The sequence below is a fragment of the Trichomycterus rosablanca genome, chromosome 21 (genome assembly GCF_030014385.1).
Source record: "Trichomycterus rosablanca isolate fTriRos1 chromosome 21, fTriRos1.hap1, whole genome shotgun sequence".
In the NCBI taxonomy this organism is placed as follows: domain Eukaryota; kingdom Metazoa; phylum Chordata; class Actinopteri; order Siluriformes; family Trichomycteridae; genus Trichomycterus; species Trichomycterus rosablanca.
This window is the reverse complement of record NC_086008.1, coordinates 17,505,285-17,760,200: the sequence shown is the minus strand read 5'-3', so window position 1 is coordinate 17,760,200 and position 254,916 is coordinate 17,505,285. Positions and strand designations below refer to the sequence as shown.

The 254,916-nt window shown below is 41.8% G+C and overlaps 2 protein-coding genes across 2 annotated transcripts; both read left to right on the top strand.

Annotated features, from left to right (window-relative positions):
* The first annotated feature begins 50,613 nt into the window (after positions 1–50,613).
* On the top strand, positions 50,614–241,772 carry dapk1 (death-associated protein kinase 1). The gene is made up of 27 exons (XM_063017857.1): positions 50,614–50,698; positions 56,252–56,379; positions 112,949–113,170; positions 128,029–128,167; positions 137,049–137,178; positions 142,207–142,255; positions 142,354–142,380; positions 151,255–151,407; positions 157,799–157,844; positions 157,926–158,015; positions 160,293–160,385; positions 169,929–170,048; positions 176,660–176,758; positions 179,474–179,572; positions 183,211–183,309; positions 189,841–190,038; positions 192,214–192,411; positions 193,813–193,911; positions 212,245–212,322; positions 213,822–214,038; positions 220,435–220,620; positions 222,468–222,665; positions 222,989–223,127; positions 225,884–226,004; positions 228,658–228,846; positions 235,501–236,904; positions 241,366–241,772. Exons 2-26 carry the CDS (start codon positions 56,285–56,287, stop codon positions 236,761–236,763), a joined length of 4,347 nt encoding a protein of 1,448 aa, XP_062873927.1. The 5' UTR covers positions 50,614–50,698; positions 56,252–56,284; the 3' UTR covers positions 236,764–236,904; positions 241,366–241,772.
* Positions 241,773–249,044: 7,272 nt separating this feature from the next.
* On the top strand, positions 249,045–252,555 carry ctsla (cathepsin La). The gene is made up of 8 exons (XM_063018210.1): positions 249,045–249,116; positions 250,076–250,211; positions 250,303–250,425; positions 250,533–250,685; positions 250,871–251,095; positions 251,202–251,370; positions 251,482–251,599; positions 252,117–252,555. The coding sequence occupies exons 2-8, from the start codon at positions 250,086–250,088 to the stop codon at positions 252,214–252,216; spliced, it is 1,014 nt and encodes a 337-aa protein (XP_062874280.1). The 5' UTR covers positions 249,045–249,116; positions 250,076–250,085; the 3' UTR covers positions 252,217–252,555.
* Positions 252,556–254,916: the final 2,361 nt, after the last annotated feature.

Sequence of the window (254,916 nt, the reverse complement as noted above, 5' to 3'; positions counted from 1 at the left end):
TAACAATAATATTAATAATAATAACAACAAAACTAATAATAACAATAACAAACAACAATAATAATGATAATAACAATAGTAATAATAATAATAACAATAACAATATTAATATTAATAACAATAACAAAACAAAACAAAACAAAACAAAACAAAACAAAACAAAACAACAATAATAATAATAATAATAACAATAATAATTACAATAATAACAATAATATCTATAATAATAATAATAATACACCACTTGTTAATAAAGCCTGCACACGACTGACACTGCACCAAGCACCAGAGAAACTAACGTAATCTGCCACCCTGCAATTTGAAATTCCACCACAATTTTTAAATTTGCACTTATTTAAAAAAAAAATTATTTATTGCACATGCACATTTGCATCTTTGAAAGATTTGCATCTAGAGAAATTACTGTATGTACTGAAGTGCCAGAAAAACTGGTACAGACGAGCCTATGCTAAATACAAAGTAATGCCACTTTTGCACATTTGTTTAGCTGGCATTCCATGGGACCTCTGCTATGTCTACAATCATCAGTTGAACGCTATGTGTGCATCCTTTTTGACAAATTACACCATTCATGTCCTGTAGTCGTTCTGATGGGTTTGGCCTCTTTCGACAGGACGCCAGATTATGGACAGAAGAACAATCATCTGAGTTTGGGGTTTTGCCATTCCCAGTCACCAGTCACCAGATCTCAACTTCATCTGGGATGCCATGCAACACACTGCGGAACTTTGAAATCCTACTCGAGGCTCTCAGGTGGCGCAGCAGACATCTGACATCTCAAACTCGTGAGCTCTGATACCGGCAGGCTGGGCGCCTACACGGACAATGATTGGCTCATACGTAGGGTGGAATGCCGCAAGGGATTCCTCATAACTGATGCAATTCTCTCCTGGCTCATTGATTGCGCCTGCACAGAGACGGGGGACATTGGAGATCAGTGCGTGACTTTCCATACACAAGACTGAGCCCTATATGAACTCGCCTGGTGCAGGTGAAAAGATGCATTCGGCTATTGCACATGTGTCGGAGGGGGCGTGTGTCAGTCACAGCTCTCCTCGGTCAGGGTCGGAAGTCAGCACCAGTACAAAAGAAGCGAAATGCAGTCGGGTAATTGGATATTAGTAGATTAGTAAATTAGTAAATTTACAAATAGTAAATTTGGAGGACAATTGGGGGGAAATGCAAAAAAAGAGTAATTCTACACCTTGGAAGACAATCTAGCGCACTGTGTAGGGAACATAAATCAATTGTCTGATATACAATTTAGTGCACTATGTAGGGAACATAAATCCGTTATCTGATATACAATTTAGTGCACTATGTAGGGAACATAATTAATTATGTAATACACTATGTAGTGCACTATGTAAGGAACACAAATCATCATCTAGTTATACTTTCTAGTGCACTATGTAGTGAACATGAATGCGTTATCTAATACACTATGTAGTGCACTATGTAGGGAACATAAATCCGTGATCTGATATACAATTTAGTGCACTGTGTAGGGAACATAAACCAATTGTCTAATTCACTATCTAGTGCACTATGTAGGGAACATAAATTCATATCTAAAATACTATCTAGGCACTATGTAGGGAACATAAATCCGTTATCTGATATACAATTTTAGTGCACTATGTAGGGAACCTAAATCCGTTAACTAATACGCTACCTAAAGCATTATGTAAGAAACATAAGTCTATTATCTAGTACACTATGTAGTGCACTAAGTAAGGAACATAAATTCATATCTAAAATACTATCTAGTGCATTATGTAAGAAACATAAATCATCATCTAGTTATACTTTCTAGTGCACTATGTAGTGAACATGAATGCGTTATCTAATACACTATCTAGTGCACTATGTAGAGAACATAAATCCGTGATCTGATATACAATCTAGTGCACTGTGTAGGGAACATAAACCAATTGTCTAATTCACTATGTAGTGCACTACGTAGGGAACATAAATTCATATCTAAAATACTATCTAGTGCACTATGTAGGGAACATAAATCCGTTATCTGATATACAATTTTAGTGCACTATGTAGGGAACCTAAATCCGTTAACTAATATGCTAAGATACATAAGTCTATTATCTAGTACACTATCTAGTGCACTAAGTAAGGCACATAAATTCTTTTCTAATATACAATCTAGTGCACTATGTAGGGAACATAAATCTATTATCTTTCACACTATTTAGTGCACTATGCAGTACACATTAATGTGTTTGTGATGCAAACAGTTAGCTTAGTAGCTCAGTTAGCAGCTCCTTAAAGTTCTGTTATCACCCATAATCCTTTGGTGTGTGCGAGAGGTTTTTTAGTTTTTTTGGGGGAGGGGGCTTGGGGGGTCGGGGTCAGGGTCGAGGTCCGGGTCCGGGGGTACCTCCCTGAAATGAGTATTCGCAACTTGGGATGTCTGAGACACAATCGTGTCCCTCAACAGGGTGGGAGATTTCTGATGTCTGTGTCCTTGTAAAGTAAGTTATGATGTTGAAACTCAACCCTCCCTTTTTTTTTATTTCCCGCTCTACAAGCAAAACGTTAACCTTCTAAACTCAATTCACAACCCAGATGTTTTTGAATTATGATTTGGGCCTCCACACTTTCCCATCTGCGCTTAATTCCTGTTCTCGATGCCTCTCGAGCATCGTGCACCCCTCTGACCCGACATCCGAGACCCTTTCATCACGTGCCAAAACACACGATAAAAGAAATCAAATCTCGAATCTGCGTCTTGTTTCGAGTTGTTGTGTCTCTGAATCTCGATAAGAACGTTCTTCTCGAATGAGAATAAGAACGAATGAAATGAGTTTTGGACTTTTTAGCCCCCATATTTGAAATACTTTTCATTGGGGACTGTAGATGGGCTTAGCAGAGGGGAAAACGTGGTCACGTGACTCGCTGCAGCCCGCTCGCCTGTTTTCTCCTGTGGAGTCTGGAACCGGTTTCGGGTGAACCGCAGCACTTGGAACAGCTTTTCGATTTGTTCCCCTATTCACCGTTTGTCCCTAGTTAAACACACACGTATGCACATACCAGCGGTGCTGCGTGCACACCCTGCCATTTTCGGAGGATAAATCTCGGTTTGCCTTTGTTCCGAGTGCCTCTAATTGCTGGGCGCCTGGATAAACTGTCAGCGCTGGCCGATTTCTTACACAGTCATCTTGGCCTTCTTCTAATAGGCCATTAGTCTCGCCTGCGACTCTAGCACATTTTTGGACCGACTACACAGGGACGTCCAGATAGCATGCAGCTGACGCCATTCGCAGTCCCAGAGAACGCGAAAACGCCACTGTGACCAAGTGTGGGAGAAAAAGGAGTTGGGGGGGACGGGGTCAAACAGTCTTCACGGTTCTTATGTTTTACTCGTTGCGGAGTGAGAGCTTGTTTGCGGTTCATTGATGTGCGGCTAATCGTTCTTTTAGCTGTTATTCAAATATGACTGGCCCCTGTCAGACTCAGACTTTCACCCCGGGGCAAGTGAGAAATAAAAACATTCACCTGGAACATAATTTGATCAGCCAATTAAATCAAATATTAATTAAAATCAATTATATAATTAAAAAAATAATAAGAATGTCATTTTAAAAGAGGCTCAAAGTGTATTAAATTATTATGCAAACACATTTATTAATGCAGCTGGCAAAATTATTTGTCCCAGCAAGGTGGAGTGGTCTGGGTCTATTCTGTGTGGAGTTTGCATGTTCTCCCTGTGTTACACTAATTACACTGTAAAAATTATTTTATATTAAAAGCAAACTGATGCAATGTGAACCATATAATAATAATAATTATTATTATTATTATTATTATTATTATTGTTTTGTTGTTGTTAAAATAATAATCATAATAATTATAGTTTACCATTATTATTATTTTTTATTATTATTATTATTGTTTTGTTGTTGTTGTTAAAATAATAATCATAATAATTATAGTTTACCATTATTATTATTATTATTGTTTTGTTGTTGTTGTTAAAATAATAATCATAATAATTATAGTTTACCATTATTATTATTTTTTATTATTATTATTACTGTTTTGTTGTTGTTGTTAAAATAATAATCATAATAATTATAGTTTACCATTATTATCATTATTATTTTTATTATTACTATTATTATTTTTTTGTTATTATTCTTATTATTATTATTGTTATTGTTGTTGTTGTTGTATCATAATAATAATTATTATTTTCTTATTTTTTATAGTTTACCCTTGTTATTACTATGATGATTATTATTATTTATAGTAATAATTGTTGTTGTTTAATATCAGACGTTTAATATCAGACATTTAATATCAGACGTTTCCTACCAAAGTCCAAGGACATGCAATCAGGTTAATTGGAGCTGTCAAATTTGCCCTAGGTGTGAATGTGTGTGTGTTTGTCCTGTGATGGACTGTCAACCTGTCCGGGTGTTTCCTATCTTTCGTCCGGTGAATCGTATAAACTACGACCAATAGACAATAAATGAATGAATTATTTGTCAAGTAAAAGGATGATAAAGCTTTCTATAGTGCATTAAATAAGCAAGGCTACACCACTATTGCTACTTTTATGTACCGGTCGTCATAGTACTGAAAACAAAAAAGCAATGCTGAAATGTATAAATCACGATGCTGCACGGTCCCACTCTGAACGTGCTGAAATGAAATTTGCATAAATTCAGCAAATAAACAGTAATTGTGCATTAAATGAGCATGTTTGTTTTCTTAGATATATTATCGTCCTATAGAAAATGAGCGAATATGAAATTTGATTAGGTGAGTCCAAACTTTTGCATATTTACACACACACACACACACACACACACACACACACACATTGTTCAAAGAAGGCTTATAATATATCCTTTACCATACTGATGAGCAGCAATTATAGCTTCTCTCGGGCTGATGTCTAATGTCCTTCCTTCCTGGCATGATCTAGAAACATCTAAGTGCTCAAGAACACCAAACTGCCAAAAGTTCTGCTTTTATAAAGTTATTTATTGTTCTTAATGATTGTTCATTTAATTGGAAACACCTGGCTGCTAAGTGCTGTGGGAAAGTTAAAAAGGAAGAGTGTACTGGTTATTTATTACATTGTTTATTTTAAATTAGATATTGAAATTAGTTGAGGATTTGTTGGTTAAGGACCACATAACTGAAATTTAGGCTATAAACTTTTTGGACATTCCATTTCAAAACCATAGGCAGTATTATGGAGTTGTCCATCACCTTTAGCACTCTTAATCTTCTGGGAAGGCTTTCTATAAGATTTTGAAATGTGTTTGTAAAAATGTAGTTGAAAGAGCATTTGTAAAGCTGTTTGATGGCCTGGCTTGCAATCGACATTTAAAGTCATTCTGTAAGAGTGTAAAGTGGTCGAGGTCAAAGGGTTGAGGTTTTAACCACAAAACTGACTTTACAACCCCTAAAAATGTTTCGGCTGTGGCCACACGACATCATGGGATACCGTGCTGGCCCGGCTGATGACACACGCACATAAAATTCTGACCACCTTCCTAATATTGTGTTGGTCCCCCTTTTGCTGCCAAAACAGCCCTGACCTATCAAGGCATGGACTCCACTAGACCCCTGAAGGTGTGCTGTGGTATCTGGCACCAAGATGTTAGCAGCAGATCCTTTAACTCCTGTAAGTTGTGACGTGGGGCCTCCATGGATCAGACTTGTTTGTCCAGCACATCCCACAGATGCTTGATTGGATTGAGATCTGGGGAATTCAGAGGCCAAGTCAACACCTCAAACTCGTTGTTGTGCTCCTCAAACCGTTCCTGAAGCATTTTTGCTTTGTGGCAGGGCGCATTATCCTGCTGAAAGAGGCCACAGCCATCAAGGAATACCGTATCCATAAGAGGGTGTACATGGTCTGCAACAATGCTTAGGTAGGTGTTACGTGTCAAAGTAACGTCCACATGGATGGCAGGACCCAAGGTTTCCCAGCATAACATCGCCCAAAGCATCACACTGCCTCCGCCGGCTTGCCTTCTTCCCATAGTGCATCCTGGTGCCATGTTCCCCCAGGTAAGCGACGCACACGTATTCAGCGGTTAATGTTGTGCACTAATAAACCAAAGGTTGCAGGTTTAAGCCCCACCACCACCACCACCACCAAGTTGCCAATGTTGCAAGGTCCCTAAATCCTCGATTGCTTGCAGTGTGACTGGCTACAGTTGTACATTGCTTTAAACAAGGACGTGTTCTAAATGCTGTAAATAATTCAGCATGCTCGTATTTTTTTTACCCCTCAATCAGCCTTGGTTTCTCAAAATCTGATATTCTACTAGGGGCCTCTTTAATTCACGTCATTACAGTGGCTTATCTCCAGCATGCATTTACAAACACACACCGACTCTCTGCCCCAACATTAACAGAGATCCATTCATGAGCCAGAGCCGCTACACTCATGCCTTTGGTTTCTGAACCTTCAGCTTCTTAGGCCAACAAAACAGCGTTTATACCCTGCTGTTTACTCTCAGGACGCCACGCAAAAGCTACAATTTGAACTCGGACAAGCTTGCTATTGTGCAAAACAGCCCGGCTTTTGTGCAGGAACAATTTAAGCTATATCTCTAAATCAGACGCTCCCTTTCCAAAATCATTATTTTTCCATAAGAATTGAGGTCCGATATAGAGTTTCACTTTTCTGAGCTCGTCTGTCAGAACAGCTTCTCTCAATCCAGCATATTTAAGCTCCATCCGTGATGAAAGTCTGACAGATTTTAAAAGATTATATTCTATCATCTCTAATCTTGACATGAAAGAATACTTCTGAATGCACTCTTTGTTAAATATAAACCCAGTTTATAAAAATATTCAGCTTTCAGTAACAAATAGTTTTAAAAAGTTGCACTGATTACATTGCATTATAAGTCCTTGTAAAAATAATTTTATATTATTTCTCCCAAATTAATGTTATGGGTCAAAGCAACCAGCATGACTATTATTATTATTATTATTATTATTCTAATTCTTATTCTTATTCTTCTTCTTATTATTGTTGTTGTTTTGTTGTTGTTGTAGTCATAATAATAATTAGTTTTATTATTTTTTATTGTATACAATTATTATTATCATCAGTATTAATATAATATTAAATATAAATATAATTATTGTTATTATTATTATTATTATTATTTGTTGTTATTGTTGTAATAATCATAATAATGATTTTATTATTATTGTGTACAATTATTATTATTATTATCATCATCATTATCATTATTGTTGTGTTGCTATAATAATTATAATTATTGTTATTATTATTATTTGTTGTTATTGTTGTAATAATCATAATAATAATGATTTTATAATTTTTTATTATTTACAATTATTATTATTATTATCATCATCATCATTATCATTATTGTTGTTGTTGCGATTATAATAATAATTATTATTATTTTTATTAATTTATTATTATTATTTATTTTATTGTTATTATTTATAGTAATAGTTGTTTAATATAATTATTTATCGTTATTATTATTGTATAGAATAATTAATTATTATTCATAATAATTCATAATAAAAATGTAATTGTTATTAATATAATTATTAGTAATATTATTACTATTAATAATAATATTAATTAATAGCCATAATAAAATTTTAATTGTTATTGTTATTAGAAGTTATTATATAGTAGAAGTATTAATTTTAATAATAATACTGATTAATATTCATTAAAAAATAAAAACAATTGTATTATTAGTACTATAAGTATTAATAATAGTAATAAGAAAAAGAAGAAAATGTTATCAATATTTTAGTTTTATTTTATTGTTATTAGTAGTAATATTATTGTTGTATAATAATATTGTTTTATTATCATTGTTTGTAATAATAATAATAATTATTATTATTATTATTATTATTATTATTATTATTATTATTATTATTACTACTACTACTACTACTACTGCTACTACTACTGTTGTTGTTGTTGTTGTTGTTTGCCATGTTTGCACAGATTGATGGCACCACTAATACCTGGACTTGATCCTTGCTTCTGGTCATGCCTAAATTGAGTTTTTACTTTACGTTCTATAAACTTGCAGAAGGTAGATTTGCTGCACTGTCCCTAGGTGTGAATGAATAAGTTGCCCAAAAACACTATATACAAGGAAGAATTACTCCCTGGACATGGCACCCATTCATTAGAGGGTACCACACACTTACCCATTCTTTTATTTACTCACGTCATGGTGCAAGTTGGAATGACCAATCTATATTCTGCATGTTTATGGAAGGTATGATCAATTTGGAAAACCCACACACAAAAATTTAGACATGACCATAAGCATAGTCAAAGTCTGAACCCCCCACTAACCTGCCCACAGTGATCCACTGTTTGTTAGTATGTATGTGGACACCCTTTATAAGTCTTTAGTTCAGGTGTTTTAGCCTCAACCATTGCGAAAAAGTGTAAAATATTAACTATATAAAATAATATGCTTTAAAAATGAAATAGAAAATGAAAATGCTTTTAATATTGTGATGAAAGATTGAAGACAGCCCTTCTGGCTCTGGCATGACTGTGGTGAGCAAAGCAAGGTCGGTTTGGTCTGGAGGCTGCTCAGAACCCTGACCCTAACCCAATTAAACACCCTTGGAAAGATTTGGTATGTTGATTGCGAGCCTGGCCTTCTCTTCCAACATCAGCACCTGACCTCGCAAAGGGCTCAAATTTCCTGGAACAAAGACTGGAACATGTTGTTTCCAGACCTAAATAAATGGCCATGGTTTAAGAACGCAGTGTCCAACCAACAGGTCAGGTGTTCACATACTTTTGACCATATAGTGTATTTATAATTTTTAATGTATATAATAGCATCAACCATGAGTGAGATTAGTGGAACTATTTCCACTCATTGCTATAGTGTTGCTAAGTTTCCTTAGCAGCTATTATTCTCACATTCCAAGACAAATTTGACTTCTTTGCCGCTAAGTATGATTGCCTGTTTAGCTTGGCCGCCACATGGAATCTGGATTTTTTTTCCCTTTCTGATGAATAAGCAGCGTAAACACATTAGCTCTGGCGATCTCTTTCTCTCTCGCTTAGCTGCCAGCTCGGAGACTTCAGCATAAATGTGGTTCTGTGGGATTCTCACATGAAAACACGCCTTTGACCGCAGCCTCTTTTGCGAAACCCCAAATTTGTCAGTCGCACAAGTGACTGAGTGTGTGTGGGGCCACAAGGTGCAGTGAAGGTACTGTTAACCACACACCACATGGCTCGGGTGATCTAGATGTGGCCAGTGGCTTACGGCTCCCACACTAATCTGGATGTCTGTGGTCGAGCAGGTAATACCACCTTAAATCTGTTTATTATTTACAGACCTCGGTTCCAAAAAAAGTTGGTACAGTATGTGAAGTATGTGTAAACAACAGAATAACCGTGTGAGGTCTGAGGAAACTTATGTGAAAGCAAGTCTTTTGAGCTCTTATACATTTGTAATCAGTGCTGGGATTCTGAACTCTTCAACTTCGATCTTAGCTCTGCTACCGGTCAGCTGAGCGCCCCCATAGAAGGCACCACTGGCAGTGCCTACAGCAGATGCAATTAGCCACTAGTCTGCTGGGTGGGAATATACCCCCCTCGGATGTGATCTGGGTCCCCAGCAGTGGAAGACTAATTGTCTACGAATATAAAATAAAAGAAAAAATGAAAGATGGGTGCTTGAATGGTGTAGCGAGATAATGCGCTAGCTTATCACCACTGAGATCACACTCTTGAGTTCTGATCCATCTTAGATGGTGCCATCGACCTTGCCAGGCACCCAGGTTCAATTGGCTGTGTCTGAGGGGATGGAAAGTCAAATGGGTTTCGTTGCCTGTGTGTCCACACTAGAGATGGGTTATTCGCTTTATAGTTTTAGCCCTCCTCCGCTAGTGCAAAGGGTGGTACAAGTGGGAAGAGAATAGCAAAAGGGTACCAATTTAATTAGGTGAAATATGGTGAAGAAAATGCTATAAGGTTATTTTACCTATATCTGTATCTCTAAATCAGATGCCCCCTTTCCAAAATCATTATTTATTATTACTACTAACTACAACAGCAATAAATTATAAAAAATAATTATATAAAATAATAATTATATTATAGTATTATAATAATATAATATTAATAATTATATTATAGTAGTGTAATAATATAAAAATAATAAATATATTATAGTATTATAATATAATAATATTTTATTATAGCATTATAATATAATAATAATTATTATTACATATAAATTATTATTTTTTATTATTATTTATTGTTGTAGTTAATAATAATATAGATAAAAATAATTGTTATTATTTATCATTACTGTTATTATTATTATAAATAAATTATATTACTTAATAATAATACTTGTATTACTAAATAATAATTATAATACTACTACTAACAATAATAATAACAACTGAGTATTTGTGCTGATAAAATATAATCAGACTTCTATTACCTCCTGCACCATATGATCATTTCCACAAGATTTTGGAGTATGTCTGAGGAAGTTTGTGCCTACTGATGTAGGCCAGACGGCCTGGCTCAAAATCCACATTTTAGTGCATTAATAGTATTGAGGTCAGGGCTCAGTGAACTTCAAACCATGTCTTTATGGACCACGCTTTGTGAACAGGGGCACAGTCATGCTGGAAGCATCATTTGCATCATTTATTTGATATTAATAAATTGCTATACATGTTAGCAGCGAGTGTGGCTGAAACACCTGAACTGTTTAACTAATACGTACATTTGGTTGTATAGCTCAAATAAGTGGGGCCTCATTTCCATACCAGAGCTAAATTCAGGTTACACAGTCCTTGCTACGTGACTGTGCAAGCGGGTGAACAGACAGCTGGTGTGGGTGTTGCAGGGTTTAAATACTTGCCTGCATTGTCTGAATGATAAACAGCTACATTAATAGAGGGTCCTCACTGCTGCTGTCCCAAATATACTTATAGTTGAATTAGACATACATAAATATTTGTTTAATATTAAAACACCAATATTACTATTAATAATAAAAAAAATAATAATAATAATAAATAATAATTAAAATGGGCAGCACAGTGGCTCGGTGGGTAGCACTGTCACCTCATAGCACGAAGGAAGGTCCTGGGTTTGATTCCCAGGTGGAGCAATCTGGGTTCTAGGGTTAGGGTTAGGGTTAGGGTTAGGGTTAGGGTTTGGAGTTATACACTATTATTATTATAAAAAGGTATAAAATAATATATTATAAAACAATAACTATTATATATAAGGTGTCTCAGTGGGTAGCTCACCTCACAGCAAGGAGGTCCTGGGTTCAAATCCCAGGTGGAGCGAGAAAGTCCTTTCTATATGGAGTTTGCATGTTCACCCTGTGGCTGTGTGGGATTCCTCAGGGTGCTCCGGTTTCCTCCCACAGTCCAAAAACATGCAGTCAGGTTCATTAAAAATACAAAATTGTGTGTGTGCACTGTGATGGAGTGGCGACCCGTCCAGGGTGTTCCCTAATGAATTGCATCCACTGCGACCCTGACCAGAAAAACAGGTGGTAAAACAGACAGTGAGTGAATGAATAATTATAATAGTTTGGAAGGCTACGCTACATGGCCAAAGGATGTGGACACCAGACCAGAACATGCACATTAATACATAGTAGCCAGTGTGGCTATAACAGCTTCCACTATTCTAGTCCGCTTAGTTTTCCACAGTTGTAGTCTAGCAGTTAAGATTCTGGGCTAGTAATTGAAAGGTTGCTGGTTCCAGCCACACCACTGTTGGGCCCTTGAGCAAGGCCCTTAACCCTCAATTGCTTAGACAGTATATCATCACAGTAGGCCTACTCTCAGTCACTTTGGATTAAAGCATCTGCTAAATGCCATAATTGCACATTTTGGACTGTGTCTGTGTCATTTAGTCCAGGCGCTGACTGGATGAAAAGGCTTGACTCAAAATTTATGTTGTAATTTACACCAATAGTGTTTAAAAAAGTTTAACTCAGGGTTCTGTACAAGCGCTGGATTTCCTTTATGCAAAATTCATCACTTTGTACACAGAAGAACTGGTGCTGGAAGACAAAACCACCTTTCCGAACTGTTGATACAAAGATTGGAAGCCTGTAATTAGGAGACTGTAATTAGGATGGGTGTCCATATACTTTTGGCCATATAGTTTCTTTAAGTAGGCAGTTTGAGCTATAGCTATCGTGTGTTAAGTGTCCATGCTGACACTGCCTGTTGATGGATGTGCACAACTACTGTGCAAAGTGAAGGCAGGATACGCATGCCAACCTTCTTATGTATGCTCAGAACTTGACGGATGGATGTGCCCAGATTTGGAGCTGTTAACCCTCCTTAAACGGCACAAGCGTCAGTTGATAGACTAACTCCACAGATTACAGAATTAGCTAAGATTAGCATTAAGAAAACTGAGTAAGGGGCCGCTCAGGTGGCGCAGCAGTAAAAACACACACTGGAACCAGAGCTGGGATCTCGAATACATCGTATCGAATCTCAGCTCTGCTTGCCGGCTAAGGCTGAGTGGCCACATGAACAATTGAACGATTGGCCGGTTGTTCAGACATGGGCGAGACTAAGCCGGATGGGGTCTCTCTCTCCCATGACTGGTGCAATTACGACCTCTGCTGGCTGATTGATGCCGCCTGCACAGAGATGAGAAAAGAGTGCTCTCAGGGTGTGTCTCTCCGTACACAACGCTGAGCTGCACTGCACTCGTCCAAGTGTAGGTGATAAGATGCGTACGGCATGCTGCCCACGTGTCGGAGGGGGCGTGGGTTAGCTCCGTTCTCCTCAATCAGAGCAGGGATCGGCATTGGTGGAGAGGATCGCGTGACGCGATCGGGCAATTGGACCCGCTGAAAAGGGAGAGAGGGGAAAAAATGCATAAAGAAAATATAAAAAAAGAAAGAAAAGAAAACTGAATAAGAAAAAATAAATAAATAAATAAATAAATAAGACGTAGGAGATGAACAGCCACTTCCGACTGCTGTATACAGGGTGGAGAGGTCACATGAGAGGGGGAAAACAAAGTCTCTATCAAGAGAAATACCTGACAGCAACACATGCTAGCCCTGCTTTGACATCTGTGTTAGCAGTTGCGCAGGGTCTGCCTCTACAGGCTTCTCGTTCATTTGCTCATCCCTCTCGGCACCTTTAACATTATGTTAGTGGGTGGGAGATATTAGGCAGCAAGTGATGTGTTAGAAGCAGGGAAAATGGGCGAGCGCGAGGATTTGAGCGAGTTTGACAAGGGCCATATTGTGATGACTAGACGACTGGGTCAGGGCATCTCCAAAACTGCAGCTCTTGTGGGGTGTTCCCGGTCTGCAGTGGTCAGTATCTATCAAAAGTGGTCCAAGGAAAGAACAGTGGTAAACCGGCGACCGGCGGTCATGGGCGGCCAAGGCTCATTGATGCACGTGGGGAGCGAAGGCTGGCCCGTGTGGTCCGATCCAACAGACGAGCTACTGTAGCTCAAATTGCTGAAGAGGTTAATGCTGGTTCTGATAGAAAGGTGTCAGGATACACAGTGCATCACAGTTGCGGGGCTGTTTCGGCAGCAAAAGGAGGACCAACACAATATTAGGAAGGTGGTCATAATGTTATGTCAGATCGGTGTATATATATATATAATGTTAATGGGGAATAACGACCTCTGCTGGCTGGTTGGTGGCGCCTGCATGGAGATGGAAAAGGAGTGCGGTAGAGGGTGTGGCTCTCCGTACACAGCGCTGTACTGCACTGCACTCGTCAAGTGTGGGTAATAAGATGTTCGACTGCTGTGCACGTGTCGGAGGGGGCGTGGAGCAGCCTCGTCCTCCCCAATCAGGAGCAGGGACCAGCATTAGTGAGAGGATGATTGACGGGCAGAAATTGGATTGGCTAAAGTGGGAGAAAAAAAATTAAATAAAATATATTATGGTTTAATTGTAAAGAAATTTAACTACACTGAGCCACGATGGTACAAACCACATTCAGGAGATCTCTAATGAGAAAATGAACAACAGCCAGCAGACACATGGCCAGAGATCAGTTGTGTTCGTCTGGCCAACACAAGTCACGCCAGGTTACCAGGCAACGAGCACGCGACTTTGTTTGATTAGGCTCCGACACGGAAAGCTATTGCCAGTGAGGGGGAGAGAGAGAGCGAGAGACATCGAGAATGAAAGAGATAGACTAAGACCGAGAAAAGAAAAGAAAGAAAGCGATGCATGCCATTTCTGAGCCTCATTAATGTGTCAAGCGCAGTGAAAATATCGTCAGCGTGCGACTATGAGGAAGGAAAAAATGAGGCATGAGAAAGGAAAGTTAAGAGTCTCTGGAAGCACTTTTCTGCCCTCTCAGATCAGCCAAGTCGACCTCTAATCCTGATTTGCCGTCATTAAAGCTCGTGCACTCAGGACAGAGTCTCAGAAAACGTATCTACAATCTGTGTTTGGGACACAGAAAGAAAAAAAAGAAACAAGCCCTGATAAAAACCTGTTTTGTTGTATATTTTGGGAAATAGCACACAGGTCTGAGCTGATACAAGCCCAAGGGAAAACAGCTGTCCAATCCAAAGTGTGTCAAAGAGCACAGGTCTGATTATTTTAGGGCCTCTTGAAATAATTGGCCTCTAGCTAATGGATTAGATAGAGCATGTGTGAACACCTTCACTAGCATGGCTGTTCCGACCACTCTATCAGACCTAGTACACCAGCTATGATACAAATAATGCCACTGACTTTTCATCACTTTTCACAGCATTGAGACAATAAAAGCCCTCAAAGATACATGAGTCAGTCTAAACCAACATACATCATAAGCCTCAGGCATCGTTTCCACAAGCTTCTGCAATGTCACGACATTTACTCCTGTCCAGAGTTGCATTCATTTTCCCCCAAGATCTTGTATTGATGATGGGAGATTCGGACCACTGCACAAAGTCCTCTCCAGCACATCTTAAAGATTCTCAATGGGGTTCAGGTCTGGACTCTGTGGTGGCCGATCCATGACGTCTCGTGCTCCCTGAACCACTCTTTCACAATTTGAGCCCGATGAATCCTGGCATCGTAATCTTGGAATTTGCCCGTGCCCACATCAGGGAAGAAAAAAATCCATTGATGGAATAACCTGGTGGTTCAGTATATTCAGGTAGTCAGCTGACCTCATTCTTTGGGAACATAACGTTGCTGAACCTTGACCTGACCGACTGCAGCGACCTCAGATCATAGCACTGCCCCCACAGGCTTGTACGGTAGGCACTAGGCATGATGGGTAAATCACTTCAGCCGCCTCTCTTCTTACCCTGATGCGCCCATCAATCTGGAACAGGGTAAATCTGGACTCATCAGACCACATGACCTTCTTCCATTGCTCCAGAGTCCAATCTTTATGCTCCCTAGAAAATTGAACCACTGTCACCGACAAGTGGTTTTCTTAAGGCTACACAGCTGTTTGGTCCCAATCTCTTGAGTTCCCTTCGCATTGTGCATGTGGAAATGCTCTTACTGTCACTATTAAACATATCCCTGAGTTCTACTGGAGTTTTTCTACCATTTGATTTCACCAAACGTTTAATGCCAAGTTCACACTACACGACTTTCTGATTTGCCGGGTCGCTGTACAGTTCACACTACACGACTGAATCTCTTGCACTCGGGAGTCTTTCAGTCGGTGTGTATTTCACACTACACGACTGATCGGTGATAGGGGGGTTTCACACTACACCATCTATCACCAACTGGAATCGCAGGCGAGCTTCTCTGCTCTCACAAATATCGTTTTGTCACGAAAACACACGCGAGATGTTACGAAAGGTTTAATGATACGAGCGAGCGATCAAAGATTGTGCACGTAAAAAGAAAGAGAAAAAATAAATGAACCTTAGTGGATTTGGCTTGGGTTGTTGTGTAGTGAGTTGGAGGTTAATAAATATTTTTGCAATGCAACGTTGGTGTTTTGTAGAGAACGATAAGGTCAGAAATACTGTAAAACTTGTGTGTAACACCTGTGTATTATGATATAAACTACAGTATATTAAGCCCCTGTACAGCCTTTTACACTCCTCCCCTGCATTTCTTCTCACGCTGTATCTTGCGTTCTCATTGGCTGTTCGACATAGCACTCATTGCCAGTCGGGAAACACCCATTCAGAAATCTGACATGCTAGATATCTCGATCCGGTCGCCGAGCGCTCGGTGAGCCGGTCGGATCGAGTTGTTGGATAGTTCACACTTAGCGATTAAGAGCCGAGTTTTGATCGCCGAGCGAACCCCGAGTTGCTCCCGAGCCGGCAAATCTAGCACCGACCAGTCGCCGAGCGAAAATCAGGGCAAAAATCGTGTAGTGTGAACTAAGCGTAAGTGATCGCCGATCACGATCATTCAAGATTTTTTTCCGGCCACATTCCTTCCTCGAAGATGATGTTTCCCCACTGTCCTTCCACTTTTTAATAATGAGTTGGACAGTTCTTAACCCGATTTTAGTAGTTTCAGCTTCTCCCTAGATGTTTTCTCTGCTTGATGCATGCCAATTATTTGATCCTTCTAAAAAACAGATTAACATCTTTTCCACGACCACAGGATGTGTCTTTCGACATGGTTGTTTAACAAACGAGAATCTGTTGATGCATGCTCAATAATCCAGGTACACAAATCCACAAAGTTGAATCAGTTCATCTGGACACAAGTTTGTTGTAGAGATACGTTTCGTCACTCAATCCGAATGACTTCTTCAGACTGAAGAAGTCATTCGGATTGAGTGACGAAACGTATCTCTACAACAAACTTGTGTCCAGATGAACTGATTCAACTTTGTGAACAAACGAGAAGCTACTCACTGCATCAGTTAGGGTTAAATAACTTGTTGCCAGCTGAAACATAATTATCCAATGGGAGGCTCTTACCTATTTGCTTAGTTAAATCCAGGTGGTGACCTTTTTTTTGGCCAGGCAGTGTACAATGTCATATTATCACCTAACTTTTTTTTTTACTGCATCATCTAACACTTTAAATACACAGATGTACGTCGATTTTCTTTTTTGACTTGAATTTATTGGTGCGGTTGAATTCAGCGCTCTTACACTAAAGGTTTCACTTCTTAAAGGATTCAGTAGCTCAGAAAGCCGGGAACTGTTTATAAGAAAGGAAATGTTTCATTATGAAGTTTGTTTTACATAGCACGCATTGTTTGTTTTACGTTCTGCTCTGATCTTCTGTGCCTCGTTTTGCTCTGGTCTGTGAAGTCCTCCAAGTTCTGAACGTCCTAAGTGTTAGAAATCTGAGATGGTGTGCCCTCTAGTACCCTCTAGAGCTTTCATGAAGAACTGCAGCGAGTGTAAATCCAACAGTGCCGGATAACGTTCTCGAGTGGTGCCATGGAAGAACCATTTTTGGTCCTTCAGGTACTCTGGTTCGGACTTTAGACCTTAAGTAAGTAATAAGTAAGTTACGGCGTTTGTGCCCAGTGTTTTCCAAGTAAAGTCAAACCACCACAGCATGATCCCAGCTATTTATCATTTACTCTGTTAAACATGGAAGAATTTGGTTTAAAATATACAAAAAAGTTCTCTATTTGCTCCTTGGTCTGTGTGAGTGAATTTGGAAGGAAAGCCTTTATTTGTCATATATACACTGATCAGCCATAACATTAAAACCACCTCCTTGTTTCTACACTCACTGTCCATTTTATCAGATCCACTTACCATATAGAAGCACTTTGTAGTTCTACAATTACTGACTGTAGTCCATCTGTTTCTCTACATACCTTTTTAGCCTGCTTTCACCCTGTTCTTCAATGGTCAGGACCCCCACAGAGCAGGTATTATTTAGGTGGTGGATCATTCTCAGCACTGCACTGACAATGACATGGCTGTGGTGTGTTAGTGTGTGTTGTGCTGGTATGAGTGGATCAGACACAGCAGCACTGCTGGAGTTTTTAAATACTGTGTCCACTCACTGTCCACTCTATTAGACACTCCTACCTAGTTGGTCCACCTTGTAGATGTAATGTCAGAGACTATCGCTCATCTATTGCTGCTGTTTCAGTCGGTCATCTTTGAGATCTTCATCAGTGGTCACAGGGTGCTGCCAAGGGGGCGCTGTTGGCTGGATATTTTTGGTTGGTGGACTATTCTCATTCCAGCAGTGACAGTCAGGTGTTTAAAATACCGGTACAACACACACTAACACACCACCACCATGACAGTGTCACTGCAGTGCTGAGAATCATCCACCACCCAAATAATACCTACTCTGTAGTGGTCCTGTGGGGGGTCCTGACCATTGAAGAACAGGGTGAAAGCAGGCTAAGAAAGCATGGAGAGAAACAGATGGACTACAGTCAGTAATTGTTGAACTACAAAGTGCTTCTATATGGTAAGTGGAGCTGATAAAATGGACAGTGAGTGCATGACATGAACACTATTCATCGGTTGAAAGTTTGAATCCAAGCTCTGCCATACAGCCACTGTTGGGCCCTTGAGCAAGACTCCTAATCCTCTCTGCTCCAGAGGTGCCATACAATGGTTGACCCTGTGCACTGACCCCAGCTTCCAAACAAGCTGGAATACATAAAAAAATGCATATGTACAGTATGTATATATAATAAATAAAGCCGTTCTTCTTCGTGCTCTGCGAGTCTAATCAGCAGTTACTAAAACAGTTAAAGTTAAAGAAATTCCACAGTAATTAAATCAATGGTTCATGAGCCTGGACTGTAAATGAACAGCAAATGTATTTTGCAGAATAATAATTGCGCTGCAGAAGGCAGAAGGTTTCTGAAGACTTTATCCCGCAGCTGCAAGTAAATGAGAAACTTAATGACGAGCCCTTTGATACATGCAGCACTGGTGTGTGTGACAGATGTGGTAAATGCTTACATGTGCATATCTGAGCATACAGCTGTTTGTGTGTGCTTTTGCGTGATTAACCACCCCATCTTTCCCGGTCCTGCTTCATTTTTTATTTTTTTTTCAGGCAATTACTGCAAAGTTTTTCCAGAGAGTTTGCTCAGTGATTTGGAAGGCCGGTAGTGTAGCGCAGGCCCACAGGAGACCTCATTTAGTGACTTAATGGGGGTGTACTTAGAGGCCATTACTACGGTCACAGTGCAGGTTGATGAGGAGTGCCGAGGCCTCAGGGAGGGGGCCACTTGCGTGTTGGATGGGGTTAGGAAGGTCTTTGAATAATATTAAAGCACACAGAGGTACGGTATGTACCCACACTGTTAGGTCTAATTAAAGTACCCTAAATAGACGATTAATTGTGGATGGAAAGATAAAATCTAGTGTGTAATAAAACTATTTTTGTGAATAAAACCATTGCTTCATTGATTATGGGTCTGTCTGAAAACCTAGTGAGCTGCCCTACTGCCTACCTGGACAGCTGCCTAAATAGAGAGGTTCAAATTTATAAGGCAGATTATTTAGACGCACTAATTAGACGTCGGTTACGACGATTGCGTCACTGCAGTTTTCGCTTACTAAGCTAACACAGTTAGCCTTAGGCCATTCAAACCAATGGACTGAGGCAGCACAACCCACTAGCATGTTAGCTAACGTCTCCCTTCGTGTTCCAAAAACGGTTAAATTGTCACTTACAAGCCCAAATTTGCAATCACAGTGGTACCTTGTCACTTGACATCCTTCAAACTCAATCGCCCTTCTTTGAGAAATTTGTACCCTTAAACTTGTTCAGCACTCAGCTTGAGCAGTGTGATAAAACGTCATCAAAGTGCGACTATGAGACGAATCTGCATTTGTGTTGAATAACTGTGTTTAGATGGATGTTACTCCTGTTTCACTTTTTTTTCTATTTTTCCAACCAATTTTCTCCCCTAATCTAGTCGTGTCCAATAACCCTGATTGCATCCTCCTCTGATTCAACCCTCCACCACTGACTGAGGACGCTTCTCAACCGACACGTGCTCAGTACAGACTGCATTTTTCACCTGCACGAGTCGAGTTCATATATACCAATCAGCACTGTGCACGGAGGGCCACACCCTGATCAGCATTATTCCTCAGCCCTGTACAGGCGCCATCAATCAGCCAGCAGGGGTCGTAATTGCACCAGTTATGAGGACCCATGATCCGGTTTGCCCCTAACCCTATGGACAACAGCCGATCGTTGTTCATGCAGCTGCCCAGCCCAGCCGGGTGGCAGAGCTGAGTTTTGATGCGATGTATTCGAAAACCCAGCTCTGATGTGCTAGCTAGTGGGTAGCACTGTCACCTCACAGCAAAAAGGTCCTGGGTTCGATCCCCAGGCGGGACGGTCCGGATCCTTTCTGTGCGGAGTTTGCATGTTCTCCCCGTGTCTGCGTGGGTTTCCACCGGGAGCTCCGGTTTCCTCGCACAGTCCAAAAACATGCAGTCAGGTTAATTAGAGACACTGAATTGCCCTATAGGTGAATGTGTGTGTGTGTGTGTGTGTGTGTGTGTGTCTTCCCTGCAATGGACTGGCATCCCGTCCAGGGTGTTGCTGTGTGCCTTGCGGCCATTGAAAAGCTGGGATAGGCTGAATGAATGAATTATTGAAACCACAAAGTTCAGAGGCTGCGTAATGAATCAATATGTGTAAATGTATTTTATTGTTGTGATTTTTATTATTTAGAAATCTGAAGTTGCTTAGCAGATTTAAGGAGTAAAAAATATATTTTTAAATAAAGATAGTTGTGTTAGACTTAAAATCAGAAAAACGCAGTGTTTCTTATTTACTTTGACTTTTATTTGAATCCAAGATATTTCATGTTTTGTCTGGTCACCTTAATTGAATTTATTAATTTACATCCATTCCTGCATTTCAGACCTGCAACACATTCCAAAAAAGTTGGGACAGTAAAGCATTTGCCACTTTGTAATGTTACCATACCTTTTCACCACACTTAAAAGACGTTTTGGCACTGAGGAGACCGAGTGATTTAGTATTTTAGCTTTTATTTTGTCTCGTTCTTCCTGCAGACACGTCTTAAGATGTGCAAACAGTACGGGGTCGTCGTTGTCACATTTTTCCTTTTAAAATTCTTCACACATTCTCTATTGGGGACAGGTCAAGACTGCAGGCAGGCCAGTCCAGTACCCGTACCCTGTTCTTCCGCAGCCGTGCCTTTGTAATGTGTGCTGCATGTGGTTTTGCATCGTCTTGTTGAAAAATGCATGGACGTCCCTGGAAAAGACGACGTCTTGAAGGCGGCACATGTTGCTCTAAGATCTCAATGTACATTTCTGCATTAATGCTGCCATCACAGAAGTGTAAATGACACTGCCCCATACCATGACAGACCCTGGCTTTTGGACTTGTTGCTGATAACAGTCTGGATGGTCCTTATTGTCTTTGGTGCGAAGCACACTGCATCAATTTCTTCCAAAAAAGGTCTGAAATACTTGTTTGTCGGACCACAATACACATTTTCACTGTGTGATGGTCCATCCTAGATGCCTCAGAGCCCAGAGAACTTGACACTTCTTCAGGGCATGGTTAACATAAGACTTTTCTGCACAGCAAAGTTTTAAGTGGTATTTGTGCATGTAACTCTGTATTGTAGTGCTTGACAAAGGTTTGCCAAAGTAATCCCTCACCCATGTGGTTATATCAGCTATTGTTGAGTGGCGGTTCTTGATGCAGTGCCGTCTGAGGGATTGGAGATCATGGATGTTCAGCTTAGGCTCCTTGAATGGTTTAATGATATTATGCACTGTAGAGGGAGAAATATGCAAATCCTTTCCGATCTTTCTTTGAGGTACATTGTTCTTGAACATTTCCATAATTTTCTCATAAACTTGTTGACAAACTGGAGATCCTCTGATCATCTTTGCTCATCAAAGATTCAGCCTTTTGTGGATGCTGCTTTGGTTTTTCTTAACTCATTACTAGCCCATAATTGTCCCAATTTCTGTTCTTATTATTAGAATGTGTTCTAGGCCTGAAATGCAGAATGCTGATGTATAATGAAGTTGACCAGACAAAGCATGAAATATCCAGGTTACAGACTATCTGCAATGAAATAAAATTTAAAGTTAATCCATACTTTTCTGAATCAGGGTTGTACGCAAAGCCACTGATATATATTGTTCCTGACATGCCATTAGATGCAGACTTATAAAAAGCCTTAGCTTGTTAAAAATTACTGTGCACAGAATAAACCAGGTCATAAAGAAAGTGTGAGAAACCCAAAAGTCTCTGCAAATTCACATGGTTCTTTACAGCTTCTTATAGAGCCAGCTATAAAAGCTTTATGTATGTGAGATACAGGAATAACCAGAGCAAGACTTCAGGACTTGTTGTATAAGTAACACAAGCAAACTACTTCTTTGCTAACCCTCTGTAAAAGAAACTACTGTATTAAACCAGCTTTACAACATAAACAGACTTCAAACTACTAATCACTACTACTGATTTTATTCAATTACATTAAACCTCAAGTATTTCATCAGTTTTCTAAATAGAAAAAGAGCCGCTTTTGACTTTTGTCTTAAAATACAGACTGACATCTTAATAGCAGAGTGTGTTACATGTTCCAGTACTAGCATTAGCATTACTGTTAGCTGTTAGTTGTCTCTATAAATAGATGAAAGCTTGTTCACACCCCTTTCACCTTCTTTAGATTTTATTATGTTACAGACTCATTCTATAATAGATTGAGTTCTTTTTTTTGCCTCAAACATCTACACACAATCACCAACAACAGCTCTAGGAAGATTTATGGTGGTTCCAAACCTCTTCCATTTACGAATGATGGTGGCCACTGTGCTCTTTGGGATTGGAAAGCTGCAGCAATGTTTCTGTACCCTTCTCCAGATCTATGCCTTGATAAAATCCTGTTTCTAAGCTCTGCAGATAATTCCTTTGACCCCTATGGCTTGGAGTTTGCTCTGATATGCACTATCAACTGTGCGACTTAATGTAGACAGGTGTTGGCAATCCACAATCATGTCCAATCAATTGAATTTAGCACAGGTGGACTCCATTTAAATTGTAGAAACAGCTCAAGCAGTATCAGTAAAAACAAAATGCACCTCAGCTCACTTTCGGGTGTCATATCAAAGGGTGATCCTGTTGTTGCTATGGCTTGTTTACAGGTACTTTGCACTCAGCATCTGGTGGAGAATGCCATCACAATTTCACCTTTGGCAAACTCCCCTTATTTTTACACTACGGTTGTGCAATTAAAAAATTGAGTCTATATATTCAGGAAGGTAAAAACAGTGCTAGATTTGTGCATACTGTATTGTACAGCAGGGAATGCAATGGAATGGAAATGACATTGCATTAGACAAACTTGTGAAAACCAGAACTAGACCAAAACTAACTTAACTTTAAATAGACTAGTAAAGGTTATGTCTAACAAACGTAGCTTTCAAGTTGAATCCTAAATTACTTTTAATTGGTTAGAATTCTATTGTACACTAAGGTAAAGAGGCACTATCTATCCAGCACTAAACTCGGTTCGAAACTCGGTGCCATCTGCCGGGCATAATTGGCAGTGCCTGCAGCAGATACTAATTGGCCACCGTATCTGGAGGGTGGGGACCGGACTATGTGTGGGTGGGTAGCTCTTCATACGCTGTGTAAGGACCCTGATTGGCGGAAGAGACGTCTGTGCAGAATGCAGGGGTGAGAAGAGGAGGGCTGTGCACGTGTCGGAAGAGGCGTGTACGGCGACGTGCTCTCCTCGGATGCAATCTGGTGTCTCTCAGCAGCGGAAGACAAAAATTGAGTGCGCTAAATCGGAAGGAAAATGGGGAGAAAATGCATTAAAAAAAAGAGTCACTATCTATTGGGAATTGGGCGTAATGCAACTAGAGCATTAAGATAAAGCAAAGTAACTAAAATGACATAAAGACTATGGGTCAGACCCTTATGGCCCTTTTCCACTGCACAATACGTAATGGTAGGGTACATTCTTAAATCCATGATCCCACATTTAGTGGTTGTTTCTATTTCCAAGTGACCCATACTGTACTGCAGAATGAGAAACAGTGAAGACATTGTTTGGTCAGATCAATGAGAGAATACAAGTGGCATATTTAAAACACAATTGCAATAGGTTTTATAAAAGAAGTACCATAAGAAAAAAAACAGGGCGTAATAAAATAAATAAATAAATAAATAGTGTGGACTAGGTCCTACACTTCCATTAGAGATAATTGGGTTAGAAATTGCTAAAGTATTTTTTGTTTGGTCTCGTGTTGCTCATGTTTTTCGACTCCGTAGAGGAAAGATCAAATTACGATGAATGGGCACTGTTTCCTGGTAACTGGGAGACTAAGGGAAAAAAACAGTAAAGGGGGTTACTTCAGGTTCTAACACTAGGTCAGGGGTCAGACTGGACCTAATAAGTGGAAAAGAGGATGTGTACGTAGGTGTAAATTAAAATCACACAGCATGACAAGTTCATGCAAAAGGTTAAAACAATTGGGCTCTTTATTCAATACAGGTTGAATGTTAAATAGTAAATAAAGCTGGGAAAATTACTGAGTAGCTTGTAACCTGTGGTTAAATAAACTCTAGGCTAGGCAGGAAGGGATGTCTCCTGGGAACCTGATGTTAAAAGTACCTTGTGGAAGTGGATTTGTGAGGACGTATCAGAGAGAATGCATTACACTGATGTAGGCTCGTCGATTGATGGAACTACACTCTTGGGGCACTTTATTAGAAACACCTAATTGGGACCTATGATCATGTTCATTAATTATTTTTTAAGTTTTACCTACAATACAAATAAACTTGTACCCCATGTGTTCCTCTATACCCTGTTCATCAAACAAAAGGGTCCTTAAAATATCCTGTGATCAGAAAGTGTCCACTGATAAAAGACTAGACTACATGAACACACGTTGTGTCTCTAACTGTTCCACCTACATCGATCAACCATAACTTCAAAATCACCTCCTTGTTTCTACACTCACTGTCCATTTTATCAGCTCCATTTACCATATAGGAGCACTTTATAGTTCTACAATTACTGACTGTAGTCCATCTGTTTCTCTGCATGCTTTGTTAGCCCCCTATCATGCTCTTCTTCAGTGGTCAGGACCACCACAGGACCGCTACAGAGTAGGTATTATTTGGGTGGTGGATCATTCTCAGCAGTGACACTGACATGGTGGTATGAGTGGATAAGACACAGCAATGCTGCTGGAGTTTTTAAACACCTCACTGTCACTGCTGGACTGAGAATAGTCCACCAACCAAAAACATCCAGTCAACAGCGCCCCGTGGGCGGCGTCCTGTGACCACTGATGAAGGTCTAGAAGATGACCGACTCAAACAGCAGCAATAGATGAGCGATCGTCTCTGACTTTACATCTACAAGGTGAACCAACTAGGTAGGAGTGTCTAATAGAGTGGACAGTGAGTGGACACGGTATTTAAAAACTCCAGCAGCGCTGCTGTGTCTGATCCACTCATACCAGCACAACACACACTAACACACCACCATCATGTCAGTGTCACTGCAGTGCTGAGAATGATCCACCACCTAAATAATACCTGCTCTGTGGTGGTCCTGTGGGGGTCCTGACTATTCAAGAACAGGGTTAAAGCAGGATAAAAAGGTATGTAGAGAAACAGATGGACTACAGTCAGTAATTGTAGGACTACAAAGTGCTCCTTATATGGTAAGTGGAGCTGATAAAATGTACAGTGAGTGTAGAAACAAGGAGGTGGTTTTAATGTTATGGCTGATCTGTGTATTTGACTGCTTTGAGGGATAAACTCAATAATTATTAGATTAGTCTGACTTTTGACTTTTATCTAACATATCTTTTAAGAAAGTTTTAAGTAATTAGTCCCACCATCTTAGCCCACATGGATCTGGGTCTCACATTGCTTTTTTAAGGTTTTAAGAAGGGGGGGGGGGGGGGGGGGGGAATCCCACACCCTGTGAAAATTACACACTGGTCTGTAGAGGAAAGCAGAACTTGTTACTTAAATATGCAAACAAACAAAACCAAAGCATAGCTAAGGTCACCAAATTACTATGTGTGCAACCATCAAATTATAAGGTTACATCAGAGTTTATGCAGCAATAGAGGCAATAATTATGTATTGTGGCTTTTTAAAAGCGTTGAATATCAAATTTAGGTCTGGGCTTCTCTGTTTTATTTGCTCCTTCATACTGAGAGGAAATCAGTGTGCGTTCGCTGGCATTGCTTCAATAATGAAATAATTATGATCATATAGGATATGTTTACAAGATTTTACAGGAATGTTCTTGACCTTTGCCTTACTTCATGTGGTGTTATTTAATTAGGGTTTTTAATAGTTAAAATGGGTTTTTATGTGAACATAAACAGTTTTGCTTTGGAAAATATGATGATACTTGAAGTTCTGCCAAACAGATTTATGACTCCTTATGCTTTCCACATACTGGATATAGATTTTTAGGATTTACAAGCACTTTCCTCTACTAATGCTGCCCCAAGTGGCACAAAACACTGGGACAGTCTACACTCACTGTACAGTACATTTACTACCCAATACATCATTACATTTTGCTTCTGGTATTTTAATGGAGTAGTTTTTTTGAATGGAACTAAAGTTGTAAACTACAAAAATACCCAATTATAACTTACACACATAGTCCAAATAATGATACCATATTTGGAACAGTTCAATAGTGTGAGGAAAAAAGCCAACCACTTTTATCTTCGTACAGAATAATACAGTATGTTCACTGTAAGGCAAAAAGTATTTAGACACCCGACCATGAGCTTGTTGGACATCCCATTTCAAAACAAATAGTATTAAAACAGAGCGACTTATATGTGATCTTCATAACTAGGCACTTGTGTTGGTCAAGAAAGTCTCAACTGATGTTCCTATGTATTAAAAAGTTGTCACCTAGAGGTCTCCATTAATTTTTACTTTGATTCAAGTCAACTGTTTTGTTTTTTTAGAAAAAGTCTTGAACTAACTGTGTGAACTCAGTGGTGTAAATAGGAGCTCATGGGCCCCAGTGCAAACAAATTTTTTGGGCCCTCAACAAATGTCATATATTCCATATATGTCATATATTTCATATATATCAGTGTTTGCTATATATTTCATGTTTGGCTTGCCATAATACATGCAAAATACGTGCAGCCAATGGGGGGGCAGTGAGGTGGGTGGTTGAGTTCATGTCTTGGAGGGCCCCTCCCTGCTATAGGCCCTAGTGCACCTGCCCCCCAGTAATTACGCCACTGTGTGAACTTTATTTTTGGTGTTTGTAATCTCAATAAAGACTCAGATTACAATTCTTAGCAGAAACGTGAATATTTGCTTGTATTTTGGATGTCCTGGATCTAGTGCTTTAAGAATTCTATTGTTATGCATTACAACTTGAAGAAGCTTCTTTGCCTTTATCATAATTGCTTAACATTGCATGAAATGGACCCAACCAATGGCAGCATTTAAAAATTTAACAAAAAACAATGCTTATCTTTTCCTGCAAATACTTCATTTTTATAATTTGGATGACCACTTTGGATGACCAAACACCTTAGGCCAGTGTTTCTCAACCTTTTTTCAGTCATTGCACCCTTTAAAAGTATGCAAAATCTCAAGTCACCCCAGTCTAAAATGTCTTAAAAAAACTTACATTCTGCATCCCTCGGACTGCTAACACACACACACACACACCATAAGATGTCATTTAGGGAGGGAGGGGTAAACATGACTTACTTTTAATCAGAAACCTGAGCCAGGGATGATGCACACAATCGCCCTATTCTGGCAGGGATGGATGAGAGGCAGACACGGAGCTCCTGGTCCAGAGCCCTCAGTCGCTCCCTGTACTTGTTAGAGATGTAAGTTAGGCTCGAAAAGCTCAGTTCGCACCATGAACGAATCAGATTTAACATAATTAAACAAGTTTATAGTTTATTTCTCAATTATTTGTCATTATACTAAGAGCACTGCTTCTTTTCTGCATGTTCTCTCTGTAGCTCGGTTACGGCTCTCTCAACTCAAACTCAAAAGAAGCTTTATTGGCATGACAAATAAAGACATTCGTATTGCCAAAGCAAGTTATAGAGAAATAATAAAAATAACAGTAAGAAAGAACAAATATATACAAAACAGTTACATGTGCAAAAAATATATAAAATAGAGTAAAATATTAATAAAAACAGGGCAAAATAATAACAATAAAAATTATAATAATGAGGTAGTAATAACGATCAGTTTGTGTGTGTGTGTGTGTGTGTGTGTGTGTGTCGCTCGCTCTCCGCTCTCCGTTTTTGGATTTGAATTTCGACAATAAACAGCTCTTATCATTATGACTGATTGATTCCCTCTACTGATGTGAAGCTGAATGTGTGGATTACAGCCGATAAGAACTGCGCAGAAATATAAAAAAATATATAGCGGCTCCCAGAGGCACAACTCGGTTCCTTTTGTTCATTTTAAAGAGCCGTTCAATAGAATCGGATCGTTCACGAACGACCCATCATTACCAGAATATTTTTGACGGCACCCCTGACGAAGCCAGACGGCACCCCAGGGTGCTGCGGCACCCCGGTTGAGAAAGGCTGCCTTAGGCAATCAATGTTTAGAACAATGAATAGGATAAGTTCAAGGAAACACTAATCGTCCCCGGACAGGTGTGGCACACAAGCTGTGCTCTGATTAGCAAAGGAGAAAGAAAGCCACCAGTTACATAAAACTGACCCAACCAATGGCAACATTTAAAAATAATAATGACTACTTTGTAATTTCACTCATTTTAAAGTAAAAAAGGACAGAATTGTTGAACAGAATGGAAAACTCTACAAAGCCCTAGCAAACAACAAAGACAATTGATTTTACAAGCTATTATAATAGGATCATTCACAAGCTGTACATACAAGGAACCACAAATCGTCCCCAGACAGGTTTGCCACGCAAGATGTGCTCTGACTAGCAAAGAGGGAAGAAAGCCACCAGTTGCATGAACCCCAACCAATGACAACATTTAAAAAATAAAACAAAAAGCAATGCTAACTTTATGATGGAGCATTAATATCCCTAGCCTAAATAAATGCATTGTGCAAATACGTTTTTCCTCTGTCCATGTCGGGTGTTTACCTGAGCGGGAGCAGGTAAACATTTACAGAACCCCATGCCTGCGTCGGGCCACAAACATTGTTAAGGACTCATTTCACCCTTGTTGCAACCTGTTCTCATTGTTGCCCTCTGGTAGGCGCTATAGGAGTATCAAGGCCCATACTTCAAGACTCCTGAAAAGCTTTTACCCCTCTGCCATAAAAACACTAAACTATCAAACTTTACATCCTAGAAAATAATGTGCAATTTATAGGGACTGTGCAATAACCTTCTTTTTTTCTGTAAAGTTCTTAAAACCACACGTTTATTTTTGTATCTACATGTGTATATGTTTATTTGTAAATACATGTGTATATATATATATATATATATATATATATGTATGTGTGTACATACATGTACCGTCAAGGAGATGCTCAAAAATGTTGTTGTACACTGTGCAATGACAATAAAGGCATTCTATTCTATTCTATTCTCCTATTTCAGTTTTAATTTTAATAGTTCAGATGATGACTTTAACTACTTTAATTTGAGTTTTGGTAAGCAATAGTGCTACTTTATTCTAAATAATCTTTTACTGCTCTACACATCTCTACTCTAAGATTTAACCCTTATATTGTGTTAGAAAGCTGCCCACATCTTTAGTGTTAGCGGGTCAAATTTGACCCGATTTAAAACAGCCTCAAAAAATATTTAAAAACAATAGTTATCATCCAATTTTGTTTCTCACCTGATAGCTAACTTAGTTTGTATGTAAATCCATGTAAACACTGTTTTTAATTTTATTTTTTTGGCTCCATAAACTTTTCATCTCACAATATACCACTCATTTTCAATAAAAAAAAACCTGTTTAAATACATTGTAGTGAATTTCCTATAGTGAAGAAACAATGTAAGGATATTATCTGAGTCTAACAGCCTAATATCAGAGCACACTGAGCAAATATTGTTTGTATTTTTTTTTTTATCTAAACATTATTATCTATAGTGACATCAGTGCTGCTACGGGTCAATTTTGACCCGTATAGATTTTTTCACTTTTTCATAAAACCAACTTTATTTTACTCAGAATAGCAGGTGTAAATTGAAAATTAAACTATAAATTGAACATAAAAACAATATTTTGTGTGTGTGCATGTGTGTGTGTGTGTGTGTGCATGTGCATGTGTGTGTTGTTTACATGCATATATCACAGTATGTGATTGTTTTAGTGTGCTCCTTGCAGATGTGTTTCTTACATGTGTGGCAAGTGGTGCTAGTTTTTCTGTCGTTGTTGAAGAGGCAACACTGGCACCTCTATCTCTTGTTCCCCCTAGCATCGCCTGTCTGGTTCCATGTACAGGATGCTGGTGTGGGTGTAGCCTGAAGCTCTCTCACCAAATTGACAGAGGCTTGGGTTCGGGGCAGCCGCTGGCGTCTTTCAATGTGGGGATATACCAGAGTCCTCCCCAACTATTCCAGAAAAAGACTCCTTTTGAAGGTTTTTCTGATGTTCCATCCAGGATTTATTTCCGTCCACACCACAAATGCATTGTATGCAGAAACATACAATATATTATAAAAGACTGCCATTGGCCACCTTTTTGTCTTTCGCTTGCATGTGTATGTGCCGGTGACCTAGTCCAGATTGTCAACTCCTCCTTTGTTTTTGTTATAATCTAGGATCATATCTGGCTTTTTGTCCTCCCTACTGCTCACAGCAGCATCCTTGTGGAGAGTGGACATCACAATGACATTTCTGGGTTTTTTTTGGACAGTTTGACACAATTGTGGTTCTCTCTAAGAATGCAAACTTCGAGGAGAGAGGTGCTCTGTCCTATGTTCCAAGAAGTGCAAGAGGAAGCTCAGGTTTGTTTTTCCTGACCGTTCCCACCATGGTCAGCTTCTTCTTCAGCAGTTCTTGGTCATAGGACGTGAAGAAATTATTACATGTTATATTGTGCCCCTGAAGACCATTTGTCATGTCTAGGACCACTTGCTTGTGTGTGTGTGTGTGTGTGTGTGTGTGTGTATGTGTGGTGGGGCAAATTGAGCCAGATTTGATCCACAGAGCAACCCACACCTTTTATGTAATAGACGCAACAGCCAGTATTCTATGCCGGGTCATATTTGACCCATAACACCACAAATGTCACTTTTTTTATTAGAGACATTCAGAATGGACTAAAATTATGAAAATGTATTTTGTTGTGTTAAAATAGCTGTTTCTGAGGATATCATGAAATCTTGTTCCAATACTAAAAAGCAAAGGGTACTTTTTACATACCTGAACTTAAAAACGGGTCAAATTTGACCCAAACACAATATAAGGGTTAAGGTGGGCAGGTATGGTGAGCCTTATTAAAACTGAGCTGAAGTAATAGCCCTGACTGGGTTTATATGAGGCTTTAGCTCAGGCCTGCACATGCTGGTCTGCTGTTTTGTATGAAATAGGAAGCATGGGAAGATTATAGACTTTAGGGAAGCGGTGTCTGATCCTATTAGGCGAGACACTGGGTCAGTACACTGGAACCACTGAAGGAGGAAGAATGGAGTTAATTGGATAGAGGGATGGATCTCAAGCAGTGTGCAAACTGGATTGGACTCACTGGGTCAAGACTTACTGAGCTCAGATCTGTAAGCTTCAGTCTGGGATTTTATTTTAATAACGAATATGTTTTCTTTGTAACATTAGAACACCCCTTCTTTTGTTTAACAAGTACTGCCAGTGGCACACACACTCCCTCTTATATGTATGGACATGAGGTTGACATATTAAAGGTGAATATTGCCATGACAGGAACCAGGAGGAGGAGGAGGGTTCTTCAGCTCAGCTTCATCCCTGCTGGGCAGAGCCACTCATCTGTGCCAGTCTGTTGGAAAAAAAGCATCCTGAAAAAAACATAGCCCTCTTTCATGCCCAATGCCATTTCCGTTTAAAAACACATCTAATTTCCTTTACTTACTCTCACTTCACTGCATACAGAACTGAGATTAGGGCACCTGTTGAGAGCCCAAATGAGGACGAGAGCTTTAAAACGACTTGATGTTGAAATGGAACTGACACATGAACTGAGACAGCAGATATGAAATGATATTTTTGTGTAATTACTTAAAATGTGTTTTTTATGGGGTCGCTAAGGTGGCGCAGCGGTAAAAACACACGCTAGCACACCGGAGCTGGGATCTCCACGGGAATACATCGTATCGAATATCAGTTCTGCCATCCGGCTGGGCTGAGAGGCCACATGAACAACTGGAGTGCAATGGCTGAGCCTCGTCCTAGATGAACCGCCTTCTTGATCATGGTCTCGCCCCTGCCAGGTAAGTATTGCTGGCTGATTGATGGCGCCTGCACAGGGGCGCTGAAGGAGTGCGTTGATCAGGGTGTGTCTCTCCGTACACAATGCTGATCCGCATTAGCACTCGCACTGCCTAGTGCATTTGAAAAGATGCATACAGCTGCTGCACACGTGTCGGAGGGGGTGTGGGTTAGCTTCGTTCTGCTCAAATCAGAGTCGGGATCGGATTAGTGGAGAGGAGCGTGATGCAATCGGGCAATTGGACGCGCTAAAAAGTCGGGAGAGAAAGGGGAAAATACATAAACAAAAATACAAAAAACAAATTTTTTTTATAAGTAATACTTTATTTTATTTATTACGGATAAAGCTGTATAAGAATTAAAACAATTATTTATTTAATAATTCATCTTTAGTATCCTCTGGTCAGAGGATTATTATGTTATATAGTGACCTTAAATACCACATGGTACATGGACAATTCATTCATTCATTCATTCATTGTCTGTTTTGCCACTGCTTCATCCTGCTTAGGGTTGCGGTGGGTCAGATTCACTGGGCCCAGGACAGGTCGCCAGTCCATCACAGGGCAAACACACACACACTTACCTAGGCGGACTTTAGTATCTCCAATTAACCTAACTTCATGTCTTTGAACTGTGGTCCAGATCACCCAGAGGAAACCCACACAGACACAGGAAGTACCCGGATAACTCCACCTGGGAATCGAACCCAGTACTACCCACCGAGCCACTGTGCCGTACTGATTAGCCATAACATTAAAACCACCTCCTTATTTCTACACTCACTGTCCATGTCCATGTAAGCTCCACTTACCATATGGAAGCACTTTGTAGTTCTACAATTACTGACTGTAGTCCATCTGTTTCTCTACATGCTTTGTTAGCCCCCTTTCATGCTGTTCTTCAATGGTCAGGACCCCCTCAGGACCACCACAGAGCAGGTATTATTTGGGTGGTGGATCATTCTCAGCACTGCAGTGACACTGACATGGTGGTGGTGTGTTAGTGTGTGTTGTGCTGGTATCAGACTGTCACTGCTGGACTGAGAATAGTCCACCAACCAAAATATATCCAGCCAACAGCGCCCCGTGGGCAGGGTCCTGTGACCACTGATGAAAGTCTAGAAGATGACCGACTCAAACAGCAGCAATAGATGAGAGATCGTCTCTGACTTTACATCTACAAGGTGGACCAATTTTATAGGATGGTCTTATAGAGTGGACAGTGAGTGGACACGATATTTAAAAACTCCAGCAGCAGTTGTTGTGTCTGATCCACTCATATTAGCACAACACACTCCATGTCACAGTGTCACTGCAGTGCTGAGAATGATCCACCACCTAAATAATACCTGCTCTGTGGTGGTCCTTTGGTGGTCCTTACCATTGAAGAACAGGGTGAAAGCAGGCTAAAACAGTATGTACAGAAACAGATGGACTACAGTCAGTAATTGTAGAACTGTAGTGCTTCTATATGGAAACAAGGAGGTGGTTTTAATGTTATGGCTGATCAGTGTACTTAAAAGGCCCCTAATGGACACTAGATCTGGGATTTAAAACAACAGCAAGATATCATTTAACTCCAGAAAAATAATCTCAGGATTCCACCTTTCCAGTGAAGTGAAATGTGGGCGCTATAGGTTTTGCACTCACCTATCTGAACATAAATATGGGAGCCCATTTAAGTCTGTATATGTATCCGTAGCATGAGCAACTGTAAAAACACGAGTGATTTATGGGAACACCTGTGGTGGGTTAATGAGGCGTAAGATGTTGAAGCTCTTCAGTCTCTCAGCCCTCTCTCACCCCTCTCTCAGCCCTCTCTTAGCCCTCTCTCAGCCGGCACTTGATCCTGTTGTTTTAACACCACATTTCTTACAGAGTTGCAGAGGCCTGGATCCACGGGCCAAGGCTGTCTATCCATCTGCAATGAAGACCAAACTGATACAAACTTGCTGTTCGTTTTGACAACATCACCCAAAAGCACCTGTTGGTCTGCGTCTAGGGTTTCTGTTGTTTTTGGAAGAACACGGAAATTAATACGATCCCAGTGGGTAACTTAGTTAGAGTCTGAACCCAATCTTTCATTCTTTCAGTCTGTTACAGTCAGCACTTCTTCATCTTCTTTATTCCTGAAATAGTTGTTGGAGTTTTGAGATTAAAATTAATAATTCAAGACAATTGCACAAAGCATTTCAATAGTGGTCTATTCTAATAGCCTTTAAATTCCTACTAGTTTGTAACTAGTAGTACTAAAAGTTTGGATCACTTACTCACTCTACAAGCCGCTTATCCTAATCAGGATCTTGGGGGGGGGTGTTGGAGCCTATCCCAGCTCTCAATGGGATCAAGGCACACAGAAACACCCTGGACAGGGCAGACACACAAATACATTGACACCTTAACCACACCCCGACACGGGGAGAACGTGCAAACTCCGCACAGAAAGGACCCAGACCGCTCCACCTGGGAATCGAACCCAGGACCTTCTTGCTGTGAGGTGACAGTGCTTCCCATGCCACCCTGGTTAGGATCATGTTTGATTATATATTATTGTACCCAAGTATAATGACAATAAAGATTCTTCTTCTTTAAAAAAAAAATGTAGTCCAAAAACATGCAGCCAGGCTAATTGGAGACAGTGATTTGTCCTATGGGTACCTAGTCGCTAGGATCCATGAACCAGTGCATTGTAGTGCCGGTCCCAAGCCCGGATAAATAGGGAGGGGCGTGTCAGGAAGGGCATCCGGCGTAAAAACTGTGCCAGATCAATAATGCGGATCACGATCCGCTGGCGACCCCTAACTGGAGCAGCCGAGGAAATAGAAAGGTGTACAAGTGTCATTTATTTGATCATTCAAGCTCACCAGTGACAGTTTAACCATTTTCGGTACAAAGAGGCATGCTAGCGGGTTGTGCCGCCTCAGCCCATTGGTTTGAATGACCTGAAGCTAACTGTGGTAGCTTAGCGAGCGAAAACTGCAGTGACGTAATCGCTGTCTAAGTAGTGCGTCTAAATAATCTGCCATATAAGTTCGATTTCTTATTAGAATCCTCTTTACTTAGGGAGCTGCCCAGGTAGGCAGTAGGAAGCAAGGCTCACTTGGTTTTCAGACAGACCCATTATGTCTTTCTGGGGAATGGGGTGTCGTTCGTTCATTGATGTCCCCGGCTTTTCTGTCTTTCCTTTTTCTCCAAGAACTGGGAACAAAAGTGCTGTGATTAGCTTGCCATATTGTATCAACCAGTTTCAGATTCGTTTCACTTTCAATCCTTTTTCTGTTTATTTTCTGAAATTTTTTTGCCTTTTATTTGTTACTTTGTTCATTTCCATTGTTTTGGCCACCTCATTGTCCTTTTACCATTTTTGTTTGTGACTTTTTAGCCACATGATTGTTCTATCCTGGTTAAGCATCCTATAAACTGGGTACATTTTTAACTTTTGAAGGTGTGGGGCTACACCTGGTGCCTCTTTGGTGAAGCTTGATTTGCCCCGTTACACCTTCACCTTGTCCATCAATAATAAAAAAACAACTGTCTGGCTAATGATGGCTAAGATTAGAACAGTCCATTAAAAAGAGAATGATTAATTAACTAAAAAGCTTATTTAAAAATGATAGGCAGCACTGTTGTTCAGATTGTAAGGTGGGTTCTCACAGCAACATGAATCCTAGGGATCTGAGTTCAATCCAGCCCCGGTTCTGGACTGCTTTGCTTGGGGGGGCAGTAAAACCTAATGAGGGGGCATGTTGATAGTCATGTTTTTGAAGCCAGAAATATATTCAAGGCTTGATTTGTGCATGAATGATGACAGCCAAGCTATTGATACTGGCTTAAAGTGATGTATGAGGTAAAGAAATAAAAATGCATGTTTTCGAACTTAAACTTAAAACCCAATGATTAAAAAATACATGTTGATTATGTAAATGGAGAAAAAAGATTATCTAATTGTATTTCATTTTAATACGCCCCCTTAATTAAATTGCCATTACTAATAGAACAACTCTATTTCTTGAAAGGCTTTAATACAAATTTAAGTCAAAGCTGACAAATGTACCTACACACAGACTGAGAATATTCAAACGTGGAAATAGGAATGAGTGAGAATATTTATATTATTGGGAAATTAAAATATAAAGAAAACAAAAGAATACTAATTCTGTAAAAAAAAAGTGTTTACCAGTATACCTGCCTCTCGCTCACACTAACAGAACATATACTGCCGAACTGAACTGTTTGGGGCAGTCTGCCGATTTTTATATGACTCAAAGAGCCAATCAGGAATAAGCAAGGAAATATCTTCACACTGTAAAACAAAATGCATTTTTGTGATTGGTTCAGAGATAACTTTAAAAATAGCCGTTGCTTGCATTGTGCTTGGGGGGGCAAAGACACAATTTGGGGGGGCAATGCCCCCCTCAGCCCCCCCCTAGCGCCGGCCCTGGTTCAATCCTTGCCTTCTGTTACTGTCTGAGGCATTTCATCTGCTCACCTGTGTGAAAGTACTCTGGTTTCCTCTAACTGACATTCAAAACGTGGATTGGCTACTTAAAAACCACCAAATGAAGTACAGGAAGGTGAACTGTGTTTTAGCACACACATACAGTAAATCTCTGTTGTAAAAGAGAGAAAATACTTTATGGTATATTACTGTAGCTACAGTGGACCTCCTCTTTTTTGGGGGGTGTGGGGGGTATGTTTTCTGATCTAGTTTTATCTCCATCAACCACTTTTTCCTGGTCAGGGCGCTAATCCATCACAGGGCGCCTACAAGGCTACAACACAGTCAGTACCTGTGAATTAAATCAAAATCAGTTGCAACTGTTGTTTTAAACACTAGATGACGTCAGATCTCTCTTCATTCTACTACTATACTATTATACTTTTAGTAATACTATGTATTTACTCACTTGGCACTTTATTAGGTACACCTATTTGGTACATACGTCTATTGTTTATTTTATTAGCTACACTTACCATACAAATGACCTTTGTGGGTATGCTGTAACTGACTGCAGATCTGTTGCTCTGCACCCTTTGTCACCTCCAGCACCCCCATTAACCCCAGTGTACTTTGTTTAGATCAAAACAGAGATTAACATACATTTTGCATAAAAAAAAAAACCAGCTCTAGTGTCTAGGTACACCTACGAGTCCTGACAGGGTATGTGTTCCTAATAAAGGATAAAACAACACTGCTGCACCTACTACACTAATACCAGAACAACAAACAACCATGACATTGTCATGTTATGTTCATTGCAGTGCTAAGAAAGATCCACCACCCAAACGTTATCTGGTCAGTGGTGGGTCCTATGTGTCCCCCCTTTCGATTCATAAATGGAGTATGGGGTCAGAAAGTGTACAGCACAACAGATAGACTACAGTCAAATATTTCATTCCCACAAAGTTTATTTGTATGGTAGGTGTAGCTTATAAAATGATCAATGAACGTACATACCAGATAGGTGTACCTAATAAAGAGCGAGGGGTGTTTGAGGGGTGTTCATTAATTTGGTCAGATAGTGCTGAGCCTTCTATAGCTCAGTAGGGATAGTATAAACACAGCATCATCTTCAAACTCTGGTCTGGAACATACACACACACACACACACACACACACACACACACACATACAGTGTATCACAAAAGTGAGTACACCCCTCACATTTCTGCAAATATTTCATTATATCTTTTCATGGGACAACACTATAGACATGAAACTTGGATATAACTTAGAGTAGTCAGTGTACAGCTTGTATAGCAGTGTAGATTTACTGTCTTCTGAAAATAACTCAACACACAGCCATTAATGTCTAAATAGCTGGCAACATAAGTGAGTACACCCCACAGTGAACATGTCCAAATTGTGCCCAAATGTGTCGTTGTCCCTCCCTGGTGTCATGTGTCAAGGTCCCAGGTGTGAATGGGGAGCAGGGCTGTTAAATTTGGTGTTTTGGGTACAATTCTCTCATACTGGCCACTGGATATTCAACATAACACCTCATGGCAAAGAACCCTCTGAGGATGTGAGAAATAGAATTGTTGCTCTCCACAAAGATGGCCTAGGCTATAAGAAGATTGCTAACACCCTGAAACTGAGCTACAGCATGGTAGCCAAGGTCATACAGCGGTTTTCCAGGACAGGTTCCACTCGGAACAGGCTTCGCTAGGGTCGACCAAAGAAGTTGAGTCCACGTGTTCGGCGTCATATCCAGAGGTTGGCTTTAAAAAATAGACACATGAGTGCTGCCAGCATTGCTGCAGAGGTTGAAGACGTGGGAGGTCAGCCTGTCAGTGCTCAGACCATACACCGCACACTGCATCAACTCGGTCTGCATGGTCGTCATCCCAGAAGGAAGCTGACGCACAAGAAAGCCCGCAAACAGTTTGCTGAAAACAAGCAGTCCAAGAACATGGATTACTGGAATGCCCTGTGGTCTGACGAGACCAAGATAAACTTGTTTGGCTCAGATGGTGTCCAGCATGTGTGGCGGCGCCCTGGTGAGAAGTACCAAGACAACTGTATCTTGCCTACAGTCAAGCATGGTGGTGGTAGCATCATGGTCTTGGGCTGCATGAGTGTTGCTGGCACTGGGGAGCTGCAGTTCATTGAGGGAAACATGAATTTCAACATGTACTGTGACATTCTGAAACAGAGCATGATCCCCTCCCTTCGAAAACTGGGCCTCGTGGCAGTTTTCCAACAGGATAACGACCCCAAACACAACCTCCAAGATGACAACTGCCTTGCTGAGGAAGCTGAAGGTAAAGGTGATGGACTAAACCCAATTGAGCACCTGTGGCGCATCCTCAAGTGGAAGGTGGAGGAGTTCAAGGTGTCTAACATCCACCAGCTCCGTGATGTCATCATGGAGGAGTGGAAGAGGATTCCAGTAGCAACCTGTGCAGCTCTGGTGAATTCCATGCCCAGGAGGGTTAAGGCAGTGCTGGATAATAATGGTGGTCACACAAAATATTGACACTTTGGGCACAATTTGGACATGTTCACTGTGGGGTGTACTCACTTATGTTGCCAGCCATTTAGACATTAATGGCTGTGTGTTGAGTTATTTTCAGAAGACAGTAAATCTACACTGCTATACAAGTTGTACACTGACTACTCTAAGTTATATCCAAGTTTCATGTCTATAGTGTTGTCCCATGAAAAGATATAATGAAATATTTGCAGAAATGTGAGGGGTGTACTCACTTTTGTGATACACTGTATATATATTTCTTTTTATTTCTCTCTTTTTGATACGTGTGACACAGACATTGAGTTGATTTAGCACTTTAATTTAAATAAACTTGATATATTTGGAGTTTATTTAACACGTAATGTTTATTTAACATTATATCCATCCCAGGTTGTAGTTTTATTCATTTACTTTTAAATTACCAGTATGTTTGTCAAACCTACCATTCATCTTAAGTGTTGGGTTATGTCTGGTCAGGATCGCAGTGGGTCTCATTGACTAGGCGATAGATAGGAACCACAGGACAGGTCACACACATTCACACACACTTACACTTTTTTTTTACATTTCTTAAAGCTTAAGTTGGTCTGACTGCATGTCTTTTGACTTATGGTATGAAACCGGAGCTCCCAGAGGAAACCCACACGGACACAGGGAGAACGTGCAAACTCCACACAGAAAGGACCCTGGCTGCCTGGTCTGGGAATCAAATTCAGGCCCTTCTTGCTGTAAGACAACCCACAGTGCCGCTCCAGGGATATTCTAATTCGACTCTTTATTAGTAGATTTTTTTTAGATATTTATTTATTTATTTTATTTCCGTCTAATTTATGTGGTTTTTTCATTTGTTATTGTACAGAATTATGTAAGGATTATAATCTTTTAATAGGTGCAGTTAAAATAGTCAATCACTAATCACTAATCATAGTTCATTTGTAGAAACATAAACGTTGTGGAATATAGATGTCTGTGGAATCTGTCAAGGTCTATTCAAACCCTTCACTACTTCTACCAAATAATTTTGTGGTTATACAATTACTAACTGTAACCAATCTGTTACTTTGTACACATTATATTTCCTCACCACTCTATCTAACAATTTCTGGTCACAGTGGATTTATATGTTTGGTTGGAGAACTTGTCCTCTTCTTGTATTGTAAATGATTTTGGAAAATCCCAACACTGCTGTACCTGATACACTCCTATCAGTACACTTATACACACTGCCATGTCATTACCACTTTAGTGACACTGCAGTGCCAAGAACAATAAAACTCCAAAATAATTTATGGTGAGCGGGGGTCCTGTGAGGTACAGCTCAACAAGTGGCCCACAGTCAGTAATTGTATATCATGATAAATCATGGCCAGGCAATAAACGTACATGGATGAAGTGTATATCAAGTAGAACTAAAAATGGGAGGCGGTAGCTTGGTGGTTAAGGTGCTGGACTAGTAATCAGAAGGTTGCCAGTTCAAGCCCCACCTTCACCAAGTTGCCACTGTTGGTCCCATGAGCAAGGCCTTTAACCCTCAATAGCTTGCGTTATATTCGATCACAATTGTAAGTCCAATGGCACATGCATTGTTTTTTTTGTTCTTTTTTCATTTGTTATTGTACAGAATTATGAACGTTTACTAATTGCTAAATTTAATATTAAATCAACAAATTATTATAAAGATAAATTTCACTTTCAATACTTTTGTTTCCTACCACACTGTTCTACACTACAGTATTTCACAGTATTTTCTTAGTCAAATTCGCTTGTAATTCACACATTGGCCAGCAGATGGAGAAAGAGTATTAAAAAAAAAGCTGGTCGACTGGGTGCAGCACAGTAGCATGGGCTCTGGAGACCTGGGTTTGATCCTTGGCATACAGTAACTGCCTGTCCAGTGTGTCCTTACAATCCTGATAAGGACAAAGCACAAATGATTGAGTTTTAAAAAATGCAATTTTCAATATAGTGTTGTAAATGACCGGTGTTGTTTTCTGAACAATCCACTGGAGTTTCTCCCCACTGAAAATGGTAAACCAACAGAGGCTGATAGCAAAATGTGTGGCTAACAGACCTCAATCCAATATTTAGAATGGGCGTCCTCAAACTTTTGGCCATATAGTGTTCAAACAAAATGGACTCAAAGTAAATAAATATGGTTATTTAAACTCTTGTTCTCGCTAGCTCCTACCTAGGTCCATTTTAGAGCAGGTAATCCAGTTTTGCATGTTTTGGAAAGGGGAAAAGGAACTACCACACCACGAAAATATCAACACCGGTACTCTGAGAACATGCAAAACTCCTTACAGACAGTAAGTGGAGGCGAGGTTTGAACCCCGGCCATAAAGAAAAACACTGGCAGTAATGAGGACATTAATAGCCTGGTGGGTAGCACATTGGACTATCAATTGAAAGGTTAAGGGTTTAAATCTTAGCTCTGCCACACAGCCACCGTTCGGCCCTTACGTAAGGCCCTAAACCGTCTCAGCTCCAGTGGGCGCCATACAATGCCTGACACTGCATTCTGACCCCAGCTTCCAAACGAGCTGGGATATGCAGAAAAAGAATTTCATTGTACTGTACACATGTATATGAATATATGACAAATAATGACATCACATTCTATCGTAATACAGTCTGGACAGGGCGCCAACTTATCACAAAGCAACACACACCTACACGTCCATGCATTTATTCCTAGGAGCAATTTTAGTGCAGCCAATTCAACTTCTGCTTAAAAGAAAACATAGTGCAAAGAAAATAGATCACACGTGGTTATTTAACTCTGACCAGGAAAAAATTAATTAATTAATCAACTGTTCTAATAACCACACACCAAAAAGGCTCGATGTCGAGCAGGAAATCCACAGTTTGCATGAATTGGAAAAGGAAAGGAAACTAGAACACATGAAATAAACCCACACAGACACAGAGAGAACATGTAAAACTCCACACAGCGAGCAGAAGTGAGAATGGAACCCAGTTACTCAGAACTCTACAAACTGTACCACTTCGTGTTCGCTGCCTTATATTTATTATGTCCTGTGGCGGGTAAAACAAGGAGTTGGCAAAAGTTATATACAGTCCATGTCAAACGTTTACATCCACGTCTAAAAAACATGTATTCAAGGTAAATAAGTTTTGGGACTATAGCTATTTCTGCAGCGGTGCTTTATCTTTGAATTTCCTTTGAACAAAAAAAAAGCAAAACTAAGTTTTTACTTTTGTTCTTTCAATTCTAAGCTCAGTGTTCGAATCTCAGCAGTGCCATCGGACAGTCGGGTATTCCTACCTTGCGCCCAGTGTTCCAGTGGAACCAGACTGACGCTGACCAGGATAAAGCAGCTGATTGTGGGTTTTCTAAAAAAAATTATAATAAGCTGGGTCACAAAAACATACAGTAATTTAGGCTTATTAATTTAGTAGTGTGTGCCCGGGTGGCGTAGATATCTATTACACCAGTGGTGCCCAACCTTTTTTTCACAGGAGCCCCTTTCACGAGTATCTAACAAAAGCTGAGCCCTCCAGCCTGCACACACAGAGACAAAAAGTAAAAAAAAATCTATGCAAATCTTTATTGTCAAAAATTAACATTAATTATAGCTTATTTTCCGTTTTTCTAGGGTTGCTTTATAGCTTTTTTCTTTTCACTTTAGTGTCTTTTCTCTTTTAACCCTTTGATGCACAACCTATGTCAAAAGTGACCCGACTGAGTTTTTATTTTCTATATCTTTGCAATAAATTAATTTCGTCATTCAAGCTTCCATGAATTCCTCAATTGACTTGTTTTTGATCATCACAAATCCTTATTTCAGTTTGATATTTTTTACTTTTTTAATAAAAATAATTTTTGTATCACTACCCTTCTAATGCACAACATGGGTCAAAAATGACCCTTATGTATTTACTATGGAATTTGACAGGAACTACTGACATTTGTTTGTAGTCAAAAACATATTTACTGATCTTTTGAAAGACAACCAAAGATTAGGCCCTTGAATCTTGAATATGTCCAATACTATTTGCTTGCTAGCTGTTTACATATTCTAGTATAGATAGCTTTTATTAGCTAAGACAGTAAATACATGAATAACTGACTAATGTGCATATGAAAATATTCTTGAATGGATGAATATGGGTCATTTTCCACCCATGTTGTGCATTAGAAGGGGTTTGCTTAGCTTGTGCATCAAAGGGTTAAAGACTAAATATTTAGCTGTTTCTTGGTAACATCTTATTTTTTTCTTGGCTTCATACTGTCATTAGCTAGCTTCTTATGACAAATAACACATTCTGTACAAGTTCTGTTCTGTCCTTCAATGAAACCGGACATTTACACAGACATGAATGGGTATGTTTAAGAAGTGAAGCCCTACGATGGATTGCACCACTGGGCCACTGTTTCCTGAAGAAGTAGGTCACACTGTGTCCCTGATCATGGTAAAGCAGGTAATGAAAATCAAATACAAATGTAATTTAGTGATGTAGAAGGTTCTTAAATGTCATTTGACTTCCTTGTTGGAAGAATAGGATTGTCACTGTGCCTGTGAACAATGGAACAATAAAAAACCACAATGTGTCGTCTTCTGCTGATAGAATGTGTGTATAGATGATCAAATATAATCCCAAAATTATCAAAAACAGGTCTTACATGAATAAGAATGGAACATATGTGACACCGTCCACAGTCAGGTAAGCTTTACACTGCCATAGGACTGACGTGCAAGGGAAAAAAAAGAATCTGCTCAAAAATCAGTCCCTTAAAGGTTGACTAATGTTTGTTGCTGATCAAATGGACAAAGGAACAGAAGGTGAAGAGTTTTTGGAACTGAGACCACAGTTTTACCATCTTTTTAATGGGTGCAGTCAAGATACCCCTACTTATAACGTACAGCTTTTGCACCCTATCACAATAAATCATGGCCAGTCAATGAACGTACGTGGATGAAGTGAGCTGTTAAGTGTATATCAAGTACAGCCAAGTAGAGCAGCTGTAGCTTGGTGGTTAAGGTGCTGGACTAGTAATCAGAAGGTTGCCAGTTCAAGCCCCACCTTCACCAAGTTGCCACTGTTGGTCCCATGAGCAAGGCCTTTAACCCTCAATTGCTTGTGGTGGCGGATGATTCTCAGCACTGCAGTGACACTGACATGGTGATGGTGTGTTAGTGTGTGTTGTGCTGGTATGAGTGGATCAGACACAGCAGCGCTGCTGGAGTTTTTAAATACCGTGTCCACTCACTGTCCACTCTATTAGACGCTCCTACCTAGTTGGTCCACCTTGTAGATGTAAAGTCAGAGACTGCTGCTGTTTGAGTCGGTCATCTTCTAGAGCTTCATCTGTGGTCACAGGATGCTGCCTACGGGGCGCTGTTGGCTGGATATATTTTTTGTATATATATATATATACAGTACAGGCCAAAAGTTTGGACACACCTTCTCATTCCTGTGGTTTTTCTTAATTTTTTTTAAATTTTCTACATTGTAGATTAATACTAAAGACATCCAAACTATGAAGGAACACATATGGAATTATGTAGTAAACAAAAAAGTGTTAAACAAACCAGAATATGTTTTATATTTTAGATTCTTCAAAGTAGCTATCTTTTGCTTTAATGACAGATTTGCACACTCTTTGAAATTTTCTCAACCAGCTTTATTAGGTTTCCACCTGGAATGGTTTTCAATGAATGTTTGTGCCTTGTCTAGAGTGAATTTTTGGAATTTGTTGCTTTTTTAATGTGTTTGAGACCATCAGTTGGGTTGTGCAGAGGTAGAGTTTGTAACGGTTTGTGGGCTAGACGGACAGGATGGGCGGACACAAACGCAGAGATGTGAAAGAAACGATATTTTAATGATAACAAAGACAAGACAGGACACAAAACCAAACACACAACCTATGCTAAGCTAACTAAAGCTAAACTAAACACACAGGAAACCTAAACCCTAAGCTAAACAAGAACTAGACAGGACTAAACAGACTGAACAGGACTAAACAGACTAACAGGGCAAAACAGACTAACAGGACTAAACAGACTGACGGGGCTAAACAGACTAACAGGACTAAACAGACTGACGGGGCTAAACAGACTAACGGGGCTAAACAGACTAACAGGGTAAAACAGACTAACGTGGCTAAACAGACTAAACAGGCTAACGGACAGGCTAAACAGGACTAAACAGACTAAACAGACTAACAGGGCTAACGGACAGGCTAACGGACAGGCTAAACAAAGACTAAACAGGACTAAACAGGCTAAACAAGACTAAACAGGCTAAACAGACTAAACAGGCTAACGGACAGGCTAAACAGGACTAAACAGACTAAACAGACTAACAGGGCTAAACTGACTGGACAGGACTAAACCGAACGAAGGAGCAAGGAGCAAGGAGCAAGGAGCAAGGAGCAAGGCGCAAGGCGCAAGGAGTCACCAGAGCAAACAGAGTTACAATGAAAATAGTCTCCAACCAGCCTTTCCCTGAGCCTCTCCTAAATAGTAGCAGCTGGGGCTAATTAGCCCCAGCTAACCAATCAGGAGAGGGAGGCTGGCTGGAGACTGGGGAGAGAAGGGCGTGGCACACTGGAGCACAGGATCACCCTGAGGTTCAAAGCGTGACAGTAGGCCCCTCCCCGAAGGCACGACTCCTGGCGTGCCCAAATACAAAAACAAAAAAGGAGGTCCTGGACCTTGAGGGGCAAATTCGAAGTCATTCAATATGCCTTGCGGTAGGCATGATAGGAGACCAGAAGCGCTGTCGGGGAGCGCCGACGAGAGTTCAAAAGCACCGTCGGGGGGCGCCAACGTGGGAACAGAAGCACCATCGGGGGGCGCCAACACGGAAACAGAAGCGCCATCTGGGGGCGTCATCTCGGAAACAGGAGCGCCATCTGGGAGTGCCGACGAGGAAACAGGAACGCCGTCGGTGGGTGCCGATGAGGAAACAGAAGCACCTTCGAAGGACACCAACTCTGGAACAGGAGCGCCATCAGGGGGCACCAACTCAGGAACAGAAGTGCCGTCGGAGGACACCAACTCGGGAACAGAAGTGCCGTCGGAGGACACCAACTCGGGAACAGAAGTGCCGTCGGAGGACACCAACTCGGGAACAGAAGTGCCGTCGGAGGACACCAACTCGGGAACAGAAGTGCCGTCGGAGGACACCAACTCGGGAACAGAAGTGCCGTCGGAGGACACCAACTCGGGAACAGAAGTGCCGTCGGAGGACACCAACTCGGGAACAGAAGTGCCGTCGGAGGACACCAACTCGGGAACAGAAGTGCCGTCGGAGGACACCAACTCGGGAACAGAAGTGCCGTCGGAGGACACCAACTCGGGAACAGAAGTGCCGTCGGAGGACACCAACTCGGGAACAGAAGTGCCGTCGGAGGACACCAACTCGGGAACAGAAGTGCCGTCGGAGGACACCAACTCGGGAACAGAAGTGCCGTCGGAGGACACCAACTCGGGAACAGAAGCACCATCTGAGGGCGTCATCTCAGGAACAAAAGCGCCATCGGAGGACGCCATCTCAGAAACGCCATCGGAGGGCGTCATCTCAGGAACAAAAGCGCCATCGGAGGACGCCATCTCAGGAACGCCATCGGAGGGCGTCATCTCAGGAACAGGAGCGCCAACGGAGGGCGCCATCGAGGAAACAGGAACTCCGTCAGGGGGCGCCATCGAGGAAACAGGAGCGCCGTCAGGGGGCGCTGACGAGGAAACAGGAGCGCCGTCAGGGGGCGCTGACGAGGGTTCAGAAGTGCCCTCTGGGGGCACCCAGGAGAATTCAGAAGCGCCATCGGGGGGCGCTGACGAGGAACCAGGAGCACCATCTAAGGGTGCCGACGAGAGTTCAGAAGCGCCGTCGGGGGGCGCTGACGAGGAGCCAGGAGCACCATCTGGAGCCAGCTGCGTTGAGCCTGGCGAAGAGGCTTCGGAAGCCAGCTGCGTTGAGCCTGGCGAAGAGGCTTCGGGAGCCAGCTGCGTTGGGCCTGGCGAAGAGGCTTCGGGAGCCAGCTGCGGTGAGCCTGGCGAAGAGGCTTCGGGAGCCAGCTGCGGTGAGCCTGGTGAAGAGGCTCCGGCTGTCAGCTGCGTAGAGCCTGGCGAAGAGGTTTCGGGAGTCAGCTGCGGTGAGCCTGGCGAAGAGGCTTCGGGAGTCAGCTGCGGTGAGCCTGGCGAAGAGGCTTTGGGAGTCAGCTGCGTTGACCCTTGAGAAGAGGCGTCCGGAGTCAGCTGCGTGGACCCTTGAGAAGAGGCGTCCGGAGTCAGCTGCGAGGACCCTGGCGAAGAGGCGTCCGGAGTCAGCTGCGAGTACCCTGGCGAAGAGGCGTCCGGAGTCAGCTGCGTGGACCCTTGAGAAGAGGCGTCCGGAGTCAGCTGCGAGGACCCTTGAGAAGAGGCGTCCGGAGTCAGCTGCGAGGACCCTTGAGAAGAGGCGTCCGGAGTCAGCTGCGAGGACCCTGGCGAAGAGGCGTCCAGAGTCAGCTGCGAGGACCCTTGAGAGGCGTCCGAAGTCACTTGAGAAAACACTGGAGAAACGTCATTCAGCTGCGAGGACCCAGGAGAGGCGTCCGAAGTCAGCTGCGAAAACACTGGAGAAACGTCATACAGCTGCGAGGACCCTGGAGAGGCGTCCGAAGTCAGCTGCGAAAACACTGGAGAAACATCACTCAGCTGCGAAAACACTGGAGCAACGTCATTCAGCTGCGTGGACCCTGGAGAGGCGTCCGAAGTCAGCTGCGAAAACACTGGAGAAAAGTCACTCAGCTGCGAAAACACTGGAGAGGCGTCCGAAATCACTTGGGGAAACACTGGAGAAACATCACTCAGCTGCGAAAACACTGGAGCAACGTCATTCAGCTGCGTGGACCCTGGAGAGGCGTCCAAAGTCAGCTGCGAAAACACTGGAGAAAAGTCACTCAGCTGCGAAAACACTGGAGAGGCGTCCGAAATCAGCTGCTTGGACCCTGGATATGCGTCAAAAGTTAGCTGTTTGGACCCTGGAAAGACCGGACTCAGCTGTGAAAACACTGGAGAGGCATCCGAAATCAGCTGCTTGGACCCTGGAGAGGCGTCAAAAGTCAGCTGTTTGGACCCTGGAGAAACTGGACTCAGCTGCGAAAACACTGGAGAAAAGTCACTCAGCTGCGAAAACACTGGAGAGGCGTCCGAAATCAGCTGCTTGGACCCTGGATATGCGTCAAAAGTCAGCTGTTTGGACCCTGGAGAAACTGGACTCAGCTGCGAAAACACTGGAGAGGCGTCCGAAATCAGCTGCTTGGACCCTGGATATGCGTCAGAAGTCAGCTGTTTGGACCCTGGAGAAACTGGACTCAGCTGCGAAAACACTGGAGTCCGGACCACATTAGCAGTGGGCGCTTTGCTGCAGGAAAATTTTGCTCTCATGAGGCCCTTAAACACCTTAACCGAGTTCAGCTCAACTCCCCTGTCAGACCAAAGCTGCTTAGCCCACTCACGAGCAGCACCCCTCAGCCGAGACATCATAAATCGCACCCTGTCGATTTCAGCTGGCTGGGGGTCCAGAAGGTTCTGCAGGTAGAGCTGGCTCTGTAGAAGGAAGCCTTCGACGCCTGAGTCGCTTCCATCATATGGAGCTGGCCTACTAAGCGGGAAGGTTTGAGGAAACCTCATGGAGCCGAAGTCCGGAAAAACATGGACAAAAAACATCTCGCTGTGTCCTCTTTGGGGAGACTATTCTGTAACGGTTTGTGGGCTAGACGGACAGGATGGGCGGACACAAACGCAGAGATGTGAAAGAAACGATATTTTAATGATAACAAAGACAAGACAGGACACAAAACCAAACACACAACCTATGCTAAGCTAACTAAAGCTAAACTAAACACACAGGAAACCTAAACCCTAAGCTAAACAAGAACTAGACAGGACTAAACAGACTGAACAGGACTAAACAGACTAACAGGGCAAAACAGACTAACAGGACTAAACAGACTGACGGGGCTAAACAGACTAACAGGACTAAACAGACTGACGGGGCTAAACAGACTAACGGGGCTAAACAGACTAACAGGGTAAAACAGACTAACGTGGCTAAACAGACTAAACAGGCTAACGGACAGGCTAAACAGGACTAAACAGACTAAACAGACTAACAGGGCTAACGGACAGGCTAACGGACAGGCTAAACAAAGACTAAACAGGACTAAACAGGCTAAACAAGACTAAACAGGCTAACGGACAGGCTAAACAGGACTAAACAGACTAAACAGACTAACAGGGCTAAACTGACTGGACAGGACTAAACCCAAGGAGCAAGGAGCAAGGAGCAAGGAGCAAGGAGCAAGGAGCAAGGAGCAAGGAGCAAGGAGCAAGGAGTCACCAGAGCAAACAGAGTTACAATGAAAATAGTCTCCAACCAGCCTTTCCCTGAGCCTCTCCTAAATAGTAGCAGCTGGGGCTAATTAGCCCCAGCTAACCAATCAGGAGAGGGAGGCTGGCTGGAGACTGGGGAGAGAAGGGCGTGGCACACTGGAGCACAGGATCACCCTGAGGTTCAAAGCGTGACAGAGTTGGTAAAATATAAAACATATTCTGGTTTGTTTAACACTTTTTGGTTCACTACATAATTCTTCATAGTTTGGATGTCTTCAGTATTAATCTACAATGTAGAAAATAAAAATAATCAAGAAAAAACATTGAAGAGAAGGTGTGTCCAAACTTTTGGCTGGTGTGTCCAAACTTTTGGCCTGTACTGTATATATATTTATATATATGTATATTTATATATATATTTATAAATGCTGTATAAATGCTGTATGCCGATAGATACATGTATTCTGATATTTCATTGTCTTTTAGTTATTTTAATATTTTACTTAACGAAAATATTGTAATATATTAATAACGACCTGGCAAGTGCAGCCAATGGACCCCAGTGCACCTGCCCCCCAATGCACCATCGCCCCCGCCGTAGTTATGCCCGCTTCATAATGCAAATTAACCAGTAAACGTGAGGCACTTAAATGCTACGTGAATGGAAAATGTTAAATCGCAAAAACAAACCTTAAACTGCATATTACACGAGAAAAGGTTCGTTTCACGGTCGGTGACGCGATTTTCACGGCCGTGAATTAGGTAAGGTCTTAGTTGTAGACTGCTAGAGCAATCCGTATTTTGACGGGTTTGGTTCCCTTTGGTGTTCCATAATCTCCTCACCGGGTTTCACTTGCAGCGCTGCACACCTACATTGTTAGAATCCTCCCATTTCCCACAACATTACCGTGTTCGCGTCTCTCTCGGACGGTATGCTGGTTTTAACGCCTTACTTACAGAGGAATTTACCTTCATTACCCTGCTCTTGGACCACGGCGGAGTTTTAGAGGTAATTTTATTGGGATTTTACCGAGCTGTGGTAATGTGAAGTGTTCCGGGTGAGAGCGAATTTTACTCTCGTTCTCTGTACTCACTGAACAGAGGGATACGACTGCGTTTGTTTGATAAACACGAAAAATAATACAAACATTTACTCAACTTGTGAAGAATGAACCTAATTAGAGAGATTATAAAGCCCGAAACGAGGTCGTTATTCTGTTAGCACGGTGTTTTCAGTGTAACAATATAAATGTTAAATAGCAGCAGCTGTCTCTCATCCACATACATCTATCGAACATTAATGCCGCGTTCACTAGTCAACTATGTGTTATATGGTTTGGTTGTAAGTATATATATATATATATATATATATATATATATATATATATATATATATATATATATATATGTGGTAAGTGTCTGTTTATATATATATATATATATATATATTTATATATATATATATATATATACACACACACACACACACACATGTATACATATATACATACACACATAGATAGATAGCTGTCTCTCATCCACATACATCTATCACTAGGTGTTCACTAGGCAACTATGTGTTATGGTTTGGTAGTAATTATATATAAGTGGTAGTAAGTGTGTGTGTGTGTGTGTGTGTGTGTGTGTGTGTGTGTGTGTGTGTGTACACAGACATATATATGTCTGTGTCTATATAGCTGTCTCATCCACATACATCTATTGAACATTAATGCCGTTTTCACTAGGCAACTTCGTGTTATATAGTTTGGTGATATGTGTCCATATATATATAGTTGGTTTGGTGGTAAGTATGTATACATATATACTTATATATACTTATATATATATACTTATATATATATATATATATATATATATATATATATATATATATATATACAGTGTATCACAAAAGTGAGTACACCCCTCACATTTCTGCAAATATTTCATTATATCTTTTCATGGGACAACACTATAGACATGAAACTTGGATATAACTTAGAGTAGTCAGTGTACAGCTTGTATAGCAGTGTAGATTTACTGTCTTCTGAAAATAACTCAACACACAGCCATTAATGTCTAAATAGCTGGCAACATAAGTGAGTACACCCCACAGTGAACATGTCCAAATTGTGCCCAAATGTGTCGTTGTCCCTCCCTGGTGTCATGTGTCAAGGTCCCAGGTGTAAATGGGGAGCAGGGCTGTTAAATTTGGTGTTTTGGGTACAATTCTCTCATACTGGCCACTGGATATTCAACATGGCACCTCATGGCAAAGAACTCTCTGAGGATGTGAGAAATATAATTGTTGCACTCCACAAAGATGGCCTGGGCTATAAGAAGATTGCTAACACCCTGAAACTGAGCTACAGCATGGTGGCCAAGGTCATACAGCGGTTTTCCAGGACAGGTTCCACTCGGAACAGGCTTCGCCAGGGTCGACCAAAGAAGTCGAGTCCACGTGTTCGGCGTCATATCCAGAGGTTGGCTTTAAAAAATAGACACATGAGTGCTGCCAGCATTGCTGCAGAGGTTGAAGATGTGGGAGGTCAGCCTGTCAGTGCTCAGACCATACGCCGCACACTGCATCAACTCGGTCTGCATGGTCGTCATCCCAGAAGGAAGCTGACGCACAAGAAAGCCAGCAAACAGTTTGCTGAAGACAAGCAGTCCAAGAACATGGATTACTGGAATGCCCTGTGGTCTGACGAGACCAAGATAAACTTTTTTGGCTCAGATGGTGTCCAGCATGTGTGGCGGCGCCCTGGTGAGAAGTACCAAGACAACTGTATCTTGCCTACAGTCAAGCATGGTGGTGGTAGCATCATGGTCTTGGGCTGCATGAGTGTTGCTGGCACTGGGGAGCTGCAGTTCATTGAGGGAAACATGAATTCCAACATGTACTGTGACATTCTGAAACAGAGCATGATCCCCTCCCTTCGAAAACTGGGCCTCATGGCAGTTTTCCAACAGGATAACGACCCCAAACACAACCTCCAAGATGACAACTGCCTTGCTGAGGAAGCTGAAGGTAAAGGTGATGGACTAAACCCAATTGAGCACCTGTGGCGCATCCTCAAGTGGAAGGTGGAGGAGTTCAAGGTGTCTAACATCCACCAGCTCCGTGATGTCATCATGGAGGAGTGGAAGAGGATTCCAGTAGCGACCTGTGCAGCTCTGGTGAATTCCATGCCCAGGAGGGTTAAGGCAGTGCTGGATAATAATGGTGGTCACACAAAATATTGACACTTTGGGCACAATTTGGACATGTTCACTGTGGGGTGTACTCACTTATGTTGCCAGCCATTTAGACATTAATGGCTGTGTGTTGAGTTATTTTCAGAAGACAGTAAATCTACACTGCTATACAAGCTGTACACTGACTACTCTAAGTTATATCCAAGTTTCATTTCTATAGTGTTGTCCCATGAAAAGATATAATAAAATATTTGCAGAAATGTGAGGGGTGTACTCACTTTTGTGATACACTGTATATATATTAGTTGGTTTGGTGGTAAGTATGTATACATATATACTTATATATATATATATATATATATAAGTATATGTATACATACTTACCACCAAACCAACTATATATATACTTATATATATATATATATATATATATATATATATACTGGACACTGGACACTTACCACCAAACCATATAACACATAGTTGCCTAGTGAACATGGCATTAATGTTCGATAGATGTATGTGGATGAGAGACAGGTGTGTGTATGTATATGTATATATATATATATATATATATATATATATATATATGTACAGTGGGGGAAATAAGTATTTGATCCCATGCTGATTTTGTAAGTTTACCCCCTTACAAAGACTTGAACAGTCTATAATTTTTATGGAAGGTGGGGATGGTGTTTTTGGGGTCATATCCAGCATTTCTCTGCTCCCAGCTCCCTTGAGATCATTGACAAGCTCCTCCCGTGTAATTCTGGACTGACCTCACCTTTCTCAGAATCATTCTTACCCCACCAGGTGAGATCTTGCATGGAGCTCCAGAGTGAGGGCGATTGACTGTGATCTTGTATTTCTTCCATTTTCGAATGATCGCACCAACAGTGGTCTCTTTCTCACCAAGCTTCTTGCTGATGGTCTTGTAGCCCATTCCAGCCTTGTGCAGGTCTACAATCTTGTCCCTGACGTCCTTTGATAGCTCTTTGGTCTTGCCCATGGTGGTCGAGAGATTTGAACGGAAGAAACTGATTCTGTGACAGGAGTCTTTTATACAGGGACAGGACTAATTTGTGGGGGTCAGAATTCTTGCTGGTTGGTAGGGGATCAAATACTTATTTCCCTTAAGTAAATACAAATTAATTTATAACTTTTAGTTAATGTTTCTTTTCTGGATTTTCTGATATTCTGTCTCTCTCTGTTTAAATAAACCTTCCATAAAAATTATAGACTGTTCAAGTCTTTGTAAGGGGGTAAACTTACAAAATCAGCAGGGGATCAAATACTTATTTCCCCCACTGTGTGTGTATATATATATATATATATTAGTTGGTTTGGTTATTTATATATATATATACAGAGGTTGGACAAAATAACTGAAACACCTGGTTTTAGACCACAATAATTTATTAGTATGGTGTAGGGCCTCCTTTTGCGGCCAATACAGCGTCAATTCGTCTTGGAAATGACATATACAAGTCCTGCACAGTGGTCAGAGGGATTTTAAGCCATTCTTCTTGCAGGATAGTGGCCAGGTCACTACGTGATGCTGGTGGAGGAAAACGTTTCCTGACTCGCTTCTCCAAAACACCCCAAAGTGGCTCAATAATATTTAGATCTGGTGACTGTGCAGGCCATGGGAGATGTTCAACTTCACTTTCATGTTCATCAAACCAATCTTTCACCAGTCTTGCTGTGTGTATTGGTGCATTGTCATCCTGATACACGGCACCGCCATTGGATGCACATGGTCCTCCAGAATGGTTCGGTAGTGCTTGGCAGTGACGCGCCCATCTAGCACAAGTATTGGGCCAAGGGAATGCCATGATATGGCAGCCCAAACCATCACTGATCCACCCCCATGCTTCACTCTGGGCATGCAACAGTCTGGGTGGTACGCTTCTTTGGGGCTTCTCCACACCGTAACTCTCCCGGATGTGGGGAAAACAGTAAAGGTGGACTCATCAGAGAACAATACATGTTTCACATTGTCCACAGCCCAAGATTTGCGCTCCTTGCACCATTGAAACCGACGTTTGGCATTGGCACGAGTGACCAAAGGTTTGGCTATAGCAGCCCGGCCGTGTATATTGACCCTGTGGAGCTCCCGACGGACAGTTCTGGTGGAAACAGGAGAGTTGAGGTGCACATTTAATTCTGCCGTGATTTGGGCAGCCGTGGTTTTATGTTTTTTGGATACAATCCGGGTTAGCACCCGGACATCCCTTTCAGACAGCTTCCTCTTGCGTCCACAGTTAATCCTGTTGGATGTGGTTTGTCCTTCTTGGTGGTATGCTGACATTACCCTGGATACCGTGGCTCTCGATACATCACAAAGACTTGCTGTCTTGGTCACAGATGCGCCAGCAAGACGTGCACCAACAATTTGTCCTCTTTTGAACTCTGGTATGTCACCCATAATGTTGTGTGCATTGCAATATTTTGAGCAAAACTGTGCTCTTACCCTGCTAATTGAACCTTCACACTCTGCTCTTACTGGTGCAATGTGCAATTATTGAAGATTGGCCACCAGACTGGTCCAATTTAGCCATGAAACCTCCCACACTAAAATGACAGGTGTTTCAGTTATTTTGTCCAACCCTTGTATATATTACCACCAAACCATATTGTAAAAAACTCCGTTATTCAATGGTTTACCTTTCATTGAACTGATTGTTTTCTGTTAATTTGCTTAATTGTTAACACCTGGTCCCACCCATGCCCTTGATTCTGTCCTAATGTAACCCCATGTAGAAGTTCTTTGTTTTTGTTTAGCAGCATGATGTGTGGATGTGTGATTGCATGTAAACCATCCACATTATGAGATTCGTGACTACGATGTTTGAACTGTCTATGTAATCAAACTTTGTGGACATTTTAAGGCTGCAATCCTTAGTAAAAGAAGGAAAATTGCAAATTCTTCTCTGTCCTGTGTTTTTATCAAACACCCCACAGTGTTTACTTTACTCCACCTCACATTAAATATCCTCCTGAGCTGTTACACATATAACACATAGTTGACTAGTGAACACGGCATTAATGTTCGATAGATGTATGTGGATGAGAGACAGCTGCTGCTATTTAACATTTATATTCTGTTACACTCAAAACACCGTGCCAACAGAATAACGACCTCGTTTCGGGCTTTTTAATCTCTCTAATTAAGTATATATATATATATTTCATTCTATGCTACTGAACTCGCTTTGTTGTCGAATGCCATCTCCAAATTCATATTCATGACACAATATACATACAAGGCTTAATATACAACGCCGGTTTTATTACAAAAATGGACATTTCTTCCATAAATCTTTGCAAATGCTTAACCTGACATGCTCCTCTCATTTCCTAGGCCGAATATGAGCAGGTTTCGGCGTAAGCTATCATGAGGGTGCAGGTGATGGAAGCGCCCAACACCATGACCGCCTTCAATCAGGAGAACGTGGAGGACTATTACGAGATTGGAGATGAACTCGGAAGGTAGGATGATCAGGATTTAAACCTCATGTTTTCAGGTCTGATTGGGTTGGCTGAATGTCTGAAGGACCTATACTTGCTGACCTTCTCATTAGGAACACCATGCTTCTTTGCTTCCAGAACAGCCATAGCTCTTTGACATGGGTTGGCAAAAATGTTAGAAACATTCTTTTGGTTTTGCTATTTGTTTACATGGGACCACCACCCAAGTTGTGCGGATTTGTCAGCTTCATGTTCATGCTGCAAACAAAAATCCTGTTCTACCACATCCCAGAGGTGTTCTGTTGACTAAACAGGCAATTTAAATACCCTAAAATTGTTGTTACCGCCAGTCTGAATGTTTGCCACAAGGCTGAGTTCTTGAATTCATGCAGTTCATGCCAAATGCTGACCAGTGTTATGAACCTGTGCCCACTGTATCCTCATATTTCTGTTCTTGATTGGAAACAGTGGATTCTTGTGTGTCTTCTGCTGTTTTATCCCATAATCCTTAGGGTTTGAGGTGTTGTGCATTCTAAGGTGCTTTCAGCTCATCGTGGTTGTAAAGTGTGGTCATATGAGGTAGAGTTGTGTTAACTTAATTGGGAATTCCCCAGAATTTCTAAAATAACGGGTATATTCGCATATATAACTGCTTCTCACTAAAAGTTTTTTTTTTAGCAGTTTTACATGCTTAGTTTCAAATTAGGTTACTTGAATTCTTATGTTTATATTTTTATATATACTGTGTGTATATACTGTATATATATATATACTGGTGCTGGTCATAAAATTAGAATATCATGAAAAAGTTGATTTATTTCAGTAATTCCATTCAAAAAGTGAAACTTGTATATTATATTCATTCATTACACACAGACTGATATATTTCAAATGTTTATTTCTTTTAATGTTTATGATTATAACTGACAACTAATGAAAACCCCAAATTCAGTATCTCAGAAAATTAGAATATTACTTAAGACCAATACAAAAAAAGGATTTTTAGAAATGTTGGCCAACTGAAAAGTATGAACATGTACAGCACTCAATACTTAGTTGGGGCTCCTTTTGCCTGGATTACTGCAGCAATGCGGCGTGGCATGGAGTCGATCAGTCTGTGGCACTGCTCAGGTGTTATGAGAGCCCTGGTTGCTCTGATAGTGGCCTTCAGCTCTTCTGAATTGTTGGGTCTGGCGTATCGCATCTTCCTCTTCACAATACCCCATAGATTTTCTATGGGGTTAAGGTCAGGCGAGTTTGCTGGCCAATTAAGAACAGGGATACCATGGTCCTTAAACCAGGTACTGGTAGCTTTGGCACTGTGTGCAGGTGCCAAGTCCTGTTGGAAAATGAAATCTGCATCTCCATAAAGTTGGTCAGCAGCAGGAAGCATGAAGTGCTCTAAAACTTCCTGGTAGACGGCTGTGTTGACCTTGGACCTCAGAAAACACAGTGGACCAACACCAGCAGATGACATGGCACTCCAAACCATCACTGACAAAAGCAACGTGCCTCTCCTCTCTTCCTCCAGACTCTGGGACCTTGATTTCCAAAGGTAATGCAAAATTTACTTTCATCAGAGAACATAACTTTGGACCACTCAGCAGTCCTTTTTGTCTTTAGCCCAGGCGAGACGCTTCTGACGCTGTCTCTTGTTCAAGAGTGACTTGACACAAGGAATGCGACAGCTGAAACCCATATCTTGCATACGTCTGTGCATGGTGGTTCTTGAAGCACTGACTCCAGCTGCAGTCCACTCTTTATGAATCTCCCCCACATTTTTGAATGGGTTTTGTTTCACAATCCTCTCCAGGGTGCGGTTATCCCTATTGCTTGTACACTTTTTTCTACCACATCTTTTCCTTCCCTTCGCCTCTCTATTAATGGTGCTTGGACACAGAGCTCTGTGAACAGCCAGCCTTTTTAGCAATGACCTTTTGTGTCTTGCCCTCCTTGTGCAAGGTGTCAATGGTCGTCTTTTGGACAACTGTCAAGTCAGCATTCTTCCCCATGATTGTGTAGCCTACAGAACTAGACTGAGAGACCATTTAAAGGCCTTTGCAGGTGTTTTGAGTTAATTAGCTGATTAGAGTGTGGCACCAGGTGTCTTCAATATTGTACCTTGTCACAATATTCAAATTTTCTGAGATACTGAATTTGGGGTTTTCATTAGTTGTCAGTTATAATCATCAACATTAAAAGAAATAAACATTTGAAATATATCAGTCTGTGTGTAATGAATGAATATAATATACAAGTTTCACTTTTTGAATGGAATTACTGAAATAAATCAACTTTTTCATGATATTCTAATTTTATGACCAGCACCAGTATGTATATATACTGTATATATATAGGGCAGTTGTAGCCTAGTGGTTAAGGTACTGGACTAGTAATCAAAAGGTCATTGGTTCAAGCCCCAGCTCTTAACCCTTAATTGCTTAGAAAACATGCTGTCATGGTACTGTAAGTCGCTTTGGATAAAAGCATCTGCTGAATGCCAAAAATGTAAATGTCTGTTATTTCTCTTCACTTTTTTATGTCCTTGTCATCAACAACAAACTTAAATCCAGTTTTAAGATGCTGATTTAGGAGCAGGGACGTTTTTCCTGCTAAACAGCATCAAAGCCCATGATAATGTAAACCTCGCTTGAATGTGGACCGTGCCACTCATGTTCCAGCAGCTCCACATGATGATCACACTCGGCTACTCCCATTAGGGTGTGCCACAGCGCATCACTCGACCACATATTTGGTTTGCCCCAGTTTTAACGCCGGATCCTGGCCTGGCACCAGCACTAAGGGTGCATCAACTTTTGTCCCCTCCAGTGCTTAGGTCCTATAAGGTCAAACTATGCAGTTACGAGCAGCATGGCTCTTGCCATTAAGCCACACAAGCACACTTCAGCAGCTCACTATTTATTATACCCATCCTGAAGTCAAGTCAAGTCAACTTTACTTATATAGCGCTTTTTACAACAGACATTGTCTCAAAGCAACTTTACAGAATCCAGGACCAACAGATACAAAAACCCCTGTTGAGCAAGTCGAGGGCGACTGTGGCAAGGAAAAACTCCCTGAAAATTACAGGAAGAAACCTTGAGAGGAACCAGACTCAGCAGGGACCCATCCTTCTTGGGTGGTCTGGAGGATACTTTAAATAAATAGGATTTACACAAATCATACAAACACAGAATTAAATGAACTAAAAGTTATAACTGGCAATAAATAAATAAATAATAATAGAGTTATTATTTGGTCTAGTCTTTAATAAAGTCTGTAGTGTTTTCTTGTCATTCTTGGTGCAATTACTCCAGACCCGTCACATCTGGCAGGAGCAGCATTTCCTCTTAGCGTAATATGACATGGGTTGTTCCATGTTACTTTGTAGTGTCACAACATAGAACAATCCCTTTTTCTGTGTGTATTTTTAAGCCAGCATATTTAAAAAAGTAAAGTTTCTTTTTTTTTATTGATTTATATTCCAGTTAGTGTCACAGAACTGTTGGCTTTCTGTGAGATAAATCTGTCAAATTGTGTTTACTGAATCAATGATGTTAAAAAGAATGCCTAAAGCCACGTTCTTCCAGGCCTACATTGTAATAAAAAAAGTGTTTCTTTAGTCCTTAGTAGATGGCAGAGCTACACACCTTTATTTGCATTGTCTATTCAGGTAAAGTGACCTTATTTCTCATTAGGCCACCTAATCCTTGTTTTTGTTGTGAACAGAGCCGTTCCCTTGAAAAGAGCCATCATGTTCCTTTACATTTGAATGGATATCTCTGAGGCTTTCTATGATATTTGTTATGTATAGATAGATTCTCTAGACCAGAGATATACTGTAAATGTTGTGATGTCCTTCGGACGTTTGAGGAGCACTGTCATGTTGGTCAAATCACTAGCCCAGATGCCAGGGACGACCAGATGTTGTACCTGGGCTACAAGTTTTTATCCATCAATGGCAAGAATGTATCATATCAGCAACCTTCTAGTAGTGATAAGCAAACATCTGATTTTCTGAGGACCAGAGATACACTGTAAATGTTGTGATGTCCTTCGGATATTTGAGGAGCATAGTCATGTTGGTCAAAGTTCTTATTTACCATTGCCAAGCGGCGGTATGGTGGCTCAGTGGGTAGAACTGTCGCCTCACAGCAAGAAGGTCCTGGGTTCGATCCCCAGGTGGGGCGGTCCGGGTCCTTCCATGTATAAAACCGAGCACCTAGGCATGCAGACTGCTTCTACAAACATTAGTGAAAGAATGGGTCGCTTTCAGGAGCTCAGTGAATTCCAGCATGGTACCGTGATAGGATGCCACCTGTGCAACAAGTCCAGTCGTGAAATTTCCTCGCTACTAAATATTCAATTCTCCGTCTGGCAATCAGATGGACGAGTCGTTTGGCGTTTGCCAGGAGAACGGTACTTTGTCTGACTGCATTGTGCCAAGTGTAAAGTTTGGTGGAGGGGGGATTATGGTGTGGAGTCGTTTTTCAGGAGTTGGGCTCTTAGTTCCAGTGAAAGGAACTCTTAATCCTTCAGCATACCAAGAGATTTTGGACAATTTCATGCTCCCAACTTTGTGGGAACAGTTTGGGGATGGCCCCTTCCTGTTCCAACATGACTGCGCACCAGTGCACAAAGCAAGGTCCATAAAGACATGGATGAGCCAGTTTGGTGTGGAAGAACTTGACTGGCCTGCACAGAGTCCTGACCTCAACCCGATAGAACACCTTTGGGATGAATTAGAGCGGAGACCGCGAGCCAGGCCTTCTCGTCTAACATCAGTGTCTGACCTCACAAATGCCTTCCCAGAAGAGTTAAAGCTGTTATAGCTGCAAAGGGTGGGCCGACATCATATTTAACACTATGGATTCAGAATGGGACGTCACTCAAGTTCTTATGTGTGTGAAGTCAGACGAGCGAATACTTTCAGCAATATACAGTAGTGTACATAACCTGCTTGTCCCAGGTGCATCGGTGAGTTATTTGTCCACCTCTAATAATGGTTGTCTGTTGATTTTTGGACATCGACAAACCTGGTTTGCACAAAGCTGTTGGTCATTTCACAACCAATGAGAGACTCATGATGTCAAGTCAAAATCGAGTCAATGAGCAAGCTGGGGGCAACAGTGACAAGGAAAAACTCCCTTAAAATTACAGGAAGAAACCTTGAAAGGGACTTATCCCCCCGTGGGTGGTCTGAAGGATTATTTGAATAAATTAGAATTAAACAAACCATGCATACACCAAATGAATTTACTCTAAAAGGTATAACTAGTGAAAAGGAAAATGTTTTATTTATTATTCAGTCCAGTTTGTGGTCATTTCAAGTGCAGACATAGCAGGTTCCAATCATATCCTGGTCCAATGGTTTAACAGTAGATCGGTTGTTATGGCTCCCAAGGTTATCGGTGTTGGCAAAACAGACGAGGTTTAAAGATGATACACAAAGCAGCCCGGATTTCTGAAGGTGTCCCGTCCCGAAGTCGTTAGGCTGATTTTAGGGTGAATCGATGGGCGGAGTTGACCTACTTGATCAACTCATCATGTCCGGACCGTACTGAAATTCGGTCAATAAAGTGGACGCTTCGTCAACTGGGCGATTTTCACAATTAATTCGAATGAACGTTTTCACCCATGTTAGAAATGTGACGATCGCGATTGTTTACGTACTTTATATTTTAATTAAAATACCAACATGTCACGAGGCAGAAACTGACCAGACGCTCGCGGAATATATATCGGGGAAAGTATAATATCAAAAGGGCAAAAACAGTGTACAAAATCAGGTAGAGTCCAAAACCAGAGGATAAACTAAACAGTAAACGGAAGACAAGTATTACACACGGAAACGGTTCGATTCAGAAATAAGGAGCGCAAACACGATCGGGAAAACGAGACACAAACAGAAGAGTTTAATTAAGATTCACCGAATCAAACGCAGCCGAACTGAATCAAAACTCCGGAGCCGATGAGCGCGATCGGGATTGGCTGACCGGGGACATGTGATAGTCACGTGACAGTCCGTGGGAGCATGGGAATTGTAGTCCATATTGTTAGAAGCAGAACTTGCCCCCTCCATCCACCCCCCAATCACAAGAGGACAAAATCAAAGCTGAGCTGAGTGATTAGAAAGAACTTTTTGTAGTTTTGCACTTTTCCTAATGTAAGGAGGTTCTGCTGCACGTTATTTAAAATAAGAGTTGTTTGTGAGCTATTCTTATAAAGGATATAGATAATTCAGATTTCTATTTTGTTTTAATTATTGTGATATTGTTATTGTTATAAAGTTATTACTATTTTTCACTTCTGCAGTCTTTTAAATTACAATGCAAAAAAAGAAATTTGAGTCTTTTTTCAATTGCATTATACAAGAACAAAGAAATCGAAACCGTAATCGAGAATCGGTTATAATTTTAAAATAATCGAGATTTTTTTTTTTTTTTTTGCAAAATCGCCCAGCCCTACGTCAACTATCGTCAACATCTGGTTGGAGAATAGTCTAGATGCTATGAGGGCCAAAATCCTGAAAAAGGACACACTGGTGAGAGTGTGTAAGCCATTGGCTGCAAAACATGGAAGACCCAGCATGCCTCCCGAGCCACTGTGTGTCCATCACAGACCAGTGTTCCACTCACACAACACACACTAACTAACACACCACCACCATGTCAGTGTCACTGCAGTGCTGAGAATGACCCACCACCTAAATAATACCTGCTCTGTGGTGGTCCTGTGGGGGTCCTGACCATTGAAGAACAGCATGAAAGGGGGATGATAAGGCATGCAGAGAAACAGACGGACTACAGTCAGTAATTGTAGAACTACAAAGTGCTTCTTTCTATATGGTAAGTGGAGCTGATAAAATGGACAGTGATTGTAGAAACAATGAGGTGGTCATAATGTTATGTCTGATCACTGTATCTCTTAGGTCATCATTTGTGTTGGACTGTGCTTCCAGTTTTATACCACCTCTTTAGGCCATGGCATTATGTGGATTGGCTGTAAGATAGGAACGAGTGTGTGTGTGTGTGTGTGTGTGTGTGTGTGTGTGTGTGTGTGTGTGATTGGCACCCTGTACAGCCTTGTGTCCACATTATTCTTGGATAGGCTCCAGGCTCCAGCCTCATCATGACCCTGGCCAAGATAATGCCCTGCCTAAAGACGAATGATTCATACATGAGAATTGTTTGCTGATGATAAACATTTAAAGGAGATTCTTTGGTTCTTGTAGGCTTACATCTGTGTACCATATATGACCTAAAGTATGTGAACACCTGACCATAAGCTTATTAACCATTCAATTCCAAAACCATGGGCACTAGTATGCATTAATATGATGTTGCTGCCTCAAAATGCACATCACTTGCTTATATTGGCTTTTTCTGTTAATTGTCTCAACATTGTCAATCATTTATAAATATATACAGTAGACCCTTGACTTACAAATTTAATTGGTTTCGAAGGGCTGTTCTTAAGTCAAAATGTTCGTATGTTAAACCTATTTTTCCCATAAGAAATCATGTAAACAGAATTAATCCGTGCCAGACCTCCCAACCCCCCCTTACCTAACCCTTCTAATGTCTTAAATGCTCTTTTTTGTTATAAATACAAGTATATTTTCCCTTAATCTTAAATTATAGAATATACATTACTGTAATAAACAATAATAAACAATACACAGTAGTATTGTACTGTACATAAAAAACACACATCACATTTCAGTACAGTACGTGTGCTGTACCATACACCATAATACATTTCCTTCTTTTTATATAAAATGTATTTACCAGAAACAATAACTCATTTTTCTCTGTTATTTCCTTCTTTATTTCAGTAGTGTTGTATTTTGTAGGCGTAATTTCACGAAAGAAAGAATACTTTACTGAGCCGAATTCCTTCTTCTCTCTCACTCACTGTCCCCTCTGTCTGTTACACAGTGACACGGGGACATTTTAATATTGAATTTTACAAAATATTAAGAAAACACAGAAAAAAACGCAGTCCGCTGTCTGAATGTTTGTTCACCATATATTTATATATACAGTGTATATACAGGGGTTGGACAATGAAACTGAAACACCTGGTTTTAGACCACAATAATTTATTAGTATGGTGTAGGGCCTCCTTTTGCGGCCAATACAGCGTCAATTCGTCTTGGAAATGACATATACAAGTCCTGCACAGTGGTCAGAGGGATTTTAAGCCATTCTTCTTGCAGGATAGTGGCCAGGTCACTACGTGATGCTGGTGGAGGAAAACGTTTCCTGACTCGCTTCTCCTAAACACCCCAAAGTGGCTCAATAATATTTAGATCTGGTGACTGTGCAGGCCATGGGAGATGTTCAACTTCACTTTCATGTTCATCAAACCAATCTTTCACCAGTCTTGCTGTGTGTATTGGTGCATTGTCATCCTGATACACGGCACCGCCTTCAGGATACAATGTTTGAACCATTGGATGCACGTGGTCCTCCAGAATGGTTCGGTAGTCCTTGGCAGTGACGCGCCCATCTAGCACAAGTATTGGGCCAAGGGAATGCCTTGATATGGCAGCCCAAACCATCACTGATCCACCCCCATGCTTCACTCTGGGCATGCAACAGTCTGGGTGGTACGCTTCTTTGGGGCTTCTCCACACCGTAACTCTCCCGGATGTGGGGAAAACAGTAAAGGTGGACTCATCAGAGAACAATACATGTTTCACATTGTCCACAGTCCAAGATTTGCACTCCTTGCACCATTGAAACCGACGTTTGGCATCGGCACGAGTGACCAAAGGTTTGGCTATAGCAGCCCGGCCGTGTATATTGACCCTGTGGAGCTCCCGACGGACAGTTCTGGTGGAAACAGGAGAGTTGCACATTTAATTCTGCCGTGATTTGAGCAGCCGTGGTTTTATGTTTTTTGGATACAATCCGGGTTAGCACCCGAACATCCCTTTCAGACAGCTTCCTCTTGCGTCCACAGTTAATCCTGTTGGATGTGGTTTGTCCTTCTTGGTGGTATGCTGACATTACCCTGGATATCGTGGCTCTTGATACATCACAAAGACTTGCTGTCTTGGTCACAGATGCGCCAGCAAGACGTGCACCAACAATTTGTCCTCTTTTGAACTCTGGTATGTCACCCATAATGTTGTGTGCATTGCAATATTTTGAGCAAAACTGTGCTCTTACCCTGCTAATTGAACCTTCACACTCTGCTCTTACTGGTGCAATGTGCAATTAATGAAGATTGGCCACCAGACTGGTCCAATTTAGCCATTAAACCTACCACACTAAAATGACAGGTGTTTCAGTTATTTTGTCCAACCCCTGTATATATATATATATATATATATATGTGTGTATATATAATTCACTGTAAATCACTTTATAATGCTAAATTTGCACCCTCCAATTCCCTCCAATCACTGTCAGAAAAATGTCCTTTTTATTGTTATGTAATTAGCCAATGAAAAGCTGCGAGCTATCATCATTAGGTAAGGCGATCTAGCTTGTCACTGACCACCCGTTCATTGTGTTGTGTTTAATCATGTGGGCTGCGTTTCCACCGAAACAAGGTTGATGTTCTCCAGCTGAATGTCATGGGAACATGGAATCTTATTTACTGCCAGGCATGTGGGTGGTGTTGCTCAAGGCACACAAAGCTGAACATCACATGGGCTGCAGCAAATTGGCCTCTTTATACATTTAAGAGAACTGTAACATCGTGTAGAGAGGGGGAAATAGAGCCCTTGTGTGTGCCCTACATGAGTGGTACTTATCAACAAAGTGGAGCTTAGCCAAAGAGGTCTGGCTGCAGATTTGTATACCAACAAGAAACAAGCTACACCTGATAGGGCAGATGTAGCCTACTGGTTAAGGTACTGGTTGTAGCCTAGTAATCAAAAGGTTGTGGGTCGAGCTTTATCACTGCCAGGTTGCCACTGTTGGACCCTTGAGCAAGGCCCTCAACCCTCAATTGCTTAGATAATATACGGACACAGTACTGTAAGTCGTTTTGGATAAAAGCGTCTCCTAAATGTCAAATGTAAACGTAAATGATCATTTAAAGACCAAGACCAACTGATTAAACAGGTCAGATCAGGCGCAGCCACACCAGGCATATGTGTGGAACATTAAGCACATGAACCCTGCATTTTTAGTTCTGTTTCTCCAAACAAAAGTCAGAATTATCCAGACTAGGGATGTCCCGATCACGTTTTTTTTGTTCCCGATCATTAATTTTGATCCCGATCCGATACCGAGTCTCAAACCGATACTTGTATTTTCTAGATATTGTCTAGATAAGAACGAGATAATACTGTTCACACAGTGCACACTTCAAGTACATTACAGTTATTCAAATGAATCCAGTGTATATGTTTAACAACTGAATAGCTCTGCAGTGCTGTAGGAAAAATTGCCTGCATCCAAGCTATTGCTTAATGTTCTTTTATTTTCACAAAACAAAAGTAAACAAACTTAGTGCAGCATTGTAGTAGTAACACTAGAACACTCAAAATGAAGTGAAGGTTCTTTTTGAGGAAAATCAGCATCTCTGCCGTGTCAGCGGACAGCCGGTTCCTCTTCTCATCATATAATAATAAACTCGCTGTATTCAACTGAGTGTTTATTTTTTAGGTGCCGTATCAGATTGGTAGTAATTGTCGATCGTTTGGTTAAATGATATCTGGTTTGTTTCTTATGAGCCACCGTACTTGTATGCGTGTTGTAACTGTAACAAACTTTTCTGTGGTTGTATTGTGACGATGGTTTGATGGACGTTTCTACGCGAAGTGAGTGTGTTTTGACCCTTTGGGGCTTCCATAGTGCATGGAATAGTGTGCTTGGCTAACGCGATGACTCTAGCTGTCCGCTATTCTGTACCGTAACAGAAGTTGTTAATAAAGTGTTAAACGCTCCCGACAATCTGTGAATATACCGTGTTTTTATTTCTTTATTAAGCAAGTGCATCACTACGACGCTCGGTTACATAACTAAGCCAATCAGAGTGCTTGATACCGAGATGTCGTTCAGTCCTGTAACACGTAAACTCGTAAAAGCTGTATGTTACGGTCCTGAAGTTTTCATACTAGGATTAAAAGTTATTGTTTTGTAAACCGGAGTGATCCTTGACTCACACACCACATAAATAGTAAAATCGCATTGCAGACGTTACACTTCGCTGTTGGACTTGTTTCACTTTCCAATTTAAAGTATTTCAACACAGCGGACATGCTGACGTAAAACAAAGGATCGGGTTTAGGATCGGCCTCAGTAAAGCCGATACCGATCAGTTAAAAAATGTCTTGATCGGCCCCGATTCCGATCTTTGAGATCGGATCGGGACATCCCTAATATACAGTAGACCCTTGAGTTACGAACGGTTTACCATACAAACATTTCGGGTTACGAGCGATCTTTTTCAACTTAACGTACGAACAAATTTCGGATTACGAACCGAAATTCGCGAACGCCACGGACAAGTTGACTCCGACCGTCTCTCTCTCTCTCTCTCTCTCTCTCTCTCTCTCTCTCTCTCTCTCTCTCTCTCTATTATATATAAATGTATTTGTATTTATAACAAAAAAGAGCATTTAAGACTTTAGAGAGATTAGGTAAGGGGGGGTTGGGAGGTCTGGCACGGATTAATTCTATTTACATGATTTCTTATGGGAAAAATAGGTTTAACATACGAACATTTTGACTTAAGAACAGCCCTTCGGAAACAATTCAATTCGTAAGTCAAGGGTCTACTGTATCTAGTCTACTGACATCCCTAAGCCACACTACTTTCTCTGAGGTTCTTTATGAATGCGAAAACTGGACGATAAAAAAGCAGGACAGGAAGAACATCAGTGCTTTGGATGGCAAACGTACCCTCAACCGAATCAAACCTAACATCTCACTCATAGCCCAGATAACCAAATTTGAACTCTGTTCTTTCGGACACATTATGAGAAGAATCAATTAATTGGAAGACAATTATGCCATGAAGTGTCGAATGTAGAAGAGGAAAAGGACAGCCAGCAACAAGATGTATGGATGCAATTAGAGGAACAACAAACAAGCCATTAGGAAGAGTAAACGCCAAATAGAAGACGGGACGGGACGTTCTGGAGAAACCGATCCATATGGTTGCCGGGAGGCAGAATCAAATTGTCGGAACTTAATAATAAAAATAATAAGTGGTAGATATTGCGTACGTCTCTGTGCTTAAGTATATCAAGCCGTAGCTGATTGCGTATTTAATTCAGTATTAAGATGCTTGAAGAGGGTGGATATTGTTCTGCTCTTCTGTCATGTTTATTGTATTGAACAGGTTCTGTAATAGAGAAGCCAAGGAACTGGATTTGATTACACCCAGGAGGAAATGAGAAACACTCTCTCTCGGTCTTTCTCACTTTTTTTTCTCTCTCACTTTCTCGCTTACTCACTTCACTGTTGGCTAGATTGGGTGTAAAGTCTGTTATTTTGGACTATGCAGTGTTCATTAATTTACCAAATATTGATTAAAAGCTGAATTCATTTCCAAGCATGGTTTGTCCGTGTACAAACTGCCCAATTTGCATCGTGCTTCCTCTCTGCCTATGCCGATCCCCGCCCTGACCGAGGAGATCAGAGCTAACCCACGCCCCCTCCGACACGTGGGCAGCAAGCTGCATGCATCTATCTCATCGCCCACACATTGAAGAGTGTTGCGCCACCTAGCGTTGTGCACGGAGAGACACACCCTAAGAGCACTCCTTCCTCATCTCCGTGCAGGCGCCTCTAATCAGCCAGCGGAGGTCGTAATTGCACCGGTCTGACAGAGAGAGACCCATACCCCCCAACTGAGCAACCGGCCAATCGTTGCTCATACAGCCACTCGGCCTCGGACCGGTAAGGCAGAGCTGGATTCGATACAACGTGCTCAGAATCCAGCGTGTGTTTTCACCGCTGCGCCACCTGAGCGGCTCTCTTCTAAATATACTGTTAAAAATTCGAATAATTGTGGCCGCTCGGGTGGCGCAGCGGTAAAAACACACGCTGCAACCAGAGCTGGGATCTCGAACACATCGTATCGATGCGTTCGAGCGGCCACATGAACAGCGACTGGCCTGTTGTTCAGACACGGGTGGGGTTAAGCCGGATAGGGTCTCTCTCTCATGACTAATGCAATTACGGTGGCTGATTGACGGCGCCTGCACAGAGATGAGAATAGAGTGCTGTCAGGGTGTGTCTCTCCGTACACAGTGCTGAGCCGCACTGCACTCGTCAAGTGTAGGTGATTTGTTTTTTTTTAACACGACTTAAAAAACAAAATTGTCAGTTTTGCAAAGAGCAGCATTAGACATCGGTGCCACAGCAAGCTGCATAATCAGGGAGTGTGGTGTGCTAGACTGGCCTGCCTGCACTCCAGACATTATGAACAAGTTGCTGTTAAGCAGTTATAATGACGCACAAATATGGCAACTAAGGCTCGACGAGTCGCCGACACTAATGATGACCGATGTCGTAGGTCTGTAATGCAAAGACGAAGAACCCGAAATAATATTCACCTCAAAATGACATGCAGGTCATGCAAAGTTTTCTCCACACACTTGCTCATCATGTGCCAGTCTGGACACCAGTAGGTAACCAGTGCTTCTGCACTCGTGTAATGTCCACTCGCATAAAACACCATCCTTTAAAAAACAGTTTCAGCAGTGTCGGTCTGTGAGAAGGATTTTTTTTGCTTGAGTATTTAAGTAGGTACTGGTATTTACTCTCCCAGTAAACGTTTAACTAACCGCTAAGCTAAACATTTATTTGCTAACTAGGAGTTCTGTGCAAAGCATATTTAGGGTTAATAATAGAATGGGAATCTCTTTGCTTTTAGTGTTTCCATACAGGTCTGAAATGTACCACAGGGAGTCAAGCCGGAAAGTCCGCACACCCCTTTCACCTTCTCTACGTTTTATTTATTTACGTACGTTACAGATTCATTCTATAATAGATCGAGTTCTTTTTCTTGCCTCAAACATCTACACACAATCGCCACAGTGTTTAGAAAATACCTAAATACCTAATATCTGCTTGATGCACCTTTGTAAGCAATTACAGCTTCAAAACATCTTGAGAAAGAAGCTACGAGCCTGGCACACTTGTTTCTGGACATTGTTGCCCATTCCTCTTGACATATCCTTGCAAGCTCCGTCAGGTTGGATGGGGAGCGTCAGTACACAGCCAGTTTCAGTTCCTTCCACAGATGTTCGATTGGATTCAGGTCTGGGCTCTGGCTGGGCCACTCAAGGACATTCACAGACTTCCTCTGAAGCCACTCATGTTCTCTTGGCTGTGTGCTTCAGGTCGTTGTCATGTTGGAAGGTAAACCTTCACCCCAGTCTGAGGTCCAGAGCGCTCTGGAGCAGGTTTTTCTCAATGATCTTGGTGTACTTAGCTGCATTCATCTCTCCTCTATCAGGACTAGATGCCCCGGTCCAGCTGCTGCAAAACATCCCCACATCATGATGCTGCCACCGCCATGCTTCACTGTAGGGATGGCATTAGCCAGGTGATGAGCGGTGCCTGGTTTCCTCCAGACGTATTCAGGCCAGTTAAATTTTGGTTTCATCAGACCAGAGAGTCTTCTAGGTGCCTTTTGGCAAACTCCAAGCGGGCTGTCATGTGCTTCCGTCTGGCCACTCTAGCATAAAGGCGTGATTTGTGCAGTGCTGCCTGGATGGTTGATCTTCTGATAGGTCCTCTCATCTACACAAGGATACGATGGAGCTCTGTCAGAGTGACCCTCGAGTTCCTGCTAGGTCTAGGAATATTTTTGGTGGTTCCAAACTTACGAATGATGGTGGCCACTGTGCTCTTTGGGACCTGTAAAGCTGCAGCAATGTTTCTGTACCCTTCTCCAGATCTATGCCCTGACACAATCCTGTTTCTGAGGTCTGCAGATAATTCCTTTGACCCCATGGCTTGGCGTTTGCTCCGATACGCACCGTCAACTGTGGGACCTTATATAGGCAGGTGTTGGCAATCCTTAATCATGTCCAATCAATTTAATTTAGCACAGGTGGACTCCATTTAAACTGTAGAAACAGCTCAAGCAGTATCAGTGAAAACAAAATGCACCTCAGCTCACTTTCGGGTGTCATATCAAAGGGTGTGCACACACCGTATGTACATACACCGATCAGCCATAACATTAAAACCACCTCCTTGTTTCTACACTCACTGTCCATTTTATCAGCTCCACTTACCATATAGAAGCACTTTGTAGTTCTACAATTACTGACTGTAGTCCATCTGTTACTCTGCATGCTTTGTTAGCCCCCTTACATGCTGTTCTTCTATGGTCAGGACCCCCACAGGACCACCACAGAGCAGGTATTATTTGGGTGGTGGATCATTCTCAGCACTGCACTGACACTGACACGGTGGTGGTGTGTTAGTGTGTTAGTGTGTGTTATGCTGGTATGAGTGGATCAGACACAGCAACGCTGCTGGAGTTTGAAGATGACCGACTCAAACAGCAGCAATAGATAAGCGATCGTCTCTGACTTTACATCTACAAGGTGAACCAACTAGGTAGGAGGGTCCAATAGAGTGGACAGTAGAGCTCCAGCAGCGCTGCTGTGTCTGATCCTAACACACCACCACCATGTCATTTCACTGCAGCGCTGAGAATGATCCACCACCTAAATAATACCTGCTCTGTGGCGGTCCTGTGGGGGTCCTGACCATTGAAGAAGAACAGGGTGTCATTTATTAAAATAAGTTCAGCTATGGCTCTTATAAAATTCTCAGTTTGTAAAATTATACATTTATAGAATCCTTAGCTCTTACTTTTTTTCTTCACATTGGTTTGTACAGTTTTAGTCCTGGTGAGCTGGAATCCAGTACAGTCTGGTGACTTTGCTCAATAGCAGCTGATTGGAATCCCATTAACAGCAGGGTGTTCAAGCAAAACCCATTTGTCACAGAAATGACATTCAGAAATGTGATTTTTTTTTTGTGTGGGAAAGATTAATAAATAAAATCCAGTCTTTGGATAAGGCTGCTTTCACATGGTAAGCGTTTAGCGCTTGGTGTATCATGAGACTGGATGTTCACACCTTTCACCATGATACATGGCATGAGGGCTTTCTGCTGGATGTGCCACTCAGTGCCAAGCTTGGATACAGTCAAAAATACTGCCTCATTACTTTAAGATGAGAAAGCTGTGCACTGATTGTCACTTAAAGACATAAGAAGATAATAAAAGGACATGGGTTAATGAAACCTTATTATTCAATTATAGGACACGTTAAATCTTATTAAAGAGCTGTGGAGCCATCTCCCTATTTCACAGCTCACTAGTCACTGCTGTATTTCTGTGAAATAGTTCTCTTCACTGCATACACTGATGTTATCAGCTCCACTTACCATATAGGAGCACTTTGTAGTTCTACAATTACTGACTGTAGTCCATCTATTTCTCTGCATGCTTTGTTAGCCCCCTTTCATGCTGTTCTTCAATGGTCAGGACCCCCACAGGACCACTGCAGAACAGGTATTATTTAGGTGGTGGATCATTCTCAGCACTGCAGTAACACCGACATGGTGGTGGTGTGTTGGTGTGTGTTGTGCCGGTATGAGTGGATAAGACACAGCAGCGCTGCTGGAGTTTTTAAACACCTCACTGTCACTGCCGGACTGAGAATAGTCCACCAAGCAAAAGCATCCAGCCAACATGACCACCGATGAAGGTCTAGAAGACGGCCGACTCAAACAGCAGCAATAGATGAGCGATCGCCTCTGACTTTACATCTACAAGGTGGACCAATCGGGTAGGAGCGTCACCATTTTTGTATACCGTCATACCGCCCAACCCTATTTCCAGGTGACACTGGACCCTCACAATCCTGATCTAGATAAGTGGTTCCTAAAGATCGACAAATGATGGAACAGATTCAGTTCAGAGGAAGCCTTCAGTGCTGGCTGGTTGTGTCTCTCAAGCGTTTCACATTTCAAAGAGTCCTCAGGAAGAATGCTTCAATTCGGGTGAGGGTTCAGCCTCCCTGTCCAGATTCATACTCAATTTTCTTCTCATCTACTGCAGATAGTTCTGTGTTCCTGGGAGCCATGGAGAATTTGAATGCAAACGTGGCCACTAGGCGACCGAACACTTATAACACTAATAACGTCTTTAATCACGTACAGGTGGCTTGTTTCTGTTCCGCTGTGTTTAGGTGTAAACTGACAGCCTAATCGAAAGCTCAGGCTCAGTCTATTGTACCCAGTTCCAGTCTGTTGTGATTAAATGAGCACTTGGTCACAAAGGGATTGCTATAAGCTGTAGATTGTGTAGGTGGGTGTGTGTACACAATACATGCCAGTTGCCTGCTGTGACCCACACAGCATGTTAAAGTATGTAAAGTAAAGTATTTTTTTTGAAACCTGACACTAAACAGAAACAAATAATAGTGTGTATTTATATACACTGATCAGCCATAACATTAAAACCACCTCCTTGTTTCTACACTCACTGTCCATTTTATCAGCTCCACTTACCATATAGAAGCACTTTGTAGTTCTACAATTACTGACTGTAGTCCATCTGTTTCTCTGCATGCTTTGTCACCCCCCTTTCACGCTGTTCTTCAATGGTCAGGACCCCCCACCGGACCACTACAGAGCAGGTATTATTTAGGTGGTGAATCATGGTGTGTTAGTGTGTGTTGTGCTGGTATGAGTAAAAACTCCCATCAGCGTTGCTGTGTCTTATTCACTCATACCAGCACACCTCACTGTCACCGCTGGACTGAGAATAGTCCACCAACCAAGAATATCCAGCCAACAGAGCCCTGTGGACAGCATCCTGTGACCACTGATGAAGGTCTAGAAGACGACCGACTCGAACAGCAGCGATAGACGAGCGATCGTCCCTGACTTCACATCTACAAGGTGGACCGACTAGGTAGGAGTGTCTAATAGAGTGGACAGTGAGTGGACACGGTATCTAGAAACTCCAGCAGCGCTGCTGTGTCTGATCCACACACTAACACACCACCACCATGTCTTTATGTCATGTCATGTCATTATCACTGCAGTACTGAGAATGATCCACCACCCAAATAATATGTTTTGTGGTGATCCTGTGGGGGTCCTAAACATTGAAGAACAGGGTGAAAGCAGGTAAAAAAAGTAGGTAGAGATACAGATGGACTACAGTCAGTAATTGTAGAACTACAAAGTGCTTCTATATGGTAAGTGGAGCTGATAAAATGAACAGTGAGTGTAGAAACAAGGAGGTGGTTTTAATGTTACGGCTGATCAGTGAATGTGTTTGTCTTTGAAACCTTCATGTAGTCCTCCTCCTCATGTGTACTGTCATTTATCATACACTCAGCCGGACTCAGTTCATGACAGAATTGCTCCGTCAACCCTGAGCAGTAAAAGGAGCGACCCTCGTCATAGAGCATCGTAGCATGTGACAGCCAGTGATGAATCTGTTGGCCGTCACAGTCACAATTGATGGGCTTGGTCTTGAAGTGTTGCAGTAGCCTGAATACAAGCTGGTAAAAAAAAAAAACGGGTTGATTTTTTTTATATTCAGTAAGAGATTTGTGTCTGAGGCGAGAGGCTGGTAGTGGGGATAACGCGGTTGCTTAGATACAGACGGGATGATAAAGTACCAGGATCCCCCCCCCTTCCTCTTATACTCTCAGTACCATTTACTTAAACAATATAACACAATGATTAGGTGTTTTTTGTGGCTTTAAGGTTTACAGGTTAATGTGTGTTAAGGACACAGTAAAACAGAATTGGTAAAACAATACGATAAAAGCAAAGTGGGTAGCACTGTCGCCTCACAGCAAGCGGGTCCCGGGTTCTTTCTGTGCGGAGTTTGCACGTTCTCCCCGTGTCTGCGTGGGTTTCCTCCGGGTGCACCGGTTTCCTCCCACAGTCCAAAAACATGCAGTCAGGTTAATTGAAGACACTGAATCGTCCTATAGGTACCTAGCCGCTAGGATGCATAAACCAGTGCGTTGAATGATTCAGAAGTCAGCAAACCATTTTGTGTGGATTTGGACGAGTTTTGGTTAGTGTGTGTTGTGCTGGGATGAGTGGATCAGACACAGCAGCGCTGCTGGAGGTTTTTAAATACCGTGTCCACTCACTGTCCACTCTATTAGACACTCCTACCTAGTCGGTCCACCTCGTAGATGTAAAGTCAGAGACGATCGCTCATCTATTGCTGCTGTTTGAGTCGGTCATCTTGTAGACCTTCATCAGTGGTCACAGGACGCTGCCCGCGGGGCGCTGTTGGCTGGATGTTTTTGGTTGGTGGACTATTCTCAGTCCAGCAGTGACAGCGAGGTGTTTAAAAACTCCAGCAGCGCTGCTGTGTCTTATCCACTCATACCAGCACAACAGTGCTGAGAATGACCCACCACCTAAATAATACCTAGCTGATCGTATAGCCAAGCTGTGAAAACCAGCTTTGTCTCCCTCATCCCGCCTGATGTTTTGACAGTAAACAGACCCCCTCGAAACCAGGTGAATGTCAGTTTCAGTTTCTATAGGTGCCTTTCTTTAAAGTACTCCTCCCTCCTCATTACCAAGGTAACTCTGTTCATCCCACCCTTCTCTATTCAGTTCAGCGCAGGGTTTTGGCTTCCCTCTAGATCAGACCTGGGCATTGTACGGCCCGCGGGGCCACATCCTTCCCTAGAGACATCCCCAACCGGCCCGCATGAGGTTCGTGGCAATTAAAAATGAGATGTAAATAACTGTACATCACACATGCAATACAACAGGATTGATTTTGACGGGAGCACAACTGAGTGTGACTGACGGTGGAGTTTTTAACAAGACATGGACTTCTGAAGTATTTATTTACTGATGTCAGGTGTAAAGCTGTTTAAGGATCACAATTTAGGCTCTAAATCGCTGTTATGGTACTAAACAGAGAAATACAAGAACATGAACGATGCTGATCGTCACACCTGAAGCTTCACTAACTAAACTACAAAAGCAACACAGACTTTTTATAAAGTTTAACACATCCAGAACTGAAGCAGTCAGGTCCAGCTTTGTGATTTTAAAAAGAATATCCAACAATAACAAAGGACTGAAAAACAGCAAATGAGGTCATTAGACTCAAAACAAAATAGTGTAAAGTTTAAAAACCTGCACATTTTTGTTCTTTTTTTTTTTTTTTTTTGGCGCGTTTGTTTAAAATAGTAAAATAATGTTGATGTTTTTACTCTGCCTACTTCTAATTTTCTGATTGTAACATCTAAACATTAACTAAGCTTATTAGAACTGAACAATTGACTGCTTTTCATAAAGAGTGGGCAGTTGTAGCCTAGTGGTTAAGGTACAGGACTATTAATTAGAAGGTCGCTGGTTCAAGCCCCACCACTGCCAAGCCGCTGCTGTTGGGCCCTTGAGCAAGGCCCTTAACCCTCAATTGCTCAGACTGTATACTGTAACTGTAATGTAAATCGCTTTGGATAAAGGCGTCTGATAAATGCTGAAAATGTAAATGTAAATAAAAAGAAAATTAACATTGAGCAGAATTAAGTTCACCTTATTGGTCCTGCCCTCCACAACAGTCCCAGTTTCTTATGTGGCCCCTTGGAAAATTGTATTGCCCACCCCTGCTCTAGATTATAGTCACTCTTTCTGGCTGTTTCGGTGCTGAATAATGAGACCGGGTGCGAGACACAGACTCGGCCTCCGAACTCTTCTGAAAGCGTAAAGCCTTCACAGATGCTAATTTTCTAATTAGTTCTGCCAGTTTGATTAAGTTAGAATGAAGGGCTGGTGGTTTGTGAGGTTCTGTGACACTTACCCTCAGTGCCTTTCAACGTAATGTCCTCATTGTGGACCCTGAGGAAAGCAACAAATTACAACCCCCCCAGCTTGTTAAAGCCCCTCTTTTTCTAATCGGTAAAATGTTAACATAGCACCATGTGTTTGCCGTGGCCTTCATGCAGTCCCTCAAGAGTGCAGCCGAGAGTCGATGGCAAACGTGTGCGTAGCAGAGATGTTCACGAGTCACAAAATACGCGTCCGAGTCAGGTCACGAGTCTTTAGGCTAGAGTCCGAGTCAAGTCACGAGTCAATATAATCTACGCAAAACATATATTGGAAATGTAGCATAGAAATAAACAAATAATATGTACGTTCAGATAAAAAACAACAGATTAGCAACTGTATTTTGCCGTTTTACTGCAAATAAATGTAATTTCAATAACAAGAAGGTACCAGTTAAAAGCTTAAACTGATACGTTTTGTTTTCATTTCAAAACAAAAGCGCACAGCGGCCACAGCAGCAATATACCCACCTCGACTGCAGATTGACTAAACTAAATTGGGAGAAAATGCATATACCAAAAAAAAAAAAGGTCACACACTCTAATATTTGGTTGGACCGCCTTTAGCTTTGATTACAGCACACATTCACTGTGGCATCGTTTCCAAAAGCTTCTGCAATGTCACGACATTCATTCCTGTCCAGAGTTGCATTAATTTTCCCCCAAGATCTTGTATTGATGATGGGAGATTCGGACCACTGCGCAAAGTCTTCTCCAGCGCATCCCAAAGATTCTCAATGGGGTTCAGGTCTGGACTCTGTGGTGGCCGATCCATGACGTCTCATGCACCCTGAAGCACTCTTTCACAATTTGAGCACGATGAATCCTGGCATCGTCATCTTGGAATATGCCCGTGCCCACATCAGGGAAGAAAAAATCCATTGATGGAATAACCTGGTGGTTCAGTATATTCAGGTAGTCAGCTGACCTCATTCTTTGGGCACATAACGTTGCTGAATCTAGACCTGACCGACTGCAGCGACCCCAGATCATAGCACTGCCCCCACAGGCTTGTACGGTAGGCACTAGGCATGATGGGTGCATCACTTCAGTCGCCTCTCTTCTTACCCTGATGCGCCCATCACTCTGGAACAGGGTAAATCTGGACTCATCAGACCACATGACCTTCTTCCATTGCTCCAGAGTCCAATCTTTATGCTCCCTAGCAAATTGAAGCCGTTTCTGCCGGTTAGCCTCACTGACAAGTGGTTTTCTTAAGGCTACACAGCTGTTTAGTCCCAATCCCTTGAGTTCCCTTCACATTGTGTATGTGGAAATGCTCTTACTTTCACTATTAAACATGTACCTGAGTTCTACTGTTGTTTTTCTACCATTTGATTTCACCAAACGTTTAAGTGATCGTGAACGTTTAAGATGATGTTTCCCCACTGTCCTTCCACTTTTTAATAATGCGCTGGACAGTTCTTAACCCGATTTTAGTCGTTTCAGCTTCTCCTTAGATGTTTTCTCTGCTTGATGCATGCCAATGATTTGACCCTTCTGAAACAGATTACCATCTTTTCCACGACCACAGGATTTTTTTGGCCAGGCAGTGTATATATATATATTAAAAAAAGCAAAATGTTTGTCATGTCCATTTGTAATTTTAAATTTAAAGAAAGCGTTTATTGTGATTTTAGATCCAGAATGACTCAGCAATGATGAAATTCAAGAACAGCTCATATTTCTATGTGTGTTCATGCAGTTGGATGCCTGGTATTCATCAAACCTCTGATTTAAAACAATCTGCTGCAGCTGAAAAAAACACTGGCTGTCAGTAAAACATTAACCCATTATGGTTCTCTTGCCTACTTTTGTTAACTGGGTACACAGACCGTATCCTCCTCTGATTGTGTTCAGTCAAAATGCCAGCAGAATAAAAAAAGAACAGTGTTTATGATGAGGTAAATGTGTAAGATGTTGGTGTTGCTGTGTCAGTGTTTTAATACATCAAGCCACATCGTGATTTTTCCTTTGTTGCTGCAGGTTCTCATGATAGACGACGCCCTTTTTCTGCATGTCCGTGCCACTTTTTAATAACAGAATATCAGCACACTTAGAGGAGGACTCAGATTTTTGAGGGACTACATGATGCATAATTCAAATGCCAAAAACTTGCAGATTAGTCAGTATCGGTTCCTAAAAAAATGCCAGTGTGTCAGCAAAACAAAGGCACAAAATAACCGGACCACTATGCAAGCAATTCTAAGCATGCAAACTTTCAAAAAAAAGAGAAACATGCACCCAAACAACAGCTGCCCTGTATATAGCTGCACCCTGTATGTATAAGACGAGCCAAAAATGTGGGATTTCGAATGTTGACCGTGTCCCATCATTGGCATCTGATGCTCTTTTGATTGAATAGACACAGACACACTAACATATTGTGGAAAATCCACTCAGGACACTTGAGGCTGTTAAACCTGCCCGGGAGGTGGGATGGCTACATAATTTTGTTTATATAGTATTTTTTTTTTTTTTTTAGTTTTACAAGCCTACGAAGCGTCCTCAGAAAAATGCTGGCGTGTGTTTGTGTTCTGCACCGCAGCAGTTTCCTTGGTTACTTCAGAGCCGTTGCATAACGCACATGGCTTGGGTACGCAGATTAGCCAGCTCAGGATCTGCTCTCCGTGAACCGTCCACCCACTCTAATTTTTCGCTAATGAATCAAACTGACTCATGCGTACAATCCAATAATTCAAATTCTGCACCTCTGAGTGCACCTACATGGGACCCCAGGATGGAGAAGATTTGTGATTGGGAATTAACTAGATTTATTTGGTCATATAATTTTTATCTGATTTGCAACCCCAAGTCAGAAAAAGTTGGGACAGTATGAGATATGCAAATAAAATATTTTGGGATTTGCATATTTCTCCCTCTACAGTGCATAATATCAGTAAACCATTCAAGAAATCAGGAGGAATTTCAGTGCATAAAGGCCAAAGGAATCTTCGATCCCTCAGACGGCACTCAACAATAGCTGATATAACCACATGGGTGATGGATTACTTTGGCAAACCTTCGTCAAGCACTACAATACAGAGTTACATGCACAAACTTTACTGTGCAAAAAAGAAGCCTTATGTTAACCATGTCCAGAAGCGGCATCGACTTCTCTGGGCTCTGAGGCATCTAGGATGGACCATCACACAGTGGAAACGTGTATTGTGCTCAGATGACTCAGCATTCCAGATCTTTTTTTTTGGAGAAAATGGACATCGTGCGCCTCGGACCAATGGCAAAAAGGACCATCCAGACTGTTATCAGCAAGAAGTCCAAAAGCCAGGGTCTGTCATGGTATGGGGCGGTGTCAGTGCCCTTGGTAAAGGTCATTTACACTTCTGTGATGGCAGCATTAATGCAGAAAAGTACACTGAGATCTTAGAGCAACATGTGCCGCCTTCAAGACGTCGTCTTTTCCAGGGGCGTCCAGCATTTTTCAACAAGGCGATGCAAAACCACATGCTGCACACATTACAAAGGCATGGCTGCCAAAAGAAGAGGGTACGGGCACTGGACTGGACGACCCCGTACTGTTACACATCTTAAGACGTGTTTGCAGGAAGAACATTAAATTACTTGGTATCCTCGGTGCCAAAATGTATTTTAAGTGTGGTGAAAAGGAATGGCAACATTACAAAGTGGTAAATGCTTCACCGTCCCAACTTTTTTTGGAATGTGTTGCAGGCCTGAAATGAAGGAATTGATGTTTATTAATAAATAGAATGAAGTTGAGCAGATAAAACATGATATACCTCAAATTCATCCTGTCTGCAATTAAATAAAAGTCAAAGTAAATGTAAGAAACTCTGTGTTTTTATTATTATTAACATTTTCCATGCTGTCCCAACGTTTTCGGATTTGGGGTTGTAATTTTTTTTTTTTATAGCTTTAAGGGTTTTTTTTGTGACAATTTGAATGCTGCAACACCTTTTAGCACACCAGATTATTTATAGACGTGACTGTTCCTTTTTTAAGCACTCTGTTTCTTTCCGACTTGCCTTTGGTGTCTAAATTTATTCTTTAAAACAATAACTCACTGTCTATTTATTTTTGCATCCAACATTATTACCAGCAGCTCATGCTGCTAGAACAATATGACATCTGTCAGAGGACTGATGTTTATACAGATAGTTCTGTGTTGATAAGCTGCTTAAAATGTCATGTGGCATGAGGTGAATCACAGTGTCCAGAAATACACTATATTGCCAAAAGTATTCACTCACCCATCCAAATCATTGAATTCAGGTGTTCCAATCACTTCCATGGCCACAGGTGTATAAAACCGAGCACCTAGGCATGCAGACTGCTTCTACAAATATTAGTGAAAGAATGGGTCTCTCTCAGGAGCTCAGTGAATTCCAGCGTGGTACTGTGATAGGATGCCACCTGTGCAACAAGTCCAGTCGTGAAATTTCCTCGCTACTAAATATTCCACAGTCGACTGTCAGTGGTACAATAACCAAGTGGGAGCGATTGGGAATGACAGCAACTCAACAGCAGCCACAAAGTGGTAAAGCCACATAAAAAGGCAGAGCGGGGTCAGCGGATGCTGAGGTACATAGTCCGCAGAGGTCACCAACTTTCTGCAGAGTCGATCGCTACAGACCTCCAAACTTCATGTGGGCTTCAGATTAGCTCAGGAACAGTGCGTAGAGAGCTTCATGGAATGGGTTTCCATGGCCGAGCAGCTGCATCCAAAGTGGAAAGCTTTCCACGACGAGTTAAAGCTGTTATAGCTGCAAAGGGTGGGCCGACATCATATTAAACCCTATGGATTAAGAATGGGATGTCCCTTAAGTTCATACGCATGTGAAGGCAGACGAGCGAATACTTTTGGCAATATAGTGTAACTGTTGTCCTGCATTTATCAGACATGATGGTGTCCGAGTCAAGTCACGAGTCTTTAGGCTAGAGTCCGAGTTAAATCACGAGTCAATATAATCTACACAAAACATATATTGGAAATGTAGCGTAGAAATAAACAAATAATATGTGAGTCCAGATAAAAAACAACAACAGATTAGCGACTGTATTTTGCCGTTTTACTTCGTGCCGTTACTTTCCTAATCATTGTGCAAATAAATGTATTTTCCGTAACAAGATGGTACCAGTTAAAAGCTTAAACTGATACTTTTTTTTTTCATTGCAAAACAAAAGCGCGTGATAAATCTCGGCACAGCGGCCACAATCCAAAACACAGCAAAAAAGAAAAACATAACCACTGCTTACCTGAGCTTATGTTCTTCCAGATGCTTTTAAATTTATAACCGTGTGTTGTCCAATTTGGAATATAATATTATCTGTTACTGTGAAGTGCACTATGTAGGGTATTCCACCATTTTTAGCGAGAATCCAATCCAAAGGAGGGAGTAGGGAGCGACGCTTCATTACTACGCCAGAAGCTGGCTAGAACTTACCCATTGCGTGCGTTGCGGGTTAAGATGGCCGGAGCGTTATTAGAGAGCAGAAAACAACATGATCAGAATGATGTCGGATCATATACTGTATATACAGTATATATGTATATGTATATATATACAGTATGTATATATATATATTGTCATACGTAACTAATGTTAACACGTGCTGACTTTTGTTGTCTACAAGTCATTCTTTGCGACTCACGAGTCGACTCAGTCATTTGAAATGAGTCCGAGTCGAGTCTGAAGTCGCTGTGTGTGCGACTAGCATGCGACTCCCCATCTCTGGAGGGTGTCTACATACTTTTGGTACCAGTTTTTCTTTGGCTAATAAATGTAGCTGCAGCTTTTGAACTATTTAGATATCATAGTGAGTTTATATGTTCATCCATTCAGTCAGTAATATAGTTTTAGTATAAATGCTTTAGGGAGTTCCGGTGTCACAGCGGTCTATTCCGCTAGCCCCCCGTCGCCGATATCCGGGTTCGAATCTCAGCAGTGCTATCAGGAACCCGGGTGTCTACTTAAACATTCTTGACTGTCTTGGTGCCCTGTCCAGGATGTTTTCTGTTAAAACTGGACCAGTCGCTACTCTGACCATGATACCGAGTCGATGAAATCAAATGCACTAAGAGCAGGATTAATGGTTTAAACTACTGTCCCAACACTTAGGTGTATTTACCCGTAATTGAAGCTTTTTCTCCACAAAGCTCTTTATGCCTGCTATTGTAAATGTGCCAGCTAAGCAGAAAATCTCATAATCTCTGAGGCTTTATTGAACTCCAACTACGCAGCATAATCAGTAAGTAAGTTAATGGGATGAAATATTAATGATGTATTTTCGGTCCGCTGTTCTCCGTGCTGCACTCTTGCTAGTCTCTGTAAAAACCAGATTCATAAGAAGTCTGAGGGTCTGTCTGAAAACCTAGTGAGCTGCCTTGCTGCCTACTGCATGCCTGGGCGGCTGCCTAAGTAGGGAGGATTCTAATGTAACACCAGACTCTTAAGGCAGATTATTTAGACGCACTGCTTAGACAGCGTTTACGTCACTGCAGTTTTTGCTTACTAAGCTAACACAGTTAGCCTCAGGCCATTCAAACCAATGGGCTGAAGGGACACAACCCACTAGCATGCCGAGGCAATATGTCTGATGACAGAGGTGCAGAATTCAGCCTAACATCCATGTTTTGATGAAACTATTGCTATATATAGCACTAAAGTGTCAAACTCTACGAAATCAGATTTTAGCCCACAGGTGTATAAAACCGAGCACCTAGGCATGCAGACTGCTTCTACAAATATTAGTGAAAGAATGGGTCTCTCTGTGAGCTCAGTGAATTCCAGTGTGGTTATAGGATGCCACCTGTGCAACAAGTCCAGTCGTGAAATTTCCTCACTACTAAATATTCCACAGTCGACCGTCAGTGGTATTATAACAAAGTGGACGCGATTGGGAACGACAGCAACTCAGCCACAAAGTGGTAGGCCACGTAAAATAACAGAGCGGGTGGGGTCAGCAGACGCTGAGGCGCATAGTGCGCAGAGGTCGCCGACTTTCTGCAGAGTCGATCGCTACAGACCTCCAAACTTCATGTGGGCTTCAGATTAGCTCAAGAACAGCGTAGAGAGCTTCATGGAATGGGTCTCCATGGCCGAGCAGCTGCATCCAAGCCTTACATCACAGAGCACAATGCAAAGCGTCGGATGCAGTGATGTAAAGCACGCCGCCACTGGACTCTAGAGCAGTGGAGACTTGTTCTCTAGCACAGCGTCCTGACCTCAACCCGATAGAACACCTTTGGGATGAATTAGAGCGGAGACTGTGAGCCAGGCCTTCTCGTCCAATGTCAGTGTCTGACCTCACAAATGCGCTTCTGGAAGAATGGTCAAAAATTCCCATGCACACACTCCTAAACCTTGTGGAAAGCCTTCCCAGAAGAGTTGAAGCTGTTATAGCTGCTGTCATTATATTAAACACTGTGGATTAAGAATGGGACGTCACTCAAGTTCATATGTGTGTGAAGGCAGACGAGCGAATACTTTCGGCAATATAGTGCATCTACTGTAAGCTGCTAAATCATATGAATCTTTAAAAAAAAAAAAAGCAACTGCCTCATGCTTAACAGCAATGCTGGCAAAAACAACCATGCTCTTCTTTTGACCAGCCAGTGGTGAACCTTGATATAAGGTTGTAACACTTGGAGAAGACAGGAGTTGTGGTTGCAGCTGCAATGCATTGGAACCCCATTCAGCCTTCCCATTCTCAGACATGGCCTATTGTGTCTGTAAAGAAGTCTGACCAGGCCAGTGGGAAAGTTGAGACTGGAACCCAGTGATGCTAGTCATACATTATCACATCAACATTAGCATCGATGGAACAATTAATTATTTCCCAATTATTGGTTCACTGGTTACTCATCATCATTACTCTTAGGTTAATGTAAAGTTAATGAGAATAATTATTGTCTATCCTCCCAGGTACCTCCTCTGTTAATTGAGCCTGAAGCTGATCACCAGGGAGATGTTAGCTGTCAAGCTAGCTGGTTGTGCCACCTCAGCCCATTGGTTTGAATGGCCTGATGCTAACTGTATTAGCTTAGTAGGCGAAGTAACATCATTGCTGTCTAAGTAGTGCATCGAAATAATCTGCCTTAGGAGTCTGATGTCTTATTAGAATCCTCTCTACTGCCGCCTAGGCGGCGCAGCGGTAAACACATCGTACCGAATCTCAGCTCTGCCTTCCGACCGGGCTGGGCGGCAGCATGAACAACGACTGGCTGTCGTTCAGGATCAGGGGTAAAAAGTCGGATCGTAGGTCCTCGTAACTGGTGCGACTGCGGCCCCTGCTGGCTGACTGATGGCGCCTGCACAGCACAGGGCTGAGGAATAACGCTGACCGGGGTGCGGCCCTCCGTACACAGTGCACGTCGGTGTATGAACTCGACCTGTGCGGGTGAAAAGTGCAGTCTGTACTGACTGTACGTGCCGGAGGGGGGCGTACGTCAGTTGAGAGGCGTCCTCAGTCAGCGATAAAGAGGACGCATTCAGGGTATTTGGACACGACTAGATTAGGGGATAAAATTGGGAAAAATTATATATATAAAAAAAGAAAAACAATCCTCTCTACTTAGGCAGCTGCCCAGGTAGGTAATAGGCAGCAAGGCAGCTCACTAGGTTTTCTGACAGACCCATTGTCTCTCTCTCTCTCTCTCTCTCTCTCTCTCTCTCTCTCTCTCTCTCTCTCTCTCTCTCTCTCTCTAATGGATTAGTAACTCAAATAATAGTTTGCCATGAGGAATCATTTATCTGTGTCATGCTGCTGCTAAGCAACTTCTTTTCTTTAATTAATGCTGCCAGTCTGAAGAAAAAAACTGCTTTTAATATAAATTGTGGAAGTGAGGCCTGAACAGCAGAATAGAGGCTTTATTAATACCAGGAGTTTTTAAGGGAGCCGATAACACCGCAGTTATCACCTGGTGGTAGGTGTTAGGGCTGGGCGATATGGATCAAAAATAATATCTCGATATTTTTAGCTGAACGGCGATATACGATATATAGCTCGATATTTTTTCATCCCATAAGGTAATAACAAAAAGACACTTCTGAGACAAAGTTACATGTTCCAAATTTTATACAGGCACTTTTATTAACATTCATGCTGGGGAAGCTTCACACAAGAACTATTTTTCCTAAAAAAAAATGAGCTGTTTTAGGAGAAAGAAAGTTGTTTTCTAACGTATCACCTGTCGTGTAATGTGAATTACAAATATATTGTCTGGCCCTTTAAGAATGTTAAGTGCACTATAGGGCGCAGGGAGCGAGTGTGTAGGGAAGGTATCAGAATTGACCGTTTCCGGCTGTGCTCACGTTCTTCTGTTGTTTTGCACTGAGCTTGTGTGACATTAAAAGTTAAACCCCCCACTCAGATGTTTGGACTTTATACATTATTTTACATCACCGTCGCCACAACATTAACATTTGCATTAATATTTTCTTTTACCGTATATAACTTAATTCTGTAATACAGGCAGAACTAATCGTTCATGTTACTGTGTAACCATTACAACATTTAATGCATTTTAATCAGCGTTCTGCTTCATGCACTTTATTATTATTTAACAGCTTTATTTGTTGTTTAATTGCTGTTCGTTCCTTGTTTACTGCAGAGTTAGTTCGTGCAATTTTGTTAATTTTTGGATGTTTATTGGCCGAGAACAAGAAGTACTATAATAGAAGATAAATAAATAAATGACGTGTCGGACGTCGGGCGATCATCCAGTGTAAACTAACACGACCACGTACAACATCCAGTACAGAAATCACTCCCCATAATGTTTGTTTTTTTGCAGATAGAGCAAATATATGCACAACACATATACAAACACAACCGTCAGAACAACAGGAGACGCGTCGTTACGTTATCATTACTATGGGCTTGTTAAGTCTGACGTCACACGTGACGTTCGGACCATTTCCGGGTCCAAACGCAAACAACTATGATATGATAAGATAAGATAAGGCTGAACCTCTGAACCTTTTTATATATATTGTAAAAGCAATATTGCACTAATTGTAATTTTCTATGTTTATTGTCATAAATAGTTCCTGTTTGGTTAAATAATACTTATTTGAAGTGGAGACTTGGTATTTTAACTATTGATAATTTTTCCTGGTAATCAATGTATGCTGTTATTCATTAGTCCTATTTGGTTAGCCCTTAAGAGGGCAGAATTGTATTGGCTCTATATACGGAAAATATATATAAAATATACAGAAAGAAAGAGGACGCGGAGCAATAGATTTTTTACCGTAGTTTTGTTTGTTATACGCCAATTGCGAACATATTGAGTTTTTATTTTGTTTTTATAAGAAACTTGGATTAATGGATAAGCCAATTTAAGAAGAAAGTTAAAATAAATAATGTTTGTGGGAAAACTTATGGAACTCTGTGTCGCTGTCATTGGAAATTGGGTTTACAAACACGAGTCATAAACTTCTAGTCCTTCTCAATAGCGATCTGGACGAGAAAAGGTCTTTATATATATATATATATATATATATATATATATATATATATATATATATATATATATATATATATACAGTGTATCACAAAAGTGAGTACACCCCTCACATTTCTGCAGATATTTAAGTATATCTTTTCATGGGACAACACTGACAAAATGACACTTTGACACAATGAAAAGTAGTCTGTGTGCAGCTTATATAACAGTGTAAATTTATTCTTCCCTCAAAATAACTCAATATACAGCCATTAATGTCTAAACCACCGGCAACAAAAGTGAGTACACCCCTTAGTGAAAGTTCCTGAAGTGTCAATATTTTGTGTGGCCACCATTATTTCCCAGAACTGCCTTAACTCTCCTGGGCATGGAGTTTACCAGAGCTTCACAGGTTGCCACTGGAATGCTTTTCCACTCCTCCATGACGACATCACGGAGTTGGCGGATATTCGAGACTTTGCGCTCCTCCACCTTCCGCTTGAGGATGCCCCAAAGAAGTTCTATTGGGTTTAGGTCTGGAGACATGCTTGGCCAGTCCATCACCTTTACCCTCAGCCTCTTCAATAAAGCAGTGGTCGTCTTAGAGGTGTGTTTGGGGTCATTATCATGCTGGAACACTGCCCTGCGACCCAGTTTCCGGAGGGAGGGGATCATGCTCTGCTTCAGTATTTCACAGTACATATTGGAGTTCGTGTCCCTCAATGAAATGTAACTCCCCAACACCTGCTGCACTCATGCAGCCCCAGACCATGGCATTCCCACCACCATGCTTGACTGTAGGCATGACACACTTATCTTTGTACTCCTCACCTGATTGCCGCCACACATGCTTGAGACCATCTGAACCAAACAAATTAATCTTGGTCTCATCAGACCATAGGACATGGTTCCAGTAATCCATGTCCTTTGTTGACATGTCTTCAGCAAACTGTTTGCAGGCTTTCTTGTGTGGAGACTTCAGAAGAGGCTTCATTCTGGGGTGACAGCCATGCAGACCAATTTGATGTAGTGTGCGGCGTATGGTCTGAGCACTGACAGGCTGACCCCCCACCTTTTCAATCTCTGCAGCAATGCTGACAGCACTCCTGCGCCTATCTTTCAAAGACAGCAGTTGGATGTGACGCTGAGCACGTGCACTCAGCTTCTTTGGACGACCAACGCGAGGTCTGTTCTGAGTGGACCCTGCTCTTTTAAAACGCTGGATGATCTTGGCCACTGTGCTGCAGCTCAGTTTCAGGTTGTTGGCAATCTTCTTGTAGCCTTGGCCATCTTCATGTAGCGCAACAATTCGTCTTTTAAGATCCTCAGAGAGTTCTTTGCCATGAGGTGCCATGTTGGAACTTTCAGTGACCAGTATGAGAGAGTGTGAGAGCTGTACTACTAAATTAAACACACCTGCTCCCTATGCACACCTGAGACCTAGTAACACTAACAAATCACATGACATTTTGGAGGGAAAATGACAAGCAGTGCTCAATTTGGACATTTAGGGGTGTAGTCTCTTAGGGGTGTACTCACTTTTGTTGCCGGTGGTTTAGACATTAATGGCTGTATATTGAGTTATTTTGAGGGAAGAATAAATTTACACTGTTATATAAGCTACACACAGACTACTTTTCATTGTGTCAAAGTGTCATTTTGTCAGTGTTGTCCCATGAAAAGATATACTTAAATATCTGCAGAAATGTGAGGGGTGTACTCACTTTTGTGATACACTGTATATATAGACAAGATGTGCAGTACACTAGTTCATGTCATTATTTAATTTCATGTCAACTCATCAAGAGTCATATTTTTAATTCATTACATGAAAACTGACATTTCTGACTCTTTGGTTTTACTTTTAATCAGTATAGCTTATAGCTTATAAAAATCAAAAATCCAGGATATCACATGTAAATTATATGAACATATTACATGTAAATTAAAAACAGCTTGAAACACGTGTAATGAATATACAATTTGACAGTTTACATTAAATTATGAACAAAAATATTACTTCATGATATCTAATTGCAAGAAAAGCGGTAGAAAGACAGTTGGGTAGTTTTTTTCCGACTCGGACACAGCACTGTGGTATATTGAAAATACGAGGGGTCTCAGCCAACTTGGACCCGGATGTGACGTTTCATAAGGTCGACACGTCACGACTTAACAAGCGGATTACAACATTTGTGCATGATTTACACTGTTTATATATGAAGTAAATACGTGCATGTCAGCTCGTGCACGCGCTTGTATGTTTATTTCCGTTTTCCTGTTTTTCAATATTGGGTTTTGAAATGGATGACCCGTTTTCCTGTTTTTCAATATTGAGTTTTGAAATGGATGACCCGTTTTCCTGTTTTTCAAACGCAACATACTCTATATCGATATAAACGATATTGTCTTATCTTATATCTCGTATGAAAATATATCGATATTTCTTTCAATCTCGATATATCGCCCAGCCCTAGTAGGTGTGTTATGTTTTTGGATGGAGGGGGGCGGGGGGTGTTCTTTTAACCAGACTGGCATCTCACTGTGTACCCTGACACACCAATTGCAGGCCAGCACAAAAGCAGCTTTGTCATGAAACCAGCAGGGGTCGAAACTCAGACAGCATGATTACACAGGAGGGTTGTTTGACGGCTGCATTCCCAGATCTGAAATGTATAACAGTTAAAGTGTTAATAATAACAATAATTATTATTCATTTTTGAGGTGCAGTGGAAAATATTTTATTATTATTGATTATTAATTATTATTTATTTAATTATTTATTTATATTTATCATTTCACTTTATTAAATACATTCTGGTGTGTACATTCATAGGCCCGACCTACCATACAGATGAACTTTGGGTTATACAATTACAGACAGTAGCCTATCTCTCGCTCTGATACCTGAAGGACAGAGGGTTCTGGTGTACAATCGAACGGCACCATCATTTCACCAGATGATGTTTGGGTGGAAGACCATCGTCATCTCTGCAGAGACACTAACGTGATAATGACATGGTCGAGTGTGTTGTTTTGGTATGCGTGTAGTAGTTGCAGCAGTGTTGTTGGGATTTTTTTTAATACTGCCTAATCTTACTGGCCTCTTTATTATAAACTCATTCCCTTCCAGCACTGGTTGTTACTAGAGCTGAAGGGACTAGAACTGTTTTCATTTTACATGCCCAAAGGACTATTTCTGATCACATGATGCTGTTGGCTTTATAGTTTTGGTTGGAGCGCTATTCTTCTCCCAGCATTGACGTTGTGTAGCACCTGATACACTTACCATGTTATTACCATATTGGTGACATTCCAGAGCTGAGAATGGTCCACGGTACTAATAACATCTGGTCAGTAAGGGGTCCAATAAAGCCTTTTTTGGTTAATAACTGGAATGACAAAATGTTCAAAGCATCAGAGTTTATCTGTACGGAAGGTGTAGCTTATCAAATAATCAATGAAGGGTGTTAATAGTTGGGGTAAATGATATGCAAATCTACTCCATTGGAGACTTACAAAGTACTTTAGACTAAAAAGGTGGATTATAAGGATTCAGCCTTAGTGATGTGACCAAAGTATTACTGATTCCGTGTAATCTTGTGTTCCATTTAATTTTTATCCTGGTATATCCTGATCATGGTCGTGGCCTTGGTATGTACTGAACACAAGGCAGGGCGCCAATCCATGTCACTGTTTTTTTTCACCCAGTATAGTTGTGGCCAATTGGATCTTATCTCTTATCACTGCCACCACCCCCACCCTCAGTTAAGGAGGATCGAGGCTGTCATGTGCCCCGTCTGACACCTGACACGCACACTGCCGCAAATCGCTTCATTTCACCTGCCAGGGACGGAGTCTCACGAGCACAGTATTACATGCACAGAGCCCCGCACTGCCATCTATGATCAGCCGCCCCTGTGAAGGCACCTTGACACAGCAACAAGGAACCTTGTTTTAGCCGTTGTACCTCCCCTGTAGACACACAGCCAATCGTGTCTAATAGCCGAGCTGAGATCAGAGCTCGAAATTTTAGCACTGCTGGACTGGCATGTTACCAGATTTTATTTTACACCTGGTAGCCATGGGTCCACATAGTCAAGTCAAGTCAACTTTATTTATATAGCGCTTTTTACAATATACATTGTCTCAAAGCAACTTTACAAAATCCAGGACCAACAGATACAAAAACCCCTGTTGAGCAAGCCGAGGGCGACTGTGGCAAGGAAAAACTCCCTGAAAATTACAGGAAGAAACCTTGAGAGGAACCAGACTCAGCAGGGCCCATCCTTCTTGGGTGGCCTGGAGGATACTTTAAATAAATACACGATTTACACAAATCATACAAACACAGAATTAAATGATCTAAAAGTCATAACTGGTAATAAATAGATAAATAAACAATTAAATAATAATAGAGTTGTTATCCGCTCTAGTCTTCAATAAAGTCTGTAGTGATTTCTTGTCGTTGCAATTACTCCAGACCCGTCACATCTGACAGGAGCAGCATCGTTGTCCCGGCAGTCTCGACTTTAATCCTTAACCTCGGCGGGTAAACAGGTTTCCATCAGAATGCCCTCGGGGTAAAACAACAGAGAATTTGGCCATATGATTCTGAGTAATCATGCAGGCTGGACAAAGCACTAATTTGCTTGTAGACTAGCTGTTATAGACCACTGAAGTCGTGTCGTCAGTTTGTAGTCCACGCCATGTTGTTATGCCCATATTTGGTAACCCGGGTCTAAGAGGATTTTTGAATGGGAAAAATGAACGGAGATTTCGCAAACTGTCTCTTCCGCATCCTGTAGTCATAAAAAATGTTCCAGAGCCGTTACCTTTTGTTTTATGGAGATTCTTCTGTCTATTATCACTGGATCCTCTGAATTATGAAGTCGTTAAAGGGTCAAAATATGAATATTAAACTGTACGCAAAAAGTACCCGGTTTAAGTCCTGTTAAGTGCTGTTTGCGTATGAGATTTGGGACGCAGCCCTCGGCGTGAACGCGTTGTGCAAGAGTGAAAGTCGTCCGTGCGAAACACCGTGAGCTGTATATAGTTGTATGGGTTAAACGATGCCTCGATGCGAAAAATTTTTATCGATTATTTTTAGTAATCGATTTACTTGAGTTTTTCGAGGAATCATTTCAGCCCTACACCCATATAATGGCTTTTTTAAGGCCATGTTCTGGCATTTTAGAGCCTGGTTGATATTTGAAGTGCCTGATGAACAATGAAAGCTCGAGTGAGTTTAGAGTCGTGTATGTTATATTCTCTGAAGCCGAGAGAACACTTGAAGCCTTTAGAGAACAGCACTACAAAGCACCGTCTCAATTCTTAGCCCTTTGCCATCACATCTGCTGCCTGGCCGACAAAGCCTGTCAATCCCGTCACTCAGACAAGCCTAACAATGCAACCGCACGAACCCGCCGCTCCACGTGTTGTAAAGCTTTACTACACACCTTTGTCCCATGCATATCCGTTTGATACGTTATCTTGGGCCGAATTGAATGGAGCGCCTTTATGATCTCTCGCGCTTTATTCTCACGGTGGCTTTTCTGAGCTGGCGTGACGTTAGCCGGGCCTCGGGTGAAAACGTTCCCAGGGAACGTCGAACGTCTGCAAATGAGCTGGAGACAAACATAGCCTGTAGCAGGCACCTGCGAACAAACACCCTCAGAGTGCCACCGTGCATAATGAGCCATGCAGCGTTCAAGTGAGAGTCATTTGCATGTATAATTATAGTACCTGTTTTTTTTTTTACTGGGGGAGGGGGGTGTTTAAGTCCTTTTTTTTTATTTAGCGTAGTCAATTAGTCTTCCGCTGCTGGGGGATCCCTGTTTGCAGTGGAGGTGGGTATATTGCTGCTCACGCCTCCGCCGACCCGCGTGCAGCCCTTAGCGGAACCCTTATTCACCCATGCACGCTGCACAGGCGCCTCTCTATCTGCTAACCAGTGTCTTTACACAGCGTTTGAAGACCCCACCCACATAGTCCGGTCGGTCATCCCACCCAAGCAGAAACGTGTCTGCTGCAGGCAATGTCAGTCATGCCCGCTAAACACCTCACTGTTGCTGCTGGACTGAGAATATTCCACCAAATAAAAATATCCAGCCAACAGCGCCCTGTGGGCAGCGTCCTGTGACCGCTGATGAAGGTCTAGAAGATGACCAACTCAAACAGCAGCAATAGATGAGCGATCATCAACCAACTTGGTAGGAGTGTCTAGTAGAGTGGACAGTGAGCGGACAGGGTATTTAAAAACTCCAGCAGCGCTGCTGTGTCTGATCCGCTCATACCAGCGCAACACACACTAACACACCACCACCATGTCAGTGTCACTGCAGTGCTGAGAATCATCCATCACCTAAATAACACCTGCACTTTGGTGATCCTGTGGTGGTCCTGACCATTAAAGAACAGGGTGAAAGCAGGTGAAAAAGGTATGTAGAGAAACAGATGGACTACAGTCAGTAATTGTAGAACTTCAAAGTGCTTCCATGTGGTGAGTGGAGCGGATAAAATGGACAGTGAATGTAGAAACAAGGAGGTGGTACCTAAACCTAACCCTAAACCTAACTCTAACCCTAACCCTAAACCCTAACCCTAACCCTAAACCCTAACCCTATAATGTATGTCAGTTAAGTCAGATATCGAGCCAGTGTTTTAGGCCAGTGCCTGCCCAATGCTGATACTATTTAAAGGCTTGGTATATCTGTAAGTAACTCAGTGTTGCTTTACAGAATGAATCTCCTCAATGTATCTTCAAGTAGTCTAAGTGTGATACATGCTGTCTACGTCTATGGTTCTTCCTTCTATATTGTCTCTGTTCTTATCAGGGCTAATAGTATAAAATAAAGCAGCATTAAAAGCTTTAAATGTGTCTATTTGTCCTCCTGTGTAATCTACCGGTGGTTTCTACATACTGGGAGTGGTGATCAGAGCTCCCTGTGGTTTTGATATATTGACATTGTGTGCAGGATTAAACGTGTATTTCATGGTATTCATTACTCATTCTTCAAGGATTACAGCAGGATTAAGGCCAAAGATTAGGATAGTAAATGTTAAATATCTTCTGCTGTCTAGCTGGGTTCGACCCTATTATTTTGCGAAAAAGCAACTCTCACTCTTTTAGTTCCTGTTCATGAATCTGCGAGGGCTGAACTAGGGTCATGTGACTAATCAAGGTGTCCGGGTCAGGCTGAACACTGAGACATATAGACCACTGAAGTCGTGCGTCATTCTGTAGTCCTCGTTATGCCCAAATTCGGAGACCCGGGTCTAAGTCACATTTCCTATGGGGAAAAATGAATAGGGTTTTCAAAAAATCAGCTCTAACGCATCCTGTGCTAAATTAACATGTTCAGAACCCTATACGTTTTGTTCTATGTACATTTTTCTCCTGTACATCACTGGATCCTCTGAATTACGAGGTTGTTAAAGGGTCGTAATACTAATAATGCTACACGAAAGCTATTGCTACTGCACATTAATTAGACGTCACTGAACTACACCAATCAAATAAAGGGGACAAGCGGCTCGCTTTTATGACAACACAGTAAATCAGGTGAACATATTTTGTCAAAAAAAAAAAGCAAACTTCTACACAGACAGTATTTTACATCATTCTACACTCTTCAAAGAAGCGTGTTCATCCATTTTTGGTGCAATTAATGTGCTATGACTTATGTAAGTACCTTGGAGGGTGCTTATACATTAAATTATATTATTATTATTACAGTATATTAAATAATATGATTAGTATGTTAAATTAATTACAATTAATCACAAAACAGGAAGGCGGCCACTCAGGTGGCGCAGCGGTAAAAACCCACGCTGTTCACCAGAGCTGAGATCTCGAATACATCGTATCGAATCTCGCCCCCGCCTTTCCGGCTGAGGCTGAGCGGCCACATGAACAACGATTGGCCTGCTGTTCAGACAGGGGCGGGATTAAGCCGGGCGGGGACTCTCTCTCAGACTGATGCGATCACGACCTCTGCTGGCTGGTCGGTGGTGCCTGAACGGAGATGGGAAAGGAGTGCGGTAGAGGGTGTGGCTCTCCGTACACAGCGCTGTACTGCACTGCACCGCATTGCACTCGTCAAGTGTAGGTAGGTGATAAGATGTTCGATTGCTGTGCACGTGTCGGAGGGGGCGTGGAGCAGCCTCGTCCTCGCCAATCAGGAGCAGGGACCAGCATTAGTGAGAGGATGATTGACGGGCAGAAATTAGATGCGCTAAAGTGGGAGAAAAAGGAATAAAATACAAAAACAAACAATCAAAAATAAAACAGGACGGCGTAAGGAGCCGGTAGATGCTACAAAAATGTTTCCAAAATATTAAGGACTACTGTATAGGTCAAATTATATTATGTTAATAATGCATGGAGACGGCTGAAGAGCTGCAGCGGTTTGGCCCCCATGTCCAGGGTTTTCCTGCCTTACACTCAGTGTTTCCCAGTGAAACTTGACCTGCCACAACCCTGACCAGGATAATACGATTGATGAAAATGATATGGGGGTGGGGGGTCTCATAACCAGCGTTTTTTCTCAATTCATGAGATTACAGTAAACACTCTAATTTCTAGTCTATTCATTTCTTTGTAATATTTGATACTGCATGTTTGCCAGGAGCGCTGACTGCTGTTTCATTTTCCTTCAGGGACAAAAATTGCTCATTTTCACAGGCGGTAGGGAGCAGACATGCTGCAACGCTCCGTGCTCTGCATTTCAGATAAATCCATAGCAGTGCTTTGAATAATAATGTTTTTTTTAACGGAAATGAGGGGAAAATTGGTGAAGGAGACACACATGGGAATACTGCAAACTCGATGGGGAATACAATTCCTCTCCTTTACATCAAACAGTGACATTTGACCAGGCTTCTGTTTGTTTTTTTGTTTGTATTTTTAAATTTTTACCCCTTTTTCTCCCCTTTTTAGCGCATCCAATTGTTCAATTAGCATCGTGCTTCCTCTCTGTCTATGCCGAACCCTGCCCTGACGGAGGTGATTGAAGCTAACCCATATCCCCTCCGAAACACGAGCAGCAGCCAGATGCATCTTTGCCACCCACACATTGACAAGTTTTGGCGCCACCCAGCGTTGCACGCGGAGAGACACACCCTAAGGGCACCCTCTCCCATCTCTGTGTAAGCGCCTCCAATCAGCCGGCAGAGAACGCAATCGCATTCTGACAGAGAGAGACCCACATCCGGTTCTTTGTCCCTCCCCCCACATGAGCAACCGGCCAATCGTTGCTCATATAGCCACTAAGCTTCGAACCGGTAAAGCAAGGCTGGATTCGATACCACGCTCTCAGAATCCAGCCCTGGTTGCAGCGCGTTTCTTTTTACCGCTGCGCCACCTGAGCGGCAGGCTTCTGTTTGTTATTGTTTATCTCAACTCCCCACACTGGTACTGGTGCTGGCGTTTGAAAAAACTACCATACCACCGGACTGGAATGATGCTGGAGGTCTGAAAGAATGATATTCGAATCCTGTCTGAAAAGCAAGCCGGAAAAGAGCTTGTTCACACGTTGTGTTGATTTATATTCAGAGCGTTCAGTTCATCATCATTCAGTGGAAATGGGACGCCAGACAGCTGATACTGTCAGTGTTGGTGACTACAGTTCTCAGTTTTGGTATCATAATTGAGTTCTAAAGGAAACTAGTCTCCACTCTGCGTTACGTTCACCTACAGCCTGGGATGCGACCCTTGGGTGAGTCGTGAGCCAAAAAAATGGCAGAGTAAAATAATAGTAATTAAATAATAAATCACAGTGGGGCTAGATCTATCTATCTATCTATCTATCTATCTATCTATCTATCTATCTATCTATCTATCTATCTATCTATCATCGTCTGTCTGTCTGTCTGTCTGTATCATCTGTCTATCTATCTGTCTATCTATCCATCCATCTACCTGGCCCGTGGGCATCTGGTTGAGAGGCACTGTTCTTGTGGATGTTGATTAATTGATATAAACATTAATGGCACTAATTTAAGGTAGTTATATTAATCAAATAAGTACTAAACTTTATGTAGAAAATTTATGAGCCAAAACACATTTATGTTAATGAATTGAATGCAAACAAATAGATAGGTGGGTAACCTATCTATGGATGGATGGATAGATAGATAGGTAGATGGATGGATTGATGGATCGATAGATAGGTAGATGGATGGATTGATGGATAGGTAGATGGATGGATATATAGGTAGATAGACAGACAGATAGATGGATAGATGGATGGATGGATGGATGGATGTATAGATAGGTAGATGGATGGATGGATGTATAGATAGGTAGATGGATGGATGAATGTATAGATAGGTAGATGGATGGATGGATGGATGGGTGTATAGATAGGTAGATGGATGGATGGATGGATGGATGGATGTATAGGTAGATGGATGGATGGATGGATGGATGTATAGATAGATGGATGGATGGATGGATGGATGAATGGATAGGTAGGTAGATGGATGGATAGATAGGTGGATGGATAGACAGACAGACAGACAGACGGATGGATGGATGGATAGGTGGATGGATTGATGGATGGATTGATGGATAGGTAGATGGATGGATATATATAGATAGATAGACAGATGGATGGATGTATACAGTAGATAGGTGGATGGATGGATGGATGGATGTATACAGTAGATAGGTGGATGGATGGATAGGTAGATGGATGGATGGATGGATGGATGGATGGATGGATGGATGGATAGATAGGTGGATGGATGGATGGATGGATAGATAGGTAGGTAGATGGATGGATAGATGGATAGATAGATAGGTAGATGAATGGATAGATGGATGGATGGATGGATAGGTAGGTAGATGGCTGGATGGATGGATGGATAGATAGATACAGTAGATAGGTAGATGGATGGATGGATAGATAGATACCGTAGGTAGGTAGATGGATGGATGGATGGATAGGTAGGTAGGTGGATGGATAAGTAGAATGATGGATCACTATTATTCCTAAAGGGAAAGTCAGTTATTACAGGTCATAAGTAACGTGCTGCCGTTGTTGAAAGTAGATGGTTATAAGAATGTGACTCGACTGTGTATTAACCTTCATAAATGTTACATTTATCATTTATCTTTTTTAATCTGCCAGAAACCAACTACTCAGTGGTTAATTTTAATTACTTTAATTGATTTTAATCTTGGTTGCAAATCTGTCGAATTTTTAGCTCCTGAATCACAATAATTTTAATATGTGCAAATTAAAACACCATTTTTCCCCTAATAAACCATTCTTCATTTACTTGTACTGATTCCTACTATGCTGTGTTTTAGTGCACTGGGTTCAACACACTTCCTCAGTAGTTACAGCTAAGTACACTGAAAAGGAAAAGAGACAGACTGTTGACATGCTTCCACCCAGCCCTCCCCCACACACCAGCTCTGGTTTCCCTTTCAAAGTTTCAGAAGGTAGAAGCTCCGTTCCCTAAACGTAACAAAGCAGAACATAGTTCACTGGTAAGAATCAACCTCCTGCTTCAGACCTGCTAAATAAGAAACAAAAATCTTTTCCAGCTCATGAAATGATTTATCATATGTTTCACATGTTAGCATTTAATCAGGACTTTAACTCCACCGACTCCGCCGGGGATCCCACGGGTATCATTAGCAGGAGGGGTTTTGTTCTTGTGTAACTCAGACGAATGTGAATCAGCTGGTGGTGTTCTGTGTTGTAAAGCCTGTAAACAAACTGAGAGATTTATCAAGTCATGATTTGGTTAGGGTTGTTTAGATTACAGGACTTTCGAAATCGCAAAACTGCAGTACTCTTCACATTGCACACATGTGTATTAGGGCTGCACGATATATCGGTTCAGCACCGTCATCGCGATGTGTGCATGCGCAATAGTCACATCGCAGGACGTGCGATGTCACTTAATGCAAATGAAATCAAATACGTCATGCTACAACTTTTTTTGCTGCTTGACACAAAACGGAAATTCACAGCGTTCTCATTTTCCATGACGTATCTACCAGTGTGTTCGAAAACCTAGTGAGCTGCCTCGCTGTCTTACTACCTACATATGCAGCTGCCTCAGTAGAGAGGATTGTAATGTCATTGACTTATGAGGCAGGTTATTCGAACGCGCTACTTAGCGATTCCATCGGGTTTCAGCGTTTAGCATTTAGCATCTTGCCATTAAAACCAATGGAATGAGGTGGGACGGCGCTAACATGTCAATATAACATCTCGATTCGTGTACAGAAAACGGTTACATTTGCTGACAAGCCCAAACTTGCAAATAAAAACACTCGTTAAAAATCAATAATTATTTATTTACGTTTGAAAATAACTTTGTCCGCACCGTCAGCCATGTTTATTTTTCTGTGAGAGAAAATATGCCGCTATGAATTCTGGGATTGCCTTCGTCACTAAGGACGCTTCCGATTCTCACTCGTTCTTGAGTCAAAATAACATTGAAATATTAAGATGCCTCAGTAATTTTTATTTTATTTTTTTTAAATACATTTTTACTCCTTTTTCTCCCCTTTTAGCGCATCCAATTGTTCAATTAGCATCGTGCTTCCTCTCTGTCTATGCCGAGCCCTGCCCTGACGGAGGTGATTGAAGCTAACCCGTATCCCCTCCGAAACACGAGCAGCAGCCAGATGCATCTTTGCCACCCACACATTGACGAGTTTGGCGCCACCTAGCGTTGCATGCGGAGAGACACACCCTAAGGGCACCCTCTCCCATCTCTGTGTAAGCGCCTCCAATCAGCCGGCAGAGAACGCAATCGCATTCTGACAGACAGAGACCCACATCCGGTTCTTTGTCCCACCCCCCACATGAGCAACCGGCCAATCGTTGCTCATATAGCCACTCAGCTTCGAACCGGTAAAGCAAGGCTGGATTCGATACCACGTTCTCAGAATCCAGCCCTGGTTGCAGCGCATTTCTTTTTACCGCTGCGCCACCTGAGCGGCTAGATGCCTCAGTAATGAGCTTAGTAACTAAGGCATCTCGGATTTGGAACAGGTGTATAGCTGCTCTTTTGTTTGTATAGTTTTTTTTTAATAATGTTTACTACTTGAAGAGGTTTTGATTGTGAAATAAAATATTAAATGACCCATTTTGTCAATCCTGTTAATTCCCTCATGTGATATTGAAGCTTTCTTAGTTTAATGCTCAGTTTCAACCGAGTACAAAGATGTAGCTTGTCATAATCTTTTGTATCTCTTGTAGGCACCACCCTTTTTCACAGATGAGCCCCTTATTTAGGGTAAGATACATGCATTATTAATATTATTAATAATGTGGTGAAAATTTCTGCATTTTTTTAATATCGCAATATATATCGCAGGAAAAAAAAAAATTCCAATATCGTTCAGCCCTAATGTGTATTGCTTGCAAACAGTCTATATGTGCAGCAGTTCTCAACCTTTTTTCCTCTTAAACCTCCCAATGTTCCAAAAAAAATTCTGGGACCCCCTTGAAACTGTTTATGATATTATTCTTACATTTCAGTGAGGATGGCGAACCTTATTGTCTGATGATTCCTTAACTTGGTCTGCTTCAGCTGGATCTGCATCTACAACTGAATCAGAATCATTCATAGTCACCTTTTACTGACCTTTGCACTTTTGAGGTGGATGAATCAAATATGTGTTCATTTTCAAAGACCCAACGTCGGCTATAGGAAGTTCAAACTAGATCTATGCACCGATCAGCCATAACATAACAATAAAACCACCTCCTTGTTTCTACACACACTGTCCATTTTATCAGCTCCACTTACCATATAGAAGCACTTTGTAGTTCTACAATTACTGACTGTAGTCCATCTATGTCTCTGCATGCTTTGTTAGCCCCCTTTTATGCTGTCCCTTAATGGTCAGGACTCTCCCAGGACCACTACAGAGCAGGTATTATTTAGGTGGTGGGTCATTCTCAGCACTGCAGTGACACTGACATGGTGGTGGTGTGTTAGTGTGTGTTGTGCTGGTATGAGTGGATCAGACACAGCAGCGCTGCTGGAGTTTTTAACCCTCCTGTTATGTTTATGGGTCAAATTGACCTCTCGTAATGTTTCAAAATCTAAAAAGATATAGTTAAAAGTTTTTTTTGGTATAAAATTTGATTTAACTTATTTTCTTTCTTAGTTTCTGACACTTTTGGATAATTAAACATGCCCTGGGTCAAATTGACGAGAAACGAACATAACAGGAGGGTTAAACACCTCACTGTCACTGCTGGACTGGGAATATTCCACCAACCAAAACTATCCAGCCAACAGTGCCCCATAGGCAGCGTCCTGTGACTACTGATGAAGGTCTAGAAGATTACCGACTCAAACAGCAGCAATAGATGAGCGATCGTCTCTGACTTTACATCTACAAGGTGGACAACTAGGTAGGAGTGTCTAATAGAGTGGACAGTGAGTGGACACGGTGTTTAAAACTCCAGCAGCGCTGCTGTGTCTGATCCACTCATACCAGCACAACACACACTAACACCACAACACCACGTCAGTGTCACTGCAGTGCTGAGAATCATCCATCACTTAAATAATACCTGCTCTGTGGTGGTGCTGTGGCGGTCCTGACGTTTATATTAACGAAATAAGTGCTCTGATGTCCTCTGGCATCACTGAGTCTTGTCTGACCAACAATCTCTTGGTTTGTAGCTCATACCTCCTCTGACCACTCTCTGCCATCTGCTGTGACTGCATGTCAGATTTGGGATTCAAACCCACAACCTTCCACAGCTGCCTCTGAGCACCCCTTCTCCTTTTTGCAGATAGCTCAGTCCAGTCATCATGCCATTATGCTTTGTACCTTATCAAAGTCGCTCAGGTCTTAATGCCTGATCATACCTGCTTTCTCACATCTTAAAGTTCTCAAGGACTAAAATTGGGCTGAGCAGTCGTACAGTTTGTACTAAGCATTAGTCACCGAAGGCACTCAAGCCTTCAGAGAGGACGCACTGAGCCGGGCCACCTCCGCAGAGAATCGCTCTCATTTGAAACACTGCCAGCTAGTCTTCCCAGCTGCTTGCAGATCTTCTCCTTAGTTCTACTCATCACCTGTACACCCTTATTATGGTAGGTTTAACAGCTTTGTTTTCCTTTGATGAGCCATCGTGCAGAATTAGACCCCCCATACTCAAAATTTACCTGTGTGTTCACTGGCGTGTGTCACATTTTGCCGTATTTTCTGATGTTAAATTTTAGATTTACATTTTCTGCATTTAGCAGGCGCTCTTATCCAGAGCGACTTACAGAAGTGCTTCCATAATTTTTACCCCTTTTTCTCCCCTTTTAGCGCATCCAATCGTGCTTCCTCTCTGTCTATGCCGAACCCTGCCCTGACGGAGGTGATTGAAGCTAACCCGTATCCCCTCCGAAACACGAGCAGCAGCCAGATGCATCTTTGCCACCCACACATTGACGAGTTTGGCGCCACCCAGCGTTGCATGCGGAGAGACACACCCTAAGGGCACCCCCTCCCATCTCTGTGTAAGCGCCTCCAATCAGCCGGCAGAGAACGCAATCGCATTCTGACAGAGAGAGACCCACATCCGGTTCTTTGTCCCACCCCCCACATGAGCAACCGGCCAATCGTTGCTCATATAGCCACTCAGCTTCGAACCGGTAAAGCAAGGCTGGATTCGATACGACGCTTCTCAGAATCCAGCCCTGGTTGCAGCGCGTTTCTTTTTACCGCTGCGCCACCTGAGCGGCTAACATTTCATTTCTCAAGTTTTAGTAAACAACAGTCGGTCGAAGAACACAAATCTGCTGAAACCTGTTAGAACCAAAGTGTGGTTTTTTTTTTTTTTTTTTTTTTTTTTTTTTTTTTTTTTTTTTTTTGGAAATGGAAGAAAAATGTTAGTAAATAAGTACAATTCAGCTTAAGTGCTTAGTAAAAAGGTGGGTTTTTAATCGTTTTTTAAAGACTGCAAGAGACTCAGATGTTCGGACAGACCACTTGGGTGCTAGAACAGAGAAGAGCCTTGATGCTCGTCTTCCTTTAGTCCTGAGTGGAGGCTCAAGTCGTTTAGGATTACTTGTTTATATTAATCTGGACATTTCCATGTATAGTACATGACTTAATAGTGTTCAGCCAAGTTTGTACTTTTTCTTTTCAGTGGCGTATTAATATGGAATGATGTGAGGTGGTCACAGGTGTGTGTGTATATTGGGGATTTTACAGCGGCTTCGAACGTGGCTCAGCCAATCAGATTTTAGGACCGGAACTATCCGTTTTATAACAGACAATGAATGAATGAATGAGTGAATGAATGCACTTGAACTAGGAGTGTCCAAACTCTTGCGTAAGATTGTAATGAATGAGTTAACGTTAGCAACTTAGCTAGGTTTACATAGGATTTGGGAATAAACACATACTGTGAGCACGGTGTAGTGTTTACATGCTAAAAAACCTGTGCCTCCTGGACTGATTTTGTTCCATCACAAGGCTGCATTAAATCTGTGAGCCTATTAAAGGATTACATCACTTTTTGATTGCAGTTTAAACGCTCTAGCTTTCCTGTGTGTAACGTGCTGAGCTTTGTTCTCAGCTCACGGTTTTGCTGGTCATGGCGTGCAGACAGAAATGTGTTAATTACAGCAGTATATAGGTTTGTGGTCCAGACAAAGGCTTTTCCAGATCATCTGATCTTCCAAAGCTGACATGGTAATCAGTTTCATTTCATCCGCTTTATCTTGGTCAGGGTTGCGGTCGGTCCAGTCACTGGGCGCGATTCAGTAACACACCCCGAACAGGATGTTGATCCATCGCGGAGCCATGGTTTTCAGCCACACCCATTGCTAGCACGTAACAAAAATAAATTTGTGGCAACAGTTTGGGAAGTCTTTCCCTGTTTTAAATAAGAACTATTCGTTTTAGTTCAGGTGGCTGAAATATGGATGGTATAATTAACAACACAGCAATTAAAAACCTAGTTTATATGATATGACATCGATCAGCCATAACATTAAAACCACCTCCTTGTTTCTACACTCACTGTCCATTTTATCAGCTCCACTTACCATATAGGAGCACTTTGTAGTTCTACAATTACTGACTGTAGTCCATCTGTTTCTGTGCATGCTTTGTTAGCCGCTATTGTTCAATGGTCAGGTCCCCCACAGGACCACCACGGAGCAGGTATTATTTGGGTGGTGTATCATTCTCAGCACTGCACTAATGTGTGTGTTGTGCTGGTATGAGTGGATAAGACACAGCAATGCTGCTGGAGTTTTTAAACACATCACTGTCACTGCTGGAATGAGAATAGTCCACCAACCAAAAATATCCAGACAACAGCACCCCGTGGGCACTAATGAGGGTCTAGAAGATGACCAATTAAAACAGCAGCAATAGATGAGCGATCGTCTCTGACTTTACATCTACAAGGTGGACCAACTAGGTAGGAGTGTCTAATAGAGTGGACAGTGAGTGGACACAGTATTTAAAAACTCCAGCGACGCTGCTGTGTCTGATCCGCTCATACCAGCACAACTCACACTAACACACCACCACCATGTCAGTGTCACTGCAGTGCTAAGAATGATCCACCGCCAAAATAATACCTACTCTGTGGTGGTCCTGTGGGGGTCCTGACCATTGAAGAACAGAGTGAAAGCAGGCTAAAAAGGTATGCAGAGAAACAGATGGACTACAGTCAGTAATGTGGTAAGTGGAGCTAATAAAATGGACAGTGAGTGTAGAAACAAGGAGGTGGTTTTAATGTTATGGCTGATCAGTATATAAGGGTGAGATTCTGTCTGTGTTCTGGACCATCAGAGAGAAGGCCACGTCTGACAACAGGATTCCTATTGAGCGGATTTGTAGCCTCTCAGTCTTAGCTTTTGTTGGTTGTACAAAACTCCCATAGTGCTCAGCCTGAAGAGCACTTTCAGAGACAAGCCTTCAAACATCCATCACGTTTAACAAGGCACTTCATCACCATGACGCTCCAAATCTTCGAAGCACAAGATCTCCGCCAAATTGACGTCGTAAACCGTTTACGCCATGTCCTTATTCAAATCAGACCTGCTCTACCCTTAACCGGGCTCTGCCTCGCCAACGGCTGATTCACAGCGGCCGCGTCTTTGTCAGGACGTTGCCGGGCTGTTGGAGATGCTGTTAGGGATTCACGGTGTCCTGCAGGAGTTGGCAATAACAAGCGGTATGGAGTGGACCGAGGAAGCCATACCTCCTTTTTCCTTCCACCCTATTACAGCCATGGAAACTGGCACAGCTAGGGAAGGTCACTGTCAAAGCATTTAGCCATGCGCTCCTGCCAAAAGCCACACTGGGAAGGTCATGAGGGATTGTCGGGTTCTTCTCGGTGCATTTATTAAGCTATAACCCTGACAGCCAAACAGGCCTTTGGGGGGGGCACCTATTCTATGTATTGAGTTCAGGTTTTTTAACCCAGGGCATTGAAAGACATTGACATTGAAAATCTTCCAAAATATTACAAGGAAGAACCCGAATCAACTGAGACCAACCCTTACTGGATGGCCTAGAGAATATTTGGACGAATTAGAATTGAACTGATGGCGCCCAGGTGGCGCAGTGGGAAAAGCCGGCAGCGCACCAGCGCCGAGATTCTGAACTCCGTCTGGCGGGCATGGTTAACAGTGCCTGCAGCAGACACTGATTGGCTACCGTGTCTACGGCTACTAGGGGGTGGGATGATCGGACTATGTGGGTGGGGTCTTCAAACGCTGTGTAAGGCTGTGTGCATGGGCGAAAAGAAGGGGTCCGCTAGGACCGCGCAGTTGTCGGAGGACAGGTGGCAAGTCCGTCACGAGACTGAATTGATACTAGATAGATAAAAAATACGGCTACATGATAAAAAAGAACAACAATACATTGAGTCTGTGGTCGAATAATGTCTGATAGTGTGTGAATTATTCAGTCATATAACTTCTGTAGCTGTAAAGAACCTCCTGCAGTGATTTTCAGTATCATCCACTCTGGCAGAAGCCAAAATGAAATGCAAATGTTCTGTCTGTATCTGCTGTCGTCCCTTTTGGGGCCACGCTGACGGACAGTGAAGCCCTGATGAATAGAGGTCATTAACATGAGAAAAATGCAGGCACCATCTTCCTGTCTCACATTGTTCTACAGTCTTTCTCCTCCAGTGGCAGTTGTCGCTTTCACAGAGAGACGTCTCGGGTCTTTTATACAGCTGTTTAACACAGATGTACAGGACAAGGAGACGCAAAGGTGAAGCCAGTAAAGCCAAACAGACACACAAACACACAACTTTTTTTTCTCTCCCCTTTTCCTCCCCCTTTAGCGCGTCCAATTGTCCGATTTGCATCGTGCTTCCTCTCTGCCTATGCCGAACCCCGCCCTGACCGAGGAGATCGAAGCTAACCCACATCCCCTCCGACATATGAGCAGCAAGCCGTATGCATCTGGCCCACCTACACATTGACGAGTGTCGCGCCACCTAGCGTTGCATGCGGAGAGACGCACTCCTTCCTCATCTCCGTGTAGGCGCCTCTAATCAGCCAGCAGAGGTCGTAACCATTCGCACCATTCTGACAGGGAGAGACCCACGTCCGGCTTTTTGTCCCACCCCCCGACTGAACGACAGGCCAATCGTTGTTCATATTGCCACTTATGCCAAGTTCACACTACACGACTTTCTGATTTGTCGGGTCGCTGTACAGTTCACGCTACACGACTGAATCTTTCGCACTCGGGAGTCTTTAAGTCGGCGTGTATTTCACACTACACGACTGATCGGTGATAGGGGGGTTTCACACTACACCATCTATCACCAACTGGAATCGCAGGCGAGCTTCTCTGATCTCCCAAACAATTTTTTTTTATTTTATTTTTTTTTCCAAAAACACACGTGAGAAGTGACGAGGGGTTTAATGATACCACGTCCAAAAATGCACGTCAACAAGTAGCGAGCGATCAAAGTTTGTGCGCTTATGTGCAGCGTAAAATCAAAGAGAAAAAAATAAATGAATCTGAGTGGATTTGGCAACACGAACAGTATGGGAATTTCTATTGTGAGTTGGAGGTTAATTAATATTTTTGCAATGCAGTGTTGGTGTTATGTTTTGTAGAGGACGATCAAGTCATAAATACTGTAAAACGTGTGTGTGCGCCGATGTATTCTGATATAAACTATATTATCCCCCTGTCCCACCTATTTACACTCCTCCCCTGCGTTTCCCCTCGCACCGTATCTTGCGTTCTCATTGGCTGTTCGACACCGCACTCATTGCCAGTCGGGCAACTGAGATCAGATATCTGACGTGCTAGAAATCTCGATCTGGACGCCGAGTTGGCCCCGAGCCGGCAAATCTAGCGCCGACCAGTCGCCGAGCGAAAATCGTGTAGTGTGACCCAGGCATTAGTCTCAAGCCGGTAAGGCAGAGCTGGATTCGATACCATGTACTCGAGATCCAGCTCCGGTTGCAGCGGACACGAACACATTACCGGAAGAGCCACGAATCTACAGACGGAGATTTGAGAGGAGAAAACATATCAATCACTATCAGCCGGTATATCCGAAATCCATCAAAAGAGCATCACTAGGAAAAAAAAGATATAAACAGCGATGTGTTGGACCGATATGCAGGCTGATCTTTAAACACGGTACCAAATAAAAGCGAGACTTTTTACTGGGTTGGAGACTAACAGCAGGCCCGGTTTATACGCGCCGTCCTCTCGACAGAGTTCCTGTGAATTTCTGGCAGAGCCGCTACATCTTGGACGTGGTTCAGAGCTTGTGTTGTGACTCACTGGAGCTGTGAATTTTGGTAGAATAGGAACGTCGAGTACTATGGTGTGAGAACGTGGTGTAGAGGTGTGAAATGAACACAGCTCGGATATTTCAAGCACTTTTGAGACTGGAGTTACTGTATCTTCGCTCCAACTGCCTCTAGTTTAACCCAATCGTAGAGTGATATTACAAACCCGTCTTAATTTGCTTATTGATCCATGTTTGGGATTCCCAATCAAAATTGGCTAAGAATCAGAATCACTTTATTTCGCCACACATACGAGGAATTTGTTTTGGTGATACACATAATAATACACATAATTATACAAGATGACATGTATGACATGTTGCATGTTAACAGTCCGTGTGCTGTCTGGTCTGTTAAATAAGTATTATACAACAGTTAGTTCCGACCTTACAATCTGATTGGTTGAGAAGCGTTCTAACCGTGCCGATATTCGTGATAACAGCACGGCCTTTTCACACCACAACTGTATTACTCCGCTGACGCGTTGCCGGTAACGACGAGCTTCATGCACACAAACGCGCACGCAGGCGACTTTTTTCCCGATCGCGTTTTAACTCCGTTATCTGATATACAATCTAGCGCACTGTGTAGGGAACATAAATCATTTGTCTAATATATTGTCTAGTGCACTATGTAGTGAACATGAATGCGTTCTCTAGTGCACTGTGTAGGGAACATAAATCAATTGTCTAATATATTGTCTAGTGCACTACGTAGTGAACATGAATGCGTTATCTGATATACAATCTAGTGCACTGTGTAGGGAACATAAACCAATTGTCTAATTCACTTTCTAGTGCACTATGTAGTGAACATGAATGCGTTATCTGATATACAATCTAGCGCACTGTGTAGAACATAAGTCAATTGTCTAATATATTGTGTAGTGCACTATGTAGGGAACGTAAATCCGTGATCTGATACACAATCTAGTGCACTATGTAGTGAACATGAATGCGTTATCTGATATACAATCTAGCGCACTGTGTAGAACATAAGTCAATTGTCTAATAAATTGTGTAGTGCACTATGTAGGGAACGTAAATCCGTGATCTGATACACAATCTAGTGCACTGTGTAGGGAAAATAAACCAATTGTCTAATTCACTATCTAGTGTACTATGTAGGGAACATAAATTCATATCTAAAATACTATCTAGTGCACTATGTAGGGAACATAAATCCGTGATCTGATGCACAATCTAGTGCACTGTGTAGGGAACATAAACCAATTGTCTAATTCACTATCTAGTGCACTATGTAGGGAACATAAATTCATATCTAAAATACTATCTAGTGCACTATGTAGGGAACATAAATTCATATCTAAAATACTATCTAGTGCACTATGTATATCAGATAATGCATTCATGTTCACTACATAGTGCACTAGATAGTATTTTAGATATGAATTTATGTTCCCTACATAGTGCACTAGATAGTATTTTAGATATGAATTTATGTTCCCTACACAGTGCACTAGATTGTGTATCAGATCACGGATTTATGTTCCCTACATAGTGCACTAGATAGTGAATTAGACAATTGATTTATGTTCCCTACACAGTGCACTAGATTGTATATCAGATAATGCATTCATGTTCACTACAATCTAGTGCACTGTGTAGGGAACATAAATCAATTGTCTAATTCACTATCTAGTGCACTATGTAGGGAACATAAATCCGTGATCTGATATACAATCTAGTGCACTGTGTAGGGAACATAAACCAATTGTCTAATTCACTATCTAGTGCACTACGTAGGGAACATAAATTCATATCTAAAATACTATCTAGTGCACTATGTAGGGAACATAAATCCGTTATCTGATATACAATTTAGTGCACTATGTAGGGAACCTAAATCCGTTAACTAATACGCTGCCTAAAGCATTATGTAAGAAACATAAGTCTATTATCTAGTACACTATCTAGTGCACTAAGTAAGGAACATAAATTATTTTCTAATATACAATCTAGTGCACTATGTAGGGAACATAAATCTATTATCTTTCACACTATCTGGTGCACTATGTAGTACACATTAATGTGTTTGTGACGCAAACATTTAGCTTAATAGCCCAGTTAGCAGCTCCTAAAAGTTCTGTTATCACCCATAATCCTTTGGTGTGTGCAAGAGGTTTTTTATTTCTTTTTTTTCCCTTCGGAGGTTCTTGCCTTCTTCTTCTTGTTCTTCTTACCTCCCTGAAATGAGCGTTTGCAACTTGGGATGTCTGCTTTGTAGTGTTAAACTATATGCCTTTTTTAGCCTACTGTGTTAAGGCAGGGTAGGGAATTTTCACCGTTGCATAGCAGCAACTCATTCGTTGTGGAACTACTTTTTGGCGGAAGGTATTGTCAATATTAAAGCATATTCAATCTGAAATTCAGGGCTTCTCTGATTTATTTTCTTTCTTTATTTTGTAAAAACTGTTGTATAAAAGCAATAGAACACTTGAGGTCGTGTGTTATCGCGAATAACATCATGGCTGTGATGATCTACGGCGACCGAATCACAGCCGTGATGTTATTCGCGATAACACATTTCCTCTCGTGTTCTATTGCTTAATTAACCAAGGGAGCAACTGTCATTAAGAATTGTTACAGAATATATATACACACACCTTTTTATGCTTGAATTCCATGAACAGGCGGCACGGTGGCTGAGTGGGTAGCACTGTCACCTCACGGCAAGAAGGTCCTGGGTTCGATCCCCAGGCGGGGCGGTCCGGGTCCTTTCTGTGTGGAGTCTGCATGTTCTCCCCGTGTCCGCGTGGGTCTCCGGTTTCCGGACTGATGAACCTTGTGTAATGAGTAACCGAAGTGTAAAACATGACGTTAAAATCCTAATAAACAAACAAACAAACAACCAGAATTTCATGAACGAGTCTTGGATCTCAGTGCTTAATGCTATGTGTTGGATTGGTGTAAATCACAGCACTGTTGGACTGTGGAATGCTTTACCTGCTGGCAGTCAGACAGGTTAATTCTAAGAGTATGCACACAGGTTTATAAAGTACCCAAGGATGAAATGTGATGCTCAGATGTTTATAAACTCTGTGTCCTCAAGGGCAGTGATTAGTTAGCCTACACCAGGTGCCAAATCTGACATTCCCTTTTTAACACACTCTCATTTAGTAAGAGGAGAAGCTGCTCCATTATGTGACACTCGCCAAGTACCAAACGATCCTGCCTTGAATGCCACCAATGTGTTGACATGGCATTAAACCAATAAACAAACAACTCTGTCCTCAAGGTTTTACTTGGTCTCAGCCAAAGAAGTACGGAGTGTTTTACAGGATTAAAATTATTATTATAATTCAAGCTGTATAATTAAACATCACTAAAAAAATTTTTGAAATATCGCGGTATAGACCAGCCAACCGCAGGGCATGCCAAGCAACCGCAACACCGCGGTGTTCACGTTTTTTCTTTCTTTGTTCTCTTTTTTTTTTTTTTTATTGTTGCAGGGTCCATCTTGTTCTATACGCTTACATTCGGGCGTAATAAATGTTAAATAAGTTTATAATGAAAATGAGCTAAGAGCGACATTTTCCCGCAACCTGTTCGCATGCGTTGCTGCTGAGTGTCAGGCTTTGTGTTTTAAAATGTAAACAATCGCAACATGAATTATAGGCAAGTTTATTAATGATTAAATTGAGTTCACACTCAATAAATACTTGTAATTTAGACTATATTCAAACAGCCTTGGTGAACTAAAACACTTAATGACGTTATTATGGCATTGCAGCCTGCAAATATTCTCTTGCTGGCTTGCTGGAATGATTTAAATGTATTTTTTCGTTGAATAAAAATGTATTGAAACGAATAATAACTTGAAATGTAGTATATATTGTTATGTTAATTATACCTACTAAATAGATAGTTAATAGTGGCGCGATAACCGGGCTAGATTTCCTCTGCGCTCTAAAGTCGCATGCAGGTACAGTACACGTGTGTATTTGTGTAACGAGCACACACCATCAGAGAGACTGTTAGTGCCGAGGGGAACATCGCTACCCCACTCAGATCCTCTCTCAAACCACATCAGATGAACATGTTGGTTCTTCTAGCGCGCATGTTAGCGCAGGTTTAAGGTCTTACAGACTTTATTATTTATTCTATTTTTTTTTTTTACCATATTTTGATTAGATGTGCATTTACAATATTTAGCCTAAACACTTTTTTTTCGTTTCACAGTGTATATCTAGCCTAGGCTAGAAGCTTAATTTAAACCTTTTTTAATAGAGAAAAGACGCGCATCTTAGCTCTGTTCTGTATTTAACAATAGACACGCATTTGATTTGTCCTAAAGCCGTCTCATCTTTGTCATTATAAAGCAATAATATACCGAATCGTAGCCTAACAATAAAGCTTGTTTATATAGCTCTAAAATCCAGATAAATTAAGTAATTTTCAAAAAAAAAAAAATGGCGATATTACCGCATACCGCGATATTGAGACAGGCTGAATATCGCAAGGGGAAATTCTTTCACCGCGACAGCCCTACGGGTGCGTAAACATAACATGACTGTTGTGCTTGTTCCTTTTCAGTGGTCAGTTTGCCGTGGTCAAGAAATGTCGCAAGAAAAGCACAGGCCACGAGTACGCCGCCAAGTTCATCAAGAAGCGGCGAAGCAAGTCCAGTCGACGTGGGGTTACCAGGGAGGACATCGAGAGAGAGGTCGGCATCCTAAAGCAGATCCAGCATCCCAATGTCATCACTCTGCACAACGTGTTTGAAAACAAGAACGAGGTTATTCTCATCCTCGAACTGTGAGTAGTTCTTTGGACTTTTGGATTGTTTTGGATTTCGTTACATTTTTCCCAGTTTCCAGTTCTCTATAATGAATCCGATGCTGCTTGCACAATCCAGTCTGGAACTGGACATGTGCGAGGATTTCAGGATCCATGTTGCTGTGTGGTTGTGTTGCATCGTTTAAAATATTGCTGGTTTACTACAAAACTTCAGTTACATTCAATACTCGCCACTTTGGACGAGCCCCAAAACTGCAACTCTGCATGACTGAACCTCTTGTAGCGTTTGCGGTGTTTTTTGACAGGATAATTATGTTGTTAATACACTGGAATGTTGAGTTTCCACATTTTGATGCGTTTGACAGCGAAACATAAGAACACCTGATATGAGCGAGTCTTAGTCCAAGTGATAAATCATTTAAATGTGTTTGAACCTGTTCACATTATCGAGGCGTGTCGGAAAATCCACTTTGTAAAAGCACTTAACTGAGCTGAAGTTACACTGTTACACCGACTGTACGCAGGCAGTAATGCCACACAACAAAGCGGCTAGCAGACGTTCTCTTTTAACCAGAGCAGCCTCTTGTGACGCCATGAAAAGGTCACGTTCAATTTCCTTTACGCGTTAACAGGGAGATGGCCGAAACTGGCCAGGCATGTGCATGGGAGGTGCACTTATCAGTGAGCTCTCGATGTCAGTCTCGAGCCAGATACAAATTAGAGGGTTGCGTCAGGAAGGGCATCCGGCAGGAAAAGTGCCGTGGCCACCCCAGAAATATGACATTAGCCAAAGAAAGAAGAAAATGGTTAAATGGTTAATAGTGCTAGCCCACTGCCATTGGGATGCAAGGTTCGAATCCCCAGCCAGTTGCTCCCCTACATACAGACATAATTGACTATGTCTGAGGGGAGTTGGGTGTGTGTGGGTGGGTGTGTGTGTGTGACATGGTCATCCACTGTCCCTCACCTGGTGGCAGGTGTGTGTGTGTGTGTGAGTGAGAGACATGGTCACACACTGTTTCTTACCTGGTGGCAGGTGTGTGTGTGTTTGTGACATGGTCATCTACTGTCCCTTACTTGGTGGCAGGTGTGTGTGTGACATGATCAGCCACTGTCCCTCACCTGGTGGCTGGTGTGTGTGTGTGTGTGTGTGTGTGTGTGTGTGTGTGCGAGAGAGAGACATGGTCACACACTGTTTCTTACCTGGTGGCAGGTGTGTGTGTGTGTGTGTGTGTGTGACATGATCACACACTGTCCCTCACCTGGTGGCAGGTGTGTGTGTGTGTGTGTGTGTGTGTGTGTGAGAGAGAGAGAGAGAGAGACATGGTCACACACAGTTTCTTACCTGGTGGCAGGTGTGTGTGTGTGTGTGTGTGTGTGTGTGTGTGTGTGTGTGTGTGTGTGAGAGAGACATGGTCACACACTGTTTCTTACCTGGTGGCAGGTGTGTGTGTGTGTGAGAGAGAGACATTGTCACTCACTGTTTCTTACCTGGTGGCAGGTGTGTGTGTGTGTGTGTGTGTGTGTGTGTGTGTGTGTGTGTGTGTGTGTGTGTGTGTGTGTGTGTGAGAGTGAGAGTGAGTGAGAGAGAGACATTGTCACTCACTGTTTCTTACCTGGTGGCAGGTGTGTGTGTGTGTGTGTGTGTGTGTGTGTGTGTGTGTGAGAGAGAGACATTGTCACACACTGTTTCTTACCTGGTGGCAGGTGTGTGTGTGTGTGTGTGTGTGTGTGTGTGTGTGTGTGTGTGTGTGTGAGAGAGAGACATTGTCACACACCGTTTCTTACCTGGTGGCAGGTGTGTGTGTGACATGGTCAGCCACTGTCCCTCACCTGGTGGCAGGTGTGTGTGTGTGACATGGTCAGCCACTGTCTCTCACCTGGTGGCAGGTGTGTGTGTGTGTGTGTGTGTGTGTGAGAGAGAGAGACATGGTCACACACTGTTTCTTACCTGGTGGCAGGTGTGTGTGTGTGTGTGTGTGTGTGTGTGTGACATGGTCAGCCACTGTCCCTCACCTGGTGGCAAATGTGTGTGTGTGTGTGTGACATGATCACACACTGTCCCTCACCTGGTGGCAGGTGTGTGTGTGTGTGTGTGTGTGAGAGAGAGAGACATGGTCACACACTGTTTCTTACCTGGTGGCAGGTGTGTGTGTGTGTGTGTGTGTGTGTGTGTGTGTGTGACATGGTCAGCCACTGTCCCTCACCTGGTGGCAGGTGTGTGTGTGTGTGACATGATCACACACTGTCCCTCACCTGGTGGCAGGTGTGTGTGTGTGAGAGAGAGAGAGACATGGTCACACACAGTTTCTTACCTGGTGGCAGGTGTGTGTGTGTGTGTGAGAGTGAGAGTGAGAGAGAGAGAGACATGGTCACACACAGTTTCTTACCTGGTGGCAGGTGTGTGTGTGTGTGTGTGTGTGTGTGTGTGTGTGTGTGTGTGTGTGTGTGTGTGAGTGTGAGAGTGAGTGTGAGAGTGAGAGTGAGAGAGAGAGAGACATGGTCACACATAGTTTCTTACCTGGTGGCAGGTGTGTGTGTGTGTGTGTGTGTGTGTGTGTGTGTGTGTGTGTGTGTGTGTGTGTGAGTGAGTGTGAGAGTGAGTGTGAGAGTGAGTGTGAGAGTGAGAGAGACATGGTCACACACAGTTTCTTACCTGGTGGCAGGTGTGTGTGTGTGTGTGTGTGTGTGTGTGTGTGTGTGTGTGTGAGTGTGAGAGTGAGTGTGAGAGTGAGAGTGAGAGAGAGAGAGACATGGTCACACATAGTTTCTTACCTGGTGGCAGGTGTGTGTGTGTGTGTGTGTGTGTGTGTGTGTGTGTGTGTGTGTGTGAGTGTGAGAGTGAGTGTGAGTGTGAGAGTGAGAGAGAGAGAGAGAGAGACCTGGTCACACATAGTTTCTTACCTGGTGGCAGGTGTGTGTGTGTGTGTGTGTGTGTGTGTGTGTGTGTGTGTGTGTGTGTGTGTGTGTGTGAGAGTGAGTGTGAGAGTGAGAGAGACATGGTCACACACAGTTTCTTACCTGGTGGCAGGTGTGTGTGTGTGTGTGTGTGTGTGTGTGTGTGTGTGTGTGTGTGTGTGAGAGTGAGAGTGAGAGTGAGAGTGAGAGTGAGAGTGAGAGTGAGAGTGAGAGTGTGAGTGAGAGAGACATGGTCACACACAGTTTCTTACCTGGTGGCAGGTGTGGGTGTGTGTGTGTGTGTGTGTGTGTGTGTGTGAGAGAGTGAGAGAGTGAGAGAGAGAGAGAGACATGGTCACACACTGTTTCTTACCTGGTGGCCTGTGTGTGTGTGTGTGTGACATGGTCAGCCACTGTCCCTCACCTGGTGGCAGGTGTGTGTGTGTGAGAGAGAGAGAGAGAGAGAGAGAGAGACATGGTCACACACAGTTTCTTACCTGGTGGCCTGTGTGTGTGTGTGTGTGTGTGACATGGTCAGCCACTGTCCCTCACCTGGTGGCAGGGGTGTGTGTGACATGGTCAGCCACTGTCCCTCACCTGGTGGCAGGTGTGTGTGTTCTGTGTGTGTTCTGTGTGTGTTCTGTGTGTGTTCTGTGTGTGTTCTGTGTGTGTGTGTGTGTGTGTGTGTGTGTGTGTGTGTGTGTGTGTGTGTGTGTGTGAGTGGCAGGTGTGTGCGTGTGTTCTGTTTGTGTGTGTGTGTGTGTGTGTGTGTGTGTGTGGTCACCCACTGTCCCTTACCTGGTGGCAGGTGTGTGTGTGTGACATGGTCACCCTCTGTCCCTTACCTGGTGGCCGGTGTGTGTGTGTGTGACATGGTCACCTGAATTAAAACAAATGGAAATATAAACCAATGAACTGTTTACTCAGGTTGTTTTTGTCTTATATTTTATTTTCGACTAAATGAGTAAATGTGATAAATTCGGAGAAATCAGGAGGGTGTTGGATCTATTCCTCAGCGCTTTCACTTTGACCTATTGTAACCTCAGCTCTGCTCTTTTCTTTTCTTACTGCTGTCAAGCTACCTCTGAGCCTCATTTTACAGATTATCCATTAGCATTGTTACCTGGAGCAGCTTTAAAGAAATGCACCTCAGGGCATAATTATAATATTCCAGCGCTCAGGATTTAAAGGCGTGGTTCTTCCTCAGAGCTCCTCTAATGCTTCACTTAAACACTTCAGCTTTAAACACCGATTGATTTCTTCTGAAACAAGAAGTTAGATAATAAACAATGTTACTTTTTAATGGTGTTTTTCACTACAAGGAGGAACCGAAACCTTGTGGTATTTTGTTTTTGCAGCTGGGTGACCGGTGGACGCCCCAGTTCGTTCCCTCTATTAACAGCCTGAATTAGTGTGTCACCATACTGCAGCTGCTCCACTGCTTCCTCCTTCTAAATAAACATGCCAACATCCTGTCAGCAATCAAGCACCAGTCATGATTATAGCTCTGCACAGATACTTTACTGGCCTGGATGATTAAACTGAGTTTAATTCAACCATTGTCGTCCCTTTAACGTTTGTCGTCTAGCATTATAGTATAATATCCAACTTCCAATTAGGGTTGGGCGGTATGACGGTATTACGGTATACCGCGGTATTTAAAAATGGTGACGGTATTTTAAAAATGTGAAGCGCCAAATTTCCGCTTAAGGTCTACCTTGAAAACGGAGACTTTAAGACCTGCGCGCATCCACAATAAGGGAGGGGTTGGGAGTGGTAGGCGGTTGGAGCTCACTGATTGGTTGTGGGGGTGCTCACTTTGAGGCGATAACACTCTACATAGGGTGTGTTCAAACACCTAGTGAGCTGCCTTGCTGTCTTACTGCCTACATAGGCAGCTGCCTCAGTAGAGAGGATTCTAATAAGCCAATGGCTTATTATAAGGCCGGTTATTCGAACGCGCTACTTAGACAGCGATTCCATCGGGTTTTGCTTGCTAAGCTAACAGTTAGCATCTTGCCATTCAAAACCATGGGATGGGGTGGCACAACGCGCTAGCATGTCAATATAACATCTCCGTGTACCGAATACGGTTACATAGCCCGAACTTGCAAAAAAAACCACACTTGTGCAAGTTTATACAATATAATATTATCTGTGTGTGTGTGTGTGTGTGTGCGGCGCTCACTCTTTGCGATACTCGGATTTCGGATTTGAATTCCGACAATAAAATTCCCCGTACTGATGTGAAGCAGAATGAGTGTATTACAGCCAATAAGAACGCCGCAAAAATGAAAACATATAAACGTAATGGCTCCCAGAGATGCTTCTCGGTTCATTTGAAAGAGCCGTCCAATAGAATCGGATCGCTCGCGAACGACCCATTACTAACAGAGAGACGTCCGCACAGCGTCCCCCCCCCGAGTTAATACCGTATACCGCGGTATTTTATGAAGATGGTATGACGGTATGAAAATCGGCAATATCGCCCAACCCTACTTCCAATGGCTAGGCTGTTCTTCCCCCCCTTCCCCAGACACAGCCCATCACGCCTGTGTAGATTCCTGAACGGCCACCAGCACCGCATATCCCAGTTCTAGTGGGTTGACATGTTTTAATGCTGTGCCGCCGAAGTGCCCTTTTTATCTATTAATGTAATGTATATTTGTTATATAGGGCAGTGGTAGGACAGAATTTAAAGCACTGGACTAGTAATCTGAAGGTCACAGGTTCAAGTTCTATAATTGTTATTTTCTCACTTTCATTTAATTTTGGATCATGATCCCTATAGGGACATACAGTGGGGGAAATAAGTATCTGATCCCCTGCTGATTTTGTAAGTTTACCCCCTTACAAAGACTTGAACAGTCTATAATTTTTATGGAAGGTTTATTTTAACAGAGAGAGACAGAATATCAACAAAAAATCCAGAAAAAAAACATTAAATAAAAGTTATAAATTCATTTGTATTTAATTAAGGGAAATAAGTATTTGATCCCCTACCAACCAGCAAGAATTCTGACCCCCACAGACCGGTTATGTGCCCATGAGGCACACAAATTAGTCCTGTCCCTGTATAAAAGACTCCTGTCACAGAATCAATTTCTTCCATTCAAATCTCTCGACCACCATGGGCAAGACCAAAGAGCTATCAGAGGACGTCAGGGACAAGATTGTAGACCTGCACAAGGCTGGAATGGGCTACAAGACCATCAGCAAGAAGCTTGGAGAGAAAGAGACCACTGTTGGTGCGATCATTCGAAAATGGAAGAAATACAAGATCACAGTCAATCACCCTCGCTCTGGAGCTCCATGCAAGATCTCGCCTGGTGGGGTAAGAATGATTCTGAGAAAGGTGAGGTCAGGTGTCTGCGCGGGTTTCCTCCGGGAGCTCCGGTTTCCTCCCAAAGTCCAAAAACATGCAAGTGAGGTGAATTGAAGATGCACAGTGATCCGTGACTGTGTTCGACATGGGCGGCACGGTGGCTCGGTGGGGAGCACTGTCGCCTCACAGCAAGAAGGTCATGGGTTCGATCCCCAGGCGGGGCGGTCCGGTCCGGGTCCTTTCTGTGCAAAGTTTGCATGTTCTCCCCGTGTCCGCGTGGGTTTCTCTGAGAGCTCCGGTTTCCTCCCACAGTCCAAATGCATGCAGTCGGGTTAATCGGAGACACTGAATTGCCCTATAGGTGAATGGGTGTGCGTCTGCCCTGCGATGAACCGGCGCTGAATTAAGAAGCCAAGCCTATATCATCAAAAACACCCTTCACCAGACTTTACAGCTGACATTTGAACAGATAGCTTTGTCCTGTCATCCACCAAACCCACATTCTCCTATTAGTCTGCCAGATGATTAAGATAAATGCTAGTGGAGAGGAAGGTGTGTGTGGAGTTGCATTGAGAATGTGTGTGTGTAACAGTCTGTGTCAGTCTTTACAGCGACGACCAATGAGACTAGATAGTACACCTTTGTTTTTATTAATATAGATAGAATAAATGTATTTATTTATATAAAAAACGCCCTTTTATTATTAGTGACTGGTAAAAGTCAAAGAAAACATTATGAAATTATGTAATATAAAATTATGTACATCTAATAAAACCCAATAAACACAAGATCTGTTGAGGTAAAACACCTTTCTATTATTGTAGATAAAATAAATGTATTTATTTACACTATATTGCATTTATTCACCCATCCAAATCATTGAATTCAGGAGTTCCAATCACTTCCATGGCCACAAGTGTTTAAAACCAAGCACCTGGGCATGCAGACTGCTTCTACACACATTTGTGAAAGAATGGGTCGCTCTCAGGAGCTCAGTGAATTCCAGCGTGGTACCGTGATAGGATGCCACCTGTGCAACAAGTCCAGTCATGAAATTTCCTCGCTACTAAATATTCCACAGTCGACCGTCAGTGGTATTATAACAAAGTGGGAGCGATTGGTAACAACAGCAACTCAGCCACAAAGTAGTAGGCCACGTAAAATAACAGAGCGGGTGGGGTCAGCGGACGCTGAGGCGCATAGTGCGCAGAGGTCGCCGACTTTCTGCAGAGTCGATCGCTACAGACCTCCAAACTTCATGTGGGCTTCAGATTAGCTCAAGAACAGAGTGTAGAGAGCTTCATGGAATGGGTCTCCATGGCCGAGCAGCTGCATCCAAGCCTTACGTCACCGAGCGCGATGCATAGCGTCGGATGCAGTGGTGTAAAGCACGCCGCCACTGGACTCTAGAGCAGTGGAGACGTGTTCTCTGGAGTGACGAATCACGCTTCACCGTCTGGCGATCCGATGGACGAGTCTGGGTTTGCCGGTTGCCAGGAGAACGGTACTCGTCTGACTGCATAGTGCCGAGTGTAAAGTTTGGTGGAGGGGGGATTATGGTGTGGGGTTGGTTTTTCAGGAGTTGGGCTCGGCCCCTTAGTTCCAGTGAAAGGAACTCTTAATGCTTCAATTTCGGACAATTTCATGCTCCCAACTTTGTGGGAACAGTTTGGGGATGGCCCCTTCCTGTTTCAACATGACGGCGCACCAGTGCACAAAGCACGGTCCATAAAGACGCGGATGAGCCAGTTTGGTGTGGAAGAACTTGACTGGCCTGCACAGAGTCCTGACCTCAACCCGATAAAACACGATAGGGATGAATTAGAGCGGAGACTGCGAGCCAGGCCTTCTCGTCTAACATCAGCGTCTGACGTCAAAAATGCGCTACCGGAAGAATGGTCAAAAATTCCCATAAACACACTCCTAAACCTTGTGGAAAGCCTTCCCAGAAGAGTTAAAGCTGTTATAGCTGCAAAGGGTGGGCCGACATCATATTAAACACTATGGATTCAGAATGGGACGTCACTCAAGTTCATATGTGTGTGAAGGCAGACGAGCGAATGCTTTTGGCAGTATAGTGTATGTAAAAACGTGTTTATTATTGGTGACGTGTAGAAGTCAAAGAAAACATGATGTTATGTAAGATACAATTATGTACACCCAATAAAACCCAAAGTGTATACCTTAGCATTAAGATTTCTGTTCTCTTGAACTAAGAAGTCAAGCCTTTATCATCAGAAACATCCTTCACCAGACTTTACAGCTGACATTTAAACATACAGTTTTGTCCTGTCATCCACCAAACCCACATTCTTCTTTTATTTTGACAGATGATTAAAAGTGATTCATTAATCCACAGAATAGGTTAATTAAATGCCAATCACTGAAATGCTGAACAGTACAGTACAGCCTATTTACATTGTTGTTTGTCTGCGGCGATTACATAACTGGATGCCTTTTTTTTTATGCACCTGTTGGCGGCGGGTGTGGATGAAATAGCTTAGCATACTAATTAGAATGTGTTCATACGCATTTGATTATGTCATTAATTAGCTGATGATGTTTTGTAGTAGCTATTTTGTTCTTATAAAAAACAATAGGCGGCACAGTGGCCTCACAGCAAGAAGGTCCTGTGTTCGATCCCTAGGTGGAGCAGTCTGGGTAATTTCTGTGTGGAGTTTGCATGTTCCCCTACAGTCTAAAGACATACAGTCGGGCTAACTGGAGATACGAAATTGTCCATGACTGTGTTTGACATTAAACTTGTGAACTGATGAATCTTGAGTATCCAGTAACTACCTGTCCTGTCATGAATGTAATCAAAGTGTGTAAAACATGACGTTAAAATCCTAATAAATACAATTACAGTAGACCCTTGACTTACGAATTTAATTGGTTCCGAGGGGCTGTTGTTAAGTCAAAATGTTCGTTAGGTTAACCTATTTTTCCCATAAGAAATCATGTAAATAGAATTAATCCGTGCCAGACCTCCCAAACCCCCCCTTACCTAACCCTTCTAATGTCTTAAATGCTCTTTTTTGTTATAAATACAAGTATATTTTCCCTTAAATCTTAAATTGTAGAATAGATAAAACTTTAATAAACAATAATGTACAACAATACACAGTAGTACTGTACATAAAAAACACACATCACTTTTCAGTACAGTACGTGTGCTGTACCATACATCATAATACATTTCCTTCTTTTTTTTATAAAATGTATCTACCAGAAACAACAATAACTCATATTTCTCTATTAGTTCCTTCTTTATTTCAGTAGCGTTGTATTTTGTAGGCGCAATTTCATGAAAGAAAGAATACTTTACTGAGCCGAATTCCTTCTTCTCTCTCACTCACTGTCCCCTCTGTCTGATACACAGTGATCGGCTATTGGCAGGAGTAATTATATAGGGTGTCTCAAAATTCACGCAAGAAGTAATTTTGATAGAGAACACAGGTTTTTAATAAAAAAATTTAAATTTTTAATTGATTCATAAAGTATACAGGATAGGGTTATGTATGGAATAGCATATCGGGTAAATGGCCTCCACGGCTTTGCTGGCACATACGCGTACTCTTTTGTCGAAATTTACATTTACATTTACATTTTCAGCATTTAGCAGACGCCTTTATCCAAAGCGACTTACATTACAGTTACAGTATACAGTCTAAGCAATTGAGGGTTAAGGGCCTTGCTCAAGGGCCCAACAGCAGCAACCTAGCAGTAGTGGGGCTTGAACCAGCAACCCTCTGATCACTGATCCAGTACCTTAACCACTAGGCTACAGCTGGCCCATGAAATTTTCCATGACCGTTTTGCATAAATGTGGCTGAATTTCGTTGATACAGCGCTCAATTTCCTCCTTCAAGGCGTGGGTGGTCGTGGGCTTGATGGCATAAACCTTAGACTTCAAAAAACCCTAAAGAAAAAAGTCCAACGGCGTTTACCGCACAAATGCCGCCAAATTCAAATCTTGCGTGAATTTTGGGACACCCTATACAACAACAAAAAACTGCGCTTTCTCTGCACCTTCTCTGGGGACATTTTAATATTGAATTTTACAACGAAAAAAAAAAAAAAAAAAAAAATATATATATATATATATATATATATATATATATATATATATATATATATATATATATACAGGGGTTGGACAAAATAACTGAAACACCTGTCATTTTAGTGTGGGAGGTTTCATGGCTAAATTGGACCAGTCTGGTGGCCAATCTTCATTAATTGCACATTGCACCAGTAAGAGCAGAGTGTGAAGGTTCAATTAGCAGGGTAAGAGCACAGTTTTGTTCAAAATATTGCAATGCACACAACATTATGGGTGACATACCAGAGTTCAAAAGAGGACAAATTGTTGGTGCACGTCTTGCTGGTGCATCTGTGACCAAGACAGCAAGTCTTTGTGATGTATCAAGAGCCACGGTATCCAGGGTAATGTCAGCATACCACCAAGAAGGACAAACCACATCCAACAGGATTAACTGTGGACGCAAGAGGAAGCTGTCTGAAAGGGATGTTCGGGTGCTAACCCGGATTGTATCCAAAAAACATAAAACCACGGCTGCCCAAATCACGGCAGAATTAAATGTGCACCTCGACTCTCCTGTTTCCACCAGAACTGTCCGTCGGGAGCTCCACAGGGTCAATATACACGGCCGGGCTGCTATAGCCAAACCTTTGGTCACTCGTGCCGATGCCAAACGTCGGTTTCAATGGTGCATGGAGCGCAAATCTTGGGCTGTGGACAATGTGAAACATGTATTGTTCTCTGATGAGTCCACCTTTACTGTTTTCCCCACATCCGGGAGAGTTACGGTGTGGAGAAGCCCCAAAGAAGCGCACCACCCAGACTGTTGCATGCCCAGAGTGAAGCATGGGGGTGGATCAGTGATGGTTTGGGCTGCCATATCATGGCATTCCCTTGGCCCAATACTTGTGCTAGATGGGCGCGTCACTGCCAAGGACTACCGAACCATTCTGGAGGACCATGTGCATCCAATGGCGGTGCCGTGTATCAGGATGACAATGCACCAATACACACAGCAAGACTGGTGAAAGATTGGTTTGATGAACATGAAAGTGAAGTTGAACATCTCCCATGGCCTGCACAGTCACCAGATCTAAATATTATTGAGCCACTTTGGGGTGTTTTGGAGAAGCGAGTCAGGAAACGTTTTCCTCCACCAGCATCACGTAGTGACCTGGCCACTATCCTGCAAGAAGAATGGCTTAAAATCCCTCTGACCACTGTGCAGGACTTGTATATGTCATTTCCAAGACGAATTGACGCTGTATTGGCCGCAAAAGGAGGCCCTACACCATACTAATAAATTATTGTGGTCTAAAACCAGGTGTTTCAGTTATTTTGTCCAACCCCTGTATATACAGTCATGGCCAAAAGTGTTGGCACCCCTGAATTTTTTCCAGAAAATGAAGTATTCCTCCTAGAAAATTATTGCAATTACACATGTTTTGTTATACACATGTTTATTTCCTTTGTGTGTATTGGAACAACACAAAAAAGCAGAGAAGAAAAGGCAAATTTGACATAATTTCACACAAAACTCCAAAAATGGGCCAGACAAAATTATTGGCACCCTTTCAAAATTGTGGGTAAATAACTTTGTTTCAAGCATGTGATGCTCGTTTAAACTCACCTGTGGCAAGTAACAGGTGTGGGCAATATAAAAATCACACCTGAAAACCAGATAAAAATGAGAGAAGTTGACTCAGTCTTTGCATTGTGTGTCTGTGTGTGCCACACTAAGAATGGAGAACAGAAAGAGGAGAAGAGAACTGTCTGAGGACTTGAGAACCAAAATTGTGGAAAAATATCAACAATCTCAAGGTTACAAGTCCATCTCCAGAGATCTTGATGTTCCTTTGTCCACAGTGCGCAACATAATCAAGAAGTTTACAACCCATGGCACTGTAGCTAATCTCCCTGGACGTGGACGGAAGAGAAAAATTGATGAAAGGTTGCAACGCAGGATAGTCCGGATGGTGGATAAGCAGCCCCAATCAAGTTCCAAAGAAATTCAAGCTGTCCTGCAGGCTCAGGGTGCATCAGTGTCAGCGCTAACTATCCGTCGACATTTGAATAAAATGAAACGCTATGGCAGGAGACCCAGGAGGACCCCACTGCTGACACAGAGACATAAAAAAGCTAGACTGCAGTTTGCTAAATGTATGTGAGTAAGCCAAAATCCTTCTTGGAAAACGTCTTGTGGACAGATGAGACCAAGATAGAGCTTTTTGGTAAAGCACATCATTCTACTGTTTACCGAAAACGGAATGAGGCCTACAAAGAAAAGAACACAGTACCTACAGTCAAATATGGTGGAGGTTCAAAGATGTTTTGGGCTTGTTTTGCTGCCTCTGGCCCTGGGTGCCTTGACTGTGTGCAAGGCATCATGAAATCTGAAGATTACCAAAGGATTTTGGGTCGCAATGTAGGGCGCAGTGTCAGAAAGCTGGGTTTGCGTCCTAGGTCATGGGTCTTCCAGCAGGACAATGACCCCAAACATACTTCAAAAAGCACCCAGAAATGGATGGAAACAAAGCGCTGGAGAGTTCTGAAGTGGCCAGCAATGAGTCCGGATCTAAATCCCATTGAACACCTGTGGAGAGATCTTAAAATTGCTGTTGGGAGAAGGCACCCTTCAAATATGAGAGACCTGGAGCAGTTTGCAAAAGAAGAGTGGTCCAGAATTCCAGTTGAGAGGTGTAAGAAGCTTGTTGATGGTTATAGGAAGCGATTGATTTCAGTTATTTTTTCCAAAGCGTGTGCAACCAAATATTAAGTTGAGGGTGCCAATAATTTTGTCCGCCCCATTTTTGGAGTTTTGTGTGAAATTATGTCAAATTTGCCTTTTCTTCTCTCCTTTTTTGTGTTGTTCCAATACACACAAAGGAAATAAACATGTGTATAACAAAACGTGTGTAATTGCAATAATTTTCTGGGAGAAATACTTCATTTTCTGGAAAAATTTCAGGGGTGCCAACACTTTCGGCCATGACTGTATATACTGTATATATACAGTACCAGTCAAAAGTTTGGACATATCTTCTCTTCAGTGGTTTTTCTTGATTATTTTTATTTTCTACATTGTAGATTAATACTGAAGACATCTAAACTATGGAGGAACACATATGGAATTATGTACTGAACAAAAAAATGTTAAACAAACCAGAATGTTTTATATTTTACCAACTCTACCTCTGCACAGCACAACTGATGGTCTCAAACACATAAAAAAATCAAGAAAATCCAGAAATTAACTCTAGACAAAGCACAAACATTAATTGAAAACCATTCCAGGTGGCTACCTCATGAAGCTGATTGACAAAATGCCAAAAAGTGTGCAAAGCTGTCATCAGAGCAAAAGATGGCTACTTTAAAGAGTGGTGGGAAATGGGCAAGTGAAACCGCTCGATGCTAAAGTCTGTGCTATACTAAACTTTCCGGTCCCCACTAATAGAAAAGAGCTTCGGAGATTCTTAGGCATGGCAGGGTATTACCGATGTTTTTGTAGAAATTTCCCCGTGCTCGTGAGCTCGTGCTCTCATGAATTTGTCTCACATGTTAAGGTCATTTGCTTGGTCGTCGGACGCGCAGAATGCCTTTTCAGCTGTTAAGACGCTGCTTTGTGAATCCCCGGTGCTAGCTACCGACCGTTTAAATTGGAGGTGTATTGTATCGAAGTGTATTTAGGGAGCAGTGTTGCCCCCATTCGCGTTTATACGGATCACAACCCGTTGCTATTACTAAGTAAAATGGCCAAAGCTAATCGATGGTCGTTAATTCTACAGGGACATAACGTTGAGATTATGCACAAGCGAGGACGTGACAACGTAGTGGCTGATGCACTTGTGCAATGAAGGTATAGTCTTAAGGGTTTACTAAGCAGGGTTGGATAGTGGCAGTCAGAATCGTGTATGTTATGTTCTGGTTAGCGTTGCAGGAGTGACCAGTTTAACTGCTCGTGGATAAAAAACTGATGTTTCTGGCTCGGACGTTCCTGCACCTCTTCCCACGTGGCAGTGGCCGGAACAGAAAGTGACCGGGGTGTGTGGGGTCAGAGGAAATACTCCTGGCTTTCCTCAGACATCTTTTGCCGTAAATGTCCAGTATGGGTGGGAGTGCGGTTGCAGTGATGTGCACCCTCTGAAGGGCCTCGTGTTCAGCAGCAGTGGCACTGCCAGACCAGACCGTGATGCAGCTCGTCAGGATGCTCTCCACAGCGGATCTGTAGAAGTTACAAGGTTGACTTGTGCCTTTTTGGAATTTTCCAGAGATTTTCATTGCATAAAACGGTGCAAATCAGAGACTCATAAACGTTTAAAGATTTATATTTCGTTCCACTTGCATTTTGACTGGACGTAATCATGTGAAAAATCTATATTTTTGGATATGTAAGATTTAAATGGATAGACTTTTCTAGAAATGTGAATTTTCATTATAAAAATAACTCTATTACTGATATACTGAATTATATTCTTATCTGATAGTTGGAAGCCCAAAAACATCATATTAGAGCTGTTGGAACTGTTTCATTTAGCTATGCTTCACTTCACCATCCTACTATCCTAAACAGGAGTATTTCTCTGACTAGTCTTTTCCCTGCGTTGTCAGTGTGGCCGGTGGAGAACTCTTCGATTTCCTGGCTGAAAAGGAGTCTCTCAGCGAGGAGGAGGCCACCGAGTTTCTCAAGCAGATCCTGGATGGTGTCAACTATCTGCATTCCAAACAGATTGCCCACTTTGACCTGAAGGTATGTGCTGGTTTGAGCTACTGCATATTAAACCCAGTATTAACTGCTTTCTCTTGGTAGTTTTGTTTGCTGATGGTGGAGGGGAAGGTGTGTGTGGAGTTTAATGTTACAGCACATTTGCATGGAGGATGTGTGCGTAACAGTCTGTGTCAGTCTTTATAGTGACGTCCAGTGAGTTACGTTAAACAAATAGCTAATGCAGATGGGCATAAGAAAGCAATTACACCTATTTGATAATGTGAAGCCACAGGCCCACACTTGTTTTAGTAGGGAGATGTAAAAGTCAAAGGAAACATAATGGAATTATGTAATTTAAAATTATGTACGTCCAAGCAAACCCAATAAACACATTCTTAATTGATCTGTATAGACAGTATGAACACCTGTCTCTTTATTAATGCAGATAAAATAAATGTATTTATTTATATAAATACACACTTTCATTATTAGTGACATATAAAAGTCAAATAAAACATTACAAAAAGTATGTACACTTAATAAAACCCAATAAACACATTCATAATTGTTCTGTGGAGGTAGTACACCTGTCTCTTTATTAATGCAGATAGAATAAATGTATTTATTTATATAAAAACACACTTTTATTATTAGTGACGTGTAAAAGTCAAAGAAAACATTATGAAATTATCTGATATAAATTATGTACACCCAATAAAACCCAATAAACACATTCATAATTGTTCTGTGGAGGTAGTACACCTGTCTTTCTATTAATGCAGATAGAATAAATGTGTTTATTTATATAAAAACACACTTTTATTATTAGTGACGTGTAAAAGTCAAAGAAAACATAATGGAATTATCTGATATAAATTATGTACACCCAATAAAACCTAATAAACACATGATCTGTGTAGGCAAAACACCTTTCTATTAATGTAGATAGAATAAATGTATTTATTTATATAAAAACACACTTTTATTGTTAGGGACGTGTAGAAGTAAAAAAAAAAACATTATGGAGTTATGTAAGATAAAATTATGTACACCCAATAAAACCCAATAAACACATTCATAATTGATCTGTGGAGATAGTACAGCTTTCTTTCTATTAATGTAAATAAAATAAATGTATTTATTTATATAAATACACACTTTTATTATTAGGGACGTGTAAAAGTCAAAGAAAACATTATGGAATTATCTGATATAAATTATGTACACCCAATAAAACCCAATAAACACATGATCTGTGGAGGCAAAACACTTTTCTGTTAATGTAGATAGAATTTATTTATTTATTTACATAAAAACACACTATATTTATATAAATAAACATACACACTTTTATTGTACCAAAAACATACATTCGACATGAGGTTATTTTTAACTTTTAACATTAGCTACATATCGTTACACACGGCAAAAGTACAAAGAAATGAAATACAAGAAATAAAAGTTTTGAATGTGGGTGCTCGGCCAGCGCAGTGGTAAAACATCAGCCCACCTGATCCAGGGTTTAAATCTCAGTGATGCCAACAGCTGATGTGATTGGCTAACAGCCTTGCCATTGAAAAATGCACGCTCCAGTGCTGGTTTCATGCCGGATATAAATAGGAAGGTTGCATCAGCTTTAAAATAATAAAATAAATAAAAAAGGGATGAATCTAGGAATTTACAAAAACACTGGCTGAACAAAGTATTGATGGACTATACGACTTTAGGAGATCAGCAAGATATGCAGGAGAAAATCTATTCAGGGCTTTAAAAGTCGTAAGGATATAAATACACTACATGGCCACACCGACTGTAGCTGGTGTTTAAAATCAATGATCTAAAATAAATATTTGATATGATAAGTCAGGACTTGCCTGACCACACAGATGCTGTTTTTGTCTAAATAGGTACGAATTTAAATGTGCTCCACAGTCTTGTAAAAAGACCTCCTAGAATAGGCCATAACATTAAAACCACCTCCTTGTTTGTACACTCACTGTCCATTTTATCAGCTCCACTTATATACACATATAGAAGCTATTTGTAGTTCTACAATTACTGACTGTAGTCCATCTATTGTCAGGACTCTCCCAGGACCACTACAGAGCAGGTATTATTTGGGTGGTGGATGATTCTCAGCACTGCAGTGACACTGACATGGTGGTGATGTGTCAGTGTGTGTTGTGCTGGTATGAGTGGATAAGACACAGCACCTCACTGTCACTGCTGGACTGAGAATAGTCCACCAACCAGAAACATCCAGCCAACAGCGCCCCATGGGCAGCGTCCTGTGACCACTGATGAAGGTCTACAAGATGACCGACTCAAACAGCAGCAATAGACGAGCGATCGTCTCTGACTTTACATCTATAAGGTGGACCAGCTAGGTAGGAGTGTCTAATAGAGTGGACAGTGAATGGGCACGGTATTTAAAAACTCCAGCAGCGGTGCTGTGTCTGATCCACTCATACCAGCACAACACACACTAACACACCACCACCATGTCAGTGTCACTACAGTGCTGAGAATGATCCACCACCCAAATAATACCTGCTCTGTGGGGGTCCTGACCATAGAAGAACAGGGTGAAAGCAGGCTAAAAAAGCATGCAGAGAAACAGATGGACTGCAGTCAGTAATTGTAGAACTACAAAGTGCTTCTACAGTGAGTGTAGAAACAAGGAGGTGGTTTTAATGTTATGGCTGATCGGTGTATAAAAACTCAATCGTTGTTATTTTATCTTACTCATTGGTACAGTTATACATCACGTTTTAAGCACTAATCTTATCATAACCTAATCTACTATCTATAAACTTCATTCCTAAAAAACTGGGAATATTTTGTAAAGTTCCTGAGTACAGTGCATCCTGGACCACTGATATTTTCCAGATCTATGCTACTCCTCCATGTTCCTGACGCTGGCACAAAATGCAAATAGCTTGTGAATAAATGTAAAAGAATCTCTATAAAAGACTTCTACGACTTCTATTCTTTCATGAATTGTGCATTACGGCCATAAATAAAGCAGAGAGAGCACTGCTATTATCTTCCCAGGACTTTTTGGAACCAGATGTTCCTCTGGCAGTTTAGATAGTGCTGTGCTGTCTAGGGAAGGCCTGTGTAGCTTTGCATGTGATTTCCATGTGCTTGTTTCCTGACTCTTTGAGTTTCTGGTGTTGGTGTTGCTCTCTCTCTTTCATTCTGTCCTGCAATTCTTTACTCTGATCATCTGCACTAATTTTGAATTGTTTTTAAAAGAATATTCTTATTCTAGGTTTAGCTAAAAACACAAAATCAGCTTTGTAGGTCATTAACACAATGCTTTTTGAAAACATTGTTCAGGATGACCTACACTTGACACGGCGAATATAAACCACTACAGACCGGTATCGCTCCTGTCTTTTCAATCCGAAATTCTTGAACGAGCTGTCTACAATCAGCTTCTGTAATGCCTAGTTCACACTACACGATTTTTATTTTTTATTTTTGTATTTTATTCCCTTTTCTCCCACTTTTAGCGCATCCAATTTCTACCCGTCAATCATCCGCTCACTAATGCTGGTCCCTGCTCCCGATCGGGGAGGACGAGGCTGTTCCACGCCCCCTTCCGAGACGTGCACAGCGATCGAACATCTTATCACCTACGCTTGACGAGCGCAGTGTGGTACGGCGCTGTGCGCGGAGGGCCACACCCTCTACCGCACTCCTTCCCCATCTCCGTGCAGGCGCCACCAACCAGCCAGCAGAGGTCGTAATCGCACTAGTCTGGCTTTTGGTCCCGCCCCCTATCTGAACAACCTGCCAGTCGTTGTTCACGTAGCCACCCAGCCTTCACCCGGCAAAGGCAGAGCTGGATTTGATACGATGTACTCGAGATCCAGCTCTGAGCGGCTGCACTACCCGATTTTTGCCCTGATTTTCGCTCGCCGACAGGTCGCCGCTAGATGTGGCAGCTCGGAGGCAACTCGGCGTCCGCTCAGGACTCGAAAATCGGCTCTCGATCGCTGTGAGTGAACTGTTCAACGACTCGTTCCGAGCAACTCATGAAAAACATCTAGTATGTTAAATATCTGGACCAGTCGGCATCTCAAAATCGTGTAGTGTGAAAGGCATTGCGAGCAGGTTGCGAGTTAAAGCCAGTGAGAACACAGGATACAGGGTGGGGGGAAACCCGGGGGGGGGGTGTCTATCAGAATACATCAGCACACACACAAGCTTTATGGTATTTGTGATCTTATCGTTCACGCCAAACCATAATACCCACGCTGCATTGCAAAACATATTTATTAACCTCCAACTCACTACAGAACAGACGATCCCTAATGGTTGCGTTGCCAAATCCACTTGGATTCATTAATTTTTTTCTCTTTGCTTTTACGCTACACATCAGCGCACAAACAACTTTGATCGCTCGCTTCTTGATGACGTGCATTTTTGTACACGGTATCATTAAACCCCTCGTCACTTCTCACCTGTGTTTTCGTGACAGAACGTAGTTTGGGAAACCAGACGGACTCATCCTGGTGATGGATCGTGAAGTGTGCGACCCTCTATTGCAAATCAGTCATGTAGTGTGAAAACCACAACGACTTAAAAGACTCCCGATTCCAGGAGATCCAGTTGTGTAGTGTGAACTTGGCATAAGTGGTTCTGGATAAGAGCATCTGCTAAATGCCTAAATGTAAATGTAAATGGACGGGCGATGCTTGTTGCTGTTTGCAAGTATTAAAAACACATCCTGCAAATGACTGGTTTATATGTGTGTGGTTGCTGAAATTGGCAAAGGTGCTCAATATTGGTGCTCAGGTGATGCAGCATTTTAATGTGCTTTGCCATTTGTGTTTGTAGAGCACCTGACAAGGCTATGGCAATGTTAAAGGAATGGACAGCATGGCATAGAGGTGGAAAATATCAGTGGTCCAGGATGCTCTGTACTTTTGTCAGTTAAACAAAGATTCAAGGAACTCTGGTTCTAAGATAGATTCTTATTTTACAGCATTTTACAGAAAGTTTCTACTAGTAGATAGTAGATTAGGTTATGATAAGATTAGTGCATAAAATGTGCTGTATAAATGTAGCTATGAGTAAGATACAGTAACAATAGTTAAGTTTTCACATATTTAAGTGCTTTATATAAACCGTCCTGAGAATTGATTGTATCTGACGTATTTAAATAATTGGCAGTTTTAATCTGCTTAATTCTTGATAAGGAACAAACAAGTCAGCACGTTATGGCGCTTGAACTGATAGAGCTGATTCACAACCTGACTGGTGAGATGAAGGGCTGATTTAATTCTCTTAAGGTACAGTGCTGGACAGAGGAGATAGAAAGAGAAACATCTGTTCTCATTTTAGGTAAAACAGCTATATGTATAAAAAATTTACAAATATTTTTTCATTGTTGACCTATTACATTGACCAGTAGTCTTAAAGAGAATTACGCTTTATACATGTTCCAGCACCTAATAAACCAGACAGTTTGAGGTGGTGATTTTCATCAACACCAACGGCTAAGTACGTTAAATGAAAATGAAATTAAATAAAGATATACATTGTGTGTGTTTTTGAATTCAATTGTGCAGATTATAGTTAGGGCTAGGGCTGGACGATATGGCTAAAATTTATATCACGATATAACTCCTAATTTCGGTCGATACGATATAATTCCGATATCGATATGAATAATGCAAATGTCAGAAAAACTGCCAAAAACAGCAAAATTGGATGGCTGTACCTGCAAACCTCTTTTTCTGGTTTCTGGCAAGAAATACAAGCTGAATACACCACTGAATTAGTCTGAATTAGACTGCTTCTTTTTCAACTGTGGACAGAAACTGTCTGATTATTTTTTGTATGTGGCAAGTTGCTGTGGATCTAGTAGTGTTTTGGTCACTCACTCATTTACCTATACAGGCAGTGAGTGCCATGTAGAATTACATCAAGCCCAGCATAATAAGTAAAAAACTAAAATATAGCCTATAACCTTAACATTCCGAGGAAGAATTTGAAAGATATTCCTTTGCAATACTTGATCATTTGACTGCAAACTTGTGTGTACTAATGAGACTAATCTGAACCCCAGAACATGCTAGTGTGAATGCATGGAAAACAAATGTTAATTTTCTTTCAAGAATATGACACAGACTGACCAACACTATTGAGCCAAATCAGCAATGAAAACTGACTTTACTTTTAATAGCCTTCTACAATGCTGGGGCTTCTTAAAACTGAATATTTTCTTTTAAATAGAAGTGTTATTTAAATGCTATTAAATTGTTTTTTAAACCTTGGTGCCTTTACTCGTAGCGCGCCACAACTACTAAGTAGTAGTAGTACTAAGTATTAGTACTCAGTAGTAGTACTTCTTCTGTAATTGTGTTGGTGGTTAACATTTATGTTGAGTGTATTACTGCACTGTTTCGGTGTCAGATTTCACAGATTTTCAAAGAAAAGAGCCACATTCATGGCTCATGGCATTGAATGATAGAATAAATGGAAGCTACAGTACACAGCACAGCCTACCTTGATTGTTGAATGTAAACCTAGAACTTTCAGTAACGTAGCGAGGCTCTGTCTCATACCAAAATACTCGACCGTGTTTTCACACAGCCCTCTCTGCGTTCACAGAATCGTTTAGGAGTTTTCCCAGGCTCGGTTAGCCGCTTTAGACTAACATCTTGGACATTTTGACTATCCGATTGCCAACTGAATTGCCGTAGTATTGCAAGGACCGCCTCATTGTCAGACATCCCAAGTCTCCCGGAAGTTCCCGGGAGTCTCCCGCATATACACAGCGGCTCCCTGATGCCCGCAAGTCAGATAAAATCTCCCGGAATCTAGAACGAGCGGCCAAGAGCGACACAAACGCGCACGCGTATTAAATCCGTTATCTGATATACAATCTAGCGCACTGTGTAGGGAACATAAATCGATTGTCTAATATACTGTCTAGTGCACTATGTAGGGAACATAAATCCGTTATCTGATATACAATCTAGTGCACTATGTAGGGAACATAATTAATTATGTAATACACTATCTAGTGCACTATGTAAGGAACACAAATCATCATCTAGTTATACTTTCTAATGCACTATGTAGTGAACATGAATGCGTTATCTAATACACTATCTAGTGCACTATGTAGTGAACATAAATGCGTTATATAATACACTATGTAGTGCACTATGTTGTGAACATAAATGCGTTATCTAATACACTGTGTAGTGCACTATGTTGTGAACATAAATGCGTTATCTAATACACTATCTAGTGCACTATGTAGTGAACATAAATGCGTTATCTAATACACTGTCTAGTGCACTATGTAGGGAACATAAATCCATGATCTGATATACAATCTAGTGCACTGTGTAGGGAACATAAACCAATTGTCTAATTCACTATCTAGTGCACTACGTAGGGAACATAAATTCATATCTGAAATACTATCTAGTGCACTATGTAGGGAACATAAATCCGTTATCTGATATACAATCTAGTGCACTATGTAGGGGACATAATTAATTATGTAATACACTATCTAGTGCACTATGTAAGGAACACAAATCATCATCTAGTTATACTTTCTAATGCACTATGTTGTGAACATGAATGCGTTATCTAATACACTATCTAGTGCACTATGTAGTGAACATAAATGCGTTATCTAATACACTGTCTAGTGCACTATGTAGGGAACATAAATCCATGATCTGATATACAATCTAGTGCACTGTGTAGGGAACATAAACCAATTGTCTAATTCACTATCTAGTGCACTACGTAGGGAACATAAATTCATATCTGAAATACTATCTAGTGCACTATGTAGGGAACATAAATCCGTTATCTGATATACAATTTAGTGCACTATGTAGGAAACCTAAATCCGTTAACTAATACGCTACCTAAAGCATTATGTAAGAAACATAAGTCTATTATCTAGTACACTATCTAGTGCACCATGTAAACAGTTAGCAGCTCCTAAAAGTTCTGTTATCACTCATATCCTTTGGTGTGTGCGAGAGGTTTTTCTTTTTTTTGGGCTTTGGGGGTCGAGGTCCGGGTCCAGGGGGTACCTCCCTGAAATGAGTTTTTGCAACTTGGGATGTCTGTATTGTGCAAATTAACCAGTAAACGTGGGGCACTTCAATGCTACGCGAATGAAAAATTTTAAATCACTAAACACAAACCCTAAAGTTCAAATTTCACAGCAAATTACATATTATACAGGAAAAGGCTCATTTCATTGTCCATGAGGCGATTTTGACAGCCTCGAAGGTAGGTCCTTAATCGTAGGTAATATTAAAAGTGGAAATATTATTGATCTCACAAAACCTGGCACTGTATTGGGTGTGTAGTTTTTTTTTATATTCACTCTACAGTATATGTAAATGTTTTGCTTTAATCATGTATGTGTTGAAGCCGCTCAGGTGGAACCAGAGCCGGGATCTTGAATACATCGTATCGAGTCTCAGCTCTGCCTGCCGGCTAAGGCTGAGCGGCCACATGAACAACGATTGGCCTGTTGTTCAGATATGGGCGGGACTAAGCTGGACGGATGGGGTCTCTCTCTCATGGCTGGTGCAATTATGACCTCTGCTGGCTGATTGATGGTGCCTGCACAGAGATGGGAAAACAGTGCTGTCAGGGTGTGTCTCTCTGTACACAACGCTGAGCTGCACTGTACTCGTCAATGTGTAGGTGATAAGATGCGTACGGCATGCTGCCCACGTGTCGGGGGGGGGGGGTGTGGGTTAGCTTCGTTCTCCTCAATCAGAACAGGGATCGGCATTGGTGGAGAGGAAGCATGATGCAATTGGACGCTATACATATATATATAAAATCCTGTATGTGTTGCACTGATAGTTCTGTTTTATAACTGACTCAGTCTCTCTCTTTCTCTCTGCTTTTTTTTCAGCCTGAGAACATCATGCTGCTGAATCGGAGCGTGCCTCACCCACGCATTAAGCTCATCGACTTCGGTCTGGCGCACAAGATCGATTTCAGCAACGATTTCAAAAACATTTTCGGAACGCCCGAGTTTGTCGGTCAGTCTCTTCTACCGTCGTCTTGTTTTTTTTCTGTTCTGTCCAATTTTCCATCACGCTCTCTGATTGGAACCTGAACCGGCCCTCTGTCAGAAGTATTAACTATTACAATAGATCAGCTTGATGAACGGCTCATGTGTTCATGTCCCGGAACATCTCTGTGGTTCATTTAGGGACTCGCTAGTCATTTTTGGACAGGATTTAAGGCAGGTCTTGTCTCACATTCATACAGTCTGTTCCAAACCACAACCCTTTGTTTTCTGCTCTTGGATTAATTGGGTTGGGTTTCTGAGCCGTAACTTTTCTCTCTCTCTTTTGTCTCTTTGGCACATCACTCAGCTTGGCTTGAATGGCAGCCGACAGAGCCTCGGGGGAATGATAAGGCAGCTGAGCTAATAGAGGGACAATCGTCCCCCAGATGACTTTATGTGCTAAACGGTGTCATTCTAATCAACCACTTAAAATTTCCTTTTTTAAATGTATGATTTTTTTTATATTTAGGAAAAATCTAATGATCGTAGCGGGCGGCACTGTGGGTAAGTGGGTAGCACTGTCGCCTCACAGCAAGGAGGTCCTGGGTTCGATCCCCAGGTGGGGCGGTCCGGGTCCTTTCTGTGTGGGGTTTGCATGTTCTCCCCGTGTCTGCTTGGGTTTCCTCCGGGTGCTCCGGTTTCCTTCCACAGTCCAAAAACATGCCGCCAGGCTAACTGGAGACACTGAATTGTCCTATATGCACCTACTGTACATATGTAGTTGATTTGGGGGTTTGCCAGTAACAGCGTCTGCTTTTAAGGACCACCAAACTCAAACACCTACAATTTATCGGACTGGATCCTTTAGTAGGATGGTGCTCCCTAGTCAAATGGCAACAAACTCCAGGGGTGGGTTTGGCACAGAGACAAAAATAGTTCATCAAAGTACCAGCAGAAACTTAATCAACACTTGACTGCCCCAGTCAGGAAGCTTAAACTTGGAAGCTTAAAACAGGACAGTGAGCTAAACCACACCTTAAAACCAACGCAAAATGGTTTACTGACTTCAGAATACATCTTTTGCCATGGCTATACCAGTCCCTAGACCCAAACCCTATAGAAACATGTGGGATTCCACATGTTCTTCAGTCTCTAAGCATTATAGGAAAAGACTTAGCTGTTGATATGTGCCTACATCAAGTACTAAAAGAAGACTGGTTACTTCCAGGCTATTTTTGTTGTATATATATTAGGGCTGTCGAAGTTAACGCGATAATAGCGCATTAACGCAATCTCAATTTAACGCGATTATAAAAATTAGTGCTGTTAACGCAAATTCTAGTTCATGTTGAGACTTGACTGGTAGAACAAACGTTTTAATGTCGGACTTGCCACCGTTTTTCATTTGCGGTTTGTTAACATAATGTTACCGAGCGTCGTAGTGTCGTAGTAATGCACTTGCATAATAAAGAAGCTGCCAGTCCTCCATTCACGTAACGCTAGGACAGACACTTAAAAATCCTCCTTTTGGAGTGAACTGGTTTCATTTTTGATCAATATTATTTACCATTGGCTCAGGTACATGTCAAAACAAATGCTTTGTATATCATTGGTTTAACAGCCTCATTTGACTCCTTATAGAGCTACCACTGGCCAATCGGAGAAGGTCCGCCCTCTAAATGCTAGTCTGTGATTGGGTGGTTGAATTTCGCCCGCCCTCTCTGTTTTGTAAACACGGCTACCTGAGTCAATCACTCAGCTCTCATGATCAGGAACGCGGTGAAAATGCCAAAAAGTAAACTTTTGAGGCAGCGATGAACGGACCTAAATATGAAAAGACACAACATTTAGTGAGTAAAACAGTCATTTGTTATATAATTCTTGCTTAAATTGGTCAAAAACTCTGTTATATGGGTTCTGGATTCATTCTGTGTGTTGCAGTAGCATGTCCCCCTGTTCCTAATATGATGTCCGGCTTTTTGGGGTGTAATGTCCTCCTTTTTGTTACTATGAATCTGGCCACCCTAGTCTAAACACACTCAGTTCGTGTAGAAACGTCCATTAAACCACTGGATAGTATTACTGCCTAGTATGTGAGTGAATAAAACAGTTTTCTCTTGTCCCAGCAGTTTTTAACATCAGTACATTTAGCATAAAATGTGTTCACCATTTTAACTGTAACATTTCACTTAAAAATCCTTGTTTTCTATAACATTTACACAGATTTTTTTTAATGCGATTAATCGCGATTAACTATATGAAATTCTGAGATTAATCGCGATTAAAATTTTTAATCGTTTGACAGCCCTAATATATATATATATATATATATATATATTAGGGCTGTCGAAGTTAACGCGATAATAACGCATTAACGCGACCTCAATTTAACGCGATTAAAAAAATTAGTGCCATTAACGCAAATTCTAGTTCATGTTGACACTTGACTGGTAGAACAAACGTTTTAATGTCGGACTTGCCACCGTTTTTCATTTGCGGTTTGTTAACATAATGTAACCGATCGTGGTAGTGATGCACTTGCATAATAAAGAAATAAATACACGCTATATTCACAAGTTGTCGGGAGCAGAACACTTTATTACACTTAATTAACTTCTTCTTCTGTACCGAATACCGGAAAGCTGAGTCGAGCACGTTAGTTCATGAACTATGGAAGCCCCAAAGGGTCAAAACACACTCACTTCGTGTAGAAACGTCCATCAAACCATCGTCACGATACAACCACAGACAAGTCTGATACAATAACTACGCCTTATCCCACCTAAAGCACCGCTGATCTACAATGTTTGCTGATGGAGAAATTCTAACCTACAATCTGACATTTACTGCCTAGTATGTGAGTGAATAAAACTCCCTTACAGTTTTCTCTTGTCCCAGCAGTTTTTAACATAAGTACATTTAGCATAAAATGTGTTCACCATTTTAATTGTAACATTTCACTTAAAAATCCTTGTTTTCTATAACATTTACACAGATTTTTTTTAATGCGATTAATCGCGATTAACTATATGAAATTCTGAGATTAATCGCGATTAAAAATTTTAATCGTTTGACAGCCCTAATATATATATATACAGTGTATCACAAAAGTGAGTACACCCCTCACATTTCTGCAAATATTTTATTATATCTTTTCATGGGACAACACTATAGACATGAAACTTGGATATAACTTAGAGTAGTCAGTGTACAACTTGTATAGCAGTGTAGATTTACTGTCTTCTGAAAATAACTCAACACACAGCCATTAATGTCTAAATAGCTGGCAACATAAGTGAGTACACCCCACAGTGAACATGTCCAAATTGTGCCCAAAGTGTCAATATTTTGTGTGACCACCATTATTATCCAGCACTGCCTTAACCCTCCTGGGCATGGAATTCACCAGAGCTGCACAGGTTGCTACTGGAATCCTCTTCCACTCCTCCATGATGACATCACGGAGCTGGTGGATGTTAGACACCTTGAACTCCTCCACCTTCAACTTGAGGATGCGCCACAGGTGCTCAATTGGGTTTAGTCCATCACCTTTACCTTCAGCTTCCTCAGCAAGGCAGTTGTCATCTTGGAGGTTGTGTTTGGGGTCGTTATCCTGTTGGAAAACAGCCATGAGGCCCAGTTTTCGAAGGGAGGGGATCATGCTCTGTTTCAGAATGTCACAGTACATGTTGGAATTCATGTTTCCCTCAATGAACTGCAGCTCCCCAGTGCCAGCAACACTCATGCAGCCCAAGACCATGATGCTACCACCACCATGCTTGACTGTAGGCAAGATACAGTTGTCTTGGTACTTCTCACCAGGGCGCCGCCACACATGCTGGACACCATCTGAGCCAAACAAGTTTATCTTGGTCTCGTCAGACCACAGGGCATTCCAGTAATCCATGTTCTTGGACTGCTTGTCTTCAGCAAACTGTTTGCTGGCTTTCTTGTGCGTCAGCTTCCTTCTGGGATGACGACCATGCAGACCGAGTTGATGCAGTGTGCGGCGTATGGTCTGAGCACTGACAGGCTGACCTCCCACGTCTTCAACCTCTGCAGCAATGCTGGCAGCACTCGTGTCTATTTTTTAAAGCCAACCTCTGGATATGACGCCGAACACATGGACTCAACTTCTTTGGTCGACCCTGGCGAAGCCTGTTCCGAGTGGAACCTGTCCTGGAAAACCGCTGTATGACCTTGGCCACCATGCTGTAGCTCAGTTTCAGGGTGTTGGCAATCTTCTTATAGCCCAGGCCATCTTTGTGGAGAGCAACAATTCTATTTCTCACATCCTCAGAGAGTTCTTTGCCATGAGGTGCCATGTTGAATATCCAGTGGCCAGTATGAGAGAATTGTACCCAAAACACCAAATTTAACAGCCCTGCTCCCCATTTACACCTGGGACCTTGACACATAACACCAGGGAGGGACAACGACACACTTGGGCACAATTTGGACATGTTCACTGTAGGGTGTATTCACTTATGTTGCCAGCTATTTAGACATTAATGGCTGTGTGTTGAGTTATTTTCAGAAGACAGTAAATCTACACTGCTATACAAGCTGTACACTGACTACTCTAAGTTATATCCAAGTTTCATGTCTATAGTGTTGTCCCATGAAAAGATATAATGAAATATTTGCAGAAATGTGAGGGGTGTACTCACTTTTGTGATACACTGTATATATATACTATATGTATATGGGGCACCAAAATTAGTAAAGTGGACTGTTTATGTAACAAACAAAAAGCTTTCTTGATTAATTTAGGAACCTGACACCCCGACTACAAACTTAAACAAGCATCTCACGACCAAACGTCTCTCAGATTAGATTCATCCCCCGAACACTCGATTCTTCACCTCTATTTTTATCCTTCACACATCTGAATCTGAGATTTTCCCCCCATTTCCTAACACATGACTCATTTCACAGCTCTGAAATTTCACTGGGAATAACAAAAAATGCTCCTGCGCCAGTGAACGCCAGGTTCCAGACCTTCTCTTTTGTACGTTTCAGACAGTTTGGTTTAATATGTCTCTCTGTTTCGCAGCTCCTGAAGTGGTGAACTATGAGCCGCTGGGCCTGGAGGCAGACATGTGGTAAGAAAAGCCTTTCTGAACTGACCTCAGTACAAATTCGTTTGTACTTCATTGTTCTGTCGTGTAACTGGTTCTTGTTCTTTGTTCTCTTGTTGCAGGAGTGTTGGTGTGATAACGTACATATTGTGAGTATTACAGCAGTGGCGGCTCAAAGAGGGGAAGCTCATTGTCGGCTTACATCATAAAATGTGTCAATTTATTTATATATAAATTCTGCCCTCTGTTCCTTTTCAAGAAAATGGCCTGAAATGGGTTGCAGTTTGTCTTTCGACTTCACTCGCAAAATCCACGATGGGACTGAAGCTCCCAGTGAGAGCTGTCAGTCAAAACGGGATTCAGCCTTTCGACTGATCCTCCAATCATCTTGCAGAAGCTCAGCGTCCAGACCCGCCCACAGCTCATTCACCTCCAGAGACGCTCAGCGTCCGGGGGCGGGACAAAATCGTGGCATTTATCCAATGACCGGCGAGTTTCGAAGTAATGAAAAAAACCCTCCCATGCAGTCCTGTTGAAGTGAATAGACGCTCAGCTTCTGCGGGGAAATGCATTGACGCTACGGGAATGTATGAGAAGTTCGAGTCAGTCGATTTGTGACAAGTAGCTGATTCTGAACGAACTCGTCTTCGAGATGAACGTGTTCTAACCCATTTGTAGTCAATGAAATGTTAACACAGCTGTACATATGTGACCATTTAATTTTTGACATTTTAGGGGAAGCTGAGCTTCCCTTGCAGTCTTAGAGATATCGCCACTGTATTACAGAGATCAAAATTGTGCTTAAAATTGCCGCTCAGGTGGCGCAGCGGTAAAGTACGCTAGATACATCGTATCGAAACTCAGCTCCGCCTTTCCGACTGGGTTGGGCGGCAGTATGAACAACGTTTGGCTGTTGTTCAGGGGCTCAGGGGTAGAGTCGGAGCATAGGTCCTCATAACTGGTACGACTGCGGCCCCTGCTGGTTGACTGACGGCGCCCGCACAGGGCTGAGGAATGACATTGAGGGGGGTGTGACCCTCCGCGCGCAGTGTCTCTCGGTGTATGAACTCGGCTCGTGCAGGTGAAAAATGCAGGCTGTACTGATTGCGTGCCGGAGGGGGCGCAAGTCAGTCGAGTGGCGGTCCTCGGTCGGCGGCAAAGGGTCGAATCAGTATAGAGGACACAATCAGGGTAAATGGACATGAGTAGAATAGGGATAAAAATTGGGGGGAAAAAGTGGGAAAAAATAGATAATTAAAAAAAAGAAGAAAAAAACAGAATTGTGCTTAAAATGTAAATATAAATACAATGTTAAATTTAAGCAGGTAATTCATTTTACTAAATGAGTAACACTGTTTCATGATTGCATGATTGTGATGATTGTGCTGTATGATGGACAGCATAACAGAAGCTGTGCTGTCCATTATCCCTGCAGGCATTACAACCAAATTACTGGTTGATTGGGAACAGGAAGTTAGCTGTGCATATAAACCTCACAAAGGCTTTCTGGTCTGGTCTATATGATGTGTCAGTGCTTACTGTACAAAACTCACATTTTTGTTAAATAAATATTTTAAAATGACTCAGCTGTACTAGTACTACTGGACTAGATGGAAGGTCGGTGGTTCAAGCCCTACCACCACAACGTTGCCACTGTTGGGCCCTGAACAAGGTCCTTAACTTAGACTTCGTTGTCATTGTTAGCACATTTGCATACAACAACATCGAGAGCCGCTCAACTTGGTGCAAGTAAAGAAAACACACAAGAGACATGGAGACAAATGTACACAAACACAAGACATACAGTTGATGTAGTGTGATATTCAGGTCTCAGCAGGATTTATTTATTTATTTATTTATTTATTAGGATTTTAATGTCATGTTTTACACTCTGGTTACATTCATGACAGAACAGGTAGTTACTGGTTACACAAGATTCATCAGTTCAAGTTTTAATGTCAAGCACAGTCATAGACGATGTTGTATCCCCAATTCCCCTCACTTGCATGTTTTTGGACTGTGGGAGGAAACCGGAGCTCCTGGTGCAAACCCACACAGACACGGGGAGAACATGCAAACTCCACACAGAAAGGAACCAGACCGCACCTGGGAATTGAACCTAGGACGGTAATAACAGGATAAATGTCCACAACCTAAGTCTCAGAAAAACCTAAGTCTCAAAAAGTCTTAGAATTTAGCGTAGAAATGGATTTGGGGAAGAATGTGTTCTTGAATCTGGAGGTGCGTGTTTTGGTCAGTCTGTAGCGCCTGCTGGAGGGCAGTTGTTCGTAGTGCTGGTGCCTGGGATAAGTAGGATCTTTGATGATGTTGGCCGCTTTGCTAAGGTAGCGTTTACATTTACATTTTTGGCATTTAGCGGATGCTTTTATCCAGGGCGACTTACAGAAGTTCTTCCGTAGTGAACAATACTAGAGATGGGACGATCGATCGGCTATGAATCGGTATCGGCCGATTTTTAATCAAAATATGCTATCGGCGATCGGCGATATTTCCTAAAAGTAGCCGATCCGATCGTGTGATATATAAAGACCATGTTAAGTTAACAGCTCAGTGGATTGATCCGGACTTTGAGCTACGAAGCACCAACCATCACATCACCATTCATCAACCATCGTACAGAAACCACAGTGAAAGCTCTTCATGACCTAAAATAACATCATTAACGTTGTGCATCATACATACGATGTAATTTTGCTGATTGTAATTTTTACTTTAAAAAGATAATTCAACCCGGTCACATCTGAGTCGATTCTATCAGCACGTTATATAAACTCCTGGTTCACTTTGGTAAATCGTGAGCGGTTCTTACTTGTGATGTAGATGAGAACAGAAAACGTTACAGAGCCAATCAGAGGCAAAAGTTTATTCATTACCAAATTCGTTAGTTCAGGATCATCTGCTGAACTTTTAGCTCCTTAGACGGAACGAGTCTGACTCGGTTACAGATCTGTGGTAATAGCAGTTTAATGAAGCTTTTTAATGTAAGAGAGTCACACAAAATGTTCTGTATTAGTTGGTGTTTATTTAAAACCACGACATTTAATTAATAACAGTAAACACGGAGAGATAACTGAGAAGAGAAACTTACGCTTCGCGAAAAATGACTCGTGAATCAATGAATCACTTATAGCGATACAGTGTACAAAGCGTCTCTTCTAAAGGCACACACACACACACAAACACGCGCGCTGCTCCGGTTTATCTTTACTGTGAGGCTCTTTTTAAGTTTATTTATTTTATTTACTGCTAACCCCCCCCCCCCCCCCCCGATCGCAATCGGCTATCGGCAGATGTCCCTGAAAGGAGATCGGAATCGGTGCCAAAAACCCCGATCGTCCCATCTCTAAACATTACCTTACTCTACTTTAAGTAGACAACAGTCCGAGAATATAAATCTGCTGAAATCCTGTTAGATCCAAAGGTGTTTTTTTAATGCAAGAAATAAATAAAAGCATTAATAAGTACATGTCAGCTTAAGTGCTTTGTAAAGAGGTGATGAAGGTTTTTAATCGTCTTTTGAAGACCGTGACAAAGGAAGCTCGTTCCACCACCTGGGTGGAAGTACAGCGAAGAGCCTCGATGCTCGTCTTCCTTGAGTCCGGGGTGGAGGATCAAGTCGAGCGAGACTACTGGCTCGGTGGTTACGTGGTACAGAGCTGGGTTTTATTAGACCTCGAAGGTATCTTTGGGCTGGTCCATTTTTGGCTTGGTTGGCGAGTATCAGTGTTTTAAACTGAATGCGTGCAGCTGCAGGAAGCCAGTAAAGAGAACGCAGCAGTGGGATGATGTGGCAGTGTTTAGGTTGGTTAAAAACCAGGGCGAGCAGCTGCATTTTGAACGAGTTGCAAGGGTTTAATAGTGGACATGGGAGCACCTGCCAGGAGGGAGTTGCAGTAGTCCAACCGTGAGATTACAGGTCAGGTAGCATGACATGCCGATTTTGAATGCTTGCACTATAATTGGCTACGATTGTAAGTGTCTTTAGAGAAAGATGTCTGCTAAATGCTGTAAATATTAATAATAGAATTTAAAGGTGAATTTTCTGTGTATTATATTTGTTTACAATTTCATTTGGTTAATCAGTGAGTATTCTGTTGTCTAGCAGAAATGCTTAACCTGATCTGTAATGGTTAGTAGTTGTTACAAGTCACCCTTTTAGCAACAATGGATTTTTTGGTGTGTTTTCTGGTTGTAGTGGAGTTATAAAAGTAGTTGACCGTTTGCAGTTGGAGATGAGAGCTAATAAGAGGCTGCAGTGATGCTGGGAACTGCACCTCCCTTCACCACTAATGTAAACAGAATTGATATGTCTCTATGAACACGTTCCCTATATGACGTATAGATTGTAAAGTGGTCTGAGTGTACGTTTTTAAGCCAGGAATATACCTACACAGCTTTACTGTCTCTGTGTGAGCATGCAGCATTGGCATGCTTTCCTTCTGTATGTCTGGAGACTTAAAAGCTGTATCGATTTTACCAAGGGTTTCTGATTTTAATCGTGGAGGACCACAGTACTTAAGAGGTTAACGTTTTACTTTAACACATCGAATTTAACTCATCAGCTAATTACGAAGAATTTCTTATGAACTGTATTTGGTATGGAAGAACTCCCTGTAGAACTTCCTCTATCCCTTAGGATCACTTCCCCTAACTAGTACTTCCTGCTCTTGTTTAAAGCTGACATAGACATTTAAATACATCATTACATCGCATATCCCAGCTTGTTTGGAAGCTGGGGTCAGAGCGCAGGGTCAGCCAGTGTATGGCGCCCCTGGAGCAGAGATAAGTAGGGGCCTTGCTCAAGGGCCCAACAGTGGCAGCATGGTTGGGATTCAAACTCTCAGCCTTTCGATTGATAGCCCAAAGCTCTACCTACTAGGCTACCACGGTTCCCAAAGGACAGTATTTTAAAACAGAAGTTTAAAATTGTGTTTTGTTTACATGTACATAGTTGTATTTCAAATGCTAAAGCACTTAGCCCATTGTGTGCGTGACCATTCTGCCATTGTGCTTGTTCAAGGCTTAAGTCCGATCTTTTTCATGCTTTGGTAACTGGCTAAGAGCAATTCCTAAAAAAGAGACAGGACATGGTGTTGGCGACATATTTAGAATGTTTCAGAGACATAGTTAAACATTAGAACTATCACAGCTACTGTTGCCCAAAGACAGCTTAGATGATGTTCTGGTCAACATTAGGGAGGGTCTGGTTCAACCAGGAAACACTGGGCGCAAGGAAGGAACACCCTAGACAGGGCGCCAATCACAGGGCTTTGGCCATTTCCACAAAACATAGCCAGTCATCTCTAGGGATGTGGTTCCAGGTTTGAATCTCCGATCAGTGGTGGGTAAGCGTAATAGACCACTGCACCACTCCACCCGAGCGCCTGCCAGCTTAGATGTGTTTATCATTTTATCCCCATGCGCAACATCTGCCTGCCAAAACAAGTGCTCTAGTCTAAACTTTACAGTAGGATAACTAGTTAATATCAGGAAGGATCAGATGGACCTAGGCACCAGTGTTAATTTTGACAGCAAATTTTGATTTAGTTTTAGTCATAGTCTTTTGACTAAAATGTCATTTAGTTTGTCATCTTAATTGTTTTAGTTTTAGTCTAGTTTTAGTCGACTAATTATTATAAGAATATAAATCTACAGTCGATTCAGTCGACTAAAATATAAAGGGTGTAAAATGTAAATGCTTTGTCATCAGTTCCCTTGAATTATTTAAGTCATTATATACACTTACAGAAAATGAAACATTTTTAATCAGTTATGGAATATTATTAATGTTTGAATGTGCAATACACACAAAAACAGATTTAACTTATTTCAAACATCTTTATTTACCTGACCTTGCTTATTAAGCATTACAATAACAAAATATTAATGACCAGTAGGCCTGCTCTGCCTGAAACATACTGTATATGCATTGTTCATAACAAATTGCATATTACATTCTTTATAAAACTGGGTACCGTAAAAGCAGCAGCGCCAGATGTCGTTTCAGATGTGTTGTGTTTTTACCCGAGATCGTCGCCCCACAGGGTTTACACATCGTCTTGTTTTTCACAACGTCAAATGAGAAATGTGTCCATATATCGGCTCTCATCTTTCTCCCTGTTGACATTGTCGAGTTAACCTGGTTCCATGAGTAAAGAAAGTTCACAGGCTAGTCTGGTCTTCCCGGGTTTAGATCAAATTTGTGCAAGTGTGGTCTTACCGCGGTACTGCAAAAGAGATTAGTACTGATTGGATGGCTACCCGGCTTGTCTCGCCTCTCCACATACGCTAAAGTAGTTCTGATTGGATCTCTTTCTAACTTGTCCCTACCTTCCACAAAACTAAATCAGTTCTGATTGGATGTCGTCCCTGCCGAACATTCTCGTCTCGTTTTTATTCGTTGACGAAAGTGTCGATTCATTTCGTCATAGTTTTATCCTTTTATGTAGTTTCTATTTAGTTATCGTCTCGTTTTCGTCATGAAAAAAAGGTTCGTTGACGAAAACTATGACGAAAATCATTCGTCAACGAAATTAACACTGCTAGGCACATTGCCTAACATGAAGATTTGTACGCAGACTGTTCAAGTTAATCATGCTGGAGGGCAAATCCAGACTCAGAACTGAGAGAAAGTTGGCACCAACAAATCCAAACTCCAACTTACCACCATCCTTAGTTGTTTGAGAGGAGAAATGACGGTATCGGATTGGTATCGGCAGATACTCAAGTTGCAGTATCGGTATCGGACATAAAAAAGTGGAATCGAGCCAGACCAAATTAGAACCATCACAGCTACTGCTGCCCAAAGACAGCTTAGATGATGTTCTGGTCAACATTAGGGGTCTGGTTCAACCAGGAAACACTGGGCGCATGGAAGAAATACCCTGGACAGGGCGCCAATCACAGGGCTAACATAGCCTAACATAGGATAACTAGTTAATATCAGGAAGAATCAGATGGATTTTGGCACATTGTTAAAGACGTGAAGATCTGGACGCAGACCATTTAAGCTAATCATGCTTGAGGGCAAATCCAGACTCAGAACTGAGAGAAAGTTGGCGCCAAGGAATCCAAACTCAAACCGACCACTACTTACCCGTAAGGGTAGATAAAACCCTTTTTAATGGCCTTTCTTGCTGAGGACCCATCTTGCTGTTTACCCTCTATCTGTTGGACTTGCTTTGTTCTTCATTTCCCAATCTAAGATCACCATGCTTCAGTCTAAAGAGTTTAAACCTCCCAGCTCTTCACCTCCCACATGCCATCAATGGGCCACACATGAGGTTATCATGCTTCCACGCCTTTATGTTTCCTAGGCTTTTGAGTTTTTTACCCATTTCTTTACCCCCTGGCTAATAGTTTACACCTTTAACCCCCTGGGAATCTCTTTAATAGATAATGTGACCAAAGTATTTGCTGAATGTTCATGTCATGCACTCGCCCATTTGAACCTTTTAGCCCTTTAATTATCATTATCAGTAAGATAAAAGATTTAATGACATGCAGAAATATTTGAGATGCCGGTCATGCAAAGTAGTTCAGGTCGTAAATTGCAAAACTGTTTAAAATTCCTTTCAAAGTCATTATCAGATGTCTTAACCGAGCCATGTGGACTTCAAACAGATTAGTAAGCTGCTATTGTGTATATGTTACACCAGGTTTGTGCGAGAGCATGTTGTATGAGTTTAATTCATTTAAAGCTTGTTAGTATGTATGAGACCAGCTTTTAGCGAGAATAGAATAGAATAGAATGCCTTTGTGTCATATATATATATATATATATATATATATATACACCGATCACCCATAACATTAAAACCCACCTCCTTGTTTCTACACTCACTGTCCATTTTTCCAGCTCCACTTACCATTTAGAAGCACTTTGTAGTTCTACAATTACTGACTGTAGTCCATCTGTTTCTCTGCATGCTTTGTTAGCCCCCTTTCACCCTGTTCTTCAATGGTCAGGACTCTCCCAGGACCACCACAGAGCAGGTATTATTTAGGTGGTGGATCATTCTGCAGCACTGCAGTGACCCTGACATGGTGGTGGTGTGTTAGTGCGTGTTGTGCTTGTATGAGTGGATAAGACACAGCAGCGCTGCTGGAGTTTTTAAACACCTTACTGTCACTGCTGGACTGAAAATAGTCCACCAACCAAAAATATCCAGCCAACAGCGCCCCGTAGGCAGCGTCCTGTGTCCACTGATGAAGGTCTAGAAGATGACCGACTCAAACAGCAGCAATAGATGAGCGATCGTCTCTGACTTTACACCTACAAGGTGGACCAACTGGGTAGGAGTGTCTAATAGAGTGGACAGTGAGTGGACACGGGTGTGTCTGATCCACTCATACCAGCACAACACACACTAACGCACCACCACCATGTCAGTGTCACTGCAGTGCTGAGAATGATCCACCACTTAAATAATACCTGTTCTGTCGTGGTCCTGGGAGAGTCCTGACCATTGAAGAACAGGGTGAAAGCAGGCTAAAGTATGTAGAGAAACAGATGGACTAGTCAGTAATTGTAGAACTACAAAGTGCTTCTATATGGTAAGTGGAGCTGAGAAAATGAACAGTGAGTGTAGAAACAAGGAGGTGGTTTATCTTTCTTCGCATATCCCAGCTTGTTTGGAAGCTGGGGTCAGAGCACAGGGTCAGCCGGTGTATAATTAGGGGCCTTGCTCAAGGGCCCAACAGTGGCAGCATGGTTGGGATTCGGCACTTAGCCCATTTTGTGTAAGACCATTCTGCCATTGTGCTCGTTCAAGGCTTAAGTCCGATCTTTTTCATGCTTTGGTAACTGGCTAAGAGCAATTCCTAAAAAAGAGCTGCCTCCTACTATTAAAAGAGCAAAGATGCTTCCTTCCTTCTCGCAGGCGCCACAATATTATAACTATCATTTCAGCTACTGCCATGTAACCCTAACTACAGGCTGCTGATTGTTTTATAAATCTGAAATTATTAAGATATTTGTATTTCTTTTTCTCATCTCACAGACTGAGCGGTGCCTCTCCGTTCCTGGGTGAGAACAAGCAGGAGACGCTTGCCAACGTTTCTGCGGTGGACTATGAATTCGATGAGGAGTATTTCAGCAACACCAGCGCTCTGGCCAAAGACTTTATCGCACGGCTTCTGGTGAAAGACCCAAAGTACGGACTGTCATTTTAAATTATTATTATTTTTTTTTTCATCTAGTTTTGATTTTCATCTCATGAGGCTTGTGTGGCATACTGCAGTTCCACTGGTTCCACTGGTTTGAATCCTGGGGTGGGCTTACAAATACAGCAAATCAGGGTGACACACACTCTTTAGTACTGGGTCCCAGTTCGGCAAAAAGAAATGTGCCAAATCACATATGCGGACGTATGATTCGCTATGGCGATCCCTAACAGGACCCCTAACCAACCGCTTTATGCTGGTCAGGGTCGCAGCTCGTCTGCTTTTAGCCGCAAGGCAGAAATACCCTGGACAGGGCTTCAGCCATCCCTCTTCCTTTTAAATATTGGGTCTGTCTGAAAACCTAGTGAGCTCTCCACATAGACAGAATTTATAGACAGTCATCCTGTGTGCTCCCTTGAGGAAGGCTGTCTAAAATCTTAGATGCCTTAAAATGCTGCCTACTGTGGTGCCTTAATTCTAAATGATAATCTGACTGAATAACGAGGGAGCATCCAATGCCTGTCAGTGACAATTTAACCATTTTCGGTACACAAAGGGAGATGTTAGACAGCAAATAGAGATGTTAGACTGCAAAGGGAGATGTTCGACTGCAGTGAAGTAATCCCAACAATCATTGTCTTAGTAGTGCGTCTAAATAATCTGCCTTATGAGTTCGACGTCTTATTAGAATCCTCTCTGCTCAGGCAGCTGTATAGGTAGGCAGTAGGCAGAAAGACAGCTCACTAGGTTTTCAAACAGACCCATAGTCAGTCATGTCTGTAGACGGTTTTCCATCCACCAACTTTTTGCGAATTTTGAAAATGCGCATTAAAAAACCTGGATGGAAAAGCTCAAAATTCGAAAAAAGACCCAAATATCGCAAAAAAAGTTTTCACGCTTGAACGAGGTGGAAAAGTTAGAATATCACATCGCCGAAATGCGAAAAGAGGGGATGGAAACGGGTCTTGCGAATAAACGATGACGTTTCAAGCTCTAAGTCACACACACACACAGCTCTAAATCTCTCACACACACACACACACACACACATACATATATATACGTATATATACTGTATATATATATATATATACTGTATATATATATATATATATATATACAGGGGTTGGACATCATCAAAAATATTGCAATGCACACAACATTATGGGTGACATACCAGAGTTCAAAAGAGGACAAATTGTTGGTGCACGTCTTGCTGGCGCATCTGTGACCAAGACAGCAAGTCTTTGTGATGTATCAAGAGCCACGGTATCCAGGGTAATGTCAGCATACCACCAAGAAGGACAAACCACATCCAACAGGATTAACTGTGGACGCAAGAGGAAGCTGTCTGAAAGGGATGTTCGGGTGCTAACCCGGATTGTATCCAAAAAACATAAAACCACGGCTGCCCAAATCACGGCAGAATTAAATGTGCACCTCAACTCTCCTGTTTCCACCAGAACTGTCCGTCGGGAGCGCCACAGGGTCAATATACACGGCCGGGCTGCTATAGCCAAACCTTTGGTCACTCGTGCCAATGCCAAACGTCGGTTTCAATGGTGCAAGGAGCGCAAATCTTGGGCTGTGGACAATGTGAAACATGTATTGTTCTCTGATGAGTCCACCTTTACTGTTTTCCTCACATCCGGGAGAGTTACGGTGTGGAGAAGCCCCAAAGAAGCGTACCACCCAGACTGTTGCATGCCCAGAGTGAAGCATGGGGGTGGATCAGTGATGGTTTGGGCTGCCATATCATGGTGCGAGGTGAACGTCGCCGTGGCACGGAGATTTGAGCCTACATTAGACGGGCCATTGCTCGTTCTGCCCGACGTCTCTTACGTCATGTTAAGGTTTTTCCGCATAACTGTAGTTGATGGAAACGTTTTTTTCTGCCGATATTCCGTAAATGCGCATCACACTTGCGAAACGTTTGGATGGAAACCCGGTTTGTGAAGACGCCCAGACGACCAAAAGCACCACTGAGATTTGAAACCAGATCTCAGCAGCAGTGGGCTAGCATAAAAAACCGGTACGCCACTTGGGTTCCTTCTTTGCTTGTTTAATACTGACTTTTCCCTAAAGGTTTAACTGAAGATTAAAATCTCTTTGTGTGATTAGGTTGGACTTTAGGGATATAAACAGTATAAACAGAATTTCCTGCTTGGCAACCAGTAATAATATAAGTCAGTACTTTTAGATATTCCAACATTTAACAAGGTCCAGTGGATCAGATGAGCAGGTGCAAATATTCATTACCACGTTTGCATGCGACACGTTGCCCGTGTATATGTGCAAATCAAAATAGATTTTTACTGCAGTTATCAGTGATCTGAGAGGCTTCTGCTGCTACAGGACCACTTGGGAAATCACAGCCTGTGTTCAGATTGTGGGTCTAGACTGCACATCATAGCAATAATAATGCTGGTGTTGGTACAATAATCCATATGTGTGCGATGTTCACAGCCGTGAATTAGGTAGGGCCGTAATGTAAGTGAGAAGGTAAATAATGTTTTGCATCACGGTGTAATAATAAATGATCTGTTGCCTGCAATGGTTCATCTTCCATAAGGATGCAGTTTGACATCTGCCACATTATAAACATAATAAATTTGACCTCTATAAAGAAAGAACAGTTAAAATATAAACAGGCACCAGCTGAAAAATCTTAAATTAAAGACAATAGAATTTCCCGTTTTGTCTCGCTGCTCGGTCAGTGCTCTGCGGTGATGGCTTAGTCACACCCAGACTGAACTTCTCCCATTTGGTTCCACTTCTCATCCAAAAAAGGTGAAACCACAGTGTGAAGAGACCTTTTGGGGAAGTCGTTGGGAAATCTTTGTACTTACTTTATATTAATGATGCTATAAACCACATGCACAAGGCTTCATGAGAAATACCTAAGAATTATTGGTGACCGTATTTGGTCAGATAATGTGTGCTTAGTCGTGCACAGTGTATTCTGCTGTTAGGGTTAACTTTAACCAAGTTCAAGTTTATTTGTCATTTGTACAAATGTTAGCAGCAGTTGTACATTGAAATGTGTGTTGGGAGGCTCGGGAACTCTACGAGTACGCTATAATAAAAGTACAAATAAAATAACAATATAATACAATATACAGTGGAACCTTGACTTACGAGTGACCCAACTTACGAATTTTCCGAGATACGAGCGGTCACTTGGTCGATTTTTTGCTTTGTGATACGAGCCGAGATCTGAGTTACGAGCTCAGCTGAGTTCAGTTCACCCGGTTATCTTGCCGTACAAGCAAGTGAAAGAGAGGAAAATGTGACGAAAAAGCCAAAAGTCAGTGAAGAATAAGAATCGCAATTATGTTTAGCGATAAAGTGTAGCATAGTGTGTAAGTTAAATTTAGCAATATATTGTAGCATTAAGTGTGTAGCGAGTAAGTTAAGTGATAGAGCACGAAATGAAACACTCCCCCAACTTCCTCCGCCAATCTCCACCTCCGCCAGCATCTTCGTCTGATTTTTAAGGTAAATACACTTAATAAAACCAGTTTATTTCTTTACATTCTCTTTTATTATGTATTATTATTTTTTATACATTATTTGTTATTTATAAAGTTTTCTTATTTAAAAACATGTAACAAAAAAATCGGTGTGGTTTTTGGGGGGCTGGAACGGATTAATAGTGTTTCAATTCATTTTAATGGGAAAATTTGATTTGATATACGAGCAAATTGAGTTACGAGCTTGGTCACAGAACGAATTAAACTCGTAAGTCAAGGTTCCACTGTTATAAACAGGCTTATATACAGTATGTATATAAAATATAAACAAGGAAGAAAAAAATAATAATTGCAGTTAAAGTGCAGATTTGCATTGTAAACAAAGTGAACATTGCAGGAATTGTAAACATTGAACCATAGTAAACATTGCAGGCATGGTAAACCCACTTTAAATGCTCTTAATTGTGCTTTATTTTTGTATTATTTGTATTATTTCATGGAAGGATCTGAATTTCTGTATTGATTACTTGATCCTCGTAGCAATAAACACATACAGTGTATCACAAAAGTGAGTACACCCCTCACATTTCTGCAGATATTTAAGTATATCTTTTCATGGGACAACACTGACAAAATGACACTTTGACACAATGAAAAGTAGTCTGTGTGCAGCTTATATAACAGTGTAAATTTATTCTTCCCTCAAAATAACTCAATATACAGCCATTAATGTCTAAACCACCGGCAACAAAAGTGAGTACACCCCTTAGTGAAAGTTCCTGAAGTGTCAATATTTTGTGTGGCCACCATTATTTCCCAGAACTGCCTTAACTTTCCTGGGCATGGAGTTTACCAGAGCTTCACAGGTTGCCACTGGAATGCTTTTCCACTCCTCCATGACGACATCACGGAGCTGGCGGATATTCGAGACTTTGCGCTCCTCCACCTTCCGCTTGAGGATGCCCCAAAGATGTTCTTTTGGGTTTAGGTCTGGAGACATGCTTGGCCAGTCCATCACCTTTACCCTCAGCCTCTTCAGTAAAGCAGTGGTCGTCTTAGAGGTGTGTTTGGGGTCATTATCATGCTGGAACACTGCCCTGCGACCCAGTTTCCGGAGGGAGGGGATCATGCTCTGCTTCAGTATTTCACAGTACATATTGGAGTTCATGTGTCCCTCAATGAAATGTAACTCCCCAACACCTGCTGCACTCATGCAGCCCCAGACCATGGCATTCCCACCACCATGCTTGACTGTAGGCATGACGCACTTATCTTTGTACTCCTCACCTGATTGCCGCCACACATGCTTGAGACCATCTGAACCAAACAAATTAATCTTGGTCTCATCAGACCATAGGACATGGTTCCAGTAATCCATGTCCTTTGTTGACATGTCTTCAGCAAACTGTTTGCAGGCTTTCTTGTGTAGAGACTTCAGAAGAGGCTTCCTTCTGGGGTGACAGCCATGCAGACCAATTTGATGTAGTGTGCGGCGTATGGTCTGAGCACTGACAGGCTGACCCCCCACCTTTTCAATCTCTGCAGCAATGCTGACAGCACTCCTGCACCTATCTTTCAAAGACAGCAGTTGGATGTGACGCTGAGCACGTGCACTCAGCTTCTTTGGACGACCAACGCGAGGTCTGTTCTGAGTTTTAAAACGCTGGATAATCTTGGCCACTGTGCTGCAGCTCAGTTTCAGGGTGTTGGCAATCTTCTTGTAGCCTTGGCCATCTTCATGTAGCGCAACAATTCGTCTTTTAAGATCCTCAGAGAGTTCTTTGCCATGAGGTGCCATGTTGGAACTTTCAGTGACCAGTATGAGAGAGTGTGAGAGCTGTACTACTAAATTGAACACACCTGCTCCCTATGCACACCTGAGACCTAGTAACACTAACAAATCACATGACATTTTGGAGGGAAAATGACAAGCAGTGCTCAATTTGGACATTTAGGGGTGTAGTCTCTTAGGGGTGTACTCACTTTTGTTGCCGGTGGTTTAGACATTAATGGCTGTATATTGAGTTATTTTGAGGGAAGAGTAAATTTACACTGTTATATAAGCTGCACACAGACTACTTTTCATTGTGTCAAAGTGTCATTTTGTCAGTGTTGTCCCATGAAAAGATATACTTAAATATCTGCAGAAATGTGAGGGGTGTACTCACTTTTGTGATACACTGTACATAAAGCCTAATTTTATTAAACATACAGTTCAACCACAGTTCAGGATAGAAAACGTAACCTGTAAATTGTTGGGCTAACAACAAGCATTTTGGCTTTTTTCCTCATTTTCCTCCCAATCTAGTCATATCCAGTTACCCGATTGCCGAGGCGAGTTCACATCCGGATCAGCTTTGTATACGGAGAGACACACCCTGATCAACGCATTATCCCTTGACTCTGTGCAGGCGCCATCGATCAGCCAGCAGAGGTCGTAATTGCACCAGTTATGAAGAATCCCCGTCCGGCTCCCACCCTGTATGAACAACAGCCAATCCTTGTTCATGTAGGCGCCCAGCCTGCCAGATAGCAGAGCCGAGATTTGAAACGACGAGTTTGAAGTGTCAGCTCTGGTGTGTTAGCGTGTTTTACCGCTGCACCTCCGTGGAGCCCAACGTGCAGTGTTGAAGGAGGTTTATTGGATAGATTGGACAAAAGTCAATGTTTTTGGTGGCACAAATGCATTATGCTGTGTTTAACATCAAAACCTCTTTTTAACTGTGAAGCATGGTGGTGGGAGCTTCATGGTTTGATGGTTTACTACCACAGATTCTGGAGGGCTTGTAATTCATAATGTAACTTTTGCAAAACAGTTTAGGGTAGTGGTATATCATCAAAAGCCTCAATAAAAAAAAGATTTTTTTACACTGAAGGTTCTAACTAGTGTGTTCTTGTTTCCCCTCAGAAAAAGAATGACAATCCAGGATAGTCTGCAACATCCATGGATTAAGGTTTGCACATCTTCTGTTCACATGAATTTAACACAGTCGTGACATACATTTATTTTATGATCGTTTATCTTTGTTCCTTAGCCAAAAGACACCCAGCAAGCACTTAGTCGCAAGGAGTCTGCTGTCAATATGGAGAAATTCAAGAAGTTTGCCGCCCGGAGAAAATGGAAGGTAGATGGCATGTAGTTTTAATTCACAGTAAATGTTTTTAGACGTCTCTAGGTACAATAAGGCTGATTTTTTTTGTTTTGAGTGAATGCATTGACAATAAAGATACTTCTAATTCACAGATCAGCCATAACATTAAAACCACCTCCTTGTTTCTACACTCACTGTCTATTTTTATCAGCTCCGCTTACCATATAAAAGCACTTTAAAGTCTACAGTTACTGACTGTAGTCCATCTATTTCTCTGCATAATTTTTAGCCTGCTTTCACTCTGTTCTTCAATGGTCAGGACCCCCACAGGACCACCACAGAGCAGGTATTATTTAGGTGGTGGATCATTCTCAGCACTGCAGTGACACTGACATGGTGGTGGTGTGTTAGTGTGTGTTGTGCTGGTATGAGTGGATCAGACACAGCAGCGCTGCTGGAGTTTTTAAACACCTCACTGTCACTGCTGGACTTAGAATAGTCCACCAACCAGAAACATCCAGCCAACAGCGCCCCGTGGGCAGCGTCCTGTGACCACGGATGAAGGTCTACAAGATCACCGACTCAAACAGCAGCAATAGATGAGCGATCGTCTCTGACTTTACATCTACAAGATGGACCAACTAGGTAGGAGTGTCTAATAGAGTGGACAGTGAGTGGACACGGTATTTAAAAACTCCAGCAGCGCTGCTCTGTCTGATCCACTCATACCAGCACAACACACACTAACACACCACCACCATGTCAGTGTCACTGCAGTGCTGAGAATGATCCACCAGCTAAATAATACCTACTCTATGGTGGTTCTGTGGTGGTCCTGACCATTGAAGAACAGGGTGAAAGCAGGCTAAAAAAAGTATGTAGAGAAACAGATGGACTACAGTCAGTAATTGTAGAACTACAAAGTGCTCCTATATGGTAAGTGGAGCTGATAAAATGAACAATGAGTGTAGAAACAAGGAGGTGGTTTTAATGTTATGACTGATCGGTGTATCACAAAGGTATTCTAGTCTATACTGTATAGGTGATGCAGACATCACACTTTGTTTATTGGTTGTATATTTTTGCTTGGAGCACTGTTCTTCACCCAGCATTGTCATCAAGGCGTTTAAAAATTCCCAACAACAGTGCTGCACCTACTAAACTTATAACAGTACAACACACACTGCTGTGTTATTACCATGTTGGAATATTGTAGTGCTCAGAATGATCTAACATGGTCAGAGGGCGTCCTATAGGGGTACCTTGATTGATAAATGGAGTACAGGGGGGTGGCAGGTGTACAAAACGACGACTGGGTTACAGTCAGTAACTGTATACTTATAAAGTTTATCTTTATGGAAGATGTAGCTTATAAAATTGTGTGGCCTATTGTGTGGACAGTTGTGGCCTAGTGGTTAAGGTACTGGACTAGTAATCCAAAGGTTGCTGGTTCAAGCCCCACTACTGCCAGGTTGCCACTGTTGGACCCTTGAGCAAGGCCCTTAACCCTTAATTGCTTATACTGTCACAGTACTGTACTGTGCGTCTGCTAAATGCTGAAAATGTAACTGTAAAATAAGTAATGTATACACTCCAGATAGGTGTACCTAATAAAGTGCTCATGGAGTCTATGTGCTTGGTTTTGCTTTAATTAAAGGTGTTTGATGAAATGCCTGGTAAGATTCTTGCTATCTGCCGCTCAGGTGGCGCAGCGGTAAAGTACGCTAGCGCACCAGAGTCGGGGCCCCGAACACGTCGTATCGAATCTCAGCTCTGCCTTCCGTCCGGGCTGGGCGGCTGCACGAACGACGATCGGCTGCCGTTCAGGGTTAGAGGGTAGAGAGTCGGATCGTGGGTCCTCATAACTGGTGCAACTGATGGCGCCTGCACAGGGCTGAGGAATAACGCTGACGGGGGTGTGGCCCTCCGTACACAGTGCCCGTCGGTGTATGAACTCGACTCGTGCGGGTGCAAAATGCAGTCTGTACTGCAGGGGGCGTATGTCAGTTGGGGGGCGTCCTCGGGCAGCCGTGAAGGGTCGACTCGGTATAGAGGACGCAATCAGGGTAATTGGACACGACTAGATTAGGGGAGAAAATTGCTATTTTTTTCCAGTGCCCTAAAGCTCAGAATATTGACTTTACACTTGTTATTTTAGCATATTTCTATTTCAAACTACAAGCTTGCATTCGATTTTGCAAGACAGGTTTAATAAAAAATGTGGTTCTACGAATAAGTACACACAAATATGTGCACAACCATTGTTACCGTCTATTCAGTCCAACTTGTTTATTTTTGTTCTCCAACCAGCAATCGGTGCGTCTGATCTCTCTGTGTAACCGGCTCTCCCGCTCTTTCCTGTCCAGAAGCAACATGAGCGTGGCACGCAGCGATGACACACTGGTAAGACCTGTCTGCCTTAATGTGGCTACTGAAACAAAACGCAAGTCTAAATGAGCTGTAGCTTTAAATATTTGCATGGTTAAATGCACCTTGAATTACAGTTGTTGGAAACCATAGGGGTTAATTTGGTGTTGGCTTCCCATTAGGGCTGCACGATATATCGGTTCAGCACCGTCATCGCGGTGTGTGCATGCGCAATAGTCACATCGCGGGACGTGCGATGTCACTTAATGCAAATGAAATCAAATACGTCATGCTACAACTTTTTTGCTGCATGACACAAAACGAAAATTCACACCGTTCTCATTTTCCATGACGTATCTACCAGTGTGTTCGAAAACCTAGTGAGCCGCCTCGCTGTCTTACTACCTACATATGCAGCTGCCTCAGTAGAGAGGATTCTAATAAGTCATTGACTTTTATAAGGCAGGTTATTCGAACACGCTACTTAGACAGCGATTCCATCGGGTTTCAGCGTTTAGCATTCAGCATCTTGCCATTAAAACCAATAGAATGAGGTGGGACGGCGCTAACATGTCAATATAACATCTCGATTCGTGTACAGAAAACGGTTACATTTGCTGACAAGCCCAAACTTGCAAATAAAAACACTCGTTAAAAATCGATAATTATTTATTTACGTTTGAAAATAACTTTGTCCGCACCGTCAGCCATGTTTACTTTTCGGTGAGAGAAGAGATGCCGCAATGAATTCTGGTATTGCCTTCGTCACTAAGGACGCTTCCGATTCTCACTCGTTCTTGAGTCAAAATAACGTCGAAATATTAAGATGCCTCAGTAGTGAGCTTAGTAACTAATGCCTAGTTCACAATACACGATTTTTGCCCTGATTTTCGCTCGGCGACTGGTCGGCGATTGATTTTCCGGGTCGGGAGCAACTCAGCGTTTGCTCGGCTCTCAGTCGCTAAGTGTGAACTATCCAACAACTCGACCCGACCGGCTCGCCGAGCGCTCGGCGACTGGATTGAGTTTTCTAGCACGCCAGATATCTGATCTCAGACGGGCAACTGGGAATGAGTGACATGTCGAACAGCCAATGAGAACACAGGCTACAGCGTGAGGACAGGGGCTTAATTAATATAGTTTATATCAGGATACACCGACACACACACAGTATTTCTGATTTGATCGTCCTCTACAAAACATAATACCCACGCTGCATTGCAAAACTTACTACAGAACAAGCCATATACTGTTCGTGTTGCCAAATCCACTCAGATTCATTTATTTTTCCTCCTTGATATTACGCTGCACATCAGCGCACAAACCCTTTGATCTCTCGCTACTTGTTGACGTTCATTTTTTTGGACGTGGTATCATTAAACTTCTCGTCACTTCTCACATGTGTTTTTGTAAAAAAAAAAAAAAGGGAGACCAGAGAAGCTCGTCTGCGATTCCAGTTGGTGATGGATCGTGTAGTGTGAAACCCCCTATCGCCGATCAGTCGTGTAGTGTGAAATATACACCGACTGAAAGACTCCCGAGTGCAGGAGATTCAGTCGTATAGTGTGAACTGTACAGCGACCTGACGACTTGGAAAGTCGTGTAGTGTGAACTTGGCATAAGGCATCTCGGATTTGGAACAGGTGTATAGCTGCTCTTTTGTTTGTATAGTTTTTTTTAATAATGTTTACTACTTGAAGAGGTTTTGATTGTGAAATAAAATATTAAATGACCCATTTTGTCAATCCTGTTAATTCCCTCATGTGATATTGAAGCTTTCTTAGTTTAATGCTCAGTTTCAACCGAGTACAAAGATGTAGCTTGTCATAATCTTTTGTATCTCTTGTAGGCACCACCCTTTTTCACAGATGAGCCCCTTATTTAGAGTAAGATACATACATTATTAATATTATTAATAATGTGGTGAAAATTCCTGCATTTTTTAATATAAAAAAAAAATCGCAATGTCAGTTTTTTCCAATATCGTGCAGCCCTACTTCCCATTGCTAGAAAGGTTTTTCACAAGAATTTGGAGTCTGCTTGAAAATATGTGTCTATTTAGTCAGAAAATATCTTCATCCCTTAGGTTTTCAATGGCTAGTCCAGTTGTTAAATACACCGATCAGGCATAACATTATGACCACCTTCCTAATATTGTGTTGGTCCCCCTTTTGCTGCCAAAACAGCCCTGACCCGTCGAGGCATCTGGCACCAAGATGTCAGCAGCAGATCCTTTAACTCCCGTAAGTTGTCGGACTTGTTTGTCCAGCACGTCCCACAGATGATCGATTGGATTGAGATCTGGGGAATTTGGAGGCCAAGTCAACACCTCAAACTCGTTCTTGTGCTCCTCAAACATCATCCTGCTGAAAGAGGCCACAGATATCAGGGAATACGTTTCCATGAAAGGATGTACGTGGTCTGCAACAATGCTTAGGTAGGTGGTACGTGTCAAAGTAACGTCCACATGGATGGCAGGACCCAAGGTTTCCCAGCAGAACATTCTTCCCATAGATGCATCCTGGTGCCATGTGTTCCCCAGGTAAGCGACGCACACGCAGCCGGGCATCCACGTGATGTAAAAGAAAACGTCATTCATCAAACCAGGCCGCCTTCTTACATTGCATGGTGGTCCAGTTCCGATGCTCACGTGCCCATTGTTGACGCTCTCTATGGTGGACAGGGGTCAGCATGGGCACCCTGACTGGTCTGTGGCTATGCAGCCCCATACGCAACAAACTGTGCTGCACTGTGTATTCTGACACCTTTCTATCAGAACCAGCATTAACGTCTTCAGCGATTTGAACTACAGTAGCTCGTCTGTTGGATCGGACCACGCGGGCCAGCCTTCGCTCCACACGTGCATCAATGAGTCTTGGCCGCCCATGACCCTGTCGCTGGTTTACCACTGTTCCTTCCTTGGACCACTTTTTATAGGTACTGACCAATGCAGACCGGGAACGCCACACAAGAGCTGCAGTTTTGGACATGCTCTGACCCACTCGTCTAGCCATCACGATTTGGCCCTCGTTAAACTCGCTCAAATCCTCACGCTCGCCATTTTTCCTGCTTCTAACATCAACTTTGAGGATAAAATGTTCACTTGCTGCCTAATATGTCCCACCTACTAACAGGTGCCGTGATGAAGAGGTAATCAGTGTTATTCACTTCACCTGTCAGTGCTCATAATGTTATGCCTGGTCGGTGTCAGAAAGAGGAAGACGGTCACATTTTTACACTGTTTTACCTGCGTGTAAACATGCCAACTTCTTTATTAGGTCCTTTATTAGTTATATTTTGCGGTAAATAGGTTACTCTTATAGTCTTATCAGTATGCTGCACCTTATTTTTTCCTTCCTGTAACACACAAACACACTCACTCCACCCGTGGCACTGGTTAATAATTAGTAACAAGCTAATACGTTAACCGTCATTGTATTGTCATGTTATTTAAAGATTAAACAGACTAACTGGTTTGTTTCCACGTTTGCGTCAGTGCTGTAGGAACAGGGCAGTGTTGTCTGTGTGTCATGTAAAAACGTAGTAGTGTAGTTGGTAGTGTTTGTTGTGAAAGTTTCTGTTGTCTGTGCGTCTCTGCCAAGGTGGCACGTCAGTTAAATTAAACCTGACGTATGTCATCATCATCATTGTATGGTTGTTATTGATATACACCGATCAGCCATAACATTAAAACCACCTCCTTGTTTCTACACTCACTGTTCATTTTATCAGCTCCACTTACCATATAGAAACACTTTGTAGTTCTACAATTACTGACTGTAGTCCATCTATTTCTCTACATACCTTTTTAGCCTGCTTTCACCCTGTTCTTCAATGGTCAGGACCCCCACAGGACCACTACAGAGCAGGTATTATTTAGTAGGTGGTGGATCATTCTCAGCACTGCAGTGACACTGACATGGTGGTGGTGTGTTAGTGTGTGTCGTGCTGGTATGAGTGGATCAGACACAGCAGCGCTGCTGGAGTTTTTAAATACAGTGTCCACTCACTGTCCACTCTATAAGACACTCCTACCAGAGACCACCTTCTTCAGTGGTCACAGGACGCTGCTCACGGGGCGCTGTTGGCTTGATATATTTGGTTGGTGGACTATTCTGCTGTGTCTGATCCACTCATACCAGCACAACACACACTAACACACCACCACCGTGTCATTGTCACTGCAGTGCTGAGAATGATCCACCACCTAAATAATACCTGCTCTGTAGTGGTCCTGTGGCGGTCCTGACCATTAAAGAACAGGGTGAAAGCAGGCTAATAAGGCATGTAGAGAAACAAATGGACTACAGTCAGTAATTGCAGAACTACAAATTGCTGGTATATGGTAAGTGGAGCTGATAAAATGGACAGTGAGCTGATAATTGGTTAATGACCTTCACTTGTAACTGTGCATCTGGCTGTGCATTTAAGCTGCAGAAGATTGTGGAATACTAGTACAGAATAATAAAGCTGTCTCTTTGGGTTGCCAGATCTTGCTGTGGTGGTTATGTAATGCTCGAGGTGACTTAACTCATCTTTGTCTCGGAAGTCGCGCTGCGCTTGGCATTTTTGCATGACCTGGTTAGAGCATTTGGGTGCTTTTATAATCCGGCCTATCGGCTGTTTGCTCCATTAGAGGTTGTGTGAGTCAGAACTGTCAATAATACATTGCTGAAAATCAATTCTTCAACAATGGTATGCTTATCACAGTTGCATGACTTCTGCTTTTCATGCAAAGCAATCTGATGGTTCCAAGGTCAAGCACATTAAACATCAGACATCAGACTACGGGTTGCGTCCGAAATCGCATACTTATAAACTAGGGATGCATCGATACCATTTTTTCCCCAACCGAGTACAAGTACATGTATTTTTGTACTCGCCGATACCGATACCGATACCAATACCTATTTAGAATACCGTTTTTTTTTTTTTAAACAAAAACACACGTGAGAAGTGACGAGAAGTTTAATGATACCACGTCCAAAAATGCACGTCAACAAGTAGCGAGTGATCAAAGTGTTTGTGCGCTGACGTGATGAAATCAAGGAGGAAAAATAAATGAATCTGAGTGGATTTGGCAACACGAGTAGCATGGATTGTTCTGTAGTGAGTTGGAGGTTAATAAATATTTTTGCAATGTTGGTGTTTTGTTGTTATGTTTTGTAGAGAACGATCAGGTCAGAAATACTGTAAAACGTGTGTGTGTGTGTGTGTGCTGGTGTATTCTGATATAAACTACATATATTATCCCCCTGTCCCACCTGTTTACACTCCTCTCCTGCGTTTCCCCTCACACCGTATCCTGCGTTCTCATTGGCTGTTCGACATGTCACTCATTCCCAGTCGCACATCTGAGATCAGATATCTGACATGCTAGAAAACTCGAGCGCTCGGTGAGCCGGTCGGATCGAGCTGTTGGATAGTTCACACTTAGCGATCGAGAGCCGAGTTTTGATCGCCGAGCCGGCAAATCTAGCGCCGACCAGCCGCAGAGCGAAAATCAGGGCAGAAATCGTGTAGTGTGAACCAGGCATAACGCAGCAACGTGCACTAGGCACACGATATCGGATGCAAGTACGAGTACAAGTTAATGAGCGCGGTATCGGGCAAATACCCGATACCAGTATCGGTACTCATGCATCTCTATTGTAAACAGTACGTACTTAATTGGAGGCAGTGCGCATTGCACGGCTGGTAAAGCAGTGAGCTCTTTCAGTACGCAACCCCGGACATACTACGTCTGCCATCTGACCAACATCATGTGATGCATGACGTCACAGTTAAAGCCCCACTATTCATTAAAAGCCCCACTCGCCAAAATGTATTATATTAAAAATTTTTGTCACCCATAGCCGCTCAGGTGGCGCAGCGGTAAAAAGGTACGCAAGCGCACCAGAGTCGGGGTTCCGAATACATCGTATCGAATCTCAGCTCTGCCTTTCCGACCGGGCTGGGCGGCTGCACGAACGACGATCGGCTGTTGTTCATAGGGGTAAAAAAGTCGGATCGTAGGTCCTCATAACCGGTGCGACTGCGGCCCCTTCTGGCTGACTGATGGCGCCTGCACAGGGCTGAGGGATAACGCTGACGGGGGTGTGGCCCTCCGTACACAGTGCCCGTCGGTGTATTAACTCGACTCGTGCGGGTGAAAAACGCAGTCTGTACTGACTGTACGTGCCGGAGGGGGCGCATGTCAGTTGAGAGGCGTCCTCGGTCAGCGGTGAAGGGTTGAATCAGTATAGAGGACGCATTCAGGGTAACTGGACACGAAAAAAAATAATAAGGCCACCCATGAACCAGGTCATCCGGGTACTTTTCGCGTACTGTTTAATGAATACTACATATTTGGACACACTACCCACTCTCGCGTACTGTTCAGTATGGACGTATTCGATTTCAGACGCAGCCTAAGATTGTTTTTTTGGATTTCTTACATGTTTTTACAATATTTTGTACAGTAGATGGTGAAAGTTATTTGCAATCTGGGTTGAGAAGTGTTCTTTTGGATATGATTGACAGTTCCCTTATGGTAAGCCTTGACCCCTCTTTGCTTGCCTTTGGTGGATCCTCCTTTTATACCCAATCATGATAATTGGTTAATGCCAATAGTCGAGCGTCCTGTATGTTTGGACATATGATGTAGCATTGGCAGGTTATCCGGATTTGCACTTCACCTAATCATTGTTGTAAATTTAGCCCTGTGTGGTTGAGTTTACATTTTTAACCATGGAATGCAGCAGTGTTTGATTGGCTTCACACACACACTTAAATTTTTTCACTCTTACACACTTTTTCTTACTCTTACACACTTACCCTTCTTCTCTACCCCCTTGTATTTGTCCTGGCCTGTCAGCCTGTTTAAAGGTTCTGGTCTATAAAGATGTGTGACCATCCACAGCAGAGGACAAACACACACACCCTATTGCATTATTCAGAAGGATTAGGACACCATGCTTTGTTGCACATAAATTTTGCAAACTTTAACTGATGTAAATTTGCCATTGTTTTCCAATCCATAACTCATAAAAATATGACACGTGTCATTTCTGTGAAATTCTCTTGTATGTTGCTGTTGCACTTAGCTGTTGGTTGATGTTTCGTCTACAAACTACTAGTGTTAAGCTTTTTAAATGAAAGATAGAAAAACTTTCCTAAAAATACAAAGCAACAAACTTCTTGGTGGCATTTACACCAGCAAACATTTTTCACAGACATCGTATTGCTGTTAGAGGGGTGTCGGTTGATTTTTTTTTACACCATTTATTATATATAAATCATTTCTCTGCATGCTTTGTTAGCCCCCTCTCACTCTGTTCTTCAATGGTCAGGACCCCCAAACAGGACCAACACAGAGCAGGTATTATTTGGATAGTGGATCATTCTCAGCACTGCAGTGACACTGACATGGTGGTGGTGTGTTAGTGTGTGTTGTGCTGGTATGAGTGGATCAGACACAGCAGTGCTGCTGGAGTTTTTAAATAACTCACTTTCACTGCTGGACTGAAAATAGTCCACCAACTAAAAATATATCCAGCCAACAGCACCCCATAGGCAGCGTCCTGTAACCACTGATAAAAATCTAGAAGATGACCGACTCAAACAGCAGCAATAGATGAGCGATCGTCTCTGACTTTACATCTACAAGGTGGACCAACTAGGTAGGAGTGTCTAATAGAGTGGACAGTGAGTGGACACGGTATTTAAAAACTTTAGCAGCACTGCTGTGTTTGATCCACTCGTACCAGCACAACACACACTAACACACCCCCACCATGTCAGTGTCACTGCAGTGCTGAGAATGGTCCGCCACCTAAATAATACCTGCTCTGTGGTGGTCCTGTGGGGGTCCTGACCATTGAAGAACAGGGTGAAAGCAGGCTAAAAAAAAGTATGTAGAGAAATAGATGGACTACAGTCAGTAACTGTAGACTTTAAAGTGCTTTTATATGGTAAGTGGAGCCTATAAAATAGACAGTGAGTGTAGAAACATGGAGGTGGTTTTAATGTTATGGCTTATCAGTGTATATATATGTACATATACATACACAGATAGATAGATAGATAGATAGATAGATAGATAGATAGATAGATAGATAGATAGATAGATAGATAGATAGATAGGATAGATAGATAGATAGATAGATAGGATAGATAGATAGATAGATAGATAGATAGATAGATAGATAGATAGATAGATAGATAGATAGATAGATAGATAGATAGATAGATAGATAGGATGGATGGATAGATAGATAGATAGATAGATAGATAGATAGATAGATAGATAGATAGATAGATAGATAGATAGATAGATAGATAGATAGATAGATAGATAGATAGATAGATAGATAGATAGATAGATAGGATAGATAGATAGATAGATAGGATAGATAGATAGATAGATAGATAGATAGATAGATAGATAGATAGATAGGATAGATAGATAGATAGGATAGATAGATAGATAGATAGATAGATAGATAGATAGATAGATAGATAGATAGATAGATAGATAGATAGATAGATAGATAGATAGGATGGATGGATAGATAGATAGATAGATAGATAGATAGATAGATAGATAGATAGATAGATAGATAGATAGATAGATAGATAGATAGATAGATAGATAGATAGATAGATAGATAGATTCTTTAAAAAGTTTCCGTACTTTTTTAATTTCTATTTATTAAGAATTTCAAAAACAAATGACATCACTTTTCTAGTCACCACCACTGCTTTCACATCATCACCACATGAAAATCTTCTTCCCCTTTGCTTCTTTGAGCGTCCAAAAAGGTGGAAATCAGATGGCGCTAAATCCAGACTATAAGCTCTCTCTCGACCAATTACTACTCCTCCCGCCCCCACTGTTTCCAACCAAAATATAAAAGAGTAGGTAGGTAGGTAGGTAGGTAGGTAGGTAGGTAGGTAGGTAGGTAGGTAGCCTAGATGGGGGGGTGTAAAAAAAAACAGAATAATGGTGGAAAATGTGGTCAGTCCCCTTTAATTACAGCCATCAGTTGATTTGAAGATGACTTGAAAAATTGCCCAAGCTTTTGTACAGAAATGTCTGAGTTGTCACTTGATAATGCTCCAAATGGAACTCAGAGGTGTGGTTAAATGCTCTGAAATTGGTTTGTATCCATCTTCCAACTTAAGCCTTTTCACAAGTTATTTTGAAGCCCTTTTGAAAACACCTTTTCAGCTACGGTGCTCAAGAAACAGCTGGTTTTATACTAAATCTATCAAATCTGCAAGTTGTTGTCAGGTGGGTGCCAGTTAGCCTGGTTTGTGATAGTTGAGTTGGTGTACCTAAGTTCATAATGGTTACTCTAAAGGTCTGATTTTTCATCAACACCGGGTAAGGATTTTAACACGGCATAATGAGCTAAAAAAAAATTGCAGCTAAAGTGATTCAGCACCTTCTGAACAGAATTAGAACTAGACGCTGCAGTTAGAGTAATTATTTTAATTGCATAACCAATTACCACTCACAAGAGCTTCATCATGAGACCGTTGTTGTGCTTCAGTTAAATGATATTTACATTCCCGCTCATTATTTATGTCACACAGGATGAAGAAGACTCGTTTGTAATGAAGGCTATCATTCATGCTATCAACGACGACAACGTGCCAGGCCTGCAGCATCTCCTCGGATCTTTGACCAGCTACGACATTAACCAGCCCAATAAGGTAAGAGAACTAAACACGGCTAGCAGGATCCTGTTAAAGAGAGGAGCTGCTGATCTTTATTCCAAATGGAACAGTGGCTTGAGCAGGCTTGATCTGCTGATAAGTGCAGACATCCCAAGTCTCCCGGAAGTTCCGGGAATTTCCCGCATATACACAGCTGCTCCCTGATGCTCGCAAGTCAGATAAAATCTCCCGGAATCTAGAACGAGCGGCCAAGAGCGACACAAACGCGTGCACACACACACAAACGTGCACGCAGGCGACACAGACTTTATTCCCCCCGATCGCGTATTAAATCCGTTATCTGATATACAATCTAGCGCACTGTGTAGGGAACATAAATCAATTGTCTAATATACTGTCTAGTGCACTATGTAGGGAACATAAATCCATTGTCTGATATACAATTTAGTGCACTATGTAGGGAACATAAATCGTCTAATATACTGTCTAGTGCACTATGTAGGGAACATAAATCCATTATCTGATATACAATTTAGTGCACTATGTAGGGAACATAAATCAATTGTCTAATATACTATCTAGTGCACTATGTAGGGAACATAAGTCCGTTATCTGATATACAATTTAGTGCACAATGTAGGGAACATAATTAATTACGTAATTCACTTTCTAGTGCACTATGTAGTGAACATGAATGCGTTATCTGATACACTATCTAGTGCACTATGTAGGGAACATGAATGCGTTATCTGATACGCTATCTAGTGCACTATGTAGGGAACATGAATGCGTTATCTGATATACAATTTAGTGCACTATGTAGGGAACATAGATCCATGATCTGATATACAATCTAGTGCACTGTGTAGGGAACATAAACCAATTGTCTAATTCACTATCTAGTGCACTACGTAGGGAACATAAATTCATATCTAAAATACTATCTAGTGCACTATGTAGGGAACATAAATTTGTTATCTGATATACAATTTAGTGCACTATGTAGGGAACTTAAATTCGTTAACTAATACGGTACCTAAAGCATTATGTAAGAAACATAAGTCTATTATCTAGTACACTATCTAGTGCACTAAGTAAGGAACATAAATTCTTTTTTAATATAGAATCTAGTGCACTATGTAGGGAACATAAATCTATTATCTTTCACACTATCTAGTGCACTATGTAGTACACATTAACAGTTAGCTTAGTAGCTCAGTTAGCAGCTCCTAAAAGTTCTGTTATCACCCATAATTTTTTGGTGTGTGTGAGAGGTTTTTTAGCTTTTTTTTTTTTTTTGGGCTTGGGGGATCGGGGTCCTGCTCTGGGGGTACCTCCCTGAAATGAGTTTTTGCAACTTGGGATGTCTGTAAGTGGCTTGTTTGTATCTTCTGACCATGATGTCACCACAATTGTACTGTATATCATTGTGTCCTTCAGCAGGAACGCAGATGTTTTGTCAGATTTATTTTTGTAATGTATTCTCATCAGGGTTGCAATGCTCGAGATGTTTTGAATGGAATAAAATGCTGCTTGGAGTTAATCTTACTCTAGTGAAGTGTTGCATTAAGTATTTAGTACTCATACTTGAGGTAAAGCATTGATACCTTTCTGTAAAAATGACTCACCAACTTATTAAATGTGAAATGTCTTGTATTGTCTTATAACATTGAAAATCTGAACAGCAGTAGGACCTTTTCAGTAGGATCTTGCCTATTTAAGGTGTTCAAAAAGGCCATTTAAGTGAGGATGTTTTGCATTAATGATAATGCAATCATTTTTAATAACTATTTTAAAAAATCAAATATAGGCGCTCAGGTGGCGCAGCGGTAAAACACACTAGCACACCAGAGCTGGCACCTCGAACTTGTCGTTTCGAAACTCTGCTCTGCTTACGGCAGGCTGGGCGCCTACACGAACACCGATTGGCTTGTTCATAGGGAGGCTGCCGGCAGGGGATTCCTCATAACTGATATATTTACGACCTTTGCTGGCTTATCAATGGTGCCTGCACAGAGTCGAGGGATAACGCGTTAATCAGGGTGTGTCTCTCTGTACACAAAGCTGATTCATATATGTGTCGGAGGGGGCGTGTGTAAGTCTCGGCTGTCCTCAGTCAGACGAGACGTCGACATCAGTAGAGAGGAAGCGTAATGCAATCAGGTGATTGGATACGACTAATTCGGGAGGAAAATTATAGGAAAATGCAAAAAAAAAATGTGTTATAATTTAAAATCTGTTAACACATTCTGCAGCTCTTTTATAACCATTACTCTCTTGGTCAAGAGCAAATCTGTACCGACACCCTTGCCAGATCCTCTTGGTGTATGAGAGAAGGTGTAGGCAGAGCATAAGGCTGCAGTGGTGATCCATGTGACCTGGGAACGTTTGCCCTTACTTTATTCAACGTAGTGACCAGCAACAAACTTCAGTTAAATTTTGAGTATGGGCGTCTTTCTTTTAAAGAGAGCTCATGACTATATAAAGCTTGCTTGACTGTGTACAGTGTCCCCATTTCCAGCTGCATCTAATAGGAGTTTTTGTAACTACCAATAAAACCTAATACAAAAACACTGAATAAATATTGACATTAATAAACAATTGGTTATGCATGTGAATACACGCCTGCAGTGGCTAGTGGAATTGTGCATGGTCGAGCATCAGCCCGTATGACCATTGGTTTTCACTCCTCACACTTAACGTAATGCTGGAGATGCCACTGCGCCTGCGGACGTGTGGGTGTACGAGCGCGCGAGAGGAATGGCCGGTTGAGGCAGTGCATGGGTGATTAGGTTTGCCTTGGGAAGAAAAAGCGAAGGGGGCGAGGAAACACTTGACGTGTTCACCGGACTGAGAAGCGAGGCGTGATGTTGATTGCTTTGCCTGGAGCTGTCCAGTTTGTGTGTGTGTGTGTGTGTGTGTGTGTGTGTGTGTGTGTGTGTGCACTCTTATTAGCTCTTTTCGGCCGACGTGGAGTGGGCTCCGATGACATTTTCAAAGCGCCTCTAGTGGAACAAACTGTATGCAATAAATGTAACCCAGGCAGTATGAACAACACTTAAGGTAAAAATTAGGGCTGTCGAAGTTAACGCGATAATAACGCATTAACGCAATATCAATTTAACGCGATAAAAAAAAAATAGTGCCGTTAACGCAAATTCTATTTGGCCCTGCGAGTCATCCGTAGTTTATGTTGAGACTTGACCGTGCACGGCATCTCTCATTAAGACAGCGTTTCTCAAATGTAACCGAGCGTGGTAGTGATGCACTGTCTTAATAAATAAATAAATACACGCTATATTCACAAGTTGTCGGGAGCATTTAACACTTTATTACTTTTTCTGTTACGGTACCGAATAGCGGACAGCTAGGGTCGTTAGTAGAGACCACGGCTGCCCAAATCACGGCAGAATTAAATGTGCACCTCAACTCTCCTGTTTCCACCAGAACTGTCCGTCGGGAGCTCCACAGGGTCAATATACACGGCCGGGCTGCTATAGCCAAACCTTTGGTCACTCGTGCCAATGCCAAACGTCGGTTTCAATGGTGCAAGGAGCGCAAATCTTGGGCTGTGGACAATGTGAAACATGTATTGTTCTCTGATGAGTCCACCTTTACTGTTTTCCCCACATCCGGGAGAGTTACGGTGTGGAGAAGCCCCAAAGAAGCATACCACCCAGACTGTTGCATGCCCAGAGTGAAGCATGGGGGTGGATCAGTGATGGTTTGGGCTGCCATATCATGGCATTCCCTTGGCCCAATACTCGTGCTAGATGGGCGCGTCACTGCCAAGGACTACCGAACCATTCTGGAGGACCATGTGCATCCAATGGCGGTGCCGTGTATCAGGATGACAATGCACCAATACACACAGCAAGACTGGTGAAAGATTGGTTTGATGAACATGAAAGTGAAGTTGAACATCTCCCATGGCCTGCACAGTCACCAGATCTAAATATTATTGAGCCACTTTGGGGTGTTTTGGAGAAGCGAGTCAGGAAACGTTTTCCTCCACCAGCATCACGTAGTGACCTGGCCACTATCCTGCAAGAAGAATGGCTTCAAATCCCTCTGACCACTGTGCAGGACTTGTATATGTCATTTCCAAGACGAATTGACGCTGTATTGGCCGCAAAAGGAGGCCCTACACCATACTAATAAATTATTGTGGTCTAAAACCAGGTGTTTCAGTTTCATTGTCCAACCCCTGTATATATGAAGTCAAGGGTCTCTGCTGGATAGTATTACTGCCTAGTATGTGAGTGAATAAAACTCCCTTACAGTTTTCTCTTGTCCCAGCAGTTTTGAACATAAGTACATTTAGCATAAAATGTGTTCACCATTTTAATTGTAACATTTCACTTAAAAATCCTTGTTTTCTATAACATTTGCACAGATTTTTTTAAATGCGATTGATCGCGATTAACTATATGAAATTCTGAGATTAATCGCGATTAAAATTTTTTATCGTTTGACAGCCCTAGTAAAAATTAATCCACGTTGGCTGTTGTACTAAAACAACGAGTAAGGAATTTCAGCAGTACAGAGAACTTTTAACCAGTAATAAATAAGATAAGTCTGGTTCCTCTCAAGGTTTCTCTCAAGGAGTTCTTCCTTGCCACTTTTTCCCTTGGCTTGCTCAACAGGGGTTTTGGTCTGCTGGTCCTGGATGACATTGTGATGGCTAGACGAGTGGGTCAGAGCATCTCCAAAACTGCGGCTCTTGTGGGGTGTTCCCGGTCTGCAGTGGTCAGTATCTATCAAAAGTGGTCCAAAGAAGGAACAGTAATAAACCGGGGACAGGGTCATGGGGAGCGAAGGTTGGCCCGTGTGGTCCGATCCAACAGACGAGCTACTGTAGCTCAAATTGCTGAAGGGGTTAATGCTGGTTCTGATAGAAAGGTGTCAGAACACACGGTGCATCGCAGTTTGTCGTGTATGGGGCTGCACAGCCGCTGACCAATCAGGGTGCCCTTGCTGACCCCTGTCCACCGCCGAAAGCGCCAACAATGGGCACGTGAGCATCGGAACTGGACCACGGAGCAATGGAAGAAGGTGGCCTGGTCTGATGAATTACGTTTTCTTACCAGGGGAACACGTGGCACCAGGATGCACTATGGGAAGAAGGCAAGCCGGCGGAGGCAGTGTGATGCTCTGGGCAACGTCCTGCTGGGAAACCTTGGGTCCTGCCATCCATGTGGGTGTTACTCTGACACGTACAACCTACCTAAGCAATGTTGCAGACCATGTACACCCTTTCATGGAAGCAATACTCCCTGATGGCTGTGGCCTCTTTTAGCAGGATGATGCGCCCTGCTACAAAGCAAAAATGCTTCTGGAACGGTTTGAGGAGCACAAGAACGAGTTTGAGGTGTTGACTTGGCCGTCAAATTCCCCAGATCTCAATCTAATCGAGCATCTGTGGGATGTGCTGGACAAACAAGTCCGATCCATGGAGGCCCCACGTCACAACTTACGGGAGTTAAAGGATCTGCTGCTAACATCTTGGTGCCAGATACCACAGCACACCTATATTTTTATTACTATTTTATATTTGCTCTCTGTTTTAAATCTGTGCTGTTTTTAGGATCAACCCAATGCATGTAGTTTTGCTTTTCTATGCACCTTAACCTAAGTTAATCTTTAACCTTAAATCTTAAACAGCGCACATAATCACAGGTAATCTACTCACTCCGTTACCTCGTTAATACTTTTTACTTATGTTGCGCAGCGCCACCATTGATGACACATCCTTGGTTTCCCAAAAACTGATGGAAGCTAATGCTACTTCTCTAAAAAGTCTCAAGGTTTTAACCGGTTCAAGAACCAGAGTTCTTGGCCGCTCAGGTGGCGCAGCGGTAAAGTACGCTAGCTCACCAGAGTTGGGTTTCTAGATGCATCGTATCGAAACTCAGCTCTACCTTTCCGACTGGGTTGGGCGGCAGTATGAACAAAGTTTGCCTGTTGTTCAGGGGCTTAGGGGTAGAGTCGGAGCATAGGTCCTCATGACTGGTGCGACTGCGGCCCCTGCTGGTTGACTGACGCCGCCCGAACGGGGCTGAGGAATGACATCGAGGGGGGTGTGACCCTCCGTGCGCAGTGTCTCTCGGTGTATGAACTCGGCTCGTGCAGGTGAAAAATGCAGGCTGTACTGACTGCGTGCCGGAGGGGGGCGCAAGTCAGTCGAGTGGCGTCCTCAGTCAGCGGCAAAAAGGGTCGAATCAGTATAGAGGACACGATCAGGGTAATTGGACACGATTAGAATGGGGATAAAAGTTGGGGGGAAAAAAGTGGGAAAAAATAGATAATTAAAAATATAAAAGAACCAGAGTTCTTTTGGTCGAAATCTGCTACATAAGGCGCATTCTCACATCACAAACATCTCCGCATACCAACGAGTAAGCCCGAGTTATGTAGACACAGCTGTAATCGTCGACTCGAGCAGCTAAGCTTCCGCTGCTAAGGTTCAGCTTGCCATCCATAATTCAAAGCATTATGCAAACACAGCTGAATGAATTAGGGCTCATTAAAATTGCTCAATTAATTAGACACTTTGCCATACCTGCTGTCCTGCTATGAGAAAGCCTGTGTTCTAATTTTCTCTCTCTCTCTCTCTCTCTCTCTCTCTCTCTCTTTTTATTTCTCAGCATGGAACACCTCCACTCCTCATCGCAGCCGGCTGTGGAAACATCCAGATTATCGATGTTTTGATCCGAAAAGGAGCCGAGATCCAAGCTCTTGACAAGGTGCATATCCTACGACCCCCTACACACACACGTTGTACTGAAATTAGCGCCTGCTGTCGTCAAACGAGAAATTAATTTTGTTATTGGCTTTCAGGTTGGAAATAGGAGGTTAAAGACCAAAATGTTAAGCATTGTTGCTAGGGCTGGGTATCGCCACTAATTTCCTGGATCGATTCGATTCCGATTCACAAGGTCCCGATTCGATTTCCGATTCAACACAATTAGGCATATTTGAGTTACATGAACAGGTTTCGTTTAAATATGTAAAGATGTTCAGAGAACGAATGTGATAATTGTACAAAGAACACTCATTATGAAATATATTTGTGTTTACATAAATAATTAATCCAAAACAGAAAACAGTAACATTAATTTTTATTAATTATGCCACACTACACGACTTTCTGATTTGCCGGGTCGCTGTACAGTTCACACTACACGACTCATAGGCGATGGGTTTTACACTACACCATCTATCACCAACTGGAATCACAGGCGAGCTTCTCTGGTCTCCCGAACTACGTTTTGTCACGAAAACAAACGTGAGAAGTGACGAGGAGTTTAATGATACCACGTCCAAAATACACATCGACAAGTAGCGAGAGATCAACATTTGTGCGCTGATGTGGAGCAAGGAGAAAAATTAAATGAATCTGGGTGGATTTGGCAACATGAGCAGCAGGGATTGTTCTGTAGTAAGTTGGAGGTTAATAAATATTTTAGTTTTGTAGAGAACGATCAGGTCAGAAATACTGTAAAACTTGTGTGTGTGCTGATGTATTCTGATAGAAACTATACTACGCCCCTGCCCCGCCTGTTTACAACCTCTCCCCTGTGTTTCCCCTCGCTGTTTCACACACTGATTGAGAGCAGAGTTTTGATCGCCGAGCGAACACCGAGTTCCTCCCGAACCGGTAAATCTAGCGCCGACCCGTCGCCGAGCGAAAATCAGTGCAAAGATCGTGTAGTGTGAACTGGGCATTACTTCAGCTTCTGCCATGCTGAACCGATGTGCAGGTCAGATCTCGTTGCGCGAAAGAACAGTGGCTGGTCACGCGAGATTAAAAGGGATAACGGATTTCCGTGTACACCGTGAAAAGGGGTTCATTTTCGAGATCGATCTCGCGTTTATATGAATCGATATCGGATCATTCAAATAAATATCGATTCGGATCAAAAAATCGATTTTATAAACCCACCCCACACTAGCACATCAGAGCTGACATCTGGAATTTGTAAGTTTGTATCTCAGCTCTGTTACCGGAAGGCTGGGCACCTATACAGACGGTGATTGGCTCATCTGTTGGGTGTGATGCCGAAGGGGATTCCTGGTCTTGTATTTAGACATAACCATTGCCAGTGTTATGCCAATCTATGCGATATTGTGTCCTTAGTGTCAGATTTTTTGATCGGATTCCATATTGACAGATCACGGCACCTGTTAGTGGGTGGGATATACAGTATTAGGACGCAAGTGAACATTTTATCCTCAAAGCTGATGTGTTAGAAGCACTGATGTCAGTAACGCGTTACTAAGTAACGCGTTATTCTAATTTGACCACATTTTTCAGTAACAAGTAATCTAACGCGTTACTATTTCCAATCCAGTAATCAGATTAAAGTTATTTATCCAAGTTACTGTGCGTTACTATTTTTGTCATTTTCCTTAGTAAAAAGATAAATTTTTGCTTTCTTTTCGCGTCTCGGGGAGTGACGTCTGTCCTATGCGACAATTAAGTCACGAGCTGTGTCCGGAATCGCATACTTACAGAGTACAAACTAGATTGGAGGAAATACGTATGCACTACTCGGCCCGATAAAAAAGTACTACATCCGCCTTCCTAACAACGTCAAGTGATGACGTGGGGACGTGATGACGTAATATCACCATGGTTACAGACTCATTACAAACCCCACTCGCCAAAATTTTGGATATTTATCGTCTTTTTGTTATTTATTTGTCTTTAAAAAACATTATTTTATTTATCTTACTTACACTTGTGAACAGAGGACTCCGCCATCTTTCTTGTTTCTTATTTCGCTTCAATCGCCTACGCAGCTCCAGTTGCATTATGGGATACTTTAGCGGACCGCATTATGTAACTAATAAAGTAACTTGTAATCTAACTTAGTTACTTTTAAAATCAAGAAATCAATAAAGTAACTAAGTTACTTTTTAAAGGAGTAATCAGATTACTTTTTCAAGGTAACTATGCCATCACTGGTTAGAAGCAGGAAAAATGGGCGAGCGTCAGGATTTAAGCAAATGTGACAAGGGCCAAATTGTGATGGCTAGACGACCGGGGCAGATCATCTCCAAAACTGCAGCTCTTGTGGGGTGTTCCCGGTCTGCAATGGTCAGCATGTATCAAAAGTGGTCCAAGGAAGAAAGAATAGTAAACCGGCGACAGGATCATTGATGCACGTGGGGAGCAAAGACGAGCTGCTGTAGCTCAAAATGCTGAAGAAGTTGAAGAATGCTGGTTCTGATCGAAAGGTGTCAGGCTCCATGTCTCGACGGGTCAGGGCTGTTTTGGCAGCGAAAGGGGGACCAACACAATATTAGGAAGGTGGTCATAATGTTATGCCCGATCGGTGTATATTGATCAATTCATATTTAAATAAGGAAAAGCAAGAGCAAATCAGTAGTGGTGCAGTAGTGACGGTCTTTTGTGATGCAGCCAAAATAACACGGTTTTGTTGTCTGGCTTACAGTCTGGAGCCAACGCTATCTACTACTCAGCCCGACACGGTCATCTGGAGACCTTGAAATTCCTCCATGAAAAGAATTGCCCTCTGGACGTCCAAGATAAGGTACCTCATTCTGTTTCTGTCTGACACACACACACACACACACACACACACACACACACACACACACACACACACACTGTGTAATCACAAAAACAGATTTCTGGCTGAGGTTACATTTATAGCATTTTTTTTTTTTATCTGTGATCTTATCATTTTTTACCTGAACATCATTTCCTCTTCACCATTTCACAGTTTCCATGGTCACTAGCCAGTTTGGGATCCACTCTTTTATGAAATAATGGCGCAGTGTTTGCAGAAGCACCTCTCTACACAGGAAAGTGCACTCAGAACGGCTAAACGACGGCATGGAGAGTCGTTGAGCGAGACGTTTCTATAGCACCATGCAAAGCCGCGCTCGACAGAACGCGTTACTTTATCATAGATGAAGATTGAAGGTGTGAACGATTCGAAGAACGGCTAGTTCTTTTTAGTTAGACGAACGTTGCAGAAGTGCTCTCGATAAATGGCATCACCATTTCAGGCGTGTGCACTAGATTTTGTCCACTCATGCTCAAAATCCTTTAGAATTCTCTCAGTTTCTGTATAAAAATGACTCATCAGGTTTCACACAGCTCCTAAACGTAGAGAAAGAGAATTTAGCTGATCAAATGATTAGGGATGTCCCGATCACGTTTTTTATTCCCGATCCCGATCTTTAATTTTGATCCCGATCTGATACCGAGTCTCAAACCGATACTTGTACTAGATAATACTGTTCACACAGTGCACACTTCAAGTACATTACAGTTATTCAAATGAATCCAATGTATATGTTTAACAACTGAATAGCTCTGCAGTGCTGTAGGAAAAAAATTGCCTGCATCCAAGCTATTGCTTAATGGTCTTTTATTTTCACAAAACAAAAGTAAACAAACTTAGTGCAGCATTGTAGTAGTAACACTAGAACACTCAAAATGAAGTGAAGATTCTTTTTGAGGAAAATCAGCATCTCTGCCGTGTCAGCGGACAGCCGGTTCCTCTTCTCATCATATAATAATAAACTCGCTGTATTCGACTGAGTGTTTATTTTTTAGGTGCCGTATCAGATTGGTAGTAATTGTAGATCGTTTGGTTAAATGATAGCTGGTTTGTTTCTTATGAGCCACCGTACTTGTATGCGTGTTGTAACTGTAAAAACTTTTCTGTGGTTGTATTGTGACGATGGTTTGATGGACGTTTCTACGCGAAGTGAGTGTGTTTTGACCCTTTGGGGCTTCCATAGTGCTTGGAATAGCGTGCTTGGCTAACGCGATGACTCTAGCTGTCCGCTATTCTGTACCGTAACAGAAGAAGTTAATAAAGTGTTAAACGCTCCCGACAATCTGTGAATATACCGTGTGTTTATTTCTTTATTAAGCGAGTGCATGACTACGACGCACGGTTACATAACTAAGCCAATCAGAGCGCTTGATACTGAGATGTCGTTCGGTCTTGTAACACGTAAACTCGTAAAAGCTGTATGTTACGGTCCTGAAGTTTTCATACTCTGATTAAAAGTTATTGTTTTGTAACCCGGCGTGATCCTTTAATCACACACCACATAAATAGTAAAATTCGACAGTAATGAACGCAGCTCTGCTCCTACCGCCTCGTGAAACGCTCGCATTGCAGACGTTACTCTTCACTGTTGGACTTGTTCCACTTTCCAATGTAAAGTATTTCCACACAGCGGACATGCTGACGTAAAACAAAGGATCGGCTTAGGATCGGCCTTAGTAAAGCCGATCCCGATCGGTTAAAAAATGCCTTGATCGGGCCCGATTCCGATCTTTGAGATCGGATCGGGACATCCCTACAAATGACGCACAAATATTATACGTTTCTTTAGCACCATGCAAAGCCGCACTCCACAGAACGTACGTAAAATGATTCAATGGGTGTGTTCGAAAACCTAGTGAGCTGCCTTGCTGTCTTACTGCCTACATAGGCAGCTGCCTAAGTAGAGAGGATTCTAATAAGTCATTGACTTATGAGGCAGGTTATTCGAACGCGCTACTTAGCGATTCCACAGTTACTGTAATGCCATAAGCTAAACATTATTTTAATCCAATCTATAATGTTAACTTGAACTCCAAACAGTCAGTTCAGCAACAAACTAATAAGTAGGTTCTGTATCTATGAACTATGATGTCTCATTAATAATGCACTCAGATTTAAAACCCTACTGCATGTATAAAAAGCCTAATGGGGAATTACAGATTATGCATTTTCGCAGGCAGCTCATAAATAATGAATACTGAACAGATACGTTAGTGGGTATTGGGCCAAATCCATCTGACTTTAAACAGCTGCCTTCTGGTATGTAAATAGGCAGACACTTAAGGGATTGTGGGTAAGTCTAGTGGAATTGATGGGCTTGACTCAATTTGTGTACGTGTGCCTGTTTTTGAGCACTTGTATTGTGGCTTGCTGGGCTAGTGTTACTACTCGCCTTAATAAAAGTGCCGAAAAGAAGTCATTTGCAGTCGTCTTGACATTGCAGAGAATTCGCCTACAATACAGTATATAACGCTTGCTATAACAGTGCAGTCATCGTTAACACTTCAAGTAACGTCTATGCAGTAGCGTTAGCATCTAGGGATGTTAATGATTCACCGTTTAACTGATAACCAACAAAGAAGTCTTTGTTTGGTAAGTGCTGGTTAGCATGGTCACCTCACAGCAAAAAGGTCCTGGGTTCGATTTCCAGGTGGAGCGGTATGGGTCCTTTCTGTGTGGAGTTTGTATGTTCTCCCTGTGTATGTAGGGGTGCTCCGGTTTCCTCCCACAGTCCAAAGACATGCAAGTGATGTTAATTGGAGATACTAAATTGTCCATGACTGTGTTTGACATAAAAAAAAACCCTTGAACTGATGAATCTTGTGTAACCAGTAACTACCTGTCCAGTCATGATTGTAACCAAAGCGGAAAACATGATGTTAAATTTATGTTCTACTGTACATTACAACAATTTAGCATGTTTTCTTTTTTTCATTAAATAAAGTCAATTAATGGAATGATCTAGGCTTGTCCGTTTAGGGTGTAATAGAATTTGCTCAGCTGTGCCATCCGGCTGGGCTGGGCGGCTATATGAACAACGTTTGGCTGTTGTTCATACAGGGTTAGGGAGCCGGATAGGGACCTCATAACTGATGCAATTACGACCTCTATGACCTCTGCTGGCTGCTTGATGCCGTCTGCACAGAGTCAAGGGATATTGCTGATCAGAGTGTGGCTCAACGTGCACAGGGCTGATTTGCATATGATCTTGGCTGGTGCAGATGAAAAAATGCGGTCGGCTACCGCTCACGTATCGTATCAGACGTATCAGTTCGCGCTCTCCTCAATCAGGGACGGGGGTCAGCACCAGTACAGAGGAAGCATAACGCAATTGGGTAAAAATTGGACGCGCTAAAAAGGAAGAAAATGCATAAAAAAATTTTATAAATAAATAAATAAAAGAATTTGCATCTTTCTGAGCAACATGATTTTTATTTTAGTATTTTGTACAGATATCTGTACACCTTTGATTGATGTCAAACGTCATGTCATCTCATTCACCTGGTTCTCCTGCTGCTCATATCTAGCCTGTGCGTACACAGTCATAATATTAGGATTCTGGTAATCACGGTAACAATCACGTTTCTTTTTTTTTACAGTCAGGTGAGACGGCTCTGCATGTAGCTGCTCGCTATGGCAACGTGGACGTGGTTCAGTACCTCTGCAGTATTCACGCCAACCCTGACCTGACTGACCGGGTAAGTGGTTCTGCAAAAGAACATTCCAAAAACTATAACAGGATAGTACAATATTACTGTAGTACAAATGGACGTTTTACAACAAAACATTTATTGGGTCTAGTATATGTGCAGTCTTGGCTAATATTTCATATTCCTGAAGGCTCATTAAGACACTGCTCTTTTTGGAAAGCGTCATTGCAAATAAACTCAGAATAACACGTTGCAAGTATTTCAGCTCAGCAATCATTAGTGATCATTATAGATACGACAAATATAGAATCTGACATTATACACACTACTGCACGTTGCGAAGAATGTCAGATTGTCTCTGCAACAGCGACACCTGCTGTTTGGTCAAGGCACCTGCACGAGTAGTGTAGGACTACCTAGATCAGGGTCAAGGAAAAAGACCCCTTGTGGAGGTCTTATGTTACATCTTGTAAACCACAGAGAGCGTACGCCTGGGTTGCGTAAAAAATCATGGACAAAATGTGGGTCATTTGAAAAACCCTGACCTAGAGCATGTGTAGTACAGCTGTCTGTAAGAATCCTTTGCTGGCTGGTGTAAAGAAGAGACTGTGATAGTGCTAGTTTGCAGTTCTCCTAGGCCAGTGGTGCAGGTGATGAGGGATTGTATTAGGTAAATCATCAGGGAGAATAGTTCTGTGTTAGAAGCCGGATTGGATTAAATAATACCAGGTTGGTTTATGATAGCTGGTGTTGATACTACTGGTGTCTATAGCCATTAAACACACAAGTTAAATATATAAGAGTCATTTTTTTCAACTTTTTTTTTTATCTGTCATTTGCCATTAACCATTTTTTGCCAGTCAAGGATACAGAGTGTCCAGTGCAACCCAGATATAGAGCCTGGACAGACTGTCGATCTATTGCAGCATACTTACTAGAGCAGCCAGTTCATCTACTGCAACTAGTACCAATTGGAAACCTGCAGTGACACACTACTCACACAAACACACCCACACACACATTCATACACAAACTCACATGCACATACTCTAACACACAACATACACCGACACACTTAGATTCTGACACACGGTTATGCTTACTCATACACACACACACACACACATGCATATACAGTGGGGTCAAAAAGTATTTAGTCAGCCACTGATTGTGCAGGTTCTCCTACTTAGAAAGATGAGAGAGGTCTGTAATTTTCATCATAGGTACACTTCAACTATGAGAGACAAAATGAGAAAAAAAAATCCAGGAAATCACATTGTAGGATTTTTAAAGAATTTATTTGTAAATTATGGTGGAAAATAAGTATTTGGTCAACAACAAAAGTTCAACTCAATACTTTGTAACATAACCTTTGTTGGCAATGACAGAGGTCAAACGTTTCCTGTAAGTCTTCACCAAAGCATGATGTTTCCACCCCCATGCTTCACAGTAGGTATGGTGTTCTTGGGTTCTTCTTCTTCCTCCAAACACGACGAGTTCCATTTTGGTTTCATCTGACCACATGATATTCTCCCAATCCTCTTCTGGATCATCCATATGCTCTCTGGCAAACTTCAGACGGGCCTGGACATGTACTGGCTTAAGCAGGGGGACACGCCTGGCACTGCAGGATTTGAGTCCCTCTCGGCGTAGTGTGTTACTGATGGTAGCCTTTGTTACTTTGGTCCCAGCTCTCTGCAGGTCATTCATCAGGTCCCTCCGTGTAGTTCTGGGATTTTTGCTCACGGTTCTCATGATCATTTTGACCCCACGGGATGAGATCTTGACCCCAAGGGAAATTATCAATGGTCTTGTATGTCTTCCATTTTCTTACAATTGCTCCCACAGTTGATTTATTCACACCAACCTGCTTGCCTATTGTAGATTCACTCTTCCCAGCCTGGTGCTACAGTTTTCTACAGTTTTCTTCCTGGTGTCCTTCGACAGCTCTTTGGTCTTGGCCATGGTTGAGTTTGGAGTCTGACTGTTTGAGGCTGTGGACAGGTGTCTTTTATACAGATAACGATGTCAAACAGGTGCCATTAATACAGGTAACGAGTGGAGGACAGAAGAGCTTCTTAAAGAAGAAGTTACAGGTCTGTGAGAGCCAGAAATCTTGCTTGTTTGTGGGTGACCAAATACTTATTTTCCACCATAATTTACAAATAAATTCTTTAAAAAGCCTACAATGTGATTTCCTGGATTTTTTTTTTTAATTTTGTCTCTCATAGTTGAAGTGTACCTATGATGAAAATTACAGACCTCTCTCATCTTTCTAAGTAGGAGAACCTGCACAATCAGTGGCTGACTAAATACTTTTTGACCCCACTGTATACACATGCACACACATGAACTAACACTCAAACTTACACACACATACACTCACATACTCGAATGCCCACATACATACATACATACATACACACACTTACACTGTGACACATAATTACTCACATATACAGTATATACACACTCACACAAACACACACACACACACACACACACACACACACACACACACACACACAATTACACTTACATGCATAAACTCACACACACTTGCACATACATTGCACATACACACACCAACACACACAAAAAACACACTCCCACACGCACTTGCACATGCCCACACATACACACAACCAGTTACGGTCTTATTCCCTGGACTGTATTACTTGCATCTTTGCCCAATATTGCAATTAGCACAATATTGCATTTTTGCACCTTACTGTTTTTAAATCTCTGCTGCTATAAAACCCTATGCTGCTAACTGTACACCGATAAAGCATAACATTATGACCACCTCCTTGTTTCTGCACTCACTGTCCATCTTATCAGCTCCACTTTCTCAGCACTGCAGTGACACTGACTTGGTGCTGGTATGAGTGGATAAGACACAGCAGCGCTGCTGGAGTTTTTAAACACCTCACTGTCCCTGCTGGGCAGCGTCCTGTGACCACTGATGAAGGTCTAGAAGATGACCAACTCAAACAGCAGCAATAGATGAGCGATCGTCTCCGACTTTACATCTACAAGATGGACCAACTAGGTAGGAGTGTCTAATAGAGTGGACAGTGAGTGGACACGGTATTTAAAAACTCCAGCAGCGCTGCTGTGTCTGATCCACTCATACCAGCACAACACACACTAACACACCACCACCATGTCAGTGTCACTGCAGTGCTGAGAATGATCCAACACCCAAATAATACCTGCTCTGTGGTGGTCCTGTGGGGGTCCTGACCATCGAAGAACAGGGTAAAAGCAGGCTAGAAAGGTATGTAGAGAAACGGATGGACTACAGTCTGTAATTGTAGAACTACAAAGTGTTTCTATATGATAAGTGGAGCTGATAAAATGGACAGTGAGTGTAGAAACAGAGATGTGGAATTTAAGGTCTTACTGAAATGTACTTACATAGAGTGAAAAGTACAATGGAAATGGAAATACAATACACAGAAGCTAAATGAATTAAGTTATTTGACTGTTTATTTAACTTGATACCACTCTCCAGCACACACACATGTAGATCAGTCATGTGGAAGTGGTGTAAAAAAACAAAATCACCCTAGGCCAAGTATCAAGTAACATGCTGGATTGGTTGAATGCTAGAATGCTACGTTTGCAAATACACCTGCATGTTTGAGTAAGTCCTCCTTTAACTGTGTACAATAAACTAATCCTACCTGGATGACCTACCTGCAGAGTATGGTGCAATTATTAATCATTAATAGCTGAAAACCAGTAAGCAGTGATTAACACATACACCCAGCATCCAGATAGCGTGCAAAGACTCAGCTAATCAAAGTTACGCTTCACTTCACTTGGCAACCATTACAAATCTGCACCGGTTTAGCCAGTTTTTTTGCACAGAGTGAAAATGCTATAAAATTAATTATTTCTGAGCGCCCAGATGACGCAGCGGGATATTCCACTAGCACACCAGCACCGAGTTTCTGAACTCCTCGGTTCGAAACTCGGTGTTTCCACCGGTCGGCCGGGCGCCATCTGGCTTGCATAATTGACAGTGCCTGCAGCAGATACTAATTGGCCACCGTATCTGCAAAGTGGGGGCCAGACTATGCTTGGGTAGGTGGGTCTTCATACGCCGTGTAAGGACCCTGAAATGCTTGTGCAGAATACACAGAGGGCTGTGTACGCGTCGAAAGAGGCGTGTACAGCGACGTGCTCTCCTCGGGTGCAATCTGGTATCCCTCAGCAGCGGAAGACTAAATTGAGTGCGCTAAATCGGGAGGAAAATGGGGAGAAAATGCATAAAAAAATTATAGATATATATATTTTTTCTCTCTCCTATTTGTTATCACATTAATTTATTAAATTGAATAAAGGACAAAACTAACCGAAGTAACACAAAACACTTTTTATAATTTTTTTTATCGATAGACAAAACTGGCTCTAAATGTTCCTTTTTATTCACCTAATCAAAACAAATTTTATTTAGACTAGAATTTTAATTAGACTAGAAACATTAGGGCTTTGATTTTGCCGGTCCTTTTTAAGATAAGATAGCCTTTTATTATCATACAGGGGGAAATTTGCAATGTTACAGCAGGTTTCAAGTATAAATACTAAGGCTGTCATGCGATTAAAATTTTTAATCGAGATCAATCGCGATTAAAGAACCAAATTAATAGCAATTAATCGCTAACTCATAACTAAGCACAATTTGAACAGTTATGCACATTTTTATTGCAAGAACATGTTTACCAATAAAAACATTCATACAATTATGATACAATTATTAAATCTAAATTATTTTTAGAAAGCCAGCCAATGCCTATATAGAGTTGTTAACAGATACCCATCTTTCAGCCAGTTATTCAAAATGACAAGTCTGTTCACATTATCTGACAAAAGTGAGGATCTTTTCCTGTTCATAAGCCTGCCACTGAATACAGGCGCTCATAATATGAACCATTTCTAGATGTAACACCAGTGGTGTAACTAGGAGCTCATGGGCCCCAGTGCAAAAACATTTTGAGCCCCATCAACAAATTGCACATGCTGATAGCTGATCAGAATGAATTAAAAGTACTCTCTCAGAAGTTACACTTCAAGTCCAAATTCCTGCCTCTGGTATTTTTAATGTACAGTTTTAGTTATTATAATTTTACTTAACGAAAATATTGTAATATAATAATAACAACGACCTGGTAAGTGCAGCCAATTGGTGGGCAGTGAGGTGAGCTGTTGAGTTCATGTCGTGAAGGACCCCCCCCACACACACACACGTATAACGTCATGTCGACCCACATCGTTATCTATGTTACAGCGTTTATACAGTCCATTGTAATCCATTGAACACCAGCGTTTGTAGTGTTTCCACGACGTGTACGGTTCATGCGCTTTCCATCCAAATTCCTCTGAAATAAAGTTTGTCTGAGCTCATTTTGCCTGTAACGCGGATCTGTGCGCGTAGACGCCTGACGAGACAAATGCGGCTCTGACCAAAGATGATATTAAAGCGTCAATTAATAACTGTAATTTTGTCTAGCGATGATTTCTCACGCATTTTGAAAATGATTATTTAAAATACCCGATATTTCGCAATATGTAGCAGCAGCAGCTGGAGTCGTTTGTAACTCACGACGCAAACTGGAGAAAGACCCGTGTTATCTGTACAATATAAACACAATGTTGCTGTGTTAAAGCAGTGCAAATGACCACAGCCACATATTTACGTGGCACAAACATAGTCCAATAAAAATTGTTTGATTAAAAATGTTAATCTCGATTTTTTTTTTTTTTATCGCGATTAAAATTTTAACAGCAAAAATAAATACATAAACATATATAAGAAAAAATGTTTATTATAAACATTACAAGGACTCAAAGGATCCTAACAAGCAAAAGGAGTTCTGGAAGAAATTAGAAACTTAATAAAATATGTCTGCCTGGAAGGGTCATAATTCTATTTCTAAGGACTCCAGTGAACCACGGTGAGAACCATTATCTAAAAATGATAACAATTAAGAAAACATGAGTCTGCTTTGAGTCTTCCTAGCTGTAACGAATGGGCTAGACGTGACGAGACGGGGCAGACACTCACGCAGAGATGTTTCACGACATTTAATAATAACAAAAGACAAGACGAGTGCATAAAACAAGACATACTAACACATGACCTATCTAAATGCTAAGCAATCCACTAACTAATCTAAACACACATGAGCAATGCTACAGCTAAACTAAATGCTACACTAACTGCTGATGCTAATCTAAACACACATGAACAATGCTAACGCTAAACATGAACCTTATGCTTAAGTTAAATATGATCTAGACTACCACAAGAAATATGACATGACGACCAAACCAAGACATAAGCATGAAAAGCAAAATAGTCTACAACTGAAACAAGGAGCAGCTGTGGATCATTAGCTTTTCATTTACCAATCAAAATGAGGAGGCATAGACTTTACATAAACAAAAGTCTTTTGTTCATGTAAAGGACCAGGGCGTAAACAGTGGTGGTGGTGGTGGTCGTGTGATGGTGTGGCAGTGCTTTGCTGATTTAGTGCCAATAAAATACAGAACCATTTCTCCGCCCTACAGGAGCGGGAGACTCCTCTGCACTGTGCAGCATGGCACGGCTACTCGTTGGTGGCGCGGACTTTGTGCCAGGCCGGCTGTGATGTTAACGCTCAGAACCGAGACGGAGAAAGCCCGCTGCTCACTGCCTCGGCTCGAGGCTTTCGAGACATCGTCGAGTGCCTGCTGGAGCACGGCGCGGATATGGACTCCACCGACAAGGTACACACACACACACACAGAGAGAATGAACAATTCTAAATAGAGCTAAAATCAATATAAATTAGGTAAATTGGGAATCTGATCTACTCCTGTTAGGAGCTTTCGGAAATCTTGAATTTGCGTTGAGTTTGAATCTCAGAACCAGCAATCTGGTTGGCGTCCACACAAACACAGTTGAGCGTGTTTAATGTAAGGAAGATCAGACAGGGTCTCCTCCTGCTGATGCAGCAATATGCCATCTCTGGGACTGATCCATGTTCCTGTGGGGGGGTGGGGGGGAGACTCTATAGTGCTCATTATTGTGTTTACAACTCTTTGCTCAGCATTCACAAACCTACCCATTTGACTGGATAACCAAAAATGCTTGCTCGTCTTGATCCTCCACCCAGACCTTGAGGAAGACACTCATCAAGGCTCTTCTCTGTACTTGGACCCAAATGGTGGAACGAATTTCCACTGTCCGTTCCACCATCTCTTACGGTCTTGAAAAGACGATTAAAGACCTTTACTTCTTTACTAAGCACTTAGGGTTAGAGCAATAACATGCACTTACTAACCTTTAATAGCATCTTTTTTAATAAAAAAAGGAAGCTTTGTTCTAACAGCTTCAGCAGATGTGTGTTCTTGGACTGTTTTCTACTCAAACTAGAGTAGGGAATGTACTGTGAAGCATTCTGTAAGTCGCTCTGGATAAGAGCATCTGCTAAATGCCAAAATTTGTTAAATGTAAATATCTTTTTCATTGCTTACTTGCTTTGTTCTCTTTTAATAGGTAAAATATGTCTTTTTTTTTTTAAATACGCTGAATTCAGGTCCTGGTCAGGGTCGTATCAGGCCCAGATTCACCATTAAACACTGGGCACAAGGCAGGACTACCCTGGAATACCCATCACAGGGCTTTGGCCATTCTCTCTGTGTAGAAGCACTGCTGAGATTCAAACCTGGATCTCAGAGGTGGCGGCTAGCGTAATAGACCACTTGAGTCTTATTCTTGTTGTTAAAAGAAGCAGCCCTAAATGAAACAAGCTGCCATGCACAGCATTAACCCTCAGACCAGACATCCTGGCACATTACTGAGTCTTGGTTGCCCATGACCTTGTCACTGCTTTACTGGACCTCTTTTGGTTGGTGTTGACAACTGCATGCTGTTTAGGAGATGAAGATGCCCTGACCCATTCATTTAGTCATCGCAGACCTCTTTGTGCGAAAGTAGGCCTAGTTTGACCAAAACAGTGGTCCCTTAAGAAGCCAGAAATAACGCCCAGACTTTACCTTATGCTAAGTGGGAATAGGATCAGAAAAAATAAATAAACTAAAGCTCTGTCATGAATTTAAAACTGCTGGAACATGAAACTGTCTACAGTCAAGCAAGCTGTAGATCACTACAGGCTTAAGGTAGATTAATAGTTGTGAAACGCTGGATATTCAGTTCTACTGCAGTGCAGAAATGAACTGTTGACCTGCACACACCTCTACACAATCGACTAGCCAATTCAGTTTAATTTTAATGAAATAAATTACTGACTTTGTTACGTTGATAGCATTAGCTTGATGAACTAAATAAGATCTAGAGAAATAAAATGTACAGCAAGTACACTTCATGACCAAAAGTATGTGGCATCCAGCCGCTCAGGTGGCGCAGCGGTAAAAAGAAACGCGCTGCAACCAGGGCTGGATTCTGAGGAGCGTGGTATCGAATCCAGCCTTGCTTTACCGGTTCGAAGCCGAGTGGCTATATGAGCAACGATTGGCCGGTTGCTCATGTGGGGGGTGGGACAAAGAACCGGATGTGGGTCTCTCTCTGTCAGAATGCGATTGCGTTCTCTGCCGGCTGATTGGAGGCGCTTACACAGAGATGGGAGAGGGTGCCCTTAGGGTGTGTCTCTCCGCATGCAACGCTAGGTGGCGCCAAACTCGTCAATGTGTGGGTGGCAAAGATGCATCTGGCTGCTGCTCGTGTTTCGGAGGGGATACGGGTTAGCTTCAATCACCTCCGTCAGGGCAGGGTTCGGCATAGACAGAGAGGAAGCACGATGCTAATTGAACAATTGGATGCCCTAAAAAGGGGAGAAAAAGGGGTAAAAAAAAAAAAGTATGTGGCATCCTAACCATGAGCTTGCTGGCCGTTTTCTTTGTATTTTTTCTTTTGCTAATGTAAAATGTGTTGTGTTGCAGGACGGCCACATCGCTCTGCATCTGGCTGTACGGAGGTGTCAGGTCGAAGTGGTCAAGTGCCTCCTCAGCCACCACTGCTATGTGGATCACCAGGATCGCCATGGAAACACGCCCCTGCACATTGCCTGCAAGGATGGCAACCTGCCAATCGTGGCGCTGCTTTCTTCTGCTAAAGCCAACCTGGACATCCCAAACAAGGTGAGTAGTATAAATGATCAAACAGCAGGCTTTACAGAACAGGCTATGATCAGTAACCACAGTAACCACAGTAATCATAGTTTTAGCTGCTTCATGGTTTCTATTAATTAACAGCTTTATATTTTCTAAGAAGATTGCAATAAAGAATAAGGAATCACTGCCATGTACTTTGCAACGCCACTTTGTGATGTGTGCAGCCGGCAGCCGCTTTAAGATGTCCTGAGGAACACTCTATGCTTTCTGTATTCCTCCCCAACATCCTTAACCCCACTGTTGCATAATCATGGGGGTCAGTCCCAACCCAGTGGTCACTTCCCATCGACCAGTCGTGTCTGGCGAGCACCTGACCAGACCAGTGGCACTGCTCAGACTCGAGTTCTGGTCTTCATGTTGGTGGACTAGTATGATCACTGTCCTTTTTAAATTAATTAGCCTGTAACAAGTCTCCATTGTTGTTGTAGCAGTGCAGCTTTGATATTTGTTCCATCATTTCATTTTATGTTAATGCACTGTTAAAATCTCTTCATATGAAGCTTTCTGCCATTTGTTATTATTTTATTTATGGATTTTCTCCCTTGTTCTCTCAATTTTACTGTAGCCAATTAGTCTTCTGCTGTTGGGGACCCTGATTGCGTCCGAGGAGGGTATATTTGCCTGACAAACGCTCCCTCTGACGCATGTGCAGTCCACCAACCCCTTCTTAGTCACCCATACTTTGGTAAATTTGAGTGTGTTGCCAGTCTCACGCATGGAGAGTCACACACTAATCTTCACTTCTGTACAGGCGTCACAGGCTACTAACTAGGGTTCTTACAGTGTCAGAGCATCCTTACCCCACCCCCTTTTTAGTTCGGTCTTTTCCCACTCAGCAGACTAGTGGCCAATTTTGTCTGCTGCAGGCACTGTACCTGTTAATGGGCGCCCAGCAGAGCTGATATTCGAATATCGGGGAATTCAGAATCTCAGTGCTGGTGTGCTAGTGTAATATCCCGCTGCACCATCATTAGAAAATGTATTATAAAAGAAGCATGTGACTTTGTGTACCATTTACAGAAAAATGTATAGCTTGTTTTTGTACATTGTCATGTTATGGTCAAAGCTTGTTGTTTAACCTAGGGTGTGCTTTTACTTGTTAACTACCTGCTTCCTTAATTAATGTATTGCTAATCTTGTTTTGTGCTAATAAACAATGAACACTCTGGGCTCTCCAGTGCTTCTTTCAGGCTGCACTTCCACACACTTTCAAGGAACCAAATACAAACTGCCACATTTCCAATTTTAGCTGTTGGTTATGACCTTTGGAGCCTTAATTTCTCCTAGCTGTTGTTCCACTGTATTATAATTGGTTGTTTGTTGTCTGTGGAGAGTTGTAACTTGTTTGTTTTGTATCGATTGTTGCAGTTTGGTAGAACTCCTCTCCACGTGGCGGCGAACAATGGAGCACTGGACGTGGTGCGGCATCTTTGTGTAGCAGGAGCCAACACAGACGCTATCACTAATGTGAGTAATGAAAGTCTCTTAAAGTAGAAGTAAACAAATACAGAAACTACAGCTTTAATTCCAAAGGCCCAACAGTGGCTGCATGGCAGAGCTGGGATTCGAACTCTCAACCTCTCAGTTGATAGCCCAACACCCTACCCACTAGGCTACCACTGTCCCAATCAGCAATGATTTGCAGATCTTTTTTTTAACCTTGAGCTAGCCCGCTACTGCTGGGATCCAGGTTTGAATCCCCAGCGATGCCATTGTTTGGTTGCACGTCTACATTCAGACACGATTGGCTGTGTATGGTGGGAAGGAGGCAATGAATTGGCATCCTGTTCAGGGTGTGTTTCTGCATTGTGCCCAATGATTCCAGCGAGCCTAACTAGGATAAAGTGGTGGTAAAACATGAAAATGAAATATAAAATATTAAATGTTTTGACTTACAACCCCAAAACGTTGGGACTGTATGGAAAATGCAAATAAATAAAAATGCAGAGTCCCTTTATTTACTTTGACTTTTGTTTGATTGTAGACAGTTTGAACTCAAGATACTTCATGTTTTGTCTGCTCAACTTCATTTCATTTATTAATATACCTCCATTCCTGCCTTTCAGGCCTGCAACACATTCCAAAAAAGTTGGAAATTTGGTAAATGCTTTACTGCCCCAACGTTTTTTGGAATGGCCTGAAATGCAGGAATGGATGTTTGTTAACAAATGAAATGAAGTTGACCAGACAAAACATGAAATATCAGGCCGCTCAGGTGGCGCAGCGGTCAAAACAGACACTAGCACACCGGAGCTGGAATCTCAAATACATCGTATTGAATCTCATTTCCACATGAACAACGATTGGCCTGTTGTTCATATAGGGGTGGGGTAGTAGTAAGCTGGATAGGGTCTCCTCGTAACTGTCCGTACACAGGACTGATCCGCATTAAGCACTCGCCTTAAAAAGAGAAGATGCATACGGCTGCTGCCCACGTGTCGGAGGGGCCATGGGTTAGCTCCGTTCTCCTCAAATCAGAGCGGGGATCGGCATTAGTGAAGAGGAGTGTGATGCAATTGGGCAACTGGACACACTAAAAAGTCGGGAGATAAAGGAGAGAAAATGCATAAACAAAAATAAAAAAAAAAAAAAGAAATCTCAGGTTCATACTGTCTGCAATCAAATAAGTCAAAGTAAATGTAAGAAACTAAGTAAATGTAAAAGTTTTTTTTATTATTTGCATTTTCCATGCTGTCCCAACTTTTTATGATTTGGGGTTGTAAATGTTTAATTGTTTGTTTGTTTATATATATATTATACTATTATACTGTATATAAATAAATATATATATATATACTGTATATAAATAAAAACAAACAATATATATATACAGTGTATCACAAAAGTGAGTACACCCCTCACATTTCTGCAGATATTTAAGTATATCTTTTCATGGGACAACACTGACAAAATGACACTTTGACACAATGAAAAGTAGTCTGTGTGCAGCTTATATAACAGTGTAAATTTATTCTTCCCTCAAAATAACTCAATATACAGCCATTAATGTCTAAACCACCGGCAACAAAAGTGAGTACACCCCTAAGAGACTACACCCCTAAATGTCCAAATTGAGCACTGCTTGTCATTTTCCCTCCAAAATGTCATGTGATTTGTTAGTGTTACTAGGTCTCAGGTGTGCATAGGGAGCAGGTGTGTTCAATTTAGTAGTACAGCTCTCACACTCTCTCATACTGGTCATGAAAGTTCCAACATGGCACCTCATGGCAAAGAACTCTCTGAGGATCCTAAAAGACGAATTGTTGCGCTACATGAAGATGGCCAAGGCTACAAGAAGATTGCCAACACCCTGAAACTGGGCTGCAGCACAGTGGCCAAGATTATCCAGCGTTTTAAAAGAGCAGGGTCCACTCAGAACAGACCTCGAGTTGGTCGTCCAAAGAAGCTGAGTGCACGTGCTCAGCGTCACATCCAACTGCTGTCTTTGAAAGATAGGCGCAGGAGTGCTGTCAGCATTGCTGCAGAGATTGAAAAGGTGGGGGGTCAGCCTGTCAGTGCTCAGACCATACGCCGCACACTACATCAAATTGGTCTGCATGGCTGTCACCCCAGAAGGAAGCCTCTTCTGAAGTCTCTACACAAGAAAGCCCGCAAACAGTTTGCTGAAGACATGTCAACAAAGGACATGGATTACTGGAACCATGTCCTATGGTCTGATGAGACCAAGATTAATTTGTTTGGTTCAGATGGTCTCAAGCATGTGTGGCGGCAATCAGGTGAGGAGTACAAAGATAAGTGTGTCATGCCTACAGTCAAGCATGGTGGTGGGAATGCCATGGTCTGGGGCTGCATGAGTGCAGCAGGTGTTGGGGAGTTACATTTCATTGAAAGACACATGAACTCCAATATGTACTGTGAAATACTGAAGCAGAGCATGATCCCCTCCCTCCGGAAACTGGGTCGCAGGGCAGTGTTCCAGCATGATAATGACCCCAAACACACCTCTAAGACGACCACTGCTTTATTGAAGAGGCTGAGGGTAAAGGTGATGGACTGGCCAAGCATGTCTCCAGACCTAAACCCAATAGAACATCTTTGGGGCATCCTCAAGCGGAAGGTGGAGGAGCGCAAAGTCTCGAATATCCGCCAGCTCCGTGATGTCGTCATGGAGGAGTGGAAAAGCATTCCAGTGGCAACCTGTGAAGCTCTGGTAAACTCCATGCCCAGGAGAGTTAAGGCAGTTCTGGGAAATAATGGTGGCCACACAAAATATTGACACTTCAGGAACTTTCACTAAGGGGTGTACTCACTTTTGTTGCCGGTGGTTTAGACATTAATGGCTGTATATTGAGTTTTTTTGAGGGAAGAATAAATTTACACTGTTATATAAGCTGCACACAGACTACTTTTCATTGTGTCAAAGTGTCATTTTGTCAGTGTTGTCCCATGAAAAGATATACTTAAATATCTGCAGAAATGTGAGGGGTGTACTCACTTTTGTGATACACTGTATATATACTGTATATAAATAAAAACAAACTATATATATATATATATATATATATATATATATATATATATATATATATATATATATATACTGAACTGAACTGCAGACTGATCAGTCTAGCACCTTCACTCACTTACTACTGTTGTACCACGTGCAGAATAGTACCACATCCCAGAACTGTTTTGTTAAAACAAGCAGGGACGTCCCTGAAAATGATGTTGGGTCCATGGCAGTGTATGGTGCTTCAAAATCCATGTGTCCTGCTCAGCATTAATTCTGCTTCAGCAGATGTGCAAATTAACTACGGCATTGGCGTTAACAAACCACCATGTTATAATAGATGCTGACTGCAGTGGTAAACTAGTGGTAAAATATTCCATTATTTCCAACGACAAGTTGAAAGGTGGACCTGCCAGGCCACAGCATAATCAGCTAACATCAGGCCAGATGTCAACGTGTGCAACGCCAAGCATCATTCAGAATGGTGAATCTAAAGGGGGCCTAGAGGGGATCCTGTTGCATTTAATTGAGAAGCGTAAAAAAAGAATCACATGTATAGGAATGGAAAAATCAATAGGTTATTGGCATATGGGATTTCTTGTGATGTCATATAGATGTCATATATACTGCCTATAGTCCTCGTTGGGTTTTTGAGTATGGACACATATTTGATTTGCCTACCCCAAAAGTGCAAAAGTCAATGGACAGTGGCTACAAAGAATAGTTGATTCAGATCCCAATGATGAAGTAGACCAAGGTGAGGAAGCTCCCACCACCAGTTCTGTAGAAGTAAACCAACTACATCAAACAAAACAAAATATATACAGTACAGTAATGAAGTGAAACAGTAAAAATATTCGTATTCGTCCGCTCCGCTCGCCAACTAGTTCCTGTGCGAACTTTGTTTTTACGTCTCAAGCGGCGTACAAGACTTTCTTAATGAATTTATAGGAGATCGCGACGTAACCACGAAACGCCGTAAGTCGAGTCCGCCATAACCCGAGGACTTACTGTACCATGATAATGTACCTTTATCCTGGATTTTCCATCCTGAATTTTCTATGAGAAAGAAAAAATGACCATTTGTCATTTTTGCTGAAAGGGTAAGAACAATATCATGACACGTGTCAAAGGGGTCCCAGAAATTTTATAACACTAAGAAAAAAAAGGTTAAGAACCCCTGGTGTATAACACACCAGCACTGGACCCTGAAGCAATGGAAATGCATTTTCTGAATTAAGTAATCTCTCATCCCTGTCTGGCAGTCTGTTTTGGTAGATTGTGTTGCAGTAGTAGTTTCAGTAAAGGGAAATTTAAATGCAGCATTAGATATCACTATTCTAGACGAGTGCTTAATATAGCTGGATATGCGTTCTGAACAGAGCAAAAGTCCTGCACGATCCAAGGTATATTTAGGATCTGTTGTATTTATAGCAAGATGTAATCCCCAACATCAAATACATATTCAGTTATTTGATCAGTGTTCCGGTGCACTAACATTTTCCATCCATTACCTGAAATTCAGTCCTCAGGAAATAAGATTAAGTCCTTAGAAAGCTCATTAAGTGAAATTGAGTTTCCAGTCATTTATCTTGTTATGATTTGAAGGACTTCCAAATGCACAGTATTACGCAAGTAGCTTTGCTCTCATACTCTTATTGCTCACTAACCAATACCAGCTAAGTGCTATTTTGGCATTAGCTGAAGAATAATGACATGAATACAGATCAACGTAGTTTGCTTGTTTTAATGCAGTAAACAATCAAACAATTATACTTATTTTCTTCCACTTATTTTTCTTCCAGTCTTCCACTGCTGGGGAATAGCATTCAAGCAGGGTATATTTGCCTGCTTCTAGCCCAGTCCGACATGTGCACAGTCCTCGACCCCTTTTTTTTTTCCACCGGTGCTTTGGTGGATTTGCACATGAGGCTCATCCACTTCTGTATGGACGCCTCTGCTTACACAGCATTTGAAGACCCTACCCACTTAGTCCGGCCTTGTTCCCACCCAGCAGACTCGGTGGCCAATTTTGTGTGCTGCAGGCACTGGCAAATGTGCCCGCTATACTGGTAGCAGAGCAGAGATTCGAACCCGGGTTGTTTAGAATCTTAGAGCTCTGGGAGCCACAATTATACTATTTTTACAATATTGGCCAGGCTTGCAATTTTGTCCATTCATATTTATGCACTAAACTTCAGCAGTAAATTCCTTAAGAAGTGTTACATATAAATCAGAAAAAACATCTGAATTTATTACCAATAATAATGATAAATAATAATAATTTTTTTATTAAAATAAAGGAGAGCTTTTTTATACATCATGTATTTTTATTTATTTTAGCTGTAAAGCTTTCTTATTATATAGATGAACTTGGTTGTCAGAGGTGCTAACTGCCTTCATCTATACAGAGAAACCTACAGACGTCTGATATTGGCTGTTACCCAGCACTGGCTCTTTATTCTGTCACACATCAATTACTGCTACGACACATGACAAAGTAATTTTTATACATTTCAGCTTTCTTGCAAACCCTTGTCCCAAAAAGAAATAAACACAGCTACAAATAGTGCAGATCTTGAGTGAAGCCTACAAAATCAAGAATCAAGTCTAACACTTTGTAAATGGGTTAGATTTTCAGGTGGGGTGGTCCGGGTCCTTTCTGTGTGGAGTTAGAATGTTCTCCTTGTGTCTTCATGGGTTTCCGGAAGCTCTGGTTTCCTCCCACAGTGCAAAAACATGCAAGTGAGATGAATTGGAGACACTAAATTGTTCATGACTGTGTTTGACATTATGGACTTGATGACTGATGAATCTTGTGTGATGAGTAACTACCGTTTTTGTCATGAATGTAACCAAAGTGTATAAAACATGACGTTAAAATCCTAATAAACTAACTTAATCCAGCATTGGCACTTTAACATGTCCACCTATCAATTACTGGTACGACACTTAAAAGCAGTTTTTAATAAATTTCAGCCTACTTGCAAACCCCTGTCCCAAAAATGAATAAACAGTCCCACAAACAGTGCTGCAGATATTAAGTAAAGACTACAAAATTAAGCATTTGAGTCCACAACAATTTGAAAAAAGGGCACAAAAAGGTATGCAGTGTATGTATGGGTCTTCTTGCCCCTGGGAAGATGGTACTATTGACATTAAGCAAGCAGTTACTTTGAACGAGCGTCTGGCATTTTAAATCTTGCCACTGCTCCGTCAGCCTTGAGCGATTCCCTCAGTGCAGCTCTTTTAATTACAGTGTACAGATTAAAAGTATAACTCCACCTCAGCCGTTCTCCACATATTTGCGCTCTGCATTGGTAAAGGATGCCAGACGATACCAAATCCCCTCAGTTTTTAGTACAGCTATGTTCCCAACTAATAACCCTTATTGGCCAACATTAGCTCATTCGCCGCCACAGTAACGCCAACGAGTGACTAGTAGAAGTGGAATTTAGTATTTTCTATGTTGTGTTGATATTGGATGAGAGTTAATGCACTATACATGTATGTTCCAGGGTGCAGTTATCAGACATCCCAAGTTGCAAAAAACTCATTTCAGGGAGGTACCTCCGGACCAGGACCTCGACCCCGACCCCCCAAGCCCAAAAAAACGCTGTGTTGAGGACCCTGATTAGCAGATAGAGAGGCGCCTGTGCAGAATGCATGGGTGAAAAAGGGTTCCGCTAAGGGCTGCACACGGGCCGGAGGAGGCGTAAGCAGCAATATACCCACCTTGACTGCAATCAGGGATCCACCAGCAGTGGAGGACAAATTGACAACGCTAAATTGGGAGAAAATGGGAGAAAATGCATAAATAAAATAAAAACTTAATAGGGCACAAATTCTTTATTCACAGATAATATACTGTAGATTCTTATAATTGTTACAAATGGTGAGCTGCGGTGGGAGAGGGGTTGACTGTATTAATTCCCATTGTGTCTACACACTTTACCCATAGGTTTTATCAGTACTTACCACAAACTATAAATTTAACTCATTTTTCTGTACGAAGAAAAGAACAATAAATCCAATCCTTAAATCCTACTTAAACTATGGGCGTTAATGTTAGGTGTTAAGTGTCGGTGCCTCAGCCTACACAAAACAGTGAAATAAGATCTATTTACTACTTGCGGTCTAGAGATGCTTGTAATTCTAAATCTAGGATAATCACCCTAGATTCAACGCTAAGCCAACTGGAATGACGAGTGTATTAGTGTCCTATGTTTACAACGTGTGAGTCAGTAAGTAACTATGAAGAAGCTGTAAATTGGCCTTTGCTATGTCTGTAACTCAGTAACACGCTTAGACAGGAGAGTCCAGTTGCTCCATTAGGGATTGCACTTTCAGTCCGATTACTCAGGAGAGTAAGAAATGGTCAGTAGTAATGTTGCATCTGAGCATAGCCACAGTTCCATTACTACTTACTGGCTGACCTGTGGCTGAACCCCGTGACATCAGGCTCTTTGGTATGATCAGATTACTGCCTATAGGGGTCTAGCTACTGTATGATTGGCTTTATGTACCTGTTAGTAGTTAATGTGGCGAAAATAGACAAATGTACTAGGTAAAGGAGTGTCTACATAATTTTGATTATGTTGTATGACATTGACTGGAAAAAAATAATGTAAGTATTTAAACAGATGGGTTTTTAATGAAAGGTTTCCATCTATAGAAAGGGTTCAAACTCTTTATTCTTGAGTTTCCACTTACCACTTTGTTCTGGTCAAGGTCGTAGTAAGTGTGGCCCAGGTGAAACCTCTTATAGACACTGACCAAAGGCAGAAATCAAACCCAGATCCTCACAACTTATGTTGTGGTGTGACACCCACTATTCCATCTGTCTAATGCCCTAGCCACCGCCGCTAAGATCTCGAGCTCTCAAGTTTAAATCTCATCTGGCCATCCATTCAAAAGACACAACTGGCTGTGCCTGAGGGAGGAAACTTGACGGGGCTCCTCATGGCTACTGAAAATGTGACCTCTGTTGGCTTATAGACATAAGACACCCACACTTCCATCTGTCTAATGCCCTAGCCCACCACCACTAAGATCTTAAGCTCCCAAGTTTGAATCTCAGCTGGGCTATCAACCTGGCCAGCCATCCACTAAACACAACTTGCTGTGCCTGAGGGAGGAAACTTGACGGGGCTCCTCAGGGCCACTGCAAATGTGACCTTTGTTGGCTTATAGACACTGACCGAAGGTAAAGATCAAACCCAGATCCTCACAACTCATGTTGTGGTGTGTCACCCACTCTTCCATCTATCTAATGCCCTAGCCACCACCGCTAAGATATTAAGCTTTTAAATTTGAATCTCAGCTGGGCTATCAACCTGGCCAGCCATCCAACAGACACAACTGGCTGTGCCTGTGCGAGAAAGCTTGACGGGGCTCCTCAGGGCCACTGCAAATGCGACCTCTGTTGGCATATAGACACTGACCGAAGGTAAAGATCAGACACCCACTCTTCCATCTGTTTAATGCCCTAGCCACCTTCTAAGATCTCAAGCTCCCAAGTTTGAATCTCAGCTGGGCTATCAACCTGGCCAGCCATCCAACAGACACAAATGGCTGTGCCTGAGGGAGGAAACTTGACAGGGCTCCTCATGGCTACTGAAAACGTGACCTCCGTTGGCTTATAGACTCTGACCGAAGGTAGAGGTCAAACCCACATCTTCACAACTCATGTCTCTTCCAACTGTGCCATTATGCAGCACCCTGTTATAATTAATGCCAGTGGGGCGCTGGAGTTGCACTGGAGTCTAATGTGCTAGCCCAACACTGCATCTCAAGCTCTCATACAAGATCTCAAGCTCTCAAGTTCTCAAATCTCACCTGGGCTATCAACCTGACTGACCATCCAACAGACACATCTGGATTTGCTTAAGAGAGGAAGCAAGACTGGGCTCCCCGTGGCTGCTCCAAAGGTCAAAGAGGTCACAGCAGATCACAGTGTACCTCTCTCTGTGAGCTATCAACCTGACTGACCATCCAACAGACACATCTGGATTTGCTTAAGAGAGGAAGCTAAACTGGGCTCCCCATGGCTGCTTCAACGGTCAGAGAGGTCACAGCAGGGCACAGTGTATCTCTCTCTGTAAGAATTCACCTCCGGCAGATGAAAAGAAGCGTCCAACGACTGCACGCCTGTCAGTGGGGTTTGTAGATGGTCTCAAGCTCTCCTTGGTCAGCTCTCCTCCAGTAGGGGAGTTGGAAATTACTGTTTGGAAGAAAACAGGGCAAATGCGTAACAGATTTAAAAATACATTGTTAGTGGGAATTATTATATATAGCATCCAGGTTTGAATCTTACTGGCGCCAGACAGGTCTGACAGGTCAGTCACACAGGCATCTGTGCAGACATGTATTGGCTGAGCTTGTCAAGGATGGATGGCACCCTGCCACGGGTATTTTTGCCTTGCGCCCAGTGTCCCAGTGTTTCCCAACAAACCAGACCCGCTGCAACCCTGACTTATAGGGCTTTTCCACCAAAAGAACCATGGTTCTTGAACCGGTTCTGTTCCGCTTTCTTAGAACCTTGGTGTTCTGTAGAGAACCGACGCGCGTTTCCACCAGTTTTTGAGAACTAAGCCTGCGTCATCATCGGTGGGCGTTACTTAACCAAAGTAGAGAGTAGTGATGTGATGGCGGAGCGTGTAGATTATGATTGTGCTGTTGTTACAGATGTTCGTTTTTATGCAAAAAGAATCGATCAGCTGTCGGTGATAAGAAGACGTAGGCGTGTTTGTCGCAGTTGTTGTTTTCTTTAGTTCATTGACGTGAGAAGCGTTTTGTGCTTAGCTCTCGCCTCGACTCTCGGCGCAAATAGCCGATTTGCCCAGCGATAAAACATCACTAAAGTTCCACAGCACGAACAAACATCTGTGTGAAATAACCATCAAAACTACTCTAAAATACAACATATATCTGTGTTTAGCTGGATTTACTTCACGTGTGGTGTTTATGCAGTTCGGGGTTCTCGGGAGAGTCGAAAAAGCTTCACGTAAAAAATAAAGTGGCTGAATGTACTAAAAGTACAACATAGAAACACTACATTTCTCACCATTATTACTGGTTATAAGCGCTCTGTACTGCCCAAATTCATCGGTCGTTGTTTTAGTACAATAAGCCACTTTGTTCGTACTGTCCGGGTCATGTTTACCACCTCATATCACACTTCATCATTTAGAAAATATCAGCGGCAAATTGGCTCAAAATGTAATCAGGTGAACTTTAAAAGATAGAAATGCAGCATTAAGCTCCATACGAGACACCAGTGGACGCCATCGTTGCTGTCGCTATTGTACAACATGACACGCCCACAGGTGACGTCACGGTTCACGCTGAAAAACCAAGTATTCTGTGGAGCCAGATTGGCCCGCCAGTTCGCTGTCTGGAACCTCTTTTTTCCGGTGGAAACGCGCGGAACCGGTTCAAAATCAAGTTCGGGAACCGGAACGGGCTCCGTTCTGCGTCGGTGGAAAAAGGGTATAGGGGATATCGGTTGATAAAAAATGAACAAATTCATGAGTTCCGATATAATAATCACACATTTTGAAATATTCTGCTCGAGAAGTGTTTCCTGATCTTTCTTTTATTGTTTGTAAAAAATAACAATAGCCTCAATATGTCAGAAGAATTTCTTAATTTTGAAAGATTCCTCTCACTAAACGCATATTATAGCCTTGAGCTACAGATGGAACGTGTTTAATCTGTGAATGAAGACAAATGTGTCCCTTGTGGGGTTGTGTAGATCAACTAGACTGAAAACAAGGCTTAACCGAAAGAAGAAAAGGTGGTTGATGCGTTTGCCAGGATGTGTTGCATTATACTGGTATAACTAAGCTGGCAGAAGAGCTTTTTTGTAAATGAAGCGTGTGTTAGCTGAGAATCGGTATAGAACAACAAAGCCGTCGTTTACGAACCTTTTTCACACCTCGGCCACATTGACCACATTCTTTTAGCGCACTCATTAGCATGCTTGTGTGGGTGGGTGTGCACATCCTGTATGGAGGGCATGGTCGTGGGGGGAGCACAGCTGTTTCTTTGTGGTTAGCGAACACGCTCGTGGTCTCAGGTGTTGACTACATTTACATTTACATTTTCAGCATTTAGCAGACGCTTTTATCCAAAGCGACTTACACAGTGAGTGGAACACAATGAGCAATTGAGGGTTAAGGGCCTTGCTCAGGGACCCAACAGTGGCAACTTGGTGGTGGCGGGGCTTGAACCGGCAACCTTCTGTTTACTAGTCCAGTACCTTAACCATTGAGCTATCACTGGCCCCTAACCTGACTAATAAGGTAGAAGGGTGGTTAGTGTAAGGGTTTGGGTTTTAGTGGCGCTCTGATTTACCAAATCCCTGAGGTGGGTGGGTGGGTGGGTGGGTGTCGTGTCATTGCTTTGTTAGGCTGTGTTCATGTATTTATGCCTCTACAACAATCCAGTTCAACATTTATTTCAACATCAACATTTTTGCTACTACAGGATCCTTTGGATAGTATGTATATTCATTTAATGGATGCAATATTTAAATACATATAAATATATAATTATCCTATAAATTTACACTACCCAGAAAGTACAAACTATATTTTATGTTTGCAGCATTTAGCAGATGCTTTTGTTCAGAGACTTACGATTATGACTGAATACAGTTTGAGCATTTAAGGCATTTTTGGCATTTATTTTATCCAAAGCAACTTACAGTATACAGTCTAAGCAATTGAGGGTTAAAGGCGTTGCTCAAGGGCCCAACAGAGGCAACCTGGCAGTAGTGGGGTTTGAACCAGGAACCTTTTGCTTACTAATCCAGTACCTTAACCGCTAGGCTACAACTGCTTATCAAATTTGCATTTAAAGCATTTAGCTGACACTTTTATGATTGAATACAGTTTGAAGAGTTGAGGGTTAAGGGTCTTGCTCAAGGAGCCCAACAGTGACAACCTGGCAGTGGTGGGGTTTGAATCAGCAACCTTCTGATTAGTAGTCCAGTACCTTAACCACTGAGCTACCCCTGCCCTAAGTGTCCAACAGTAGCAACTTGGTGGTAGTGGGGCTTGAATTTGTAACCTTCTGATTACTAGTCCATGAAGCTACCAATGGCCATGAACTGCTACAAAAAAGCTGCAGACAGTTTTATGTTAATTTTGGCTGTGGTGGGTCCGTGTGCGTGCGTGCGTGCGTGCGTGCGTGCGTATGTGTGTATGCATGCATGTGTATGTATGTATTTGTGTGTATGCGTGTGTATGTATGCGTGTGTATGTATGTGTGTGTATGTACAGTGGGGCCAAAAAGTATTTAGTCAGCCACTGATTGTGCAGGTTCTCCTACTTAGAAAGATGAGAGAGGTCTGTAATTATCATCATAGGTACACTTCAACTATGAGAGACAAAATGAGAAAAAAAATCCAGGAAATCACATTGTAGGATTTTTAAAGAATTTATTTGTAAATTATGGTGGAAAATAAGTATTTGGTCAATAACAAAAGTTCAACTCAATACTTTGTAACATAACCTTTGTTGGCAATGACAGAGGTCAAATGTTTCCTGTAAGTCTTCACCAGGTTTGCACACACTGTAGCTGGTATTTTGGCCCATTCCTCCATGCAGATCTCCTCTAGAGCAGTGATGTTTTGGGGCTGTCGCTGGGCAACACGGACTCCACAAATTTGTGGCTAGGCCACTCCAGGACCTTGAAATGCTTTTTACGGAGCCACTCCTTCATTGCCCGAGCGGTGAGTTTGGGATCATTGTCATGCTGGAAGACCCAGCCACGTTCCATCTTTAATGCTCTCACTGATGGAAGGAGGTTTTGGCTTAAAATCTCACGATACATGGCCCCGTTCATTCTTCCCTTAACACGGATCAGTCGTCCTGTCCCCTTTGCAGAAAAACAGCCCCAAAGCATGATGTTTCCACCCCCATGCTTCGCAGTAGGTATGGTGTTTACTCAGCATTCTTCTTCCTCCAAACACGACGAGTTGAGTTTTTACCAAAAAGTTCCATTTTGGTTTCATCTGACCACATGATATTCTCCCAATCCTCTTCTGGATCATCCATATGCTCTCTGGCAAACTTCAGACGGGTCTGGACATGTACTGGCTTAAGCAGGGGGACACGCCTGGCACTGCAGGATTTGAGTCCCTCTCGGCGTAGTGTGTTACTGATGGTAGCCTTTGTTACTTTGGTCCCAGCTCTCTGCAGGTCATTCATCAGGTCCCTCCGTGTAGTTCTGGGATTTTTGCTCATCGTTCTCATGATCATTTTGACCCCACGGAATGAGATCTTGACCCCAAGGGAGATTATCAATGTCTTCCATTTTCTTACAATTGCTCCCACAGTTGATTTATTCACACCAACCTGCTTGCCTATTGTAGATTCACTCTTCCCAGCCTGGTGCAGGTCTACAATTTTCTTCCTGGTGTCCTTCGACAGCTCTTTGGTCTTGGCCATGGTTGAGTTTGGAGTCTGACTGTTTGAGGCTGTGGACAGGTGTCTTTTATACAGATAACGAGGTCAAACAGGTGCCATTAATACAGGTAACGAGTGGAGGACAGAAGAGCTTCTTAAAGAATAAGTTACAGGTCTGTGAGAGCCAGAAATCGTGCTTGTTTGTTATTGACCAAATACTTATTTTCCACCATAATTTACAAATAAATTCTTTAAAAATCCTACAATGTGATTTACTGGATTTTTTTTTCTCATTTTGTCTCTCATAGTTGAAGTGTACCTATGATGAAAATTACAGACCTCTCCCATCTTTCTAAGTAGGAGAACCTGCACAATCAGTGGCTGACTAAATACTTTTTGACCCCACTGTATGTATGTATGTGTGTATGTATGCATGTGTGTATGTATGCATGTGTGTATGTGTGTATGCATGTATGTATATATGTATGTATTTATGTATGTATGTATATATGCATGTATGTGTGTATGTATGTATGCATATGTATGTATTTATGTATGTATGTATGCATGCATGTATGTATGTATGTATATATGCATGTATGTGTGTATGTATGTATGCATGTGTGTATGTATGTGTGTATGTATGCATGTGTGTATGTATGCATGTGTATGTATGTATGTATGTATATATGCATGTGTGTATGTATGTATGTATGTGTGCATGCGTGTGTATGTATGTATGTATGTATATATGCATGTATGTACGGTATATATGCATGTGTGTATGTATGTATGCATGTGTGTATGTATGTATGAATGTGTGTGTGTGTATGTATGTATGTATGTATGTATGTATGTGTGTGTATGTATGCATGTGTGTGTGTGTATGAATGCATGTGTATGTATGTATGAATGCATGTGTGTGTGTATGTATGTATGAATGTATGTGTATGTATGTATGCATGTGTGTGTATGTATGTATGCATGTGTGTACAGTGTATCACAAAAGTGAGTACACCCCTCACATTTCTGCAGATATTTAAGTATATCTTTTCATGGGACAACACTGAAAAAATGACACTTTGACACAATGAAAAGTAGTCTGTGTGCAGCTTATATAACAGTGTAAATGTATTCTTCCCTCAAAATAACTCAGTATACAGCCATTAATGTCTAAACCACCGGCAACAAAAGTGAGTGCACCCCTTAGTGAAAGTTCCTGAAGTGTCAATATTTTGTGTGGCCACCATTATTTCCCAGAACTGCCTTAACTCTCCTGGGCATGGAGTTTACCAGAGCTTCACAGGTTGCCACTGGAATGCTTTTCCACTCCTCCATGATGACATCACGGAGCTGGCGGATATTCGAGACTTTGCGCTCCTCCACCTTCCGCTTGAGGATGCCCCAAAGATGTTCTATTGGGTTTAGGTCTGGAGACATGCTTGGCCAGTCCATCACCTTTACCCTCAGCCTCTTCAATAAAGCAGTGGTCGTCTTAGAGGTGTGTTTGGGGTCATTATCATGCTGGAACACTGCCCTGCGACCCAGTTTCCGGAGGGAGGGGATCATGCTCTGCTTCAGTATTTCACAGTACATATTGGAGTTCATGTGTCCCTCAATGAAATGTAACTCCCCAACACCTGCTGCACTCATGCAGCCCCAGACCATGGCATTCCCACCACCATGCTTGACTGTAGGCATGACACACTTATCTTTGTACTCCTCACCTGATTGCCGCCACACATGCTTGAGACCATCTGAACCAAACAAATTAATCTTGGTCTCATCAGACCATAGGACATGATTCCAGTAATCCATGTCCTTTGTTGACATGTCTTCAGCAAACTGTTTGCAGGCTTTCTTGTGTAGAGACTTCAGAAGAGGCTTCCTTCTGGGGTGACAGCCATGCAGACCAATTTGATGTAGTGTGCGGCATATGGTCTGAGCACTGACAGGCTGACCCCCCACCTTTTCAATCTCTGCAGCAATGCTGACAGCACTCCTGCGCCTATCTTTCAAAGACAGCAGTTGGATGTGACGCTGAGCACGTGCACTCAGCTTCTTTGGACGACCAACGCGAGGTCTGTTCTGAGTGGACCCTGCTCTTTTAAAACACTGGATGATCTTGGCCACTGTGCTGCAGCTCAGTTTCAGGGTGTTGGCAATCTTCTTGTAGCCTTGGCCATCTTCATGTAGCGCAACAATTTGTCTTTTAAGATCCTCAGAGAGTTCTTTGCCATGAGGTGCCATGTTGGAACTTTCAGTGACCAGTATGAGAGAGTGTGAGAGCTGTACTACTAAATTGAACACACCTGCTCCCTATGCACACCTGAGACCTAGTAACACTAACAAATCACATGACATTTTGGAGGGAAAATGACAAGCAGTGCTCAATTTGGACATTTAGGGGTGCAGTCTCTTAGGGGTGTACTCACTTTTGTTGCCGGTGGTTTAGACATTAATGGCTGTATATTGAGTTATTTTGAGGGAAGAATAAATTGACACTATTATATAAGCTGCACACAGACTACTTTTCATTGTGTCAAAGTGTCATTTTGTCAGTGTTGTCCCATAAAAAGATATACTTAAATATCTGCAGAAATGTGAGGGGTGTACTCACTTTTGTGATACACTGTATGTATGTATGCATGTGTGTGTATGTATGAATGCATGTGTGTATGTATGTATGCATGTGTGTGTATGTATGCATGTGTGTATGTATGTATGCATGTGTGTGTATGTATGTATGTATGAATGCATGTGTGTGTGTATGTATGCATGTGTGTGTATGTATGTATGCATGTGTGTATGTACAGTGTATCACAAAAGTGAGTACACCCCTCACATTTCTGCAGATATTTAAGTATATCTTTTCATGGGACAACACTGACAAAATGACACTTTGACACAATGAAAAGTAGTCTGTGTGCAGCTTATATAACAGTGTAAATTTATTCTTCCCTCAAAATAACTCAATATACAGCCATTAATGTCTAAACCACCGGCAACAAAAGTGAGTACACCCCTTAGTGAAAGTTCCTGAAGTGTCAATATTTTGTGTGGCCATCATTATTTCCCAGAACTGCCTTAACTCTCCTGGGCATGGAGTTTACCAGAGCTTCACAGGTTGCCACTGGAATGCTTTTCCACTCCTCCATGACGACATCACGGAGCTGGCGGATATTCGAGACTTTGCGCTCCTCCACCTTCCGCTTGAGGATGCCCCAAAGATGTTCTATTGGGTTTAGGTTTGGAGACATGCTTGGCCAGTCCATCACCTTTACCCTCAGCCTCTTCAATAAAGCAGTGGTCGTCTTAGAGGTGTGTTTGGGGTCATTATCATGCTGGAACACTGCCCTGCGACCCAGTTTCCGGAGGGAGGGGATCATGCTCTGCTTCAGTATTTCACAGTACATTTTGGAGTTCATGTGTCCCTCAATGAAATGTAACTCCCCAACACCTGCTGCACTCATGCAGCCCCAGACCATGGCATTCCCACCACCATGCTTGACTGTAGGCATGACACACTTATCTTTGTACTCCTCACCTGATTGCCGCCACACATGCTTGAGACCATCTGAACCAAACAAATTAATCTTGGTCTCATCAGACCATAGGACATGGTTCCAGTAATCCATGTCCTTTGTTGACATGTCTTCAGCAAACTGTTTGCGGGCTTTCTTGTGTAGAGACTTCAGAAGAGGCTTCCTTCTGGGGTGACAGCCATGCAGACCAATTTGATGTAGTGTGCGGCGTATGGTCTGAGCACTGACAGGCTGACCCCCCACCTTTTCAATCTCTGCAGCAATGCTGACAGCACTCCTGCGCCTATCTTTCAAAGACAGCAGTTGGATGTGATGCTGAGCACGTGCACTCAGCTTCTTTGGACGACCAACTCGAGGTCTGTTCTGAGTGGACCCTGCTCTTTTAAAACGCTGGATGATCTTGGCCACTGTGCTGCAGCCCAGTTTCAGGGTGTTGGAAATCTTCTTGTAGCCTTGGCCATCTTCATGTAGCGCAACAATTCGTCTTTTAGGATCCTCAGAGAGTTCTTTGCCATGAGGTGCCATGTTGGAACTTTCAGTGACCAGTATGAGAGAGTGTGAGAGCTGTACTACTAAATTGAACACACCTGCTCCCTATGCACACCTGAGACCTAGTAACACTAACAAATCACATGACATTTTGGAGGGAAAATGACAAGCAGTGCTCAATTTGGACATTTAGGGGTGTAGTCTCTTAGGGGTGTACTCACTTTTGTTGCCGGTGGTTTAGACATTAATGGCTGTATATTGAGTTATTTTGAGGGAAGAATAAATTTACACTGTTATATAAGCTGCACACAGACTACTTTTCATTGTGTCAAAGTGTCATTTTGTCAGTGTTGTCCCATGAAAAGATATACTTAAATATCTGCAGAAATGTGAGGGGTGTACTCACTTTTGTGATACACTGTATGTATGCATGTGTGTATGTATGTATGCATGTGTGTGTATGTATGTATGCATGAATGCATGTGTGTGTATGTATGCATGTATGTATGTGATTCTTGACAAAGAAAGACAGACAGACAGATGTTTATTAAATTAAATTTATCAAGCATATCACTAAAGCAGATGTGACTTGACAGACCTGTAATAGTAATTCCACTGCCATATCAGCAGATTTTGGCCCATCTGGTGGCTCAGCAGTGTAATGACAAACGAATTTTAAAAAATCATGAATTCATTCCACGTTTTCCATTTTAAATGCTCGAATATGCAGAAATATTTTTCCAATTGTGCGATAACTAAATGTAACTCTCCAATCAGTGCAACAGCAAGACATTCTGCAACAAAAAGACACTTACTAATGAATTGCTTTTAATATACAGTATATAAATATCTTTTTGTGATGTCTTTTTTTCACCTACAGGAGGGGAAAACAGCAGAGGATGTGGCAACCGCAGCACAGCAAGAGCATGTAGCCCTGCTGTTTGCCAGACTGAAAAAGGTTAGTGCTCTTTATGTTCTGACTTACAGCGAGATGCATCATACACTGATCAGCCATAACATTAAAACCACCTCCTTGTTTCTACACTCACTGTCCATTTTATCAGCTCCACTTATCATGTAGAAGCACTTTGTAGTTCTACAATTACTGACTGTAGTCCATCTGTTTCTCTACATACCTTTTAGCCTGCTTTCACCCTGTTCTTCAATGGTCAGGACCCCCACAGGACCACCACAGAGCAGGTATTATTTAGGTAGTGGATCATTCTCAGCACTGCAGTGACACTGACATATGGTGGTGGTGTGTTAGTGTGTGTTGTGCTGGTACGAGTAGATCGGACACTGCAGCGCTGCTGGAGTTTTTAAATACCGTGTCCACTCACTGTCCACTCTATTAGACACTCCTACCTAGTTGATCCACCTTGTAGATGTAAAGTCAGAGACGATTGCACATCTATTGCTGCTGTTTGAGTCGGTCATCTTCTAGACCTTCATCAGTGGTCACAGGGCGCTGCCCACGGGGCGCTGTTGGCTAGATGTTTTAGGTTGGTGGACTATTCTGGGTCCAGCAGTGACAGTTTGGTGTTTAAAAACTCCAGCAGGGCTGCTGTGTCTGATCCACTCATACCAGCACAACACACTAACACACCACCACCATGTCAGTGTCAATGTAGTGCTGAGAATGATCCACCACCTAAATAATACCTACTCTGTAGTGGTCCTGGGAGAGTCCTGACCATTGAAAAACAGCATGAAGAAGGGCTAACAAAGCATGCAGAGAAACAGATGGACTACAGTCAGTAATTGTAGAACTACAAGTGCTTCTATATGGTAAGTGGAGCTGATTAAATGGACAGTGAGTGTAGAAACGAGGTGGTTTTAATGTTATGGCTGATCAGTGTACATTATAGCATACCTAATTTGGCACAGTGCGCCACCTTATGGCTAGACTGTTTGCCCTTAACCCCCTCACACATAGCCTATAATGTCTGTGTAGACTCTTAACCAGCCAAAAGCATCGCTGAGATTTGAACCCCACTGTGCCACCAGAACACCTCTAACTTTTAAATAAAGCCCATTTATTCCTAAAATTTTACCTATCCTTACCAAAAGTGGCAATAAATCTATGACTGACTGTGTATATTGCAAAAAGGTTGCAATAATATGAAGACACTAGTACATGCACACTGCCATTCAAAAAAATAGATGTCTTTTTGGATTGGATTCAGGTTTTCCGGCTGTTTAATTGCCTTTGTTGTATCCATCAATATTTAATTCAAATTTATGGATTATCTAAGCAGATTTTTTACATTAGACCATACACTGAACTAATTACTTATTAATAAAATAACCTCAGAGCTACATTTCAAATGTTCTACTCTAATCTACATCACACAGCGAGCAGTAAATCGCTCAGCTCTAACCACTAAATCCATAAATCAGATGATCTTGCATTAATGGCCTCTTTAATTTGCAATCCATCTCTGATTGGTCTCCAAGGACAACCACAAAGGAGGCTACATCCAGCAGCTGCGACCCACTCAGAGCCCCCAGCCGCGGATCAAGCTGAAGCTGCTCGGCCACTCGGGCTCCGGGAAGAGCACGCTGCTGGAGTCCCTGAAATGTGGCATCTTGAGGAGCCTCTTCAGGCGCAGGAGACCCAGACTTAACACTCCTGTGAGACACCCGGCCTCACCTGCCACATCCAAGCCTGCAGGTAGGTGACACTTAGCAGAACTGAATGAACTGAAGAGTCTAGAGCTTAAAAGTGAGGTTCAGTTCAGCAATAATGCTAACCTCTAGTGATCCTTGCATTATTTTAACCAAGCTGTAAAGATGTCATACTGAAATTTTGAAGCTTTTTAATCAGACTTTCTAATAGAATCTTAAAGACTTTAAAATCAAAATTCAGGTGGAAGAATTTTTACAATGGAATGTTATAGCGAAGCCGCTAAAATAGCTGGAAAAATCACGCACTGATCTTCATATATCTTAATGAATCCCTTCATCTTGATCAATACAGAGTACAACAGAGTAGTGACACACCCTGGATAGTTCTCCAATCCATCACAGGGCTAGTCCACTCCGCAAGCTTTTTGTAGGTCATAAAAAACGAGACCACCTGCTAAACCCCCCATAGAAAGTAATTACCAGGATATTCCGCTAGCACACCAGCGCTGGTATGCTGAACTCTACACGTTTGACTCCCAGCTCTGCTACTGGTAGTCTGGGCGCCCCCTATAGCAGTCAAAGTTGGCAGTGCCTGCAGCAGACAAAAATTGGCCACTAGTCTGCTGGGTGGGATAAGACCAGACTTAAAAAAAAAAAAAAGAAGGTGGGGTCTTAAATGCTGTGTAAGGACCCTGGTTAGTAGCCCAAGGTATCTGTGCGGGAGTGGGGAGACACAGAAATTAGTGTGTGACTTTCCTACACGCAAATCCATCGGAGTATGGGCGAATAAACGGGGGTCAGTGGACTGCGCAGGTGTTGGAAGCAATGGGAATCTAACTGGCTATGCTAAATTGGGAAAAAAGAAAGAAAATGCTTTAAAAAAAATACTGACCAACTTTCAACTGAGGTCCCCAGGATCTTGATGCTGTGTGAAAGCTGCTCTAGCATGTTGCCTGGAGCATCTCCAGATTTCAGTTAGTATAAGTACTGGAGTATATGAGTATATACACCTTGCTGATCCCTCATGCACATGGACCTCACATCACACGCCTACCTCTACATTTTTAATTGAAGTGTACAAAATACTTCTGTGTTATGTACTGTACACCTCATGTGTAATAAGATGCTTATTTTTATGCTTGTGTAATCCCAATACATCTCTGCATCGAATGGGTTGACTGTAGTTTAGCTACTTTCTTTTTGGAGAACTAAGACTTGGTGGTTGCTGGTTGCACATCATCCATGAAGACTACCCTGGCTTTTTATGTTCCTTGAGTTTAACCTAGTGATTTTCAGGGTTTTTTGTGTTCAAGCTTCAATTCCTGCATTACTAATGCATGGGCTTCTACGTTTTCTGCTTATTTCATATTGGATCTTAGCTTTTAAACACCTCCTCTTCTACCTGCTTCTATTTTTATGTACAGTGTATCACAAAAGTGAGTACACCCCTCACATTTCTGCAAATATTTCATTATATCTTTTCATGGGTCAACACTATAGACATGAAACTTGGATATAACTTAGAGTAGTCAGTGTACAACTTGTATAGCAGTGTAGATTTACTGTCTTCTGAAAATAACTCAACACACAGCCATTAATGTCTAAATAGCTGGCAACATAAGTGAGTACACCCCACAGTGAACATGTCCAAATTGTGCCCAAAGTGTCAATATTTTGTGTGACCACCATTATTATCCAGCACTGCCTTAACCCTCCTGGGCATGGAATTCACCAGAGCTGCACAGGTTGCTACTGGAATCCTCTTCCACTCCTCCATGATGACATCACGGAGCTGGTGGATGTTAGACACCTTGAACTCCTCCACCTTCCACTTGAGGATGCGCCACAGGTGCTCAATTGGGTTTAGTCCATCACCTTTACCTTCAGCTTCCTCAGCAAGGCAGTTGTCATCTTGGAGGTTGTGTTTGGGGTCGTTATCCTGTTGGAAAACTGCCATGAGGCCCAGTTTTCGAAGGGAGGGGATCATGCTCTGTTTCAGAATGTCACAGTACATGTTGGAATTCATGTTTCCCTCAATGAACTGCAGCTCCCCAGTGCCAGCAACACTCATGCAGCCCAAGACCATGATGCTACCACCACCATGCTTGACTGTAGGCAAGATACAGTTGTCTTGGTACTTCTCACCAGGGCGCCGCCACACATGCTGGACACCATCTGAGCCTAACAAGTTTATCTTGGTCTCGTCAGACCACAGGGCATTCCAGTAATCCATGTTCTTGGACTGCTTGTCTTCAGCAAACTGTTTGCGGGCTTTCTTGTGCGTCAGCTTCCTTCTGGGATGACGACCATGCAGACCGAGTTGATGCAGCGTGCGGCGTATGGTCTGAGCACTGACAGGCTGACCTCCCACGTCTTCAACCTCTGCAGCAATGCTGGCAGCACTCATGTGTCTATTTTTTAAAGCCAACCTCTGGATATGACGCCGAACACGTGGACTCAACTTCTTTGGTCGACCCTGGCGAAGCCTGTTCCGAGTGGAACCTGTCCTGGAAAACCGCTGTATGACCTTGGCCACCATGCTGTAGCTCAGTTTCAGGGTGTTAGCAATCTTCTTATAGCCCAGGCCATCTTTGTGGAGAGCAACAATTCTATTTCTCACATCCTCAGAGAGTTCTTAGCCATGAGGTGCCATGTTGAATATCCAGTGGCCAGGATGAGAGAATTGTACCCAAAACACCAAATTTAACAGCCCTGCTCCCCATTTACACCTGGGACCTTGACACATGACACCAGGGAGGGACAACGACACATTTGGGCACAATTTGGACATGTTCACTGTGGGGTGTACTCACTTATGTTGCCAGCTATTTAGACATTAATGGCTGTGTGTTGAGTTATTTTCAGAAGACAGTAAATCTACACTGCTATACAAGTTGTACACTGACTACTCTAAGTTATATCCAAGTTTCATGTCTATAGTGTTGTCCCATGAAAAGATATAATGAAATATTTGCAGAAATGTGAGGGGTGTACTCACTTTTGTGATACACTGTATCTTGTTTAAACTGCTGCCCAAGGTTGAAAATCCACTTTGCTCTTTTAAGCTAAATGTGTTTTATCACCCCCACCTTAATGGAGATTCAGACTCTTAGTAATAGTCAGAGGTGGAAAGTAACGAATTACATTTACTCGCGTTACTGTAATTGAGTAGTTTTTTTGTGTACTTGTACTTTTCAAAGTAGATTTTACAACCTGTAGTTTTACTTTTACTTAAGTATGTTTTGTATTAAGAATTGTAATCAGCTACATTTTAAATAACATCTGTTACTGAGTAAAAAAATAAAAAATAAACGATAAAAACTCGACATCAAACCGGCCCGTTAGGCTGTTTGATCCGACCCGCTGAGCATTTACGAAACTGTTCTTTAGAGTCGGGCTTGCGAACTGAATCGCTGAGTTAACGAGTCAGAAACGACTCTCTCTGTTTCATTATGATGTTGTGCATAAACAACTCCATGAATCGGTTCATTTGGTGAAGAGATTCAGATGTATAAACCAATCAGAGCTTCAGAATTCAGATTCTGGGTGGAATTTCAATCTCTTTCTTCATTGGTTGTTGTATAAATGACAGTTTAGTGAACGAATCACCAATTTAAGCTTTTTACCGGGAAAGCAGAGTATAAAGAGAATAAATGATCTACAATGGTTTTCATTAGTTAGGTGGATAAAACAGATACAAGATCTTATATAAAGTGGGTTATATTCCTAATGGGACAACACACGGATATACAGGGGTTGGACAAAATAACTGAAACACCTGTCATTTTAGTGTGGGAGGTTTCATGGCTAAATTGGACCAGTCTGGTGGCCAATCTTCATTAATTGCACATTGCACCAGTAAGAGCAGAGTGTGAAGGTTCAATTAGCAGGGTAAGAGCACAGTTTTGCTCAAAATATTGCAATGCACACAACATTATGGGTGACATACCAGAGTTCAAAAGAGGACAAATTGTTGGTGCACGTCTTGCTGGCGCATCTGTGACCAAGACAGCAAGTCTTTGTGATGTATCAAGAGCCACGGTATCCAGGGTAATGTCAGCATACCACCAAGAAGGACAAACCACATCCAACAGGATTAACTGTGGACGCAAGAGGAAGCTGTCTGAAAGGGATGTTCGGGTGCTAACCCGGATTGTATCCAAAAAACATAAAACCACGGCTGCCCAAATCATGGCAGAATTAAATGTGCACCTCAACTCTCCTGTTTCCACCAGAACTGTCCGTCGGGAGCTCCACAGGGTCAATATACACGGCCGGGCTGCTATAGCCAAACCTTTGGTCACTCGTGCCAATGCCAAACGTCGGTTTCAATGGTGCAAGGAGCGCAAATCTTGGGCTGTGGACAATGTGAAACATGTATTGTTCTCTGATGAGTCCACCTTTACTGTTTTCCCCACATCCGGGAGAGTTACGGTGTGGAGAAGCCCCAAAGAAGCGTACCACCCAGACTGTTGCATGCCCAGAGTGAAGCATGGGGGTGGATCAGTGATGGTTTGGGCTGCCATATCATGGCATTCCCTTGGCCCAATACTTGTGCTAGATGGGCGCGTCACTGCCAAGGACTACCGAACCATTCTGGAGGACCATGTGCATCCAATGGCGGTGCCGTGTATCAGGATGACAATGCACCAATACACACAGCAAGACTGGTGAAAGATTGGTTTGATGAACATGAAAGTGAAGTTGAACATCTCCCATGGCCTGCACAGTCACCAGATCTAAATATTATTGAGCCACTTTGGGGTGTTTTGGAGAAGCGAGTCAGGAAACGTTTTCCTCCACCAGCATCACGTAGTGACCTGGCCACTATCCTGCAAGAAGAATGGCTTAAAATCCCTCTGACCACTGTGCAGGACTTGTATATGTCATTTCCAAGACGAATTGACGCTGTATTGGCCGCAAAAGGAGGCCCTACACCATACTAATAAATTATTGTGGTCTAAAACCAGGTGTTTCAGTTATTTTGTCCAACCCCTGTAGATCAGGTAAGCAGATAAGTGGTTACGATTTTCTGCTGCTGCTGTGTGATTGATCTGGGTCGCGGTTCTGCTGTTTACCGTACACTTTAATTTTGCAATGATAGCAAAGCATTATTAAATATTGTGATTTTTTATGTTGATTTATTTAAAGTAAAACGGACAGCATAAATATGATTGTGAGATTCTGCTGGTTTGATTTTGATCATGTTCCTGCGTAAGACCCTTATATTTTTTATAAGTGCAACCCTAACCGGGGGGTTTGTCCTCCTTCCGTTCTACCCTAGACATGTTCATCAGCTCTTGGCCCAACTTCCGAACAGCCATATCCTAAGGTTTCTAGGTTTCTGAGCAGTTGCATTGTATTTCCTCCCACAAGAGACTCATGTCACTGTGCTTTATGAGAGGAAATAAAAGTGTAAGGGAAAGCCGCAGAGTTCTGTGGAAGATGGCAAGTGTGCCAGACATATTCAGCACGGTGTGACTAACGCGTTCTCCAAACCCACATGCAGTCAAAAGAACAAGAATAAAAAAAGCAAGGCTTTCTCTGGGTGACACTGATGAGTGTGTTGACTGCAGAACTGCTTCCTGCCATTTTACAGCTCCACAGTGGTCTGCACTGTAAATTAGACACGTTTAGGACTATTTAACACCCTGATTCTCCATTTAAATCTTTGCTAATTCTAATTTAATCTCAATACATTGAGAGAAACCAACAATATAAGCATTTTATCTACATTTCATGCATATATCCACTTCAAATACTCACATTTCCTCTCTTCTGGGTTTCCCCAGCTGTGCTATCAGCTGGCCGGGCGTCTACATACAGACGTGTGTTTGGGAAGCGGTGGCTCTGCGATGGATTGGCGTCCTGTCAGGGGTGTGTTATAGCGTTGCGCACATTGTTTCCTGGGAAACTAGACCCGCTGCTTCCCTGACCAGGATAAAGTGGTGGTAAAGCATGAAAATAAAAAGAAATGAAAAATATTTAAGATGAGCCGCTCAGGTGGCGCAGCGGTAAAAACACACCCTGGAACCAGAGCTGGGATCTCGAATACATCGTACCGAATCTCGGCTCTGCCTGCCGGCTAGGGCTGAGTGGCCACATGAACAACGATTGGCCTGTTGTTCAGTTTGGGGAGGGATTAAGCCAGATGGGGTCTCTCTCATGGCTGATACGATTGCGACCTCTGCTGGCTGATTGATGGCGCGTGCACAGAGATGGGAAAAGAGGTGCTGTCAGGGTGTGTCTCTCCGTACACAGTGCTGAGCTGCACTGCACTCGTCAAAGTGTAGGTGACAAGATGCAAGATGCATACGGCATGCTGCCCAAGTGTCGGAGAGGGCGTGGGTTAGCTTTGTTCATATATATTAGACAACCTTAAATATGTAATTATGTATGTATTTATCTCTCTCTGGTCTTTGTGTGTGTGTGTGTGTTTTAGTCTCTGTCAGCATCTCAAACCTGTATCCAGGCTGTGAGAACGTGAGTGTGAGGAGTCGCAGTATGATGTTTGAACCCAGTCTGACTAAAGGAGTGCTGGAAGTGTTTACTCCTGTACACAGCGCCCTCAACACGACTGACGACACTGCAACCAAGGCCATCGACATCCACTCGGCCAACGTCAACGGTCAGACACTCACCATCAAGCTCTATTGTTTTGTTTTTTTTAACTACATGGATCATTTTATTTCTGAACTTACTAAACAAGCTACAAAAAGCAGCTGGTCACATCTTATTCAAATATTCATTAGCATTTATGCGCCATGTGCCATGACTAAGTTATTATTAGTCATAGTTCTGTGCTGAAGTGCTCTTAATAAAAAGTGTATCCTGGGGGTGGTTGGGGCACAGCAGTCCATCGCTCTAGCCCACCATTTTTACAGAGAAGATTGCCTGGGTCTCAGAGCGAAAGACATGATAAGGGATCACCCTTTTCCTGCTGCAGCAGCGATACATGCTTTCTGGTTGACATTTTCCTCAGTACATGCTAAAGCTCTTTCTAAGAAGTAGAACGCTGACATCTCGAGCTTGCGAGTTTGAATCACAGCTCTGCTAACTGGGTTTGCTCATAACTACTGTGATTACGACCTCTGCTGGCTGGTCGTCGGCGCCTGCACAGAGACGGGGGATATCAGTGTGTGACGGGGATATCAATGCGCGCCTCTCCTAGATCAGGAGTGGAGGTCTGCAGCAGTGGAGGTGAAAATACAAATCAGGTAATTGGAGGAAAATTGAAGGGGAAATGCATTAATACGAGTGTGCAAGCTCTTGAGTCCATGAAAACAAATCACGCAATAATACAAGAACTGCTTAGACTGGACAAAGAACTATACAGCCGAGGATTTTCCGTTGTCTACTGCTGGATTCCAAGTCATTATGGTATAGAGGGAAATGAAAAAGCAGACAGCTTGGCAAAGGAAGCAAGAAACAAAGATATTGCTTGGAGATACATCCCAAAGATTGATGCTTACCCAGAAATCAAAAACTACTGTAAAATAAAATGGCAAGAAGACTGGTCCACCAATACTCAAAACAAACTGTATGAAATAACTCCAAATCTCAACATTAAACACAATCGATTTTTCTTAAATAGGCACGACCAGACAATTATTACCAGGTGCCGAATCGACCATACTGCCCTAACCCACCGACACCTGCTGGTTGGCGTGCAGGCACCAACCTGTCAATTCTGTGGTGCACCCCAAACAATCAAACACATTTTATTAGAATGTCCTACAGTTTCAGCCATCAGAGACCATTTTTACAGGGTTTTTTTTTTCACGTTTTTGATAAATTTCTAATAGTAAGGATCTCAAAAAAAAAAAAAAACAACCAAAAAAATATTGGTTGAGCACGTAGCCACTGATGCACTGCTGTTTTCACATCATCATCACATAAAAACCTTCTTCCCCTTAAAGCTTCTTTGAGCATCCAAAAAGATGGAAATCAGATGGCACTAAATCCGGACTATAAGCTCTCTCTCAGTCTCTCGGACACGACCGATTACTACTCCTCCCACCCTCACCGTTTCCAACCAAAATATAAAAGAGCGGCTCTTGTCTTCACACGAGGAGGAGGAGGGTGCTAGCCTGCAGCTCGTTTCAGTCAGCATGAGTGTTGTGCCTGTGTGTGTCTAAAAAGGGCACAAACAACAAACAGTGGTAGCCTAGTGGGTAGAGCTTTGGGCTATCAATTGGAGGATTGTCGGTTCAAATCCAGGCCCTGCCATGCAGCCACTGTTGGGTCCTTTAGCAAGGCCCTTAACCCTGTCTGCTCCAGGGACGTTGTACAATCTCTGACCCTGTGCTCTGACCCCAGCTTCCAATCAAACCTGGGATATACAGAAAAAGATTAATTGTACTGTACATGTGTATCTGTATAAATGACAAATAAAGGCATTCTATTCTTCTGGAAATCTTAAAGGAGTCAGGAAGGATATTTATTAATGCATATTATTTTGGGTGTGTGCATCAGGTGTTGGAGAGTTCAGCGTGTGGGAGTTCTCGGGTAATCCAGTATACTACTGCACCTATGACTATTTTTTGGCCAACGATAGCACAGCCATCCACCTGGTGCTGTTCAGCCTGGAGGAGCCGTACGAGACTCAACTCAGCCACATTACCTTCTGGCTCAACTGCCTCAAGGCCCTTACGCTGCCCGAGGACAACATCGGTAAGTTAGTGTATGCGCTGCATGGTCTCCTATAGAGTGGCTTATGGGATACATTTATCATGGGGATTTATATCTGTTATTAAATGCTACATAATTACATAAGTACATAATTGTTTACAAATAATTCATTCTTAAGGATTTCCAAACCATTCATCAAATGAGATCATAAATTTGATGATTGGGGGGGGGAGCTCACTCTTTCTAAGCTCCAGGTCTCGAATTCCCAGCGGTGCTATCAGCCTGTGTGCGTCTACATACAGACATGGGTGGCATGGTGGCTCAGTGGGTAGCACTGGAGACTGAAGTTCTCTTTTGTTTTGTAGCTTTTGGAGGGAAGATCAGAAATCCTCTGCAAGTGGTGCTGGTGGCAACACATGCTGACATCGCCAGCCTGCCTCGATCCTTCGGTGGAGAGTTCAGCTACGACAAGGAGAGATCGTTACTAAAAGAAGTTCGCAACAGGTAACGTTCTCGTCAATGTTGAATTAAATATTAAGTAGTTTAAAAATTACTCAGCAATTTTGCTGTATTATTTTGGTGTATCATTTCCTTGCAGCATCTTTCATTGATTGATACATGTATTGAGAATAAGTCGATTGAGATCGGAAATCAGCGAATCAGTCAGGGAGTCAGCGACTCAGGGAGTCAGCACATCAGAATCAGAGAGTTGGTGAATCAAAATCGTAAAATCAGAATTAGAGATGAATCATGTTTTTAACTTATAATGATTTTTTTATTTATTAGTCTTATCAAGTTTTTTTTGTCTTTTTAAATGCATTTTCTGAATAAAAGTACCTTATAGCATGCATGGACATTAATTTTACAGAGATGTAAAACATCCCAGCCTTCCAAAATGTGTAGTTTTTTAATAGTCATAGCTAACATTTTATAACAGTCCAAGTTGTCTTGATTTACTAGTAGAATAGAAACCTTTTATTTGTCATATATACATAAACAGGTGGACAGTACAACAAAAAAAATTTTTTCACGTGTCACATCTTGTTTATAAGCTGGGGTCAAGACACAGGTTTTTTTTTTCCCTTTTTCTCCCCCTTTAGCGCATCCAATCGTTCAATTTGCATCGTGCTTCCTCTCTGTCTATGCCGAACCCCGCCCTGACCGAGGAGATATCTATCCCCTCCGAAACATGGGCAGCAGCCGGATGCATTTTTGCCACCCACACATTGATGAGTGTGGCGCCACCTAGCGTTGCATGCGGAGAGACACACCCTAAGAGCACTCTTCCTCATCTCTGTGCAGGCGCCTCTAATCAGCCGGCAGAGGTCGTAATAGCATTGTGACAGAGAGAGACCCACATCCGGTTCTTTGTCCCACCCCCCAACTGAGCAACCGGCCAATCGTTGTTCATACAGCCACTCAGCCTCGAACCGGGGAGGCAGAGCTGGATTCGATACGAGGTACTCAGAATCCAGCTCTGGTTTACCGCTGCGCCACCTGAGCGTCTAAAGCACAGGGTCTTATTTGCAGTATTTTTATCTAATGATACATGTATTGAGAATTAGTAAATTGACAGCAGGGAGTCAGCGATTCAGGGAGTCAGCGATTCAGGGATTCAGGGAGTCAGTGATTCAGGGAGTCAGATAACAGGGAGTCAGGGATTCAGGCAGTCAGCACATCACGATCATGATTCAGATCCAATAATTGTAAAATCAGAATTAGGGATGTATTAAGTGGGATCAAGCCACACTAATATTGTTTTCTCTTTTTTTCATTTTATAATGTCATAGTTAACATTTTATTCTTATAACAGTCCGAGATGTCTTAATTTGCTAGTAACTAGTACTGTTCTAAATAGGTAAATAAAAAAATCATGTAAAACCTTTTGAACATTATTAAATTGAAAAAAAAAATTTTTTATATTTACTACTGTTAAATGTACATGGGTCCATGACTTTAGAAAGCTTTGTTAATTACTACAGCTGCCGTTTCATTTTTATTTCATATTTATTAGGGCTGTCACACGATTACAATTTTTAATCGAGATTAATCGCGATTAAAGAACCAAATCAATCGTAATTAAACGACTGCAAAAATAATAAGCAAAATTTGAAGTTATGCACATTTTTATTGCAAGAACATGTTTACCAATAAAAATATATAATAAAATTATGATAAAATTATTAAATCTCAATTCTTTTTAGAAAGCCAGCCAATGCCTATATAAAGTTGTTAACAGCTACCCATATTTCAGCCGGTTATTTAAAATGACAAGTCTGTTCACATTATCTGACAGAAGTGAGGATCTTTTTCTGTTCGTAACCCTGCCACTGGAAACAGATGCTCAGGGTACTAACATGAACCATTTCTAGATGCAACACGTATAACGTAATGTCGACCCACATCGTTAACTATGTTAAAGCGTCTACAGTCCACTGTGAACCATTTAACACCAGCGTTTGTAGTGTTCCCACGACGTGTACAGTTCATGAGCTTTCCATCTAAATTCATCTGAGATAAAGTTAGACTGAGTCTGAGCTCATTTACCCTGTGACGCGTATCCGTGTGCGTAGACGCCTGATGAAACAAACGTTTGCTCTGACCAAAGATGATATTAAAGCGTCAATTAATAACTGTAATTTTGTCTATTGATGATTTCTCATGCTTTTTGAAAACATAAATGATTATTTAAAACACCCTATATTTCACAGTATGTAGTAGCGGCAGCTCAAGTAATTTGTAACTCCAGTGTTATTGCTATACACAATGTTGCTGTGTTAAATCAGCGGCAATTACCACAGTGACACATGTTTAAAGTGGCACAAACAAAGCCCAATAAAAATTGTTTGATTAAAAATTATTCTCGATTTTTTTTTTTATCGCGATCTTTAATTAATGCAATTAACGACAGCCCTAATATTTATACTAAATGAAATGCTTAACAATGTGCAGATGCAAACAGAGTTAATACAAAAATTAAATAATTACACACATTTATTCTGCATGTGTTGTTGCACTTAACATTATATTCATTAAACCTTTACAATTTTTAAAGAAAATAAAATACAAATTGTGGCACATACACAAGTTTGGACACCCAACTAAATCACAGGGTTCCTTTCTTCTTAATTTGAAAAAAATCTATAATTTGGCCAGAGGTAGCCAAACTTTAGCAGAAATAATAAAGTAGTACTGTAACTTTGACAGTTCTGAAAGCTTTCATTGCTTAATTTAATAAAACTGCTTTTAATCTCTGTCAGGTTTGGAAACGATCTGCAAATAGCCGACAAGCTCTTCATAATGGACTCTGGAGCCTCCACCTCAAAAGACATGAAGTTGCTGAGAAATCTCTTATTAGATCTGCGCAACTCCATCATCTCAGTAAGAGCACTCTGTTCACTCAGTGCACTGATGAAACAGCATTGGGATTAAGACGTTCTTTGAAGTTTAAGATTGATGTCGTTCTGTGTTCACTAATGAGGCCAGAAACTTTACTGTGATTATAGTTGGATTAGATATTTAGTTTCTTTCCTGGCAGTTGAAATATTAATAGCAGTATTTTAAGTGCATAATGATGTAGTTGTCTGTGAAAATCCTCTTCTTTCTGTTTCACCATGTTTCTTGTCATGTCTTGTGTGTAAGTAAAACTGTTGTATGCCATGACCCACTTCTAGTCCTTATATCTTAGACATAGATGCTCACACAAAGCTTTTTATCTACATTCTCTGTAATGAGACTCTCTCTGCTGTCTCCTACAGTAGTTTGTCTATTCTTCTGTGCCTCCTACACATACCTGCAGCCATTTCCTACTAATCTGCCTTTTTCTTCGAGTTGACTGTCTTTACCACATTCCACCCACTCTGTCTCCATCTACACAACATCAAGTAGTACGATGAATGATATGAAGTGACATTATAAAAGTTATAATGTAAAAAAGCGATGTGATTCCCAAACTTTTCAAACAGGGGTAAAAGGGGCACGTGTTTGTGTCACTTTGCAAAGAGGGCCGCGGTCAGGCTGAGTCTGGGAGATACTGGCTAAAGATGATCTATTATTGGGCTTTACTTAGCCCACATTGTTATGTTTTTAAGCTTCATGAATATGATCTGATGTACCAAGATGAACTGAAATGAAATTTAGAGCCTTTATGTGGATAAAGCTTTACACACAACCATAACGTACATTTTCACATTCTAATCCATCTAAAACTCGAAGAAATCAATAGCTGCAAATATGACATCAAATTATGCTGGATCGCCGCTCAGGTGGCGCAGCGGTAAAAAGAAACGCGCTGCAACCAGGGCTGGATTCTGAGAAGCGTGGTATCGAATCCAGCCTTGCTTTACCGGTTCGAAGCTGAGTGGCTATATGAGCAACGATTGGCCGGTTGCTCATGTGGGGGGTGGGACAAAGAACCGGATGTGGGTCTCTCTCTGTCAGAATGCGATTGCGTTCTCTGCCGGCTGATTGGAGGCGCTTACACAGAGATGGGAGAGGGTGCCCTTAGGGTGTGTCTCTCCGCATGCAACGCTAGGTGGCGCCAAACTCGTCAATGTGTGTGTGGCAAAGATGCATCTGGCTGCTGCTCGTGTTTCGGAGGGGATACGGGTTAGCTTCAATCACCTCCGTCAGGGCAGGGTTCGGCATGGACAGAGAGGAAGCACGATGCTAATTGAACAATTGGATGCGCTAAAAAGGGGAGAAAAAGGGGTAAAAATGTATAAAAAAAAATAAAATAAAAAAAATTATGCTGGATCCTGGGACATGGTGGCATTACTGGAAATGAGAAATCAGACCAGTTAGGTAAGAGAGCAACGAGGGAAACCTGCAAATGTACCCTATCAGACATAAAACCCTTAATCAAGGCCTATATTACATTACATTTTTAGCATTTACAGTAGCAGATGCCTTTATCCAAAGCGACTTACAATTGAGAATATGAGGGCCTTGCTCAAGGGCCCAACAGTGGCAAGCTGGCAGATGTGGGGCTTGAACCAGTGATCTTTTGATTACCAGCCTACTAGTCTATCTTAACCGCTGAGCTACTCCTGCCCTGTGGCAGAATGAATCGCTGAGCTTGGATGTTGGGGTGGCTGCTATGGAGCTTGTTTTTGGTCTGCATTTTCCAAAGTCACTGCCTGGAAAGCAAACCGAACAGACAGTAGTGTATACAAGATGCCAATGGAGATCTACAACCACTGTAAAATACCCATAACATACTAACAAAGTACCCAAGGTACCACAAAAATTTATATAAACTAGCAATTTAAACACAATGGATGGAATATTTAACCAACGAAAAGCAGTCACGCTTATCAAGTTTTTTTTTTTTTTTAACACAAAACTGATAGTACATACAGTGATCAGCCATAACATTAAAACCACCTCCTTGTTTCTACACTTACTGTCCATTTAATCAGCTTCACTTACCATATAGAAGCACTTTGTAGTTCTACAATTACTGACTGTAGTCCATCTGTTTCTCTGCATGCTTTGTTAGCCCCCTTTCATGCTGTTCTTCAATGGTCAGGACCACCACAGAGCAGGTATTATTTAGGTGGTGGATCATTCTCGGCACTGCAGTAACAATGACGTGGTGGTGGTGTGTTGGTGTGTGTTGTGCTTGTATGAGTGGATAGAATAGTCCACCAACCGAAAACATCCAGCCAACAGCGCCCCGTGGGTAGCGTCCTGTGACCACTGATGAAGGTCTAGAAGATGACCGACACAAACAGCAGCAATAGATGAGCGATCGTCTCTGACTTTACATCTACAAGGTGGACCAGCTAGGTAGGAGTGTCTAATAGAGTGGACACGGTATTTACAAACTCCAGCAGCGCTGCTGTGTCTGATCCACTCATATTAGCACAACACACACTAACACACCACCACCATGTCAGTGTCACTGCAGTGCTGAGAATGACCCACCACCTAAATAATACCTGCATATAGTGTAATTATAACATGATAAAATGAATGTGAATGTATTTATTTTCTATTTTCTTACACTATTCTTTCTCTTGTTCTCTTTCAGAAGTGTAAGCCCATGACTCAGCTAGCAGAGAAACTGTTGGGCACTCTGCCCTCCTGGCGCAAAGCGACTGGACCAAACCAGCTCATGTCGTTGCAGCAGTTTGTAGCAGATGTGCAGGAGCAGATCAACCCTCTGGCCAACGAGGAGGATCTGCGTGAACTAGCCTTACAGCTGCACAGCATGGGAGAGGTGTGGATTCTTCTAATCTGTGTACATACAGTATACACTGATGAGGCAAAACATAAGGACCACCCCAAAAATGTTCATGGTTGTGTTTCTTTCACAAGAGTTGTGCACTTGATGGTCAGGGATTGATGCTTGAAATGCTGGAAATGCTGGGCTGCTGGTAGGTACTGCTAGTTCATGTGCTGACTGCAACTTTAAGATCTGAGTGACCGTGATTAGGGCCGAACCGTTATGGCCAGATGAATGAAAATGTTAAAAATGTTACATCTGCCTACAGAAATTCCAATAAATTACCAAAAGACAGTCTATAAATAGATACAAGGAGGACACGCTTCCTAATTATCGATTAGTTTCAGCCAGCGTCAATGTGTAACGGCCGAAAAATTGCAATAAAGATTGTACAGGCAGCCGTGGTGAGTACCCACTGACAGTGGTCTGAGGAGGGACAAGCCACAAATCGCTGACAGGTTATTGGGTGGCCAAGACTCATTGATTACAGAGAACATGAAGACTGGTGTCTGGTACAGACCAACAGAAGAGCTACTGTGGCTCAAATGGCAGATTATTTTAATACTGGTGATGAGGTGAATGTGTCACACTACACAGTACATCAAACCTTTGGTGTATGGGGCCAAAAGGAAGCCAGTCAGAGTGTCCATGCTCCTGCCCAAATGTCTGCTAACATCCAACTCCTATCGAAAGCAGCATGGATAAGAACTGGACATCGGAGCAATGGAGGAACATCGATTGGTCCTCTCTCTGTTCTCACCAAGGTTCCCTTAAAGTGGCACCAAGATGAACTGTAGTATGATCCACCTTGCGACATACACTGATCAGCCATAACATTAAAACCACCTCCTTGTTTCTACACTCACTGTCCATTTTATCAGCTCCTCTTACCACATAGAAGCACTTCTAGAAGTAGTTCTACAATTACTGACTGTAGTCCATCTGTTTCTCTACATATATTTTTAGCCTGCTTTCACCCTGTTCTTTAATGGTCAGGACCCCCACATGACCACCACAAAGTAGTTATTATTTAGCACTGCAGTGACACTGACACGGTGGTGGTGTGTTAGTGTGTGTTGTGCTGGTATGAGTGGATCAGACACAGCAGCGCTGCTGGAGTTTTTAAATACCGTGTCCACTCACCGTCCACTGTATTAGACACTCCTACCTAGCTGGTCCACCTTGTAGACCTTCATCAGTGGTCACAGGACGCTGCCCACGGGGCACCGTTGGCTGGATATGTTTTTGGTTGGTGGACTATTTTCAGTCCAGCAGTGACAGTGAGGTGTTTAAAAACTTCAGCAGCGCTGCTGTGTCCGATCCACTCATACCAGCACAACACACACTAACACACCACCACCATGTCAGTGTCACAGCAGTGCTGAGAATGACCCACCACCTAAATAATACCTGCTCTGTAGTGGTCCTGGGAGAGTCCTGACCATTGAAGAACAGCATGAAAGGAGGCTAACAAAGCATGCAGAGAAACAGATGGACTACAGTCAGTAATTGTAGAACTACAAAGTGCTTCTATATGGTAAGTGGAGCTGATCAAACGGACAGTGAGTGTAGAAACAAGGAGGTGGTTTTAATGTTATCGGTCCTGGTACCAGACACCACAGGACTCCTTTAGATGTCTTGTAGAGCCCGTGGCTTAGAGGCTCAATGCTGTTTTAATATATTAAACTGATGGTCCTAATGTTTTGGCTCACCACTGTGTGTGCTGCAGTGAATGAAAAAGTTTTGTTCAGTTAATCATGAACTGCATCTAAAAATGCATTTAATTTCGACTTCGTTTCCACTGCTCATCTGTATTCAGTAGTGCTATTTGGCATTTCTTTTGTGTTTGTGCGTTTTAACGGATGGCTGTGGGTGGAATTGGCTGAATAGCTTTCACTCTATTATTCCACTCGCACCACCTACACTGCTGTTAACGGTGTAACAACATCAAAACAGCCAGGAGAACAACTGTAGCGTTAATCAGCTGGCATATTATGTAAGAGTGTAATCACATTTTCCTCTGAGTAATGCTTTTAATATATAATTATTTAACTGATGCTTTTAACTGATCTTCAGGGAAAGTGACTTCCCATATAAAGTCCTGTTTTATCACCACTATTCAAAAGGGGCCAAGAAACTTAAATCTTTCTCTTAAATTCCATCCCCTGTAGATTCTACTTGAGAAACATGGTCTGAAAACAAGATAAAATCCTGTCATGAGTAAGATAAGATAGATTGGACAGCCAAGGATCATTAATTCCAGAGAACATGCAGGCTGTGGTGTCTGATACAGACCAACAGAAAAGCTACTGTGTCTCAAATAGCAGATTATTTTAATACTGGTGATGAGGTGAATGTGTCCCACTACATAGAGCATCAAACCATTTAAGTATGGAAGATACACTATATTGCCAAAAGTATTCACTCACCCATCCAAATCATTGAATTCAGGTGTTCCAATCACTTCCATGGCCACAGGTGTATAAAACCGAGCACCTAGGCATGCAGACTGCTTCTACAAACATTAGTGAAAGAATGGGTCGCTCTCAGGAGCTCGGTGAATTCCAGTGTGGTACAGTGATAGGATGCCGCCTGTGCAACAAGTCCAGTCGTGAAATTTCCTCACTACTAAATATTCCATAGTCGACCGTCAGTGGTATTATAACCAAGTGGGAGCGATTGGGAACGACAGCAACTCGACTACAAAGTAGTAGTCCATGTAAAATGACAGAGCGGGGTCGGCGGAAGCTGAGGCGCATAGTGCGCAGAGGTCGCCGACTTTCTGCAGAGTCGATCGCTACAGACCTCCAAACTTCATGTGGGCTTCAGATTAGCTCAAGAACAGTGCGTAGAGAGCTTCATGGAATGGGTCTCCATGGCCGAGCAGCTGCATCCAAGCCTTACATCACCGAGCGCGATGCAAAGCGGCGGACGCAGTGGTGTAAAGCACGCCGCCACTGGACTCTAGAGCAGTGGAGACGTGTTCTCTGGGGTGACGAATCACGCTTCTCCGTCTGGCGATCCGATGGACGAGTCTTTTCGCGGTTTGGCGGTTGCCAGGAGAACGGTACTCGTCTGACTGCATTGTGCCAAGTGTAAAGTTTGGTGGAGGGGGGATTATGGTGTGGAGTCGTTTTTCAGGAGTTGGGCTCGGCCTCTTAGTTCCAGTGAAAGGAACTCTTAATGCTTCAGCATACCAAGAGATTTTGGACAATTTCATGCTCCCAACTTTGTGGGAACAGTTTGGGGATGGCCCCTTCCTGTTCCAACATGACTGTGCACCAGTTCACAAAGCAAGGTCCATAAAGACACGGATGAGCGAGTTTGGTGTGGAAGAACTTGACTGGCCTGCACAGAGTCCTGACCTCAACCCGATAGAACACGGAGACTGTGAGCCAGAGTTGAAGCTGTTATAGCTGCAAAGGGTGGGCCGACATCATATTAAACCCTATGGATTAAGAATGGGACGTCACTCAAGTTCATACGCGTGTTAAGGCAGACGAGCGAATACTTTTGGCAATATAGTGTATGTAGTCACAGGCCAGTAAGAGTGTCCATGCTTCTGTCCAAATGTCTGCTAATGTCCTAATCCTGTCCATTATCGAAAGCACCAGCGATCGAACCGGACATGAGCAATGGAAGACGGTCGATTAGTCCTCTCTCTGTTTTCACCAAGGTTCTCTTAAAGTGGCACCAAGATGAACTGTCGTATGATCCACCTCCACCTGAAGTCGAATTAGATTAAAGATGGAAATAAAATGTAAATAAAATAATGGTAAAATATAACATTTTATTTTTTGAATAGCTATTACTGTGTCTTTTGACAAATAGTAAGGCCTGGGTGCTCAGGTGGAACAGCGGTGTTATCAGCCAGTCAGGCGTCTTCATACAGACGTGATCGTTAATGTGCGAGTCCCCGCGATGGATTGGCATTTTGTCAGGGGTGTGTAACTGCATTGCACCTAGTGATTGTGGGAAAGCTGGAGCCATCACGACCCTGACCAGGATAAATTGGTGGTGTAACGGGAATTAAATGTCATTAAGAATTTGAGAATTAAATGCCATTTAAGTCTGCTGGTTGTTCCAGGATGTAGTTTGAGGAAGCATGCACTAGGTGGCAGTATTATTACAGTAATTGGTTTTAGTTGCCACTACGTATATTTACTCTCTAGTAATTGGATACTGACAAGTTTGTTTTTATTTTCTTTTATTACAATTTTATTATGGAAACTTACCTACAGCACCACATTTTGAGGGCTTGATTAATATTAAACGAATTTGAAAAATGCTTATTTGTGTGCAATTGAGGTTTAAGGGCCTTGCTCAAGGGTCCAACAGCAGCAACCTTGCAGTCGTGGGGCTTGAACCAGCGACCCTCTGAGCACTGGTCCAGTACCTTAACCACTAGGCTACAGCTGGCTTAATAATTAAGAGAGGTTTAGCGTTCATATGTTGTTCTTTTAATACATTTAGTCACGTTAAGCTTTTTTTTTTTAACAGTAAGCGTTTTAGACCCAGAAAAGCTGACTCTTACAATTTCTCAGCTCCTCGAGCTCTAACACAAGTTTAAAAGTGAAACAGTGAGGAAAATCCAGCTAAACACAGATACACGTGAACGCTTTCAGAGTGAACTTGACAGTTATTCCAGACAAATGCAGATTCGTCTCATATTCGCACTTTGATGACGTTTCACCGCATCGCTCAAACCAAGGCAAGTTTATTTGTATAGCACCTTTCATACACAGTGGCAATTCAAAGTGCTTTACATAAGGAAAAAAAAATTATTAAAAGCATTAAAACATTCCTGAGATCTAAAACCTCAGAAAGACTTCTTGCAAACATTTAGTTACAATTAATAGAGCATGAAATTCAAACAAGAGAGATAAAAAAAATTAAGGACATGAAAACTAAAAGAAAATATAGTAAAATATACACTACAATTTAGAAGAGCATGAAAAACTAAAAGAAATATGGTAAAATGAGGGTAATAGCAAAAATTTCGAGCTTAATCATAGGCACAAGAAAAAAGAAATGTTTTTAACCTGGATTTAAAGATTTCTACATTTGCGGAACATCTAATATCTCCTGGCAGTCTGTTCCAGTTATATGCAGCCCAACAGCTAAATGCTGCTTCACCATGTTTAGTTTGGACTCTGGGCTCAACTAGCTGACCTGAGTCCATGGATCTAAGAGATCTACTGGGTTTATATTCTCTAAACATTTCTGAGATGTATTCTGGGCCGAACCCATTCAGTGATTTATAGACCAGTAGCAGCACTTTAAATTCTATTCTGTAACTAACCGGAAGCCAGTGTAGAGATTTTAGAACTGGAGTGATGTGCTCAGTTCTCTTCGTCTTAGTTAAAACTCTAGCAGCAGCGTTCTGAATGAGCTGTAACTGTTTAATGGTCTTTTTGGGAAGTCCAGTTAAGAGACCATTACAATAGTCCACCCTACTGGAGATAAAAGCATGGATCAGCTTCTCTAGGTCTTGTTGGCACACTAGACCCTTGATTTTGGCTATATTTCTAAGATGGTAGAAGGCTGTTTTGGTGATGGTTTTAATATGGCTGGTGAATGTGAGATCTGAGTCTATTAGAACGCCAAGATTTCGGACTTGGTCTTTGGTTTTTAGAGCCCGGGAACTGAGGTGTTCACTGACACTGGTCCTCTTTTATTTGCTGCCAAACACAACAATCTCTGTTTTGTCCTTATTTAACTGTAAATAATTCTGGCTCATCCAGTTATTGATGTTCTCCAGACACTGACACAGTGAATCTATTGGGCTGTAATCATCTGGTGAGAGAGCCAGATATATCTGTGTGTCATCTGCATAACTATGGTAATCAATGTTGTTAGCCTGTAGCATTTGGCCTAATGGCAGCATATAAAGATTGAACAGAAGAGGTCCGAGAACTGATCCCTGGGGGATTCCACATGTCATAGCCACCCTGTCAGATTCACAGCTGCCAATAGTGACGAAGTAACTCCGGTCTTCTAAATAAGACCTGAACCAATTAAGGACTGTTCCGGAAAGTCCAACCCAGTTTTCCAACCTATCCAGCAATATTCTATGATCTACAGTGTCAAAGGCAGCACTAAGATCCAGTAAAACCAGAACTGATATTTTACCCGAGTCAGTATTCAGCCGTAGATCATTTAACACTTTTATGAGAGCCGTTTCAGTGCTGTGGTGAGCTCGAAAGCCTGACTGAAATTTGTCAAAATAACCACTGGAATTCAAAAAACTGCTGACTTGATTGTAAACAACTTTCTCAATGATCTTGGCTATGAAAGGAAGATTTGAGACCGGCCTGTAGTTGTTTAACACAGACGCATCCAGAGTTCTCTTTTTTAGGAGTGGCTTAATGGCAGCTGTTTTCAGTGACTTTGGGAAAACGCCTGATTCTAGTGAGCCATTAACTATTTGTAAACCAAGCGGCTGATCATTGTTAATTTGAAATTAAATAAGTAATTTTAAATAAAAAGCTGAACACTGAGTTTAAGGGTACAAATTTCTTGATGGAGGGCGTCGAGTTTTAAAGATTTTAAGTTTAGAGAAAGTTGAATTACAAGGTACCACTGTATAATTGTTGTATAATTAGCGCTTATTACAAACTCACACATCTTCCCTTTTTTGTCCCTCAGATTAACCTCATACAGAGTGAAACTGTGCAGGACGTGATCCTGTTAGACCCACGCTGGCTCTGCACCAACGTCCTCGGCAAGCTCCTCTCCATCGAGACCCCTAAAGCTATCCACCATTACAGAGGACGCTACCGCCAGGAAGAACTCCAGACTCTGGTCGCTGAGGGCGACGTAGACGAGCTCCTTCAGATTCTGGACGCCATGGACGTCTGCGCCCGAGATATGACCAACCCGGGCATGGTGGACGTGCCCGCCCTGATCCGCACGGGCGATCTGCAGCGCTCCTGGAGTGACGAAGACGAACAGGTGGAAGACACACTGCTGTACGGTGGCGTTCGCATAGTCCCAGCCGAGCACTTGACGCCGTTCCCTTGTGGCCTGTTCCACAAGCTCCAGGTGAATCTTTGCCGTTGGTGCAGGCAGCAGAGACCGGAGGCTGAGGTTGATGAGGTCAGGCTGTGGAACGGTGGTGCTCGGATCGGAATCGGCGGAGCTGACGCCATGGTTCTGCTGGTTAACCACGGACAAGGTCTGGAGATACAGCTAAGAGGGCCCGAGTCGGAGCGTAACCGATGCTACGCTATGCTGGACACTCTGTGTGGAATGGCAGAAGGACTACTAGCTGTTACCCTACCGGGCTTGCTAACCGCCCGTCATTATTTAAGTCCTCAGCAACTGCGTGAGCATCACGGACCTGTCATGCTTTACCAGCCCAGAGACTTTCTTCGAGCTCAAGCGCGCGGCGAGAACGCGCTAACCAATACGATGGGGGGATACCGGGAGAGCTTTGTTAGCATCGTAGCGCTAGGTTGCATCCATGTCTACAAACAAGGAAGTCTCGGTGGAGATGTACCTGTGGCTGAGATAAGCCACCTGGCCCGACGCAAACTTAGCCGCATGCTCGACCCACCCGATACCTTGGGCAAGGACTGGTGTCTTCTAGCAATGAACCTGGGGCTTAGCGAGCTAGCTGCTAAATACAGCCCCGGGACCAACGGAACTCCTCCGACAGACCCTTTCTCTGTCCCGAGCCCTACTGCAGCACTCCTGCACGACTGGAGCCAGCATCCAGGCTCCACCATTGGCGTCCTGCTAACCAAGCTCCGAGAACTCGGCCGCCGCGACGCTGCCGACTTTCTTTTAAAAGCGGCGCCCGTGTTTCGGGTCAGCTTAGACAATGTAGGCACTCCGCCAGAGCCTTATGGGCCGGTCTGCAACGGCGGGACGTCTTATAACTCCATCAGCTCCGTCATCTCACGCTAGAGCGCCACCCGTGTTCTCGGAGGAACAGTGCAATCATCCCGCGGAGTGTTGTTATATTACTGACTGGAATCTGTGAAGTTTGGTAGTCGGTTACATCAATCTTCCTGCTCTCCTCTCTCTCAACGTCTTTTTTCCTGTGAGGTGATTTGAAAGAGAAAAAAAATTCATGTGAAACACGAGGGAAATACTTTGGATTCTTTTATACCTTCAGATATCTGTTGTAAAACGTTTAAACAATTTAATGAGAACAACTAGCTAATAACTTAAACAAAACAGGTGATTCGAGTAATTGAGTGCCTTTACAATGGTAAGCCAGTTGTCAATGAGCCATCTTGGACATGCCTATTGCCCTGTACTGAGTTAAATATCTGTCAGTATTTTGGTTTTCGCCTTTATACACCCTTTTATAAACCTATTGCTAAAATTCTAAAGCTTAAACTTCAAGCTTCAAACTTTTCCTGAAGATTTCCTTATGCTAATGTTTTAGCATACCTACCGAAGCTGGAAAGGTATCCATATTGGAAATGTACTAAGCATTATTTTTTTATTTTGGGGGATAGGGTTAGTCAAATACAGTAGCCAAATTAATACATATTCCTAAATACCGCAAACGCCGTTTACTCCGCGTCCACTCCGGCAGTCGTGCAATCAATGAATGGGCTACGTTTAATTTTATGCAAGTAAAGTGGTGTGCTCCTAACCATTGAAGACAGACGTTGATCTCTTTGGTACTCCTTTAGCCCTGTGTGCACAGATTTTAGCCCTTTTAGGTCACAAATTAGAAAATAGTACACTAAATGGAAGATTAAAAAGAACTGTTCAGGTTTGTAGCCGCTCTGTAGCTGCACTCTTAATTGGAATTAAGTGTTAGCTGTTGGAAATAAATTCAAATGAGATTTTTAACCAGTATCATTAATCGAACAATGACTAGTCTTGTAGTGCCAAAAAAAACCCAGATGATCAGGTTATACATTTTTTTATTTTTTTATTTATGTATTTTTCTCTCAATTTAGCATAGTCAATTTGTCTTCCGCTGCTGGGGGATCCCTGATTGCAATCGAGGTGGGTATATTGCTGCTCACGCCTCCTCCGACCCGTGCACAACCCTTTTTTTTTACCTATGTATTCTGCTCGGACGCCTCTCTATCTGCCGATCAGGGTCCTTACACAGCGTTTGAAGAAACGAGCCTGCTGCAGGCCCGCTAAATGGCACCCAGCCGACCGGTGGCAACGCCGAGTTTCGAACCGAGGAGTTCAGAATCTCGGCGCTGGTGTGCCAGCGGAATATGCCGCTGTGCCACCTGGGCGCCCAAGTTATAAGTTTATGTTAATCAGCGCTTATGTTGTTCTTGTATTATGTTAAAAGACTACAAAAAGCTTTGTTTTGATAAATATCAATATTATGCAGACACTAGGCCTTGGATATCTGTTCCTAGTGAACATAAAGAAGAAGCTAATTCTTTTTTTATATATAAATCGAGCAAAAAAAGGAGAAAATATGCTTTAAAAAACATGTATAAAACCCTGAGCATGTTAAGCAGATGAATAGTCAGAACTGCACAATAACACAAAACGTCAAATCTGTTCTGTTAAATGGTTAAACTTGGTTCTGTCTCAAACCGCATTTTAAAGTAGTACCAGTGGTGTCATTAATATTTAAATTAGGATGTAGGTCTAACAAATAGCCTTAAATTTAGTTAATTAGCATGTAAATTCATTCTGCCCCCACTAAGCAATGAACGTTACTGTAGAAGTGAATCCTTAATGTCAAACTGCATAGAAAACTGAATTGTCATGGTGGATTAGATCTATAGACTGGGCGATGTGACAGAAGTCAAGACTTAACTTAAGATCGAACTTTTACCATCAAGAACATAAATACGTTGATCAGCCATAACATTAAAACCACCTCCTTCCTACACTCCTACACTCTGTCCATTTTATCAGCTCCACTTACCATATAGAAGCACTTTGTAGTTTTACAATTACCGACTGAGGTACATCTGTTTTTCTACATACCTTTTTAACCTGCTTTCATGCTGTTCTTCAATGGTCAGGACTCTCCCAGGACCACTACAGAGCAGGTATTATTTAGGTAGTGGATCATTCTCAGCACTGCAGTGACACTGACATGGTGGTGGTGTGTTAGTGTGTGTTGTGCTGGTATGAGCGGATCAGACACAGCAGCGCTGCTGGACTTTTTAAGTATCGTATCCACTCACTGCCCACTCTATAAGACACTCCTACCTAGTTGGTCCACCTTGTAGATGTGAAGTCAGAGACGATCGCTCATCTATTGCTGCTGTTTGAGTCGGTCATCTTCTAGACCCTCATCAGTGGTCACAGGACGCTGCCCACGGGGCGCTGTTGGCTGGATAATTTTGATTGGTGGACTATTCTCAGTCCAGCAGTGACAGTGAGGTGTTTAAAAACTCCAGCAGCACTGCTGTGTCTGATCCACTCATACCAGCACAACACACACTAACACACCACCACCATGTCAGTGTCACTGCAGTGCTGAGAATGATCCACCACCTAAATAATACCTGCTCTGTAGTGGTCCTGGGGGGTCCTGACCATTAAAGAACAACATGAAAGAGGGCTAACAAAGCATGCAGAGAAACAGATGGACTACAGTCAGTAATTGTAGAACTACGAAGTGCTTCTATATGGTAAGTGGAGCTGATAAAATGGACAGAGTGTAGAAACAAGGAGGTGGTTTTAATGTTATGGCTGATCAGTGTATTATGTCTATTTATGTATGTATTTATGTGTGACATTTACTGTTTATAAAGCAGTTGTAGCCTAGCGGTTAAGGTAATTGACTAGTAAGTAGAAGGTCGCTGGTTTAAACCCCAACACTTGCCACTGTTGGGCCCCTGAGTAAGGCTCTTAACACTCAGTTGCTTAGACTGTATACTGCAAGTGAAAATGACTGCAGCACTGTATAGTGCAGTAACATGCTGTTTAATTTGCAGCCTATTTCAGCGCTAACACATGGTTGCCAAGTAAACTTGTAAACCCCTTTTATTACGTGCATGGCACTCTGGTACTCGTAAAGCCACATAACCACAGCACACTCGCAGCTGGACCGCCCGCTATTAATGAACACACAGGAAGCAAAAGATACAAAAGGTACTGCCGGTGTGAACAAAGGGTTAAAGGGCATGTTTTAAAAAAACAACAAAAAGCACATGGGAATTATTAAACAATCTTTAACGCCAACTCAGCGTTTACTTTAAATGAGGATTTGCTCTGAAACGTTCACATTTATACTAGTATTATTGCAAAAGTCATATACAACAATAATGAAATATTGCTGTTCATTCTATATTTAACAAAACATGAATGTCTTATAAAGTAATTTCTATTATTAATGTGATTCAGATTTAAAATGCTGTTTTTTGAAGCATGATCTCAATATTGTTACAGTCGTCAGCTTTAATGTATCTACTGTTTCATAGCATCCAACAGCACACAAGAGCAGATTGAGCTTTTCATTTCTAATGCTGCTCTTCTACATGACACTGAAACCAAAAGGACGCGTCTGTGTACGAGTTTGAATCGGGCAAGGATTGTGAAACGCTGGAATCAAAATATGTGTACACTACATGGCCAAAAGTATGTGAACATCCCTTCTGATAAGTGGATTCAGCGAATTCAAATACATCCGTCATGGATACAAAAAATTTACTGTGCCGTACAGTTGCTTAAGCCAATAGTGTACAATGAAAACATCTGGAAGCAGTGATTGCTCAGTTGCAAAGCTAACCGGAGAGACTCTTTAAGGTGGAGTTTGAAGCATCTCTCTCTGGACATAGTGCTCCACGCACACAAGCCTAAGATCACCATGCGCAATGCCATCGTTCTTGGACTCTACAGCAGTGAAAAAACCTTCTCTGGAGCCATTAATGTTCATCATGCTTCATCATCGGACAGTTGAAATGACAAACCAGCACAATCGTTTTTTGTTATTATAATTTTTTCATCATGGTCCGGTTTGTGGTGAATCCAGTGCCACTTGAAAACACCGAGCGCACGGCAGAAATACTCCGGACAACGCTGAATTATTAGTGCCAAATTTGAAAAGTGTAAAGTTTGCTTAAGGAGGAATATTGATCTGTTTTGCATAGTCTGAGTGGTGAGTGGTGTCTTGTTATTCCAGTCATGGAATTCTTAACGTAAGTGCACTTTTTGTGGAAGTCCATTGAAAGTGCATAGATTTGGTGTGGAAGAATTTAAACACAAGTCCTGACCTGAACCCGATCAGTTCTGTTGAATTGGAACTCAGGCTGTAGTAAGGATGGATTTAATGCCTGACCTTACAGATGCTGTTGAATGTAAGAGGCCAGTTTCAGCAGAATAAGTGAATAGGTTCCATATTAATGCTCATGATTTTGGATGGATTGTTTGGGTGTTCTTATACTTTTGACCATTTTGTGTATGTTTAGTCTTATAAATGTGATCGATTAACCAATGCCTCATGAGAAACCATGTTTCTACACCTCAGTGTCTGGTGTTTTAAAGAGAACTGGAGTTTTTTCTGGAATTTAATGAAGCTGAATGTATTGTTTGTCTCTTTTTACTCTTTCACTCTTCTAGAAGAACACGAGAGCGTCATGCAGTTCAGATTCCCAAATGAAGCAAGAAATTCTGAATGATCTTGTGCTTTTCTCATCCTTCTTCATAGTTCTCTGTCACTTAGGTAAATTTAAAAAAAAGAAAGGGAAATGTGTGGAGTCTTGTCATCCAGAAAGCACATTTTCTCTATTGTGATTGTTGGTATTATTCAGCTGTCTGTCTCTGTTTGATTGCTGAGGTTCGTGCTTTCCCTTTATTGCTACTCTTGTGAATCGTTGGGAAAGTGAACTGGTGTATTTAAGACATTGTACAGTCATCTCTTTGCACAACCTTTCTTTTATTTATATTGTTCTTAAAGCATGTCTCTGAATGCCATGTCCTTAATACTCCTTACAACAGTGTAGTACATTTTTATAATAAATTGTTTATCTGAGAATGTTGAGTTCTGCTGTTTTTGTGGCAAAGGTTTTCTAAAATGTACTTCTGCTCATGCCAGCATTTGTATAACCAAATGTTACACTAAACCCTAAAATTTCCAGTGTGAAGGGCATCAACCCAGCAGCAGGAATGGCATTTGCAGAAGCACTGCCAGAGCACTTCCCAGGGTTACTGGTGTGCATCTTTTTGACCAGACAGACACAGTTGGTCAATTAGGGCAATTGTAGCCTAGTAATTAGAACTAGTAACTGGACTAGTAATTAGAAGGTTGCCCGTTCAAGACCCATCACTGCCAGGTTGCCATTAGTGGCATCTTAAGCAATGCCCTTTACCCTCAATTGCTTAGACTGTATACTGTCACAACTGTAAGTCGCTTTGGATAAAAGTGTCTGCTAAATGCTACAAACCCCGAATCAGAAAAAGTTGGGACAGTATAGAAAATGCAAATAAAATAAAAATGCAGTGTTCCTTACATTTACTTTGACTTTTATTTGATTGCAGACAGTTTGAACCTGAGATATTTTATGTTTTGTCTGCTCAAATTCATTTTATTTGTTAATATACCTCCATTCCTGCATTTCAGGCCTGCAACACATTCCAAAAGAAGTTGGGACAGGGGCAATTTAGGGCTAGTAATGAGGTGAACAAACTAAATAATGTGATTCTAAACAAGTGATGTCAACAGGTGATTGTAATCATGGTTTGGTACAAAAGCAGCATCCAGTGAAATGATGAATCTTGTGTAGTGAGTAACTACCGTTTCTGTCATGAATGTAACCAAAGTGTAAAACATGACGTTAAAATCCTGATAAAACAAACTTTGTTCTTGGCAGCTGCTTGCAAGTTACTAGAAGCTTGGGAACTAGTTAGCCAAGCTAGCCTGTTAGCCATGTGCTATTAACTACATAAATTGTGATTATGGTATTATTTGATAATTGGATATTAAATAATAATATTAAATGAGAATATAATCATGTAAATCAAAACTCCACTGGTTTCAAATAAATCAAAAAACATACAAATATATAATTTTTCTGCTCTTTCACCAGGAGTGTGCATGTTCTAATCTATAGTGATGTTCTGGTTCACAATGTTCTTGTGATTCATTCTGCTTATACCTCACAGCACGTGAGCATATTACATCATGTAGAAACAACACAATACCTCATGTGATTCATACACGTTTTCAAATACATTCGGGTGACATATTACAGGAAAAGTATAATGCAGATGAATGCAGATGCAGATTTTGCTGACATGGTTTGGTTCCACTTGTTCCTTAAAAAGAAAGGGTCACTGCAAATCAACAATATTCCAACTGATTACCTAAAATCAATTTGTGTTGAGTGTCGTGGTCTCTTCCATTATTATAATGCCTCCATTCACATGGCATAATTGAGGAATTAAATTTTGGAAAAATGCTGCTTTACTTTTTCAGTAGAATTGCAAAGACTTGTACAACCTATGCTGTGACATATTGAAGCTGTTTTAGTGGCTCGTGTTGCCCAAAATCCTAACCAAAACACTTCCTAATACTTTTAATTTGTTAGCTTTTCTTTGTCTTTACAGACTAAGTTTTGCTCATGCTCACTGTACCTATGCAGAATGACGTGGAAAAATTAAAACATTAAATGTGGCACATGCAAAGGTTGTAGCATATTTAATTTTTTTTTTCATTAATTCCTTTTCTTATCCAATAAGGGTCGCGGGGAGGTGCTGGAGCCTATCCCAGCTTTTCAATGGGCGCAAGGCATACAGTAACACCCTGGACGGGACGCCAGTCCATCGCAGGGCAGTCACACACACACACACACACCCATCCATTCACTTATAGGGCAATTCAGTGTCTCCAATTAATCTGACTGCATGTTTTTGGACTGTGGGAGGAAACCCTCGCAGACACGGGGAGAACATGCAAACTCCACACAGAAAGGACCCGGACCTCCCCGCCTGGAGATTGAACCCAGGACCTTCTTGCTGTAAAGGTGACAGTTCTACCCACTAACAATTTTTTTTTTCAGTATGGTCAATTTCACAATTAAATAAAAAAATGGTATTATTTGTAGTAGTTTTTTCTTATTTTTTTTTATTCTGATTACAGTAAAAATAAAGAAACATCTTACTGCATTATACTTTGAATTATCTGTAAATTTGCAACATATTTTATATTTTCATTAGAAAATTAGAAAATACACTTCTTCTGAACTAATGATCTTTGTAAAAGAGAAATCAGTTTTATGTGGAGCTGCAGAAATATTTGTGATCAATTATTTCCTACAATTAATGGTCAATTCAAAACAAAATAGTTTTTTCCAGTTATTTATTCACTTCATTAATTCTTTTATTTTATTTGTTCAACTGCTTTATGCTGGTCAGTGACTTGGTGGGTAAGTGTAATGACCCCAAACCCACTTAAATCAAACCATAAATGCCACCCAACAGAGTACATTTACATTTTCAGCATTTAGCAGACGCTTTTATCCAAAGCGACTTACAGTACTGTGACAGTATATAGTCTAAGCAATTGAGGGTTAAGGGTCTTGCTCAAGGGCCCAACAGTGGTAACCTGGCAGTGGTGGGGCTTGAACCGGCAACCTTTCGATTACTAGTCCAGTATCTTCACCACTAGGCTACAACTGCAGTAAAACTGCATCTGCCTAATTTGTGCAAAAGAACTAAAGACCATGTCTGTACCACAAATTTAACTTGGGGTCTTCTTGTCCACCCATACTTAAGTCCATTATGCAGTTTGTCCTAATGACAATTTTAAGGCTTTTGCCAGTTGCACTTAAGGCCTGTTACAACTATACATTAATGCATTGATGCAGCCTGTGATACCTCTGGCTTTTTGCCAGTTTGTGTCTCAAAGTTATTTGTGTTCAGACAGTAAAAATTCTAAACATGTATTTGTTCATTTCCAGTCACATTATTTCATCTACATCCTGTACAAAACACAACTGTGCCTATGATGTACCATATATCTATATATTACTTCATATGAATACAGTAATTCTTTCAATCAAAATAATACATGATAAGCTATCACAGAGCTCAACTGGACAAATAAAACACATAAACAATCATATAAGTGAAAACTGTACAAACAAGTAATAAATCTACAGTTACTTACTAATCTTACTGTTGTTGTAGTAGACAATGTTCATAAAAAATACGGCAAATTGTGATCATTATGAACTACATTTAATTGTTTAGGTCTAATATTGACATGTTTGTGTTTATTTACTATTTTAATGTTTTTTAACCATGTATTCACATTAGCTTATAATGTATTGCTTTCTATCAATGTAGAAGACATACAGAAGGCTTCAATTTTGAATTTGTCCCTAAATTTATTAGAATAGTTGTCAGTAAAGGTTATATAATCAGAATACATCAAGTGAAAATTTTAAATGGAAATGACAGAAACGACAGCAAACACTTGAGCTAACAGGGCCTCCACTAGTTTGTGTAAAATCTGATAATCCATGTCATTACAGCATGAATTTACACAATTCCAAAAAGTATTTTCTGATTATTCTGAAATCCATTTGCCTTGTTAACCTTTGTTAACAAAAAGTGGTTTAAAGACCATTGCTTAATATTTGTGACCACTGCTGTGTTAGTCTACTTTTGCCTGTAGTTTTGCTGATCAATGTTGTTTGCTCTTTATTCACGTCATTCTGTATCTATGCAAAAGTTGCTGTGCTGTCCTTCAGACAACAAAGCTTCATGTATCAGTCTTCTGATAGCCTGATGACTTCTGGTCCGCCTGATTGTGGTTTGGATACAAACGATTCTGTTTTGGGGATTTCAGTTGAACCATGATCTGATGCTGAGAAAGCCTCTCTTTGCGAGAATTATTTGACTTCCGACACATTCACTTAATTCTGATGTCATATTTCCTGTTTGCTGAATGCCAATAATTTTTTTTTATATTTCAGTCTTCACTTAAACTGTTATGCTGTTCTGTATTTAACAATGCAAACTTTTGGTCCTCACTGTAGGTCTTTGTTGATTTGTGTGTCATTTCCACCAGATGATAAGATGTTTTATACAGTGAGTGCCTTAACAATCAGGTAACAGGATTACATTAGTTCTATTGTTCTCAACCATTAATCAGTTCAACCTAAAAATTTCTCAGGCTTTGTTCACCCTTTAATGTGTGTGATCAGATCATCTTCAAAGCTTTAATCACCAGGTAGTAAACGATCAGGATTTGCATGACACACATTAACCATATCACAACACAATCATTTACACTGGATACTATCCTCATTGATTGAACTGTTATACTGATGTGTGACCTCAGACTGGTTACAAAGTTCATTCCCAGATTAATGTACCACAGTTTTACTTTTTGTTAGTTTTACTGTGGTTTTGTTTATTTTTATTAGTGTAGATATTTAAGTTATTTTTAATAGTTTAGAATCATTTTCAATTAAAGATTTTGCTGTAATTTAAGGCGTCTGATTTCATAAATCCACGTTGCATAGTGAAACAACTGGAGTCAAAATCAGAATCTTTTCCTTCGTAATAGTTATATGTATTTGGATTTTGTCAAGTTTTGTCTTAATAATAACACACTTTTAAAGTGAAGTTTAAAGTGAATCCATGGGGTGTTTAGTAGCAACATAAATTTTTTATATTCCACTTTTGTTGTAGTTTTGTTTTTTTGTGATATTAAGATTTAGTATACTACTATGTGTTTTTGTAATTAAGTAAAATAACCCTAATAAATATACACACTGGCCTTTTTATGGATCATTAAAAGTATTCTATGTAGAATAAATGGTAGAATTTATAATCTTCCACCAAGCAAAGTATTGCCAAACTGTTTGTTATGCACTTGCTATTGCAGCATGGCTGAAAGTGAAAACTGTGTTGTAAACAATGCTGGACATAGGAATGTTTAGAAACCCATGTATCCATTCTCAATCTATTTCTGATACCAATACTCTTAAATATTGCTTAATAGTCAATATTGATCTGACACTGACATCCTTCTCCAAGCAGCATAATAGCACAGCACGTAGGGTTGGGACCTGGCTTCAAACTTCGCTCTAGGTCACTGTCTGGGAGAAGTTTGGCCTATTCCCTCTGTTAGTGTGGATTTTCTACTGGTACTCTACTCTGCCCATCTAACATGTCAGAAGGTGGATTTACTACTCTTAATTAAACCTAGGTAAATGTGATGAATAAAAAAGCCATGCAAATTAGTGGTACCTTGTCCAGACTCCATGCCTAGAGCTAAATTAAACAGAGCCACTGTAACCATAATAAAAATGAAGCTATTACTGAAGATGAATGAAGAAATGAAGAAATAAAAGCACCAATGTTCAGTAAAAATAAAGCAGTTTTTATGGTCCAAAAGTTAGATTGCAAATATTACTGTTTTTAAATTACCAGTCATTTTATTTAGCCTTTTTAATAAAACGGTATGAAAACATGCAGACGTCATGTGCACCACTAAAAAAACATAACATACTGTCTATTAGCTACATTTCTTATGTCTCATCTTATGTTCAAGTTCAAGTTATGTTGAGCGACATAAAATGTAATTGCCCTAGATAAACCCTCAATTTTTATTGCAAAGATTACTTAATTAGGCAAAAAGAAGAAAACATTTTAAGAAAAAGGAAACAAAAAAATGTCAAATAAACTAAAAAATATATATAATCCCTAAAAAGACATGTAAGGAGTCACCAAACTGTTTGTCAACTAGCATTGTACATTATTAACTACATTCTCTGTTGTTTTACCCCGAGGGCATTCTGATGGAAACCTGTTTACCCGCCGAGGTTAAGGATTAAAGTCGAGACTGCCGGGACAACGATGCTGCTCCTGTCAGATGTGACGAGTAATTGCAACGACAAGAAATCACTACAGACTTTATTGAAGACTAGAGCGGATAACAACTCTATTATTATTTAATTGTTTATTTATCTATTTATTACCTGTTATGACTTTTAGATCATTTAATTCTGTGTTTGTATGATTTGTGTAAATCGTGTATTTATTTAAAGTATCCTCCAGGCCACCCAAGAAGGATGGGCCCTGCTGAGTCTGGTTCCTCTCAAGGTTTCTTCCTGTAATTTTCAGGGAGTTTTTCCTTGCCACAGTCGCCCTCGGCTTGCTCAACAGGGGTTTTTGTATCTGTTGGTCCTGGATTTTGTAAAGTTGCTTTGAGACAATGTCTATTGTAAAAAGCGCTATATAAATAAAGTTGACTTGACTTGACTTGACCACCACTTAGGGGTATATACTAGGACACTTGAAATGAATTTCTTTAGCTTTATTGATAATGCAAAATGTGTAGGTTATCAGCCATGCCTTCTCCAATAGGCAAGACTGTGTTGTTGAATTAAAAATATATTTATTAATTTCAAATAACCACTTCATTCTGTTCAGGGGTGTAGTGGGTCCGGTGCTGGCCTGAAACCCTGGCCGCAAAGCAGGAATACACTTGGGACATTGACAATCCATTGCAGTGCAACACACAGCTGCTCATTCATTTATTTATTCTCATATAAGGTCAAGGAAGATTGCCCATTGAAAATCTGCATGTTTTGGGGAATTACACAACTGGGGTACATTAAAAGAACATGCCAAACTGTTTATCAATAGTTATCAAAGGCTAGCTTAGAAGCTGCATCGTCAAGACTAATATTAGGCTAATATTAATTCTAAATAAAAAATGTTTGTTAGTAATTGCTACATTTTGAGCCATGTATATTAACATCTTTTTACTGTGAATTAATACTTATTCATTATTCATTAAAGCATCTTTAAATTAGATGTAACTATTTATCAGATAGTTACCTAGTTAGTATACCTATATATTGATGGATTAATCAAACTAAATTATATATAAGATAATAAATAATATATAAATAATATTAATTTTTTCTAAAAATAAATAAATTAATTAATAAATAGAGAATAAACATACAAAATGTGGAGTGGTTACTCTAAGTTACCTATGTGTGCGAGTGATTAAATGTATTTAATGTCCTGTCCAGGGTCTGGGTCCTCCGTGACTCTGACCAAGACGAAGCGGGTCTTTAAAATGAATGAATTAATCAGAAATATGATCGAGCAGTGGTTTGATCATGACTCCTGGTATTGGGTGAAACAGGAAAACACACACAGTCCATCTGCTAGGAAACGGTCATGTGCTTCCAGATCACATGCTGGATGTTTAGATCAGGGGCGGAGTCACAGGCAGCCTTTCAGCCAATCGAATTGCTGGTGAATTGCGGCTTTGAAGGCAGCGTATATAAACCGCTACTGTTTACAGAAAAATAAGAAGCATTTGTGTCCTAGTGTATCCTGAGGTAAGCTAGTAGAGTTTAAACTTTTTGTTGTTTAGTTATTTTTTTCCACATTTAAATCGAAGTTTATTAAATATTCGTTGAATTTGAGTGAGTTTTATGTCGGTATGTTACGTATACGCCTGTTTAAGGTGTTTATTGAGCGTATAAACCTAATTTAAAGTTCGGTTGTTGTTTGTAGCATTTTGTAGCTAATGTTTATTTCGTGCTATATTATTCTATTGGATGTTACTTATTTATTAGCCATGTTAGTAACACCGAGGCCTAGTTGTTTTTGTCGCATTTTTGTTTCTTTACGTTCCTTTATAAACCAATTTTAATTATTCGTATTAATGTGAAGCTTTATATTTCTCTTCCATACAAAATCCTCAGTTTTTCCGCTTCCCGAGTTTCGATCTCGGTTTCGTTTTCCTCGTTTCCTCATGTGCGATCCTAATGGACACAAAAGAACAGCACGTACTTCTTTCGTCCCTTTCCTCGAATTCCAACGCCTGTTGTTCTGCTCGATACTGTTAAACTCGAAATAAACCTTAATATTTATAGGATTTTCCTTCAATATAATATTTCGGCTCAGTCTGGATCGGTTTGTACTTGTTTATCTTGTACTAGCACAAGGCTTATCTTGTTTTGCACAGCTGAATAGGGTTGCGTCAGCAGACACTACAACAGTCCTACTGCAGTCCTGAAAATCTGCTCAAATGCCCTTAGTTTCCTAACATTTATTGAAAGTTTGACTTATTTCACCTTTTAGTTGTGTATTAGGAACTTAAATTCCTTACGTACAGTACATTGTTTAGTGTTGACCAGTTCTTGAGAAATTAATGGGTTTTTACACCATAATCTGAACCATTCTACCACTTTACTCTGTCCTCCCTGCCAACATTTTAATGTCAACTATTTACACACTGTTTATCCCCTTGAGCATGACTGTCAACTAATGGAAATGTATTTATCTGTTTCAGTTCTTTCACAATGAGGGTGTTCTTGGCTGTGCTGGCCGTGTGCCTCAGTGCTGTGTTTGCTGCACCCAGTCTAGACCGAACATTAGACAGTCATTGGCAACAGTGGAAAGAATGGCATACTAAAAAATACCACGAGGTAAATTTGTAATTATATTTACCCACCTTTTGTTTTTTAAATGCTTTTCCGTATCAGGATAGTGGTCTTAGTTCTGGATGTCTTGTTTTAGATGGAAGAAGGATGGAGGAGAATGGTTTGGGAGAAGAACTTGAAAAAGATTGAGCTGCACAACCTTGAGCACACCATGGGCAAGCACACCTACCGCTTGGCAATGAATCACTTTGGTGATCTGGTAAGACCGCTAAATTAAACAATGGTTTAATTCAAGAAGCAATTAAAATAAAATAAAATAAAATAAATGCAATTTTAGACTAAGTCTACTTTATTTCTCAACCACAGACCCATGAGGAATTCAGACAGGTCATGAATGGCTACAAGCTCAACAAGAACAAAAAAGTCAGAGGTTCTCTGTTCATGGAGCCCAACTTTCTGGAGGCCCCCAACAAGGTGGACTGGAGAGAGAATGGATACGTCACTCCTGTCAAGGACCAGGTGAGAACCTTTGCTTATCTAGTTTTGCCTTACCATCCGTGCTTAAAATGCCAAGGAGTAAACTGGTTGGACCACTTCAGTGAATGTATGTAACCCTGTATTGCATATGTAAAATACTGGAAATAACTTTGTATATATGACTGAGAAACTTGTCCTGATTAAAAAAAATGCATATTTGTCTACAGGGTCAGTGTGGTTCTTGCTGGGCCTTTAGCACCACTGGAGCCATGGAAGGTCAGCAGTTCAGAAAGACTGGCAAACTGGTGTCCCTTAGTGAACAGAACCTGGTGGACTGCTCTCGTCCTGAAGGCAACCAGGGTTGTAACGGAGGACTCATGGACCAGGCCTTCCAGTACATCCAGGACAATGGTGGCCTGGACACTGAGGAGTTCTACCCTTACCTTGGAACCGTAAGTTTATCAATTATAATAAAATACTACATAGATTTTACACTAAATATACAGTGGATGAGCAGTGATATTTATGACTAATCTAAATCTCTGTTATTCACTTCAGGATGACCAGCCCTGTCACTATAATGCCAACTACAGCGCTGCTAATGACACTGGCTTTGTGGACGTCCCCAGTGGAAAGGAGCATGCCCTGATGAAGGCTGTGGCTTCAGTTGGGCCAGTCTCTGTTGCCATCGATGCTGGACATGAATCCTTCCAGTTTTACCACACAGGTACATTCATGTTGCTCATCAGCGTCACATTAAAGTAGCTTAAACCTGACTGGGCTGTGCCCTCTAGTTGGTTTGGCTGTATCATCATAATGTGCATGATTTTCTTTTTAGGCATCTACTATGAACAAGAGTGCAGTAGTGAGGATCTGGACCATGGAGTTCTGGTGGTTGGCTATGGTTTTGAGGGTGAAGATGTTGATGGCAAGAAGTACTGGATTGTCAAGAACAGGTATAATTACTATAATTTTACATTTTAAAGTGGTACGGTTTGGAAGAAGTAGTTGGTGCATATGTCAGTTAGATGATACTTGCTATTGAACCTTTTTAGTTTAATTTGTTTCGTCAGATTTGCAATTGTAGTTCATAATGGGGACCCAGATGACCAAGTACTGAAAATTAAATGACAACATTGGTTGATCAGCCTTCTTTACTATAAATAATGACCACAAGTAGACATTGGCACTGAGGTCAACTTCTGGATTGCAGACTAGGACAACTGAACCAACTTCTACCATGATTAGGAAATGTATAATTTCTTAAACCAAACTTGGTCACACTTGGAGTTTGTAACCAGGCTCCTGTTACTCTTGGTATACTAAATGTCTTGTGCTCTGAATGTTGGCTTTACATAATCAAAACGACCATGTGCTAAGTCAGCTTGAACGTTGAATGATCTGCTCTATGTTTAAATCTGTAACATCAGCCTCTTGAACATTGAAATCACATTTTGTCTGTTTTGTTTGCAGCTGGAGTGAAAACTGGGGAGACAAAGGATACATCTACATGGCCAAGGACAGACACAACCACTGTGGTATTGCAACAGCAGCTAGCTACCCACTGGTTTAAAGCACCTCGCCTGCAATGGATTCCGAAGAGTGTCTCAAGCTGCTCGGCTCACTACCATGAGGCATTTCTACTAGTCTGTTGCTTGATGTGGGGTGTAGATCTAGTAAACTGGGATGAATGGGGAAGGAGTGGGGGAGTTTAAATTGAACTATTATGTACATGAAGGCCTTTAAAGTGTTTGGGCTGCTGGTTTTACATGACACTGTTAGAAGACAAATGCAATTTTTAGTTGGTTTTAATTTTCTTTTTGATTTATGTAAATATTTGTCTTAAGGTGCTTGCTAAACTGTAAATGCCTTGTTTTTACTCATCGTGATCTTATAAACTTGTAAAAAGGAACATTTGCAGTGGTCGTGTCGTTATTTTCAGTCCAAGTTTGGACTGTTTCCTTCTTATGTTAATATTTCATACATGCTTCATAACATGGGTGTGGTGTCAGTTACACCAGAATGCAATTAGTACAAGCAGTTGCACTTATAGGTATTTACATGTCTCAAATAATATCTACTCTGTAGTGGTCCTGGGAGAGTCCTGACCATTGAAGAACAGCATGAAAGGGGGCTAACAAAGCATGCAGAGAAACAGATGGACTACAGTTAGTAATTGTAGAACTACGAAGTGTTTTTCCATATGGCAAGTGGAGCTGATAAAATGGACAGTGAGTGTAGAACCCAGGAGGTGGTTTTAATGTTATGGCTGATCGGTGTTTGTCTTCCTGTTTTACTGGGGCATAAATATGAGGTGTCTAGGAGGCCACATTACCTTAATGGGTAAAAAAAAAAGTGCCTTTGGAATGGTATATCCAGAAAAGTCAGGTCTCCATATAGTGTATTTCTGCAATGGAAAAAATGTGCACCGGTATCAGCTAACAGTTCTGACAGTGAACTCTGGTGGTCATTGTCCAAGTGTAACTTGGTCAACACAGTGTCCAGCATCTTATAGTATCGGTTATATTTTGCTAGCCTGGCAAAATGACCACTGCTCCAGGTACTTTGTATTTATTAATATTTGTTTGTACACATGATCTTGTGACCTAAAGGTGTTTTGAAATGCTTTAAAAAGACATTCCCAAACATCTATGATCTGATTTTTTTTTATGATCTCCCTATCCAGGAGGCGAAGTCGGTGCAAGGGTCTAATACAGTAGCCCACCAAGATTAAATCTCAGTGGTGCTTACTGCCCTGGCCGGAAATTCAACAGACACAAATGGGCATGACTAAGTGAGGAAAGGTTGATAGGGTTTCTCCTAACTGCCACTGCAAAATGTGACCTGTGGACAACACACATCGATCATATGTGGTACGGCTCCCTGTGACAATCCACCGTTGACAGGTAAAAAGAAGCAGCATATTACAAATGTGTTGCAGACATCCCAAGTCTCCCGGAAGTTCCGGGAGTCTCCCGCATATACATAGCTGCTCCCTGATGCCCTCAAGTCAGATAAAATCTCCCGGAATCTAGAACGAGCGGCCAAGAGCCACGCAGGCGACACAGACTTTATTCCCCATTGCGTATTAAATCCGTTATCTGATATACAATCTAGCGCACTGTGTAGGGAACATAAATCAATCGTGTAATAAACTGTCTAGTGCACTATGTAGGGAACATAAATCCGTTATCTGATATACAATTTAGTGCACTAAGTAGGGAACATAATTAATTATGTAATACACTATCTAGTGCACTATGTAAGGAACACAAATCATCATCTAGTTATACTTTCTAGTGCACTATGTAGTGAACATGAATGCGTTATCTAATACACTATCTAGTGCACTATGTAGGGAACATAAATCCGTGATCTGATATACAATCTAGTGCACCGTGTAGGGAACATAAACCAATTGTCTAATTCACTATCTAGTGCACTACGTAGGGAACATAAATTCATATCTAAAATACTATCTAGTGCACTATGTAGGGAACATAAATCCGTTAACTAATACGCTACCTAAAGCATTATGTAAGAAACATAAGTCTATTATCTAGTACACTATCTAGTGCACTAAGTAAGGAACATAAATTCTTTTCTAATATACAATCTAGTGCACTATGTAGGGAACATAAATCTATTATCTTTCACACTATCTAGTGCACTATGTAGTACACATTAATGTATTTGTGACGCAAACAGTTAGCTTAGTAGCTCAGTTAGCAGCTCCTAAAAGTTCTGTTATTTAGCTTTTTTTGGGGGGGCTTGGGGGGTGGGGGTTGAGGTCCGGATCCAGGGGTACCTCCCTGAAATGAGTTTTTGCAACTTGGGATGTCTGGTGTTGGCGCAAGGGACAAAGAAATATCAATAGGGAATTGGAGGTGACTAAATTGGGGAGATGGGGGATATGACAAAAAAAAAAAACATACTCATATTCCTATTGGCACAGAGGACTTACCAGCTGTAGTCACCCATAATAACTAACAATTAATTAGGTCATGCTATAAAGTTAAAAGATATTAAAGAATGTTTTACACCAGTGATCTTTTTAGACAAAGCAGTGGGTTTGAATCATTTAGACAAACCAAAAGAATAGTAGCAGAAATCATTGAAATACCATAGTGACATACATGTTATCTACATCTGTACTTTTACCTATGGAAAAATCACAATCAGCAAAGGAACTTCTACCACTGCGCGGTATTATTTTATTTGTATAGCGCTTTTTACAATGAACATTGTCTCAAAGCAACCTTACAGAATCCAG

Excerpts from the sequence above, each read along its gene's own strand:
- dapk1 (XM_063017857.1), top strand. The coding sequence starts at position 56,285 with ATGAGGGTGCAGGTGATGGAAGCGCCCAACACCATGACCGCCTTCAAT. Across the intron at positions 56,380-112,948 it reads ATTGGAGATGAACTCGGAAG|TGGTCAGTTTGCCGTGGTCA; the intron begins GTAGGATGATCA and ends GTTCCTTTTCAG. Across the intron at positions 214,039-220,434 it reads TGCCACATCCAAGCCTGCAG|TCTCTGTCAGCATCTCAAAC; the intron begins GTAGGTGACACT and ends TGTGTGTTTTAG.
- ctsla (XM_063018210.1), top strand. The coding sequence starts at position 250,086 with ATGAGGGTGTTCTTGGCTGTGCTGGCCGTGTGCCTCAGTGCTGTGTTT. Across the intron at positions 250,426-250,532 it reads TGAATCACTTTGGTGATCTG|ACCCATGAGGAATTCAGACA; the intron begins GTAAGACCGCTA and ends TCTCAACCACAG. Across the intron at positions 251,096-251,201 it reads TCTACCCTTACCTTGGAACC|GATGACCAGCCCTGTCACTA; the intron begins GTAAGTTTATCA and ends TATTCACTTCAG.